Genomic DNA, 285,549 nt, shown 5'->3' with positions numbered 1-285,549 from the left:
AATCCATTCATTTTAACCCTAGTCCCTCCTGACCACACATAAAATTCTTTTCCCAAGATTTCCCTTCACAAACCTTCTACAACTTTCCTCTGCCCTCAGATTTTGTCCCAAGCCATCTCTCTCCCAAACCAGTCTCATTTAGGACAAAATTACCTTCTTTCACCTCCAACAAAAATGCATTCCGTTCCTTAGACCTTTCTTATACACACATAGTTGTTTCCCTCATGTCCACCACTTAGCAGAATTTTAACTCTTAGAAACCTTAGTCTCCAGTGAAAACTAAGTAGTGACCAATTGTGAACTGTTACACTGAAATTCTTCAGATGGCAAATTTATGAATTAGTTAAGCACAAAGCATATTTTCCCAACAGATTTAAATATCCTTAATTTCTTTGCAACGAGAAGCCTAAAACACAAGCCTGTGTTCAGTAATCGATGGTTCAGAACTCCATCCTATTTGGGAAAGACCCAGATATCCAATGAATTCAATCCCAATTTATCATCCAAATGAAATTTTAAAGTTTCAGGTTACCAAAGACTTTGTAGCTATCTTAACAATTACCCATGAAAACTTTGAGACAAAATTAACCATCATTTTGCATCATCTCTTTGTTGACAGAGATAACATGAGTTTATTTGACCTTTAGTAAACCTTGGTAGAATAAAAGTTTCATATTTAATGCTGATAACTCTGAAGACAGATCTATCTTAATTAAACCAACAGACTTAAATTAGTTTAAATCCCAAATTATGTCTCACCTGGGTCCACTTAGAAGTCAGTCAATTTGTTCCCCATTGTCAGTTTTGTCCTGGGACACTGGTGGGGAGATCTGAGGTGGGTGGTCCAGGGGGGTGCTCTCTGCTCCTCAACAGGGAGTGGAGAAGGAGAAAGGTCCTAAGCAAAGGGTCATCATCCAGGCAGCTGAGCTCTTAAGGAAGGTCACTCTGCCTGTCCCAAGAGCTTGTCCGTGGGCTGTAAGGATATTTGATTTTTTCTCTCTCCTTTGTTTCCACTTCACTGCTCTTACCCTCCTTCCCCTTCCCAGAGACAGTTGTGTCCTGCCCCCTTCTCTACAGGACTCTTCCCCAAACTCAGTTTTGATTGGGTTACTTTTCTTAAAATCTGTAAATTCACCTTTAAGATTTAAGATTTAAGATTCACCTTTAAGATTTAAGACAGAACGCCTCGTCTGTCTGACATAAAGTCTCTCCATGTGACTAATATTTCCTACCCAAACATTTTATGTCTCATTGATCGTATTGTGGTACATTCTCTAAACCAAGTACAAATGGGTCCATTGTTCACCACTGAGGATAAACTTGACCTTGCTCCTAGTGATACAGACTTTACTCATTTTTCCCAAGGGCATTTCAAAGGACCCTCACCGATGTTTACTTTGACCCAGATCCAACCTCGAAGACACCACAGGCCAGTAAGCAATTGGACAAGCAGACAGGTACTCACAACTCATAGTGCAGTGACTGAGCAGGACCCAGGGTGAGAGGAGCAGATGTGGGGTGACCACTACAGGGGTAAGACATGACAGGCCTGATCCAGCTTGTGAGGAATGTGGGGAGCCTCGGGCAGAAGACAGGGTGAGGACCTTTGAGGCAATGCAAAAGCTAAAACTTAGTATGTCCAGAGACCTACAAATTGGCCAGGATGGGAAATAAAGGAGCCTATGTCAGTGTAGAAAGAAATGGGACAGGAAGGGCCACCTGCAATCCTATTATTAAAGATCATGTGGCCATGCTTCAAAGCTCAGGCTTCATCTCAGAGCTAGTAGGTGGCTTTGGAATACTTCTCATCAAGGCAATGGCATAATAAAGTTTGAAGTTTATGGAGCTATGATATAAACAGTTCTGCAAAGAATAAATCGGAAGGCACTGGGGTTGGACACCATGAGGTAGAGTCGGGAGGCGGCTCTCGTGGTTCAGGAGGGACATGAGAGCCTCTGCTGAAGCCGTGCAGTGGCAGAGAGGGGGCCATGTCCATGTCTCCAGGGGACAGGGTAGACAGGGGACAGTGGAGGAGGGGTCTGGGCTGTGCACTGGCAGGGACCGTGCCCCAGGCATGCAGTGGATAACGGCTGAAGATTCGCAGATTAAGGAGAATCTGAGCTCAGTCTGGGACGTGCTGGGTCTGCAGCTTTGATGGGCAGTCCAGGTGGAGAGGCTCGGTGGGCAGTGGGTGTGGAGCCAGAAAGACACAAGGTGAAAACATTGATTTGAGGAATCCTACGGACCGGTGATGAGTGCTCATGATAGACCTGGAACATACTCTTAAGGAAAATCTATGTTTAAAAAAGGGGCACATGGGTGGCTCAGTCAATTAAGTGTTCAACTTTGGCTCACGTCATGATCTTGCGGTTCCCGAGTTTGAGCACCGCATCAGGATTCTGTGCTGACAGCTGGGAGCCTGGAGCCTGTTTCGATTCTCTGTCTCTCTCTCTCAAAAATGAAATAAACATTAAAAAAACTTTTTTAAGGCAGAGGAATTCAGCTGCATTCTAAACATAAAAGATACAAAGAAATAGAAGAAGAAGGAGGACAAGATGATCTGAGGAAGCTGAGGCAGGACAGCATTTCCAGGAGGGAACAGCCGACCCTGACTCAGCAGAGGAACCTGAAAGGCAAACCAGGAGGCCATTCATGACCTTGTTGGGAAACACACTAGCTGAAAACCCGGAGCAAGTCCTCCCCGACACGGCCACCTGCCAGGCCCTTCCTCATAGCACGTCCCCAGCCCAGGCGTTCCTGAGAGATGCCAGACAGTCATGCTTCGCCACGAAGACAAAATCAGATCCACTCTAACAAAGCTCATAATCTTCAAGCAATCCGATGCCTGTCAAAACAAAACTCAGCACACTCTAAAGAAAGAATTCAAAATGCAGTCACTCAAGAATGCAACGTTTACAATTTCCAGCATCCAGCTGAGATTTATTAGTCATATGAGAAAGCCAGGCACTGGGAGCCCCAACCAGAAAAGAAAAATTTGTTAATGGATATCATATAAAACCATGGATGCCAGAGACAAAGCAACTGGTAGACGAGGTCTGTGATGAAGCCATCACGAGTGTATTCAGTTATTTAAGGAGAAGCATGAACATAATAAAAGGAGAATTCGAAGAAGTGTAAAAAAAAAAGTCAGTGCAACTTCTAGAGACAGAAAATACTGTATCTACAATAAGAAAGTACCACGGGATGGAGTGAACAGCACATCCATAGCTGCAGATGAACAGAGGGAACAAAGACCAAACCATTGCAAAGTAATCCCTGACTGGACAATACCAAAGGCCAAGCACAGTTTCACTGGGAGTCCCAGGAGGAGAGGGGAAAGAAATATTTGAAATAATGGCCAATTTTTTCCTCCAAATTGAGTGAGAACTGTATTTCCACATATACAACAACCTAGGTCAATCACAAACAAGATAAACACACACACACAGCAAAGCAAAGCACATCATAATAAAATTGCTGTAAGCCAGAGGAAAAGAAATTTTTCTTTATTTGGAGAGACACATAGATAGCATGAGCGGGGGAGGGGAAGAAGGAGAGAGTAAGAGAGATAATTCCAACAAGGCTCTTTGCTGTCTGTGCAGAGCCTGATGCAGGGCTCAATCCCAAGAACTGTTGAGATCGTGACCTGAGCCGAAACTAAAAGGCAGGTACCTGACCGACTGAGCCACCCAGGTGCCCCGAGAAAAAGAAAAATTTTAAAGAAACCGGAGAAAAAAAACCCAAACATACAGGTGACCAAAGTTGAAAACGAATGCTTGCTTCTTGGCAAAGACCAGAGGAAAGTGAAACATTACAGAGAAAAATTAAAGGGGATTTAAGTAAATTGAAATGTGTATCAAGCTCATTGTTTGGAAGACTCAATTAAGCTACCCTTTGTCCCCAGATAGGTCTATTTATTCAACACATTTCCGGTAAAAATTCCAGCAGCATAACGGTATAACTTGGTAAGCTCATTTCACATTTTATGGACATGCAAACGTTCCAGAATAGCCAGCCCATATTGGTAGGAACAAATTTAGAGAATTTACACTGTCTAATTTAGGTCTTACAATGAAGGATGGACCCACAGATCATTGGAACGAAATAGAGGACCTCAAAATAAACCAAGATAGCTACAGTCAGTAGATTATAACAATGGTGCCACGGTAGTTCTTTGGGGAAATGATAGGCATTTCAAGAAAAATGTCAACACGACCAGATAATCCCACAGTGGAAAATAGACCCATCGCAGTCCCCAACACACACAGATAATTCCAGTGTGTCATGCACGGAGAGGCAAAACTTCTAACAGAAATCAGAGAAGAGTATCTTTGCAAATTCAGTGCCCCATAGAGTTTTCCTAGTCGGGTCATATAAAACACTAACCAAGAGCAACACAAAATGTTAAAAATTTTAAAAACTGAAATGTAGACTCTATCAAAATTTAAAACGTTGTGCTCATAAAAAGGGCGTCATGAAGATAACAAAAAGGCAAGCTGTTGACTGGGGGGAAATATCTCCAAGCTGTATATCTGGAAAAGGTTTGTAGACGGAATAGATAAATGTTATCTATGATATATAAATATATCATAAGGTACAAAGAAACCAACAAGAAACACATTAAAATTTGCAGAAACGTGAACAGACGCTTGACGGAGAAAGAAAAACAAATGATCAACGGACGCTGATGGTGCTGGACATCACCGGTCACCAGGGAGATGCAAATAAAGCCACACTGTGAGACCCTTTCACACCCACCAGAATGGCCACAATCGAAAGTGACAGACGATACAGGTATTGACAAGGGCGTGGGGTAACCAGAAACTCACGCGTCGCTGACGTCAAGGTCCACCCCCACATCCATTCTCACAGTTGAACGTGCGCCAGCCACAGGACCCCAAACCGCATGCCTGGCCCCTGCCCCCCAAATAAAAACATGTGTCCACAGACCAACAAATGTTCATAGCAGCCAAGACTGAGGGGGGAAGAAGAAATTAGATAAAACACCTTATACCCATGCAACCGGCACAACACTCAGCAAGAAAACCCCAAACCTATGGATACACACGACCATATGATTCCCGCGTTTGAGCACAAGCGGCCTGACACAGATAAATGCGATCTCTCTGAAATTGTCTCCACAACAGACGAAATCAACCCAAGACACCCCGGACTGTGGCTGTTTCTGATGGCAGGTGTGGTTGACTTGAAAGGGGCATAAATCTATGCCAACATTCAGCAAGCCGTGAGCTTAAAGTTTCCGCCTTTGGCTGGACGGGAATTGCACCTCAGTACCTGGGCCGGAAAACCAGAACCGAATACATTGTGCATGTTGAACGGGGCATAATCACGCATGACAGGACAAGACGGCCGGTGGGCAGGGGGGACCCGGATTCAAAGCCCGCGGTTAGCTGGGTGTCCTCAGGCAATAATCTGCCTCCTCCTCTTATAAAGAAAGGATGGCCGGGAGGGAGGTGTGGGGTTAAATGAAGTAATGGAAGTACGGTAGTAGGAACAGAGCCCACAGGGAGTAAGCTGTGTAGACCCTAACTGGCCACATTGTTCCTACTGATGCGTAAATGCAGTTACACAAAGTGTGTAAACAGCAACACCCCTTGGATTACTCAACGGGCGGTTCCCTCTGGAATGCAGATCGCCACCAGCAATGATGCAAAAAGCGCCTGAGACAACTTAGCTGGAGTTCCAGTGTAATTACGAAGGAGCCCTGCTTTGAAAATTAAAGCCTATTAAAAAGAATAATAATAATAATAAAAAAAAAACCAAAAGGCAGCACTTGCATTTACAGAATAAATAGCCAAACAAAAAAGAACAAATTTGGAGGATTGTGTCTCCCTCTCTCTCTGCCCCTGCCCCACTGGCGCTCTGTCTCTCTCTCTGTCTCTCAAAAATAAATAAACATTAAATTTTTTTTCACATCACCAAAAGCCTGGGGTTTTGCACTCAGAGCACAGGGGGTCTTGGAGCAGCGGGGTGTCTGCTGGGGAAAGGGAGGCGACAGGACGGCCCAGACTGGCTGGGACCACCCTAGTATTTACTGAACTGGCCTGGAACACGGAATAGAGAACAGGAGAGTGACAGGTGTGCACCATGGGGACGGGAGGCACCGGACCGCCTGTGGGGACTTGGGGGATCCCTGGGCAGGTGCCCGGGCTGCACAGGGATGGGACCCTGTCCTCCCGGCTGCGGGCTGAGAAATCGAGGCAGGTCCCTCCCAAAGCAGACCTCACACAGCCTCCTGCAGTGGTGGCCAGGCGAGTTCAGAGAGGGTGGAGTCTTTTTCCTTTTTCTTTAAAGGCCTGGTCAGAGAAGCAGCAAGCCTGGGTTCTAAGTGGCCACATTTCTATTTGCTGTCTCTCCAAGTGGCTAGATCTCCACCGCTGCCCTGGCACCAGGAGCTGTGAGGAAGGTTAATCACCTCAGCTCTGAGGCTCCATCGGTTCAGGCTGTGGAGTCCCGGGGCCGAGTGCCTTGTGGCTGAGACCCCAGGGCACCCCGGCAGGTGCCCCACGGGCAGGAGCTCTCGGGGAAGCTAATCATCTCTCTCCCCAAAGGCTCATCGCAGGAAAGTATTTGCTCCAACAACTCACGATAAAAGCTTGCCCCACAAGGCGCCTGGGGGGCTCAGTCAGTTGGGCGTCTGACTTCCGCTCAGGTCATGATGTCACAGTTCGTGGGTTCGAGCCTCTCATCGAGCTCTGTGCTGACAGCTCAGAGCCTGGAACCTGCTTCGGATCCCGTGTCTCCCTCTCTCTCTGCCCCTTCCCCACTCGTGCTCCGTCTTTCTCTGTTTCAAAAATAGATAAACATAAAAAATAATTACAAAAATAAAGCTTGCCCCACAATTAACCATCTGAATTTGAAACTGGTTTTATAATCCCCTCCCCCAACCCTGTGTGAGCCCAGGGAGGAGGCTTAGAGGCCAGAGGGGTTTCAGGTCTTCGCCCAGGATGCCCAGTGGGAACTGCGCACTGGATGTGCTGAATGAGGATGATTGGTGATCTACACAGTGCTTGTTCAACTACAGTATTTGCCAGAGTTTTATGTTGGTGCGTAAGACGGTGGTAATGGGGCTTGAGAGCCTGGCTGGTATCTTCGATTCCGTACAATGCATTATTGGTTTTACTTCACATATAGGAGTGAGGGCCTGCGTGGCTCAGTGGGTTGAGTGTCCAACTCTTGATTTCGGCTGAGGTCATAATCTCCTGGTGCATGAGATCAAGTCCCATGTCTGGCTCTGTGCTGAGCTTGTAGTCTGCTTGGGATTCTCTCTCTCTCTCTCTCTCTCTCTCTTTCTCAGGATTCTCTCTCTCTTCCCCTCTTCTGTTTGTTCTCTCTCTGTCTCAAATACAATTTCTAAAAAATCCTAAAAAGAAAAACCATAACGAAGTGAAACTATCTTGTCTCTGAAACTTGCAATATCTCGTCATTAAGGATCGTGCTTGTCCGAGGGAGAAAGCTACCCTGAATGGCGCGCTCACGATTTGGGTAACACACTGGTCAGAAGAACAACACAATCCGGCCAGATGATCAGAAAGGCTTTCCAGGGTCAGCTGTGATGGAGCCCGCACAACTTTGTGACCATCCCTGGTGCCCCTGCCCCGTCGGCAGGCCCACCCCACCCACAGTCCCTGTCACTACAGAGCAGTCTGCATTTTCTAGAGTTTCATGTAGAGGAAACCAAACAGTACATGGTCTGTTCTGGCCGGCTTCGTTCACCAAGTCCAGTGGTTAGGGATTCATCCGTTCAGCTGTGAGTGTGAATTTTCATTCCTCTTTCCTCCGGACTTTACTCCATTACCTGCATGCGTCTCGATCTGTTTCTCGTTCACAGGTCACCGAGCATCTGGGCTGGTTCCCAGTATCTTGGGGCCCTGACCACCTGTGGGAGCCCTCATATGGGCACATGTTTCCTTTTTCTCTTGGGCAAAACTTGTAAGAGGATGGCTGGGTCACTGGCTGTGTTCAGCATTTTCAGAAATGGTCAAACTTTTTTTTTAATTAAGTTTTTTTTAGGTTTATTTATTTATTTATTTATTTTGAGAGAAAGAGAGTGAGTGGGGGAGGGGCAGAGAGCGAGGGAGAGAGAAAGAATCCCAAGCAGGCTCCGCACTGTCAGCGCAGAGCCTGATGCAGGTCTTGAACTCACTAACCGTGAGATCATAACCTGAGCCAAAATCGAGAGTCAGAAGCTTAACCAACTGAGCCACCCAGGCTCCCCCAAACTGTTTTCAGAAAGGAGTTCCCATTCCAGAGTGTATGAGAGTTCCAGTGACCCCGCACCTGAGTCAGCACTGAGCAGGGAGTGGCTTCCCGATGCAGAACATTCCGACAGGTGCAGGGAGAACTCGATGCGGTTCCCACTGCCCTGCCCAGTCTCTACAGCAGCCTTCTGCGGGCTTTTATTTCTCCTTTACGTCTCTGTGTTTCTCCTTTAGTGAGGTTCACGTGTTTGCCATTTTTCAGGTTTGATTAGTATTGAGCCCTTCATCTTATGTACGATTTGTAAATATTTCTTCCAGAAGTTCGTAATTTTAATGAAGTCTAAATGATATACTTTTTCTTTAGCGGCTTGTTTGGTTTCTAAGAAATCCTTGCCGCACCCACTCACAAGTGTATTATTCTGTGTTTTCTTGCAGTATGTTTGACAGCTAAGTTTGTAATCAATTTTGAGTTCATTCTAGCATATTGTGTACAAGAAGTTTATTTTTCTTGTGTATGGATGCCCACTTGTTCTAGTTAATAAATTCTCCCCTCACCGCACTGCCCACTTGCCTCTTCAGAAAACAAATCAGCCGTATTTCTACCAATTGGTCTATTTGGGGTCCACCGATCTGTCTCTCTTGATGCCAATACCACACGGTCTTGATTAGTAAGGGCTTAAAACAAGGCATGAAGCCAGGGAGTGGAAGCTCTCTGACTGTGGTCTTCTGCAAAGTTGCTTTCTAGATCCTTTACACATTCACATCAATTTTAGAATCAGCTTTCCAGTTTCCACGAAAGACCACTGACATCCTGATTGAGGTTACACTGAAGCTATGGGTGAATTTGCAGAGAATGGGCACATCCACACTTGGCTGACCTCTGGCCAAGAACACAGTGTACCCTGGTAAGCGTGTCGTGTGCACTTGAAGAAGAATGTTTACTCTGCTGCTGTTACGTGAACTGTTCTATACATTGTGACTACACATGTTTGCCAATAATGTTCTACAATTCTTCTGTATCCTTACTGATTTTCCATTGGGATTTTTCCCTATCAATTATTGGGTGAAAACTGTTGAAATTTCCAAATATAAATTGTGACTTTGCCTATTTCTTCTTGCAGTTCTAAAGCTTTCTGCCTTATCAGTTATGAAGGTCTGTTATCTGGTGCATACAAATTTAGAATTGCTATATTTTCTGGATTGAATGACACCACTATGAGTATGAAATTCTCTTTATTCCTGAGACTATCACTTGCTATGAAGTTGACTTTGATGCTCAAACAGCTACTCCAGCTTCTTTTGATGAGAGTTAGGTAAAGCCTATGCCCATCCTTTAACCCTTAGCCAAACTTTGTCTTTATGCTTAAAGTGGATTTTATATAATAGCATATCATTGAATCTTGCTTTTTTATCCAATCTGACAATCAGTCTTTTTTTTCATAATTAAACTTTTTATTTTGGAATAATTATAGATTCACATACAGTTGTAATAAAAACTAATACCCAGAGATCTCATGTATTGATTACCAGTTTCCCCCAAATGTAACATCTTGCAAAACTATAGTAAAATATCCTAACCACAGTTCTGACATGGATGCAGTCAAGATGCAGAACATTCCATCCCCACAGGGACCTTGCATGCTGCAAGGTCATCATCACACACAGTGACCTCCCACCTACTCTCTCTTTAATCCTTGACAGCCACTAATCTGTTCTCCACTTTTATAATTTTGTCATTTCTAGAATCTTCTATACATGGAATCATCCAGTATGTAACTTTTGGGATTTGACCTTTTCTACTCAGCATGATTATTCTCTGCAGACTAGTCTAGGTTGGTGTGTGTATCATAGCTCTTTTCTTTGCATTGTCCAGCAGCACTCAGTAGAATGGATGTATTCTGGTTGGTGTAACCATTTGCAGATTAAAGAGCATCTGCGTTGTTTTCAGTTTGGGGCTGTTACCAATAAAGCTGCTGTAAACATTGATATACAAGGTTTTGTGTGAACTTGGGTTTTCATTATTCTGGGAGAAATGACCAAAAGTGGAAACAGTGGGTCAAGTGGTAGCGGCATGTTTAATTTCATTAAAAATTGTCGATATTTTTCCAGAGAGGCTCTACAATTTACATTCCCACCAACAAGAGATATGATCTGTATCCTTGCTGGCATTTCATGTTATCATACTTTTTATTTTCACGTCTCATAGGTGTGGACTGATACCTCATGGTGGTTTTAGCTGGCACTTCCCTGAAGGTTCATGACGTTGCATGTGTTTTCATGTGCTTATCTGCTATCTGTATGTTTTCTTGGGTGATACATCCCTCCGTGGATTTTGCCCATTTTCTAATTGGGCTGGTTTTTTTTCTTTTATTGTTGACTCCTGAGAGTTCTTTATGTATTTAGATACTAGTCCTGTGCCAAATATGTGGTTTGCAAATATTTACAATCTTGTAAATCTATTCTTGTCCTTTTGTCATCTCATTTGACTCTGCAGAGCAAAGGCTTTGCATTTTGACAAAGCCCAGTTTATCAGTGTTACCATTTATGCTTTTAGTGTCAAGTCTAAGATCTGTGCCTACCTTTGATCCTTAAGCTATTCTATCGTTGTTGTTTTTTTCCCTAAAAGTTTTATGTTTTATGTTTTACACTGAAGTCTATTTTGAGTTTACTTTTACATAAGGCATGAGATTCAGGTTGGGGTTCTTTGTTCTCCAACAAAGTACCAATGGTTGGAGCACCATTTACCAGAAACACTGTCTTGCCTCCATGGGATTGCTTTTGCACCTTGGTAAAAAAAAAAATGCATTTGGGTGTATCTGTGAGGATCTGTTTCTGGGGTCTCTGCACTATTCCACTGAACTGTGCATCTATCCCATCAACCAATGCCAAATAAATGTGACTGCTGTAGATACATAATAAGTCTTGAAAGCAGGTAGATTGATTCCTCCCACTTTATTCTTTTTCAAAGTTGTTTTAGCCATTCTAGTTCCTTTGCCTTTATATATAAATTTTGGAATAATTATATGGTGCCTGGAAACTTTTCTGGGGCTTGGATAGACTTTATACTTTATAAAGTATAAAAGTATACTTTAAAAGTATAAAAGTCTGGATATACTTTAAACCTGTATATTAATTTGGAGAGAATTGGCTTCAAAACTGTATTGGGTCTTCCCATCCATGAAGATTTACATATATTTTTTGAGAGATTTTAAATAGTATAGTATTTCAAATTTTGTTATCCACATGTTCACTGCAAGTATATATAAAAATAGTTGATTTGTGTATTTGTCTTCTATCATGTGACATCACTGAACTTACTGGAAATGTAGATTTCTTGGGATATTCAATGTAGATAATTATGACATTTGCAAACAGACAGCTTTCTCCTTCCTTCCTCCCTCCCTTCCTGCCTTCCTTCCTTCCTTTCCTTCCTTCATTCCTTCCTCCCTTTCTTTTTGATATTCATGCCTTCTGATTCACTGACAAAAACTTCCAGCACTATGTTGAATAAGGGTGTTGAGAGCAGATGTCCTTGCTTCCTTCTTGATCTGAGAGGTATCTTAGTCACCCCAAAGTTCTGGAGGCTGAAAGTCCTAGATCAGGGGGTCAGCATGGCCAGGTTCTGCTGGTGGCCTGTGTCCAGCTTACAGATAGCCATTTTCTTGTCATATCCTTGAAAGGCAGGAAGTGTGTGGGAGCTCCCTGGGGCCTCTCTTAGAAGGGCACCAACCCCATTTATGAAGATTATACCCTCACGACATAGTCACTTCCCAAAGGTCCCATCTCCCACTGACCATCACCAGGGCAGTAGGGATTTTCACATGTGAACTCGGGGACATGAAGATGCAATATACAGCAGTTGGGATGTATTCAGTCTTTCCTCATAAATATAACATTAGCTGTAGTTTCCGTATTCTAATCTTTATCAAGCTGAGACAGTTTGCTTTTATCCCTAGCCTGCTGAGTTATTGTCATGAGTGGGTGGTAGATTTTGCCAAATGTCTTTTCTGCATCTGTTGATATGATCGTGTGATTTTCTTTTTAGAAATAATGCCATGTAGTGCAGTAATCGACATGGGACTACTGAACCAGCGTTTTACACCTGGAAGAAGCCCCACTTGGTCACAGTGTATAATTCCTTTTACATATTGCTGGGTTCTAACTGCTAGCATTCAGCAAAATGGTTTTGCACATGTGTTTATGTGGGAAGTTAATCTGTACTTTGTGTGTGTGTGTGTGTGTGTGTGTGTGTGTGTCTTTGGTTTTGATAGCAGGGTAATATTAGGTTCATAATAAGAATTTAAAAGTTTTCCCTCCTCCACTTCTTTGTGGAATAGATTGTGAAGAATAAGTATTAATTCTTACATGGGATGCCTGGGTAGCTCAGTCGATTGAGTGTCCGACTTCGGCTCAGGTCACGATCTCACGGTTCGTGGGTTCAAGCCCTGCGTCGGGCTCTGTGCTGACAGCTCGGAGCCTGGAGCCTGCTTCGGATTCTGTGTCTCCCTCTCTCTCTGCCCCTCCCCTGCTCGCACTCTGTCTCTCTCTTCTTTTCTCTCTCTCTCTCTCAAAAATAAATAAACATTTTTAAAAATTATTTAATTCTTACTTAAACATTTGGTAGAACGCTCCAATGAAACTGTCTGGGCCCAGAGCTTATTTGGGGTTGGGAGGGGGAATAAAAGTTCGATTTTTTAAACAGTTTACAGGAGTCTTCAAATCATCGATTCAGTGTTGGGTGAGCTGGGATTGCTTGTGCTTCTGCAGGAATTGGTTCAATCCTACGAAGCTGTCAAGTTTATATGTGCAGAGTTGTTTGTACTATCCCTTACCGTTCCTTTGAGGCCCACAAGATCTGCAGAGATTTCCCTGGACTAGTTCCTGGCGTGTGTAACTTGTGTCCTATTCCCTTTGTTTTCTTTGTCAGCCTTATTAGATATTTATCAATTTCACTGAGGTTTTTAAGTAACAACCTCTTTTTTCCCTCAGTTTTTTCTCTCGCTTGTTTCCAATTTCATTGGTTATAGCTTTCTCTTTATTTTTCCTTCCTTGTGCTTGCGTTGGATTTATTTTTCTCTTCTTTTGAAGTTCCTAGAGGTAGAAATGTATAGGATCCATTTGAACATTTTTCTCTTTCCTCCCGCGTTCATTCCATGGTGTCCGTATACCTGTAAGCCCTACACGTGTCCTCCTTCTGTTTTCCTTTTTACTCAGTACAGTATAGTTTTCATGGGTTTCCTTTGAAATTTCCTCCTTGAACCATTTTTGGATTATGTAGAAGTGTATTTTTTAGTTTCCAAGTGTGTGGAGGCTTCCTCGTTATGATTTCTACTTTCATTTCATTGTGGTTGGAAAACACAATCCGTGACACCTGCTGCCTGGGACCTGGGACTCAATAACCTCTGTTTTCCTGAGCCTCTCCTGTGTCTCTTCTCATGGTTCCACCTGACTGGCCATCCCATTAAAGGGCACAGAACATGCTTAGATTGTTCAAGTCTTGACCTTTGATTTCTAGATCATTCTACATGGTCTCATACCACACTTTGTAGTTCTACTCTTTGAATCTTTGTCAGGTGTGTTTTATGGCCCAGAATGTGGTCTGTCTTGCTGAATGTACCCTGATGGCATGAGAAGAATGTGTGTTTTGCTGTTGTTGGATGGATCATCCATGGACATCAATTGGGCCAAATTGATGGATGTTATTGATTACTATTCATTTGTAGTCTCACTGACTTTCTGCTGCCAGATCCATCAGTCATTGGATGAGGAGAGGGAAAACCAACCAGAGCAGTGGATTCATGTGTTTTCCCCTCCAGTTTTTGCCTCACGTGCTTTGACACTCCGCCGTGACGTACACACCCATTATGTGTGGTCTGCTTTTTCCTTCGCCATGTCTTCTTGGAAAACATCTTCGTCACCGTGTAAGCTGTCCCTCCACATTCCTGCTGTCTGCTCTCTCTCTGAAGTCCACTGTGTCTGGCGTTAATGTCGTTAGTCCAGCTCACGGTGGCCAGTTAGCACAGGAGACCCCCACCTCTTCACATTCAGCCGCCTGTGTCTTTCTACAAATCGGGCTTCTCTCAGACAACACTTGGTTGTGTCTTGTTTTTATCCTTGATAACAATTTGCTTTTAACTGGTGGGTTCAGTTCACTCACATTTAAAGTGATCATCACCACCGTTGGTCTAATTTCTGCCACGTTTGTGCTGTTTCTACTGGCTGCGAAGCCCCTTAGTTTACTTTGTGTGAGGATGTCCTCACTTCTCCACAGCAGGTGCAGGATCACATCGCCAGATACGGAATTCTCAGTTGCTAGTGTGGTTGGGTTTCCCCCTCCCTACTCTCCCCACTCGCTGGCATGGTTTGGGGGCGAAGATGCATGCAGTTCTCATGTTGGTTCATGTACACGTAAGGTGTTCCCCCTTGGGCTGTGTTCAAGATTTTCCCTTTGCCTTGGATTCTCTATCCCTTGATCATGACGTGCCCACACGCGGTTTTGTGCCGTATCCACGTCTGGTGGACCCTGAGCTTCCAGGTTCTGTGGTTTGGTGTCTGCCGTTAATTTGGGGGAAATGTGTGCACGCAATTACTTCAAATGTGTCCTGTGTATCTTTCTCTCTCCTGCATGTTCGTTAGGACTTTGAAATTACCCAACAGTTCTTAGATACCGTGTTCTGTTTCCTGTTTTCATTCTTGGATCTGAAGCTCGGAAAAGCTCCTGCTGGACACATCTTCCAGCCACTGACCCTCTCCCGACCGCGCCCAGCTCTTTAATTCCTCCGAGACTATCTTCAGGCTGCTGTGTTCCTGATTTCTCCCATTTCATTCTGATTCTGGCAGTCTGTCTGCTCACATGACTCATTTGTGTCTGCACATTCTCTCCTTGTGCCAGGAGAGCCTTCCACGGGGGCATGGCTATTTCAAATTCCTTGTCTGGTAATCCCGATGTCTCTGCCCATCCCAGTTCCATTCGGACACTCGTTTTGTCTCTGCAGATGGTTTCACCCTCGTGCTTTCTAGCACACCCTGCAATTTTGGGGGTGGAAGTGGACGTGATATGTCCAGCAACAGGAACTGAAGTGAGAAGAATTCCAGTGAGGTTTCGGTTTCTCTGTCGGGGACTCAGGCTCAGTTTAACATTCATGGCCCCTCAGGTGTCAGAAGCTTCCATTTTCTGTTCTGGGCTCCCCGGAGCTTGTGCATGAGAGTCCGTGCCTGGAGACTGCAATCCACGGCCACTGCAACAGCGCTCCGGCGACGCAGCGGTTGGGCTGAGCGAGGGGCGTCACGCCGGACTCACACAACGTCCACCTGCTCCTGCGTTTGCGTCCCCGTCCCCGGGCTGTGACCCTCACGAGTCCCCCCAGGGTTATTCTCCTTCCCTGGAACATGGAGACAAGCAGGGCTGAGTTTGGGTAAAGGAAGGTCTCAGAAAGCTCAGCACGATCCCCTCCCTCGCCGAGCAGGCCTGGCAGAGAGGCTCTGGGTGGGAGTCAGCATGCTTACTTTGCCCCCCTCCCGCCAGAGACGGGGTAGAGAGGGTGTTTTCCTTGACTCTTCATGATGAGAAGCTGCCACAGCTCTCATGGGTGGAATCCGTGGAAGTGTGGCCCCCTGCGTCTGCAGCTCCCAGGACCCCCACACTCCCACACTGGCCGACCCCCCGACCCCAGTTCCCTGCTGGCCGTGGGTACCCGCTGGTTCATGGTTCCAGGGCCACTGCCCGGGTGGCAACTGTGTCTCTGAATTCACCTTTTATCCCAGTTTCAGGGGGATCATTTGCCCTCTGCCCTCAATTCCCTGAAGGGCCCAAGAGAAGCCTGTACGGCTGCCCATATGTGTGGGTGTGCTCACCATGTGCACGTGTGTGTGCGTGCGTGCGTGCTTGTGTGCGTGTGCACATGAGTCACAGCACCCATGTGTTTGATATGCTGTAGCTGAAAACCGTTGATGTTTTTCGATTCCGTCCCAGCACCCCATAGACTCGCTGGCTGTAACTCTGCTGTGTTATTTCCTTATTTCTGTGGCCGCTGTAGGCTTTGTGGACCGCATTGTGGGTACAAAACTCACAACGGCGCACGTTTCAGGGTCGGGGCCATGACTGTAAGTCTTACGTCTTCGCTTGTGATAAACCACACAGTGTGTTCTTCCTCTCTCTGCTCTAAGCGATCCGTCATCTTCCAGGGGAACAAATGGGTAAGGACAATGCCATCACCTGATCACCAGTGTTTTGTCACTTCCCAGGCCCGGGTCCCCAGCTGCACGAAGGAGCCCCTGTGGTGCGGGTCTGCCCGCCACAGGCTTCCACTTTCATATGTCAGAAAAACGTATTTATTTCTCCTTTGTTTTGAAAGACATTTTCACTGGGAAGAGCGTTCAATGTTAATAGATTTCTTCTTCCTTTCAGCACCTTGGGGATGTTTCCCCACTGACTTCTGTGCCTTGTTTTTGATGACAAACTGTCCTCATCACAGTGGGAGACCAGCCCTCTGTAGCTAAGTTATATCTTGTTTCTCCTGTCTGTTCTTATATTGTCTCTTTATCATGTGCTCTTAATTTTTTTTTTTTTTTTTTTGAGAGAGAGAGAGACACAGCATGAGCAGGGAAGGGGCAGAGGGAGAGGGAGACACAGAATCGGAAGCAGGCTCCAGGCTCTGAGCTGTCAACACAGAGCCCAACACGGAGCTCAGACTCATGGACCGTGAGATCATGACCTGAGCTGAAGTTGGTGCTTAACTGACTGAACCTCACAAGCGCCCCTATCATGTGCTCTAAGCACTTTGCTCGTGATATGCTTGGTGCCATTTCCCTCATTTTGTGACTGGAATCATTTCAACCTCCTGGATCTGTGCATTTATAGTTTGACTCAGATGTGGGAAAATTCTGGTTCTTTCCTCAGATATTTTCCTCCCGGCCCCTCTTTTCGATACTTCAGTCACAGGTGTTGATGTTCTGTCCCCCCAATCTTTCTTAGACTTTTTCATCTGTTTTTTTCAGATTTTTTACAATGTTTATTTATTTATTTTGAGAGAGAGCAAGCAGGGGAGGGGCAGAGAGAGAGGTGAGAGAGAGAATCCCAAGCAGGCTCTGCCCTGTCAGCACACAGCCTGATGCAGGGCTGGATCCCATGAACTGTGAGATCATGACCTGAGCCTCAACCGACTGAGCCACCAGGTGCCCCACTTTTTCAGATTTTAAACAGTTTTGTGTTAGTTTCTTCAGGCAGCTGTGACAAATGGCCACAAACCGGCGGTTGGTGGTGGGGGGGGCTGGGATCATAGAAATGCTTGTCTCTGGTTTCCAGAGACCAAGGTCGGGATTCACAGGGCCAGGCTCCCTCTGATGGTTGTGTGGACAGTCAGCCACCCCTCCCTGCTCTGGAAACTCTGGCCGTGGAGCAGATGTGGAGCCAGCTCACCCGATTCCCATCCCTCTGGTCTCACTGCTCGCCATCGTCTGATGCCAACGTCTGCAATGCCCTTGTTTTTTGTACTTTATCCAGTTTTTCAGTTCTTGCAGGTGGAAAGGCTAATCTAGCCCCTGTTACTACAAAATGGTCAGAAACAGAAGCCCATCTAAAGGTCGCAAGCAGGAGCGGGGACCCAACGTCACATTTCTGTTTTGGGATAATCGCCCTTCACAGAAGCATGAAGGGTGGGTGGGATGGTGAGTTTCCAGAGGCAAAGAGAAAAGTCACCACCACAGCAGCACCTTGGTGTCAGGGTAGGATTTGGGCCCGAATCTGGGAGTGGCCTTGCGGGAGAGGCTGGCTGGATCGGGGCGGGGGGAGGGGGGGAGGGCACGGGGGGCAGGGGGGGAACGAGAGGAAAAGACGATCCACAGGCACAACGGACTTGGCTTCGCTCCCTAAAGGGAGAAACCACGACCGCCTCCCCGAGGGAGGGCGGGGGGACGGCTCTGTGCACGACTCTGACGTGTCCACTCCATGCTCGCTGGGGATGTTTGGAAGTGAGATCTGGTCTGAAGACGCAGACCGGGGACATGGTTAGGGGCCGAGGATGGGGACAGTGGGGCAGGGGATCCTTCATCGCTCAGGGTTTGGGGACCGAGCCAACACCGTGTGGCCCACTCACCGCTTCTGATCTCCTGTGAGGTGACCCTGAGCAGGGACCGCGCATCACTACGAAATCGAGAGAAATATTCCAGATAATACCCCAGATATATTTGGTCATGGCGAGGGTCATTTTCAGAAAGAATGGTGTCTCTAGTAAGAAGGAGAAACAGGTGTGTCATTCACAGCAGAGGGGACACTCTCCCGGGCGGGAGGCAGGCATGCACCCCAGCAGCAGATCGGAGGGACAGGAAGGAAGGGAGACAGGGAGTGGCCTCCTGGAGCACCGTCTTCACCACCATCTCATGAGATCATTATTGCTACTTCTTACATTCAGACGCCGAGAATCAGACCAAGTTTACACCCCGAGCAAGTGACAGAATCCAGCCCCACGAACCCCAGGGCCACCCCCTCCCCGGCTTTCTCGCCTCCCCTCCTGCCTGGGGGTGGTGCTGTGGGACAGCTGCCATGGACCTTACAGCCAAAGGAAGACACAGAAATTTTCTCTCTTTTATGGAAAGTAACAGTGCAGCTTAGATGAAGTGAGGTGACCTCCCTAGCATACTCCCTAAACTCTGCTGTTACTACCAGCCAGGTCAGATCCGAGAAAAGTGTGCATCCTGGGGGGAAATCAGCACATACGACCTCAGCTCCCCACGCTGAGCGGACACAGCCAGATTCTCCAACACGAATTCGAATTCGCTCCGCCCTGAGGAGCCTGTGGGTATTCAACAGTTCTTTGTTGAATGCGAGTGTGGGTGCAAACAGAGGGATTCTGACTGCAAACACAGTCCTAGGAGGTGGCCTCCAATAGCCCACGTGTAAATTCACCCTACACGACGGGGTGAATGTTCACGGGGCCTGGGGGGCCCTCGATGCCCGTCCACAAGATTTCAGGTGACGTGGGGCTGGAGGGGGTGACACACACCGTGCCATCACATCCCCGCTCGCGTGCGGCCGAGTTATTAAGACAATATGCTCCATTCTCGAGTCTGAGTGACGGCGTAACTTACTTTTGGGGTCAAGTAGCAGGAAAGCGGGCGGAGAGATTTTGAAGCCAGCAGAATCCGAGATCAGAAACAGCGAAAGCTTGGCGAGCCACGGGATCGCTTCGCTTCCAGCAGGTGAAACAAGAAATCCAAATGCCAGCCTCGGCCAAGCCTTTCGGCATACATCACATCAAAGACTTCTTTAAAAAATACTTCAGAAATTGTTTTTAAACTATTTTAAAATTATCCAGTATTTAAATAGTTTAAATATAATATAATTTAATACATTTCAAATAATATTTGTTTTCTTTTTTTAAAAAATACACTTTTTTAATGCGTTTCTTCGCAGGAGCAGGCTGTGGGACACTGACGTGGACCCCTGGGCCTGAAGGCCGTCCAGGTGGACAGAGAGCCCTGCAGCCACAGCCTCCTGCCACCAGGGAGGGTGGCTCTCAAAGGTGGTGACAAGCAGGCCTGTCATCTGGTGACCAGCCACCACCGAATGCCAGGGCTGAGGGCGGGACTGAGACACGGGACTGAGAAGTGGACAAATGAGAGGAGGTGGTCCCTTTCTAACGTGACCCTAGCGGAGGCCTGGCAGGCTCCTGTGGGACCAATAGCCACCCGGCCATCGTGCCAGGTTCCCAACGTTGTTCTCCTAATGTCCTGGGATATCAATGGGTCCTTTCTCCTCTGTCCCAGCCTTGGCCCCTGTGAGGGACGCCAGGCAGGCTGCGGGGCACTGGCCCTGGTTCGGGGTGGCCTGCTGTCCTCTCACGGTGGACCCAGCTTCCAGGTTCAGGACAGAGACCACACGGGTGACGTGCCTCCCCTCCCCCGGGGCCTGTGATATGACCACAACTTAATGCCGCGATGTTACTGGGTCCCGGCACTGGGCCAGGCACTCGCAGGCTCTGAGCACTCAGATTCGAGCGAGAACCACCCATTCCCTCGAGGAGCCCGCCGTCCCACGGCGGGGGGGGGGTCCCCCTGGGGCCCCCGCCAGCCCGTCGCTCCCCACACGGCCGCAGACACCCCCCGCGGGCGCCCAGAGGCTCCTACTGAAACCCACCCTGTGTCCTGGGCAGACTGCCAGCACGCTGTGAGGGGGGAGCAGCTCCCGAAGTTAAAGAGACAGAGAAGAAACAGAGAAGTGGTCTGTGTCATAGCTGCATCGGGGCAAGCTCGGAGTCCGGATGGAGGAGGTGAGGCAGCAACAGCAGGGCAGGCAAGGACGTGCACTGTGGGAGGCTCGGCTGGGTCCCAACCCCCATGCGCCACTCCCAAAGACGGAAGGGCCCTCCTGTGCACGGAGGTCGATGTCTGTCATAAAGAAAAGAGCAGGAACCCAAACAGGGACTCAAGGGACATCCCACGCCTCCCCTGCACCCCTCCATAAGCACCAGCTCATCCTGCCGCCACCGTGAGTGTTCACCGCCCTTCCCCATCCCAGGCATCGGCCCGACCCCGTCATCCCACAGAGCCACTGCTCCAGAAGTCCCGGCTTCCGTGTCTGGGCCCAGCATCCAGAATGCTCTCTGTGAAACAGTATCTGAGCATCGTGCCCACCCGACACCTTCCCCCACACCCACTGGGGAAGACTCCACCCACCTGGACACCCACGCCTCACCTGGCACCCTCCACGGCCCCTCCCCTCCCACCTCCGTGGCTTCCTTCCCACCGGTGGGAAGCGTCCTTCCTCTCTTCTGTGTGCACACCTGATCCGCCTTGAACACTTTCCTTGGGCCACCCCGTCCAGGCCACCTGGACTCCCCCGCTCAGTCCCCCACTTGACTGTCCGGGTCCTCCTGCTGAGTGAACCCTCTGGTGGCCTGCACACCTGTCCCTTGTCAGCTGTGTGACACCCTGGAAATGTCACTAGCCCTCTAACTTATGTCCTCATCCAGACACATAAGGATCATCCCAGTAAGGGCTTTGCCTGGTGAGGGAGCAGTCCCCACACGTGCTCAGCAGAGGGCCCCACACAGACCTCCCGCCCCACCCTGGGCTGTGACATCCTCGCAGGCACCCCCGGGCCAGAGCCACCTGCGGCCCCTTCAAACACCACAGCTAGGCCACATGTTGCTCCCAGTAGACAATGAAGGAGGAAGGAAGGAAAAGAAAAAGTTAATTTATTCTGTGCCCAGTGCTGTCAAAGCCAAGCTCCTCCTTAATCAATACGTTGCATTCATGAACTCAGCTTCCAGCCGGAAAGCGAGGACAGTGCTCATCAATACAGACAGTATTTGGGTGGGTCCCAAGTAAAAGCTCATGGAATTGAGGAAAAAGAACCGGCGTAGAAATAATTGCTAAACTCTGTTTTCCGATAACAGTCTTTCCGTAAACATTTATTTTAACAATAAGGAGGCAGTGGAATGATTTCTGAGTGGAAACGACCCTGCTCCTGCCAGAAATGCCAGACGATTTCTAAATTCTAAAGCATCGCTGCAGAAATGTCTTAGTCACCACAAAATAAGTCTTTGGAAAATGCCTGCGTTGGTCCAGACACATTCTTTGATGCCAGGGCGACCTCGGGCCCTCTGACCTTTGTCTCGGGCTCCCCACCGAGGAATCGCGTGGGACCAAGAGGCCGCGGCCACCATGAGACGTCAGCCCGGGACCCCATGGGCCGTGTCCCCCATGTGTCCATGCCCAGTGCGGGGAATCGACCCCTAGGGCAGTGCAGGGCTGCGTCTCCCGAGATTCTGTGCCCTGCACAGATGTTCGCCCTGTTTGCAAGAAAGTAGGGGAAATACATTGAAAATACAACTTAATGGGGCACGTTTGGTCTCACAGAAAATCTCAGCGGCCAGTTCCCGATTCCGCCTCATTGCTATTGACGGACCATCTAGGGACAGTGTCATTCTCGTCTCCTGTCGCCCCCAGACCAGCGCCCTCACATCGGAGCCCTGACACGGTCTCCATATCCCCCTTCTCCGTGGCTTCTCTCCTCCTCGTGGCCCTGAGAGTGGTATTTTCACCTCCGAGCTCTGACCTTCCTTCCTCCAGTGGGAACACTCTCGTGGAGCCCCCAGTGGACCCAACCCGAACACAAGGGCCGGGAAGTGTTCGGTCTCCATCAAAGGGGCTGCGGACAGCGGATGCCTCCCTTGTCCAGAAGGCGCTTCCTTGCGAGCAGCCAGTGCCCCGGCGTGTGACCTCGCCCTGTCCTGTGCCCAGGGATGGCTCAGCTGCCTGCTCATTTCTCCATATTTGGATAATAGCAATTTCACCCGTGATGTCCCCCAAATCGAACCTATATCCCCAAAGCCCCAGTACATGACGTGCCCCCAGGAACCCCACAGCAGGATGCCAGGGGTCTCCAGCCCCTGTGGGCCCTCCCAGCGCTGCCCCATTTCACCGCCCCTGCACCCTGGGTTTCCTGTGGATAAGCAGCCTCAGGATAAGACTTTCAAAGCTCTTTATCAGCACTCGCGGGAATAAAATCCAGTTTGGGTCGTCTGTGTTTTGAAGAAGGCGCCATTTGATACCCACATGTCACATTCAGGACACGGATGTGTCAGTCATATTCCCTGACCTTCCTTTTCCAGCGTCTGTGGGATCTCCTTTGGTGCTGACATCATCTCTCTATCTCCGTCCGCGCTCTCTGGAGCCCAGGAGGCAGTGCTCGTACTGATGGCAGGTGCATGTGGGACCACCCTGCGGCACCCCAGGAGCCGGCCCAGCCCCCGAGTCCCTGCCCGGTACTGGCTCCTTGCCCGTCACACGTATTCCCAGCTCTGTGAAAAGCACCACGTAAATGTCTGATGAAGACGTACGTGGGAGAAACTTGCAACCGTCCAAGGCTGCTAAAACTCAAGGGTCAAGGGCACCAGAGCCCCCCAGACTGGAAGCCTTCCCCTGCCTTCCCTGTGCATTCACATCGCCTCACCCAGAGAGCCTCCCGGGTCCCAGCACCCAGACTCAGCTGTGCCCTCCTGTGATCGGAGCTGCTCCCGATGACCTCCCCGATCGGCGGGCTCCAAGTGGAGCTGCCTTGCCCCGTACCCCGTGCCCTGTGCTCCAGGCTCACTGTCTGTCAACCTTGGCCCCTCAGCGCGGCACAAATGAATGTGGCAAAGAGAGGGATGGGGGCCCTCGGGCCCTGGTGCCATCCCGCTCGGGCAGCGTCTCCAGCTGGCAGGTGACCAGACGGGAGCCAGACGTGGGTCAGCGAGTGCCCAGCGTCACGAGCTCGTCTGAGACACGGAAACGCACATGGACGCGGTAGGGAGCACCTTTCACCTGAGGTCAAGCTGCCGGAAGACTGACCTCGGCCTTCTCCATTTCTCCCTCCCGAAACCGTTTGCAAATGGCTCCCACCTCTGCCTGGCAGGGTCATGGGTACTGCCGACAGGAGCCCTGCCTTCCTGAGCGTCCCTGCCACCAGGGGTCCCACACCAGGAGACTAGAAGAATTTGTGTGGACAGTAGGAGCAGGCAGGCGCTAGTGGGACAAGGAGGGCAGGCGGTGGGGTGCATGCTGCCCGCAGGCCCGGGTTGGTTGGAGGGCGGGAGGGGGTCTCCCAGAGGAGGTTTCTCAGTGGGGGCCCTTTGGGAACATGGGTGGTGAGAACGGAGGCTGCAGGGGACCCTGAGCTGAGGGATCCTGACACAAAGGGACCCTGAGCCAAGGGGACCAAGCAGAGGGGACCCTGAACTGAGGGGACCCTGAGCCAAGAGGACAGCAGGTTGTGCTTTGCTGGAGGTCAGAACACAGAGCTAAGACTTCTGTGAGTCGGTGACAGGAGGGAACACCCCAGATTGATAAATGACGGGTTTTCAATAATTTGGGGCAAGACTTCCTCCCTAAACCTCTTGGGAAGAGACCCCAGCAGCAGGCAGAGGACAGGAGTCTTCAGGGGGATCCGTACCCCCTTCCAGGGCTCACCTCGCCAGCTGAGTCTGCAGCAGACTCGGGAGCAGAGAAGCAGGGGACTTGGGAAGGGGACAGGGGACAGGACGGACTTGGGAAGTAATTTGTTTTCCTTCCCATTTCACAGATGGGCCCGCTGAGATACTCCAAGGGAAAGGGTTTGACCAGTCACAGAATAAACTGTGCGTACGTTTACGTGCACGGACATGTCTGTTGATGCATAATACACACGGAGAAGAGCATACACCTTATGAATGTGCTGTTCCATGCCCACGGATCCAGACACACGACACCAGCCGTGCTGCCTCCCTGTCACATGCCTCAGAGGCAACCACTTCTCAGAGCGCTGTCACCACCGGGCCCTTCCGACTCTGAACTCAGAATCAGTGGACTCTCCTGCTCAGCATCACGTCTGTGACATTCTTAAAGCTGTGGGAAGTGGTACTTTGTCAGCTTGCATCGCTGGGTAGTGCCTCCGTTATCTAAACGGAACAAAGTGCATTAATCCATTAAATGTCGACAGACACTGGGTCTTTCCCGGTTGGAGGTGAGTGTATCACTGCTCGTGTGAATATTCTCACAGCGTCGCTGGAGGTCACACATGTGCACGCGTGCGGATCGCGCAACTTGAGGTGTGACAACCCAGGGTGTGCCGGGGTGAATCTTCGGCAGACAATACGCCCAAGCATTGTCCAAAGTGGTGATGGCCACCGGCGTGCCCGGGAGCAGCCAGTGCCTCCCGTGTCCGTGGAGCAGACCCTGAGGTGTGGGTGCTGGTCCTCGCTCTGTGCTGTGACGTCCCTGCAACCCTGAAATGTGTGTCACTTCTTGGGTTCCCCGTTCTTTCCTCTGATGAGTGCTAATGCACCTTCAGGCCCTCCCCTCACCCTGACTCTGGAAGACATACTTGTATATCTGTTCAGGGACAGTGTGTGTATATTGTGAGGAAAGCATGTTAGAAATCACTGAAGTTGAGGTGCACCAGGGGGGTCAGTGGATTAAGCGTCGACTCTCGATTTTGGTTCATGAGTTCGAGCCCCACGTTGGGCTCTGTGCTGACAGTGTGGAGCCTGCTTGAGATTCTCTCTCTCCCTGTCTTTCTGACCCTCCCCCACTCATGCTCGCTCTCCCTCTGTCTCTCAAAATAAATAAACTATAAAAAATATTTTTAAAACATGTTAAAGTTGAGGCCACAAAAGTACTTTCATGCTGATGGGGCATACATCAGGATTTCGCTTCAAAATGCAGGCTCTTCTGATTATTTAAATCACTCTGGAAGTAATGATAGAATAAATTTGCTGACATGAGCACAAAGGAACACAAATTCTGTTCTACAGAAAGCCGTTTCTGACAAATACACAAAGAACAGAAGAAAGCGCCTCACTGTGCTGGGTATTTGAAATGCTGACAGTAAACCGTCACATGCCTGACCTTCAGGCAGGGCTCGGCGATATTTCGGGATAGAAGCCAAATTCTGTGTGATGGAAACACGTGTACCTGCTCTTAAAGGGTCCCTCGCTCCCTCAAGCACGTGTCACCCCGGGTACATCTGGAGGGAGAATGTGAGCACTTTCTACTGATCAATCAAGAAAGTCGTTACTACCGGCCTGTGAAAGGGGGGTGAGGGAAGACCCAGTGGCCATCCCCAGCCACCTCTCCAGGTTTTACGCCTATCTGAGGGGAGCCGACAGTGTCATGGAAAAACTCGCACCAGAACTGCACCCTGAAGTTGAGGGAGCTATCGCGGTCACCGGGAAGGTGACAAACACTGCCCTGGAGCTGGTGGGCTCCAACACTGTCCCCTCATAACAGAGAACACAGGGAAAGGGCCAAGAGAGTGGGGCGTGTCGTGTGGCAGGATAGACCTGTGTCCACGATGGGAGAACTGGATCCAGGACTCTGACAGGATCCCGGGATCTTAATCACCTTTCTGGGCCACTTAACTTTGCTCCATTCCCATGTTTTCCCATGAAGCTTTCAATGAGGTGCTTCATAAAGCAAAGGGTCAGGAAGTGTTGGCAAGATAGAGACTGTAATGTGTGTCTCTCCGTTCACCCTCCGGGAAGGTTGCTGTTGGGATGAGCAGCAGAATATACGACGTAGGAAAACTCAAAGTGGGGGAGGAAACAGCCCATCCACAAGCCAGAAACAGTGAGGAATCACCGCCAGAGGCCTCACGGATGAGCCGCATTCAAAGGATGAGCACAACGAGGGAATGTGCACAATGGCCATGAGGCTGTGGGCGAAGGCACTGTAAACCTCGCTGACATTCCTGAGCAAAGGTGGGTATTCGCCCTCTAGCCTCGGGACCCACGAAGAACTGGACCCCACAAGGCACTGGGCAATCTCAGGATCACGGCTGAACTGTCCACCCCATAGAGCAGAGGGGAGGGCGTGGCGGGTCCCTTAGTGGATGGACGCCAACGCCACTCCCAGGGTATGGACACCCGGTCTCGGTTCCCGCGGTTACAGCCCAGTCCTAAATGTGGCCAAAGCCATTCCCGTAATGATGAAAAGGGGCACAAAAAGAAAACTGCATTAAAAAGAAGAGAGACACCCCATGAATCTAAGGACACAGCACCTGTGGGAACAAACATCCCCAGGAAAACGGAGGGGTGGATGAACATTACAACCACCCAATCAGAACAAGCCTTCAGGAGGAAGAAACACTAAAAATGAGGAAACAAAGAGTGAAGTAGAGAAGGCAGGAATGCTGGTCGGTGATGACAGAGGCACTGCAAAGCTGAGGGATGCATGAGGGGTTGAGAAAACATGCAGGATGTGTGTAAAACCTGGAGGAAAAATGGACAAATGTATGAGCATAAGTCCAGAAAAGCCACAGAGCAAGAAGAACAGACCCAGGAAAGGCACAGTGGTCCTCATGATGAGAAAACTGAAGAAATGGAATGAAATCAATAACCAAAGAAACAGTTGAAACAAATCTCTGAGCCCAAGAAAGATTTAAGGATCAGGTGCCGGCAAGATTTAATGGGAAAAAGAGACAACCCCATCAGTCTTTAAAAAGAGTTCAGGATGTGTAGGTGAAGGAAAATACAAAGCCACCTGCAAAATAAGCACATATTTGTTTCCTATTCTACAACACTACCATTATAACAAAATGGCACATGTTTGACACAGTGTTGAACAGAAACCATCTTAACTGTAAATTTTCTAGACTAGATTTCACTCATGAATAAAGACAAAAGAATGGCATTTTCAGATATCCAGGGAGTAGAACATCAAAGTATATGCTTCCTGGAAAACACTGCCTGAAAATTAGCAAGATTAACCAGGACACAGAACTCACCACAGTGGGTCATGAAAGGAAATCATGGGAAGCATCAGAGCCATACTTACAATTATAATACCAATGTTTGCTGTAAATTTTGGTTGAAAATCTAATGCAAGGAAGAAAATAATTCTTGAAAGGCAAGTTAAATCATGTGTTTTAAAAAAAAACCTAACATTGAGCTGACCCTAGTGGAACAATAATACCAAGAAATGTAATAGAAATAAAGATGGGGAAAATTAAGAGAAATAAAGCTTGTTTAAAATAGTCCCATCTTAGAGGCACCTGGGTGGCTCAGTCAGTTAAGTGTCCAACTTCAGCTCAGGTCATTATCTCACAGCTTGTGAGTTTGAGCCCCATGTTGAGCTCTGTGTTGACAACTCGGAGCCTGGAGCCCACTTTGGATTCTGTGTCTCCCTCTCTCTCTGCCCCTCCCCGGCTCATGCTCTCTCTCTCTGTTTCTCAAAAATGAACAAAACATTTTTTAAAAATTAAAAATAAATAAATAAATAAATTAGCCATCTTACCTATATGTTGGGCAGAGAAAGGAATTTAACATAAACTGAGTGACTGTCAACACTGAGCATGAAAGGAAAAGAGTGTTCAATATTAGGATTGAAAAGAATACATAACTTCCAGAATATTAAATAAATATATGAAAAAGGAGACATCCACTTGCAAGAGCAAGGCAGTGGAGAAAGAAGTTATAAAATTAAACTGAAATAATAATAGACAATTTACAGATTACAATAAATGTAAATGGGTTATATTCTCCTCTTAAAAGTGATTCTACATTGAGGCAAAAATAAAACCAATTTTCACTTATGAAGCACATGATAAAAAGAAAATATGCAACCAACAAAGATGTGGTAGACTGCATTAATGATCCCGGTTCATCAGCACCATTTCTACCCATGCAAAGTTGCATCCCCCCAACTATGGGTCACGAAATTCCCCAATACTGGGCTCAGTCATGTGATTGGCCAATGAGACACTAGTCAACATGATGTAAGAAGCATCTTGGAAATTTCTCATCCCGTCCTGTGCTCTGCAGTCACCAGGAGAAGATACTGATCCATTGGTTCCAGGGATAGGATGTAAGAGGTGTGCAGTGGGGCCACCCCAGGCTGATCCTAGCTCTGCTCACCCAGGCCAGGACTGACCCCTGAACCACGAGTGACTCCAGCCAAGGTCAGCTTGGAAGGCTTGGAAGAGTGGAAGCCCCAGATTCAGGAAAACAAATTGTTACTGTTGCATGCTATTGATCGCGCCTTATCATCCAGAGAAAGCTCACTAACATATTAGCTCAGGCTTTTCCAACCTTGGCGCCATTGGGGTTTGGGGTGGGATAATTTTTACTTGACACTGTCAACAAACAGACTTCAGGTGACATTATGGAACACTCCCCAACAACAGCAGAGCAGAAACCCTTCCCAAGCACTTGAGGAAGCATGAGGGAGAGGTTTGTGTTGACGGAAGAGCTCTGTATGTTGACATGCTGATGGTGGTTTGGTCACACAAATCCACATGTGGCTGAAGTGATATAGGCCACCCCCAAAGGGAGAGGTACACACAAAACTGGTGACATAACAGTCAACTTCACTCTTTTTATACTGTACTTAGTTACATAATGTGTCATCAGCAGGGGGACAGGGGACATGGGGCTCATCTCTACAACTTCCCCTGAAGGGAATCTATAATTATTTATAAATAAAAAGTAGCAAATACACACAGTATGCTTACAGCTTGTATCCTCCTATACAACCTAAACAAAAGTACGAACCAGAAGACCGACCAAGGCAAATGTGACCTGGAGTTGCATTTCATGCTGAGTTTAACACTGGCCTTTGAACTGGGTTAGCACCTGTGGCTCTGTCCCTTCTCTGTTTAAGTAACTAATTCCAATTAAATTAATGCTGTCTGGTGACAGAGCAGTCTTAAACAGAAGCATAAATCTGGTCTTGGAAATTTCAAGGCAGTGCTAAGTAATGATATGTTCATCCATGAGATACGGCATACACTAGCATTTTTATTTAGCCTTCATGTATTATCAAAATGAGGAAACAAAATGAAACATTAATTTTCAGAAATCTCACAAAATTCTGAGAATAACTGCTTCCAATTAAAGAAATATGGCACGTCACATCTAGCTCAACTGTATAATGTGTACGTTATGTTTTCTGTTTCAGCCTTGGCATCCTCTGTGGGTGTCCCGACCTTGGAAAGGGTAATAGATTGATGCATAAAAAGAGACAAGATGAGAGTAATGTGCAAAAAGACTCATGAGTGATATGGTGTTTTTAAAAGCAAAATACATGGCTGCACGTATCTGCTCTAAATCCTAATTTTGTTTTCTTGCATGTGTGAGCATCTGTGGGTCAGAAGACAACTGTGTGTCAGCAGTGGTGTTACCTGTGTAGCGATATGACACAGGTGTATACAACTTCTATAATTTCCATGGGTTTTTGATGTGGAATAAAGAACATTTATTACTTTGACCAAGTAATCATATTGTTCAAAACAGATTATATGACAAATGTTCTTTATGTTGTCATAGTTGCGTGCCCCGCCTTCCAGCACTGGATGTCCCCAGCCCCATGCTTCAGAATGGCAGTTTTCCTGGTTACCTTCATGTTGAAATAGACTTCACACTATCCAGGTGATGAAAAATAATCTCCAGGGACTAAGTCATTCTTTGAAGGTATGATTTGAATGTGATTCTATTCAGTGTGGTGCCCCCGGAATCTAGAACCTTGTCTGGGTTGTTGTTTTTTGTCAAGGAACCAGCTTGAATTTATTTATGAGTTCCAATATATCTGTTTTTAATGTATCTTTGTTGTTTGGGGGACATCATGTATGCCTATCATAAATTAGAAACAAACACTTAAAAGTGTAAGTAACAGGTCAAAGTAAAATAGAATCGAACCACAAAGTTCAGTAACTGCCGCCATTTTGGTAAACCTACTTCCAAACACACATCCCTATCCACACCTGCACAAGCAGATTATAAGGTACAAAACTTCACATCACCGAGCCACATGTTTCATTACTTGATTTTTAAATTACAAATTATGTTGTAAACCCTTTCTAGGAAAACAAATATAAGTAAATGTCATCTCTTTAAAATAGATGAACTGAATCTGTGTACCATGGGATATAAAATTGTGGGGGAATGGGTAACCTACTGGCCTTAGATGTGAAACCATAAAATTATGAGCTACTGAAACCAGGAAAACATACCTAAAAAAAAGAAAGAAAACATCCTTGGACTTGAAGAAAGATGTATAAACACAAAAGGTGAGTCAGAGTTTCCTGTCACTGGCAGTTTTCCAAATGCATCCCACACTTTCTGCAGAGTCCTCGAAGGACAGCAGGATGCGGTCACTGTCCCTGTAGGGAGCCTAAAGTGCTGCAGGACACATATCTGTGGGACAGCTCTTGTGATTAGCACGTGTGTAGGAAGCATGTACGATTTACTGGAAAGAAACCCGAGAGCCGGGCCTTCTGAGACCTGAGGAGGAGCACATCTGTTCAGGGAGGAAACAATCCAAGGAGGTGTTCAAGATGTTCAAAGGCCGCTGCCTTTCCCTGTTAAAAACACCAACAACGTAACAATGCAGGGAAATGATTCGACCTGACGTTTCACTGTATGCACACAGCAGGTACTCTACACCACTTTGCTCCCAAGTGTTTCTCCTTAAATGAACCTGATAAATGACAGTATCAGGGAAGACATTCCAAGGCTTACCAAGTCACCATCAACTCAGCTTTGGAAACGGGGCTTTCGGTACCTCCCGTCCTCCAGCCCAGGAATTTAACACGCAGGTGCTTTTAAAATAATTACCTTGTTTTGCATTCTGTATGTTAATATTACATTCCCAGAGTAGAGAGCACACACAGCATCCACTGACTTGGCCAAGTAGGCTGTGCCCTTAATAGTCTGGTTTCACATTGTCTTGGCTTAATGGGGAGCGTAACTGTGGGGCAAAGTGCAGGCAGAAATCTGTAGAGAACGAGTTTGGCTCCAGAAACCCTAGGAACACGAGGCCGGGTCCCAGCTGTGCAGGTGTGGACAACTATTCAAATTTGACAGCCTCCCCCCAGCCCTGTTTCTTCCACTAAAACTGAACAGAGCAAAACCGACTTAGAAATTAGAGGGATATCGTGCTAGAGAATCTTGCCCGTCACAAGAGCACTGCTGTCCAAGAACACCCCCCTCCCCTGTTTCTAATTAAGAGTCTCAGCACCCTGTAAACCCCAGGGGGTGCATGGCTTCAGATTTCTCAACACCTCCGACTAAGTACCAGCCTCACACACCCATGCTTTGCCTTTGGAAAACATGCTGTAACAGTGTAGGCATCTGGTTGAATGTCACAAATTTATATGCACAAAATACTCCCTACCTTGAATCTACTGGTTCTTTTATATTTACAATTTTGTTTTATTATCAACAGGAGAAATGCGTGGTGACAAGGGCAATAATACAATTTGCAAGACTGGCTTGACGGTCCTTTGAGTAAGTGTCACCTAGTGGGTGCTGGAAAACGCCACAGGAGTTACCATAGAAACTGATGAAGATTCCTGAAAATAGTTAGGGACTAAACCATTGGTCCACCTGGGGCCGCGACGCATGCGTTTCCATGGGAACGGGAGCTGTTTGCTGCTGGGTGATGTGAGGGAGATGGGAGGGCATGGCTTCCGGGAGTCATGTGTTTCCTGGAAACGTGGTTAAAAGTCCTAGTACAGCTTTGTCAGGCACAGATTCAGTGTGACCCTCTGTAGGGAAATTGGACATAAGTGATGAGGTTTGGGGGTGTCAGGGGTGGGGGGATCTGGAGCCAACAGCCAAGAAAGAATTCTTGAAGACGTCTTTGGTGCATAAAGGTGGTTTATTAAAGCACGGGGACAGGATCCATGGGCAGGAGGAGCTGCACTGGGGTCGTGATGGGTAACTCATCACATACCCTCAGTTTGGGAGGGGGCAGGGATAGAGTAAGTCTCTTAGGAATTTTGGAAGCAAGGTTTCCAGGACCTTGAGGGGGTCGCTGTGGCCAGGGAAACGCCATTTATTACCGTTTAGTAAAACCTCAGTCCTGAGACCCCTCAGGTGTATATCGGGGGCCCTAAGCCTGGAGCATGATGCCAGCGTGTGTCCTGGGACAGTAGAGATAAAGGAAGGAGACTTACAGGGTCCTCGAGGTGGGGTGATGTGAAGCTGAGATTCCCTTCTGTTCCCCGCAAAGTGTCATCGTGGAGGCAGCTGAGCCCCTCGAGGGAGGTCACTGCGCCGGTTTCAAGGACTGGTCAGTGAGCCGTAGGCAGTAAGGGGATTTGATGTTTCGTTTGCCTCAGTTTCCCACGTCACCATGGCAAGCACTTGAACCCCCCTCCTGTTCTTGGGCAGCCAGGAGTGTCCGAGGAGCATCACACAGATCCACCTGGAGGAGGGGTGCTGTCTGCCTGTGCTCTGCCCTCAGCCCACCCCATGCTCCCTTATCAATAAGTATATTCTATTTATATTAAATACACATAAACGTATGTGCATACATATATATATTCAGTGCCCCCAGGTGAAAACCACAGTTGACAGAGGTGGGTTGACACTCACTGGAACGGGGAGGACCCCTTCCCTGGAGAACCGTGGGCCGTCTCAGTTAAAGGGCGCAGGCAACTGTATTTGGGGGGAGGGTCCAAGAAGGCGGGGTTTTGTTCTAGATTGGATGCTGTCAGACAGTGGGGGCAATTCTGTGGCTACATGAGGAAGGCACTCACCTGGTAAAAGGGAGTTGTTGGTATTTTGTAAGCTGCCCAGTGACGCATGTCTGTGCACAAATTATTCTGCCCCATATTGTCGTGGTCCCCGACTAAACTGTCTGAGGTTTGTATTCTGTGAGATTGTTTTTGTCTCATAGCAGAAGACCAATCACAAAGAGGCTGTTAGTGTCAGGGGCTCCTTGGTGGGTAGACAGATAGATGATTGATAGATAGATAGATAGATAGATACATAAATGACAGATAGATGATAGAGAGATAATAAGCAAGTGATAGATGATAGATAGATATTTAGATAGATATTTGGATAGACAGATAACAGAGAGATAATGGATGAATAACAGACAGATGGTGGACAGCCAGGGCCTCAGCACTAACCCCTTGAGGCCCCACGTGACTAATGGTCAATCCACCTAAGCAAATGGTCACACAAATAAATCTGTGCACTTGCCAAGGTCCAAACTGCTGAGTGCTTTCTATGGCCATCGTGTTAAATATAAAAGTTTTTAAGTGACAAGGGGAAATGCTTTTGACCTAATGTTAAAAACTGGAGGTAGGGTAAAAATAGACACAGATGGGGCTATGGTCACAGGTGCAGACGCACACCCTAATCAGGAGTGACACCTGGAGAATGGAGGGTCGTCCTGGCACCTTGTCCAGACCCCACCTGGGCCACGAGTGTGACTGAGAGAAAGATCGGAGTCCTCAGGACCACCCCACCCCCCGCCCCTGACCTCTCGCTCTCACTGGCTGCCACGTCCTGCTCCCACCCCCCCCCCCCGCCCCCGTGAGGCCCGCCTGCGAGTTGGGAGCTGGGACACTGTGTCCCTCCCCCTCAGCATAGACCTACCCGTTCTTCCAACCTGCCCCAGTGTTCGCTTGCTCACTGCACTGAGCCTTATTGTTTTTCTCCCTCAAAACTCCAAGTGTGGGCTGGCAGTGACCTCTGCCCGTGACCTCTGCCCATCTTGTTGGCTAACAGCCTCGCAGCACCTGGAACAGAGCCTGTGGCACTAACGCCCTGTCCCCAGCCCCAGAAAATGCACGTAACCAAGTAACACCACATTCAAGATACTGTCTGAGGAGCTGTGATCACCAGGCTGTTGGATTGACGGCTGGTTTTTCTTCTTTAACTACCACTTGGCTTTGTTTTCCATATGTGTATAATGTTCACATATATACGTTCTATTTTCTGCTCGCAGAGAAAATAGGGCAAGAATGGTCTCCTTAAGATCTCACCTGCCTCCAGGGTGCCTGGAGGACTCACTCGGTTGAGCTCAGGTCATGATCTCACAGTTTGTGTGTTGGAGCCTCGCATCAGACTCTGTGCTGACAGCTCAGAGCCTGGAGCCTGCTTGGGATTCTCTGTCTCTCCTCTCTCTCTGCCTCTCTCCTGCTCAAGCTCTTTCTCTCTCTCTCTCTCTCTTTCACAAATAGGTAAATAAAACTTTAAAAAACAAACAAGATCTCACATGCCTTGTTTCATTGAACAAATGCTGATTGAACATTGATTCCTCCACCATCGAGAAGACATAGTCTTTCTTAGTTATAGTAGGTGCACATGACATAAGCAACATGAACAGTCACTGGCCGCCAAGGACCAGGCCATTGGGACAGCTTTCAGCAGAAGGCAGAGGCACGGAGAGAGCTTGGACCTGGAGGGTCGGGGTGTCCTCGGGGAAAGTGTCAGAGCCACAGGAAGGCAGGTGGGCCGGGAAGCTCCACTCACCTGTTCCTCCTCCGGGGACACCTGCCCCTCCCTGCCCAAGGCCCCCGGGGAGCAGATTCCCCAGGCAGACTTCTCTGTGGCCAAGCTAATCCATTTCTCCTTCCAGAGCCACACACGCCTCCCTCAAGGACCAGAGAGTTCTTTATTCCGGTAATTCTCTACACCTTGGCAGGCGAGAAAAAAAACAAACACAGCCATATTGACAACATGATCTTCCGGAAAATGTTTTCTCCATCCTGAAAGGGTCCTGTGGTGCGTATTTAACGTATAGGGTTACAACATTCAGTGTCCCTTCAGTGCACTGGGCGAGTGGGGACATCACACTCCATGTGGTCAAGGGGTGCCTCCTGGAGCCCTGCACACACAGGACAGGGTAGGTCGGAGCCCCGCGGAGGGGGGTGAGGACACCCACTCCCCATCTCTTGTGCCAGCTCCCGCTGGCCCCTTCTCTGCCATCACGCTCAGCGTCAAGCTCGTAAACCAAACGTTTTCCCGTTTTATGAACTCGGCCAGCGAACCCAGTCGCTCTCTTGCAAAGGGCACACAGTGTACTCTTGGAGGGAGGGGCTCACACAGCCTGGGGAGGGCTAGAAGTCTGCAGCGTCGATGGTCCTGAGGTCCCGGCACCTACAGACGTTCTTGTGCAAAACACTCCACAGCACAATCAGGGCCACACAAGTATTTGAAAGCTGGAGCGAGGCGGCATTCAGCGTGGACTCTGACCCTGGAGCAGGTGCGGGCAGTGTGTTCATCTCCCCGGGGCCACTCCAAGCTCTGTCCCCAGCTCCCGGTGCCTCCCAGGGCTTTCTTCAGCCGACTGTCACCTGGAAGCTGGGAGGGGATGTGGCCGGGGGGGGCGGGGGGGGAGTGAAAACCCAGCTCCTTCCTCAGGGCAAACTCTGCAAACAGGCTTCCCGTCCCTGCAGGTGCCCCCCAGGCATCACCCAGGCCCCAGACTTTGCCTGAATCTTAATTTGTCCCTATCCTGACCCCCGCCCCGCACCTCCTCTGGACCCCTTCCTGATTTCTTCTTGGAACAGAGGCTTAATAAACCTCTTGCACATGAAGCCTGGGCTCGGTGCACCTGCTCTGGGAGCACCTGACCCAGACGGGCCCCCGAGGGGAGCACCAGGACTAGTGTGGCACCTGGTGGCCAGTCAGTTGGGGATCCTACCTCGGCTCAGGTCATGGTCTCACATCTCGTGGGTTCGAGCCCCACGTGGGGCTCTGTGCTGACAGCTTGGAGCCTGGAGCCTGCTTCGGATTCTGTGTGTTCCTCTCTCTCTCTGCCCCTCCCCTGCTCATGCTCTGTCTCTCTCAAAATAAATAAACATTAAAAAAATGTTTAAAAAAGGACACGTGGCTTTATCCCTGAACACCAGGAAGGGGCTATTTAGGGCAAGAGTAACACATCTGACGTAGAGTAGTTTTATTTCGAACAGTGTCTAGCTTGACCCTCGGGCGGCACTCTGCTGGGTGACTTCAGTTGTGGGGGTAAGCGGTCTTCAACTCAAGCGTAAGCATATTCCTCCAACAGGCTTCCCAGCTCTTACAGGAGGAGGCCCACCGGGGAGGCCGGGCAGGGCTCTTGCCTCTGAAGAGCAGGACTACGTGCCACTGGGCCTCCTCCGACTCCAGGAGGCGACGCTTACGTGACCTCCAGCCACACGAAACCTAACACCTGCCATGACTCACGAGCTCACCTTCAGAGGGGGATCCCGACTGCACACACGGAACCCGCAGGCAGGCGTTTCTAATCCCCCCCCCGGCAACGCTGCGCCGGGAGAAGCGACAGCTGCTCTCATGTTCCCAGATGGCATATCTTTCCTGGCACTGGCGCCCGAAGGGCACAGGGAAACCAGAAGCGAGAGCCCAGCACCTGCTGGGGCCTGAGTCAGGCTGGGCTCGCCAGCCCGGCTGCGGCTTACCCACCGATGGCTCAGCGCTGTAAGTCATAGCTGGGAGTCACAGGTAACAGAGCCCAGGATGGAGCGAGCAAGTTCAGACAAGGAAACTATGCAGCTTGGAAATCACCTCTGTCCCCAATTTGTTTTGCTCTACTCCCTGCATTTCATGGAATCCAGGAAGGTAACGCACCAGGGGGTCACTGAATCCCAGTGCAGGGACAGCCCAGCTGGCCAGGGTCACACGGAGCCCTATGCAGCACTGCCTGATAATGGCCAGCTAGCGGCCCAGGAAGAGCTTCCCGGTGTCTTCAGAACCAACCCTCTCCTCCGGGGTAGATGGTGCGAAACTTCAGGGCTGAATTTACCCCCATAATTAAAGTTTATTTATTTATTTTGAGAGAGAAAGAGAGAGAGAGAGAGAGAGAGAGAGAGAATCCCAAGCAGGTTCCTCGCTGTCAGCTCAGAGCCTGATGTGGGGCTCGATCCCCCAAACTGTGACATCATGACCTGAGCTGAAATCAAGAGTCACTCAACCGACTGAGCCACCCAGGCACCCTATCTCTGTTTACTGTCAACATAGGTTATCCAAGACCCTAGGCCGCAACTTTCTCATGCAGAAAAACACCTCCCTTTGCTTGCACAGTATTGTCTCTTGGGATGAGGCCGTGCCCGTAAGGCTATTCTGAGTGAGAGCTCTTCCCGGAGGGACTTCAGAGAGAACAGAAATGTTTGCAGAGATTCTCTGGTTGAGCCAGGGGTTCACGCCTCCTGTTTTCGGTGGAAATGGTACAAACACTGGGTCAATGTTTGTGTAAAGGCGTGCTGTCTATTCAAAGCTGATCCAAGGCCATGACTGGCCCTCTGCCTTCAACACTCAGACTCGTCCACCTGAGCAACACACACTGCTCAGTCCTCATGTCGAAAATCCCTCGGTTTGTCTCGAACAAAGTCAACTGAATCTTCAGTTCATTTCGAATGCTGAAATCATTCTTTAATTCTGGAAAAACATCCCCAAATTCATGCTGACTTTTTAAATAATTCACCCAGTGAAGTCTTCTCGTTCCTTAGTTGGTTTTCAAGGTCTCTTCAGCAAAAGGAATATGCAAATCAAAGAAAATCAAATAATATTATTGTACCTACAGGAGCCTGTCGAACACGTTAAAGAAATAATTGAACAAAATGTTTCTCTTTAAGTGAAAGGCTATTATGAAAAGGGACAGCATTAATTAGGAGCAGAAAAGGAAACTGTGACTGGAAATGGATCATTACTACAGCACTTGCCGTGACCACATTAGAAATGGGTGTCACCCCCTCGGGGACTCCTTCCTTGTGCTTGGATGTCAGTAAATTCCCCTCCACACATGGACGAGGGGAGCATCACTGTCGTGTGAAGGGCAGGGACAGAAAGGAGGCCAGGCTCTCTCTTGTGCGTGTCGGTGGACACGGGAGGCAACACCACCCCGAAGATGGACGCGCGAGCTGCTCCAAACGAGGGGGCGGCCAGCACCTACGGAAACCCACCTCGAGCAGGCAGCCCCCACAGCTGTCCCCGTTATGTGGCTTGTGACAGGAGACCAGCTCCCGGTGCTGGTGCTGAGCGTGTCTCCTCATCAGGGGGAGATCAGTGGCACAGCAAGCACACAGAGGCGTGTGACCCTGAGCAGGTGCACAACGCCAGGGATGGAGAACACGGGGTCACCTCGAGGAATCCGTAAGCAGGAAGCACGGGCAAGGAGCGCCAAGGCACCGTGGGGACGTAATTAAAAAGGGAGGAAGCTTAGACACTGAGAATTTATCTCAGGGGCGCGGTGGGGGGGGGGGGGTGGCGCTCAGTGGTTGAGCGCTGAGGTCATGGAGACCATTGGTGGGTTCAAGCCACCCCCCTGCCGTCAGACTGCACCCACAACTCATTGCCTGCCTGGGATTCTCTCTCTCTCTCTCTCTCCCTTTCTCTGACCCTCCTTCCCTCTCTCTCTCTTTCTTTCTCTCTCTCGTGCACGTGCTAATAAATTAACAAACTTTAAAAAACAATTTATTTCAGATAAACAATGAATAATTTCAGTCTCGGCGTGTCTGGCATGTCCCACGCAGTTGTGTCTTTGACCTCGGGCTCGCGTGCCTGGGTGATGAGAAATAACTCAGATCTAAGTGGGCGCCCCGTGTTTGTATCCACTGAGTGAGGCGGCTCCGTGTGAGCCCCGCCTGCTGGGAACTGGAAGCTCAGCCCCCCGGCCTCTGCAGAGCCGGCGGCCTCGCAGCGCTTGCCGTCCAAGGGCTTTGTCCCCATTCAAGGGGTAGGGAGCAGGAGCCTTAACGGGACCGCATTATTCACGTGAGAACGTGCATGAGGTCAGCGTGCAGACACTGACCTTACATGCGAAAGCACATGCATGCACACACACGCTTGCACAGTAGCACATGCACGCGCACGCAAAGCACGCACACGCGCTAATGCACGCACATGTAAAGCACACACACTCGCTAATGCACGCACATGCACTAATGTATGCACACGCAAAGCACACACACGCGGTAATGCACGCACACTCTAAAGCATGCACACGCGCTAATGCACGTGCACGCAGAGCAAGCACACGTGCTAATGTACAAGCACGTGAACGCACGCACACACTAAAGCACACAGAAGAGTCCGCCTTGTGTGCACCCACCTCACGTCCTCAACGTCCCTTCCCTTCAGTGTCTGCTCCACTCTCAGCTATTAAATGACTTCTTCATGGTTTTCCAGTCTTCCACTTCTGTCTGTAAACCGTGTTTCCCCCCGAATCTCTCAGGCTCCCGGACGGGGAGGCTGGGTCCCATCGGCCTGGGACGGGACACCTGCCCACGGCGGACGCAAGGGACCCTGCATCCCTCCCCCCACCCCCCGCAGTGCAGGTCCGGGCGCTTCCTCCCCTGGGCAGGGCTGGGCCCCAGCCAATGCTGCCGCTGCTGCTGCCACCTCCGCCAGGCCCGCTCGGGTCCTCTAACCTGTGCTTCACGCGTCTCCTCAACAGCAAGGCCCCTGCACCTTCTGCACAAGCGCCTTGCTTGTGGCCTGAGACTGAGCCACCTTGCCCTGCCCTGCCCCCGGGACTCCTGCCCTGGGCCTGTTTGCCCCGCGTGGTCCCTCTGCCCCCCGCCCCACCGTCCTCGCTCCTCGCTCCCCACCGCCCAGGACCCTCTGGCCTGTCTCCCCTGGAGGCACAGCACCTGCCACCCACTGGCCCCTCTCCCGCGTCCCTGAAGGGTCTGCCCCAGTCTCACCTCCCATAACAACCCGTGGGACCACTGCCCAGACCAGCGCCAGCCACTCACCCAGGCCCCCACACGTGCCCCCACTCTGCCTGTGACGCTGGCGCTCATCATCTGCGGCTTCTCACGTGTCACATGGACGTGTCTTTGGTGTCCTTTCCCTGTCAGAACCTGACCTGTAAATGGACCCTTTCTGCCCTACAGTGTGCCTTGCACGCCCCATCAGTGGCCCTTAACATAATGGGTCTCGGTAACGTGTGTCGGGTGCATCAGCCTCCCCGGCAGGGGTGTGAGCACAAGCTCCAAGGATTCTGGAATCTTCCAGGGCAGGCTTGATGCCGTGGACAGCAAACCTCCAGGCCACCGGCCACAGGCCACGGCGGCTCCAAGCATGGCCTGGTGCCACAGAGCCTGGGTGGTGTCCACAACAGTGGCTTCCGGGCCCTCCGCTGGCCCAGGGGTGCGTCCTGACCGCCCGGCCAGGGTGCACGAGACAGTGGCCGACCCAGAACACCCTGGGCTTCACCTCTGTCCGCCCCTCGCTTCTCAGGTGACGACTGAAAACTATTTCAGTTTTAACAGAAAACCAGACCTGCTTCCTGAGGCTGCGTGCGCATTTTCATAATACTGGTTTTCTTTGGTTTTTCTTCATTACAGATGGAATGATGGGTTGATTGAATCATAGTGAATTCCCAAACATTCGTCACGTCAAGAGTAAAGTTGAATTATACCATTTTTCCCCCAAATTTCGCAAAAACTTTAATTCCTTTTAAAAATTCAATAAATTTTGAATTGTAGCCAATTCAATGTCTGAGTTATAGCCAAGAGAGGAAACAGAAGTGTCACAGCTCCCCCAGAAAATTTGGAAATTTGGTTGCACATTGGAATAGAGGAGCCAGAAGCCCTGTGAGAAAGCCTGTTCTCATTGCCCTCCTGGCTTGGTCAAGGTCACAAATTTAAACCTGGGTGAGCCACAGCCCAGCTTGGGCACATGACTCCGTGCTGCCCTCTTTCCCTGTGTCCACAGGAGATGCCGGGAGAGACAAGGTGTCCCCCACCTGGGGAGCTACTGTGTCCCCAGATCCATCATAATTCACAGATCAGGTCCCAGTATAAAATGTGGTTAGCCCGCGGTGCCTTTGAACTAGCTGTGGAAACACAGACAATAGCACACAATGTGGGTTATTATTACTCCCCCAGAAAATGGCCTTTCTTTCCGTCCTGATGCCCTGAGAGGTCTGAGCGGTCACAGCAGGCGCGGCCAGAGTCCGGACAGGGTCCGCACAGGGAGGCACAGAGGCGGGGCAAGGTTTGGGGGCAGGGCACGTCCTGAGAGTGGTCAAAGCACAGGGATCCCTCTGCAGGGATGTGGGGAGACCCTGGCCGGGCGCTAGAAGGCTGAAAGGCAAGAATCCGATTCTGGGTGGATCTGAGCAGGCCCCAGATGAGGGGCCGTGACCCAAAGAACAGCTGAGCAGGGCAGAGGCTCCCGCGTTGAGGGTCTGAGCCAGCAGCCGGGGGTGGGGGGGCCTGGAAGAGCAGAGCACTGCCCCCCCACCCTGCTGTCCTCATGACCAGCGTGAGCCACACACACCCCCCACCATGCACAAGCTGTGAGCCCACCACATCCCTTATGTCCGGGTCCCTGTGTCCACTTGTCTGAACTGCCAGGGCCTGTGAGGGAGCCTCCTGACCTCAGATGTCCCCCCTGCACATCCCAGATTCCAGCACTCAACCAGGATAGGGTCTCGGGCTCAACCCACTCTTAGTCACAAGAGGGCTGGCCCAAAGCCAGGCTGCTGGGAGCGCGTGCGGGGGTCACAGGGACGGGCCTGAGCGTGTGCATTTCCGTAACATCCCCAGGTGAGGCCGATGCCGCTGGGAGAGCTTGGTGAGAAACGTAAGGGTTCAAGCACCAGCTGGAAGGTTTGGCTCTGGGGACCCATAACTTCCTCCCAGCCTGTGGTCTCATGTCTGAGGTTTCAGGCCCTGAGTGGGGCTTGAACATTTTCCTGGGGCTTCATGGGGAACTGCCTGCAGATTCACTGGTGTGTGAGATTCTCACACCCCGGGCCAGCCCCGGGAGCTACCTGTCTTCTGGCTCGGCCTCTGGGAGGCCTAGAAGCTTGGGGTCCTTGCCGCGATACCAAGGGGTCAGAGACTCAGGGGCGGGTGCCCGGTGCCACAGCACACAGAACTAACAGGTAAGGTTCGATTAAACGGGCCCGGTTATGTCACATGGTAACTTCACGGGGCCGTCACGTGTCACCTTCCCTTTGACTTAAACCACCTCCAGGGACAAAATCTTGACTCCTGGGAGGTTCACACCCTGGCCGGCTACTGCAGTGGCTCCTGTAAGTCCAAGAAGCTCGTGGCCAAGGTTCCTTCCTGCAAAGCCTTAATGTGACAGTGGAGCTGGAGCTGAGCCGGAGGCGGAGCCAGAGCCAGACTGGAGGGGCTCCTGAGGCAGAGAGCACAGTCACGGTCCAGGGTGCACAGATGGCCCCCTTGCGAAGGCGCAAGCAGGGCAGGACTTAATCTCACTTGTCTCCTTTTTTTTTTTTAAATGTGTTATTTGTTTATTTTTGAGAGAGAAAGAGAGTATGAGCAGGGGAGGGACAGAGAGAGAAGGAGACACAGACTCTGAAGCAGGTTCCACACCATCAGCACAGAGCCCGATGTGGGGAACTCAGGAACCGTGAGATCATGACCTGAGCCCAAGTCAAGACTGAGCCACCCAGGCGCCCTCGTTTGTCCCCTTAATCGTGGCCTTGGAGGGAACACCCTTGGATGGCCCGTTCAGGAATGGCCTTTTATCTTGTTCTCCATTGATGAGGAATCTACTGTGCCCGACATGACAAAGAATGTATAATGAGAGTTTCTTTCTTCAATATGCATGACAACTGGGTAAGGTAGGAATTATTTTCCTCATTTATTAAATGAGGAACCTGAGCTTCCATACAGCTGAGTCTGGTGAATACAGCAAGCGATCCCTTCATCCCAAATGCAGAATCATGGCCAACCTCCTGCTCAGGGAGACTGGAAAGCCTCCACTTCTCGAAGGCCCCAGTGCAACTGTCACCAAGTTCTCACCGTGCCGCTGGTTTATTCTACACAGCACATCCATCCGATTCTTCCCTAGTCCCCGTGTTCCTCTTTCCAACAGGTTTGTAAGACGCCCAAGGCTATGTAACAGACTGTTCATCTCTCTATTTGACATCCCGGACGGCCCGGCACGGCCCCCACGGCCCCGCACGGCCCCAGGAGTTGCAGGGCACAGGAAATCATCCATTTATGCCCCGAAGACCTGAGTGTGCCCCCCGCGCCTCTCTTCACTCTGGACTTGGGGCCAGACGAGCCCTGTCTTCTGTACGTCTTCTCTGTAGCCTTGGCTAAGCTACTGCATTCTGTGCGTTTACTCTGCTGGGCACTGAGCAAATAGTCGCTGAGGCGAAAATTCAATACGTGAACGGAAGAATGGGTTTATGTCTATGAAACATAAGGGACACATTTTACACAATATTTTTAAGTTGGATTTTTGTGGCTTTGATTTTTAACAAGGTCAAATATAGATGTCAGGAAAAAGCATTCCTACATACCTCTGTCAACTCACCTGAGCCCGGTGAGAGATTCTGTGACAGCAAAGTACCCTGGCCCATTATGAGGGACCACGAGGGGCATCTCACAGAGTCCTTTGAAACTGTGACCTAGCTCCTTCTTACTTATCCCGATCAACATAACCAAGTCAACCCAATCTTTTAATGAGTCCACTCTTCAGGATCTCCCCAGACGAATATTGTTTGCTTCTAAACTTTTCACCATATTTGAAAAGTCGATGAGCAGAGAGGAGGCTCCCATCAAGACCCAGACCATGTCCTGTCTTTCTGACAGAGTCGTGAGAACGGAGCCACCTGCCCGCTACCCGTCAAAACCGTGACCATCCACACAGCTGCCGGGGGTGAGCGAGTTCACTGAGCCGTGAGGTTCTGATTTGGTCCCACCTGTTTGGGGTTTTCGTATAAACTGCACGCACGTGTTTCTGCCCGTAAATTTCAGGAATGCCGTGTTGGCTCCCAGACTTCCTGTGGGGGGCAGGGGTAATGAAGTTACACAATTTAGTGTCCCACAGAAGCTTTGTTCCCACAGCTGCAAACCTTCATCTGTTCTGATACACGCGGACCTTATGGGTCCCATGAGTGCAATTTCTACCGCGCGCAAGGTTCCCATAACAAGTGTTTAGTTACACATGTAGAAAAGCAATTTCTTAAACTTTGAATGTAAACATTGCAGATGCACCGTGCTGATTGATACAGACTGTTTCTGCACCCTGAACCAAGAAGGAAGACATAAGCACTTTTAGGCAAATCAGAGAAACATTCGTGAGTAGGTTAGTTGTTTGAAAGCCGTATCTAGATGATACATTTTCAAGTGAGTTATTTAAATGAAGGGGTTCCCCCCCCCCGCCTCCCTGGGGGAGAAACACTGTGATTTTTGGAAGGAAATCCAGGAAATAGTCTCCCTCAAATATTTTGAAACAATCTTCATTATTTTGCTACTCAGACTGAAAATATTGTGTGTGTGCAAGTGCGTGCGTGTGTGTGTGTGTGTGTGTGTGTGTGTTTACTGGAAGGAACAATGTTACAATGTTATGTTTGCAGAATTCAAGACAGGAAAGAATGATGATTCTCAGAAGATTATCCCTGAAACATTATAGTTACATTTTTTGTGTGTTGGGTCCGTGACTCACAGGCCTTTCAAACACTGAGGTGTTCATATTTCACCAGTTTGATGAAGGCAGACAGTGAAGTTTCCAGTGCCCATTTGGCTGTGCAGGCAGCAGAAAAACAGCTGTCCCTTGGATCCGATTCCCGTTGAGTCCGCCGGCCACACCCACCCAGAGGCCAAGGGCGAGGGCCCAGGGATGCTGTCTGTGTGGGTCAGGCTGGTGGGGAACAAGGCTAGAGGGGCTGGTGGAGAACATCCAGCATAAAGCAGATGTCTCCAGAGTCATGCGGTGTGAAGGATTAGACCAGTTCCTGGAATTCTCCTTCAGAACTCTTTCTCATGTAAAGGGGCTGAGGCTGAGGGGAGGGACGACACTTCCCGGGGGCCACCCAGAAAGTCCGGGAGACCAGCAAGGCTGCTCTGAGACTCCCTCTGTGCTGTAGGTGGACGCCTTGGGCTCTCTCTTAGGACAGGGGTGATAGTCTGTTACGACAGAGGACGGTGGCATGCCCCAGCATGGAGCCAACCCCAAATTTTGGCCTCAAGAGTCTCGTGAGCTATCCAGTTAAGCTACATAGCCACAGACTCCGACCCGGTTCTAAAGGCGGGCTGTCTTGGTCTGAGGGACAAAAGAGACAATCGGGGCTTGAAAAAACCTTAGCTCTGTTTAAAGAGCCAAACCTGAAATGTCTTTAATCTGGCTTCATTTGGAAATTGAAAAAATACGCTGAAAAGAAGGATAGATTTGCAAAACACATTTTGACAAAAACTAAACACAAAGATTAAATTTAGGATATTGTGTAAAATGTATTATCTGTGTTTTATAGACATAAGCTCAGAGATCCCTCCACTCGGTAATTACTTCCAAGAGCCTGTCAGAGTGAACACCAGACGCTGAGTAGTTTACAAGCCCATTGCTTTGAAAGTATCAAATGCCAAAGTCAAAATGCAAGAGCCCAACAGATACATAATGGGGAAACAGAGAACCGATACCCGTAGAGCTGGGTGCAGCAAAACCAGAAATAAATATGAACAGATTTTTTTAAAAGCCATTTCTCTGTGTCCTGAGAAATACAGCTGCGAGGAAATGGAAATGGGCAGAGTCAAAACAATTAAGGATAAAATTCGGGCAGGGAGACCAACACGGAGTGTCACCAACACGTACCTGTACAATTCCACCTGCAGACAGTAGAATGGAAGAAACCGAAGATACAATTCAAGGAAAGTTTCCGAAAACAAAGTGACCTGAATCGGGTCATTAAAATGACCTTCCGGGTCTCGGAAGAGGTTTGCAATGGACAACGCATCCCTATAAATACGTCAAACGTGAGAGTGAATATTGAGGGCAGAGGGTTCCGACTGCCCCCAGTGGGAAGGACGGTAGGGAAATGCTCGGCCACCATCACAGGAGAGAGACATAAGTGGAATTGTAAAGGGAAACCGAAGCATCATTGCGCCATAAGAAGCAAACACGCACACGGCTTTTGTCCAGGAATCCCGTTTCTAAATGTTAACCCCGCACATTTGGTCATTCGGTGCCGCACGTGAGAAGTTCAGGGTCTACGCTGGTATGTGAGAGCCACTAAAGATAGGAAACAACCTAAATATTTTATCTTTTAAGGGAAAGAATTAAATTAATTATGATTCACTTACAGAACGGAATTCTGAAAAGCCATGAAACAGAAAGGTCCCGTTCGGTGACGGTCTGGTTAGTGGAAAAAGCGGGAATGTGTTTTCGCTGCTTGGGTGTTGTCGTGCACGTTCCTGGCACACGGGAGGACATGTAAGTGTTAGCACACATGGACCGCACCTAATACAAGCACACAGAAGGTTCTGGGCTGATGCACAGGAAGCTGATGAGGGTGAAGTCCCCGGGAAGGGGTGGCGTTGGGGACAATGGTGAAGCACACACAGGCTGGGATTTTGTGCCACGGATGTGTGTGGCAGACAGAGACCCAGAAACACAGCGTGGTTGTGTTTATAAACACTACGCCTGTTTATAGAATCTAAACATCCCAGGTAGGATAACCCAGGAAGGGTGAGCGCCGTCACCCAGCCCCCAGGAAGTCTGTGCCCCAGAATGCCACGGCTCCGGCCTCCATGCCCCCTCCGTGAACTCAGGACACGGTGATGTGGTGTGGGGAAACTCCACGCCCCTGCCCGTCACTCCACGCCCCTGCCCATGACCCCACGCCCTGGGTACCACACTGCTCTGCTTTGTGGAATTTCTCCCCTGGGACCCTGGGCAGCTTGGCCGGAGAATCTTGCCGACTTTCCCTTCCTCGAGGGTGACGTCACCCAGGAAGGCGGGAGGTAGTGAGCACCCTCTCCCCCAGCACCCCTACGCCCCCGGGGAGCGCTTCCAGCTCCGTGACCAGCCCAAACAGCTTTCCAGCCAAGTCAGAAAAGCTGCCGTTCCGGGACAGGTAGCCAACAGGTGGCTGTGGTCTGGAGCACACGGCCTGCAAGGGAGCCCTGCCTTTGGTCCTGGGACGGGCCGGGTCAGGAGCGCAGGGACGTGCTGGCCGTGTCGCGCTGTGGAGCTGCCATTCCAGAGCACGCAGCGATGCACCTCCTGGCACGGTCCTCGGAGAAAAGGATCTTCCAGGCCCTGGGTTCGAAGCAGAAGTGAGAAGGGAAAAGAAGACGCGACGCCATGAGTGGCTGGTAACAGCCCAGTGTTTCTGGGAGACGGGAGCCGTCGAACATTGAAAATGTGCTGAAAACCACGTTTGTTTATGATTAAACTCGGGGGGTGGGGAGTGTGGTTAAGATGGATCAGGACACATAAAGTGTGAATTGGCAGAAAATGAACGCTGGCACAACAGCAGCCCCTTGGGTGCCGTGACGCCTAACGCTCACTTTCACAGGGTGTGTTGGAAAGAGACCTGTATGGATAAGTCCCGGGGGCCTGCAGACAAAACGTCACTAACACAAGTTAGCCAGTGATAAAATCCAAATGCCACCCTCCGCACCGTGTGCCTTCCCGAGTGGCTGCAATTCACAGCATTTGCCACTTCGAGCCCTGGCGAGGTCTGGCAGGAACATAAACTGGTCCAAACCCTTTGTGCAAGTTTGGTAACTGGCACTAAAGTTAAACCCGAAAGTTCCGTGTCACCTGCCAGTTCTCCTCGGTGTTTATCGAGTGAAATGAAAACGATGTCCTTGGAGAGTCTGGCGCAGAAACCTTCAAAACAAAGTTCTTCAAGAGATTAAAGGATGAAAACCAAAGAGGCACCGGGCCTGCGGGAATCGTAACAACGTCCCCATCACCGCACCCAGCACCACAGCCTGACGCACACGGTCCAAGTTTTCTCAAATCATTTGAAGAAAACGGGAAGACAGTTTTAGATACACAGAAAAATTGAAATTACGTGCCCCCGTGCTCTGCTCTGAAAAAAATTACTCAAAATATTCCTGATGAGGAAATAAAATAAAAGATACAAATGTAGAATAGCTTACAAAATAGACAATAGCGAGCGATGAAAGCAGAATTAAGAAGCACAGGTCTAAATACTTCAACACAGCAGCGTAATTATACCTGGAACCTGGAGGGGCCTGTCAAGGGCTGGCCACGGGGCTGAGGCCTGGATTCGGCTCCATAGGCCTCCGCCCAGGAGCGCAGTTCGCAGATAGCCCGTCCTGAGGCCGCTGGCTGAGCGCCAGGCACCATTCTTATGGATCTCTGTGAACCCTACATTGGTAAAATGTGATGGGGTGGTTATTGGCAGAATTATGTTCCAATGTATATAACTACGCTCGATGGAAAAGCTTTAACCAGCGCAAAATAGGTGCTGAGCAAATATTTGTTTGCTGAGCGAATGAACAAACAGGGAGCACTTCAGTATTATCCCGTGGCATTGGTTTCATGCCCGGGTAGGAGGTCACCAGCATCCTCTTTATCACAGACAAGCAGGCACGGGCGGGGGGTTGATTACGGGATTTTCTGACGTCCCACAGCAAATCAAGGGTAGTGCCACGGCCTTTGGCCCAGGACCGACCACCTTCGACAGCCGGGTTCACAGTGGACCCAGACGTCATCCAGGCTTCAGATGCAGCCGCCTCTGCTGTCTGACCCTCACCCCAGCGGGACAGACCAGGGCTCAGGAGGGAAGCCCTGTGACTCCCATGCGGCCCCAGAGGATGGGGAGCATCTTGCCATCCCGATGCCAGCACCGCCAGGAAGGAACGTGAAGGGCACGCGTCATGGCAGTGTGCCAGGCACCATTCCTGCACTTTGCACACATGAACTCAGGGAGCACGGGGCTGCCTCGGGAGGAACACGCTCACGGTGTCCATCCTGCAGGCGAGGAGACGGCGGCGTGGGCTCCTGCGTGCGCACACGGAAGATTGCCGGCGAGAAACCGCAGAGCTAAAAACAGCATCGTCCACAGGGACTCTGCAGGCGTGCCGGAAACTTGCCGGGGATGGGCTGCGGGGGGCTGCGTGTGCCGGCCGCCCGTGTGCTCTTGCCATGCAAGCACGTGCCCACGAGAAAGCCAGGCTCCAGGAGCGAGGCTGAAATGGCTGTGCTCCGGCTGGCAGTGGGGAATCGGGGGCGCCTCCCGGGGCCCCGGGGGGGAGGGGAGGCAGGGACAAACGAGTGGGTGAATGAATGAATGAGTGAATGAATGCACACAGCCACATCACCGATTCTGGGTAGCTGTTCGTTCCACTCCTGCCCACCACACCTCTGACCAGTGTAACCCGTCTTGGCTGGCACACTCTCCGTAATGGAATGGAATTTATTGCCGGAAATTTGGAATTGATGTAAAATCTCTCTCCAGCCCTGTCTTCCCTCCTCATGCTCCTGCCTGTTTACACAGCGGGCCTGGGGCATCGGTGACACAAGGTGATGGACTTATAAAGACAGAGGGGGTGCTGGCTCTTTCTACCTGCGTTACAAGTCTTGGGGGGAAGAAATGATAGGTTCAGGTCAACTCACTATTTATTCAAGACATTTATTCAAGACCAAACAGCCTCTGTGGCGGATACAGAAAGATCTTGTCTCTCATAGCTACAGCGTATCTTGCACCAAAATCCAAAGCCAGGATTTTACTGTAACAATATCATTTCTACAAAGATATCTGAGTGCATACACTTGGCAGACAACACTCTGCTGAGGTCGGGGACCTGACAGGACAGCGGGTGGCTGACACTAAGAATGTCTCTAATTTCGGGGCACCTGGGTGGCTCAGTCAGTTGAGCGTCTGACTTTGGCTCAGGTCATGATCTCACAGTTCATGGGATTGAGCCCCGCATTGGGCTCTGTGCTGACGGCTCGGAGCCTGGAACCTGCTTCCAGCTCTGTGTCTCCCTCTCTCTCTGCCCCTCCCCTGCTCATGCTCTGTCTCTCTCTCTCTCTCTCTCAAAAATAAACAAATATTAAAATAAAAGTCAGGGACGCCTGAGTGGCTCAGTTGGTTGAGTGTCTGACTTCGGCTCAGGTCATGATCTCACAGTTCATGGGATCGAGCCCCGTGTCGGACTCTGTGCTGACAGCCCGGAGCCTGGAACCTGCTTCGGATTCTGTGTCTCCCTCTCTGTCTGCCCCTTCCCCACTCATGCTGTCTCTCTCTCTCAAAAGTTAATAAACATTGAAATAAAAGTCAGGGGCGCCTGGGTGGCTCAGACAGTTGAGTGTCTGACTTCAGCTCAGGTCATGATCTCACAGTTTGTGGGATCGAGCCCAGTATCGGGCTCTGTGCTGACAGCTCAGAGACAGGAGCCTGCTTCAGATTCTTTGTCTCCTTCTATCTCTGCCCCTCCCCCACTTGTGCTCTCTCTCTGTCTCTCAAAAATAAATAATCATTTAAAAAATGCACCTATTGGGGCGCCTGGGTGGCTTAGTCGGTTAAGCGTCCGACTTCAGCCAGGTCACGATCTCGCGGTCCGTGAGTTCGAGCCCCGCGTCGGGCTCTGGGCTGATGGCTCAGAGCCTGGAGCCTGTTTCCGATTCTGTGTCTCCCTCTCTCTCTGCCCCTTCCCCGTTCATGCTCTGTCTCTCTCTGTCCCAAAAATAAAAATAAAACGTTGAAAAAAAAAAAAAAAATTTAAAAAAAAAAAAAAAAAAAAATGCACCTATTAAAGAACAACATACTGTGTGTTTTGCTTTTTTATCTGGTCTGACAACCCCTGCCTTTTAATTAGAGCATTTGATCTCTTACCTGCTTTAGAGAAGCATCTGTTGATGGACAGAAGCTCTCTGTCCATCTCTGTCCAGCTCTCATATGGCAGGTGCATTGGGCATCGCAGAGCAAGCCGCACGCATTCGGGAGCCGTTTGAAAGCACAGCCCTCACCAACACCCCCAAGTAGGCCCGCCCGGGTGCGGCTGAGATCTCATTTACAGAGAATGTGTGCCCGGCACCGAGGCTCGGCCTGAAGCCAGGCGGCTGGCCACGGTTTTGCGGTGGGAGGTGGAGAATGGCGCTAATGGGCTGTTGATAATACTCAGCCCACATGCATCCCCTTCTTTTCGGATTCCAGGGCCTCGCCGCCATGGATGTTACAGAACACAGGAGGCTGAGAAGTCACGCAAAAACCAGAAATGCCAGAACAGTATCCCACCTCCTGGTCTGTAAACAGAGGAAGAAATAGAAAATGCCAAGAATGCATATTTTTGGAAACGGGAAGGTGCTCCTGGATCAGAGCTTCCTGAAAGGCCAACGGCGCCCTGGGACCAGCCGATGATTACTGGAATGTTCCTGGTGAGTCGTGGAGGGCACTCTTTGGTTGTTGAGAGGAAGGAAGGGGGGATAAGGAGGAGAACAAAGCAGGGGGGTAGGGGGAGGAGACGCGGGAGGCAGAGGACTGGACGCACAAGAGCATGCGACTCCAGACCCGCCTTAGAGGTGCTCAGGGAGGACCCACGAGGATTAAGTGAGCGTTCCATGTGGAAATTGCTTTTCCGTGCAATGGTCTGCCAAGGTCGGGGACCTGACAGGACAGTGGGTGGCTGACACTAAGAATGTCTCTTAGGGACAAATTCCCACCCCGTGACTGTGCCTCCTTCAGTGCGGACCGCACAGTGTGGACGGGGGCGGAGCCACTCTACACGGGAAGGCTTGGTAACTGCGACCTCAGCCAAGTCCTCGAGGTCAACGCCGGCACTGACAAATCACACCCACAGCACTCTGATGTGACGATGAAAATGGCTCTTTACCCCTGTGGACTTCCTCCAATAACCCATCCCCTCTCCCAAAGCAGGAAAGTCCTCACGAAGGTCAAGGTCATCAAAAACAAAGTCTGAGGGGCGCCTGGGTGGCGCAGTCAGTTAAGCGTCCGACTTCAGCCAGGTCACGATCTCGCGGTCCGTGAGTTCGAGCCCCGTGTCAGGCTCTGGGCTGATGGCTCGGAGCCTGGAGCCTGTTTCCGATTCTGTGTCTCCCTCTCTCTCTGCCCCTTCCCCGTTCATGCTCTGTCTCTCTCTGTCCCAAAAATAAATAAAAACATTGAAAAAAATTAAAAAAAAAAAAAAACAAAGTCTGAGAAATCGTCACAGCCCACAACAGCCCATGGAGACATGATGACAAAATCTAATGTTTTCCTGGGACAGGAAAGGAAATCTGCACAGAGGATGATCTTTAGTTAAAAATACATCAATATTTGTTCATTAACTGTGACAAATGGACCATACTGATGTAAGGCGCTCATACTAGGGGAAGCTGGGTGAGGGAACTCTCCAAATAAGCTTCACAGTTTACTGTAAATCCAAAACTATCCTTAAAAAAAAAAGTTCATTTTTGAAAACACCCCATTTAGATCATAACTTACTGTGACGTGCTGAATGTACCCCCCTCCGAGGGGCAAAAATTCAAGCACAGCCACCCTCACATCTTATTCCACATCACATTAGAAGTCCTAGAAATAGGGCAATGAAAGGAAATAAAAGACAAACAGATGAGATAGGAAGAAATAAAACTATCCCTATATTCAGGTGACATGATCATCTCTGTAGAAAACCCCAATCTGCCCCAAAACTCCTATAACTTATGAGTTCAGTGATGCTGTATGATACAAGATCAACACAAAAAATCAATTGCATGTATATATTTTTTTAATTTGTTAATGTTTATTTATTTTTGAGAGAGACAGAGCATGGGCGGGGGAGGGTAAGAGTGCAAGGGAGACACAGACTCCAAAGCAGGTTCCAGGCTCCGAGCCATCAGCACAGACCCCAACACGGGGCTCGAACTCATGAGCCGTGAGATCATGACCTGAGCCGAAGTCGGACGCTCAACCGACTGAGCCATCCAGGCGCCCCTCATGTGTATATTCTAAAAACAAATAGGTTGCAAACAAAAATTAAAACATAACACCATTACTATAGCCACATAAATAAATTGTGAAAAATAACTAGTTAGAAATCCAACAAAATGTGTACAGGACCCATATGCTGAACGTTACAAAATGTTGATAAAAGGAGTCAATGAAATTTAAATAAACGGAGACACATACCATATGTTGGAAGCTTCAGTGCAGAAAAGATGTTACTTCTCCCCAAATTGACCTATGCATATAATACAATTCTTAGCAAAAATCCCAGGAATATTTTTTTGTAGATATAAACTAGCTTATTCTAAAACTTATATGGAAAGACAAGGGAACCAGAATAACTAAAACTATTTTGGAGAAAAGAAAGAATAAAGCAGCAGGGTGATAAGACTCACCACCATCACGGCAATGATCCAGGCTGAGTAGTGTTGGTGGAGAGACAGGCAAAGATCATTGGAACATACTAGAAACAGAACCTCAATAAACATGCCCAGCTGGTTTTTTACAAACAGACAGAAGTAATTCAACAGAGAAAACTTGGCCTTTTCAACCAGTGGTAGAAATCCATGGGCAAATCAAGTAAGTAAATAAGTAAATGAATAAATAAATAAACAATCTCTACATAAACCTCATGCCACACCGTGTACAAAATTGATTTAAAATGTCATGGATTTAAGTGTAGGACTATAAAATGTTCAGGAGAAAAATCTTTGGGACCAAGGGCTAGGTGAAGACTTTTGGACACAACACCAAAAGTCCAAACCATAAAAGAAAAAAAAATTGATAAATTAGACTCTATCAAAGTTTGATGTCAGACTTCATCAAAGTTTGAAACTTTTGCACCGGGAAGGAAAGAATAAAAAGACAAGATAGAGGCTAAGATAAATATATCTGCAAACCACTTCTCTAAAAAAGGTCTTGATGTCCTCTCATATACAAAGAGCTCTTAAAATTCAATAGGAAAGCGGCAAACAGTCCAATCAGAAAGTGGGCAGAAGACAGGAAGAGACATTTCATCAAAGACGAGGTCTGGATTCCTCACTGGATTCCACACAACACAGAAGCTAATTGCATCAAGTTGAACGTCTCCAGCCTTTAGAGAAATGCAAATCTAAAACCGCAATGATAAATCATTATGTCTAAATAATATCTGAAATAAAAGACAGTGATAACATCAGATACTGGTGAAGATGTGAAGAAGTTAGAGCTCTCCTCCTGCACTGCTGGTGGGCATGTGAAAGGGCGCAGTCACTCCAGAAAATAGTTTAACTTTTGGACAGATAAGACTGAACATGCACTTTCTTTACAAGGAAAAAATTGCGCTTGGGGGCATTTACCCCAGAGAAAAGAAAACACATGTTCATAAAAAATTTACATGAATGTTCACGGCTTCATTCATGTCACATGAAAGAAAAAAAACTGGAAACAACCCAAATGATCTCCAACAGGCGCGGCAGCACTGAGGAATAAGAAGAAATAAGCCGGTGCATGTGAGGTCCTGGGCGGATGGTGAGGCATTACGTGGAGTGACGAAAGGCCACGCAAAGGCTACGCACAGTATGGCTGTTTATACAGCATTCCCTTTTTGAATAGTTTTCTTGAGTATAATCAAACAAAACTGTGCATCTTTTACGTATAAAACTTGATGAGTTTGGACAGATGGATGCACCTGTGAAACCATCACTACGATCAACGTAATAAACCTACCTGTCACCTGTAAAAGTTTCCTCATGCCCCTTTGTTGTTCTTTGTTTTGTGTTGTGGGAGGAACACGTGAGACCGCCCTCTTAAGAAAACACGTCAGTGCGCGGCACAGTGTTGTTGCCGGTGGACGCTCGTCCCACAGCACCTCTCCCTTAACCTCGGCGCGTGACGGAAACTTCATACCCGTCGACCAGCAACGGCCCACTTCTCCCCACCACAGTGATCACCATTCTGTTCTCTGTGTCAATGAGATACCTAAAATGATACGACTAAAAAATAAAAGCATACGAATATGCAATGAGAGGAAGAGCCTCTTCAACAAATGCTGCTGGGAAAACTGGAAAGTCATGCAGAAGAATGACCCTGGACCACCTTCTCCCACCACACACAAAAATAAACTCAAAATGGGTGAAACGGAAGACCTGAGACCATAAACCTCCTTGAAGAGAGCACAGGCAGTAATTGCTCTGACCTCAGCCTCACAACATTTTTCTAGACACGTCTCCCAAGGCAAGGGAAACAAAATCAAAATTAAACTATTGGGAGCCCATCGAAATAAGAAGCTTCTGCACAGCGAAAGAAACAATCAACAAAACTAAAAGGCAACCTGTGGAATGGGAGAAGATATTTACAAATAACATATCAGATAAAGGGTTAGTATCCAAAATACATAAAGAACCGATACAACTCAACACCCGAGAAACAAATAATACAATTAAAAAATGGGCAGAAGACATGAACAGAGATTTCTCCAAAGATATACAGATGGCTAACAGACACATGAGAAGACACACGACTTGACTCATCATCAGGACAATACAAATCAGAACCACGATGAGACATCACCTTACACCTGTCAGAATGACTAAAACGGACAACACAAGAAACAACAAATGTTGGCGAGGCTGTGGAGAAAGGGGGACCCTCTTGAACTGTTGGTGGGAATACAAACTGGTGCAGCCACTCTGGAAAACAGTGTGGAGGGTCCTCAAAAAACTAAAAATAAAACTACCCTATGACCCAGTAATCAACTACTGGGTATTTACCCAAAAAGTACAAAAACACTAATTGAAAGGGAAACACACACCTCATTGTTTATCATGGCATTATTTACAATAACCAAACCATGGAAACAGCCCAAGTGTCCAGCGACTGATGAATGGACAAAGAAGATGTGGCATATATACAATGGAGTATTACTCGGTGATCAAAAAGAAAGAAATCTTGCTGTTTGCAGCACTGTGGATGGAGCTAGAGGGTATTATGCTAAGCAAAATAAGTCAGTCAGAGAAAGAAAAATACCATATGATTTCACTCATATGTGGGATTTAAGAAACATGAAGAATGATCTTAAGGGAAAAAGACAGAGAGCCAAACCAAGAAGCAGACTCTCAACTACAGAGAACAAACTGATGGTCACCAGAGCGGGGGGGTGGGTGGAATAGGGGAGGGGGATTAAGGATGCACCTGTCATGATGAAAAATAAATAAATAAATAAGTAAATAAATAAGTAAATAAATAAATAAATAAAATGATTTTGGAAAATAGATCCAGGCAAGAAAAATTAAATAAAATCACATAGTGACTACAGAAAATAAAATAAATTGAAGTAAATAATTAAATTAAATTAAATTAAATTAAATTAAATTAAATTAAAACCCCTACAGGATGTGTCCCCCTATGACTGGTTTGTTTCGCTCTCCGTACCATCCTCCAGGTTCATTCGTGCTGGATTCACTCAGACAGGATTGCCTTATTTTTCAAAGCCGAATAATAATCCACTGCAGGTATGTGCTGTATCTACTTTATCCATTCTTCTGTCAGTGGGCCCTTTGGCCATTTCCATCTATTGGCTACTGTGAATAATGTTGCCGTGAGCACGGGAGTGCAGACTGTCTCTGAAGACAGTAACTTTATCCCCTGTGGATGCAAAGGGGAGCGGGATTGCTAGGTCACATGGTATTTCCACTTCCAATTTTTTGAGAAGCCGCCATACTGTTCACATAGCGGCCATGCCATTTTACACCGTCGCCAACCGCGCATGAGTGTTCCACGTTCTCCACACCCTCCCCACGCTCATCATCTTCTGTCTCTTTGATGACATTCATCCTAACAGGTGTGAGCTGGTACCTCGCTGTGGCTTTGACTTGCATTTCCCTGATGGTGAGGGATGCTGAGTATCTTTCCAGGCACCTGTTGGCCGCTTACTGATCTTCTTTGGAAAAACGTTTCATAACCAAGAAGTCAAGACCAAAGCCAAGAAGCTTCCGGATGGCCGTATATGTTAATAATGGGATACATATGTATAGAATGGAATGTATATAATGCATTATAATATATATAATATGGAATGGAATAATGTGTGTATGTATAGATGTGTGATGCAATAATATCCAGCCTTCACAAAGTAGGAAAGTCCGTCATTTGCAACAATGCGAACGAACCTGGAGGGCATTATGCTGAGTGAAATAAACCAGACACTTATTCTGTGATCTGGTGTGTTCTTTTTTTTTTTTCAACGTTTGTTTATTTTTGAGAGAAAGAGCACCGGCAGGGTAAGAGGCAGAGAGAGAGGGAGACACAGAATCCAAAGCAGGCTCCAGGGTCCGAGCTGTCAGCACAGAGCCCGACGCGGGGCTTGAACCCACGAACCTGGGAAGTCACAGGAATGGGAAACCCAAGACAGTCTTGTTCCACCCCCCGGAAGCTGCTGGTGGCCGACTGTCCAGTGAGCGCACGTGAGCTCAGAGCCACAGGCGTGTGTGAGTGCAGAGCCTGGGGCACGTGTGAGCACGGAGCCACGGGCGTATGCACCAGGCTGAGCCTCTGCTCGCAGACAGAGCGTCTCCCGCTTCTGGTTCTCATTCCTCAAGCGCATCTGCAGCCTCTCAGCATTGTAACGGACGAGCTATCTTCACCAGGACTTTTGTCCACAAACCTTGGCTTGTGTCATCTCCACAAGGCTGCAAACAGGTGGACATTTGTACACAGGAAGTGGGGACACGGGCGGGGAGAACGGGCCTGTGGGCTCGGAGGAAGGGCCAGGCACTTTGCTCCAGGTCCCACTGACCTTGAATTTGCCCTATGTGACCTCCAAAGGCGGGCGTTCGAGGCACCCACAGAATACTAATTTCCAGATAGAGTGTCCTGGAGTGTTGGGCGGGCACAGAGAAGGGCAGAGTTTGACAAAGCGCAGGACGGGAAGCGCCTTGCCAGGCCCCTGACCACCAGTTGCACTCAGCCAGCATCTCTGCCTCCTGGTCAGCTCGTCCGAGCCACAGCTGGGGGCGGGGACAGGAGGGGACTCACCCCACAGTGCTGGGAGGGGACAGTACTGGGAGTGGAGAGGGGGTTCACCCCACAGTGCTGGGAGGGGACGGGAGGGGACTCACCCCGCAGTGCTGGGAGGGGACAGGAGGGCACACCCCACAGTGCTGAGAGGGGACAGGAGGGGACTCACCCCACAGTGCTGGGAGGGGATGGGAGGGGGCTCACCCTGCAGTGCTGGGAGGGGACAGTGCTGGGAGGGGACAAGAGGGGACACCCCGCAGTGCTGGGAGGGGATGGGAGGGGACTTACCCTGTAGTGCTCCCCGAGCCTCCTCTCTTATGTCTCAGGCCCCACGTGTGCTGGGACTCCTGCCTTTCTCTCCCTCCCCTCCCAGATCCAGTCCAACATCTCCGCCCCAAAAGTGTAACTTGCAGGGGTCTGCACCTCCCTACCAGTCTGTCTGTCTGTCCTTCCACACTAGTCTGTCTGACCACCCTCCCCAGAGCACCAGGACCCCCTCCCCTGGCCTCGCCATCTCTCCAGGTCCCCATCCACCTGCTCTGACTCAACCTCACTGTCCTGCTCTCTGTCCCCATGACACCACGTTTCCCGAAATGTGCAGCCCAGACCAGCCCCGTCAACACCATCAGCACCAGCAGGGAATGTAATAGAAACGTAGACCCTCAGGCGCGGACCTGACGAATCAGAACATCTGGGGCTGGCACTCAGTGCTTCCGCAAGACCTGGGGAACCAGGCGCAGCCGAGGTGGGGGGAGCACACCCCCCTCCCCCAAGCCTGTTCCCAGGTTCTGTCGGTCCTGCCCCAGGGCCCCACCGCTGCTCCTTCTGCTAAAAAACGCCCTTCCCACCCATCTGGCCGCATCTGACTCCTTCTCTGAGTGTCTGACATATTTACTTGCTTACTTTCTGCTCCCCCTGCCCCGCCCGGGAGACTGAACGCCGTGAGGACAGGCCAGGGTCCGCTGGGCGCTGTCATCCTGGACGTGCATCTGGCACAGAGTGCCTGGTCAGTCAGATGAGCCAACCGAGGCTCAGGGGAGCTAGTCAGCTGGCCTGGGGTCTAAGAGCCAAGAAGCTGGGAGGCTGGAGCTCCCTTTTGCACGCACGTGGCTGGGCGTCCTGGAAACCCCACTCGGAACTACTCCCCCTGTGTCCAGCCCCCCCCCACCCTGGCCCAGAGGAAACACTGTGGCTCCTCCCACGAGGACAGCAGGCCCAGCACGGATCAGCAGCTACCATGTCTGTGGGACACGAGGCCCTCCCCTTGCCCGTGGGACCTGCCTTGAGATGCCCCTTGGGGACCTCAGTTTGGGTTAGATGCCACCCTGCAGGTCTCTGCAGGCAGGAAAGGGCCCTGGGAGCGAGTCTGCGGCATACGGCGGGCGCTCGGGCCCGGTCACCCTCACTCTGCCACCGAGGGAGGACACCCAAGGCTTCCAGCACGGCAGAGGCTGGTTCCCACACCCAGCGCTCCAAATACACGATGGCTGCCTCCCAGGTCCTGCTTTTTCTACGTGCAACACCTTCTCCCCGGAGCCAAATCCCCGTGGGCCCTTCTGTTGCACAACTGAAGACAAATCTACAGAAAACGTGTAATGAGAGGCTCCAGCAACGAGGATGCACAATGACGTTTTCATCTGATTGTGGCTCATTATGTCTCACAAAAAGGAAACCAGGCACTCAAAATCTTGTCCATCGATGGTACAGCCTAATGTTCCTGGGTCACCTCTAGTCTCCAGACTGGGAAGTCCTACGTAGATGTAGAAAAATCGTATACATAATTAGCCGAGAAATTAAGTCCTCGTGTCGCCGTGTGGTCTGAGCAAGAGAAGTCGCAAGTGTCGGACCTGCTCACAGCCTGCAGCTGCGTCCCATCTGGGCCGCGGCCGGGCCCGCGTCCGTGTCAGCCTCCATCTCCCGCCCGGCTCCTCGACGGCCTGGGGTAACTCGCACCATCCTGCCCCACCTGGCGTTTCCAGTCCTGCCGCGGTCGCCCCAGGCCCCTTGCCTCTGCCGGCACCCCTGCTCACCGCCCCCCTCCTGTGTGGCGTCCGACATCCCGCCCGGGGTCACCCTCCCTCTGTCAGCCGGGACTTCTGTGCTCTACCTGGAAAGGCAGACTCTTCCCCGAGGTGCAGTTGTGAGCTCTCGGGGTCAGAGGGCCTGGCACAAGGCTTGGCAGACAGTTGCTCTCACCTCCAGGAAGACGGCAATGCTCACCGCGACCTGCCCATCCCAGGAATCCAATAGCGGATCCTGCAACAGAAACGGAAGGGGCGAGGGGTACGGAATGCAGGAGGGATGTGTGTGTGCTCGTGCACCTGCTGCCATGGCCGGTCACCCTGACACTTGTCTCCGTGCAGAGACATGTGAGGAAGCCCTCAGTTCCCCCCAGTAAGGCCTCGGACATCCCAGCATTAGGCTGTGATCACATCTGGGGCCCCCGGGGCCATGTGATGAGCACAGCACGTCACCCCGAGGACCTCTCCCCAAGTCCACATCCGTGCTGCCCTCATGAGAAGACACCAGACAAACCCGGATTAAGTGACATTCTATAAAATCCCTGACCATTGCCCTTCAGAACGGCCAGGGTCACGGTGGACGAGGAAACACTGGAAAATGTCAGACAGCACAAGACCAAGCGGTGGGGTGACCACCAGCAGGTTTCCCAGGATGTGGGGGTTCACTACCGGGACACGTGGGGCACACGGGAGGTTGTGATCCTGCAGAAACACAGTGAGCACACAAGATGAGCTCACCCAGCGGGATCCATGTAAGTCTGCAGTTTTGCTAAGAGTCTGGTCCCAATGTTCGGTTCTTCTGTTTAAAAAGTCCGTGAGGAGGTGGGGGCGTGAGAGGGTGGGTTGCGTGGCCGGTGGCATGTTACAGCCTGGGGGACACTCAGGCACCCTGACAGCAGGGATCAGTGGGAACAGGGGGACGATACATGATATTTTCTCCCGGCACACCACAACTTTTCAAATGTCCTAAAATGCATTAATTTTGGAACAAGAATAAAAGAGAAACATTTATTTATTGTATTTTATTAAATGTTTATATTAGAAAATACGGCACACATAAAGAGAGTTCACATAAAGCATAAATATTTGCCTTCAGGAATAATTACAAGCCAATCGCAGGGAAACCACCGAGCAGATAAAGAAATGAGGATTGCCAGGATCCCGAAGGTCCCCTGGAGATCAGTTACTTTTGAAGGAGACTTAGATTGAACGTAATTGCTAATAATGTTGATGAGAACTCACAGCATCTATGGTCTCATTTGCATTTCCCATAAAGAATGCACAAACAGAGGTGTCATATTTAATGCAATAAACCTACCGGATATTGGACAGTTTCCAAGCAAATTGTACTTGTTGAAAGATAAATATTTTATAAAACACAGAAATGCTGCCGATGAATTCACAGTCTCATGGGGATGACGTAACTTACTTGACAAGACACTGAAAGTCTTTAAGGCAGAGAAATTCACCCTCTGGTCAGTGCGGGAGGAACAGTGAACTCTCCCCGGGGCAGGGAAGGGGGGAGAAACAGAGAAGCTAAAGACAGTGAGCCAGTGGGGCCAGAGCTGGGACAGGACCCCAACCTACTCCTGCGAGTCCACAACAGCTGTCTACACGGCAGATGAGCACAAGCCGGGACACGTGGCAGCACCATCAGATAGAGCTTCACGGTGTCAGTCAGGGGGGTTGTGTGAGAAGCCGGAGCCCGAGGATTGAACTCAGAACAGTAATAGTCTCAGCTAATATTCATATTAATATTCAGACTATTAATATTCTCATTTTCTTGGGGTAAACATTTGAAAAGGTGCACGCACCCCTGTTATCGCACCATTATTTACAACAGCCAAGACACAGAAGCAGCCCAAGTGTTACTGGAGGATGGATGGGGAACGAAGATGTGGTACACACACACACACACACACACACACACACACACAGGAATATTACACAGCCATGTAAAAGGATGGGGTTTTTGCCATTTGCGACGATATGGCTGGACCAGGGCGTGTTGTACTAAGTGAAATAAGTCAGAGAAAGACAAACACCATATGGTTTCACTTATGTGTGGAATCCAAAAGACAAAACAAAACAACAAAAAGCAGAAACAGACCCATAAATACACAGAACGAACTGACCATTGCCAGAGAGGAGGAGGGTAGGGAGTGGACAAGAAGGGAGAAGGGGAGAGGGACTAAGACACAGGCTTCCTGTTGTGGAAGGAACGAGTCACAGGATGAGAAGAACAGCACAGTGAACAGAGTCGTGGTGTTGTAATGGCGCCGTAGGGAGACAGGCAGCGGCCAGGCTTCGGAGAGTGCGGCATAACATAAAGAAGCTGAATCGTCAGGGCGCCTGGGTGGCTCAGTCGGTTGGGCGGCCGACTTTGGCTCACTTCATGATCTCGCGGTTCGTGAGTTCAAGCCCCGCGTCGGGCTCTGTGCTGACAGCTCGGAGCCTGGAGCCTGCTTCGGATTCTGTGTCCCCCCACCCCACCCTTCCCCCACTTGTGCTCTGTCTCACTCTCTCAAAAATAAACGTTAAAAAAATTTTTTTAAAAAAAGCTGACTCGCCATGTTTGCACACCTGAAACGAATGTAACAGTGCGTGTCCACACTCAGGAAAAGGGAAAGAAAGCAAAAATGATATGTGGACGGTGGCCTGCTGGATGAGGGGCTCACACCACTCACCGAGGGCATGGTTTCCACGTCAAGGAGGTAAAGTCACAGGACCTGCCACTTAGGGTCCCAGAAACGGGGTGGGGGCTCACGTCCCCCGTCCCAGGCCACGGTCCCCCGGGAGTGCAGGGCACCAGCACCTGGTACTTACGGGGGGGCGGGGACAGAGGGTGTGGGCATTTCCCGGGATTTACTGTATGTAGGTGGTTGTTTGGAAAGTGCCTGGGAGGAGGGGGGAGGGGCATAAATAGAGCAGAAGGTGGGAATGTGACCTTCCAGGCCCGAGGGGAGGTTGTCCTGCGTCAGATGCCTGGTCAGCGACACAGAATCACAACAGGTATTTGTCTCATCGCAAACGTCTGGGCCTGGACCTCAATGGCCTGATACGAAGAAATATTTCTCACACACGAAGACGCAGATGTGGGTCAGATGGTTTTCCAGGCATCTCTCCTCCATGTGGCAACCGGTGACCCAAATGGCCTCATTCTCGTCCCACAGGTGCTTCTGGTCTCCTGCACCAGCTCTGAAATGCATCAGCACCGAAGAGAAACACATGGCTCCTGCTCAGAGCCCACTGCCCAGAGACAGGGACAGGATCAGCCTTCGGTCTGTCCAAGGAGGCTGGGAGTGGAGGGGAATTAGGTGCCCACTGGGAACAAGTGTCTCACCCACAAGCACATGTCAGGACATAGCAGCCCGACCTCGCACAGCCGGTCAGAGGACACTAAGGAGGGCGCTATGGCAGCTTCACGGGGTGCACACGGGGTGAGGGTCGTGAGAAACACGCCCACAGAGAACATGGACAGGGCGTGCCGCGCGCAGGAGCCTGGACCTTATCTGGCAGCTGGTGGGGGTTAATGGCGGGTTTTCTGCAGGGACACGGACAGATAGAACAGACCAGACGTGTCAACGCTGCGGCTCAGGGACATTCAGCAGGACTAGGGTAGGAGGCAGAGGTGGACGGCCAGATGAACCCCGTGCTTTCCTAGAAGAAAACCCAGCCCTGGCATTTGCTGGATACTCCCGGGTTCGGTTTCGTTTTACTTATTTTGGGATTTGTGCCTCTACGTTCATAAGGGCTGTGCTGGTCAAGGTCATCGGCAATGTTGCCAGTCCAAGGTCAAATCCCCATCTTCACTGGACTTAATCTGTGGGCACTGCTGAACTGCCTTGACCAACACCTCCTCCTGGACACACTTCCTCACTGCGTTTCCTCTTTCTTGGCTTGTTGCCTGCTCCACGGATACTTTTGTCACCGCTCCTGTCAGTTGCTGCTTCCTCCCAGATTCCTTAATGTCGGAGTGCCCACGGTGTGGTTCTCCCCCTCCCCTGGATGACCTCAGGAAGACACAGAACTTGAAGGACCATCCACTAGTCGATGACTCTTAATTTCTCTCTCCAGCCCACACATCTGAATTCCACACGTCTGTCCCGTGGCCCCGACAACATCCATGCCAGGATGTCTGATAGATCACAGCTCCATGTGTGTGACCAATACAACATCACCTCGTCACCTTGTTTGTGCGTCCTGGTCTGTGCTGGGAAGGATCCATTCGTTAATTAACTACCCCCTCAATTATTTAATAGATTAGGGACAGTCAGGTTATCAATTTTCCCTTGAGTGGATTTTCATAGCTTGCATCTTTCAAGAAACCAATCTGTTTAATGTCAGTTGTAAAATAAACAGGCACATGGTTGTTTGTGATGGTCCCTTATCCTTTAATGACCGTGGGTCAGTAGCAACGACCCCCCCTTCATTCCCGATAGTGGAAATTTGTAAGTTTTCTTTTTCTGGGTTAGTCTGGGCTAGAGGCTTATCATTTCCATTGACGCTTCCAAGTCACTGTATTTTTGTTTCATTAATTTTCTCCATTATTTCTCCACCTGTTGATTTCTGCTCCAAATTTTATTGTTCCTTTTCTTCTGCTTGCTTTATAGTTGCTCTGTAACTGCCATTCTTTCTCTAGTTTCCTAAGAGTGACGTCTGGGTTGTTGATTTTCTTCTCCCTTCTTTGCTAACACGTGCGTTCAGCGTCACCAGCTCCCCTCTCTGGGCTGCCTTGGTTGCATCCCACAAATCATGACCACTTGTGTCTTCATTTTTATTTAGTTCAGTTGCTTTTAAAATTCCATTTGAGACTTCTTCTTTGACCCCGGGATTATTTAGAAACGTGTTGTCAGACCTCCGCATATTTGGGTATTTCCAAGCATTTTTCTTCTGTTACTCACTTCTTATTTAATTCTACTGTGTCCTGAGAATGTATTTTGTATAATTTCCATTCTTCTCGATGTGACTGAGAATGTGGGCTGCCTCGGTGCCTGTTCCACATGTTCTGAACAAGAATAGTAACCTGCTCCCGTCAGCGACGTGCTGTGTAAATGCCAATCAGATCAGGCTGATGGACGGTGCGGTTCAAATAACACGTGTCCTCACTGGTTTCCCGCTCACCTGAGCTACCCAATGCCTTTAGAGAGGTGCAGGAAAGTTCCATTCTTCCTCCTCCACAGACAAGGCACGTTCTTCCTCAGCTTCGTTCACAATGTTCTCTTTGGCCTCAGTCGTCTGCAGCGTGAATACGTTATGACCAGCTTCTTGGATCTGTGATTTGTGATCTGCCATTAATTTTAGCAAGTGTTGGGGCGCCTGGGTGGCTCGGTCGGTTGGGCGTCCAACTTCGGCTCAGGTCACGATCTCACGGTTCGTGGGTTCGAGCCCCGCGTCAGGCTCTGTGCTGACAGCCCGGAGCCTGGAGGCTGCTTCGGATTCTCTGTCTCCCTCTCTCTGCCCCTCCCCCACTTGTGCTTTGTCTCAGTCTCAAAAATAAACACTAAAAATAATTTTTTTTTTAATTTAGCAAGCGTTGGCTATTACTTCAAATATTTCTTCTGCCCACTCTCTTTTCCTTCCCCTTCTGGCATTCCGGGCATGGGCATGTTATAATCTTTTATATTACCGCACAGCTCTTGGATACCCTGCTCCATTTATCATGGTCATTATTGTTATTTTTCTCTCTGCATTCCACCTCAGAAAGTTTCTAGAGACTGTAGTCAAGTTGAGCGATTCTTGTTTGAGGCATCCTTCTGAAGAGCCAATCGAAGACACGCTTTCCTCTTGTTCCTGCGGGTTTCTTCCAATCCACCCAGCACGTCCTCCCGATACATGTTTATGGTGTCCACCTCTCTTCTGACACTGCCCACTTGCCTTGCTTGCTGTCTTCTTCCTTTTGAATTTTAGCCCTTGACAGAGTTATGTTAAGTCCCCTGACAGATAATCCCAGTCCCCACATCCAGGGTCTGCTTCCGATGGTGGTTTTGCTTCTTCTGACCGTTGTTTGCTTCATTTTGCCTTTCGTCGCGGCTTACAAATGGTCTCTCCAAAGCCACGCGTGTTGTATCACGTAATAGGAAGTGTGGTAAATAGGTCTTTCCTGTAAAGACTCTCTCTCTCCCCCCTTCAAAAATAAATAGACTTAAAAAGAAAAAACGAAATGAGTGTGCCTTGTGTATGGAAGGGCAAGTGTAGGCAGGGCCAGGTTTAGAGAAACCACCGCCCCGTCCTGTAGTGCCATCCCACACACTTCCCGTTCTTTCCTACCACCAAGGTCACTGCCCGCACACGAGATCTGCTGCCTGTACCTTACTACAAACTTGTGCAGAACGATTTGGCGTGAGGTTAACAGATGGGGAGCTGAGTCCAAGCCTCCCCCTGCCTGCCGTGCTTCATTGTCTGTACGCACGGAGGCGGACTCAACCCTGCTCGCCCGGTGTCCTCACACACTGGCTCCTACCACATAGCTGGAATTCCCCAGGGCCAGTGTTAACCACGTCACGGACAGTTGCAGGGGCGGCTAACTAATGCACAGACCCTGCGTGTGACTTGAGTCCCGCTCAGCACTGACTGGTCCTGGCCGCCATCACGTGGGGTGAGTCACCAAGCTGTCTCCCAGAGCGACCTGACCTTGTCGGCCCAAAGCAGGAGTGGCCTTGGCAAGCTTCCCTTCCTCCCAGCATCTGGCATGACTGAGCCAGGACCCGATACCCTCTATCCCCCCGCACCTCAGTCAAGGTGCCTCCACGTTATCATTATCAGCTTTCCCTCATTCACCCTGGACCCCCAGCTGCTGTCTTTCCTTATTTCCAGGTCACTGACGTTTCCATCTTGGAAGGAACAGTAGGTTTGGCCACGGCGCTGGCTCAGACCACAGGCAGCAGCTTAGTGGATTGAGGGGCTCCGGCCGCCCACGCCCAGCCAGGTGGGGCAGGAGATACAGGTGCAGAACCGCCACCCCACTCCTCTGAGGCGGGGGGAAGGGAGGAAGCCTTAGGGAATTCTGACACAGGGTCTAAGCTACCACTGCGCATTTGGGGATCGTCCGTGTTTCTGGCTCCTGTGGGAGATTCTGTGTGGGGGACCCGTCAGGCCAGGTGTGAGCATACACTTGTGGACAAGCATTCCGATTCTCTGCAAAACCACTGCCCAGGAGACGACGCACAGCATGACGCATCCACGTGACGTGACACCTCCTCGTCCCCCCACTGGACACGAGGGACGACACCCAGGGGACACCAGCGGCCAGGAAATGCACCTGCACGTGGGGGCTTTGGCCTCTGTGAGCGACTCCGGGCCCAGCAGTATCCACCCTTCCTGCGGGCTCCTCAGTCAGCCTTGCCCAGGAGATCAAGCCCCGGCAGGAACTCCAGACACAAAGAGCCCGAGTCCTGTCGCACATCCTTACCAGCAGGAGTCAGCCTCGTCCTCACCTCCACCAGGAGGGGGGGCTGGAAGCCTTGTCTCTGGCACCTCCCGCCAGCCCCCCAGCGTCTCTCCCCGAGGCCGACTCTAATCCACGTCCTCCCGCTGCACCGGAACCATGAATGTGGCATCTTTCAGTGAGTTCTGGGTCCTTCCAGCACATTACTGAGCGTGGGAGTGTCTGGGGAGCCCCTGAGCTCTGCATGGGCGTCAGAACGCGGTCATGACGGTCCCCTACTTTTACAAACACAGATGAGGAGTCTTTCCAGAAACACTCACCGGCCCGTGAAGCCTATGTGAAGCCTATGTGGGACCGGGCCTGTCCACGCCAGTGGGAGGGCAGCCACGGAAGGTGGCGAATCCCCCGTCGGAGGGCAGAAGTTAATCGCTGTCTTAGAAAACGAAACAGGGTCCTACCTGAAGTTGACGTGACCATGTCTGTCATTCACGGAGAAACATTTTGATTTTTTTCCTTGAAGCACTAATCCACAAAAACCTACATCTTGCTTACTCCTCAGATAGAGATGAGCGCTGAAACCACACGAAATGCCAGAAAACCAGTCCTGCGACATCCCCCTACCACATTATAAATACCAGCCACCCCCCAGCACAAATGAAGCAAGGGCACCACCCAGTAACAGGAAGCCAGGTGGAGAAGGCGGAGAAGGGGACCCGTGGGAGCAAACACGAGACAGGAAGCTGCCCGGTCTAGGGGGGACCATAGGGCACCCCCCCAACCAGAGTCCCAGCCAGCACTGCACCCGCCTGGGCCAACACAGACAGAAGAGCTCATCACGAAAGCAAGCATGGTCCCAGCCCACGGAGGAGCAGGGTGGAAGCCTGATGCTGAACCGGACACGGTCACCACCTTGTTCTAGAGTCTCCAAACCCCCCTTCTTTTGAAAGGAGGACAGTAAGGTTCAGAGGGAGGATGTGATATGCCAGCATTACACGGTTCGCAAAGAGCCCAAGCGGATGATCTTGGACGGACAGGGGACAGGGTGGGGGGGACGGCAGAGCACAGCCCTCGGGCCCCTCGTGTTGCGTGAGAAAGGAGTAGCTGCTGCACAGCCACGATCGTCACCCTTGCGCTGAACAGCACAGTTGAGTCGATGCCAAGATGGGGGCCTGTCAGGTGTAAGCCACGTGCCCCCTGGGGCTTTTCGGGACAGCGTGCTGACCCCTGGTCTGCGGCGTCTTCATTGTGCAGTCTTAAAGCCCCAAACTGAGAAGCACTGTGACATATACTTTATGTTCAGACCTATTTTATTTTTCTAATGTTAATTTATGTTTTGGTCAGAGGAGGGCAGAGAGAGGGAGAGAGGAAGAGAGAGTATCCCAAGCAGGCTCCGAGCTGTTAGTGCAGAGTCAGGCTCAGGCCTCAAACTCACAAACTGCGAGATCGTGACCTGAGCCGAAGGCAGGAATTGGATGCACAACGGACTAAGCCACCCAGGCTCCCCAGCGCTATTTTCAATTAAGGCCACCAGTGACCTGTTTCTTACTTTGTGAGAAAGGAATAAAAGAATTTAAAACACACACACACACATAATTTCTTCCTCTGCCAACTATTCAACCCATGAATTCATTTCCAGTAAAATACAATCCTGTATCCCAAGAGCATTTGGCATAAGACAGTTCTAGAAAACAAAAAGAAACACATCCATGTTTCAGGCATCCTGTCTCGAGGATTCATGAGGAGGCACTTTATTTTAAAAATAATGACGGGTTACCGTGAATTGTGCACATACGATTTGCCGGGAACGTGCTAAACGTGTCACGGTATTTTTTTCACCTCAAAACAAGCCAGTGAGAGGGGTATCCATGCCCTCCTTGCACAAGAGCGAACTGTGATCCCCAAAGACAGAAGAGAAGACTGCATTCGAGCCCAAGGTTGTGTGGCTCTGGTGTGGGCGCGCTCCCCCCTCGCCCCCCCACCCCCCTGCACAGAGCAAACATTCCAGGCGGGAAGACAGAATCATGACCGCAGAACGTCCTTGTGCACCCAGACTCTCTCGGGCATCCGAGCTGCCCCTGGCGTGTGCAGGACCCAGCATACACGCTCTCCTGCCTCGGCTGCAGGCAGGGAAACGGAGGTCGGGGAGGGGGAAGGAAGCTCTGAGACTGTTCCCATTCACGACGACCCTTTCCTGGCCTCCGTATTTCCGATTCGGGCAATCCATATCAACATCACGGAGTCGGACTCTTATACACCGGTGCTCCAGGACGGTATGGTGGGGCGACCCCGGGAAAGTCGTTCTTGCTCCCAGAATCTGCTCTGTGACAACAGCACATCCCTGGGCGTGCCTCTGGATGTCTTCAACATGTCCCACAATGCCGTGCACCCTGGAGACGGAGCAGGTACAGAGAGCACGGAGAGACAGAGCGGAGGACGCCTCTCATTGATCTCCTGGCCAGCATCCTGGGGAACAGTCAACATCAAGACAACAGGAAGGGGAAGGAAAACCTGAAGCCATCAATTCCTGGAAAAAGCTCCATTTGGGTTGCAAGAGTGAAGAATGACAAGGGCCGTGCCAGGCTGGATAACCGTGGTTTTACATGACTTTAGTCTTCCCAATTCCTTCTGTGTACAAAGTCCCACCTGAAAGCAGAGCTTTGCAGGTCGTGGGGCTGGGAGCTCACGCAGGGGCTGCAGCCCAGCCCAACCAGCAAGCCTGGTGACTGGGACGGAAGGGGCCGGCAAAGCTGTGGCCCAGGCTTGCCAGGGCACTGGGCCAACGGGGTCTGTACCCTAGAGGCCGGCAGTGGGGTGCTCAGCCTCTCTTCCAAACTCCGTGGCATTTACCACCTGCAATCTTCTCAACTTTTCAACCTTAAGAGCTAAGAGCAAACACAAATGAGGGCACATGCCTCTCCCCCTCGCCAAATTTGTATTATGATGAAAAAGCTCTTCTCTCACTTGGTGGAGAGAAAAACATTCCATGAATCCCTTGGAAATCATAAATAACACGGTTTCAAGAAGCTATGATGTCATCCTTGCTTCCTGAACAAAAAAAAAAAAGTCAACATGACATTTCAATGAGCACCAAACACAAGACAACAGCTCTCTCCAGGGCTGGGCTCCAGTCAAGTCCTCCCTGAGCGTGGATCTGTTTATCTTGCACTGAAGACCCAGCCACATCAGGAACGCAAAGTGATGGGGACCATCAAGGGGACGAGAGTTTGATTCGAACCAGAGACGGGTCGCGGTGCGTCCAACCGAAATAGACCACGGTGCGTTCTGTGATGAATAACTCTTCCATCCACACCTGCCCTGCATTCCCTCCCTTGTTCCCCACATGCTTGTCCCACATCCTGGACATGGCACTGGGCTCCCGACTCAGAGCTGAGAGGGTGCTCCGAGGTCCAGGAGGAACCAGAGGGGCAGCCCGGGGGGGGGGGGGGGGGCTGCGGGGAAGGGCCCCTGGACATCTCAGAAGCCTGAGCAGAACCGGAAGGGACACAGGAATGGTGCCTGCGGTGACCAGGGAAAGGCCATCCCAGAAGGAAGGGCAGGGAGCCGGTGGACCCAGTGTCAGAGCGGCTACACCGCCTTCTTCCCACGCACCTGCAGGCCGAGAGACATGCCTCACGTCCACCAAGATGCTCACTAGATTTCAGAAGAAAGGGCCCCGGAGAGCACAGCCGGCCGTCACGAGGGTGTTGTAAGAGAGAGAGCAGGTAGTTCAGTTCAAGTCAGCGAGGGGAGGGGGGGGTGGTACTCGCTAACCAGGTGTCCGGCCGCTCACTCAAGTGAGGACCTATCTCTCACCGTCCCGGAGGCTGGCACTCCCACACCGAGGACAGGGGCTTCTCAGCCAGGCGCAGGGTCCCCGGGTGACTGCAAGAAGTCCCGGACCCCATCATCACTGCCCCCACAGACTCTCCTGTATGTCCCCCTCGGGCCCCCGCATGGACCCCCTCCCTCCATCTCTGGCCTTGGTGTCCCTCCTCGTGGGTGAGCTCCAGCTGTGACCCCAAACCCCCCAGCTGCCCCCCTGTGCTGCTTTCAGCTGGGATTTTGTCAAATGCATGGCTGGCGACCACCACCCACCTTCTGCAGCCACGTGCAGAGTGCTCCTTCCGTGCACCCCGGGTAGTTTTAGCCCCTGGATCATCCTGATCTCTCCAATGTCTCCGGAGAAGCCCCAGGAGAGACCCCTTCAGCACCCACCTTCCCTGCCTTTGTGTCCCTCTTCTCAAAGAGTTTGTCCTCGCCGCCCCAGCGCATCCCACACCCGACGTCGCCGATGACGGCGGCTCCTCTGTCCGCTCAAACATCACACCTGTCATCCCCTGTTCGTCACTCACACTCACGCCCTCTGGCCCTGAGGCTCCAGAAGATGTCAGCCCCTGGCATGAACTCCCCTCCGTGGACCCCAGTCCTAGTCCCTCCTGACGCAGGTTGGATCTTACATTATGACCACTCAACTCCCTTGCACGCCTGAAACACTCCAAGTCTGGTTAACAGTGTGGCTGTACCAACTCCAAGCCTCCCCACTGCCCAGAGAGAGAAAAATCCACAACCTGCCAGTGATGCCAACTTATGTTCTATTGGTGGCCAGGCACCCAGGGAAGATAACTACCACTGTGCAGGATGTGTGGGAAGGGGGTCCTCACACCTCCTCTCTCCCTGCACGCCCACTCTGGGCTGATGACCGTGCTCCCAGTGCAGGCAGAAGTAATGCCAAGAGGACTCCCGACTTGTCTTCCGCACACTCAGCTGACCCACCTAAATCTGGACCATAAAAGCTGGCTTCCTTCGTTTCACTCAACAAATACTTACGGGAGATTCTAAGTGCTGGAGATTCTGTAATGAAGGGAGAGAAAGGGACAAACCCCTGCTTTCACTGTGATTATATATTAGTTTCCCATTACTGCTGTAACAATTTCTTCCAAATTTAATGTCTTAAGTCAACAAAAATTGACAGTTCTGGAGGGCGAGAGTCCAAAATTTGTCTTCAAGGGCTAAAATCAAGGGGTCTGCATGGCTGGTTCCTTTTGGGCTCCAGGAGAGAATCCGTTCCTTTCTTCCTTCACTGACAGAAAGTCAGCATCCCTTGGCAACTGGTCACATCGCACGACCTGGTCCATCATCACGTGTCTTCCTCCCTTTCGATTTATTGCCTGGTTAGGATCTGCATGGAATACCTTACCAATCTTATTTCCAACTCCTTTGTGTCTTGGTACCTACAGTGAGTCTCTTGTAGACAGCACAGAGCTGGATCATTTTTGAAAGAAATACGTGCTGTAAATCTCTGTCTTTTATTTGGATACTGTAACCCATTTACATTTAAAGTAGTTAATATTCAGGAAGGGCTTGCTTCTACCATTTTGTTATTTATATTTCATATTGTTTTATACCATTTTTGTGTCTCATTTCCTCCATTACTACCTTGTTTTGTGTTTAGTTAATTTCTCTAGTATACTGTTTTTATTCCAATCTCATTTTCTTTTCTTAATAGTTTCTGTTTATTTTCTTAATTAAATCTTTCTTTGGTTATTTCCTACTTCATAACCTGGAGATAATAAGTAACATCTTTAATAGATAACAACATAGATTAAATAATACCAACTTAGACTTCATTATATAAAAACTCTACTATCATACAGCCCCTCCTTTCCTTTACATTGTTTTTGTCACAAATACATCTCTATACACTGGGTGCCCATTAACATAGATTTATATTGAATTTTTATTCATTTGGATTTTAAACCATATAGGAAAAAACAAAAGAAGAGTTATAAGCCCCAAATACAGTACCCAGCTCTCATATTTTTCTCTATAGTTGCTTTTACACATGTTCTTTATTTTTTCATATGGCTTTGAGTTTCTATCTATTGCCCCTTTATTTCAGCCTGAAGAAATCTTTTTCACATTTTTTAGAGGTCAGGCCTAAATGTAATGAGCTCCCTTAGCTTTTGATTACCCAGGAATGTCTTAATTTTGCCTTCATTTTTTTAAAAGTTGTATGTATGTATGTATGTATGTATTTTGAGAGAGACAGAGTGGGGGAGGGATAGAGAGAGAGGGAGAGGGAGAGAGATTCCCAAGCAGGCTCTGTGCTGACAGCACAGAGCCTGATGGGGGGCTTGAACCCATGAACTGTGAGATCACAACTGAGCTGAGACTGAGAGTTGAACACCTGACTGTGTCACCCAGGCACCACTCACCTTCATTTTTGAAGGAGAGTTTTGCCAGATATAAAATTCTTGATTAACGGTTACAGTTGACCCTTGAACAACAAAGGTTTGCACTGCACGGGTCCACTTATATGTAGATTCTTTTCAACAATTACAGTACAGCCCTGTAAATATAATTCCTCTTCATTATGATTTTAACAACATCTTTTCTCTACAGTACTTTACTATAAAAGTACAGCATTGTAACACACAAAATATGTGTTGAGTGTCTATGTCATTGGTAGGGCTTCCAGTCAATAGTAGGCTATTAGTAGTTAAGTTTTGGGAGAGTCAAAAGTTGTACATGGACTTTTGGCTGCATGGCAGGGGGGAGGGGGGTCTGCCCCAACCCCCACGCTGTTCAAGAGTTGACTGTATTTCTTTCAGAACCTTAAATCTCTCACCACCTTCTTTCTGGCCTCCATGCTTGCTGTGGGGAAATTGGCTGTTTTTCTTACTGAGAATCCCGCGTACGTGAACATGACAAATTTCTCACTTGCTGTTTTCAAGATTCTTTCTTTGCCTTTATCTTTTGAAAAATGTGATCATAGTGTGTCACAGTACGGATATCTTTATTTGTCTGAAGTTCACTGAGATTCTTGGATGCTCAGATTTACGTATTTCCTCATTTTGGTGAGTTTCAGCAATTATTTCTTAAAATATTCTTCCTTTTCTCCCTCCTCATCTTCTGGGACTCCATTACGCATCTGTTGTTACACTTAATGGTGCCCCAGGGATCTCGTAGTAGATCCTTCATTTTTCCTCATTCTTTTCCTTTCTGCTTTTCAGACTGGAGCATCTAAATGGGGCTATCCTCAAATGTGTTGATTTTCTTCTTCCTGATAAAATCTGTTGTTGAACCTCCTTAGTGAGTTCTTCATTTTAGATACTGTCTTTTCAACTTCAGAATTTCTACTTGGTTTATTTTCATATTTTCTTTCTGTGTGCTTATATTCTCTATTTATTTAGACTTCATTTTCCTGGTTTCCTTCAGTTTTTGTCTATGATTTTCCTTTAGCTCTTTGAGCAGATTTAAGATTATTGAGTTAAAGTGTTTTCATAATAAATCCAAGGTCTGGGCTTCCTCAAGGACAATTTCCATCTATCTATTTTTTCCTGTGAGTGGGTTATACTTTCTTGTTTCTTTCTATGTGGTGTAATTTTCTGTCAATAACTGGACATTTTGAATATTATGATGTGGTAACTCTGGGAATCAAAATCTCCCTCTCCCCAGGGTTTGTTGCGGCTGCTTTTTTTGTGGGCTGTAGTCGTTTAGTGCCTCTTTCTGGAGTACCATTCCTTGTCATGTGCGGTCACTGAAGTCCCAGTTGTGCGAGCTCAGCGGTTAGCTAATGATTTAACAGACTGGTCACATGCCTGAAGCCAACGTCGTAAAATACTCTCCCAGGATTGGCAGATCAGCTTGCGTTTGTGTGCTCCCTCCACGCTTGGCCACGCCATTTACAATCCCACCCTAGCCTTCACTTCCAGCTTGAGCAGAGCATGAATGTTGGTCAGAGATAAAAGTGGAGGGTCTTCCCAGACCTTCCTGAGCTCCTAGCCCTGGGCATGTGTGTGGCCTCCCAGACCCTCCAGGAAATGTGGGACATGTTCAAAGCTTTATTCCCTTGTGCTTATCCTCCCCCCAGCCTCATCCTAAACCTTCAGTCTGTTTGCTGCCTGTTCTGCTGTTACCCCTTGCCTCGTGCTAACATATCTGTCTTCAAATGCCTCTGACAAATGCCACCCCCAAGTCTGTTCCAGCCCTGCGAAGGTTCCAAGGAAAGTAAAACAAAGCCCGCAAGCAATCTTTCTGGGAGGCACCTGCCAGACACACAGCTATACATCTAGGAGACCATGGTCAGTATTGCCCCTTCTGGCACGAGTGAGTCACATGAGGAACACAGGCCAGCATCCCCACAGCCACCATGGAGCTGGGACATGAGGGGTTGTAGGAGGGCAAGTTAAAATGCCACAGTAGGGTCATCCTGAAATTCAGGAGCTTCTTCCTTCATAAAACATTCCCCTGGGTGACTAATTTTTTATTAGATTCTGGAATTTGGAAATGTTGTTTATGATCGTGTTTTCCAGCTTAATCAGCGCTTGAGTGGAAGAGACCCGCTGGCTGCTGGGTCAGAGGACGGGGCTGCAGGGATGAGAAGAGTCACGAGGGTGCCCCGGGCCCGGACGGTGGCGGTGAGAACAGGAAGGGAGACGTGGCGTACTGAGAAGGTACGGACAGAAGGGTCTGCAGGCAGGTTGGAAAGCCGGTCACGAAAATTCTGGATTTTCCATGACAGGCCCGACTCCTGTAGGAGCCTCCAGACTGGTCTCCCTGCGCCCGGCTCAAACTTCTGTCACCTGTTCTCAACAGAGCAGCCGGTGTGAGCCTTTCAAATGCCAAATCGGGTTATGTTACTCCCATGCTCCAGCGCCCTGTCTCAAGTTCCTACCATGGCTGACAGAGCCCTGCGTAATCTGACTCCTTGAGACCTCTCTGTCCACCCCTCTGAGCCCACTCACTCTGTTCCATGCCGGCCTCGTTGCTGGTCCTCCCACTCACCATACAAGTTTCTGCCTCAGGACCTTTACACTTGTGTTCCCCGATACACTGGGCTCCTCCCTCACTTCCTTATGTATCTAGGCAAATGCCACTTTGCTAGAGGTGCCCTCCATAGCTGCCTTGTGCAAACAGCAGATCCGACCATTCCCGCTTGTCCTGGCACTTCCTGCTCCCCTTTTAATTTTTTTGATGTGTATTTATTTTTGAGAAAGACAGAGACAGAGCGTGAGTGGGGGAGGGGCAGAGAGAGAGGGAGACACAGAATCGGAAGTAGGCTCTGGGCTCCGAGCCGTCAGCACAGAGCCCGACGCGGGGCTCAAGCCCACAAACCGTGAGATGCTGAGCTGAGCCAAGATCCCGACCTGAGCCGAAATTGCACACTTAACTGACCGAACCCCCCAGGTGCCCCTGGTTGCCTCTTTACCTGATCATTGTCCCTCCACATCCCCTTTGCCCCACAGGATGTTAGCTGTGAGCATGAGACCGTGGTTTTCCTCGTGTCTGTATCCCCAGCACCTTGAACAACACCTGCAGGCAGGACGGTGAAGTGCATCTTTCTTGAGGTCACAAATTATACAGTCTCACGAGAGACACGGTCATTCTGCTCAGAGACTCCACGGATGAGAAGGGAAGAGAAACCAGCACACTAGCGATGGTTTACAAAGGATGGGCCCCACGCTGCCAACAGGCATGGGGAGGAGGGTCAACAGTGTTCCTGGGATTCACTGAGCCCCGTGGACACGATGGCACGAGAGGACCAGGCAGCCTGCAGCCCCATTGGGACGATCCTGCCTCGTCCTTTTTTGGTCCACCTAAGGCTTCATTTGAAGAGAAACAAAGCAAAATATTCCTGAACCTTAAAATAATGTTGAAAAATAACTAGCCCACAAAAATTAACTCCAAATGGATTAAAGACTTAAACATAAGACCTGAAACCATAAAGCCCCTAGAAGGACACATGGGTAGTACCTCCCACACATGGGTCTGGGCGAGGATTTTTTTTTAATGTGAACCAAAAGCAAAAGCAACAAAAGCAAAAATAAACAAGTGGGGAGACATCAAACTATAAGAGCTTCTGCACAAAAACGGAAGCTGTCAACACAATGACATTTTTCTACCGAATGGGGGATCATGTTTGCGAGTCATACATCCGAAAAGGAGTTAATGTCTAAACTATATAGTAAATTCATACAACTCAGTAGCCAAAAAAAAAAAAAAAAACCAAAAAACAATCAAATTTAAACATTGGCCAAGGAACCGAACAGACATTTCTCTGAAGAATTCATCCAGATGCCAACAGACACACGAAAATGTGCTCCACATCACTCATCGTCGGGGAAATGCAAGTCCAAGCCATGATGAGACACCACCCCACACCTGTCAGAGTGGCTGACATTAACAGGAGACGACAGGTGCCAGCCAGGAGGCCGAGGAAGGGGAGGCCTCGTGCACGGTTGGTGGGAATGCAGACTGGTGCGGCCTCTCCGCCTGCAGCCCAGCCATCTCACTACCCGGTATTCGCCCAAAGGAAACGAAATTGTCAACTTGAAGGTACCTCCACCCATGCCAACTGCAGCCCTGTTCACAGCCGCCAACACGTGGAAACCGTGGCCACTGGCAGAGGAGCGGATGCTGAGGAAGATGTGGTTCTCTCTCTCTCTCTCTCTCTCTCACACACACACACACACACACACACACTGGAATATTATTCAGCCATAAAAAAGACAAGTACCATATGATGTCTCTTATACACAGAATCCAAAAACGAAACAGAACAAAACCGAGCCCATAGATGCAGAGAACGGGTTGGTGGTTCCCACAGTCCGGGGGTGGGGGAGTGAATGAACTGTTGTTCCGTGTTTCGGTTTAAGCAAGTTGACTAATAAAAGAGGAAAAGAGAGAAAACAGCTGGTCTACGCCACAGGCAGAGTCAGTACCCAATTCCTACATTCTGGCCCCTGCCTGGGGGAGCCCTGCCACTGACCACTGCAGGGTCAGGACTCTGCTCCCTGGTCCTAAAATCCGACACGAAGGGGCTTCCATGCAGTGCCCTCCAGCTCCAACAGTGTGGGTCCGAGTCCGTGAACATTTGGCCAAACAGAGCAGAGCACCCTCATGAATAAAACAGTTGAAACCAAGGATTCACCAACCGTTTACTTTCCCCCCGGAGGACTCTCTGCCATCGCTTGGCTTTGACCATCGGTCCTTGGAATGAGGTTTAATGAGCAGCTGAGATTCAGGCAGTGCAGTTGCAATGAGTTGAACTTTGATATTACATTTTTCATTCGCTTCCTTGCATTTGAGAGATTTGCACCAGGTTTAGGAAGACTCCCTTCTTGGCTTTGTTTACAACAGATGCTAGGGAACTACAGCCAAGAAGGGAGAAGCACCATCACCTCTCCACATAAACTTCCATCCGCTTCCCCAGTAGATGCAAAAAAAACCCAAAGCAGGTGGAGGGGGGCGGGCATAGACCCCACAGAAACGCATGGAGGCCTCTCCTCTTAAAGACACACAATCCTCACGTCACATTTTTAAAACCCTTGACATTTAAAAGAGATGTTCCTTCCTGCGAAAGCCGTTTCTGATTAACTGTTACGGCCAGTGATGCAAAACCAAATCCCATGGGGTTCTTTATCACAACAGGACTTACAGTCTTTGAAAAATGGGAACAATCAATATCTAAAAGCACCCCACTAGGGAATGGAGAGCGTGTGCTGGCGGATGAGGGGTTCTCCGTGGGGTAACGAAAATGTTCCTGAATCAGATTATGGGATGATTGCACAAGGACATTAAAAGCCATGGAACTGTGCCGTTTAAAGGGGTGAACTGCACCAATGTGCCTGAGTAGGGGGATCAGGAAGGGCCTATGGGTCAGCGAGGCTATCACAGCTCTCCCCCGACCCACAAAGCCCCACACAGCCCCCTACATTCATCGGCCGCTCTCCCTGTGTGTGGCTGACTGTGTCCAAGCCCCACACCGGCCTCTACTCCAGACCACTCCAACTGGGGTCCCCGTCCTGCCACCTGCCATGCGTCCCTGAGGGGCTCCCTGTAACGTGCCCCTCCCAAGCTCAGCCACAGGTGCTGTCCAGCCTGACCATGGCTGCCTCCTTTCTGGTCTGCCCCCCAAAGTCGACTGTCACACAGCCCCCAAGGGACGCGCTCAGGTGTGTGGGCCGGCCATGCGGTTCCAGACGCTGAAGCCCACCCCCACCCCCCGCCCCAGACTACCAATCCAAGCCCTGTGCACCTGATGCACACACCTGGGCAGCCTCGCGGCACCTGCCCTGGGTGCCCACTGTGCACTTCTGTGGTTCCTGGGCCCATTTGCTCCCACACGCTCAGCAATTGTGGGGCCGACCTGGCCTCAGTAACCCGGTGACTCTGCAAACCAGAGAAATGTGTCAAGAGCTGCCCTGCCCTGCCGCTCAGTGCAGCTGGGAACGAGTTCAAGGGGGCCCGGGTGCCCGGCTCCATAGGTGACCCTGCACAGGGGAGGGCGGATCCAAGGGACGAAGGGGGCCCTGGGGGTGTGCCCGCCCTGTCCACCTCTTGGAGGCTGCGGGGGGGTGCTGCGGGGGGGCTGCGCTCCTTACAGCATCCCGGGCCCCCTGTGGCCCCTTCCCCTCTGCTCAAGGTCCCCTGGAGAGTCTGTCCTCCCCTCCCCTCCCCTCTCCCACCAGCCCTCACCCCAACCCCCTCACCGTGCACGGCACCACTGGCCTGTTCAACCCTCCTTCTGTTCAGGAGTCGAACTATTTTATGAAGTTTCTACTGGATTTGAAATCAGACCTCGGAGGCAGGTCCTCGCGGGGCTCCTGTCAAGTCTCACTGGCTAATTGGACCATCACTTGGGGAGCACGCCCATCAGCCCGGAGGCTTCATGGCTGGGTCCTCGGGCTGCCCAGGGGGATGACCCTGGTGGGCCACACCAGCCTCTGCCCCAGAACCGACAGACCCCGTGTCTGCAGACGGCGGCCCCGGCTGCGTGGACGACGACCCCCAGGAGAATGTGCTGAGTAAGCCCGGATCCGTCCAGGTTCGAGGTTAAAGTCTCCTGTTCACAGTGATGTCTCCATCCTCCTCTTCCACTGCACTCGGGACTCGCCGTGTGCATGTTCTCGAAGGTTTTCCAAGTTGATCTGGGATGCACTAATGTCCTCTCGTGGGGCGCCCTGGGGGCCGACAGGTGCTGATGCTTTGTGGCCTGAGCTCAGGTCTCCCGTTACTCCCGTTACTCTCCTTGTAGCGATGACCCAACAGTGGCTTTAGCCCTGACACAAACCCTCGGTAAGTGCTAGAACTCTCTGCCTGGTGGTCAAGGACGCTGCAGGGAATGCGTGCCTTCCCCAGGACGCTCGCTGCTTCTAAACTGGGAAGGACCCGAGACCCACCTTCCCTGAGGGTGTGAGCACATCTTCTGGATGAAAAGACACTGCTACCTATATGCCCCCCACATCCAGAGTCACCTCACCTGCTCTCACCTCAGGAGATACCTGTCTGCCTCGGATCCCTGCTAAGACCTTCTTGTCTTGACGTTGCTTAACCCTTTCGAGCCTGTGTCTCTTGCCAGCCAGGCTGGATGGGATTTGGACAGGGCACTTGGGGAGAAGGCCTGTGGGGACGCCACCTCAGGTTCAGGTGGGCCGTGGGGCCGAGAGCAGGAAAGGAAGATTCTCCCCCCTCAGGAGCCCACTTCTGCCTCTTTACACTTGGATCCTTTGAGTCTGTGGGTCATTGGGAAGGGTCTGTGGTTTAAGCACGTAGGGACGGGGGCGCTAAAGTGGGGCACCCTGAAACCCGCCACCCACCCAGCTCTGCAGCCCTACACTGCCCTCGTGCAGCCCCTACACTGTCCCCGTCCAGCCCCCACACTGTCCCTGTGCAGCCCCCACACTGTCCCCGTGCAGCCCCTACACTGTCCCCGTCCAGCCCCCACACTGTCCCTGTGCAGCCCTCACACTGTCCCCGTGCAGCCCCACACTGTCCCCGTGCAGCCCCACACTGTCCCCGTCCAGCCCCCACACTGTCCCCGTCCAGCCCCACACTGTCCCCGTCCAGCCCCCACACTGTCCCCATCCAGCCCCCACACTGTCCCCGTGCAGCCCCACACTGTCCCCGTCCAGCCCCATAGGGGACAGGAGGACCCGAGTCCGTATGGCTGTGAGGAGATCACCACAGAGTGGGCCAGGGCCCCTGCCATGTCTGTGGGTTCACCAGCCCGCACCCCCAGGTCCGAGGGGAGAGTCATACACCTCGGTCTCACCCACACCCTGCACCTCTCCTCGCTCCTCCCTGCAGTCGCCCCGATGTCTCCCAGAGCCTGGAAGTCCAAGGCTGTTGTCTGGTGGGTCAGCTTGGGCAGAACATGGATGGCTCACCAGGTGCGTGCAGGCCCCCCCACCAGCCGTGCCACGGCCCTGCCACACTCACCACTGCCCAGACTCGCCGCCCTGAGCTGGCCTCGGGGGCCTTCTCAGGAGCCTTTCAGCTGGACGGCGGCTCCACACTGCTCTTCTGTGCTCTGGGCCCCCCCTCCAGCCACCATGTGCCCTCTGGCCCGTCCTCAGCCATTTTTCTCGTCCCCTTGAGCACCGGGCCCTCCGTCAGCCCGCCAGGCCCCATCCTGGGCTGCTGTGGGCAGCTCGAGCCTCTCTCTAGTCCAGAAAGCTGCCCGGCCCACAGGCGGGACTGGACGGGCGCCTTGGCGTGGGCTTCTCCTCGTCTTCCAGACGGCACGGCGTCCCGTCTGCCGGCAGGCGCAGGTGCACACACCGCCCGGCAAGGCAGGTGGGGGAAGCCGGAAAGCTCTAGGGCTAGAAAGACACCAACAGCTGGACCACCCTCCTGAGCTCTCAGCACCACAAAGGAGCTCTGGGGACCGTGGTCAGCGTCGCAAACCTGCCGTCCCCAGGACGCGGGACTTACACTCTGGACTTTCATTTCTCCTTCTTCACATGGGGCAATGTCCCTTTCTCGACGTGGGAAGGATCACGGAAGCGACACACCACACCCGGCACGCGCCAGCACCCAGCATATGCCCCTTCTAACAGACTCTAGAAGCTACCTTCCTGCTAGGAAAGCAGGATGGGGACACGAGTGTCAGGGCACTGGACGGCGGGACGTGAAGGGTCTCGAGCACTTGCAGGGCCTGACTTGGCTCCTTCAGCAGGTGAAGAAACAGGGAGGTCCCCTCAGGCGCAGCTGGTTTGCTACTCACAAACGTGGTGGGAGAAAGAGCAGCCAAAAGTCCTCTCTTGGGCCATGGGGGCCGCAGGACAGCCACCGCAGTGAGGGGACACCAGGCAGCTCTGCCCCTTGCAGCTGTGCCCGAGGGGGGCAGGTGGAAGGTCTCGGCCCTCTTGAAACCTGGGGAGGCCGTGAGAAACTCATGACAGCCCCCTCCACCCAGGAAGCGACTTAGAGAGGGCAGTTCCCCACAGGCCCCCGAGATCCATCCCAGGGTCTGGGAGGACCACAAGGCATTCTGCAAAGACCTGCACTCAGCCACAGCTCCAGCTTTGCGTGTGGCCCACGTGGTCACCAGGGCCCCAGGGAAGAGCCAGCCCCCTTCCACGGGGACAGGGCACAGAGTGGCAAATAGCAGGACTCAACAACGGTGAGAGCCTTCTCTGAGCTTGGGGTTTCCCCCAAACGGCACCAGGAGCCCTCCAGGAATTCGAAGCAAAATAACCACCTAATCAAGTTGGCGCCAGGTTTGGCTGTTTTCCCGAAAGCAGAAAAGAGCGAATATTCAAATCATCACTCAATGGGGAGGGCAGTTTTTTTTATTAAATAATATTAAATAACAACAGATTTTCAACTTGGCTCTGCTTAATATCCCGACTAAACTCCGTTAATAATCGAGAAGCTAAGAAAACATGTTTTTCGTGATTTTTCTCGGGCTGCCCCACGCTCCCTCCGTTCCCTGGAGGTGGGTGTATTTTTATGTTACGAGAGGCCAGCTTTTCAGCAGGCATTCTGAGAAGTAAGGGGCTTTTTGCAGGGATGAGAGTGGGAAGCTCCCGATGTAGATTCCAGAGGAAGCTGGAGTTTGGACAGGAGAGAGAGGTTCAGCTTTGTTCAGAGTTTACTTAGTACCACACAGACGGGTCAGGGTCAGGTCAGAGCGGGACCTTCTGCCCCCAGGGGCAAGGAGATACTGTGGAGAGAGCACAAAGTCTGCATCTACTTTTAAGATGGATGGTGAACGTTCTGGCTCTGTGTCCCCTCACCAGGGTGTGCAGCTGAGCAGCCCTTCTGGAACTTTCCACACAGCACCAACTTCCAGGAGGGTCAGGGAGTCTAGGACCTCGGAGGCTGCAGCTTGTGTCTCAAAGGCCCTGGGGCTTCTGCCTGAGGCCCTGTGTTCGGATGTGCCCACTGAAGCAGTGCACCTGCCCCGGGGGCGCAGGGGCACCCACAGGGGAAGGACCTCCAGCAGCCATTTCAAAAAGTGGTGAGTTCCTTCCTCTGAAGTGGCTCAGGGTCCCCTCCCCAGGAAACAGCCTTGGCCTGGGGGTGTCCCTCGGTTGCCACATGGACGCTGACCGCTGATGGCACACGTGTCCCCCCACATCCAGGGCCCCCCCAGATGCACACGTCCACAGCCTCACCTCACCCCAGCTCCTCGGGCCCACAGTCCAGTGACCACAGCCCCTGCTGGGCAGCCGAAGGCCCACCCAGCGTGCACTTGTGCCCCCGCACAAGTGCTCTGACACCCACTACACTGGACTCGGCTCCCAGGCCTCCCAGCTACCCTGCTCTGGCCACCCCCTGGGACCAATTCCATGGCCCTGCGTGACGCCAGCCCAGAGATGACGCCTCCAATTTCACCGCATTTAGCCCACTTCTGGACCCCATGAAATTTGAGCATCTGGAGGGAAAATGGCACCTGGGACCCTGTGTGTGCACAAGAAGGTGCTGGAACAGTCAGAGCAGGCTGGCTTCAAGGGCAGCATGATCCAGGGGCACACCCACCTTTCCTCGTGTTCATTCCCTCACTCTGCCAGCACCTGGGTCCACCTGGGGGACTGGAGGCCAGCGGGTCCCCTATAGATGGGTCCATACAGCACTCCCTCCTTGTGGGGCGGACGAGTGAATCAAAAACTTCACTTGGAAAGTTCAACACATTACAGACACTTTTATTCATTTCCAACATCAGCCACATAAATTTTTAGCTAATTAAAAGTTTAACAGCCTCGGGGCCCCCGGGGGGCTTGGTCGGTTGAGTGGCCGACTTTGGCTCAGGTCATGATCTCACGGTTCCTGGGTTCGAGCCCCATGTCGGGCTCCGTGCCGACAGCTGGGAGCCTGGAGCCTGCTTTGGATTCTGTGTCTCCCCCTCTCTCTGCCCCTCCCCTGCTCATGCTCCATCTCTGTCTCTCAAAAATGAATAAATATTAAAAAAAAATATTTTTTTAAGCTTAACAGTCTCAACCCATGGCATAGTGTTTATAGTCACTGAACACTTACCCTACTGGGATAAAGGGGGGAAGTTTAACAGATCAGGGCTCTTTCACCATAGGAAATTCCTCACAGCCATTGAAAGGATGATGTAGGTATGTGTGAGCTCGTAGAAGGAGCCGTCGACACGCTTTGCAAGAAAAAAGCTGCCGCACACCATCCTCGTGTACCCTAATCCTGTTCAAATTCTACACGGCACACAAGCATACAAGGAGGGCCTTGGGGACACTCACTGACCAATGGCTACATCTACCTCTGGGAGGAGAGGGGGAGCAGGTGAGAGCAGGTGGGAAGAGGTGAGGGCAGGAAAACCACCTAAGAGCAGGTGGAGACAGGTGAGGGCAGGTGGGGGCAGGTGGAGATATGTGGGGACAGGATGGCTGGGTTTTCCTGGAGCAAACCTTCACTCGTCCTGAAGGCAAGGGCCACAGTGCATTCGGCCACTGAGTGGAGAGCCCCTTGGGCCTTCCTGGGGATGGCGAGGGGGGCGTCCTTGCTAGCACTCATCTCCCCTGGGACTATGAGCTGCCGGTGCCCCATCAGAGGTGAGCTTCCGGTCTCCTGGACAAAGGCAGACGAGATTCCTGGGGAAGCGCCAGGCCAGTCCCCTGGGGCCCTTGGCCATGGCTGTGGGCGGGGAGATGCCTCAAAGTGAGTAGGATCGAATCTGACCCTGTGTTTTTATGAAGATCCTCTATCTTCAAGTCGGGGGGGGGGGGGGGTGGGGTGGGGGGAGGGAGGCAAGACCATCTAACAGCCGCGCTGTGACCAGGAGGGTCCACACCAGGAGGGCTGACAGTCTGCCACCGACTCCCCGCGGCCCCTTCCCAAGCCTTTGTCCGTCTCCTGGGCCAGCACGCGGTCCTGCAGGTCTAGGCTCCTGATGGAACACAGACTATTCTCGGGACCCCCTGCACCCACGAGAGCCCCTCGGCCAGCACAGGTGACTCGCCGACCTCCACGGCCTGCTGTCCGCACTCTCCCGGGTCACGGGTCCCCGCCCCTGCTCACCAGCACTGCAGTCCCGGATCAGTCACAGCCCAAAAGTTGTGGTCTGGCAAGTGACGTCGATGAGGACGTGAGTAGACCCAACACAAAGAATTACGGGTCCAATCCTGGAGGATTTCTGTGTCATGGCTCAGTGTCTGTTGTGACCCTACAGAGAACGTCAGGCCCCTCCGGAATGTGACAGGAAAGCCCGTTTCCCCAACCTCTGCCCTGACCAGAAACTTCTCCAGATTCCTGCTTGCTGGAGGTCACTGTGGCGGCCAAGAGCGGAGCCTCCTTGTCTCAGAACCACGCGGGAGGGGGTGGGTGAGGAGACAAGCATACTCCGAACGGAAAACTCTTCTGCTACCGAACGTTCGGACCCCATTTCTTGGATCTCTCGGGGGCCCAATCCTGCTGTTCCTCAAGGTGCTTCTGTCCCTGTGTGTCTGGGGATTTGGGAGTTGGAGCAGGTGCACAGCCAGGTGTGACGGCAAGCGTGTGATGTTGAGTCCCGGCCCCGCCTGCAGGCGGGCGGTTTGCACCCTCCCGCCAGGGGCCGTGGGACCAGCCAGAGATCCCATGCCTCGGGCGACAGGACATCCTCTCCGTGGATTCTGCCCCTGCCCTGGCCCAGCACCGCCCCCATCGCAGCCCAGGAGGAAAGGACCAGCCACCTGGGCACAGCCCCAGAGGTCGGGCAGGGAGCAGTGGACACACACGTCACAGAAGACACCAGTTAACTCAAAAACCCCTCCTCTCTACATGAACAGGGTGGATTCTTTGATCCTAAAGAGGCAGGCAGAGGCCAAAAGCCAACGTGTGTCCACTTGGTGTGGAAACCTGCACCGCTCAGCCTCTGTTTGATCATAGGGCCCCTGGCCTCGGCAGGTCTACAGACTGGACAGACAGCCCAGCCGGGGCCACCTCCGCCCCCCACCACCGGCCGTTCGGTGAGGCCGCGCTTCTGCTCCCGCCAGTGAGCGCGCCCAGAAGACGCAGGCAGGAGAGGCCCCCCCGGGCCTGGGAGCCCTCAGGACCCTGCACTTGGAGCCCCGAGACCCTGTCTGCCTGACGCCAGGACCCCCACCCGCCGCACCGCCCGCCAACTTGGCCGCCCGTGTGACTCTCCTCCTTAGACTTCAATCTGATGAAACCCTATTTATCCTCAAAGCTTCTGGGGTGAGAAAAGCGGCTACAAGGGCAACAATGCCTGCCCGTCAGGACTCAGAAGATAAAGTTGACCTGACTGATCTGTGAGGGGACCACAGGTCACCCCTCCAGCAAGACACACAGCCAATGCTCCAGCGAGGGCACCCAGTGTAACCTTGGGAAACGTGGGGTCACAGGAGCCAACTACCCTCCTCAAACACCTACGCTGAAATAACAGAACTTGTGGATACGTTTCTACTCGTTACTCTTAGATTTTTTGAAGGGTCGGTATTTTAAATTTTTTTTGAGTTGAACTTGCGGGACTCCATAGGAGTTGACATTTCCAAGTACGAGTTTCCATGCTTGCTGCGGGACCGCAGAGAGGTGCCCATTTTCAAAAAGGGGAGACAGCGGTCCTTCCAAAACGGACCGCATCTGCATAGCCCTCCACCTCCACCTGGCCCCCAGCGACAAAGACAGACAAAACGCCCCTCATGCAGCCAGCTGTAAGACCCGCAAACCACGGCCACACAATCAACCTGCTTGGCTGGCCAGGCGGCCCCACTGGGGAGATTCCTCTGGCTTCCTCGTCCCGTGAGGCTGAAAGTTCTCCCCGCCGTGGGTATGCTGGCAGGTTTCCACCCACGACTGAGAGCACTTCCTGGGGATGGTTGCTGCAGAAAACAAAGTTATAAGTATCTGCTGGGAATTTCGCAGGTGTTTGGTTTGTGAACAGAAACACCAGCTTTCCAAGAGCGGGGTTCCAGACGCCCTCCCCAGCCATTCCCCGCGGGCAGAGGGAACACGCAGGGTCCTGATGGCAAGGGGTTCAGAGAAGGCTCCCTTCCATCGGACAAAAGGGGCTTTTAGAACCAGATTTCCGGTGAACTTGATTAATATGTTAACATGTTGTGAGACCGTGAACTATAAGGAAGAGAGATTAGGTCTTTGTCCCAGTTTCCAACACAGAGCCGCTAAAATCCTTGGGGTCTCCTAAGTGCAAGAGCAGGGAGGTGTCTCTTGTGCTAACGGGGTGGGGTGGGGGCTGGCCTGTAGCTGCTGGGTCAGAACCCAGGTGACACCTGGACTGGTGTCTGGAGTGGGGAGGGGCCGTGCTGGGGGACGGAGCCCTCAGCCTGGGGGGGGTCTGACGCTGTCTCTCCGGGTAGATGGTGTCGATCAGCATGAACGTATTAATTAACGATTGATGACTTAGACAAATTTCAACAAGTTGCTAACTAAAGAATAACTTTTCCCTCGAGTATTTCTTTCTTCAAAATGCCTAGTTGGGTGGGTATTATCGGGTCACCATAACACCTTTTGTGACCTAAGTATACAGGGGTGCGCACCGTGGCTCACAGGTGGCCTTTGGCAGTTGGCAGACTGGGAGCCGCAGTAACTGAGCGTCCCCTACAGACCCCGCAGGCCCCGACACTGTGCCTGCAGCGCACAGGCACACACCACGACTGTGTCATAAAGGCTGGTGCGGGTTCGAAATGCCACGGAGTAGGCCCTCTCTCCAGGAGGGAGGGACGCCGGGACTCTTGGTGTGAAAGCCAACGTGTGATGGGTGACCCCAGTTTAGGGAAGCCATGTGTCCACCAACTGGCCAAATGGAGAAGGGGGCCACCCCGAGGCCCATACGAGGCTGTGTGAGCTCGGCCACCCCAAAGATGGGGTCCCACTGCCCACTTGGGGGCCGGCACAGGGGGAGCCGGGAGCACAGTTCAATGACACACACGTCCAGAGCCACCAGGACTGAGCGAGGACGGGTGGGGACACTCCCAGGCCAGCTGTGCGGGGCAGGCCCAGGGGAGGGGACCAGCCAGACGCCAGCTCCTCCCCAGCCCCACATGAGGCCCTGCCCTGAGACCCTGCCTTCACCTCCCTCCCTGGGCTGGCTCGACCTGTGGCCTGGATCTACCGGCCTCACTCGGGGTAACCAATGCCATCTGTTCCTCCCGAAGGGCCCCCAAATATTCCTGCCAAGCTCTCCTGGCAAAGGGAGCCTGCACATGAAGTGTCGCACTGATGAAGTTTTGGGGTGACGGGGGGGGGGGGGTCCAGAGCTGACGGCCCGGAAAGAATTCTTGAAGACGTCTTTGGTGCATAAAAGTGGTTTATTAAAGCACGGGGACAGGACCCGTGGGCAGGAGGAGCTACACTGGGGTCGTGACGGGTAACTCATCACATACCCTCAGCTTGGGAGGGGGCGGGGATAGAGTAAGTCTCTTAGGAATTTTGGAAGCAAGGTTTCCAGGACCTTGAGGGGGTCGCTGTGGCCAGGGAAATGCCACTTATTACCATTTAGTGAAACCTCAGTCCTGAGACCCCTTAGGCGTATATCGGGGGCCCTAAGCCTGGAGCATGATGCCAGCGTGTGTCCTGGGGCAGTAGAGATAAAGGAAGGAGACTTACAGGGTCCTCGAGGTGGGGTGATGTGAAGCTGAGATTCCCTTCTGTTCCCCGCAAAGTGTCATCGTGGAGGCAGCTGAGCCCCTCGAGGGAGGTCACTGTGCCAGTTTCAAGGACTGGTCAGTGAGCCGTAGGCAGTAAGGGGATTTGATGTTTCGTTTGCCTCAGTTTCCCACGTCACCACGGCAAGCACTTGAACCCCCTTCCTGTTCTTGGGCAGCCAGGAGTGTCCGAGGAACATCACACAGAGCCATGGTGGGGGTGGGGGGGTGCTGTCCGCCTGTGCTCTGCCCTCAGCCCACCCCACGCTCCCTCATCAAACTCATCTCCACACTTCACCACACGTGTCTCAGGTGTGTTTTTATTTCAAATCCCCCGTGGCAAGGTGGGGTGTTGTGGTCAGGGCCCCCAAACTGCTAATATTTCCGGGCACACCGGCTGGAGCCCTGGACCCCAGAGGAAGTTCCATGCGGGGAACCCCAGTCTGGAGCCCTCGCCGCCCCCCCCCCCCCCGCCCAGGCAGAGGCTGTGGGGGTTGGGGTCATCAGTTCCATAGCCCAACAGTGGCCTTCGAAGCAGCGGGATGTGCACATGCCGATTACCTTTCCTTCATCAAGCTGACCGGAATCCCAATGCTGACAAAGCTGGAATTCAGGCAAGGCTTGGGGTTCCTTCAAAGATGCGTCACCTTACCCTGGTCCAGCGTCACTATATGGTCCCCAAAGAGAGATCCCTGCCCCGCTAGGTCCCCTTCACCTGCCTCTGCCGGGCCGGAGATCCGCTCACGTCTCTCTAGGTTGTTAGAGAAGGCACCTACTCTCGCTCTTAGTTTATCTTATACATTTCGGGGTCTCTTCGCACGCTCAGAGCTGCTGGATTTGTGAGGCCAACAGGCCCCCACTTTAAATAAATCTCATATTATCCTGTGACTTTAGCAACAAGCGGGGGTGGGGGGAGCCATAATCAGAAGTGTTTACACAGGCTTTATTTTTTTTAAGCCCTCAAACTAAAATTAATGAAAATTATTTCCTGCGTCTCAACAAAACACGACCTATTTTTGGCCCCTAAAATTGTTTTCGACTTGAACTGATGCTTGCACTCTTGCCAATCTTGATAATTGCTGCTCCGTCATGGCTCCAGCTAATACGTACTTTGTTAAAGTGAAAACAAGCGATAAAATCAGAAAATGCGGATTTGTATCTTCATCGTACATGCACACGCACACACTCACAGACTCACACAATCTCCCAGTCGTACATGCTCACAGGCTTGTGCATATATGTGCACCCGCACACGCGTGTGCACACGCTCACACCCACGTGCACGGTCTTCAGGAAGTGTGTTTTCAGCGCAATGGCGAGAGCATTTCCACTGCCTCCCGAGAAACCTTCTGTCTGCTCTTTAAAAGCAGCTGATGTGCCCACACAGAGGGACACTTGCCCAGACACCCTTCCATTAGCCTACACCACCAGTTCCCGGTTCAGCCCAGACCCCCACTCAGCAGACGCTCTCCACGGGGTCCGGGAAGCCAGACCCTCCTAACAGCACACAGGTGCATTTGCGTAGGGCACATGACTCGGGGAGGGTCCCCCGATATCCTGCACAGACGTGTGGCTAAAAGAAATGCCCTCCAGATCAACACAAATTATCGAAATAACAATCAAGAGAAAACGAATGGGTGGCCTTCCACGGGAGTTGTAGGCCGGCGGGCGAGCCCCAGGGACCCACGGAGTCAGGCTGCAGGCAGGCAAGGGGTGCCCTGTGCTGTGCACACACTCCGCAGAGAACCTGTTCTCCCACTCAGGTCACTGCTGCCCAAGTCAGGGCCACTCTGCCCGCCCCCCACCCTGGTCAGGGGCAGGGGTCCATGCCTTTAGGAAACATCCACTTGGAAGAGAAAAGAGGGGCAGCCTCAAAGAGCAGTCTGTGAGCCTTTGTGGGTGACCCCCAGGGTAAACCCCACCCGTGTGCTCTGGTCAGAGGCGGACGGGGTGGGGGGGCATTCCACACACACCCAACACCTCGCCAGGCTTCACCCTGTAAATATCTGGCTTCCTTTTTTCTCCTATGTCCTCAAATTCAGAAAGTAACTGCAACCTCCTCAATGTAGTGAACGGTGGCCTCCGTGCAGAGAAGGGCTATTTGAAAGGTCACCGGAGATCCGCGACCACTCCGGGCCAGGAAACCGCAGAATGCGTCCCTACTGTTGCAAACACCCATTGTAATGGCCTTTTCCGAGGGGCCCCCGGGTTGGATCGTCATCTGCAGAACTCACAACAGCTGCTGCAGGGATGAAACACTACAAGCCAGCTGAGGCGCCCAGCACAGCGACGGGCACTGCGTAAGTGTCCAATGAGTGGCTGATCTTGCTTCTAGTTCCCCATATCTGCCCCCCACGATTCAGCTGCCAGAGGACCAGCAGCAGCCCATCCCGACCCTGGCCCCAAATCAAGGCTCAGCCTTCCCCCTGCTACCCCTGAGTTTTAGATCCCTGCGTCTTCGGGTGGCTAGGACACACAACCCCACTATCATGGGTCAACACCCTCAACATTCCAGTTTTCCAGGAGGCACAGCCAATACACCAGGCTTTCCCCACCTTTTAAGCATCATTCCACACCTGGGTTCAGGAACAGGTATCAGAGGCATGAGCGAGATCTGGTCCCTGCCCTGCAGAGGAGAAACAGACAGGAAATCAAGGTTCTTAAAAGCCAAATAAACTCTACGATAGGAGCAGTAATGAATTACTGCCTACGATAAGGCAGTAATGAAAAGTCTGGCGGTGTGGGGAAAGCTCAGCGGAGGATGTGACTTCTCACCAAAGCTGTCAGAGGCAGGGAACGGCCCCGAGGGCCTCTACACAAGTGAGGTGATGCGAAGATGTAACCCACGGCGGTCAACAGCTACACAGGATCGTTTCACAGAGACGAGTCAGGTCAGAGGTCAGCAGGGCTGCTGCACGAAGCCTGGAATTTATCTGATAAGTAACAAATTTGAACAAATAGACTGCATCAGAAATAACTACAGGTGTCTCCAGCAGCTACACCTCCAGGTGGGTTTTCGAAAACCTACGCAAAACATTAGAAGGACAGAGAAAAAATTAAAAGAGAAAAAATATTTGCAACCTGTATCACAAATGATTAATAGCCTTAAAACGTGGATATTCTACAGAGAAGAGAGAGGAAAATGGGCAAGAAACCCACAGGAAGGAGGGCTAAGACATGAAGAGCTGACAAACGCGAGTTGGAAGTGACCTTCAAGTCCAGGAAAAGACGTTCAGCTCACTCATAAAAGGAGGAAAGCAAATCCCAAGTTCCTCAGACGCTTGAACAGCTGGGTTTGAGCTGAACGTGTCCACTTACACACAGGTTTTTTTTTTCTATAAATACCATACGTCACTGCAAACGTATGTTCTCTTATGATTTTTAAAAAAAATTTTTTACGTTTATTTATTTTTGAGAGACAGAGGGAGATAGAGCACAAGGGGAGGGGCAGAGAGAGAGGGAGACACAGAATCCGAAGCAGGCTCCACGCTCTGAGCTGTCAGCACCGACCCTGACGCGGGGCTTGAACTCACGAACTGTGAGATCGTGACTTGAGCTGAAGTTGGATGCTTAACTGACTGAGCCCCCCAGCCTTCCCAACCTTTCTTTTTCTCCCACCCAAAAAGTAGCTGCTATCAAACCAGTGTTTCTCCTTTTTGTAAAATTGCATTTCCAAATAATAAGAAAGAGAGACAGAGCATGAGCGGGGGAGGGGCAGAGAGAGAGAGAGAGACAGACAGACAGACAGACAGACAGAACCGGAAGCAGGTTCCAGGCTCCGAGCTGTCAGCACAGAGCCCGGTGCAGGGCTGGAACCCATGAACCGTGAGATCGTGACCTGAGGTGAAGTCAGACGCTCCACCGACTGAGCCACCCAGGCACCCCTTCCTTATGATTTTCTTGACAACATTTTCTTTTCTCCAGCTTACTTATTGTAAGAAGACTGTATATAGTAGACATAACATACACAAATACGTGTTACTCAACTGTTTATATTATCAATAAGGCATCCAGTCAACAGTAGGCCATTATAGTTAAGTTCTGGGGGGAGACAAAAGTGATACATGGAAAGTCAACACCCTGAACCGCTATGCTGTTCAAGGGCCAAGTGCACACTGAGGTACAAGTTCTTGCCCATCAGACTGGCAAAAATCCAAAAGACTGACAGCTTATAACAAGGTAAGACAGAGCAGAAAACGAGCAAGACTGCCAGGAGGAGATTTTCTGGGTTGGCATGCGAGGGGCTGGAATCTGGAGGACCCTGAAGGGCCAGCTCATACGTTCTGACAATTCTCCTACTGGAGAATCTGGAAAGAAAGAGAGAAATCTCCATAGTTCTGAAGTATTTAGATCCAAAGGTTTTATTACAGAGAGGACTCTAGTGTCACCTGCAAGGTGTTTGAGACCAGAAATGAACTGCAGGTATGTAACATGGAGACGAGCCATGGCGCCCCCTTAACTCTGGATGGGCCACGGTCAGGCTGCTCACTCCGGCCGCCTGACAAAGCGCAGCGCCTGCCCTCACCACTGTCCTTTGTATTCAAAGTCAAACATATAATAAAAAATTATCAGACATTCAGAGAAACAAGAAAATAAGGTCCATAAAAAAGAGACAAAGCAGGTTATAGAGATACACTGAGAAATGACACAGATTTGGGGATTCGTAGACAAGGATTTTAAAATAGCTGTTACAAATATACTAAAGTAACTAAAGAGCATAAGGATGAATTAAAAGATGGATAATTTCAGCAAAGAAATGAAAACTACAGAAAAGATCCAAATGGAAATTCTAGGATGAAAAAATAGAACCATCAAAATTAAAAACACATTGAGTTGGGATAATGGAGGCTGAACAAAACAAAACAACCAGTGAACTCAAAAATAAATTCACAGAAAGGATTCACACTGAAGCACAGAGAGAACAGAAAACAGGTATTGTGGTGCGTCCCCGATGTAGACAGTATCAAACGTGGTCGTGTTCACAGAAGGAAGGAGGTTAACAGAGCAGAAGAATCTGAACAGATAACCAGCAAGGACTTGCCAACATTGCCAGTCATCAGGCTGACAGTTGAAAAGCTCAACAAATCCCATGATGGGTAAACACAAAAATATCTACACCAAGCCACGTCCCAGTCAAACTTCTGAAAACCAAAGAGAAACTGGGTAAAAACACCCAGAGGGAAAATAATCATATTCTGGGTAACACCAAAAGGAGAGGCTAGTGGCTTTTCCTAAAAACAAAGGAAACCAGAGTGAGGAACATGAAATATTTTTTTCAAATGTTGAAGGATAGTATTTCCAACCCTAAATTCTATAATTGGCAAACATATCCTTTAGAAATGAAGCTGAAATAAATCATTTCCAGAAAATAAAGGAAGCTGAGAGAATCTGCAGCAGCAGATCCTACACTGAAAGAAACACCACAGGGAGACCTTTGGGCTGTCAGGATCATCCAAGACGAAAGCACAGGTCTCCTGGGAGGAATACTGTGCACCAGAGGGAGTCAACACGTGGCCAAGATAAAACATAGAAAGATGTATGTCACACTATTAATTCTTTAAAAACTTTTTTTAATGTTTATTTATTTCTGAGAGAGAGAGAGAGACAGAGCGCGAGCCGGGGAGGGGCAGAGAGAGAGGGACACACAAAATCCGAAGCAGGCTCCAGGCTCCGAGCTGTCAGCACAGAACCCGAAGCAGGGCCTGAACTCGGGAACGGTGAGATCATGACCTGAGCCAAAGTTGGACACTTAACCGACTGAGCCACCCAGGCACCCCCAGACTATTAGTTTTTTAAAGCAAAAATAATAACATTGTTCTGTGTGTTTTGTAACATGTGTGTAAGCAAAATATATTATCTCAATAGCACAAGAGTGGATGGAGGCCTTGGTAATAGAATTACACTGTTCTAAAGCTTTTACATGGAGAAGTGGTCCAGTATTAACCCGCAGTACCCTGAGAACGGTTTATAATGTCTAAAGTCAACAATCAAAAAAATACAAAAAAGCCAATAGAGGACATGAAGTAGAATACCAAAAGGTATTTAAAGAATCCGAAAGGATGTAAAGAAAGAGAAGCAGGACAAAGATTCAATGGAACAAAGAGAAAGTAAACAGAAAATGGTAGACTGAGCCCAGTCACCTGGATGATTGTATTAAATGTTAATTAACAAAAAAGTTCAATTAAAAGACAGAGATTAGAGGACTAGGTTCAAAAATAAAAATCAAGACCCAACTACCTGCTATATAAACAATGAACTTTAAATACAAATGCACCATTAGGTTTAGATTAAGGGATGGAGTATACATACCTGGTAGACACTGGTATGAGAAGGCTGCAGATGGAAAATTGAAGGATGGAAGAAATCAGAAGAATTGTGAGACTATATCCAAAGGAATACTAACTATATTAAAACAAGAACACTAACATGTTCTGGAACTCAGAATCTACAGACAGAATTAAGACATAATAACAACAACAGCCCAGAAATCGGGGGGGGGGGGGGGGCACAAATATAAGGAAACTTTCTGAATGTGCTTTCATTGCACAGAAGTAAGATAAAAGTATCAACCAATATTAGAAGTCTATTGATTAAGAAGACCTTTGTAGTTTCTAGGGAGCATTGCAAAATGACTAACGAATAACTTTGAAACCAGTAGGAGGAAGTAACAGTACAGTCATGGAAATTAACAAGTGGGACGCCACTTCTGACTTCGACGGAGGGAGATTTCCCGAGCTCCTCTATACCAGCCACATTGACTGCAACTAACAGGTGTAGTACTACAACTGGGTCAGGTAGAGGGGAGCCACCACATGGAAAAGTTGCCCATGATGGAGTGTTTCCTGGTGCAATGATTCCTCTGGCCTCTCTCAGTGTTGCCCCAAGCGCAGAAGAGGCAAAACTGGCTTTCAGGCCAGAGGAACGGAGAGAATTTGCCCCTCAAGCTAAGAGCGTCAGCGGGAAATGCCTGTTTTCTTTCATTCTCTTCGCTCTGAGCTTTGCCCAGAGGCGTGGCCCCGGCCAGGAGCTACAGCTACGGCTGTATAAGAAGCCACCAGGGAAGGGACGTCTGCAGGCCAGAGCTGGTGAGCGACCCCAGAGAAAGGCTGCCTGCTTCTGAGCACGAAGCTTCATAAGTCCCAGGCTCAGCTGGGAGGCACAGAGTAGGACAGACCCAAGGCAGCACGGCAAAGCTTTGAACGCAGAGCCGAGATTAGAACCACGGGCCGCAGACAGTGAAACAGAATTTGTGACTGATAACCGAGCCGAAATCCCACTCAGGGAAGGAAGCGAACAAAAGCATCAGCATTCTCCAGGAGATGATAATGGGACCCTGCACGGAGAGTCTGAGGAACGTGACACTCCCCATGGGGAGGACACAGCCAGAAACACCAAGGGAAGTGAACAAATCTCTAGAAGAAAGACAGTGGACAAAGGCCAGCCTCTAGACAGCCCAAACGCAGAAATGATCAGACTTCCAGCAGCTTCTATCACCACACTCTGTGAGGCCAAAGGAAAAACTCCAAGTGAAAGACAAGATTGGGGTTTCCAACAGAGATAGGAAGTGTTAAAAAATAACCCCACAGAGGGGCGCCTGGCTGGCTCAATCGGTTAAGCGTCCAACTTTCGGCTGAGGTCATGATCTCACAGTTCGTGAGTTTGAGCCCCGCATCAGGCTCTGTGCTGACAGCTCGGAGCCTGGAGCCTGCTTTGGATTCTGTGTCTCCCCCTCTCTCTGCCCCTCCCCTGCTCATGCTCTGTCTCTCTGTCTTAAAAATAAATAAAACATTTAAAAATTTTTTTTAAATAATAATAACCCCATGGAGATCAGAGAGGAGAGAAATGTGGTAAATGAACTAAAAACTCACCTGATCAGCTCAATAACAAAATGGACGTCGTAGGGGAAAGGGCTTTGTGAATTTGAAAACAGGGTAGGTAGAAATTGCCCAGTGTGAAGAACACAGAGAAAAAGAAAACCAAAAACAGTGAATGATAATCAAAATAATGCGAGAGACAGAGGAAAAGACTGGCATGGAAAAAAGAATTTGAAAAAAACTTAGCTGAAGACTTCCCCAAGGTGGTGAATAACACAAACTTAGAGATTCAGGAAGTAAGAAATACCAAGGATATTAAGGAGAACCTCAAATGAAACCATACCCAATATTTCATGACCCAACCGCAGAAAACAAAAGAGAAGAGAAGAAGGAGCTGGAGAATGTGACACATTTCATGACAGGGAACAGGGATGCATGTGACTGAGGACACAGATCAAAGGGAAGGAGGCTTTGCTGAGTGGCGGGATGCCGACCCAGATGTGGACATGTGTTCTCTGGGACCTCCAAGGGAAGCTGGACCTTAAGGCTCCTCCTGCCCTGAACGTGAACGCGTGCATTCCTGGGCGCCTCTGAGGTCCGCATCAGAGCCGGGACACCCGGAGCAGGGAGAGGGTTTGGAGAGTGACACAAAACGCCCACACGGCTGACTCTGGGTTGAGTGTGGATCTACAGCCTAACTGTAGCTCAAGATTGAAAGCCACATGAAACTGGGCACTCTCTCTCCGGACCCGAGGCAAAGTCCTGCAGTCAAATCCCCTGCTGATGTGTCCCTGTCCAGGCTTTCAAGCAGAAGTGTAGACTCTGTGGGTGGTCCCAGGGGAGACCGTGGGCTCCGTCTACAATGTAAATGCTTATACAGCGCATCTCAGAAGTTCTTTGAGGCAAATTATCTATGCATAAGTCAGTTTTTTTTTTAAATTTTTTAAATGTCTTGTTTATCCTTGAGAGAGAGACAGACAGACAGACAGGGTGCAAGCAGGGGAGGGGGAGAGAGAGAGGGAGACACAGAATCCAAAGCAGGCTCCAGGCTCTGAGCCATCAGCACAGAGCCCAATGCAGGGCTCAAACCCACAAACCGTGAGATCATGACCTGAGCTGAAGCCGGATGCTCAACCGACTGGGCCCCCCAGGCGCCCTTTGGTTCTACCTTTTATAAAAGCCCTTCAGGGTCTCACTATAAAGTAGACACGACTACCCATGACAGCTTACTCTTCATACGCATCGATAATGTTTCAGGGAACATGTAGTGATGATTTTGAAAGCTTGATTATTGATGGGAGAAAATAGCTTGGGTAAATTAAGCTTGGGTAAATTAAGTGATTAAAGTAAATCACTTTACTGACTAATTTCAAATACTTGTAAAAGAATAATTAATTCTTAAGTGGGCGAATTAAAAACAATAAAGGGACAGAAAGGGAGCATGCAAACAGCCATCAAAAGGAACGGACATATCTAGGGGTCCCTGGGTGGCTCAGTCAGTTAAGCGTCCGACTTTGACCCAGGTAATGATCTCACAGTTTGTGGGTTCGAGCCCCACATTGGGCTCTGTGCTGATGGCTCAGAGCCTACAGCCTGCTTCGGATTCTGTGTCTCCCTCTCTCTCTGCTCCTCCCCCACGCACGCTCTGTCTCTCTCCTTCAAAAATAAACGCTTAAAAAAAAAAAAGAAAGAAAGAAACAGATGTACCTAAACTACTATCAAATGAGTGGGTTACACAGCAAGGAATCAACAGGACAAGGAAGAATAGTAACGATGACAGGGTGAGAGTGTGGCTTCACCAAGAACACGGAGAAATTCTCCAAGCGTCTTCCGAACTCAGAGCCTTAAAATACACGCAGCAAAGGCTATCAAACTGGAAGGAGAATTGATTTTGGAGTTAAGTGCTGTGGCCCCCCGGCTGGCTTGTCCTTGTCCCTGGCCCCCATCACCATCCAGCCTCCTCTCTGGGGGAAACCACGCCCGGCCGAGCCACCTCCTGGGCCAGCACCTGCTGCTGAGTCCAGGGACCGGGAGAGTCATGCTGACCAGTCTCACTTTAAATCCCCGACACCCCAGTGGGTCCTTCATGCTGCCAGGACCCTGTGCCTCTTTTCAGGGAGGTCCCCTCCCCAGTCGCACCTCCACACCCTCCTCTCCCCCCACCTCATGCCCACTTTGGCTTTTCTCCTTCCTCACTGCTGGCCCAGGCTTCTTTCTTCTGACCTCTCAACCCTCAGGCTCATCACCGGCCCTCTGTCCACCATGGCCTTGCTCACTGCTTTGGAAATCGCATCAAATCTCATTGCTTCAAATTCAAAATGTATTTGTATCTTAAGGCTGCCGTAATCAATCACCGCAAACCGAGGGACTTATTACCTCCGGGTTCTGGAGGCCAGGAGTGTGAAAGGAAGGTGTGGGCATGGGGTCCTCCAACCCCGCCCCCAGCTCAGGTGGTGACAGCCCCCTGGGGCATCCGGGGCGTCTGAGGCACTCTCCTCCCATCTCTGCCCCCCTCCCTCCGCATGTTGGTGTCTCTCTGCTTGCGTGGCCACCGGTCAGTGGACTCAGGACCCACTCTAATCCTTCATGACCTCCTCTTAACTCAAACGATTACCTCCTTGAGGACCTACTTAAAACTACGGTCACATCCTGAGGTTTCCCGTGGACAGGAAGTTTGGCTGACACTGTCCAACCCAGAACGGGCCACCATCTGCCTGCAAAACCATGCGGCCCACACGCAAAGCACATTAGGCTCATCTCAGTACCCTCCACTCCAGAGCGAACTCTAAATCCAAAGTCTAAGTACCATCCACTCAAAAAGTTCCAGGCGTGGGGGGGGGGGGGGGCATCTGGGTGGCTCAGTCGGTTAATCAGCTAATTCTTGGTTTTGACTCAGTTTGTGAGTTCGAGCCCCACGTGGGGCTCTGTGCCGGCAGCTCGGAACCTGCTTGGGATTCTCTCTCTCCCCCTCTCCCTCTCTCTGTGCCCCTCCCTCTCGCTATAAATAAATAAACTGTAAAAAAGTTCCAAGCCTCATTACCTAACCGCCCAAATGGCCTGGATGGGTGATCCATCCTGGGCAAAATTCCTCTCCCTGTGGATCCTTTAACCTAGAAAACATGCCAGCTGCTTCCAGAAAACACCATGGGACGGCATAGGCCATCCCAAAGGGGGAAGACTGGAGGGAATAAAAGGGCGATGGGTCCCAAGAAAGTCCAACACCCAGCAGGTGGGGCCCCAGGAAGACCTGTCCTCTGGCTTTCTCAGGGAGCTTGAGCCACCTCCAAATTGTCGGGCCAAACAGGACACACGGACTCTGGCGTCCCCAGCTCCAGACTACGGGTCTCCAATGGCACCACCACCACCCTGCTAGTCGACTTCTGCCGTCCCTTCTGAACCTGAGAATTCCACCTCCGCCAGGAGACACCACTCCCTCCGAGCCTCTCGACACCTCCAGGCACCCAGAGCGCCGGCCCCTGGGTGCACACACCCTTCCTCCTGTCTTTTCCCTTCAGCTGGGCTCGTCCACAGCTGGTAAGACTCCATGGGAAAGCCACCATCTCTCCGTGACCACACAGGCACCCCGTCCCGGGAAACAGACGCCCACTGCCCACCGCTGTCTGGTCCGGCCAGCCCGGGAGACCACACAGCCAGCACAGGAAGGTGCTCGGTAATGTGGCCTGAATGGACTGCTGGACCGTAGCGGGTGTCACCTGCAGGTCATGGCCATTTCTAGCCACCTGATCAGCAGTACGGTCCTAACGCATCCTCCCAGCCAGAGCACAGAGCCAGGAGGTTTACCCAGCAGGTCATCTGACAGAGGGACAGTTAGGTTCCCTGTCCCTGCCCCAGTCTCCCCTGGCTGGAAGCTTCAAGCAGCTCGCCACCGAGTCCTAAAATGAGATCGCCCCCACGTTACTTGCCTCTGGGAGTTAGGACCTCCCTGTGGCGGGAGAGCCTGACAGCCACACCTCTGGGGACACAGAAGAGGGCTCAGCGCTCCCGACATCCATGTGCATGTGGAGAGGGACCCTTGGTGACAGGTCAGCCAGGGCCTGGGCAGAGGGAGGCCACATGCAGGCGGTGCCTGTGAGCTACAGCAGGGAGCCCAAAGAAATGACAAGCTCATGTCACCTGGTTAAGATGACAGGCTGACCCCAGCCATCACTACCCATAAGCAGGCCAACTGAATTGTGTTAGCGAAAAGGGACATGTTCTGAGTCTCTCTGGTTCCCCTGGCTGCACTTAACTGTACAAGCATTCAGGTACCTTGGGGGGGGGGGGGGCATCTTTCCACTGAACATCCCCCCCCCCCCGGTGTGTTCATTAACCACCACCACAAGATGACTCAAAGTCTGACAAAATTAACCAGCATGACACCTAGCTCAGTTTCAGCCCCTCCAAGTCCACCCCACGACATTTACGATCTTGGGGGGGAGGGGAGATTCCTTGCAGTTTTGTCAAATAAAAAGTGACTCAAGACTGAAACATGATTCTCCCCACGTCGCTGCCCCCTGCCACAGACTCACCTCGTTGTCGCGAGACCTCACGGAGCAGGGGACGACAGCCGTGCCGCACGTGGTCATGGAACATTCGCGGGAGTGCAGCCTTGGGTTCCCGCGGGCGCGGCGCCCGGCTCTTCGACGCCCCCTAGGGTCTCCGCGCGGAACTGGCTCCTGCGGTGCGGCCGCGGCCCAAGCGGTGAGGGGAGGGTGCTGGGAAGCCCAGGACCAGAAGAGGACCCGGGTGTCCTCCCTGCGCTTTCCGACCACACTCGGATGGCAGCGCTGCAAAAGGGCCACACTGCCTGGTGACACTGGCCTAAACACAGAGGCTCAGGAATCTGGCTGCGCAGCCGGCTGTTTCAGAATCCAGGTCTCCGTGGATAGGAAAGGAGTCGTGCAACCAACCCGGAGGGATTTTTGTTTGTTTTTTGCTTCCTCTAATTTTCCAATGCAATTCGAGACCCTGTTCTGGGAGGCTGAGGCAGATAACACGCAGCTACAAGGAGGGATGGGGGCGGGGGGCAGCCAGGAGGTGACGCACGGTGTGCGGTAACCTGGACGAGTCTGCACAGCCTGCGCGCTGGCGTGGGGGGGTGGCTGTGCCTCCGCGGGGCTGGGGACGCAGGCCCCTCTGCGCATTCCAGCTCTCTCTTCCTGTGGAGCAAGTATTACTCCTGCTTTATGTCTATATGCCAAGAGTACAGCGGTCCCCAATTCTAAAGGGAGCCCGCACACACCTACCCATGTGCGCACCTACACACGGCAGGGCAGAGAGACGGTGGGTGCGCGCTGGCTTCGCCCACAGCCCTGCAGGGGGGGGGGGAGGGGCCGGGCTGGAGGGGGGAACGCACAAGGGTCCCCAGGGGCAGTTTCTACTGCAAACTGCAAAACGCTCCTCCAAGATACCTACCCACCTCCTAGGGCAAGTATCCATTTCCGACAGAGTCCAGGAAAGCCCCTTCCCGCGGGGGTCTCCTCGGTTTGCATTGCTGACCCACTTGCTCTTGGCAGAAGAGCCTTGGACCCGGTCGTTGTCGATTCAAGCCTGAACCACTGGCGCCCTCTGTTGGTCACCCAGGGAAGGGGCGCGCAGACACTTGAAACCACCGGGCCGGAGCGCGACCTCGGGGGCGCAATTGCGCCCTGGGACTTCCACGCTGGTGCACAGGGTTTAGATTGCACAGGGAAGCGAGAATCCCAGACACTCTCCACTCCAGCGGACCGGAGGCAACCCAGTACAAAGCGGCCCGGAAAACGGTAGTAAAAGTAACCAACTGTGAGGCCTATTCGGTTATTAAATACACCTCGGCGGTGCCCGCCTTATTCTTTTAATTATTTTCTTGTGGTGGATGTAAATAAACTCCATGTGAAAACATAATCAGGGAGCGTCCCTCCGACAGGAACAGTGGTGACGTCAATCTCTGGCAAGTCTCCTAAGGACCCACTCGCTGCCCTTTGCCAGCTGGGGACTTGGCAGGAAGCACCCAGTGAGGCTGCACCGCTTTGAGGAGCGGGCCTGAACCGGGTGGGGACCACGTGCGCACCTGTACGTCCCGGGGGGTGGGCGTGGGTGGGCTAGTGCCAACGGCCCCACGCTTGCAGACAGAACCAGGGACCTCGAAGCAAATCGAGTATCCTAACTCAGACACGTCCCACGACTGTCCCGACCCGAGGACTTAAATTTTGCAAAGCTTTGCGAAGTACACCCGGGGCGGAGCGAGCACGCCAGTGTCCCCGACACCAGCTCTCAGCGGGGCGGCCTCACCCAGACCCGCAGGCAGACGGGCGGCGGCGTCGGGGTGGCCGGAGGCGCCGCGAACAGCGGGGTGGCGGGGCTGCCCAGTGCCCGCGGCCGGCGGGGTGGCGTTGGGGCCGGAGTGCGCGCGTGGAGCAGGTGCCTGGGCGGCCGCGCGCTGCGCGCCCCCGCCCCTGCCCGGCCGCCCGGCCGCCCGGGGCGCCGCGCGGGCCCCGGAGCCTAGTGCGCGCCGGCCCGCCCCCCTCTCCCCCCACCCGCTCGCCGTTCCGGGGCGTGTCCTCGGCCACCGGCTTCTATATAGCGGCCGGCGCGCCCGAGCCTCCCAGACGCGAAAAGGACGGCGCAGCGCGGAGCACCGGCCACCGCCTACCCTGCTCCCGCAGCCTCGAGCCGCGCGCTTTCGCCCGGTCCCCGCGCGCCCCGGCTGGCCGAGCAGCGCGCCCTCGCCGTGGGCGCCATGCAGCGGGCGCGCCCTGCGCTCTGGGCCGCGGCGCTGACCGCGCTGGCGCTACTCCGCGGGCCGCCGGCGGCTCGGGCCGGCGCGGGCGCGGCGGGCGCGGGCCCCGTGGTGCGCTGCGAGCCGTGCGACGCGCGCGCTCTGGCCCAGTGCGCGCCGCCGCCCGCCGCGTCCGCGTGCTCCGAGCTGGTGCGGGAGCCCGGCTGCGGCTGCTGCCTGACGTGCGCCCTGCGCGAGGGCCAGCCGTGCGGCGTCTACACCGAGCGCTGCGGTGCTGGCCTCCGCTGCCAGCCGCCGCCCGGCGAGCCGCGCCCGCTGCAGGCGCTGCTGGACGGCCGCGGGCTCTGCACCAACGCCAGCGCCGCCGGCCGCCTGCGCGCCTACCTGCTGCCCGCGCCGCCCACGCCAGGTGAGCCGCCCGCGCCGGGTGCGCGGCCGCGGGGGACCCCCTGCTCTCCCCGCCCCGGGTGCTGTGTGTGTGCGCGGAGACCCCCGGCCCCGCGAGGCAGGACGCTCGCCCGAGGCCCGCCCCGCAGCCGGCCCTCCGCGCGCCACGTTCTCGGAGGGCAGAGCGCCTGCAAATTGCCGAGCGCTTTCGGCAAAACTGGGTCAAAGGTTCTGTGGCTGCGAGCGAGCGGAGCCGAGGGGGAGGTCACGGACCGACCCCGTGCCCGGGAGCATGTTCCCGCCCTTGGTGTGGGCGCAGCGCGGGACGTGGGCTGGGACGGTGCGGCCCACCTCCGGAACGCGGCTTCCGCGTCCCCCAAACCGGGAGCCAGCGTGCTTGTGCCAAGGATGCGGCGGGGGCCGGGGGAGCAGGGAGGTGGTCGGGGCTGGTTTGGACTGGGGATGGGTGGGCGGGCACGTTGTGGGAAATGATGTCCGTCTCTAAGATGGCAACATTGGCACAGACCTACGGCTTGCGAAGCAACGACGCGTCTCGCGGTGTGCGGGAGACCGTAAGGTGGGAATCCGGTACTTGTATCTTTCGCGTTTGGGAACCTGACGTTCAGAAAGAGGTGACTCTCCAGGGTCCCGAGGCAGGGAGGAAAGTGAGTGCTGAACCCGGTTGCCACGCCCCGCATCGTCCCCCTTGGGCGCCGCCCCAGCCCCCTGTGCGTGGGTGGCCCCAGACCGAGGCCAGGTGCGGGGACTGCGGGGATGTGGACTCGGAGAATTTCAGTGATGGTGAGGGGGGTGGAGTCAGCGTCAGGACTGTTTGCACTTACTCCGAAGTGGAAGGGTTGGGGTCCCGCTAGTGGGGGGGCCCAAGAGGACAAAACCTAACGTTTGGCAGAGTGACTCCACGGGCTCGGCCGCGGTCAGGCGCGGGGCTCTGTGAGGGACATGAGTTGTTCCCTTGGAGAAGTGTAAGCGGAGTCCGCGGCTCTTACTCCAAATCTCAGCAGGGTCGGCCAGCCTCCCGGTTCTGTGAGCGAAGTTTCTGCTGAGCTGGAGGCGGGCAGAGTTCTGCCCTGCCCTCCAGGCACCAAGCTGGCCCGAGCTAGTGGGCAGCCCCGGCACTGACCCCGCAGGAGGGAAGACCCTTTATGATTTCAGTTCTGCACACTTGCAAGCAGGGGTGAGGCTCTGTCTCTGGAGGCAGGGCTGGCTCCGTTGATCCCGGAGACACGGACACCATTCCAGGATTGGTGGAAACCCAAAAGTCCAGTTGCCTAAAACGTGCACCGTTTTTATCCAGCGGACCTAAAATCGCTGGATGGGTCTGTCTCTCAGGGCAATGAGGTCATTTGCTGTGTGCACTTTATTTTCCTAATGTGCTTTCTGGGCAGAGGTGACTTCACGTTCCTCTGGACACGGCTGTGCTTGGTTAGGCTGCGGTGGGCGTTGGGTTTACTACGTAGGAGCACCACAGTATTGGTTGACACGCTTCACTGTAAAGCGACAAAAAGATCTACGATTTGAGGAGACCCGTGGGGGGAGGGGAGTTTAAGTGGCAGTCAGAAGTTAAGACCGTCTGTTGCTTAAATGCCGCGGTTTTCTGTTCTTGCGGACGTCAGCAGGCAAGAGAAAGAAAACCTGGGAGGTTTCAGAAACTACTCGGTTCTTGGAAAAGAAATGCAGATATGTTTATTTACATACTCTTAGCATCTCCTTTGTCTCCGGTTCTCTGGAAAAGAAGGGGGAAAAAGCCCTAAGGTTCAAGGAAATTGAAACCAAATTCTACCTGTTGAGGAGTCTGTCAGGCTCCGCTGCCCGGCAGCTCCTCCCCCCACCCACTGGGGCTGACGCTCTTCCCCGGGTGAGGAAGTGGATCCTGGGAGGAGTGAGTGTTCCCCGAGCCCCAGGGGAGTGCACCTACCCTGGGCGCGTCCTACGGAGAGCACGGAATCTAGCTGGACGCTGGGTCCTCCAGCCAGCCTCAGAGAGGCCTGTGTTCCTGTCACCTAGAGCCGCAGGCCGTCACCACATGGGGCTGGCCCCTGGTTGGCAGGGTGCTGGGGACCCCAGGGGGTGGTAGATTCTGGACCAGACAGCGGGCCCAAGCACCCCTTCCCGGGAGGGAAAACCCTAGCACTGCTTGCTGATGACCTACCAAGGGCTCCCCCGTAGCCACCCCCGTCCCCACCATCCTGGAAAAGGACCCCAGACAGCGTCTGGCTACGCATCCAAATCCCCGTGACACAGCGGATGGTCCTGCACGGGCACGGGCGTCAGGGCGCCGATCGCAGAGGCGGCTAAGGAGGGGGTCCTTCTCAGGGATGGAGGGCTCCGGCCCACGTGGGGTCTGTGCAGCTCCTCTGGGCCGCCCCAGCCCCTGCGTGGACAGTGACAGATGGGACCAGGGCACCGGTAGCACACCACCAAACACGCCCAGAGCCAGGGGACCTAGCCAGCCTCTGAGGGGAGCTGGTTTTGCCTGGTGGCACGAGGCAGCGCTGAGATCAGAGGCCCTGGGGCTTGTCACCTGCAGATTGCTGCCTGGCGCCTAGGACTCAGCGGGGCGTTGGGTGGGGACAGAAGCGCGGTCCCCAGGCCCGGGAGGCTGCCCTGGGGTAGCCTGCGGGGTCGGAGGTGCGCCCCCTGCTGGTGGACGGTATCAAGCCCTGCCGGCTGGGCGGGAGAGGCCTGCGCTGCCCCGCCTTGTGCAGTCGGCACATTCCAGTGTCTTTATTTGTATTTTTGTAAGTTCACTTAACTTGAGAGAGAGAGAGAGAGGGAAAGAGGATGCCATGCAGGCTCCAGGCTGTCAGCATAGAGCCCGACGTGGGACTTGAAGCCCCAGCCATGAGACCGTGACCTGAGCCACCCCGGCACCCCCAGATTCCATTTTAGAAAGCAGGCTTCCTGGGCTGCAGTGACTGCCCTCTGCTGCCAGTACCTGGGGTTTCAAGGTTCTTTGGAATCGCTGAATGACATCTCCACTTAGCCGTGGCTCGGTGGCCGCGGTCAGGTTTTGAAAAGACCGCTGACTGTGGGTGGCCGTCACATCTGCGTGTCCCTTGCACTTTTCAAGGAAACAGCAGTGAGTCGGAGGAGGAGCACAGTGCGGGGAGCATGCAGGGCCAGCCCTTCCCCAGCACACACCGGCTGCCTGACACCAAGCTCCAGCCCCTGCACACCAAGATGGATGTCATCAAGAAGGGCCATGCCAAGGACAGCCAGCGCTACAAGCTGGACTACGAGTCCCAGAGCACTGACACCCAGAACTTCTCCTCCGAGTCCAAGCGGGAGACGGAATATGTGAGCGCCCTCCTCTGTCTCCTCCGCCTCCTCCCTTCTCCGCCTCCTCCCTCCTCCCCCCTCCTTCCTCCTTCCCCTCCTCCCCCCTCCTTCCCCTCCTGCTCCTCCTTCCTCCTTTCTCCTCCCCCTCCTCCCTCCTCCCCCTCCCCCTCCTCCCCTCCTACTCCTCTTCCCCCTCCTCCCCTGCTGCTTTCCCTTCCTCCCTCCTCCCCCTCCTCTCCTCCCCCCTCCCCCTCTCCCTCCTCCCCCTCCTCCCCTGCTTTCCCTTCCTCCCTCCTCCTCCTGTGTCCTCCCCCTCCTTTTCCCTCCCTCCTCTTCCCCCCTCCTCCCTCTCCTCCTCCCCCCTCCTAGGGGGCAGTGGATGCCAGCCCCAGGCACTGGGTGATTCTTCCCACCATGGGGAACTTCTGGGGGTCTAGGTGGATGACATGAACAGGAGCACCCCAGTGCCCTGCACAGAGATGGTCCGTGAGGCTGGCAATATTTTGTGTGCCTGGTCTCTGACCTGCGGTGACTCCGTCCCCAGGCCTTGCTCAGGGGACTTCACGACAGGGAGCCACAGTCGGGGTCCTCGTGAGAATGGCACGGCAGGTCCCTCGGAGGGTGTGCGGGGCTGCATGAGGCCACCAGCGCTCCCTAGTGACCCGTGGCTCTCCCCCCCTCAGGGGCCCTGCCGCCGGGAGGTGGAGGACACCCTGAACCGCCTCAAGTTCTTGGACACGCTCAGCCCCAGGGGCATCCACATCCCCAACTGCGACAGGAAGGGCTTCTACAAGAAAAAGCAGGTGAGTGGCGTCCTCACGAGCATCCCATGCCCGATGCCCACGGGAGGCCGACGTGCCCTCCCCCCGCCCACGGGCAGTGTGCTGTCCCCCCCCCCCCCCCCCGGGGCCCTTGGTTAAGTGTGACAGCACAGGGACACATCTGCACTGTGTCAGGGGTGACATTGTGAATAACCATCATATGGACGTGAGGTCGTGGGCCAAACAGTGTCCCTGAGACCCCCCCCCCCCCCGGCCCATCCCACCCAGTGGTCCTGACACGTGGGCGGCGTTGTTACTTGAAGCTACGATAAGTGCATCTCTGTGGGTCTGGTACTGCATTACGGCCCCACTGGATCTGCAGGATTCGCGAGGCTGCCGCCAAAGTGCTTGTGGCCCTGGCTTCGGTCCCACGGCCCGTCTGCCCTGGCCACCATCTCACCTTCACGCTTGTTCCCACTCACCAGCAGCACTTCTGCTCCCCGTTCGTCCCCATTGGTCACTTGCTCAGCAGACCCACACCGAGAACCCGGGTGGGCCTCTTGGCGTGCAGTCTGGGACACGTGCACTCCGAGCTGCCGTGCGCCCTGGGACGCAGGTGCACTGGGGGATGTGTGCCCCAGTCCCCAGGTGTGCCTGCAGGTGTCCCCGAGGCCCGAGGGACACAGAACTGCCCTGGCCCTGCCTCTCTGGAGGACTCACTCCTACACGCAAGCGCAGAGGGCCCTGAGAGAGCCTCCATGGGTCAGGACCCTGTGGTGGCGCCTCCAGGCTCACTGTGTCCCCTGCGCCCTCCCACAGTGCCGCCCGTCCAAGGGCAGGAAGCGAGGCTTCTGCTGGTGCGTGGACAAGTACGGGCAGCCGCTGCCAGGCTTCGACGCCAGGGGGAAGGGTGACGTTCACTGCTACAGCATGGACAGCAAGTAGACACTGCTCACCACGTAAGCCTGGGGGCCTGGGCTCGGGGGCCCCAGCGTCTCGGGAGCGGGGGACAGACCCTTCCGCAGGGCGCAGCCCAGGGAACCGGGGTCTGAGGTCAGGGTGTCTCCGAGGCCCCTTCCCTCGCTTGAAGGATCTTGGACGTGTTATATTCACACACATGCAGGGAATTCCAAAAGTGAGCTTTTCCCGCCGGCTATGGGTGGTTTACCTTCCTGGCGGCTGTCTGATCCACAGGGACTTGCTCTAGGAACACGCTTCCGACTCAGTGGCATAGCTGTTCTTTTCTGTAAAACACGTCGGGGATATTCCGACAGTCTGATTGGTAGGATGGTAGCAAAGTGTGTTTTGCGCCTAACACAGAAATGAGACTTTTAAACCCTGCCTTTGAAGAATGCCATCCTGTTCAGTACTATTTTCTCTCTTAATAAACGAGAGGGCCATTGGGGACAACAGAGTGTTTGGTCTCCTCAAGAGAAATTGAAGTAAATAGAGGAAATTTCCCTGTCGAGTTACGTCTGTTTCCCTTCCAGCGGGAAAGAAAGAAGTCACGATTCTGGGTGACGGGGGACTCCACCAGCATGTCCCCACTGGCAGGTGTTCTTTGCTTTGCTGGGTGTGTGGGACAAGCCACCACCACCCCCCCCCCCGACGTGCCGGCTGCCTGGGTCTCGAACCCCGTTATCTCAGGGCAGGAATTGAGCCTTTTGACGTGGGGGAGTTATTTCAACCTGTTTCTCTGTCTGTTTTAGTTCACGTGGAGCTCAGAAACGCCTTATTTTGCACAAGAGACCGCCAAGGACATGATCAGCTGGCTACAGCCCCAATTTATATTTCTTTTTGTGGTGAATTGATTTTTCTTATAACCAAAGTTTAGAAAGAGATGTTTGCAGCGCTAGGGTTCTTCTGGATGGTGGACTGGAGCCCCTTGCGCTCCCCGGGAGTCTGTGAGACATAGTTTGGCCTTTCCTCTTGCTTCCTTCAAAAATTCGTGTAAGTCAAGCACAGCATGGCCAGACCCCGCCTGTCCCCGGGGGCTGTCCCCACGTGTCCGCCGGGACGGGCCCTCCGCTTCAAGACCGAGCAGTTGTTACCTCTGTAGAGTGCACGATCCGTCCCCACTCAGCCTCTGTTCTGCAAGAATGGGGACCCCACACCCTGCTGTCTGGACGTCCTGGCTCCGGTGACAGAGATCTTGCAAACCTGCGAGTGGCCTGTCCTGGGGAACTGGCAGAGAGCGCAGGTGGAGTCTCACGTGTAAAAAAAAAAAAAAAAGAGGAAAAAGACCCAGAATGTTCTAGGGAACAACTCCAGAGACACGCGGGGGTAGGGGGGTGACTGGCTTTTGCTGCCGGCTGCAGGGGTGGGGGACCGGGGCAGCAGGACTCCCCTGGAATGAGAGCAAGGTTCTTTGATGACCGCAGAAAATAGCGTTTTCCTGTTCAGCAATTCCAGAAAGAGGGTTTTTTGTTTTTTTGACAAGCTCTGTAAAGGCAAAGGATGTTTATTTTATTCTCTCGCCTTTGTCCTCCTTGGCACAATGTAAAAAGAGTAAAAACGGTTTTATTACCTACAAAGACGGCTTGTCGGGGACGCTGGGGGCACGCCCCCCACACTTGGCCTCGTCCCCCCCTAAGTCACACATGGGCGCAGAGGAAATATGTTCTCCACGAGCTGTTCCCCAGATACGCTAGAACCCGTGCGAGGTCATCATAGACGAGACACTAGAGAAGAGTGGGAAACACAGCCTCCACCGGGAAGCAGAGCTCCGGCAGGCGAGCGGGGGTGGGGGGTGGGGGATGCCCCGGGTGGTCGCACGGGTGGCTCACGGCCTCCTTGAGAACACAAAGGGGTCTCAAGACCTTCTGCCTACCTATTAGCTTTCCTTTATTTTTTTAATTAAGTTTTTGGAAAAAAAAAGGTATTTTTGAAAAGTTTGTCTTGCATTGTATTTATAAATAGTAAATAAACTTTTTACCATAAAGAACCCCCCCTGCCCCGTGTTAGTGACTGACCCTGGGCTTTGTGTCGCTAGTGAGGTAATGCAGAGTGGGGAAGATGTCCTGAGCACAGAGCAAGTGTCTGTTAACAAATGCCTTTGCCAGTCCGCCCCGGGGTGGGATGGGGGGGATACCCGGGGCAGGGGAAACCCCAGCAAGCCCCCCCCCAGGCCTCTGCTGGCCCCACAGTGGCATCAGACCACACCTGCTGGGAACCTGCAGCCTAGGAGGCGGATCGTGGCCCCGTTTCTGCCGAGGGTGTGCCCAGAAGATGGCCGATACTCCTCACTGCATTTAGGTGGTGTTCCCTGCTGACCTGTCCCCATTGGGTAGTGTTCACCGCTGGGTGGGGGAACCCACCCTGGACCACCTCTCCCATGGCCCTTTGAGCCCCTGCTTGGAGGGCAGTGGACGAGGCAGGAGGAGACGAGACCCCGAGATGCTGGGCAGGCACCCCCCTCAGCAGCCCTGGCAGGAGCCGGCCAGTCCCAGTTCTGAGCAGGGGCCCCCGGGCGTGGAAGGATGAACCACATGTCACAGGACTGGCTGTTTAGAGCCATTACTAACCCACTAAAGAAGCATCTAGGATAGGGCCTTGCTGCGCAGGCTGGCCTGGAGCTCTGGAGCTGTCACAGCGCAAAGGATCTCAGGGGTGGCCTGTGGGGTAGGGGGACAGGCCACGGGTGGGTGGGGGCTGTGCCTGCACAGTGCTGACCCCGAGGGGAAGGAGCTGGTGAGCACAGCAAGCCTGTGGGGACAGGAGATGCCAGGGGGCCGCAGAGTGCACCAGTCTGGCAGGTGTGGGAATCGGGGACAGGAGCTCAGCAGGCCCCTGAGGCGCTGTGGGCTGCGTGTGACGCTCCTGCTGGGCCCCGGGCTGCCTTGTGGGGAGTGCGGCATCGTGTGTCCCCCTCAACCTCCATCCTGTGCCCACTCCCTGCCCCCGCCCTCAGCCCCCCCCACACCCCAGCCACTGTCCCCCAAACACTCATAGAAATGAGCGTGCCTGGCCATGTGCCACACCAGGCCTGGGGACACAGCCGCCCCAGCACCCTCCGGGGTCGGAGCAGCACACCCACACATGGAAGAATGAGTCACGAATGAGGAGGGCATGGGAAGGGGGCTTCTGTGCTGCGGCAACTCAGCCAGAGACGCCCCTGTCCTGCTCCTGTCCTGCTCCTGCGGCCAGACGCCTGGAGCCCAGTGTTCCTTCCAGACGCGTGCCCACAGGTGAGCGCACAGAGCACACACACACGTACACACGTGCCCACAGAGCACACACAGGCATGTGCACACACGTGCACAGCTAGAGGGAAATAAAGCACAATGTCAGCCCTGGTTGCACAAATGTAAGTAGTGGCTTTGTTTTACTTGCACTTCATGCAATTTCAACAATTTCCGAGAGACACGAATGAATTCCTGTCCATGTGGAAAAGCCTGCCTCTCCTGGGAGTCGGGGCTGCTGTAGCTCAGGTGACAGCCCGACTCCCCCAGCCCTCAGCCCCAGCTCCCACGGCTCCCCGTCCCCCCCCCCCCCACAGAGTGGCACTCTCCCAACCCTGGCAGTCGCCTCTCCTGGCCCCCAATTCAACCAGGACTGTTTGTCTACACTGTGTGTTCTGGGACAGGGCCCGCGGGTGGTGAACAACATGTGCAAAACCACTGGTCCTGTCGAGAAAGACACCCGGCAAGACTGATGCATGGGATGTGCCGCTGGTGGGGACCCAGCTTTGCAGAGACGCAGTGAGGGGTGTGGGAGCCCCATGGCCTCATTGGCCCGTCCTTTCCTTTTCTGTGTTTTACACGGAAGAGTCATGGGACCGAAGGAAGGAGGCCAGGGGGCAGTCACCTGGTGCTGGGGCCACCAAGTCAGCCGCACAGGAGGGTTGGGAGGTGGGGGGGGGGGGGGGGGGTTGCGCAGGGCCCAGGTCGGAGGTAGGTGGGTGGCCGCAGAGGGAAGTGCTGGGCCGCTGTGCGCAGGGAGGCCTCAGCCCAGCACTGCTGTCCAGACCCCTGCTGCCCCCGGGGGCCCATGAGGTGCAGTCGGGGCATATTTTGAACACAGGGCCCCCTACTTGCAGACTGGATGTGGGGGCTGAGAAGGACACAGACTGAGTTACCCAAGACAGCGCCCCAACTGAAGAAGCAAACGGGAGGAGGCAGTTTTGGAGGGACACCAGGATCTCCATACAGTTAAGGTGGGGGCCACCGGCAGGCAGGTCCCTCCGGGCAGCCATGGAGGGGTCCTAGGAGAATGTCAAGGTCACTGGACACTTGAGGAGTCGGAGCCGGCAGCCCGAGGCTGTTTTAAATGGGGGGGGGGGGGTGCCCAGAGACACCTTGTGAGGCAGGAAGCAGCCACAGGACAGGGGTCGCTGTCCCTCTGCCCCCACCACTGCCCCCACTGCTTGGGAACCCTCAGCCCTGCCCCACAGGTGCAGGGACACCTGGCAGAGCAGTGAAGGGTTACAAGCTCAGGGTGTCCCTTCCACTCGGGCAGGTGCCATCGGGGAGGTGACATCCGGAGTGTTTGCTCCCCAGGCTCCTCCCCCAGCCAGGCATTACGAGTGCTGACTCCCAGAATGACGATCCCAGAGTCTCGGTCCACCAGGGCTTCAGGCGGGGACGCAGACCCACACAGCAGGGGTGCGGTGCCCTGGGCAGTGGGAGTTCACAGCTGCAAGACCTTTGAGCAGCACCATTATATCAACAGGTAACAAAAAAGCAGATGGTCTCCATTGGAAACAAAATTGAACTGTCAGTGGGAGCGCAGGTTTGAAGAGCCAGGGAGATATTAACTTACAACATGAGACGGAGGAAAGACGAGGCACTGAAGGGCACCAGGGGCAGGCGCCATCTAATAGTTGAAACAAAGATCAAATACACGGAACACAGAACAGAACGGCTATCTAGCGAAGATGTCCTTGAGGATACAGTTGAGGACCCGTCTTACACGGAAGAAGAAACTGGGACATAAAAGGAACAGTGGACACCAGTGGAGGCTGGAAGCAGGGACGTCGCATCCAGACCACAGACGTCCAACGTTTCTCAGTGTAAGAAAAAAACTGAAAGACCTGAGGTTGACAGGCTCCATGGAACGCACAGGGGCATAGAGCTTAAAAACACAGACGGAGAAATCAAGGTGAATCCTTAAGATATCAAAGCTCTGAGGGGGGGTGGGGGGGGGGCAGGTCACAGACACAGAAACAAGTGTCGGGCAGACCCTACAGTCTGTCATCACAACTCTGGACGCAGAAGCGACAGCAAATCGCATTTTATATCCGACACACCGCCATTAAGTGTGAGGACAGGAGAAATACTCCCGGGCACTGAGGCTCCGGAAGGCACACCTCCAAAGAAAAGCACTTCAAGAACATTTTGGAGGAAGACCTCATGGGGGAAAGAAGCAATCCCGGCGTTGGAGACACCCACCAAGTGATAGGGAACAAATACCGTCATTCCTTACCTTCCCGGTGGGCATCCCGGGCCTTACATGCAGCAACAAAACTGAGCCATAAACACAGAAGAAGAGGGAGGGGTGGAAATAAACCAAGAAGCCAGAAAAGGATTCAACTGTGAGTCAGTGATTCTCAAGCAAAGGTGGCACTGCCCCGTCCCCGGGGGTCATGACCGGAGGGCGTACTGGTGTCTCGAGGGGGACCCTGGGATGTGCCTCCACTCCCACAACAGGACAGCCCTGCCCCCGGGAATTATCCCAGAAAAATGTCGCTAATGCCAAGGTTGAGGGACTCCAGTTTAAACAGATGTTAACGGGGGCGCCTGGGTGGCTCAGTCGGTTGAGCAGCTGACTTCGGCTCAGGTCATGATCTCACGGTTCGTGAGTTCAAGCCCCGCGTCGGGCTCTATGCTGGCAGCTCACAGCCTGGAGCCTGCTTCAAATTCTATGTCTCCCTCTCTCTCTGCTCCTCCCCGGCTCATGCTCTGTCTCTCTCTCCTTCAAAAATAAATAAAAACATTTAAAAAAATAAAATAATAATAATAAAATAATAAATAAATAAATAAACAGATGTTAACGTTTGCCAGTTAAACAGAGAGGCGGATTCGCCAGCTAAAAGTCAAGGTAGGTTTTACTACAACAGACAAGGCTAAGAGCTAACGGGTAGAAAAGTGAGTTCAGAAAAAGCTGTTCAAACAAAGTAGAGCGGCTGTCCCATCAGAACAAATAGATGTTAAACCAAAGAAAGTTGTGTTGTAGGCAGGGAAGTCGCCACAAGATGACACAGATAAATTAGCCAGGAGTCCTTACTCTGTTCTAAACACACAGGCAGATGGCTTTCAACTGTTTTATTTGAAAATTAATATGATCACACGAATGTTTATCCTCTTTTCATTGATAGCTAACCAGAGAAAAGCCAGCAGGGATTTAGGAAATCTTGAAGCTCAAAACTAACCAGCTTACCCATCCAATTCACATGGGGAAATTACACACGGCACATCCTTCTCAAGGAACCTACAGAACAGTTAAAAGTCGATCGTGTATCAGGTGGTAAGAAAGCCTTAGGGGGTTCCTGGGTAGCTCAGTCAGTGGAATATATAACTCTTGATTTCAAGGTTGTGAGTTCAAGTTCCACATTGGGTACAGAGATTACTTTTTAAAAATCTTGGAGGGGCGCCTGGGTGGCTCAGTCGGTTAAGCGGCCGACTTCGGCTCAGGTCATATCTCACGGTCTGTGAGTTCGAGCCCCACGTCAGGCTCTGTGCTGACAGCTCAGAGCCTGGAGCCTGTTTCAGATTCTGTGTCCCTCTCTCTGACCCTCCCCCGTTCATGCTCTGTCTCTCTCTGTCTCAAAAATAAATAAATGTTAAAAATCTTGGGGCACCTGGGTGGCTCAGTCAGTTGAGCATCTGATTTCAGCTCAGGTCATGATCTCACAGTCTGCAGGTTCGAGCCCCATGATGGGCTCTGTGCTGATAGCTCAGAGCCTGGAGCCTGCTTCGGATTCTGTGTCTCCCCTCTCTCTCTGTCCCTCCCCTGCTCTCGCTTTGTTTCTCTGTCTCTCAAAAATAAATGAACATAAAAAGAAAAACTTTTTTGAAAACAAAATCCACAAATAGAGCAAATATAACTAATCACATGAGTATGTTAAAGCCAAAAGAGAAATACTTTAACACAGACACTGTAAGAGCAGTTTACAGAACTCAACACAATAAAAACTGCGAATAAGTTAAGAGTATAAGAGGACTTCCATTACCCAATAATGTGTGACCATGGAAACACCAAACCCGCCAAGCACCGTCAGAGGTGGGGAGATGTTAGGAGTAGTTTACCGCTTCCTTCACCAGCCTGAGAGAGGGTGGCCCGCACAGACAAAAACGTCGAGACATAACAATCAGAAGACATGGGATTTGCAGATGTTCTGATCCTTTACATGGAAACCATAACAGAGTCTGCAGGCAAGTAAGTTACTGTGAATAAGGAAGGTATTTACCAACGCAGTTGGATGTAAGTCTACACAACGGTGAATAGTCACAGAGGATTATCAATTTTTAACAACTTTTGAAAACCTGGAAATGACCTAATTCCCCTCGAGAGGAGCTTGGAAGAATAAACTGGGTGTATTTGCAGGGTCCCCCTCTTGCAGCCACATGCACGACGCATCACTCTGTTGTGTGAGGTTCAGAAACCAAGTCTCTGAAAATCACATGCTGCATGGGAACATTTTTAGGATGGTAAAAAAAAACAAAATGGGGGTGGCCTGGGTGGCTCAGTCGGTAGAGCATCCAACTTCGGCTCAGGTCATGATCATGCAGTTCGTGAGTTCGAGCCCCGTGTCGGGCTCACTGCTGTCAGCAGAGAGCCCGCTTCAGATCCTCTGTCCCCCTCTCTCTGCCCCTGCCCCACTTGCACACTCTCAGAAATAAGTAAACCTTAAAAAAAAATAACCAGAATCATCTAAAATGAAAACATACTTGAATAAATAAGTACAGATGAGGTACAACTATATCCACAGTGAAGCCATGAGCAACGCGTTCCCTATAAATTATTGCCCGAATGGTGGTTTTCAAGTTGCAGGGTGAGACCACGGACCCCTTCTTGACATCCAAACGCAGACCCGCAAGGGGGGGTGTGCTATCACCCGGGGATTATGACGAGCCTTGAAGCTGATGAACACAGGTTCAAAGACAGCAGGGAGAGAAGCTTGGGCCGTGAGCACAGGTGACTCCAGATGCTGGCCCCGCATGTCTGCAGCCACCGTGTGCCCAGCCATTCCCACCTGGCTTCCTGGCTCCTGTGCCTGCCCTGGAATCCAGCCTCTGCCCCCCAAGTCTTCTTCCTACAGCCCAACTCTGTCAGCTTTTTTTTTAAGTTTATTTATTTATTTTTGAGATAGAGAGACACCTCGAGTGGGGTAGGGCCAGAGAGAGAGGGAGAGAGAAGATCCCAAACAGGTTCCGTGCAGTCAGCACAGAGCCCGACTCGGGGCTCTAACTCACGAACCGTGAGATCATGACCTGAGACGAGATCAAGAGTCAGACGCTTAACCGACTGAGCCACCTGGGCCCCCAACAAAGTCTTTTTTTAACAGCTCTGTGGAGACAGACAGCCCATAGCACACAATTCGCCCATTTAAAGTGCACCATTCGGTATCGACAGCAACACGTGGAGTCGTCCCCACTCATTCTAGAACACTGTCGTCACTTGATAAGAACCCCTGTGCCCTCTAGCTGTTATCCGCCAGCCCCCTCTTCCCAGCCCTACGAGACCACAAGCTACTTGCGGTCTCTGCCGCTTTCCCCGTCGTGAACTTTCACGTGAATGGGATCACGTAACGTGAGATGGTTTATGACGGGTCTCTTTGAGCATACCATTTCCAGGTGCCTCCGTGTTGTGGTGTGTTTTGATACTTCATTCCTTTCTGCAGCCAACGGATGCATCATATTGGGTTTGCGCATTCGGCTACCGATAAGCTTGGGTAGTTCCACCTTCGGGCCATTAGACATAACACATCTGAGAACACCCAGGCACAAGTGTTTGGCGGACACGCGTTTCACTTCTCTCATGTATCTATCTACATGGAAGGGAACTGCAGGGTCCTATGGGCATTCTATGTTTGATCATTGGAGGACCTGCCAGACTGGTTTCCAAAGTGGTTGCACCATTTTACATGACTACCCTCGAGGTGCACGACTTCTGCACATCCCCACCAGCACTCATCGTCTGGTGTTTTGACCATAGCCAGCCTAACGGGTGCAAACTGGCATCTCACTGGGGTTTCGATTTGCGTTTCCCTGATGACTAGTGATGTTGAACATCTTTTCATGGGCTAATTGGCTGGTTGCGTGTCTCCTTTGGAGAAAAGTCTATTGACGTATTTCGCTCATTTTTGAATTGGGTTGTCTTCACACTACGGAGTTGAGGGGGCACCTGGGGGGCTCAGTCAGTTAAGCATCCGACTCTTGATTTTGGCTCAGGTCATGATCTCACGGTTCATGGGTTTAAGCTCCGTGTTGGTCTCTGCACAGACAGCACGGTGCCTGCTTGGGATTCTCTCTCTCCCTCTCTCTTTGCCCCTCCACCACCTGATCTCTCTCAAAAATAAACATTTAAAAAAAAATCTACCACTGAGTTGTCAGAGTTCCTTATATATTCTAGATACCAGTGTTATCAGATTTGTAATTTGCAAATATTCCCCCCCGTTCTGTGGGTTCTTCTTTTACTTTCTTGATGGTGGCCTTTGAAGCACAGGAATTTTAAATTTTGATAAAATTTGATTTATCTTTTTAGTTTTGTCACTTGTGTTTTTGGTGTTGTATCTAAGAGTCTTGTGTTAAGTCCAAAGTTATGAAGATTTACTGCTATGTTTTCTTCTAAGAATTTTATATTTTTAGCTCTTATGTTTAGGTCCTTATTGACTTTGAATTAATCTTCCATATAGTGTGAGGTAGGGATCCAATGTCATTCTTTTACATGTGACTATCCAGTTTTCCCAACCACATTTATTGAGAAAACCTATTTTATCCTCATTAAATGGTCTTCCAACCCTCATTGAAAATCATCAGTGTTTGGGTTTGTTAATGGCCTCTCATTTCTATCGCATTGATCTATATGCCTCTCCTTACTCCAGTAACACTGATTACCATAGCTTTGTAGTAAGTTTTGCAATCAAGAGGTAGAATCCTACAGCTTTGTTCTTTCTCAGGATCGTTTGGGCTTTTCTTGGCCCTTTGCAATTCCATGTAAACTTTAAAATCAGCTTGTCAGTTTCTACAGAGAGGTCAGCTAAGCTTCCAGAAGGGATTGTGTTTAAGCTGTAGGTTAGTTGAGGGTGTTTAATGCTGACAATGTCAAGCCTTCTATTCCAAGAATATGGTATGTTTTCCATTTATTTAGATCTTTAATTTCTTTCAACAGTATTTTGTAGTTTTTATTTTGTGCTTCTTTTGTTAAATGCACCACTAAGTATTTTATTTTTTTAACACTAAAAAATGAGTGAGATTGTTTTCTAAATTTTATTTTGGGGTTGTTTGTTGCAAGCATACAGAAATACAATTGATTTTTGTATATTGATCTTGCATCCTGCAACCTTGCTAAACTCACTGAATAGTCTTTTAGTGGGTTATCTAGAATTTTCTATATGTAAGATCATATCATCTTCGATAGAGCTAGTCCTATTTTGCCTTTATCTGAATACCTTTTATTTATTGTTCTTGCCAACTGATAAAACCTCTAGTAGAATGTTGAATTGAGGTGGTGGGAGCACACATCCTTACCTTGTTTCCTGTCTGTGGGGGAAGGCACACAGACTTTTTCCCATTAACTACACTGTCAGCTGCGGGATTTTCCTAGCTCCCTTTTGTCGGCTTGAGGAAGTTTTTTCTATGCTTTGTCTGTTGAGATTTATTTTGTTTGCTTTGGTTTTGTTTTACCATGAAAGGGTATTGGGTATTATCAAATACTTCTCCTGAGTCCGTTGAGATGACCATGTGATCTTGGTTTTTTATTCTATTGATATGATTTATTACATTAATTGGTGTTCGGATGTTGGAATGACCTTGCATTCCTGAGATAAATCCCACTTAGTCATAGTGCAGGATGATTTCAATCGTTAATATTTTCATATGTTGCCAGGTTTAGCTTACTAGTGTTTGGTTGCGGATTTTGTGTCCATTGTCTTTTAAGATAATATGAAATTGGATGCTGAGTTCACAGGTCACTCCTGGGGGCTTGGCAGAGAGAGGATGGCACCCACGGGGCACAGGGTGGAGGGAGAGACCCAAATGGAAGAGCAGGAAAGGGGACTGACAGGAGGGGTCTGGAAGGCTCTGGGGGCAGGCCAGACTGCAGAGGGTGGGGGTTAAGATAGGGAGACTCTGCCTTTTCCCACAGCCAAGGGACGGGGCCTCCCAGGAGACGGGGTGGAGGCAGCCAAGACGCCAGGTGGGACCCACGGGGGTGGGTGAGATATGGAAGGAAGAGCGTGCAGGGCAGAATCAGGAAAAGCAAGTGAGGAATAGTTGATGGAACGAGGGATCCAAGGAGCAGAAAAGCCCCACACGCTCAGGACCCAGCCATCCACACCGAAGGGGCCAGCAGGGTGCCCACCTGAGACAGTGAAGCCCCGAAGACCCTGCAGATGACGGGGACAGCACAAGACAGAGGCAGCAGGGGAGGAGGGGAAATGAAGGAAGTATTGGTGTCCCGCATGTAAGATGGGAAGCCCTGGCCTGCTCACGGAGGCAGGGAAGGGGCAGATCATCAGAAGTCAGGCCCCAGGAGGTGAGTGGGGGAAGGGCAGACCTGCCAGCAGCAGACAGGGATCCTGAACAACCAAAGCTGTGTGAGGAGGGGTGAGTGACAGGGACTTCAGAAACAAAGGAGGTACATTCAACCAGTGTCTACAGCAGTCACAGTGTCCCTGGGTGCAGTATTTGTCCCGACCAGGTCGGCCCGTGCAAGTGTGTCTGACTGCGCAGACAATCTTAACTCTGAGTAACACCACCACGCGCAGCTCTGGTCACACGATTGGCACCGAACTCTCCCTGCGAACTGACACTCGCTCGGATCTGTGGGTACAGACCGAGCCCTTTCTCGGCACGGCTCAACCACCCCCGTTAGGTCACCTGAAAACAATCACTGCCACACGTTTCAGCTCTGCACTTTCCAGGCTGTATTTCCCCTGCTCCGTAGAGGCAGGAGCAGGGCGCTCGGAGGAGTTACAAGTATTTACACCCAGCGACGTGAACGTGTCTCGTGATATACAAATCCACACGGCGGAGTGACCGTGTAGAAGGATACATGTACATGGAATAAATACACAGCTTTAAGTGTCAGCAACACGTGTGCTCATATACACATACACACACGGAGAGGGAAGTGTGTCGTTTCTAGAGTATAAATATGCTACGTACTTAAATATTTCGGGGGCGGGGGCGGGTGACGGACGACAGCACAGCTGCTGGCAGCTCTATCTGCTAAAATACTGACTGCAGTTGGGGTCGCCTCTGACCTCCACGGACCCCGGGATCTTCTCCCTGCTCCATGGGTAGACACACCAGCAGAGCCCCGGCTCATCATCCAGCGACGTCTCGCACTGCAGAGGCAGGACACACGAGGTGCATGGTGAGGGGTGGCCCCCGCGAAGCTGGTGGGGGAGGGGCTTCGCCAGCACCACGGCTGAGCGCCTGGCCACGGGCACGCCAGCTCGCCGTGGCCACGACCGTGACCGAGGGCTCACCCAACACCCTCCTGCCCAGCTCTCCCTGTAAAATGGAGACCGAGGCCGAGTGTGCAGTCGACGAGGACGTCACGCGTGTGCGAAAGGGTACAGTGTGTGCACGGCTGTCTGCTCTGTGGCCTCGACAGTGGGGTCGCTGAGCCCAGGAGTACATCCCGTGGGTGGCTGCCATCCCCTCGGACTCCCTGGCAAATTCCTCATCAGGAAAGCTCTGCCTCGTCCTCAGTTTCCCCTGGCTACACCCCCAGAGCCTGTGTTTCACTGAGTCCTAAAGAGCCCCTGAAAATGAAGTGTAGGCTTGGTTTTGATCTCATGGATTATGTGGCAAGCTGGAGGACGCTACTGTATTTAACGAAGTTCGCGGTTTCCCGTTGTGGGGAGAAAGGCAGGAAGCCATGTCCAAGGGGACACCCACTCTCCTAAGTCCAGCTTCCTCCTGTGTTATAGATGAGACAGACCTGGAGCCTGAGGGGCCCGTCCCCCACCTGCTCAGGCTTGACCCAGAGCCCCTGGCCGAGTGCAGGGTCCCCTGCTGGCCATGACCACGGAGCTGGTCTTCAGGCTCCCGGGATCTGGCCGCCCCTAGTCCCGAGGGGTGGCTCTTTACTTAATGTGGTCGGTTATGGGGCTTTACGGTGCGTATTTGGGACTGGCCCCCTCCCCGGCAAGGAAAGCGGGGTTTTGCAGGGATGCCCCGGACGGGACGGTCCCCATGAGGATAGCCCTTGGCAAGGCGCGCACCTGTCTGCTGTGATAGAATCCGTTCTTGCTGCAGTTGGGCAGATAGAATCTGTAAAGCTGTCCTGACGACTGCTGTTCCTCGCTCAGACGGCCCAGCACCTCGTGGAGATCCCGATGGCAGGGCCCCTGGAAGATCAGGAAAGTGGACTGACGGGAGGGGTCTGGGAGGCTCTGGGGGCAGGCCAGAGCTGCCCCCCAACCTGTCGGAGGAGGGGGCTGGCGGCTCTCTGAGCTGTCAAGATGAAGGATGGGGTGCCCTCCCTGAACGCAGGCCACACAGCTACAGGGAGACAGAAGCTCCCCCACCCTCGCGGCCTCTCCCCTACCCCTCTGCCCTGTGGGGGCTCCACAGCTCTTCCCACAGCACAGAGTTCTGGATTATGAACACCTTTCCTCTATTTCATTATTTCACAGAAGCCAGATCAAGCGAGGATTAAGCCGTCCGCCTGGCACTTGGAGATAAGACGGCACTTTTCTTCACACTCCATCACTTCCAGATGAGACGCTGAAGCGTCAGGGAAATGGGTCAGAACCTCCGCTTTTCTGGGTGTGCCTGGTGGCCAGAGCAATGTTCTCGCTCTTTTCCACAAACCAGCTCTTCGCGCCAACTCTGGTTCTTGGTCGCCCTCTCGTGGCAGAATTGGAAACGGCCGTCGAATCGGATGGGACTGGGCAGTTTGAGTTTAGCGGAGACAGAGTTTCCGCGTGGGAAGATACACGTTCTCAAGGGGGACGGCGGCAGAACCACACTTTGATGTGGCCAGAGTCATAAATTTTATGTTATGCGCATCTGACCACCATTTTTAAACGTGGACGGGGCATAAAGTCCTGTGCTGAGCTCCAGGGCCCGGGGCCAGACGCCCAGACGCCGTAGCCGAAGCCACCTGGCAGGCTTCTCCGCTCAAAGTCTTTGCGGGAAAAGCCAGACAAAGCTACTGTGGGCAGCGTCTACCCGCCTTGGGAAGGAAAGCTCTGATTCCTGGGGCCCCACGGAGCCTGCCTGCCCTACTGGACACCCACCCGGGCCTCACCTTCCACGTGTCGACCTGAGTCCCTCTGTTCATGTAATTACTGATGGCGTTCCAGAGAATGTGTGTGTCATCGTCAGAAGGGGCCATCAGGTGGAAATTCTCCAGGAGCTCCTCCTGGGTCATATCTGCACTCTCGGAGGACGACATCACATCTGAAAGATACAGCACCCGGACCCATGAGCGCTCCCCGAGCACCTTGCCCGCCCCCTCAAGTGTATCCAGGTGGGGACCCCAAGGGTGGTCGAGCTTTTTTTTTTTTTTACATTTATTCATTTTTGAGAGACAGAGAGACAGAGCATGGCCAGGGGAGGGGCAGAGAGAGAGAGGGGGAGACAGAATCCAAAGCAGGCTCCAGGCTCCCAGCCATCAGCACAGAGCCCAACACGGGGCTCGAACCCACAGACCAGGAGATCATGACCTGAGCCGAAGTCGGACGCTTAACAGACTGAGCCCCCCAGGTGCCCCTTGCCCACTTCCTCTTTAAAGATGCATCAGACAGTTTCCAGGAAATGTGATGACCCAACAGCAATTCTGTGCTTTGGGGGTCTAGCAAGGGCCTCCTGGGTTTTTGCTCCTAAAGCAGCAGGTGGGGGAAGCCACTGGCTTTCCTGCAGGGCCCCTGGGGACCCAACTCCTTTGAGGACCACTGAGGTGACTCCATTTTACTGATTCTGAAGTTAGAGAACCAGCAGAAAAACGGGGTCCCTCCTCGGAAGGGTCACGCACCCTAGTGAATTCCTACCAGAGTACGGGACTGTGGGAGTCCTCGGAGAGTCACAGAGGACGTGCGTCCGCCTGCCTGCCGATGGGGAGGTGGGGACAGGGGGTAGAGGAAGGGGTGTTTCCTCTGCTTCCCACTACAAATAAATCGCTGCTAAATTCAGGAAAGGTCTGATTGTCCTTGGAGGCGACATACACATCAAACACTGTTTTTCTATGGCGGTGAACGTAGCGAGGTTTACAGCCTGCGTTCACATTATGTTCTATAAACACTGGGAAAGCACAGTCTGCACAGGAGTCCCTTACAAAGGACATTCCGAACCCTCCCCGGGGGTCTGGCAGGAGGGATCCCCACACCAGGCCTCCCCGGAGGCGCCAGGCCTCCCCGGAGGCTCCAGGCCCTGGAAAGGAGGGCCGGCCACCCTCCCCCCAGCTCTCCCACAGGGCTGTGGAGGCCCTCCACCTCTCCTCCCCTTTCCTGGGCACCTCCCTCAGGACCGCGGTGGTGGGGCTCGTCTGGGTGACGGAAGATCCTCTCCCCTTCGAGCTCTGGCCTCCGGCCGCTTTGCTCCCGACCAGCCACTCCTTCGGTGGAGCCCCTGCCCCTGTCCACCCTCCCTAATCTGTCTTGTGGGAGGACAGGTCGGGGGGGGGGACCCCGCGGGGGCGTCTGTCGTACCTGTGTCACCACCGGTGGGCACGCAGGTGCCCTGGCCGCGGATGAGGGCTTGCAGGGGCCGCTGCTCCCCTGGCAGCGCCCGGCAGCTGAGCCCGCTGGCACAGCGCGCACTGGCCACGCCACAGGCAGTGCCCTCGGGCAGCGTGCACAAGGAGCAGCAGCCGCAGTTGGCGGGCCGGGCGCTCTCGGTGCAGGAGTCAGGCACGGGCGGGCAGAGCGCCAGCTTCTCGGGCGAGCAGGGCGCGCACTGCCAAGGCTGGGGGGCCCCGGCGGTCGCGCTGAGCCGGGTGGCCAGCAGGAGCAGAAGCGGCCAGGCGCAGGCAGCGGGGGCCCCGGGCATCGTCAGGCAGCTGTGGCGGACGGACAGACACTGGCACTGGCTGTGGGCGGTGGGGGTGCGGTGGCCGGTGCTCATGCTCGGTGCTCCCTGGGAGCCGCGTGCACCTTATGAAGGGTGCGGGACGGCCCCGCCTCAGCCGGTGGTTAATGATTGCCAGCGCTGCCTGCTTAGGGCTGGCGTTCAAAATACGTTTGGAAAAAAAAGTTTGTTTTGCTCGTGCGCCCAAGGCCCTGCGCAAACCGTGGGTGGAGGGAGGGTTACCGGTCCAGGTTTCCAGCCGTGTTTGTCCTGTTGTTACTGTTCTGACCTGGAGAAAAGTGCAATTGTAACCAGGAGCCCACGGCCAGCGCTTGCTTTGTTCAAGGGCATCCCCCTGCCCGCCAAGCAGCGTGGTCGTCCACAGACACGAAGGGAGCAGAAGTCAGGAGCTGCGCGAGGCCAGCCCATCTGCCAGTTTTCAAACGGGGAAACCAAGGCCCAGGGAGAGGGAGGGAGGAGCCCTGGGCAGTTTTTAGGACGAAGCCCATAACTACTTCTCCGTCTGCAGGAAGGCCTCCAGTCCCACGGCCTGCACTCATCACAGCCTTTCCCCTGAGGGAGGCTGGGAGGGAAGGGACATTCCCCCAGGGCTGGTACCACCCTCCTCCCCAGGGTCACCTCAGCCCCCAGAGACCGCTCACTGGTTTCCAGAAGGGACCAGAACTCAGAGCCCATGAAGAGACAGGGCCAGGGCTACAGAAAGGAGCCCCGACCCCGGGCTTCCTGACTTTCCCATGCAGACCAAATTTTTATCCAGCCTTGATTAACGAGTCTTTTTCTTTAGTGAAAACTGCCATTTCTTGGCTATCCTCTGAGGTTGCAAGGAAAAAACGTCATTGTACCTTTAAAGGCAGTGAGAAGTGGGCCCGCCCGTCCCCGGGACCAGCAGGTGGACGCCAGGTCCCCGGAAACTAGGCGGCTGTTAACAACAAGGGGGCGGCTCGACATTCACACATAGAGAAATTCCCAAGACCAGTGAAGTTTTATAAGTTAGGAATAATTTCCCCGGGACAGTACAGAATATGCAATGTCTGTATAAAAAAGGTAATATGAATAGAGACATGTCTCTGTGACTCTATATTCATGGAAAGCGGGGAAGAACAGATAAGACACCAGGATCAGTGCCTGCCTTGGTGGGGATGGGTGAGAGATCAGGTCCCTGAGGGACTGGCCTCCCCTGTGCACACTCTTACCCTTCTGGATTTACGTTACTAGTGAATACGACACCATTTCACACAGTCAGACACTTGCATATCCTTTGCATCATCAACCTCAAGAGTAACCAAATCACAGTTAACCTACCGGCTCCCCCTGCAGCTACTGGGCCGGGCCTGGGGCCTGGCGTAAGCACCCTCGTCTTTGCTCTGTTGTATCCCTGGCCACGGCTCCAGCTACAATCAAAACAAGGTCGGCGGAAATCACCACAGTTACAAGTTCAAGGTCGTGTTTGTCATTATTTTTACAGAGCAAAGTTCAGCGTCTGGGTGAGGAGCCGACCGATGCTTTTGACTACCTGAATGCTAGTTTTCATGTGGTTTCCTCAATGATTCCATTCCCTCAAGAAGAACTTGTGCTCTGAATTTTCTCTGACTTGCCCCCCTCAGAATCTGTGGGGTCCACCTGAGATGGTCCCTTAAAGATGTATGTGAAAGAGAGGGCGGTCTGATACACATTCAGGGCCCGCCTACTGTGTGTGGGCCAGTGCCAGCCCTGGACCGTGCACCCTGTTGTGCACTTGCCCGGTGAGGCCCCCACCCCCACCCCTGGTCTCGCTCGTCCAACACGTAGTGGAAGTTCCTCTCTGTGTAGGTTGATTTCCCAAATGTCAATTGCCACTCCTTGCCTCAGAGGAGTAGTAAGAAACCAAACGGCCACCAAACCCAGAGAGAATCTCTCCTCTTCTCTGGCCACAACAACACAAGTGGGGCAGGTCCTCCTGGAGGCCTCAGGGGCCACCTGTCTGTCTGTCCTGTGGGTGGCTGCTCTTGCCAGGGGTCGGAGCCTGTCTGTGAATCTCAGGTTCTCCTGCCCCCCATGGGCGTCACAGCTCTGCCCAGCCTTTCACGCCCCCAAGTCCATGCCACCGTGACTTCTGTGACTCCCAGTCAGAGGCCACTTTGCCCAGTCACCCCTACTGGAGAGAGGGAGTGCAGGGTGGGCCAATAGGGAGCCCCTATCATGTTATGCATGTCTTATGCCCTCGAGGCCTTATCTGCCTCCCCTAATCCCTAATCCCTCCAGCAGCCACCTCTCCCAGCGCCTCCCAGCACCTGTCTTGAGTGTCCATCTAGCAACCTGTCCTTCCCCCAGCAGAGAACACAAAGAGGGGGGGCCGTCCTCGCAGTGCGCGCAGGCACAGGGCCAGGCGCAGAGGACGGGCTAGCCGATCGCCACGCGCAGCCTGGCAGGAGGGATGCCCCGTGAGGGCTGATGACGGGCTGGTCCTTGACATGACTGCTTTCCTGGAGAGTCCAGAGCGGGGCGGCCAAGAGCAGGAGAGAGGGCACCAAGCCATGCATGGGCACTTCCCACAGAAGGTGCCAGCCCAGGCAGGTCTCGGAGGAGAAGCAGGGCCTCCCCAACAGTAGAGTAGGTGAAGCAGGAACCAGGAAGAGGGCCGTGTGCTCAGGAAAGGACCCAGGGGTCTCCTGCCCAGAAGCTAGAAAGACAGCAGATGGAACAGGAGACAAAGGCCCTAAATATTGTGCGACAGGCTCAGGTCCTGTTGTTAAGGCCCAGAGCCACCAGGGGAGGGTCTAGGCAGGGCCAGGGGTGCTGGTCAGAAGAGAGCTCCAGAAAGATCCAGGGTGGCAGGCCCGGAGACCAGAGACCAACACTGAGACCCTCCTTCTGATGTCCCTTTAGGCTGGGTGCCCTGCCCCTCTGACCAGTGACTACTGGACCCAGGAGCCACGGAGCCGGGAGAGCAGGGGCAGGGGGAGTGGGGATCAAGGTTTCCTATAGACCCACTGTATGCAGCTGGCACCAAGCCATGCTCACCAGCATTGCCAGAGGACCCTCCCTGGGATCTCACCATCTGGGGTGAAGCCCACTTTGGCCCCATCACAGCCTGTGGGCATCCAACGTCAGGGAGGGTCACAAACTCCACATTCAGCGGTAATCGGGGTGTATCTGTGGGGGCAGAGTGGAAAGGCAGCCTGGGGGTACACACGGGAAGCATTCTGTGCTGAACATGTTACATCCACCAGGCAAGAAAGAACTTCAGCCTCGTGGAGTCCCAGCCACAGGGGGATGCCATGGCACCTCCCGGGAGACAGTCTCCACCTGCACAGGGCAGGAAACCGCTGCTCCAGGTTGAGAAAAGCAGAGGGGGTGGCCAGCGCCCCCAGGCAGACGGGATGTGAAGGGCCTGGGCCACACGCATGGTCTTCGCCAGTCCCTTCTCGGCACTGCCTGTCTATCGGCCTCTGGCCGCGAGAGCTGCGGTAACAGGTGTCAGCTGCTGCGTCCGGGACTCGAGGCACAGCCTATGGGCAGGTCGGGGAAGCTCCGGGCCTCCCAGCAGGACTGTCTGCGCTGGCACCTGGGATTTCCACATCCGGGCCTCAGTCTCCCCACCTGTGAGGGGGCACTGTGAGCCCTGAACAAAGGGGCGGGGCCCCCACCCTGAGCTATAGCGTGGGACCCCACAGGGGCGGGGGCATCACCAGATGATGAAACCACACGGACTCTTCCGTCACCCAGGTCGGCCTCCACACCGCATGCCATTTACCCACCAGCAGCCGGAAAATTGGGCAATCCGAGCTCACAAAAACAATGCAGGGTCAAGGGCGCAGTGAAACTCCCAACGGGCGGGACCGCGTCATCCAGAGGCCCCTCGCAGGGAAGTTGTTTTTAACCTGCGGGGGAAAAAAACAAAAAGATGTTCCCGACCAACACCGGGGATGATGTAAATCCGTGCAAGCCCCCCGGCGATGCCCGGTCCCCCGAGTGTGAAGGCACCGTCCTGACACAGAGGCACACCCACTCCCCGCTAATCAAGGTGGGGATGTAGCCTCGCTCCTGTCACATCCACATAGCCCAGATCCTGGATACAGGCTCCCACTGGCACACCCGAGGCCAGTGCCCCAGGGGCCCCGGGAAAGGACAGGGCTTTCCTGGGCGATGGAGGGCACCCAACCCGCGTGCACAACCCGTGGGCCATCGGGGTACCAAGTGCAGGTTACGTGCGTGGTGCCCAAACATTCCTTCCCATGACCTGCTCCAGAACGTGCAACCCAAGTGTCAGGGCCTGGAGCAGCCTCACAGCACCCGAGCCTGGGTGGAGACACACATTCCCAGCCCCTGGGACATTGACTTGGGGGACCCCGAGCTCCAGCTTGAGCCTCGGGCTTAGGAACCCCCTCTGCTCTCGCTGCAAGCTGCCTGCGAGAACCCGAGGGCGCCGCTGGGGAGGGGGCGACGAACAGGGGTGCAGCAGGCGGGTGGGTGGGCTGCGCAGCACAGCGCAGGAGCCGACAGACCCCCAGCTCGTCCCGGGGCCTCCCGCCCCCTCCCCCCCCCCCGCAGGCGGACTCCCAGGGGGCACTAGTGCCCTTCACTGCCCCGCGTGAACCTGGGGCCCTGAGCGGCCGTCCGCAGGGAGTGTTCGGGGAGCACTGGCGGTGATGTCCTGCATCTCTGGGTCAGAAGTGTCCGCGACTCTGTGAGGAGAGAACGCTGCACGAGACCGGCCCGGAGCCTCCTGGGGGGGTGGGGTCCCCGCTCTGAGCCCTGGCCCGGGGCTGCACTCTGCACCCAGTCACCTAACGGGTCCACAGCCATGTCGGACACTCCCCAACCCGGAGGACCCGTGCACGGGGGGGGGGGGGCCTCTCCCACCCGCGGGGCAGCAACAACGTGGGCACCGGTGCGGCCAGGCCTGGGGGGACACGGCTCCGCCAGCGGGGCGACCTGCTCACAGGACGAGGGCCGCGTGCAGAGGGGAGGATCGCGGGCAGAGGGGAGGATCACCAGCAGGACGTGAAGCCGCTGCTGTGTTACAGTCTAGTGCATCACGTGGGGGCATCCCCCCATCACGCAGCTGATGTCAGGGCGTCTCCGCCACACCACGGCGCGGACGTCACGGGTCGTCTCCCCTACATCACAGGGCGGACCCCATGGGGGCGTCTACCCCACGTCACCGCGCGGACGTCAGGGAAGTGTCTTCCCTGCGTCACAGCGCGGACGTGGTGTTCTCCCGCATGGGGGTACTATCACCCTGGTCACGCTGTGCACACCACGAGTGGCATCCCGTGCTCATCCCCACTTAGTGTTGATGGCGTCTCTGGGCAATTCTAACAGGTGCTCACTTCTACCTACCTCCTTGTGCTAACTTGCGTCCCCAGATGACGTGCGATGTGGAGCAATTTTCATGGGCTTGGTTGCTATCTGTTTGTCTTCTTTGGGGATGTGACCACGGCCTTTGGCCATTTATTAATCAGGTTGTTTGTTTTCTTGTTTTTGAGTTTTAAGAGTTCTTGTAACATTTTAGGTAACAGTCCTTTATCAGATTCATCTTTTGTAAATATTTTCTCCTGATCTTTGGCTTTTCTTCTCATTCTCTTTGCATTTTCTTTCATAGGTCAGAAGTTTTTAATTTTATTGAAGTCCAGCTTCTACATTTTTTCTTTCAGGGATCACGCATTTGGTAATGAAAAGCTCGTCACCATACCCAAGGTGATCTGGGTGTTCCCCATGTCATCTTCTAAGGGTTGATAGCTTTTCATTTTAAACTTAAATCTAAGATCCATTTGACTTAATTTTTGACAAAGGTGTAAGGTCTGTGTCTAGGTTCATATTTTTGCATGTGGACATCCAGTTTTTCCAGTGCCATTTATTAAAAAATCTGTCTCTGTGTTGTATTATCTTTGCTCCTTCATCCAAGACCAATGGACTGTGTTTACTGTGGTTCTATTTCTGGGCTCTCTAAACTGTTCCATTGTTCTGTTTGTCAATTAATTCAGCAGCACCCCTCTCTATGCTCTAGATGCATATGTTACAATTACTGTAGCATTGCCATAGAGTCTTGAAGTTAGGCAGTGCCAGTCCTCTCTCTGTTCTTCAATATTGTGTCTGCTATTCTGGGTCTTTTGCCTCTTTTTTTAAACTTTAGAATCAGTTTATCAGTATCTACAACACAACTTACAACAACTTTGATTGGGATTGCATCAAATCTGTAGACTGAGTTGGGAGGAACTGACATCTTGAAAATATTGAGTGTTTCTATCCATGAACATGGGATGCCTATTCTCCATTTAGTCATTTGATACCATCCATCAGAGTTTTGTAGTTTTTTCATACAGATCTTGTACATGTTTTGTAATATTTATACACAGGTGTTTCATTTTGGGGGTGCTAATGTAAATGGTGGCTTTTTAATTTCACATTCCACTTAATCATTGCTGGTCTATTCAAAAAGGATTGACTGTATCCTTGTATCTTGCAACCTTGCTTTGATCACTTATTAGTTCCAGGAGTTTTTTCATTGAACCTTTTTGTCATCTGCAAAGAAGATTTTATTTATTCCTTCCCAATTAGTATACATTTTATTTCCTTGCCTTGCCTTATTGCTTCAGCTAGTAGTCCCAGTGTGATGTTAAAAAGTATTGATGAGAGGGGACATCCTTGCCTTGTTTGGATCTCAGTGGGAAAGCTTTGAGATTCTCACCATTGACTGTGTTTTAACTTAGGTGTTTTTTTTTTTTAATTTGAGAGAGAGCAAGTGGGGAAGACGGATGGGGGGGAGGGAGAGAGGGAGAGAGAGAGGGAGAGAGAGGGAGAATCTTAAGCAGGCTCCATGCTCAGCTCAGAGCACAATGTAGGGCTTAATCCAACAACCCTGGAATCATGACCTGATCCAAAACCAAGAGTCAGACACTCAACCAACAGAACCACCCAGGTGCCCCTTAGTTTAGGTTTTTATAGGTATTCTTTATCAGGTTGAGGAATGTCTCCTTTTTTTGTATTTTACTGAGTTTGTATCATAAATGGGTATTGGATTTTGTCAAATTCTTTTTCTGCCTCTATTGATACAATGATATTTTTTTAGCCTGATGCAATGGGTTACCTTAGATGATTTTCAAATCTTTTTATTTTATTTTATTTTATTTTATTTTATTTTATTTTATTTTATTTATTTAGAGAGAGGGCATGCACGCAAGAAGGGGAGGGACAGAGAGAGAGATAGAGACGGAGACAGAGAATCACAAGCAGGCTCCATGCTGTCAGCACAAAGCCCGACATGCAGCTCAAACTCACGAACCCGTGAGATCATGACCTGGGCCAAAATTAAGAGTCAGACACTTAACCAACTGAGCCACCCAAGTGCCCCAGGTGATTTTCAAATCTTGAGCCAGCCTGCACACCTGGAATAAATCCCACTTAGTCATGACATATAATTCTTTTTATACATTGTTGTATTTGCTAGTGTTTTTAAAGGAATTTTTCATCTATGTTCAAGAAAGATCTTGTAATGTCTTCATCTGTCTTTGGTATTATGGTAATGCTGGCCTCAAAGAATGGGTCAAGAATTATTTTCTCTGCTTATATTTTCTGGTAGAGATGGTGAAGAATTGGTATAATTTCTTTTTTAAATGTTCAGTGGGATTCACCAGTGAACTTGGTACTTTCCATTTTAGAAGGCATTCTGACAGGTTTTTTTTTTACACATTTGAATAATTTCAAAACAGTGTTTGGGATATGATATTTTGCACTTACTTGATTACTAATGAAGTTTACAGGGTTTTTTTTTTCTTTTCTGTATTGTTTTACAAAAAGTATCAGTCATTAGCTTCTAATTTATACCCTGGGGTCAAATGCAACTATAAGCATAGTGGTTGCATAGAATCTGTCCAAGGAATGTATGTGTTGGATATGGGATAGTAAAGTCCATGGGACACAGGACTAGATAGGAATGGGGCTTAGGAAGAAAGTTCATTGTACTCTGGGTCCTAGAGACAGGAGACACGGCATGCCACTCAGGGCCACGGGGAGGCACCAGCGTGATCAGGAGGAGGGGAGAGCCAAGCCCACAGTCTTTATCGGGGTTTCCACGGGAAAGGCAGGGCAGAGGAGGAAGAGTGGCTTAGGCGTGGCTACCTTGAATAATTCCAGAGGGCTGTAGGGTGTCCCCAGTTACCTGGCATCTGGCCCTGGAGTGACGAAGCCAGAGAGAATCGTCCCCTGGGCCGCGCGTCCAGATGGAGGAGGAGGTGTGGCTCTGGGACGCCTAGTTCCCGTATGGAAGGCAAGCTCCCAGCTAGATCCTTTTCCATCTCCAAGGATTGGCTAGCCCCAGGCAGGCGGGGAGCCTCTCCCCAGCCAGAAAGACGCCAGAACATCATAACATACAGAAAATACAAATATATATCCAGCGCAGAAGCCACAGTCACTCAGGGTGCTGGAGTTCTGAAAGCCCCAAGCCAGGTGGAAAAGAAAGGCCGGCGGTACCGTGGACGCAGCTGCCGTCGTTGCCGAGTTTACCGCCTGCCGGGCGCTGCTGGGGGGCGGGGGGTTCCCTGCACACGGTCAGCAAGCCCAGCGCGCCATGCTCACTGACCCAGGCTGTCTGCATGTCTTGTCCAAAGCCCACAGCTTCAAAGTGATAAGAGCCAGGCTCTGAGGCGGACTGTCCGACACCAAGAGCATTATTTGCACCTGTGACGAAGGTCTCAGTGTGGCGGGCCAGTGGGCACGTGTGCGTCTACAGCTTGGATTTGAGTCACGCCTGAATTCAGCCTCAGCACAGCGAGAGGTGTCCAATTCCAGGCACCACACAAGGAATGTGCTGGGCCCTTGGCAGGGACCTCCACAGACTGGCCCGGACCCCCATGCTTCTCCTCAGAGGGCTGCCTGGTGCGGCAACAAAGGGCACTGGTGACAGGTGACGCCCGTGTGCCAGACTAACACGACCCTAGACATACTCTGCGGATTTCAAAATTGTTTTTGGTCACAAACACAAACAGAAGAGCCTTACGCTGCACTCAGAGCACTGCCCATGTGCCAGGGGGTCAGGGCACCCTGAGGTTGGAGGTCAAGGCACCCTTGGGAGCCAGGAGGACAGGGGCCACTTGGCCTGACACGGTGAGGAGACATCAGGACACTGGGATGTCAAGGCAGCCCCACCTAGTTCACTCCAGGACTTTGAACAAACTCTTCCCCTTGGTGGCCCTCACTTTCCCCATCGGGAAAAGGATGGACTGTACAGGGGGAGGTTTTTAAAAATTATTACTAATTATATGTCATGGTTACATAAAAATGAAATGGATTTCAGTGATGTTAAAATTCACCCATCATCCATTTCCATGAATCCACAAGACCGTGAATCTTTCTCAGTTTCTGCAAGGCTGACCTGGTGTGTAGATGAACTATGGCAGAGGCTGTTCAGGTGGGCCCCTAGCCTCTTGTCTGCACCCCTCCCCTCAGTCCCACTCCCAGAAATGCTTGGGGGGGGTGGAGGGGGGAGGGGGGTGGGATGGGCTGGGGTAGAGTAGAGGAGGTAGGAGGTGGAGTGGAGGGGGTAGGGGGTAGGGTGGGGTGGGCTGGGGTGGGGGTAGGGGCAAAGGCAGGAGGGAGTGGGGTGGAAGACCGTAGAGGGGGTAAGAGGTGAGGTGGGCTGGGGTGGAGGGGGTGGAACGAGGATGGAAGGGGGTGGGGGTGGAGTAGGGGAGTGGGATGGAAGGAGTAGGGGGAGGGGGTGGAGGGTGGGGTGGGTGGAGGAGGTAGGGGGGATGGGGTGGGGTGGGGGGGAGTTCCCAGCAGGGGGTACCAGATGGGGTGGGGGTGGTGGAGGTGGTGGAGGGGCAGGAGGGAGCTCTCAGCAGGGGGAATGGGGTGGGGTGGGATGGGGTGGAAGTGTTAGGGGGCTGGGGCGCTCCGGCAGGGGGGATGGGGTGGGGGTCCTGGGGAGCACTCCCCGGCAGGGGGCTAGCACAGGCCCCAGGAGCCACCCTGATGCCAGTCCGGAGCCGCCAGGGCCCATCTGACAGCCAGTGCCTCTTTGTCCCGCAGGGTTCTGACAACCACCCAGCTCTCCGCTCCCTAGCTCAGGACGCAGGGACACGGACCTTGCCGTGGTTGCCAGGGCGGGGTGACGGTGTCCCCTCTCTAGCTCACTGTAACAGGCAGGTAGACCACCCAGCGCCAGGCGCGCTCGCGGGGCTCAGGTTCCGGCGTCCACGGCCCCGCGGCCCTGACCTCTTCGGACCAGAAGCGCACACAGGTGCGTGGAACCGACCAGGTGGACACCCTCGGGGCTCGGCCCGCCCACGCTCCTCCCTGCGCCTGCGCCGCCACGGGCCCAGGTGGAGGCGGCGCGCAGGTGGGGTCCCGCCCGCGGGTACTTCTGGGACCGGGCTCGTGGGCCCGCGGCCGTGGTGGTTGTGTCCTCGCCGAGGCGGGATGGAGTCTGGGGCGCAGGTAGGCCGTTATAGGGGGCGCTGGGGGCGGGCAGGTCCAAGTCACCGCGCGTCCCCTGATGTGGGGTGCCCTGCGCTCAGACCCCAGGCGCCTTCACCTGACACATCAGACAGGTGCCGGGTCCTGCACCCCCGCCCCTCCCCCAGCCCGTCAGGGAGGCCGGGTCGGTCGGTGTCCGCCCCGCGGGGAGCCCATGCAACTCCCGCTCCGCGTGCGCACGGAAAAGCGGGGTGCCGGGCTGGGAGGGGTCCCCGGGGGGGGGGGGGGAGTTAGAGCCTGCCCTCCAGAGCCCTGCGCTGTGGCTGGGAGGGGACCCCTCGGACACTCCCCAGGCCGGTCTGGGCGGCTGCCCCGAGTCTCCCCAAGTCTCCGCTCGCCTGGTTCCCTCTCCAGACAAGTGGGGACCTTTCTCCTGTCCTTGCCCATCTTCATTTGCAGCTAGGTAATGTCTTCCCGTGGTGTGGGGGTAAGGGACTAAACAGATGTGGGTGTCCCTGCAGCCTTCCCCAGCCCCCACCACAGGCTAAGGATGTTTTTGTGTTCTACTAGAATGTTACGTTTGTAGTTTTCCTCAGTTTGGGGTGGGGGGGTGGTGGGGAGGAGCCTGTATCCAAAGCATAGGGACCTTTTCTTATCAGTGTATGAGAAAAACGTGTGTGTTTGTGTGTGTGTGTCCGTCCGTCCGTCCGTCCATCCATCCATCCATCCATCCATCCATCCATCCATCCACCTCAGGGTCTTTGCATGTTTGTTAGGTTTTGGTTTTTTCCTGAGTCTGAGGAGCATTAACCTCTCATTTACCTTTCATGGGAGGTGTAGGCTGTGTGTTTTCATTGAGTACATTGCCGGTTTGTCTTTGCAGAAGTTTCAAATGTATTTATTTTAACTTATTTTCCTTTATGGCTTCTGTGATGTGAGCTATCATTTGAAAGCCTTACTTCTGACAAGATTTACAGAGAAATCACCCATATTTCTTTCCAGTGCTTTTATAGTTCTGTTTGTTTGTTTGTTAACATTGACCACAGAGAAAAGAGGCAGGACCGAAATAAAACAAAAGTGTTCATGTGGGGGTCTCAGAATTGTAGTTCGGGAACAGCCCAAATCATGTCCCCCTGGGGACAGAACTCAGGGTTTTTTTTAAGACAACGGGGAATGTTGGTCTATGTCAGTTTTGGTTGGTGTTGGCTGCAGAAAACTCAGATTGGCTGAACAGAATTGTTTCTAAGTCTCTCACCGAGCAAAGTCCATTATGGTAGTAAGTTGCAGGGTCTTGGGGTGAGTCCTGGAGTTTATGGAGGTTGGCACAGTTCAAAGTTCATGGTTGCACCATGAGAATTGAGTGTGAGCCGCCCCCCCCCATGGCCTCCTGGCTCCCTCTAAACACCCTTGACATAAGCGACCCCATTTCATTGCCCCTCTCACAAAATTTACCCCTTCTATCCATTTGGAATTTATCCTGGTGGAGGATCTAACAATCCAATTTGTTTCAGATTTTTCAAAATTATCCTGTTTTTATTTCTAGTAACCTGTGAATTTTTAAAGAGTATAATACTCAGTCCCTTGTTATTTATTTTCATGTGGGGTACAAGGTAGAGGCGTGGCTTTGCTATTTTTTTAAAAAGTTTTCCTAAGTGACCAACCCGGCAGAACAACGACATGCAGTGGAAAAAACTCCCCTCCCTGCTCATTTGAAGCCCAGCTCCCCGGGTAGTATTCCCACATGTGTGTCTAGATCATTTGCATTGCCCATGTATCGCTACAGACACACACTTCTTTCTGTAAGCTGTCAGCGTGACAGCATTGTCTAATCAAAAATGTATCAAATTCTTCTTATGGAGAAGCATATCAACATTTGGTCGTTTATTGGCTCAGTTTGCTTTCCTTAACAGGTTAGTTCGAAGTAACTTCTGCTAACGAGAAAATGTGTCCCCATTCCCCTGTAGTGTCTTTTTAGTGGAAGCCCCGGTCTGTGCTCACACCCCACGTGTGCCCTGAGCCTGGTCCCTGTATAAAGTAGCATGGCCTAGCGTTTCCCTTTACAAGCGCCAATTGCCTTCATGGGACTTGGATCGTTTCTTTCTCTTTGATCTACCAGGGGCTACAAAAATACATAAATAAAATGTGGGCTTGCCTCAATGACTTGTTTATTTCCATTTCTCCATACGTCTCTGTGGATTTTGCTCTGTGTCGATGCTATGGTATGTGTTGCAAAGGTAATTCCAGAAGGAAAACATTTTGGCTTTTGTTTCCTATCACACCGTGGGGCTGTCTTGGGTCTTTTTCCACGCATTCGGCCTTTTCCAGCGATGACATCAGAGGCACTGCCTGTGTTTACTTGGTCCCTCCCTGCCTGGCCTTTCTTGTCATCCTGCTTTGGATCTTTCAGAAGCCTTCTGTCTCCCACACGGCTTCACATACGGTCCGCAGCTGGACGTGTTTTCGAACCCAACGCCAGCCTGCTGGCAGGCAAGCGTATTCTGTTTGCCTTTGCTGCCAGGGCAAGGGTGCCTGGACTTCGACTACCAAAGAAGATGCGCACGTGGGATGTAGGTGGCGAGGAAATGAAAAGGCGTTTGCCCCCGCTGGTCGTTAAAGCCCGCGCCGCCGCTGGGAGACAGTGCCATTCACCTATTAGAAAGCTGAAGAAGACGTCAGGAGTGGACAGCCCCAGGTCCTGGGAGGGTGCGGAGCCCCTAGAATTCTCCCATGCACCCACGCCACCCGACGACGGGGCAGTTGCGTCGAGAGACCGCTGACTCATTCTCTGGAACAAATCCAGTTCGGGCTGTTTGAGTTCACGTTAATCAATTTCTAAAGCTTTTGCTAAAGGAAACGAGGTGCCAGGAGCAGCCCAGGAGCTACACAGTTGAAGCTCTGTAACCGGCCCCCTCCCAGGAGGGCACTCCAGCCTGGCTTTCTGACTCAGGGGCTGGTGGGGGTGGGGGGGTGTCTCCTGCGGGCATACGTGGAGCCAGACCTGTTTTCTGTTTCCAGCTGGACTTGTGCCTCCCCGAGCCACCCAGTGATGATGCACTCACCTCCTAGGAATGCTCTGATTGCTCCCTGAGGTCAGATTTTGAATGCCCGGCACCCTCCACTGAGCACGTTTCTGCAAGACCCAACCCCTCCCCCCACACTGCTTGCAGACCGTCTCCTGCCCTGGCCTGGCTCTCAGCCCCTGTGGGAAATTCAGACACCTAACTCTGTTCTCACAGCATCTATGCCGTGTGTCTCATTCAGAGAGTCGGGGACGTGGAATATCATCGGTGATTTCACACACCCGTGTGTATCAGGATTCCATTTATGACACAAGAACTTCTTTGCATTCGGGACATGTATTCCGTGGTTTTGTTCTTTGTTACAAATTGCTAACGGGGCAGGACCAGAGAGAGGTTGAAATTGGACTTTCTAGTTTTCCTTGTTTCTCTGTTTGACTTCAACCAGGACGGCCAGACTGCAACCCCACGGGAGACCCAGGGCCCTGGCCCACAGAAACAGACCGCCAACATCTGCCTTGAGCTGCTCAGTGCCGGTGTGATTTGTTAGACGGCAAACCGAAGGCTGCTGTGCGGTCTCCCTCCCCCGCAGCATCCCGAACGAGACAGTGGGAGCATCTGCGCTTTCTTCGAGGACAAGTTTAGCCCTTGACCAGTTCCACATCGTTAAAACACTTTTCAGCTCTGCCTCCCCCCAGTCCCTACCCAATCACGCCCCTTCATGCACGCATCACAGCGGGAATTCAAGGACCACAAAGTGGCAGTGTGGTGCACCGGCCACTGGTGCTGTTTGCCCCCTGTGTGGAAGCCGGTGGACATGCTGCTGCCACGCCTATGGTGCCAGCAGGCTTCCCAGAATGTCGGCATCATTTCGTCTTGGAGATTTTATACACTTGGTCTTTTGAAAGAGTTCTGCTTCCTCCTGCACCCTGTGCGACAACCACTTTCTTAATGGTTTGGGGCAGCACTGTCAGCAATGGACTCTATCACTGGAAACTGCTCTTCCCACCACCGAAAACACACATGGGACGTCCTGCCAAGGGGGATCCAGCTTGGAGATGAATAGTGACTGATGCTGCAGTGAACAAGGCAGTGCTGTCACTTCTTCAGGGTGATGCATTCCTTCCCTTTGGCTACGTGCCTGGGGGTGCAATTGCTGGGTCATTGGTAGTTCTGGTAACCTTCTGAGGAAACTCCACACTGCTTTCTATAGTGGCTGCACCAGTTTGCATTCCCACCAGCAGTGCACGAGGGCTCCCCTTTCTCTGCATCCTCGCCAACACCTGTTGTTTATGTTGTTAATTTTAGCTTCGTTGACAGGTGTGAGGTGATGTCTCATCATGGCTTTGACTTGAGTCTCCCTGATGATGAGTGACACTGAGCATCTTTTCATGCGTCTGTTGGCCATCTGGATGTCTTCTTTGGAGAAGTGTCTGTTCTTGTCTCTTGCCCATTTTTAATTGGATGATTTGTTTTGTTTTGTTTTTTTTCTCTCAAGTTATAGGAATGCCTCACATACTTTGGAGATTATTCCTTTATTGGATTTGTAGTCCACTGATACTCTTCCCCACTCCATATGTGGGATTGGACTTTGAACATGACCTAGCATGGTAGTAGATTGGCTAGATGCAGTGCGGTGCTAATTAACAGCACGAATTGATATGTATTGAAAAGACACACGAGAACTGCTTACAAAAAACAAACTGCTCAATCTGTCACATAGTTTTGATGTGACAGCTTTGCTTTTTTTTTTTAATGTTTATTCATTTTGAGAAAGAGACGGAGTGGGGGAGAGACAGAGAGAGAGGGAGACAGAGGATCCAAAGTGGGCTCTGTGCTGACAGCAGAGAGCCCAGTGTGGGGCCTGAACTCCTGAAATGTGAGATCATGACCTGAGCTGAAGTCAGATGCTCAACCAACTGAGCCCCACAGGTGCCTGACGTGACAGCTTTTCAAGGAGCACTGTGCAGACCATGACTTTATAATGATGATAAAACTATTTGCCGAGTACAGTGTGTTAGCATCTAGAAAAAGCCGTGAGCACAGGAGTGTGAGGGGTTCCACCAAGGCTTTGTTCTGGAGGAAGAACCAGCCCTGACGAAGCCACTGCTGCAGGCCGAGGACTCAGGACCCAGGATGGGGACGCTCTGTGTCCCCCCACCCTGCACACCTGCCCGATGCATGCACCTCCACCCAGACTCCTGCTCCTTTATGTTGAGTGTAAATGTTAAGATGAATTCACTGATGATGTTTTTGCAGTTTTCTCCTGAAAACAAGTGTCTATACGTGAAAACCGTCTGTTTTTTGGTTCTATCATTAAAACCATTCTGACTGGGGCTTGGTTTTGACCAAACAGCAGACCAGGCGAAGCCGGAGGAGTGCGGCCCGCCCTGCGCTGGGGTCTGTCTCTGGGCGGCGCACTCCCCACCCAGGGGCACAGGCCCAGGAGGAGGGTGTGCCCTTGGAGGCTCGCTGCCGTGACCTTGTAGAGAAACGACCTCCGTGCTCCGTTTCCACAGGTGTCTGGGCTGAAGTCCACCGCAGAAGATGAGGGTCCTTCTTCAGTGACGAGTCAGCTGTCCCCGAGAAACGTCCCAAAGCATAGCACCCCCCGGGACACCACGCCCAGCCTGCACAGGAGGCCACCGGGCCACGTCCCCTACCGCCCGGAAGGGAGCCCCGTGGCTGAGTCCCCGCTGCCTGAAAGCCTTTCCTGGAGCACCATGGCCACCCTCCGGAACCTGCAGCTTTCTACCGTCTGGCCGGCACCCGCCTCCGACCCCTGGGATCCCGAGGAAGATCCTTCTACACCCGCTTTGGTCACTCGGACGCAGCGGCAGGCAGAGTCCAGGGGAGCACGGAGCCGGTCTCCACACTTGAGGTTGCCCGGGGTCCCCAACACCTCGGGGAAGAGAAGGAGGGACCCAAAGGAGCTGGCGGCTGTGGTAGGATTGTCCTGACCCCAACCCTGTCCCTGTGCCCCTGACCCTGTCTCTGTGCCCCTTTGTCCCTTACTGTGTCCCCACCCTGACCCCAACCCTGTCCCCGACTGTGTCCCTGAACTGACCATGTCCCTGTGTCCCCACCCTGACCCCAACTCTGTCCCCAACTGTGTCCCCGACCTGACTGTGTCCTTGAGTGTGTCCCCGACCTGACCCCAACCATGCCCGTGTCCCCAACCTGACCCCAACCCTGTCCCTGTGTCCCTGATGCTGTCTCTGTGCTCCTGACTTTGTCCCTTACCGTGTCCCCACCCTGACCCCAACCCTGTACCTGTGTCCCCGACCTGACCCTGTCCCCGACTGTGTCCCCACCCTGACCCCAACCCTGTACCTGTGTCCCCGACCTGACCCTGTCCCCGACTGTGTCCCCACCCTGACCCCAACCCTGTCCCTGACTGTGTCCCCGACCTGACCCCAACCATGCCCCTGTGTCCCTGACCTGACCCCAACCCTGTCCCTGTGTCCCTGACATCCCTGTGTCCCCAACCCCTGTCCCTGACTGTGCCCTTAGCTGGACACTGGCCCTGTCCCGGCTTAGCCCCACCCCATCCCCACCTGGGGGCTCAGGGCCCATGGTGGTGGCTGTGACCTGAGAGAGGGCAGCTACCCTTCCCTCACTGCTAGACCTTTCTGATGTCCTGGGCCTGCCCCACCTGCTCTGAGGGGTCATGTGACCCCGTGGGGAGCATCTGTGCCCCCCAGTTCCCATCTGCTCCCCAAACTCTTGAACACGCTGCCATAAATCCTGCTGGCCTTCTTAAGGTGGAGTGGGTGAGCCCAGGAAGCTGTGGGCTCTTTCCTTGTGGCTCAGTGCAGACCCGGGGCCTCCCCCCATGTTCCCCTGGCCCCCAGGGCCCCTTTCCTACTGTGAGCTCTGCTCCCTGGCCCACAGCAGCGTCACCCTCTCCTCTGACGCCCTTGTGTTCTAGAAGGTTCTGAGAAGGGTACTGTGGGGCTTCGGCTGGCTCCAGCTGGCCTGTCCTGCTGACCAGAGGTGGGATGTGTCTGGTGGACAGTGGGCCTGTTGGTTCCCTGGGGGAAATCCCCACTCTGCCGCCCTCAAGGCCCTTGTCCCCCCCACATCTGCTGGAACTCAGGGGAAGTCGGGTGTGGGGTGGCCTGGGCAGTGGCTTTCTCCTCTTACCCCTCATCTGCCCTCGAGAGGGGTGCTGGGGTCCACCTTCTGAGGTCACCGCGGGGTGCCTGGCCTCTCCCGCTGGCTCCTCTCTTTGGCCTTTCAAACCCCTGTGCTTGGCTCCGCTCACGTCTCTGGGGCGTTACTGGGGGAGGGGGAGCTTCCCTGGTGCCCCCGCCCGCCTTCTGTGGTCGCCTGGTTGCAGTTGGGAACCCAGCCTCGCAGGGCTGTGTGGAGCTCTATGCGCGTGTCCCCGCAGGCCAGTGGTCCTGCCTGCTGCCAGGAGGGGCGTGAGCCTGGCCAGAATATTCTGGGGCTGACGAAGGGAAGGGGCCTGAGGGTCTCCCTGCGGGGCGGATATCGCGATGGTCACAGGTCCCCACCTGCCCCCAGAGATGGGGCAGCCCTCTCAGTGCAGACACAGAGCTCCCAGCTGCGCTGACTGCTCTGGCTGGTGGCCCCGCCCCGTCCTCCGGTTCCACCATCTGCCCCCCTCCCCCAGCACGCCAGGGCACCAGCCTCTCCTGCTCCTTATTTACCCCCAGAGGGTTGTCACTATTTTTTACGTTTTGAAGCAATTGGGAGGGCCTGCCATGGGGGCTGAGAACTTCCAGACTTGTCCTCTGTGGCCCGGCCCCAGCACGCCCCCCATGTGGTCTGGCTCAGCTCCCCCGCCCCGGCTCTGCTTTCTAACAGCCTGAGCCCCCCTTGTTTAGAAGCAGGGCTCATCCTGTCCCACCTCCCCACTCCCCGACCCCCAGGTCAGGGGGCCTCCCTGCCGCAAGCCTGGACAGTCACCTGTCTGCCCCAGGCCGATGGTCCCACACAAGCCCAGCTGGCCCCCCAGCTGCCCCTCTGCACCCTTGTCAGACCTGGCTCCCTGGTCCTTACCCACCCCTCCTGTCCCCACACCAGGATGCGGCCCTCTGGGCGGTTGGGGCACGTGGGAGCAGACGGACCGGGTGACCAGGGAGCCCAGGGGGGCAGGGGTCTGCAGCCTACACGGGGCACCTGCTGGCCATACGAGGCTCGTCTCAAGCAACAGCCAGGGCTCCTGCAACGTAAGCCTTCTCAGGGACACCTCTCCCCCCACAGACAGAGCGTGTGAGGCAGTGGGAATTCAGGCTGCTTCGGGACATCGAGGAGGCCACTCATCACGAGCTCACCATCGAGGACGACTGCATTTTGGGGCCGGGCCAGGAAGCACTGTGTTCTGGGGCTCCCGCGGCCAGCCCTCCATCCACTGGCTTCAAACCCTGATCCTCGGTGCTCCCCCGGGCCTCACCTTGACCACTTCCCTCTCCACTGTGATGCTTGGGTTGGGTGGGGGGCAAGTTAAGGCTCCCGTAACTCCGATCCCATGCGAGGCCCTCAGAAGCACCAACGGAGAGCAGGGGATGGAGGGAGCAGGTGCCCCTGCCCCCGGGGGTTCCCCAGGGCCACCCAGGGACCAGGGAGCGTGGTGAGCTGCTCCCCCCCCAACACAGAGCTGGGGCCACACTCCCAGCAGGCTCAAGGTGCATTCCGGGGAAGTCAGACACCGCGACTCACCGGGAGGTAGTTCTGGCAGTTCAGGCGCTGGTTTTATGGGGGTGGTGAGAATTTAACCCCCTATGGTAGTGCGTTCCTGGGGCTGGGGTCCCACCAAACAGATGCGGGGGGTGCAGGCCCTCTGTCGAGAGGAGGGAGCGGGGCGCTTGGGGCCCTTCAGCTAACACACAAAACCACCTGGACCTCCCAGTCCAGACCATCTCGGGCACAGCTTTGCAGGATGCTTCATGGTTATAAAAACAGAGCTCGATTTTATTCTTATAAATGTGTTCATCCCCACTCTGTTTTATTTTTTAATATTTATTTTTGAGAGACAGGGAGAGGGAGACACAGAATCTGAAGCAGCTCCAGGCTCCCAGCTGTCAGCCCAGAGCCCGAAGCAGGGCTCGAACCCACGAACCGTGAGATCATGACCTGAGTGGAAGTCGGACACTTAACCGACTGAGCACCCCCCCCCGCACCCCTAAATTCTTTAAATCATCTGAATACAGTAGGGGTATCTCATTTGTGGGGTTTTTAAAAAGCAAGGATTTGAAATAGTGGATAAGAACAGCATGTAGCTAGGCTGGACGAGGATGGCGGTTCTGGCGTTTATTCTGAGTCGGGAACAATCCGGCATTTAACATGATGCTTTGAATTGTGGATACCTTCTAAACATGCACAGTATTCGGGGGCTTTCTGTGCCAGTCACAAATGTGTAGAGATGTGGAATACGGTGTTTTAAATCAACAAAAGGAAAAAGCATACAAAAAACAATATTTAAAAGCATGATGGGAGAAACAAGTTCAAATATAGCAATAATCCTATTTTCTAAAGGGAGCTTAAATTTCCCGGTTAACAAAGAGGTTCTGACCTTGTGATCTTTTTAACCCCGGCACGTGACACTGTAGAGCGTGGTTACCCCAAGGGAGAAGGGGGCCCGCTCGTGGGGGCGCGTGAGGGGCTCTGGGGCCGGAAGAACCACTGCCGGCGTGCGCGGTGGCCATGGGGTGCTTCGCATCGTGGATACAGAGGGCAGGTGTCTCCCTGTAGGTCCTGGAGGCCACACCAGGCCCGGGGCCCCAGGAGGACAGGGGACATGGCCTGAGAGGAAACACCTGGGCGCAGGCATGGAGGTGCCCCTGTCCCAGCCACATGCGGAACTTTCATGGATGGGAACGCACACCGTGCGGGAAGCAGGTGTGAAGGCAGAGACGCACCAGACATGGGAGCAGCGTCAGGGGACAGTGGTGACATAAGAGGATGCCACACAGAGAAATACCCAGCAGATAACGTGTAGGAATTAAGAACAGGGTGAGAGTGGGGGTGCCCGGGAGGGCTCAGTCAACTAAGCATATGACTTGATTTCAGCTCAGGTCATTTTCTCTTGGTTTGTGAGATCGAGCCCCCAGTTGGGCTCTGTGCTGACAGCAAGGAGTTCTGCTTGGGATTCTCTCTCTCTCTCTCTCTCTCTCCCTCCCTCCCTCCCTCCCTCCCTCTCCCCCCCCCTCCCCTGCTCATGCTCTCTCTCTCTCTCTCTCTCTGCCCCTCCCCTGCTCTCAAAAAATAAAGAATAGGATAACAGAAGTGAGCAATCCCACAGGAGCCCTGGAAGATAAAATCGAGGGCATCTCCCACAAAGAGAGTAAACTTGGAGAAAACAATGGCTGAACCAGCATCCAGTATCAAAATCCTAGGAGGTCAGACATGAGGACAGAGAAACGGACAGGCACTGCACATCAGGCTACTCATCCAGGACAGTTCCCAGCCACAAACACCTCCCACCAAGTTCCGAGGACGATCAGGAAGCCTGCCGGGTCCTGCTGCCTGGGGACCCGCCGTGTTCTCAGTATTCAGGGAACCGACTGCCAGCCTGGAATCCCAGTTCCCCATACAAACACCCCAAGCGTGCCCCCCCCCCCCACACCTGATCCTGACGCGGCAGGTGCATGAAAAGTCCAACTTGCGGTTCTGGTTTCAGGAACTCTGGATCCGCTTCCTTCTGTGCTGGTGTCGGGGCCCTACTCTGTGGCCCCTGTGGGGCCAACGCTGTGGTTGACATCCCCATGCCCACCGGTTGCGGCTGTGTTCACAGGCAGGAAGCCCCCACAGCCTGAGAAGGCAGCCTTGTCCGAATCTGCCAGTTCCCACAGTGCTTACTCCTCGCCGTCCTGCAGGCCGGGCACCGGAGATCCGGGCATCAGTGCGGCCGGTTCTGGGGGGTCTCGTTCTGCACGGGCACTCGTCCCATCACGGGGACCAACCCTCGGCCTCCTTGAGCCCCGACTGCCTCCCTGCAGGCCCAGCCTGGAATTTGGGGAGGGGGACAATTCCATCCCTACCAGACCTCCCTTGGAACACAGGTCCTCGCAGTTGTGATTACCGTGAGGGTGCAGAGATGACGTCATTCTGGATTAAGGTCACGCCCTGCACCCAATGCAGACGCACAGGGAGAAGCCAGCGGCATGCACGTTGGGCCACTGCGAGCCCAGGACGCTGGGGGCCCCCCAAAGCTGGAAGAGGCACAGGCCGGACTGCCCCCCACATGCAGAAGGAACGCGGCCTCCAGAGGCGGGAGGGTACATCTCTGTTGTTGAAGCCCCCCAGCTTGGGCTCCTGGGTCGTAGGAGCCCCCGGAGATGCATACAGCCATCTACGCGGTCGCCCTGTGCACTCATTTCATGGCAGGGACGGCAGAGCAGGGGGAGGGCAGGTTCTAAACACAGAGACGAGGCCCCTGGGGAGGCTGACCGCGAACCAAGACGTGGAGGCATGTGCCGCAGAGGGACCCCTGGCCCTGGCTCTCTGGGGTGCCGGGGATGGCGGGGAGCCCATGTGGAGGCAGGGGCTGGGACAGCATGGAGCGGGCGGGGGCGGCCCTCGGAGCTCCTGGAGGGCCCCGTTCACCTGCGTGAGCTGGGGGTCCCCGCAGGGTTCCGGCACAGCTAGGACGTGACCAGTTGGCATCCGAAGCCCCATGAGAGTAGCTGGGGGGGGATGCAGTGGCCGGAGTGCCTAGGGGCCCCCGCAGGACGGGGCAGGGGTGGCAGACGGGCACACAGGCCAGGCAGAGCCAGAGAAGGTGGTCGATGTGGGACGAGGAGACGGGGCCAGCAGGGCCCCCGATGGCCGGGGCTCCGAGACAAAGCCTGGGGGCCTCCCCTGTGCGTCCCTAGCATTGGAGATGGGGGTCACACAGGCAGGGGAGCAGCGGGCAGGGCAGGTTTGGGGCCATCAGGGGTGTGCTCCCTGTGACTTCTGCCAAGCTGCTGAGGCGGGGGGGGGGGGGGGCGGGGGAGGGGGTCAGTGGGTGCTGGAAACAGCCTGGGGCTCAGGGCAGGGAGGAGGCTGAGCCAGCAACCGCCCTGCCCCACCCCTGCCCTCGGGGGGCGGGTCTCGGGCTCCATGGGATGAGCCTGGGCCACAGGCTCCTGCTGTCCAGGGTCCGGCCTGTCCCTTGCCTCCCCACCAGATATGTGCAGTCCCTGCACCACTGGCCTCTCTTGCCCCCTAACCTGGGGGTAAGAGGGGGCTTCCCCGAACGGTGGCATTAGCTGTGTCCTGGCAGAGGGTGGCTGGTGTCACTGCTGGCAAACCCTCCCTGACACTCTGGTCTGCTGCCTCAGGGCCTATACCCCGACCTTGGCCCGACTCAGCCGGCACAGCCCACTTTTAGTGAGCGGCATGGCTCAGCCTGTTGATGTGGCCCCCCCACTCCCTGCTGTCCCCTCTTGGTCTGCTTCCACGGGAATCCCCAACCAGGGGACACTCACCGGTCTGAGGAACCAACCCCAGGTAGTGAGTCATCTCCCCAGAGACTCTTGCTGGGAGCAGAAACTCCACGGCCAGTGGAGGGGTAACTGAGGCCCAGGCGGGGGCCCCCCACACTTTATAGGAGACCACCGTCCCCCTCAATGGGCAGTGAGGCAGGAGCCGCTCCAGATCCCACCCACGACCATGTGGCTTTCAATGAAAACCACCACAAAGTTTAGTCAAGCAATTTTTTCCTTTATTTTTGTTAAATAAGATTCCAGAAAGTATAGTGCAAACACTCAGTAGAAAAGTCGCAATTAAGAAATGTACATTCACGTTAACTTTTCAGTCTGTTCACCTCTTTGTTAATAAAAATAGGACCAATCACTCAGTTCTCTGTCTCGGTTGAACCATCTTGGAAAAGACTGGAAGGTACAGTGAGGGGCTGACGTAAAAATAGACCCGTATTGATTATACAAATCTATCGAGAGAAGCTATCCGGTGACCGTGAGCCGGCGTCACTCCGACCCCGTCACCTGGTTTTGTGTCTGAAGAACTGTTCTCGAGTGAGCTCGTGGGCGGAGAGCCCGTCCCCGTGCCCATCCACTCTGCCTTCCGCATTGGGACACGGCCACAGCCGGCGGGACGCGGAGGGTGCGGGGCTCACACCACCTTTCTTGGCAAGTGAGGAAACCCCCCAGGGTGGGCTTTGGGTTGACCATTGGCGAGAACGGAAGCTACTCTAAGGTGGTGGCGGTCACGTGTTACCTTCCTTGTGCAAGGGGGTGTGCAATCGTGCGGCCGGGGTGGGGCGGGGAGGAGGGGCGTCCGGGCTGGGACACGCTGCATCATTGGTGCAGGTGCTGCTGCCCGGACTTGGGCCCCAGGGTGCGCTGTGTCGCAGGGACGCTCTGCGGCCAGCCGGCAGATGGCCCGAGACGGGCCCGTCCCTCTGCGCGTGATGCGTGTTTTCAAAAGTGGGTTCACACACGTGGGGGTTTCACGGCATGCAATTCTGAGTGCACGTGGTTTGCGAGCCCATAATTTGTACAGGGTGAAGGCAAGACCGCACGGCCCCGCAGGACGGATGCTCCGGGGGCGTGGCGCCCCAGGGTGTGCAAGGGACGCAGTGGACTTCCTCAGGCTCCCCACGGCGGGGGTGCAGCAGTCCCCTGAGACGTGTGCTTCTGTCCAGGGCCCAGGGTTGGGTGGGGCCGCTGGTGGGAGGTGAGAATCAAGTTCTGGCTGCTGGTGAGCCCATGGTCTGGGCCGTGGGGGGCGAGAGCACACAGACGGGGCACTCAGAGGGGCCGTTCCCACAGACCGTCCTGCACGTTGCACACGACTAGTGAGCCCGAGCGGTCGGCCAGGTCTGGGGGGGCTGGCCTAGGACAGCTTCTCTGTTTACACATCAGTCCCCGGCAGGTGATGCACACTGTTTGCCTCTGAGCTGCCTAGGGCGGAAGGGGTCAGGGCCGTGGAAGCTGGGGACCCAGCACCTCCGCGACCCCTGTCTTGCCTTCCACTCCCACCCAGGGAAGCCTGCCCTTGGCCGTCCTCCGACCTGCAGGAGGGACTCCGCCCGCCCACAGCGGGCCAGGAGCATGAGGCACTGGGTGGCTGTGCCATCAGGAGGGACATGGCAGACACGGCCTTCCAGGGCTCACACGCCTTCTGACCAGGACTTGGGGGCCACTTGGCTGCGTGTACGTGGGGAGGCGTGTGTGTGGTCTGGGGGTTTCTGGGGGCCCCTGTCTGCCTGTCTGACACCAGAGAGGCCTCGCAGGAAGACTTGGGCAGCTGTCCCCCCGCCGCTCCGTGGTTTGCTCAGGCTAGGACAGGTGGGCAGCACACAGATTTAGGACAGAAAGGGACGGAGACAGGGTTCCTCAGGCTTGGAGCAACCTGGTGGGGGCGGCGGTCGAAAGCACAAGATGCTGTGCCGGGGAGAGCAGGGTGCCAGGTGAGGCCGACCCGCGCCCGGGGCACAGCCACGGGTGGCTGGCCACACACCACTCAGAGCCGGCCCGGGTGCGGACCAGCCGGGAGCTCCATCCAAACCAGCAGCGTCAGCCGAGGGCGGGGGGAGGGTGACAAAAACCAAGGGCTCGGGACAGACAGGCCCTGCCATTCTGCGCTGTGTGATGCCGCTCAAGTCAATAACCTCTCCTAGCCCCGGGGTGCCTCACGACACTGCGGGGCACTCAGCTCAGGGAAGGGGCCCTGAGGGCCGCCAAAGAGGCGCTGTTTCCTTCGTCTGTGGCCACGTGGAGACTCCAGACGTGTTTTCACCCCGGCCCTTCCCGCGGTTACCCGAGCGGAACCTACAGAATCCAGTGACGTGTGGGGAGGAATGCACAGATTGCACAAAGGAATCGAGGTTGTGTCCGGAGCGACCTCACCCACAGGGCGTGGCCGCCCCTGTGGTCAGCGCGCTGACCGCTGACAAAGTCACCCAAGAGGGCCCTGTGCGTGGACGTCTGTCTGCACGGCCGTGGGCAGCCGATGACCTGGCCTCCAGCCGTGAAGCCAAGAGGCAGGCGCCCTGCTCCCCGCCAGCTCCTCGTCCAGGGTTCCTGCCCCCCACCTACGGGCCCCTCCGCAGCCTCCGTGCACAGGGAGCCCAGACGGGCTGAAGACAGAAACCACCACACCCAACAACAGAACACGGGCAGTTTGCTGCCTCGATGACCCTGGGCTTCCTCACCGACACGGCAGACAGAAGGTTCTAAGAACATCAGGAAGAGACTCTGCTCCTGTCTACGGCCGGACACAGAGACGCCGTGTGGGGGCCACGGCCGCTCTGCCCCTGCCCCTCCTCGCCTCCCAGGGCTGGGATTTCTAAGGGAAATCAAGGCAGGGCACACAGGGACGGTCCCACCAAACGCCTGGGGGCAGGCTGGCTGCCCAACTCAGTCTGTTCTCTGTGACCCCATCTTAGCCTCAGGAACACACCATCGGTTTGTATTTTGCTCATGCCAGACCGCATATGCATACACACACGCACTTGCACACACATGCACATTTCACACCCATGCAAGAACACACACGTACACACATTTCACACCCGTGCACGGGCGTGTGTGCACACACACACACTCACCCATATACATGCACACATGCGCACGCACACACACGCACATATGCACTGATGTGAGCAAATCATGGCTCCAGCACAGCAGTTACGGTTTATCTGTGTGAACAGATCTGATGGGAAACAGACGGATTACATCTGCAGGGAAATTAAGAAATTCGAATGTAGGAGTCGTTACCATAAAGCCCTTTAGGGAGCTGTGGTCCCCAGACGTGGCCCCTGCAATCACGTTTACTCCCACGAGGGGGACAAGCAGGTGACATGTGTCCCCAGCACTACAGGACCGGCCTGCAGGTGCGCACAGACATCAGCCGGCTTCTGGAGCTGGGCGTCCCTGGGAGCGCCCCGAGGGCACGGGGTCTGGGGCTGGCACCCTGCCTCGTGCTGCTGGCCACACCAGGCTGTCCCTCCCACCACGGGCACTCTGCATTGCTACATCGGCTGCTGCGGGGCCCCCACGGTCTCTGGGCACAGGGCCTGCCTCTGGCTGCTTGCCACCTGCCACAGTATCGGGGACCCGGCCCCACTCCCCAGGGGCCCGCACTCCCGGGACCAGCTGCCAGTGCCAACCCCACACCTCCGGAGTCCAGCCTGGCCAAACGCACAGGTGGGAGTATATTCCTTAGGCTGAGCCAAACGGAGCCTTCCTGAACGTCTGCCCCTTGACCCCATCCCCACCCCACCCTCCAGGACGGGGGTCCTCAGGCCACCCCCAGCTGACCTGGGACCTGATTTCAACCCACTCCAGCCTATGACTCGTGAAGACAAACACTACCGCCAGATGCCACAAGAAGACAGGCCACACCCCACGTTTCCCACGTCCCGTCAGAGGGTGCTGGGGCTCAATCGTCCCATGTGAACTTTCAAAGCAAACGCAGCCGGGCAGACAGGAGGTCCAGGCGCCAGGACGGGGCCATGCCCTCTGCTTCCAGCCGGCCACAGCTGCCCCTTAATTTCACCAAACCAAACATTTTAAAATCAACAGCTTCTAAGAAGGTGGACTTTTTGTTTTTGTTTTGTTGTGTTATGTTTTTTTAATCGAAGCCACTACAAAATCGGGGTCAAGTCAGTTTCCGGGGGTGACTTTCCATACAGCCGACAGGCCTGCACACTTCAGAATTCCATGTGTCAGCTGTGACCCAGCTGGTCAGGGGGCCGCTCAGTGCCCGGCAGGGGGGAGCACCTGCCGGGTAAGCCGTGCATGGGTGCGGTGGGCGGGGCCTGCCTCCCAGGGAGGGACCAAAAGGACCCGACTCAGGGAGTCACAGGTACACAGCGCACAAGGGCACGTGCACATACATGCCGGGATAGAGACGGGTCCACCAGACCGAGACAGAGAAGGGCAAGGCCAACCGGACCCTTCCTTCTTGAGTGGGACAAAGCAGGGGTTCGGTACGTCTAGGCTGCTGATGGGGCCCAGCATGGAGCTACAGGGGACCCGGGTGTGTGCCTCTGAAGGCTGGCCGGGTCCTGTCTGAGCGCGAAGCCCGAGTGTCGACCAGGCTGAGTGGGGAGGATGGGCGTCCCGGCTCTGAAACACGCAGAGACAGCCTAAGGGGAGTCACTGATGTGCACAGACCCCAGCCTGCCCTCCCTGTGTCCCTCTGCTCCCTGTGCCCGGGGCACCGACAGCAAAGCCCATGGAGGAGCCTGAGCTGGGTCTGGAGGAGGGGCTGGAGGGGCCCTGGAGGTGTCGGCCCCCCATAGCATGGCTCGACTTGGGCACACATGTGCACATGGCTTGTGTCTGAGTTACCGGTCTGTTCTGCACCGGGCTTGGTTCCACATGTTAAAGTTGTTATTGCTTCTAGTGACAGAAGGTGTCTGGAAGCTCTGGTGGCTTTGGAGTCTGATAAAAGTGCAGGCTCGGGGGACCTGGTCTGTGGGGGGTGCCGCCCTGCAGGACACAGACCCTGTGGAGTGGACCACCCGGCCCCATGGTCCGTGGAAGCATCTGGAAGTTTGGGGTTGCTCTCTAGTCTACTGAGGTTGGGCGTAAGCAGCACACAGAGGGGGCGCCAAGGGACACCCCAAAGTGCCCCTCAAGCAGGGCGTGGCTTCCCCAAGCAGAAACGCGGGGCCTTGGGAACATCGCACGTCTGGGTAAAGGGTGTCATTCGCACCGTGATGGGCTCTTCTCATTTTTGGTGGGAGCGAAGGGGTGTCATGTGAAACACTGTGCTGTTTACAGAGCATCTCAAATAATTCAGAGAGGACCCCACGCGAAAGGCTAACGTTTGTCCGTGAACGCTGTACAAGAGTAAAAACAAGTAAGGCAATATCCTACAGTCCCATCCCAAGTACGGAGGAAGATGGCACACAGCGACCGCTGAGGCGGCACACGGATCCTGAACCCCAGGGAGCCGCGGGGCTGAGCCGCTGGTGACTGACGGTTGCTCGCTCGTGGAGGTGGGAGCCTCGCTGCCAGGGTTGGTCACAGAGGTCGGCTGCTCCTGGTTCCGTGGACCGCGGGTTGGGCCCAGCGAGGCCAGAGGGCCACTGAGAGTCCCATGGGCGTCCACCCGCCTCTGGAATCTGCCGTGCGTGTCTGGGGAGCCACCAACCCATCTCCACCAGCTTTGGGCCGGGGCCCTGAATCTTTAACAACAACCTCATGCTTGGGCCGTCCTGACCGCCCGGTCTCCACGTCCACTTCGAGGGGACACGCGGTCCCACCGGGGCCACCCGGGGAACTCAGGACCCTGCCTCAGCTGAAGGCCCGTACCCTCAATTCCTGTAAAGTCCCCTCTGTCTTGTGACAGAGCACGTTCACGAGGTCAGGCCACAGTGCCATCCATTGCTCCCCGGCCCCCAACCTGCCCTGGGTGGAAGACGGGCCAGGTCCCCAGCCCTGCAGCTGGGTGCAGACAGGCACACGGGCCACATGCTCACAGGACTCTTGAGGTGACTCAGGTTCCCCTGAAGGAATCATGCCATGTCTCTAAATGTGGGCGGGGGGGGGGGGGGAGTGCGCAAGCCGGGCCACTGAGACTTGTCAATGTAGCGATGGCTGTTGCTGGCCAGCAAACAGCTTGTTCTCAGGAGGGAGACTGTCCACCCACCCACTTCTGTCCTGAACCTGCGCGGACTGCCCCGCAGAGCCCCTGCCCGGCAACACAGCTGGGCAGGGTCGCCCCCCACGGAGCATGCCACGCCTCGCAGGCCTCCAGCGGGAGCAGCCTGGGGACATCCCCGGGAGCAGGACCCCCAGGCCCCTTCACTGGCTTCAGTCCCCCAGAGGCCCCCGCACTGCATGCTGGAGCTGCAGGTCAGGACTGGTCTCTAGATGGACTTGTCTGCCCAGACCCCCCTCTGGTGCCAAAACGGCCTTCCTCCTGTGGTCGGAGCTGAGGCCCCCGAATGTCTCGTCCAGGTATTTCTGGTCCGTCCTTTCCCCTGGCTGCTGCCCTGTGCCCCCAGCAGCACATCCCGGCGTCCTCGGTCTGCCCCTGCGCACATAGGTGACTCCCAGACCTCCGCACAGTTCCCTGCAGGAGGCCGGACACCCGCACGTGCAGCCCGAAACTCACTCCGAGACTCCCTGTCCGGCCGCTGGTTCTTCCGCCCTAGAAGCTCTCTCTGGGTCGTGAGGTTCACTTGTTTCAAAATCCATGCAGGCTCATGTTGTAAGTACTGGAGACCAAGATGACCAGCACGGTGACCAGAACAGCCGGGGTCTGTAGGAACCGGTGCCGTCAGGGGTCAAGGGACAGCACAGCGCAGAACAGGGAGGACGCTGGTCTTGATGCGGAGACGTGGCTCGGGGGCCCGTGAGTTCCAGAAGACCCGCCTCTGGCTCTCAGCAAAGACCGTTCTGGAAGGAGGTGTCCCCACCGCCTGCGCAGCCAGACAGGGGGCTTGTCTGTTCTCCCCAAAACCGCCCATCAAGGGCCCAGCCATCTGGGCCACGTTCTTGCCCTCACGGCCCTGCCGAGCAAGGCCTGGCTTCCGTCCACGCAGGCCCCACCACACAGGGTTCATGGTGCATCTGCCTAGGGGCACACTCGCGCTCATGCCCGCCGGCCACAGTTCCGCGGCTCTGGCTGAATGGAAGCCCGCAGCCCCGCAGGATGTCCTGAAGGGCCCAGAGCCTGACGCTAACCCGGCCGCTCCCAGGCAGCTGCTCCTTCTCTGTCACCAAGGAGAGGACCACGCGAGCACAGTCCCGTGAAAGCCTCAAGTCCACGCGGGCAGGGCTGCCCCTGGCCCGTCACTGCCCGGCTGCTTCGGGTCATGCCTGGACAGCTCCCCTTCCGCAGCCCAGCCACTGGCGCCCGGCCCGGCTGTCGGCCGGGCTGGTCCCTGCTGGAGCCCCCGAGGCCCAGACGCCCCGCACATTTGTGCCCTGAGCCCCTGGCAGCCAGCGTGGGCTCTGCTAAGCCTCCTTCCCAGCTGCTCCGGGGGGCAGGTGCTGGCCGTGGGGGCAGGGGGGGAGCCCTGAGCCCTGCAGAGCCCCCATCCCAGCTCTGACCGGGAGGCCGGCCATGGAGGACACCGGGGGTGGGCCCGTGCCCAGTCTGCCCTGGAGGCCGGCTCGCCCGTAGCCACACACTTTCCGCTCCCTGGCTTGGGAGCCGTTTCCGTCCGTCCTGCCTTCCAGGAAGTACGTCAGCATCTCACCCTTGCCCTTGACGCTGACCTTCCCGCGGCACACGAAGCGGTAGGTCCCCCGGCGCAGCAGCCGGTGAACCTCCTCGGTCACCTGCAGCGGAGGAAAGCAAGCGGGCACCCCTCTGGGTCGGCGGGCGAGGATCCTGGGGGCAGGGCCGCCCGGAGACTCCCTCCTCCACCCACCACAGCCTGTCTCCAGCATCATAGAGAGCCGGGAACCCGAGGGGCCCCAGGGATCCCCAAAGGGACAGCCCGGGGTCTCGGCCGCCTGCACACCAGCCAGCCACGGGCACGCAGGAGAAAGCAGTGCTCTCCAGGGGGAGGCCCGGGCACCAGCTGGATGCCTGGGCGGGACCAGCTCCAGCGGCTGACAGTGAGGGGCGGGACACACAAACCTGCATCGCTAACATCTGGGGCCCTCGCTTGCTTCTTTGAGGAAAGAACCAAATGTCCCATTGGGACCCAGCAGAAGAAGGATCCCATAAGAAGCGTTTACTGGCGGGTGTGTTCAACACGGGAGGGGGCCCTAGTGAGGGGCCACTGGCGGGAGAAGTGTCTCCGGGAACAGAGGTGGTCAGGGCATGTCAGAGCCCTGGGACCCTGAGAGGCGGGCACCTGGGTCAGAATGTGGCCACGCAGGACTTGCAGAGACCCACATGCAGCATGGGAGCGGGGGCCATGGAAGGGCAGTCCCTGTGGTATGACAGTGGGGCGGGGGAGGCAGGCACTTCGTGGAGAACAGCCACAGTCTATGGCGGGGGCTTGCTGGAATCTGATTTTGGAAACTTAGTGGACCTGGGACAGTGGCCTGGCTTCACCAAGGTCCCCCTACACGTGTGACCTGTCCTGGGGAGGCCGCAGGGTCCTGGATGGCAGGTGGGGTCACTCAGTGCCTTCGAGCTGTTCACGAACCACACACGTGATGCGGGAAAGTGTGCGACAATAAAAGAAATTCGAAGGAAGGACTGCAGACATGCAGACGCACCTCAGGGGATCCTGCCCTGTGCTGGGCACAGCTCTCCTGACAGTTTAAACCCAGGAACCCAAGGGCCTGCCAGGCACCTGAGAGGGACGTAGCACCTGCTGGATGCTGGCGGCGGGGGGGGGGGGGGGGGGGGGGGTGGGAGGAACAACTGAACACACAGATGCCGGGGAGCTGGCAGCCTCTACACAGCTCTCGAGGACCTTGCGAGGCATCAGGGCAGAGGGGGAGGCCGGTGCTGGACCCGGGGCCGCTGACAGAGTGCCCTGCATTCACTGTCCCGGTCCCATGGGCCCCCAGAGGCCAGCAGCAGCCACACAGAGGGACAGGCCTTCCCCCCAAGGCCCCAGGGCCTGTGGTGTGAGCCCCCGCAAACCTGGCCGAGGTCCCGAGAGCCACCCACAGCCCTGCACACCTGGGAAGAGCTGTCACTGCCCCCAAGCCTTGGGGTGGCCGGTCCAGGGGGTCAGGGCCAGGCATCTCACAGCACCCACCCTTCAAAACCCCAGGAAGCCCTTCCCTCTAAGGCAGCCGGGCAGGTGGGCAGGGTCCTGGATGCCAGAGGGGCTCACTGTCCTTGACTGGGACCCCAGCCCTCACCACACCCCCAACTCTGCACACGGCCATGCGGAAGCCAACCCCCGCGGCCACAGAGCAAACCAGACAGCAACGACCTCACGCCCCACAGGCTGTGGACACGCTGTGCTGGGCGGCATCCCGTCCCTGCCAGGCCCTGGGGCTCAGGGCCACCCACTCCTGCCAGGCCGGCCCCCGCCTCCTGCGTCTCATCTCCCAGCCTTGGCACTCGTGGTGAACTGACCTGGATTCTGCCCTGGACGCCGGTGCTGTCCATCCGACTGGCCACGTTGACTGTGTTCCCCCAGATGTCGTACTGCGGCCTCCGAGCCCCGATCACCCCGGCCACCACAGGGCCCACGTTGATGCCTGGAAAACAGCATCAGCACCGTCAGTGCCGGGAAGGCTTCCGAGGGCAGGAGCTGCCCCTCTTGGGGTCGTGGGGTCCCGGGGATCCTGGAACAGTGTCCAGTCCGAAGGGGCCGTTTGGAAGCCTGGGTGTACGGCCCCGTCCTCATCCTGAATCCCGTTCCCTGGAACGGAGACCCCACACTGCTCAGACGCCTGGCCTTTCGGGATGGCAGTGCACTCCCCCACACTGCTGTCCCCTTCCATTTCCCTGGCTGTGACCCCGCAGGTCTTGTAGGGTATGGGGCCCGGAACCATTCACGCTATTTCAGGGTGCTCTGAAGTGGGGAACAGAGGCCCCCTTCTCTTCACGTGGCTCAAGGTCCGAGTGCCCATCACCCCTGCAGCCATCCCAGAACTGGGGCCTCCTGGCCCTGCAGAGGCCACGTCACGTCGCCCCACACCGCACCCCGCACACTTTTCTGGGTCAGCCACAGGCACTGCGTCCCAGCCCAGCAGTGGGGTGCCGGTGTGGTATGCAGGACGCGGGGCCCAGACAGGGGCCCAAGGGCCACTTCCCCCACAGCTGGTGGGCCGGGCTCCCTGCTAGGTCCTCATGGGGGAGCGGGAACAGAATTTCTGTTTCCTGCCACGTCACTACACGCGGTGGAGTCCCGGCCAGAGGAGACAGCAGGACGCAGGGACTCGGGCCGGGCAGGCGCCAGGTTCCACAGACCCCTGCCGTCACCCTCACGCTCAGCCTAGCTCTTAGGATTTTTACTGGACACTGGACGTCTGAATTCTAGAACCACCACAAGCAACCATTTTTGGAGCATTCCCCCACCCCCACCCCCCACCGCCCCCGCCCACCACGAGTGGACTTAAGTGTTTCGTGAGCTCAACAGCAACCCTTTGGGTCTCAGGTCCGGGTCCCAGGACCCTTTCAGAGGCAGCTGTCCCTGTGCCCCCCAGGCTGCCCCTGGGAGGTCTGCCCTCCCTCCTGGACAGGAGGGGCCAGGCCACCAAGCCCTGGGTGGGGCAGGAGCAGCGTGCTGGCGTCCGAGGCCACATACCCACACGGAGCACAAAGTCGTTGTAAGACTGGTAGTTGATTTCATCCAGGACGTCGAACATCTCGATGGCGAAGTCAGCCAGTGTGCTCAGGTGGGAGGAGATGCCCTTCTTGGCCTGCACAGAGCAGACGGGGGGCGGTTACCACACTTAGGGGGTGTGACCACATGTGGGGGCTGGGACGCTCCACGGGCACCCCGCCAGGGGCAGAACCTGACCCCACGGGCACAGCAGCGCCCTGCCCACTGCAGGCTGGGTGGTGGCCTGGTGTCAGCCCCACGGGGTCGTGGGTGCACTGCCGGCACAGAGCCTGCTTAGGATTCTTTCTCTCCTCCTCTCTGGACCCCTCCCCAACTCAAGCGCGTGCTCTCTCTCTCTCAAAATAAACTTAAAAAAATATTCATTTGAGACAGCCCCTCTTGTGTAAAACAAAGACAACCGTCAGGTTTTTCTCTTCTTGTGACAGTTCAAGGTTTCTCATTTTTCTCTGTTTACGGGTATTTTACTAGTCCTCGAATAAAGGGAACAGACGCTTTAAAAAAACTTGACTGACTTAACTCTTGTCCGAATGGGTTAAGGTCTATCGGTAAATAGAGCAGATGGCCTAGAGAGTCCCGTAGGCTGTGCCCCTGCCCCCACCCCACAGTTTGCCTACTATTCACATCCTGCGTCAGGACCTTTGTCGCCACTGATGTGCCCACGGTAATTCACTATCGTCAACTAAAGTCCACAGTTTATATTATGTGTGTACGTTCTATGCGTTTTCCCAAATGCAGAGTTTCGTGCACCCACAAGAGTAGTTTTACTGTCCCGCCAGCTCCCATGCCCGCCTGTTCATCCCTCTCCCCCAACCCCGCTGGCAACCCCTAATCCTTCCAGGTCCCCATGGTTGTGCCTCTTCCAGAATCTCCCGTAAGTGGAATCACACAGTACGTAGCCTTTCCAGATCTGCTTCTTGCCCTAGTAAGATGCATTCAAGTCTCCTTTATGTCCTTCTGTGGCGTGAGAGCTCATTTCTTTCTAGAGCTGACGGACCGTAGTCTGTTATCCATTCACCTACCGAAGGGCGTCCTGGTTGCTCCCTGGTTTTGGCAATTATGAGTAGAGCTGCTGTAAACATCCGTGTCAGATGTTTCGTGGCCCTAAGTCATCTGTCCCTTTGGGTAAATGCCAAGCAGTATTGCTGGAACGTACAGTAAGAGTGTATTTAGTTCTGTAAGAAACCGCCAGACTGTCTGTCCCCCACAGCGGCCGCCCCACTCTGCGCTCCCACCAGCGGTGAGCATCCCTGCCACTCAGCGTCCTCCCCAGCGCTGGGCGTCGTCAAGGTTCTGGCCCCTCTAATCAGTGTGCGGTGGTGTCCCATTGTCTTAATTCGTATTTCCTTGCAGACGCCTGATACAGAATATCTCTTCCAATGCCTACTCATCATGTGCCAGCGACATGTCTGGATTTTGTGCCCACTTCTTAACTGGGTTGTTTTCTTATTCTTGAGTTAGGGTTTGATGCAAGCCCTTTATCAGAGAGGTGGTTTGCAAAGATTTTCCCTCAGTCTGTAGATTGGCGTTTCATGATAGTATTTCCCGCACACATTTAAAATTTTCAGTTAGGCCCAACGTAGTGATGATTTTTTCCATGGGTCATCTAAACACTGATCATAGAGGTGCCTGGGTGGCTCAGTCGGTGAAGCACCCAACTCTTGATTTCAGCTCAGGTCACGATCTCACAGTTCATGGGATCAAGCCCCCACATCAGGCTCTGCGCTGACAGTGTGGCGCCTGCTTGGGATTTCTTTCTCCCTCTCTCTCTGCCCCTCCTCTGCTCATGCTCACTCTCTCTCAAAATAAATAAACATTAAAAAATAGCTTGGGGACACCTGGGTGGCTCAGTCAGTTAAGGGTCCGACTTCGGCTCAGGTCATGATCTCACAGTTTGTGAGTTCAAATCCCACGTCAGGCTCTGTGCTGACAGCTCGGAGCCTGGAACCTGCTTTGGATTCTCTGTCTCCTTCTCTCTCTGCTCCTCCCCTACTTGTGTTCTGTCTCTCTCTGTCTCTCAGAAATAAATGTAAAAAAAAAAATAGCTTTAAAAAATAAAATAAATAAACACTTAACACCAACCCAAGGTCACCTTGATTTTCTCATGTGATTTCTAGATGTTTAACACTTCTGCCCTTCACATTGAGGTCTATGATCCATTCTGATGTAATTTAACCCATTTTGTGTTAACATCTCTCTAAATACAGGTGTGTACTTGTTCTGGCACTGTTTGCTGATGATTACCTTTGCTCCATTCACTCTTCTGTCAAAGAACTGTTGACTCTTGTCAATGGGGGTCTGTGTCTGGGCTCTCTATTCCATTTCGTTGATCTAGTTGTCCATTCTCCCCAACACCACACAGTCTTGCTCATGGCAGCTTTCTTTCTAGCAACCTGAAGTCCATAGTTCAGTTCTCCAACTCTGTTCCACCTCTGCTGTCCTGTGTTAACGGCTCTGCGTGTTTTGCCTCATGTAAACTTAGGGCCAACTGGTCAATATCACACAGTGACACGCTGGACTTTTGAGCGGGATTGCAGGAAATCTATAAGGTCAGCAATAACCGGCCTCTTGACCTTGAGTCTTCCTATGCAGGAACGTTCCTTCTACACCTGTTTGATCTCGATTTCTTGCATCGAAGTTATACACTTGCCCTCATAGAGATCGTTATAATTATTTTTTAAATGTGTACCTAGTATTTAACTTGGGGGAGTATGCAAATATAAGTGGCACTCTTTAATTTCAAATTCCACTTGGGCATTGCTGGTATGTAGGGAAGTGACTTTATTAATCTTGTTTCTTGTGGTTGCTTATTATAGACATTTGGGAGATTCTTTTTTAATGTTCCACATAGATAATCATGTCATCTGTGAAGAGACAGTTTCTCCTCCCCAGTCTGTATACTTTTACTTCCTTTTTTTGTCTTATTGCACTAGCTAAGTCTTCCAGTATGAACGTTGACTAGGAGTGGTGACAGAGCATTCTCGCCACGCTCCTGACATGAGCATGAGGCTTTGTTTGTCATCATTAAGTATGATACTAAACTACACCTTTTTGTAGATGTTCTCTACCCAGTTCACGAGGTTTCTATTTGTAGAGTTTGCTTATATTTGTTGTTTTTTAAATCAGGAATGAGTTTGGATGTTGTCAAAATGGCTGTTCTGCCTCAATTAATTGATGTGATCATGTGATTTCTCTTCTTTATCCTGTGGATACAGTAAATTTCATTAACTCATTTTGAAATGTTGAACCAGCCTTGGTATTCTGAATAAATCCAACTTGTTTGTGGCGTATTATTCTCTTCATACAATGTTGGAGTCAACGAACATTTGTCAAAGACTTCCACATCCATACTCGCGAGAAATACTGGCCTGTGATTTTCCTTCCTTGTAATCGATCTGGCTTTCGCATTATTGTAATACTGGATCCATAGAAGGAGTTAGAAAGAAATGAATTAGAAACTTCTATTTTCTGGAAGAGAGTTTATAGAATTTGTGTAATCTTTTCCTTAAATGTTCAATGAACACATCTGGGCCAAGTGCTGTTTTGGAAGGTTACCAATTATTGGTTCAATTGTTTTAATAGATACGGTCTGCTAATATTTTTTATTTCCCCTTGTTCAAGTTTTGGTAGATTGTGCCTTTCAGAGAATTGGTCCACTTGGTCCAGATTATCACATTTGTGGGCACAGAGTTGTTCATAACATACCTTTTCATCCTGTTACTTTCCATTGATTCAGTACAAGTGAATATTTCTAATATTAGTAACTTGTGTTTTCTTTTTTTCTCAGTTAGTCATGGCTAGAGGTTATAAAATTTTTTGATTTTTCAAACAGCCAGCTTTTAGTTCCATTGATTTTCTTTGGTGCTTACCTGTTTTCAAGTTCATTGATTGTGCTCTGATGTTTCCCCCAATGCTCACCACAGATTTATACTGTTCTCCTTTCTGTAGTTTGCCAAGGTGGAAGCTTACACGGTTGATTCGGGATCATTCTTCTTTTCTAATATATGACTTCTGGGACGTAAGTTTCCTTCGGAGGGCCTGCTGCATCTTGCAGGTTTTGTTCAATTGTATTTCCATTTTTAGTTAGTTCAACACGTTTTTAAGACTTCTCTTGAGAGTTCTTCTTTGACTCATGTCATTTCGACAAGTGTTGCTTAATAGGCAAATAAATAGTTTGGAATTTTCCAACTATGTCCCTATCGATAGATTTCTAGTTTAATTCCATTTGGGTGTGAGAACACACTTTACATGATTTCAATTGTTTTAGACTCATGAAGGTGTGTTTTATGTGCTCTATCTTGGTCAGTGTTCCGCTTGAGCATGGGAAGAATGTGTATTCTGCTGTTGTTGGATGGAGTTGTCTGTGGGTGCCAATTACATCCAGGTGCTTGATGATGCTGTTCAGTTCAACCATCTTTGCAGATGCCCCCTTGGACCTGCCAGTGACCAAGAAGGGTGCTGCAGTCTCCAACTGTAACAGTGGGTTCATCGATTCTTCCCCGTGATTCTATCTATTTTTGCCTTACATATTTTGACACACTGTTGTTAGATGTATACATGTTAAAGATTGTTATGGTTTCCTAGAGAATTGACTCCTTTATCATTTTGCAGTCTCCCTCTTTATTTCTGTCTCATAATTTTCCTTGATCTGAAGTTTGCTTTGTCTGAAATTAGATCACTACTTGAATTTTGTCTTATTAGTGCTAAAAGGGTATCTCTTTCTACATCCTTTATTTTTAAGGTATCTGTGTCTTTAAAGTGTGTTTCTTGGGGCACCTGAGTGGCTCAGATGGTTGAGCGTCCGACTTTGGCTCAGGTCATGATCTCAAGGTTTGTGAGTTTAAGACCTTCACAGGGCTCTCTGCTGTCAGTGCGGCCACTTCGGATCCTCTGTCCCCTTCTCTCTCTGTCCCTCCCCCACTCGTGCTCTCTAAAATAAATAAACATTTAAAAACAAATAAATAAAGCATATATCTGGGTCTTATGCTCTTGGCCACTCTGTCAGTCTCCTTTAACTGGCATATTTCCACTCACATTTAAAATGATTACTGACATAATAATCAATGGATTATTATGAATTAGTATCTCCCATATTTATAACTGTTTTGCATTCATTGCATTTTTTTTTGACAACTTCCTCTCTTTTCCTGCCTATTTTTTTAGAGGCAACCTGAAGACATTATTCACAGCTCTGCACTGGGAAAGGGGAACACTCCACAGTGCCCGGCTGGCAGGACTGGGGTGCAGCTGGTGGGGAGGGAGCAGGGCTGGTGGGGAGGGAAAAGGGCTGGTGGGGAGGGGGCCAGTGGGGCGGAGCAGGGCTGGAAGAACCCCCTGTGACTGGCCTTGGTGCCGATGTTCTATGGGGGAGTGTGTCTGGAGACAGCTGGCCACTGGATGGACAGCCCACGGGCCGCTGCTCTGACCCACTTATCAGGCAGACTGGGGCTCAGTGCAGAGCCTGCCCAGAGTTCCGGAGCAGTCTGGGGCAAAACTGGGACCCAGTCCCCGAGCGGCACTCACCTTGGTCCCAGTGGTGGGCGCCAGCCCCACAGCGGCCATGTAGGTGCTCCCGATGGTCTTGATCTTCTCCAAGTCCTTGTAAAAGTCTTTGTCCATGAGCTTTGTTTAAAACACAAAACTGTTCAACGTTACATAACATCTTAGAGAAGCCACTTTGACAGCAAGCACAGGGCAGGGGGAGCGAGTGCTGAGAAGCAGTGTGTCTTGTCTGTCTCAGGCACCAGACAAGGTCTGGGGCGATCTGAGGGGCTCTGGCAAGGGCGTGGGAAAGAGGAGCCCAGGAGGGACCGCACAGAGCACAGGCGTCCTGCAGTGGTGACCTCAAGGTCACCTGGAGGAGACGCCCCAGGGCAGGGAGCGGGGCAGGTGCAGACTCCAGGGTCGTCAGCCCGAACACCCCATTTACTAGGTAGGGGACAGGTGTCAGCACCTGCCACGGGAGCTCAGTGCCCACAGGTGGCAAAGGGCCCTCCTCCAGGGTCAGGGTCTGCCTGGACCCCCCAGGGGGACAGAATGTATGAGCCTCCTCCCGGTTCCGTGTGCAGGGAGCGCGCCACATGGCAGGTACAGTGCAGACGCGGCCCCACAGCGGCCGGCGGCCCTCACCTCGTCAAAGTCTGCGATGATCTCGTTCAGGAGACGCAGACACTCCACCCCCATGTTGTTGCCGTCCAGCTCGATGTAGAAGTCGTCGAAGTTGGGGATGGAAGCAAACATGACGCCCACCTGTGAGTAGGACTGGTAGTACAGGTCCTGGGGGCAAAGTTCAGATCAGCCATGGCACCCAGCCATGGCGCCAGGGGTAGCATGTGGGGCCAGGGGGGGGTGGGTGGTGGGGGACAGGAAAACAGCCCTGGAACCCTGGATGCTCTCTAGCCAAAGCCGGTCAAGCTGGCCCCGCCTTCAGCCTTCGGGGTCTAAAGCGCTGGCCAAGCCTATTGTTGAGTTGACAGTTGTGAGCCCTGCTCTGCCGGGTGGTGGGTTCCTGAAGCCCACCCTCCCTCCACGCAGGGTGGAGGCTGCTATGCTCCCTCCCAGGACCAATCCCAGGGGCTTCCCAGGGCCCAGCCCCACCTGTGACCCGGGCGTGGGCAGAGGGGACCCACCCAGCCTCGGTGCTTTGCGATTTTAAGCAGAGACGTGATGGGAGGGTCACTCCAGGTGGGACCCCGGCCGGAGCAGGCGGGGTGGGGGGGCAGGAAGCAGGCTCACCATGTTGCGGGGGTTGGACATGAGGAAGTGCTGAGCCACGTGGGCCGGCAGGAGATTGAAGAGAATCCTCTTGTTGTCCAACTTCACCCTCTCCATGTCATCTCTCTCCTCCTCTGCCTGGGGACAGACCCTGCGTCACCCACTGAGCACTTCCTTCCCCCACACCCCGCGTAGGCTCCCCCAGACCCCTCCCAGCCAGGCGCAGCTACCCTCCTCAGGACCATCAGTCCAGCCACACCCCCGCCCTTGACCTAGGAGGGGGACCCTCAGCCCCTCAACCCTGCGTGACGTCTGATGTCCTGTCCTACCTTCCGCCAGAACCCTGCCAGGTCAGTTCAACCGGACCCCTCAGCCCCAACATTTCCCCTTTGGGATTTTCTGTCCGATGATCCCCTGCCTCTTCCTTGGTGATAAGCCCCCGCCTGTCTGTTCTGTCCCTGTCCCAATGGCCCTGAATGATACCTGTCTTGCCACTGCGCACAAATGCCATGGATCCTTTTCCTAAAACGCCTGGGTCTCTCTAACCATCCAAAGTAAACTCCAAGGGCACCGATCGATGGTCTACACAGGCTCCTCTCCACCCCCACTGGGCAGAGCGGTTACATCAATGTCACTGGGGCCCAGAGGAACCACGAATTTCTGGGTTAAGTCCCCAGTGCTGATCAGCTGGAACTTTCAAAGGGGAAATGGGGAGATTCAAACTTTCAGTGGGGCCTTCACCCCATTTCCAGAGTACACGCCCAGCCACCTTCTGGGGTCCAGACCATGAGACATGTGGGGGACCTGGGGTGCAGCACCTAGGTGGGGGACCTGGGGCGGGGGACAGATCCAGCACGTGCAGACTCCCTGGAGCAGGGGTGAAGCCCAGCGGGGCCCCACTGGGGTCTGCTGCTGGGCGGGGGGTGGGGGGACCTCTTAGCGCCAGGGCCACGCACAGACTAATGAAGCCCGTGGCAGCAACCCCGCCCAGCAGCCTGTGGCAGCCACACCGGCCTTCAGGGACCAGAGCCACCAGGTGGCCGCTGGCCACTCATCCTGGATCCAGCTCGACCTGGGAGAGGAGTGGCTTGGGGAACATTTCTAGGGTGCGTCAGCCCCATGGACACCGGACTCTGGGGATAGTGACAGTGGCACAGTGAGGCCCCGCTGGCAGCCTGCGGCCTGGCCTTCAAAGCTGGGGGTCCTGGGCACCACTCCCCAGTCCCCACTGCATGATCAGGTGACACGCTCCGGCTTCCTCATCGTAAAATGGATGTAAAATACTCAATTTTAGGGGCCGCGCTCCTCGTCGACGGTTAGGGGAATGTGTGCTATCTACTCAACCTGGACTGTCCGTTCCAGGAAACTCAGTAAAACGTTTACCAATTAAAGTGAGAAGTGGGGGCTCCCAGAGGCAGAGCTGCAGCAGCAGGACAGGGGGACGCCCGGAGCGCGGGGGACGCCTGGAGCGCAGGGGACGGCGCGGCGGGCCGAGGGCCCCGGGCCTCCTCTGGGGGGCGCGCTGGGGAAACAACCCAGGCTGTCTGTTATCCAGGAGCCTGGAGACGGGACAGGTTCCACTTCCCCCTCACAGCGGGCAGTCAGGCGGCAGGGGGCACAGCAGAGGGAGCCCAGAAGCAAGCTAGGAGAGGAGCCAGCCTCTGCAGGGAGGAGGCCACGGCCATCAGAGCAAGGGGAGCGTCAGAAGCAAGCCAGGAACGTCCGCTAGGACACACGCAACTCATTACCCGTGACACGTGTGCACTGACAGCCACAAAAGAAAGCTTTTTGCAGGAGGAGATAAAAAGGAAGTAAACAGTAGTTTTACGATAGCAGTTTTACTCTGGCCCTAAAAATTTTGCTGTCCCTGAAACACTGTTTGTGTTAATGATACCTTTAGAAAAGCAATGTAACTAAATACGCTTTAACTTTGTAAAATAAAAAATCTTGGCTTATCACCTTGTGAGCAAAAGCTTTGGACTTACGTTCAGTTTATTTCAACGGACTTAACAATTCATGGAGATTTACAGCCCATCAGAGTAGCTCTCTTTAAAAAAAAAAAAATCATTGTCTGAGGGGCGCCTGGGGGCTCAGTCAGTTAAGCATCCAACTTTAGCTCAGGTCATGATCTCACAGTTTGTGGGGTCAAGCCCCGTGTCGGGCTCTGTGCTGACAGCTCAGAGCCTGGAACCTGCTTCGAATTCCGTGTCTCCCTCTCTCTCTGCCCCTGCCCCACTCATGCTCTGTCTCTCTTACAAAAAATAAACATCAAAAAAATTTTTTTAATAAAAACTAAATCATTGTCTGTTTTTCAATCCATCCCCAGGTGCAAAGGTTTACATTAAATGCGATGGGGAAATTTCCATCTTCTTACAAACTAAGCGGAGGAAGTTGTGTTGTTATGTTTACAACAGATTAGATGAAAACCCACTGAAATCCTCTTCCGGCCAGGAAACTGTAAGTATTGGTAGGAAGGAGCGGGTGTGGGTGACACATGCCATTCCTGTCAACACACGGGAGACACATCCACACCCACCGTCAAGCTGTTCCCTCCATGCGAGCACTTGTTTCCAAAGGCATTTCCCTTCTCACACGTCAAAATCTGACCTTAGACCCTAAGGGACAGAACGCAGGAGCTGGCATCTCGGAAATTACTCCCCAGGGTGCAACTACCAACAGGCGCGTGGCTCCGAGAAGGGCCGACAGGCTGGGAGCACCGTCTCTCCATAAACAGAACAAACCAGAACAACATAACCTGGCAAGTCCCAGATCGGCTGACGCTGGTGACCGGTGGGCTGTGTGCGTCGTGATGGTTACCGTGACCCCCACAAAGTGCTGCAAAGACTTTTTGTCCAACCAACCAGCCCCGCAGACCCTCCCAGCGCCTGCAATCAAGGCTGTGCTCGCTCAAAATGAACAGCCAGTCACACTCTTCCTAGGAAGTGATGTCCCTGCCTCCTCCTGGAGGTGATATCTGGCTGGAGGCAGGTGCTCATGGCCAGCTCATTCTTCAAACAGTGGGAAAGTGCTTGTTTTCATTTCCAGAACCCTGTGAACAGAGCTGCTGATGCTGCACAAGGGTCCTCAGGAGACAAGAACCAACAGGGCACGTGCAGACGTCAAAAGAGATTTGTGACCAGGATGTGGCTCACGGGATCATGGAGGCTGAGCAGGTCCCACCTCTGTTCTCCACTAGCTGGGTGCCCGGGAGAGCTGGCGGTGGGGGTTCCATCCAAGCCCCAAGTGCCGACAACCACGGGAACCAAGGGCAGAAGGCTAATGTCCCAGAACAACAGTCTGGTAAAAGAGGCTGGAATCTTCCTCTTTTTGTTCTTTTTTTTCTTAATTTTTTTTAATGTTTATTTTTGAGAGAGACAGAGCGTGAGCAGAGGAGGGGCAGAGAGGGAGACACAGACTCCGAAGCAGCTCCAGGCTCAGAGCTGTCAGCACAGAGCCTGATGCGGGGCTCAAACAGAGCACGCACAGAGCGTGAGTGAGGTGTGGGACAATTTCCGGAGGCCTGATGCATGCGGAGTCAGGGCCCCTGACAGAGAGAGAGTGACAGAAAAACATCAGAAAAATAATGGATGAAATTTCCCAAAATTTAATGGAAACTTATAAACCCACAGATCCAAGATGCTCCACAAACCTCAAGCCAAAAAGCATGAAAAACGATATCAGCGTGCATCACAATCAAGCCACTTAAAACCAGGGATAAAGGGCAGATCTTAAAAGCAACCAGATATAAAGACATGTTACACACATAAAGATGGCAGGAAATTGCCGGAAACGACCCCAGACAAAAGCCAGGGAACACCTTTAAAAACTTTTTTTAATGTTTATTTTTGTGAGAGAGAGACAGAGAGAGAGAGAGAGAGAGAGAGAGAGAGAGAGCGCACGAGCCAGGGAGGGGCATAGAGAGAGAGACACACACACATGGAATCCAAAGCTGGGTTCAGGCTCTGAGCTGTCAGCACACAGCCCGACGCAGGGCTCAGACTCACGAACCACAAGATCATGACCTGAGCCAAAGCTGGACACTTAACCGACTGAGTAGAGAATGCCTTTAAAGTGTGAAAGGGAAAAAGCATCATTAACCTACAGTCCTATCCCTGGCACACGTATCGTTCAATCATGAAGGCAAAAGAAAGACCTTGTCAGACACACAAGATCTGAAAGAATGAATTGTCATCAGACCTGCAAGAAATGTTAAAAGTGGTCCCTCAGGAAACTAGGCAGATACCAGATAGAAATTTGAACCTTCACAGAAGAATGAAAAGCACCAGAAATCATAACTATGCGGGTACTAAAAACACTATCACTTCTAGGGGCGCCTGGATGGCTCAGTCGCTTGAGCGTCCAACTTTGGCTCGGGTCATGATCTCACAGTTCACGAGTTCGAGCCCCGCGTCGGGCTCTGTGCTGACAGCTCAGAGCCTGGAGCCTGCTTTGGATTCTGTCTCCCTCTCTCTCTGCCCCTCCCCTGCTCATGCTCTGTCTCTCTCTCTCAAAAATAAACATTTAAATAAAAAATAAAAAAATACTATTTCTTCTCATAAGACGGCTTTAAATATAATGAAACGTTTATGATGGAAAAATATACGTTGGAGTTCATAATACACGTACACATAAAATCTATGATGTCAACAGCAAAAACCTAGCATGGGAGGAAGAAACATACGCTTCTGCAAGGTGAAATATCCTCAGCTGAAGACGGACGATGGTCAGTACCCACTGAAACAATACAACAGGGGAGGAGCTAAGACGGCAGAGCAGGGAGAGGACACTGGGCTCACCTCATCCCTCAAACACAGCCAGATAGATCTCAAATCACTCTGAACACCCAATAAATCGCTCTGAGGACGATCAGAACAAATGGCACAACTGGAGGGTGAGGAGAGGCCACATCGTGGAAGGTAGGAGGTGCAGAGACGTGGTTAGGGGAGAAAAGGATCATGGGTGTTGCAGAGGAGAGGGAGAAAGAGGTCACGGAGACAGGCGAAAGAGAGAGAAAGCCACAGGGGATCACACAAAGAAAATACTTCCCCAAAGCCATGGATGGGGAAAACAAGATGGGCTGACTATCTATCGTGGGTTTTTACAACCAGCGGGGCTCAAAGACTGGGGTTTTAGGGGTCCACGGCATGGCGGGTGTGGAGCCCTGAGTGTGCTCGTGGAGAAGCAGGGCAGAAGCCCGGCAGCAGACAGTGTGATCTGAGGATGCCCTGGGACACGCTGGGACAGATGGTTCCCCCTTCTTAGGGCACACCTGGGAGAGGTGGCATTGCCTCTCTGGGGACAAAAGAGCCAGCGGGCACCACTGAGCTGCCCTGTTCGTCAGCACAGGGGCAAAGACACCTGCTGAGGGCAGCTCCCCTGGACATCGGCTTTCTGTTGTGCTTTACTCCAAACTCCGAGCTCTTGCGCCTTGCTGCGATGGCCCTCATGGGACAAACACGCATCAGTCCCAGTGCGGTGAGACCCTACCCCAGAGGACTGGAGCAGGTCTGCACCACACAAGGTTTGGAGTTTTAAAATTCAGCTGGCCTTCCGGGGATAGAGCCCAAGATGCACTGCGCTGTCGGGTGGGCAAATGGCCCAGACACAGACACATGATAGGAGATTGTCTGCTCTTCTGGGAGGGCTTCCTGGACAGCAGCAGGTGCAAACTCCCCTCTTCAAGGACGAGCAAGGGGGCTGGCACCGTTTCTCTCCCCCACCCCTCAGCATAAACCAACTTCAGGAAACGGCACAGAGCCAACAGTGGCAGCCTAAATTGCTTACGCCAAGTCCTGCCCCCCTGCACCCCGCAGGTGCTGCTTTTTTCTAGGGCAAGTGTGCCGAGAACCGGAGCAACGGGCCCCTCCCCGCAAAGACCAGCACAAACCCCCACATGCACCAAGTTTACTGACCACAGAGGGCTGCAAAGCTTCAGCTCTAATAGACATAGGACCTAGCTTCTTTTAACAAGCAGATCAGAACACACCTAGTTCAAACTCATCACACTGTGGTCAAGGTCCAAGCACTGCCCACGGCAGATAAGGACTAACTCTGCAGAGGGCTGAGCTCAGGGAGACAGCGGCCAAAACACAGCAACAGAGAGCACACAGCCCAGACCACAGACACTTTCCCATGCACCAGGCCCTGGACAGTATGTAACCCCTTCTTAATAAAGCCACCGCTCTCGGGAGCAGGAAATATGACAGGATTTCCGCAGCCACAGAAGAAGGCACAGACCTGGATGAGCTTCCAAGATAGAGGAATTCATCCTAAAGAACAAGGAAAGGTCGGGGCGCCTGGGTGGCGCAGTCAGTTAAGCGTCCGACTTCAGCCAGGTCACGATCTTGCCATCCGTGAGTTCGAGCCCCGCGTCGGGCTCTGGGCTGATGGCTCAGAGCCTGGAGCCTGTTTCCGATTCTGTGTCTCCCTCTCTCTCTGCCCCTCCCCCATTTATGCTCTGTCTCTCTCTGTCCCAAAAATAAATAAATTTAAAAAAAAAAAAAAAAAGAACAAGGAAAGGTCACGGCCAGGGGTCTAGGCACAGATGTAAGTCATATGACTGAGCCAGAATTTAAATTAATAATCATGAGAATCCTAGCTGGGCTTGAGAGGAGGATAGAAGACACCACGGACATACCTACTGCAGAGATAAAAGTTCAAAACAAATCAGGCCAAAATGAAAAACGCAATCAGCAAAACTGACTGGCTGTAACAACAACGAAGGTGGAAGAAGCAGAGACACAAATAAGTGATACGGGAGACAAAATTATGGGAAATAATAAAGCTGAGAAGAAGAGGGAAAGAAAAATATTAGATCATGAATGCAGACTTGAGGAGCTCAGCAACTCCTTAAAGCTTAATAACATTCATAAGATAGGAGTCCCAGAAGAAGCGAGGGGGGAACGGGGGCAGAAGGTTTATTTGAGCAAATTATAGCTGAAAACTTCCCCAATCTGGGTAAGGAAACAGACATCCAAATCCAGGAGGCACAGAGACTTCCCATCAAAATCAATAAAAGCAGGCCAACACCAAGACATATTGTAGGTACATTTGCAAAGTATAGTGATAAAGAAAAAATCCTAAGAGCAGCGAAACAAAACAAGTCCCTAACTTACAAGGGAAGACCCATAAGGCCAGCTGCAAATCTCTCCACAGAAACTTGTGAGGCCAGAAGGGAGTGTCACAATATATTCAGTTGTGCTGAATGGCAAAACTATGCAGCCAAGAATACTCTATCCAGTAAGTCTGTCATTCAGAATAGGAGAAATCAAGAGTTTCCCAGATAAACAAAAACTAAAGGAGTTCGCGACCACTAAATCAGCCCTGCAAGAAATATTAAAGGGGGCCCTTTGAGTGGGAGAGACCAAAATCAACAAAGACTAGAAAGGAACCAGAAAAATCTCCAGAAATGATGACAAAGCAAGTAATAAAATGGCACTAAAGTCATATCTGTCAATAATTACTCTGAATGTAAATGGACTAAATGCTCCAATCAAAAGACACAGGGTATCAGAATGGATAAAAAAAAAACCCAAAAAACAAGACCCATCCATATGCTGCTTACAAGAGACTCATTTTAGACACAAAGACACCTCCAGATTGAACGTGAGAGCATGGAGAACCATCTATCATGAAGTCAAAGAAAGCCAAGCAGTCATATTTATATCAGGCAAACTAGATTTTAAACCAAAGACTGTAACAACGATGAGAAAGGGCACTATTTCATAATAATGGGGTCTATCCAAGAAGACCTAATGATTGTAAATATTTATGCCCCCAATTTGGCGGAAAACAGATGTGTAAATCAACTAATAACAAACACAAAAGAACTAACTGATAATGACACAATAATACTGGAAGACTTTAACACCCTGCTTACAACAATGGACAGATCATCTAAGCAGAAAATCCACAAAGAAACAATGGCTTTGAATGACACACTGGACCAGATGGACTTAACAGATATATTCAACATGCCATCCTAAAGCAGCAGAATACCATTCTTCTCAAGTGCACATACACATTCTCAGAATAGATCACATTCTAGGTCGCAGATCAGGCCTCAACAAGTACAAGAAGACTGAGATCATTCTATGCATATTTTCTGACCACACCACGAAACTTGAAGTCAACCACAAGAAAAAAATTGGAAAGACCACAAATACGTAGAGGTTAAAGAACATGCTAACTAAAGGAAGCATGGCTAAACCAGGAAAATAAGAAATAAAACAAATATATGGAAACAAGTGAAAATGAAAACACTATGGTCCAGAGCCTTTGGGACGTAGCAAAGGCTGTCCTAAGAGGGAAGTATATTGCCAATACAGCTCTAAACTCAAGAAGCAAGAGAAGTCTCAAGTATACAACCTAACCTTACACCTAAAGGAGCTAGAAAAGGAGCAGCGAATAAAGCCTAAAGCCAGCAGAAGAAGGGAAATAATACATATTAGAGCAGAAATAAATGATATGGAAACAAACAAACCAAAACCAGTAAAATAGATCAATGAAACCAGGAGCTGGTTCTTTGAAAGAATTAATAAAACGCATAAACTCCAAGCCAGACTTCTCAAAAAGAAAAGAGAGAAAGAGAGAGGACCCAAATAAATAAAATCACAAAAGAGAGATAAGAGGTCACAACCAACACCACAGAAATACAAACAATTATAAAAGAATATTATGAGCAATTATATACCAACAATTTGGGCAATCTGGAAGAAATGAATGCATTCCTAGAAACATATAAACTACAAAAACTGAAACAGGAAGAAACAGAAAATCTGAAAAGATTGATAACCTGCAAAGAAGTTGAGTCACTAGTCAAAATTCTCCCAACAAACACAAGTCCAGGGCCAGATGGCTTCCCAGGGGAATTTCACCAGACATTATAGAGTTAATACTTATTCTCAAACTGTTCCAAAAAAATAGAAATGGAAGGAAAACTTCCAAACTCATTCTACGAAGCCAGTGTTAACTTGACTCTAAAACCAGACAAAGATTGGACTAAAAAGGAGAATTACAGGCCAATATCCCTGATGAATGTGGATGCAAAAATTCTCAACAAGATACTAGCCAACAGAACCCAACAATACATGAAAAGAATCATTCACCACGATCAAGTGGATTTATTCCTGGGTTACAAGTGTGGTTCAGTATTTGCAAACCAATCAGCATGATATGCCACATTAACAAAATAAAAGGATAAGAACCTATGATCTCTCGATAGATGCAGCAAAAGTATTTCACAAAATATAGTATCCATTCTTGATAAGAAAAAAAAAAAAAAACATCAACAGCGGTGCACCTGGGTGGCTCAGTCAGGTTAAGTGTCCAACTCTTGGTTTCGCCTCAGGTCACGATCCCACGACCCATGAGTTCAAGCCCCACGTCAAACTCAGTGAGGAGTCTGCTTGGGAGTCTCTCCCTCCCTTTCTCCCTGCCCCTCCTCTGCTCACTTTCTCCCCACCCCACCCTCTCAAAGTAAATAAATAAACTGGAGGGAAAAAAACTCAACAAAAGTAGGGATAGAGGGAGCATACTTCAAACATCATGAAGACAATTTACAAAAAAACTCATAGCTAAATATCATCCTCAATGGGGAAAAACAGCTTTTCCTCTATGGTCAGGAATAAAGACAGGGATGTCCATTCTGACCATTGTTATTTAACATAGTGCTGGAAGTCCTAGCCTCGGCAATCAGACAACAAAAAAGAAACAAAAGGCATCCAAATCAGCAAAAAAGAAGTCAAACTTTCACTATAAGCAGATGATACAATGTGCTATGGAGAAAACCCTAAAGACCGCACCAAAAAATTGCTAGAATACATAAATTCGTTAAAGTCACGGGATATAAAATCAACGTACATATATGTTACAATTCTATATACCAATAATGAAGCAGCAGGAGATATCAAGGAATCAATCCCATTTACAACTGCACCAAAAACCATAATATACCTAAGAATAAACCTAACCAAAGAGGTAAAAGATCTGTATTCTGAAAACTATAGAACACTTATGAAAGAAATTGAAAATAATGCAAAGAAATTGAAAGACATTCCACGCTCACAGATTGGAAGACCAAATATTGTTACAATGTCAACACTACCCAAAGCAATCCACATATTGCCTGCAATCCCTACTGAAATACCACCAGCATTTTTTGCAGAGCTAAAATAATTCTAAAATGTATATGGGACCAGAAAGGCCCCTGATAGCCAAAGAAATGCTGAAAAAGCAAAGCAAAGCTGGAGGCATCACAATTGCAGACTTAGGTTACATTACAAAGCCTGTAGTGATCAGAACAGTATGGTCCTGGCACAAAAAGAGACAGACACATGGATCAACGGAACAGAACAGAAAACCCAGAAATGGACCTGCAACTATGTGGTCAACTAATCTTCAACAAAGCAAGAAAGAATATCCAATGGAAAAAAGACAAATGGTGTTGGGAACACTGGACAGCATCATGCAAAAGAATGAAACTGGACGACTCTGTTATACCATACCCAAAAAGAAATTCAAAATGGATTCAAGACCTAAATGTGAGATAGGAAACCATCAAAATCCTGGAGGGGAACAAAGGCAGTAACCTCTTTGACACTAGCTGGAACAACTTACTAGAACACGGCTCTGGAGGCAAGGACATCAAAACCAAAAATGAACTATTGGGACTTCATCAAGAGTCTCACAATGAAGGAAACAACCAACAAAACTAAAAGCAACCTACTTAATGGAAGAAGATATTTGCAAATGACATATCCGATAAAGTGTTAGTATCCAAAATCTATGAAGAACTAATCCAACTCCAAAACCAAATGATCCAGTTAAGAAATGGGCAGAAGACGTGAATAGACATTTCTCCAGAGAAGACATCCAGATGGCCAACAGACACATGAGAAGATGTTCAAAATCACTCATCACGAGGGAAATACAAATCAAAACCATGGTGCAATACCACCTCTCACCTGTCATCATAGCTCCAATTAATAACACAGGAAACAACAGATATTGGTGAGGATGCAGAGCAAGGGGAACCCTCTTGCACTGCTGGTGCGAATGCTGACTGGTGCCCCCACTTTAGACAACAGTATGGAAGTTCCTCAAAAGTTTAAAAATAGAACTACTATAGGGGCGCCTGGGTGGCGCAGTCGGTTAAGCGTCTGACTTCAGCCAGGTCACGATCTCGCAGTCCGTGAGTTTGAGCCCCGCGTCAGGCTCTGGGCTGATGGCTCGGAGCCTGGAGCCTGTTTCCAATTCTGTGTCTCCCTCTCTCTCTGCCCCTCCCCCGTTCATGCTCTGTCTCTCTCTGTCCCAAAAATAAATAAACATTGAAAAAAAAATAAAAAATAAATAAATAAATAAAAATAGAACTACTACCATACAATCCAGCAACTGTACTACTAGATATTCACCCAAAGGACACAAAAATAAAGATGTGAACAGGGCACCAGAGTGGCTCAGTTGGTTAAGTGTCCAACTCTTGGTTTCAGCTCAAGTCATGATCTCATCGTTTGTGGAACTGAGCCCCACATTGGGCTCTGTGCCAACAGTACGAAGACTGCTCAGAATTCTGTCTCTCTCTCTCTCTCTGCTCCTCCCCTGATTGGTCTCTACCTCTCTTTCTCAAAAATAAATAAGGAAACATTAAAAAAATACAGATTTGAAGGGATACATGCATCGCAATGTTTACAGCAGCATTAACAACAATAGCCAGATTATGGAAGGAGCGCAAATGTCCACTGACTGATAGATAAAGAAGATGTGGTATATATATGGAATGGAATATTACTCAGCCATCAAAAATAATGAAGTTTTGGGGTGCCTTAGTGGCTCAGTCTATTAAGTGTCTGCCTTCGCCTCAGGTCATGTGAGTTCAAGCCCTGCATCGGACTCTGTGCTGACAGCTCAGAGCCTAGAGCCTGCTTAGGATTCTGTGTCTCCCTTTATCTCTGCCCCTTTCTCCCCCTCTCATGTTCTCTCCCTCTCAAAAATAAACAAACATTAAAAAAAATTTTGTTTAAAAGAATGAACTTATGCCATTTGCAATGACGTGGATAGAGCAAGAGTGTGTTTTGCTAAGAGAAACAAGTCAGTCAGAGAAAGACAAATACCATATGATTTCACTCATGTGGAATTTAAGAAACAAAACAGATGAACATAGGGGGTAAAAAAGAGAGAGAGGCAAGCCAAAAACCAGACTCTTAACAATAGAGAACACACTGAGAGTTGCTGAAGGGCAGGTGGGTGGGGGATGGGTTAAATGTGTGATGGGCATTAAGGAGGGCACTTATTATGATGAGCACTGAGTGCTATATGTAAGTGATGAAACACTAACTCTACTCCTAAAACTAATATTACACTGTATGTTAATTGGAATTTAAGTAAAAACTTAAAAACAAAAATAAATAAGGAGTGCCTGGGTGGCTGTTGGTTAAGCGTCCGACTTTGGCTCATGTCATGATCTCGCGGTCCGTGAGTTTGAGCCCCGCGTCAGGCTCTGGGCTGATGGCTCAGAGCCTGGAGCCTGCTTCAGATTCTGTGTCTCCCTCTCTCTCTGCCCCTCCCCCCGACACATTCTGCCTCTCTCTCTCTCTCTCAAAAATAAACATTAAAAAAAATTTTTAATAAAATAAAAACAAAAATAAATAATACAACAAAGAATTACAGCTAAAAAAATAGAGGAAGGGAGGAAGAAAGAGAAATAAATTATAATAATTACTATCATGAATAAGAGAATCAATAATTATTAATGGAATAACAAAGATTATTTTATATTTTAGTAGAATAATAAAAATATTTAACTAACTTAAAATACGCAAAAAAAGAGGAAAAAGAAAACAAAGAACAGATGACCAGATCAGACAAATAGGAGACAGCAAAAGATTAAAATCTAACTGCATCAGTAATCACATAATTGTAAATGGTCTGAACAGCTCAATTAAAAAGGCAGAGATTTACAAATTGGATAAGTCGACAAGGTCCAACTGTATGTTGCTTGTAAGAAATCCACTTTAAGTAAAAAACAAATAGATTAAAAGTAAGATGACAGAAAAAAATACATAATGGGAGCTGGATTACCTATATAATATTGCATAAAATAGACTTCAGAGCCAAGTACATTACCTGGGAAAAGAGGTTGTTTCCATAGTGATAAGGGGTACAAGGGTTTCAGCTTACCAAGAGGACATAATCCTAAACACTGATGCACCTAGTAAGAGATCGCCAAAATACAGGAAGCAAAAATTGATAGAACTGCACAAAATTCTGTCCACAGGTATAGTTGGAGACTTCAATATCATTCTCTCAAAACTTGGTAGAATGGGAAGAAAGTCCATAAGGGCACAGGAGACCTAAGAACACTCCTGGCCAACTTGACCTCGCTGACATTTATAAAATACACCATCCAACAGAGACAGGATGCAGCAGGAACGATACAGCAATTCTCAAGAAATTTAAAAGGATTCAAGGCATTTGAGCCATACTCTCTGACTACGGCATAACTAAGCAGAAGTCCATAACAGAAAGGTCTTTGAGATTATTCAACAAAAATATAATCTTCATAACATTTGGTCCAAAGAAGAACCCAACAAAACAAAGAAAGAAAAGAAACAAAAAGAAAAGAAAAAAAAAGAAAAGAAAAGAAAAGAAAAGAAAAGAGTTCCTTGAACCAAATGAAAATGAAGCCACATATAATATCAATATTTATGGAACTAAAGCAGCACTTGGAGGAAATTTTAGAACAAAATCCCTGAATCAGAGAAGATACAAATCATCTTGAGAAACTAGCAAATACAAGTAATCTAAACCCAAAGTCATCAGAAAGAAATAAAGATCATAGTGAAATTTAAGTGAAATAGGAAACAGAGAAAAATCAATAAAACCAGAAGCTATTTCCTGAGATCAATAAAATGTATAAACTTCTAGTCACACTGATCAAAAAAAGTGTCTACACAATCATACATCAGGAGGAGAAATGGGACATCACTACAAATCCTACAAATATTAAAGGGAAATAAGGGAGGGGTGCCTGGGTGGCTCAGTCGGTTGAGCGCCCGACTTCAGCTCAAGTCATGATCTCATGGTTTGTGGGTTCGAACCCCGCGTCGGGCTCTGTGCTGAGTGTGGAACCTGCTTGGGATTCTGTGTCTCCCATTTCTCTGTCCCTCCCCTGCTCATGCTCTGTCTCTCTCTGTGCCCCAAAAACTAAAATAAAATAAAACGTTAAAGGAGCAAGAAGGGAAGAGTATGAACAAGTTTGTGTCAGCAGACTGGACAGCATTCAGGGAGCGACATATGTGTCCGAAGCTACCTCAGAAAGAAATGGAAATCCTGATGGCCCTCCATCTTTCGGGAAATTGAGTTGAGTTAAAATGTTCCCACTCTAAATACACACACACACACACACACACACACACACACACTCACACACCCACGCCCAGAGGGCTTCACTTCCTCAAACATTGGAGGAAGAAACAACACCAATTCTACAAACTCTTCCAGAAACCTGAAAAGGAAGGAACCCCCCGCCTTGTGAGGACTGCTTTACTCTGACATCAAAGCCCTCTTGGCCTAGAGAACTACAGAACAACATCACTCATGAACACTGATACTCTTACCAAATTTTAGCAAAGTGAATCCCAACAATACATGTAACCATAACTACATCACACCAAAGCCCATGCCTGGGCCACCTTCCGTTTGAGAGTGGACAAAATGGCGCCAGTACCAGTGGGAATCCCGCTCCAGGGTTAAGCATTCACTGGCAGAGAATGTTGCTCTACCATCGGCATCATGATTATCTACTGAGCACAAAGGAAGGAAACACACTGGAAACAAAGCATCGTGACAGCCCCAGGTTAGGTGGGTTTATGTGACCAGCTTGGTGTCAGTAGATAATTAACCCCCAGGCTCCGGCCCGGCCATTTCACAATAGTTTGTGATGTGACTGTGATGTGTACATGACAGATGTACCTACCCAGGGGGTAATCGGGCAAAGTCTGGAAACTTCCTTGTTTTGCTGGCTTTACGGGAAACTTAGGTGACATTTCTTGTCACACATCTTTGGAAAAATGTGTCAGTGTGTTCCCTGAAGGCAACCCTTCCTCATGACACAGGGAGGGTATCTCTTGCACTGAACTCAATGGAAGGCTCACTCAGAAGTGGGGGCCAGCTGTGGCACAGGGGTACTGTTGGTGGGGAACCCCAGGGCAGGGTCAACCATGAGGCTGACCGACACTTAAAGGGACACTACAGCCAAGGAAAGCACGTGGGAAGCCAGAGGGGAGAAAATGTGGCCTCAACCTTGCTCTGTGAGTGCCTGGCCACAGAGCAGGCGCCCAGCAAGTGCACGGGCTGGGAGCCCAGGTCTGTGCCCCTCCAGGCCAGGCCGGCTCTCTGGCTCCACAGGAGTCTGTCTTTCTCACGCTCTGAGCAGCTATTCACAACTAAAAGATCTGAGATCACGGGGGCCAGCTGATGGCGGGGAGGACACATCTAGGGACTGGCCAGCCTGTTCGCCCTGGACAGCCAGCCCAGTGGCCCTCGGCACAGCCCACTGAAGACGCTGTTCTCCACTAGCTGGCGAGGCTCTGGCAAACAGCAGCAGTCAGATCTCCTTCTGGGAGCCCTGTACACAGGTGTCCTCTCGGCATCTGCTCTGACTCAGGACCTCCCACAGGACACTGCCAACAGGCCCCCGAGCCACCTGCTCCAGCAGAATTGGCCCGTGTGGAGCGCCAGCAGGAGCGGGGAGGCCTGGGTCCCTCCCGGCATGTTCACTGAGGGCTGGCTGTGTCCCTTGGCCGAAGGCCGTGAGTCTTGTCTGGTGGCCTGCCCTGGGGTGGATGCCCTCCAGGGTGGTGTCCCAGGAACTGGGCCATGCTGGGGCTGCCCCAAACCCACCCATCTGTCAGACGATCCAAGGTCTGCAACCCCCCTGACTTCACACGAGTGGGGCCGTGGTCGGGCCCTCGTGCAGGACGGCGGTGGCACAGCCCAAGTCCCTCAAGGGGCAGAACCAGCATTGGGCGTGTTCCCCTATCTGCAGCAGGACTCGGGGCCTACCCTGTCCACGCAGCCCAACCCCGGCGTCCCATCCCCATGGGGACGGGAACGAGGGGCTCAGGATCTCCGTGGCCTCCACCTGCCCTGAGTCTAGGTGTGGAGAGAGGGCAGTGCTGGGCGGCGGGACCCTCAGAATCGGGGGCGTCCCCGGAGCAGGAGCAAACCCGGCACACCGGATGGAGAATGACCCAGATGGGCAAATCCATGGGGACAGGAAGGAGAGTAGTGGCCACTCAGGGTCGGGGGTGGTGACCACTGATGGGCACGGGGTTCTTTTGGGGGACATGAAATGTTCTAACGTTGAGGTGATGGCTACACAGCTCTGAATACACTGAAGGCCACGTGCTCTACACAAACTGTTGAGTGTGGATTCTGTCTCAGGAAGGTTGTCACGTAAAAAAAGAGTAAATAAGCCACATTCTCTGCCCGGCTTATATGTACATTCTCTGTACATATATACACACACACGGATATGTGCACAGAACACACGGATACACGCACACACACGCGTCTTTCCTCTTCTGTTTACCCAAAGCCACAGAATCGTCCTCCCTGAACCTGAACAGACAACCGGCCCGGATGTCCTGGTGGGAATCTGCGCGGCCGGAATCCGTCTTCCCAGGTGAATTAAACCAGAGAAAAGCCAGCAGGCCGGCCCCTTGCCTCTGTCCTTTGCCTGCAGGTGGAGTGTCCCGACAGATCACAACGCGGTGTCTGAAGGGCGCTCGGCCGCACCGAGCACCTACTGTGCACCAGGCTGGCCGCCAAGCTCGAGCGGGTAGGAAGCTACAATTGCTGTATTCCGCACTGGCAGGGAAAATTCTAGGTGTCACCTGGATGGGGCCCCAGAGTGCCCTGACAACCAGCGAACATCACTTCTGGGTGTGTCTGCACTGGTCTCCAGAAAGACTCACGTTTGAACCATTGGCCTGAGGGACCCAGACAGCCTTCGTCACCCCAATCCCCTGGGTGTCACCTCTCTAGGGTCGGACACCGGCCATCCCTGTGCCCTGGCCCCGGGCTGGGCTCCTGGTATAAGGAGGCTCCCACCACCTTGGACACCGCAGAGCCCTGGCCATCTCGGCTCAGCCATGTCCAGCCTGGGCCTGCACACAGGTGGCCCTCACAGCCGTGCCCGTCCCACCTCCTGGGCAGGGCTGCTGCAAAGACCAAATGCAAGCCAGGGCCCCGGCCAATAAAGAGCTGCTTCCTCAAACATCGAGTGAGATGACACGTGGCAGCTAACATGCGGTGGTCTCCGTTCCGTGCACACCCCCTGCCCATCCGTCGATGGGGAAGCAACTGGCCCGGGGCCCAGAAGTTTGCAGGCTGCACAGACGGAGTGTGAACCTGGACGGGCTGGCCCAGAAAGCCAGATGGCCTCCCCTTCCAAAGGCTGGGGACACAGCAGGTGACAAGGGGGTCAGGACACACCAGCCATACATCCTGGGCTGGGCCCAAAAGTGCACCTGTGAGTGGGTCACACGGCAGGTGCACGGGGCATACCACCTGCCTGGGACTCAGGGCCCACGGACCGCTCTCCTTGGCCGCCTTCAAGCCTCTTTCCCAGGAGACGTGTTAACAGTGTAGACTCCTGCCCCCCTCCTGTAGACCCACTAAATCGTGGGGGGACCGTGCAAGAGTCAGCATTTTCTGGAGTCTCCCATGACCTGAAGAGACTTGTTGTCACATGCAGCGCAGCGAAGGCTGAGCCACTCTGCACCACAGACCCACTCGCTGGAATGCCTTTGGGGATGGGGAACTCACTGCCCTAAACACCGCCGAACTCTCGGTCATTAGACAGGGCTCATCAGACTGTGCCCAGCTTGCCGGCGCTGCCTCCCCCACCCGCACACCAAGCTGGCGCCCGGCAGGAGCCCCTGAGTGCCCTCCCAGGGTTCCCTGTGCCACACCCCACCCTCCCGGAAGCAGAGAGAGCTTGGCCTGCCTGTGCCGCCCAGAGGTAGTCCAGCCGCAGCTTGACGTCCACCTGACGGGCGTGCAGGGCCAGGGTGCAGGAAAACAGCAGGATGGCCATGATTGGCTCGAAACTGCGCCCCGACGCCACGCCGCCCCTGTGGAAGACCAGGAAGGAAACTCCATCGGTGCGCAGAATCTGAGAGCTGTCTGCACGTGTCCCCAGACACGACTCTCAGCCGTGCAGAGCACTGACCCTGGCTAGAGCCACTCCCTCCGGGAAAGCCAAGGCCTTGCTGGAATTGGGGCCCAGACGGACACATGGAGAAGCCACCAAGGCGATCTGCTTCCTGGTCCGCAAACCAGAACGGGCAATGCCCGCCCGGCTGTGCTCCGGAGGGAGCCGCGCACCTACCCGGGGGCCCTGGTGTAGCCGCTGAGCTCCAGGACCAGGATGTAGGACGTCGTGAGCACAAAGAGCAGGATCATTTTGGGCAGGGAGGACACCCGCAGGAAGACAGCCAGTGGGAGGGTACCCACAAGGCCGCAGAGCAGGGCGTGGGGCGCCGACTCACAGGGCGCGGCAGGCAGCACGGCGTTGCGGCCGCTGGGCGTCAGGACCACCAGGGACCCATTGGGGGTGGAGCTCCAGGACCAGGGCAGGCAGCCCACCTGGAGGGGATGGAGGGACAAGGATGGCGGGAGGCACTTGCTCCGGACCAGCCCTCCCTCCTCCCCAGCCCGCCAGCCCCATCGAGGCGCTCCTGCCCAGGCTCCCCCCACCCCGATACTCCGACCCATGCCCCCAGGAGCCACCAGCAGGCTCTGCAGCACCCCCTCCTGCTCGGCCTTCAAGGCTCCTCAGTGCAAGGTGCACAGGGCCAGGGGGCAGGAGACCCCCACCCTCCTCCTCCCCAGGCGGCCAGCCCCATCTCGGTGCTCCTGTCCCTGCCTCCCCCTCCCCCGTTACCCCTGCCCTGCCCCTCCATCCCCTGCACACCGTGAAGAGGACAGCAGCCCCCTCGGCCCCCGTCCACACCTCACGCCTCCAGGAGACCAGCGGGCCCTGCTGCCTGTTGAGATGCTCACCACACATCCTTGGGCCACGGAGTAGATTAAGACCACGACAAAGATACACAAGACGGTTCGGATCTGAATCGTCAGGCACCCTGGAAAACACTGAACAGTAACACAGGTTACTGTGAAAAAGCCGAAACACAGAAACAGTCTCAGTGCAGAGCGCAGGGCCCTGGGGGCTGCCGGACTTCACCCGCCTGCAGATTCCTAGGCTGTGCTCCAGGCTTCACCTCCCAGGTGAAAAGCTGCCCCAACTGAAAGAAACAAAACCCAGTATCTTTGCATTAAAAAGAGCACCCCCTGGGGGGCCTGGGGAGCTGGCAGGTTAAGCTTCCCACTTGGGCTCAGGTCATGATCTCACAGTTTGTGGGTTCAAGTCCCTCATTAGGTTCTGTGCCTACAGCTCAGAGCCTGGAGTCTGTTTCAGATTCGGTGTCTCCCTCGGTCTCTGCCCCTCCCCCGATCGCGCTCTCTTTCCATCTCAAAAATAAATATTAGAAACAATTTTTTTAAGAGCACCCCTGCCAGCCTTATCCCACGCTGTGACTTGGGCACCGAAATGAACTGAATCCGTTAGTCACACTTTTATTACGTTTAACTCCATCTCAGAAATAGCAAGAATTCACACACACTCGCATCGTCTTTTCTCTGCTTCATGTAAGTTTTATCATTTCCTTCACACGGGCTTCATGTCAGTTTTGTTAAGTTATTAGGAAGTTAATTTTACGTCTATTTTAATACATTTTGCAATATCCAACAGATGACCTCGGGGGTAAAAGTATGAACCTCTTTTTATACTCAGGCTCACGAAATTCGAAACAAAAACTAAAATCAAGCCTGCAGGGACCCTGCACAAGCTGCTGACGAGACCCCCAAGCAGCTGGGGTGCCTGGTCCTCCCGGGGAGGTCAGGACCCCGGTCGTCTCAGTCTGGGGGCAGGCTGACAGCGCCGCTTTGCCTGTTTTGTGGGCCAGGGCAGGAGATGACTGTGGGGCTTGCGCCGTGGCAGCTACAGATCTGGGTCCCGGTCAGGATCCCTGAGCCCCAGCTGCATCATGCAGACATGCTGGGCCCCCAACCTCAGAGAGCAGAGGTACAGCCCTGGAGCCCACCACCCCCCTCCTGGTCTGATCCCGTCACCCCACAAGACTGAGGATGCGGCCACGGGATTGTCGCCCCTAGCCGGACAAGGCACCCGCAACTCACACATTCACTCAGCAAGCACGGGAGGGCTCCTCCCAGTGGTGGATGTCAGGAGCCCCGGGGGCACAGCGGTGAGTGAGGCCTGGCCCCTGGAGCCCCGGGAGAGGCAGAAATGGCACAGAAGTCCCTCGGGGAGGCGGTGAGGGGAGAGCCGCTGGCTGAGGCTGAGCAAGCCTTGTCCGGGGTGCACGGAGGCCGCATCCCGGTTGTGCAGTGCACAGCAAGGGCAGCTGTGCAGGGCTCAGGGACACAGAGTCACATGGAGCTACCCAGTTGAGCACGCCACACCCACTTGTGTGGCAAATGGCCAAACAGGGGCGGGCTCCCACGGCCATTTCCTATCTAGGACACACAAGCCACCCACGGACGCTCTGGGTCCGGTCCCTGCCTTTGAGCTCTATTGACCCGATACCACGCTCGGCAAGCTGTGACCACTCACGCAGTGGTTTATTTATGGACAGAATTCACGGAGTCACGGATCCACTCGTTCGGCACTTCTAGCTTTGTTTCCCACCAGCTATGCGCCATGCCACATGCCATTCCGTGGAAATGAGAGCGCCAGCAAGCCACCACAGCTGGGTCTCAGTCACCTGCCCTCCTGGGCACCACGTGACCTCCCATGACACAGTCCACACCGTGGGCGGCCACGGTACGCTTCCCCAGCAGAGTGGGCGCTCAGCCGCTCCAAGCACTGACCCCGCCCCAACGTTGCCACTGCAGAGATCGCATCTTTCCACAAAACCCACGCCAAGGGGCCTGACAGGACTTGGCACGCTGCCTCACCGGGCCAGGAAACCACACCGGGGCCATGATGTGGGCCGACACTGCGGCTTTGTGTGACCTAGTCACTCTTTGTCACCTTTCTCCCGGGCCCTGCTTCAGGGTCGCTGACCCCAGCTGCCTGAGAATGGGGACGCAGGTCCCCACCAACTCACACTCACAGGACCCCGCTGCGTCCTCCTCGCCCCACCTGACAAGCACCTCCCCGCCCCCACTGCTCACCCTGCGGACTTCAAGACCCACCAGAGGCAAGAGCACAGCTAACGCTGACTCATGGGCCCCCTCCACTCGCAAGCTCACTGTGGGTCGGACCCCTGGCACTGCTGACCGCCCGGACCTGTGAACCGCAGCTCGGGTTCTGCACGGGGTTCGCAGCAAAGTCCAGCCGTTCTCTGGAGACACCCGCGTCCTGCTCCTGGGCCTTGCGGGGACTCGCCACTTGGCCACGGGCCAGCAAGGGGCCGCGGGACCTGAGCCGGGTGCTGGCTGACCCTCCAGGCCCTGAAGCCGGGCGTGCACAGCAATGCTCCGTCATCCATGGGAGAGGCACGGCCACGACGGGGCCCAGCAGGCCGTGGGATGCACGTAAATCACACAGAGAAGCGGCCCAGAGGCCGCGGTCCACGCTCCAGCTACCCCTTGGCCTCACGGATAGTGTACGTCAGCCGAGAGAGGAACAGCAGACACCGCTGCTCGCAGACGTCAGGCGGCGCCCGGCTGGGCACCTGGCTTGGAGAGAGTGACGGCCACGTGTGCGATCATTCGCCGATTCGTGGGCCCCGGCCGATGTCTGGCTGGAGGTCCGGGAAGAGGCATGGCTGGAACACTGTGACAGGAAGTCACCGGTGGGGCAGACACATGCGGGAAGACCCGTATCGGTGGGCGGGCAACACCGGTGTCCCATGTGAACACCGGCTGGCACGGGACGTGGCAGACAAGGAGTGTGCTAACCAAGCAGGTGAGACCACCCATTCTGTGGACACCAGTCGGCCTCCCTCCCCAGTCACCCCAGCTATCGCCCTATGGGCTCGCGGACACAGTGGCCACCGTGGCAGGGATGGAGGTGACGCCCAGGAACACGGACTTCCGCTCACGAGGGCCAACCTGACTACAGCCACCGCAGAGATCAACGGGGAGCCCCCGCACGGCACCCTTCTGACGGGAGACACGGGGGAGGGTTCTGGGGATGAGTGTCGAGGCTGGCAGCCCCCTCACTGACCAAGTGACACTGCTGACCTCACCTGGGGCCCCGCCCGCAGCAGCAGGATTCGCTGTCCTCCCTCAGTTGTCCCAGGGGAGTTGCTCTGCATGTGGATTTGCCTTCCCCGCCCACATGCTTCCATGGAAACTCCGCCCACAGACGTGCACGACGTCTCACCCTCCCATCTCTCCCCAGAAACAAGCGTGGCAATGGCTACGTGCTGGGGTATCCCGCCGGCCTGACCGTGACCCTGCGATCCCAAAGCAGAGGCTTCACAGACAGTGAAAAGCGTCGGCTGTGGTGCCGACGGTGTGGTAGCTCTCTCAGAGTGACACGGGGCTGTGGACAACACCGTGTGAAACCACACAGGGAGCAATCCTGTTGATTGTCCCAAGACCCTTAAAAACATTTGTCAAAATAGCAAAGTTCTCTTACCGCTGGTTATATAAAGAGAGAAAAGACGTTCAGACTAATACGTATCTGGTACGTTTGTGACGGGCACCAGTGGTCCCCACACTTCCTCCCTCGAGCCCCAGGCCAGTGAGGAGGCAGCGTCCCTCGACCACATGGCATCCTGTGGTGGCGGGTGGCAGCCATGACTGGCTTTACCAGGGGCGGACCCGTTACTCAGCAAAGACTACTGGGGCCCAGGTCACCCACACCAGGTCTGTATGGCCAGCAGGTGGCAGAAGGGAAGCAGGAGGGCTGGGAGGACACCACATGCCCGGGCTGGCGTGGGGACGGGGACGGCCACAGGCAAGACTGGGGACGGGCTACTGGGAACTGTGGTGACAGTCCCACAACCGTCCAAGCTGGACCTGCTGACAGTTGGACTGAAGGAACCCCCGACAAAGCCCACGGGCACCTTCCTTTTCGTGGCCTCATGGTGCCTGGAGTGCAGAGCCAGCTGGCCGCCCCGCCCCCGCCCCTCAGAGGCTGTGGTCACCTGTCAATGGGCTGAGAGGACAGACATTGAGAGCCTGGAAGCAGGGAGCGGCGGGGACCGGGCAGTGGGGGCGGGGACCAGGTGGGGCAGGGGTCCCCCAAGCAGCGACATGGGGAAGGTGTGCCCGCCCGCCAGCCGCTTTACTTCCATCTTCTCTGCTCTCTGGCTGCAGGTGCCGGGCTCCACCAGGGGCAGAGACCCGGCCAGGGAGAAGGCTGAATCCCTTCCGCCCGGCAGGGGCACCCGGACGCCCCTGTGTGCACATGCCGCTTCCCAGGGGCTCCGCCTGCCAGAGGCCAGGGAGCTGGGAGGGAGGCTGCCGGGTTTGAGGGGACGCCAGGCCTCCTCCCAACCCTGTGCTGCTGGGTGAGCACAGAGCCGGCTGTCCATGACACACCCCGAGGAAGGCCGGCCCCACGGGCAGGAGGGCCCAGAGCCTGGGTCTTGGTGGCAGAACGGAGTCCCCGGAGAAAACCAGCCTGGGCCCTCCCTCCTGTCTCGGGTGTTTGAGTATGTGAGGCAGCAAATTCCCTTTGTCACCTGAGACCTGTACATAGCTGGTGATTTTGTCACTTGTAAAGTATCCTTCCTTACGGCCCCCACACAAAGGCCTGCACTCCACATGAACACCTGATCCCAGAGACGTTTGCTCAAACGCAAAGGGCTAAATTGCTCTTCTGAAAACTAGCCTTCTGATCCTGCGTCTATGCCCCCCTGTCTCTGGGCCATGCCCCGGCGGGAATGCTCAGAACTAGCACAGGGCCGCCCACAGCCTGGTAGACTCTGAATCCACACGCGTCCGGCTGGAGACCTGAGGCCGCCTCTGCCAGGAGCAAGTGTCCACCCGCACTGGCTCCCAGCTCCTGGAGGGTAGGACAAGTGTCCACCCACACCGGCTCCCAGCTCCCCAGAGGGCACAGCAGGCCATAGAAGCCAATCACGTGACTAAGCTATCTTCCTTGGAGTGCGAGTGTCACTCCGTCTATGAAGATGAAGAAGCCAGAAACATGGTTTAGGTAAGTATAATTCTCCCAGTTAAAAACAAGAAGTTATCTATGCATAGCAACGCAGCTAAGTGAATAAAACCGAATTTAGTTTTTCACAAAGTTGCTGTTTCCCACAATCACGCAAAGCTAACACTGGGTCTGCTGCCGTAGCTGTGGGGTGACAGGGAAACGGGGGGCGTGGAGATGAGGCCTGGAGGCCACCGTGGGGCTGGGACCCAGCGCCCTCCTGGGAGAATGGCCGCTCGGGGCGCCAACCCAGCCCCGCCCCAAAGGTCACAACAGCAAAGCCAACAGAGAACCCCGTCTACCATGTGAGAGCACAACAGACCTCCAGCCTCCTGCTCCGGACTCTCCACTCAGGAGAAGGCGCTCACGAGTGTCCATCACTACAGACCGCCTGCCCCGTGTCCCCAAGGTGTTCCCAGAACTCCCGGCAGCGCCCGGCCCATGACAGGGCTTCGTGAGCTTCTGCTACTCCAGAGGGAGTGAGGGTCTCCACCGCCCTACCTGCACTCCTGAGAGGGCAGGTGGAGGCCACACACAGGACACGACACACACACACACACCTGGACCCGGGTGACGTGCAGGTACAGGACGCAGGCCACCAGGAAGCAGATACAGAAGGCCAGCAGCAGCAGAAGGACCAGGTTCCTAGGGCAGAGGATGCAGGGTCACCATGGCTGGAGCAGGTGCCGTGTGCCCACCGGCTACCTGGGAGTCTCCCCTAGCCCCCACCCCGCCAGCTCCCTTCCCGCCTCCACCCCAGCTTCCATCGTCCCTGGGCCCGCCGAGAGGTCCTCCCTCACGAAGGGCTGGCCCCGGGCACTGCCCTCTGAGTGGAGTTCATCTGGGAGCGGCTCTTCTAGAAAAGGCTTGATCCCCAGGCAGGGCCATTGGGAGGTCACCTCGCTCATGGTGTCTGGAGACGGGGCAGCTCCCATGTGCTTTCTGGAAACTCTAAAGGGACTACTGCCCTTGGGAGGGCTCACTAAGAAAGTGCTCTGTCTGAGGGGCACCTGGGTGGCTCAGTCGGTTAAGCATCCAACTTCAGCTCAGGTCATGATCTCGTGGTTTGTGGGTTCAAGCCCCGTGTTGGGCTCTGTGCTGACAGCTCAGAGCCTGGAACCTGCTTCAGATTCTGTGTCTTGCCCCTCTCCCACTTGTGCTCTCTTTCTATCAAAAATAAATAAATGTATAAAAACAATTTTTTTAAACAGAAGAAAAAAAAGAAAGTGCTCCGTCTGGGAGACAGGTGTATTGTCCCCGCCAAGAAACAGCCCTACCAGACTCACTGTGACTCAGCAGCCCAGATGCCGCTCTGCTGCTACCTCTTTCTTCCTCCCTAGAGCCCGCTATCTCATTCTAACGTGTCTGAAATGACCCACGCCTGGAAACCCAGCTGCATTTCCTCCCTCAAAACCTGTCCTGAAGTCGAGAGTGCACGTGTGTGCATGGAGATGCTGAAAATACACGGCGTCCCAGGACTGGCTCAGTTAAACATTAGAGCGAGCGTCCCGCACATGTGCGTCGGGGCCTCACACAGCCGGCCACTGGGCAAATAGACAGCTGGCTGTGGCCAGGACCGCGGGGGAGTAACCAGCGGACAAGGAGGGAGCCCCCGTGCCCCTGTCCTCCGGCCGCCGGGCCCCCAACACTCACTGTGGGATGATGAGCAGGTAGACGAGGCCGAACAAGGCAGCCAGGACGAGGGCCAGAACGACGGCGCTGGTAAAATACTCGTCCTGGAGCTGGTGGTACTAGGAGACACAGAGACCCGCCATCGGTTGCTGCGGCTTCCAGGAGACACGCGGGGTCCTCCCGAGGGTGCCCCCCTGGGAACCACGGCCGCGTCCAGAAGAGCGAGTGCGGGCGGCCACGGCCGAGGGGCCTCTGGGATCCCCCGCGCTCCTGAGGTCCCGGTCACCTACCTTGCGCTCCCGCTCAGCCTGCTTGTACTTGAGGGTGAAGAAGTCCAAGTCCGCCATCTCCAGCTCCGTCTGGCGCGCTTCCAGGAGGCGGCCAATGTACCTGTTGACGCGCGTGCCCGGGGTGGTGTAGACGGCGTTTGCGGAGAACGACGAGCGGTTTCGCAGTTTCTCCGACGCGGTTCTCAGCGCCCTCCGCTGCGGCCATCGGGGAGAGAAAGAAACGTCAACAAATCCTCCTCGTGTTGAAGAGAAAGCTCTCTCACCCCCTCGGGCCCGTGTGCTCGCCCGCTGCAGAGTCTGGGGGCCCGGGGCTGGGGGCCTGAGATGCAGTCACGGTTCCACTGCCGGCTGGTGCCCGAGATGCCAGGGGACTTAGCTCAGCATCGGCGCTGGGGCTCCGTGTCCGCAAATGGGGTCACACGATGTGTATGTGGCAGCCGTGTGGATGGGGGGAGGGGGGGATGAGAGGCAGTGCCCAGCACAGGGTAATAGAACAGAAATTGGTTCTTTAAAAATATCAGTAAAACTGGAAAGTCTGTAGCAGGCATGACAAAGGAAAAGAGGGAAAGACACTAACAGATTCAGGAAAAAAAATGCAATTCAACTACAGGCCTTGAAGACGCCAAAAGGGCAAGAAGGAAATACCTTGAACAGTGGTACACAATTAAGTTGACAACTTAGATCAGTGAACTACTCCAAGCACACATATACTACCACAACTCCCCAGACACGAAACACTGTTAGACTGGCCCTGTAATTACTAAAGAAATTCAAATTCATAGCTTCAAAATTCCTGAAAAATTAATCTCCAGGCCCAGATGGTTTCACTGGAGAATTCTCCTATTTAAATGAGAACTAACACTAACTCTATACAATCTCTTCCAGAAAACAGAAGAGGCAACACCTTCCAACTCACTTCACAAGGTCAGTATTGTCCTGATAACACAACCAGACCAAGACAGTACAAAAAAGGAACACCACAGGCCATCTCTCTCGATATTGATGTAAAAATTCTTAATAAAATAGTAGCTAATAGAATTCAGCACAATATGAATAGAAGTACACACCGTGACCACATCTAGAGACACAAGGCTGTTTACATATTTGTACACGAATGCAACACATCACATTAACACCCGATTAACCACCATATAAAAAAACCCCATGGTTGTATGAATTGACGCACAAAAGGCATTTTGACAAAGTTCGATACCCATTCTTGATAAACATGATCAGAACACTAGGGAGGGAGGGGAACTTCTCCGACCTGATGAGGAAGATCTACAGAATACTGACAGCCAGCGTCATACTCGCTGGTGAAAGACGGAGTTTCACCATAGTACTAGAAACCCCATCCAGTGCAATAGGGCAAGAATAGAAAATAAAGACAAACTTATTAGAAAGAGAGAAACGAAACTATCCTTATGATAAGTGACATGATGGTCTACATAGAAAGTTCCAAGGGGAGGAAAACAAATGAATTCCACAAGATCACTAGATACAAGATGAACATAAAGTATTTCTTTAATACCAGTAATCAGCACGTGAAGACGAAATTAAAATTCAGGACCATTCATAATCACAGAGAAAAATGAAGTAGGTACAAATCTAACAAAACACGAACACAACATGTATGCTGAAAACTATATAATGCTGATGATGAAGGAGATTAAAGATCTCAATAAATGGAGAAACACATGCTTGGGGATTAGAAGACACAACACAGTGAAGATATCAATTCTCCTCAGATTGATGTACACAGGCTTAACATAATTTTATCAAAATCCTAACAGGAACTTTTTTTATGGATAGACAAGCTTTTTCTAAATATTAAACGGAAAGCAAAGAGACTAGAATAGCTCATTTGTCTTAATATAGTGAAAGACACCACTCGGCCCAACATTAAGACTGATTGTGTAACTACATTACTTGGGATGGTATGGTGTTGGTGGAGGGCCAGACACAGAGGTCTGTGGAACAGACCAGACAGCCCAGAAGCAGCTTCCTATAAGTACGGTCAAGGGTTTTTGACTAAAATCCAAAAGCAATTCAACGGAAGAAAAACTGTCTTTTCAACAAATGGTGCTGGACCAAATGGACGTCCATAAGCAAAAAAGTAAATCTTGACCTAAACCTCATACCTTATAAAAAAAAAAAAAAAACTAACTCAAAATGGATCACAGGATTAACTATAAAACATACACAGTAAAACCTTGGATTGTAACTTGTTCTGCGAGGGTTCTGTAAGACGAGCAAACATTTCTAAGAATTTTAACTTGATAAGCAAGTGATGTCTTGCAACATGAGTCGAACATGACACTGAATGACATGTGATCACAACTGAGCCAATGGTCCTTCTCTCTCTCTCTCTGCGGGATTGTGGGCGATCATCTCCCAGGCTCGGATGCTCGGTCTCAGGCTGTGGCGTTTGGCAGAAATCAGTGATTTTTCAGCATGTTGGAAGGTGCCCACAACTGGCACTGGTGTCTTTTCTGTCACTTCAAAGCACCTGTGGACAGTCCTTTGCTTTTCCGTACAAGAGTGAGCTTAGGAACGCTTTGCTTCATTCTAGCTCAGGCTGCCTGCGGACAGAGACCCTTTCCTCCGCTGCCTTATTACCAGTTACAGTAAATACAGTCTATGACAAGAGTTTATTAATACTGCACTGTAGTAAACATCCATGTGAGCGTATACAAGGGCCCCCATGCAGAAGAAGATCCCATGGGACCAATAGACAGCAGTGATTCCATTAGTGATCGTGAAAGTCGCCCTACACAGTAACCCTCCTCTCTCGTTTCCCTCACACCAGCCACCAGGTTTTCAGAAGTGCAGGTTAACTTATTTTTCTTTATATTCTATATTTTCTTTATTATTTTGTATCATGTTACAGTATTGTAATCATTTTTGTATGAATATTTTTGGGTTATGGAATGAATCATCTGAGTTTCCGTTATTTCTTCCAGGGAAATTTACTTTGATGTACAAGTGCTTTGGATTACAAGCATGTTTTTGGAAAGAATTATGCTCACAAACCAAGGTTTTACTGGTAAGTATAAACTCTTAAAAGAAACGTTAAAATCTTCGGGGTTTGGGGCGTGGGCGGTGAGGCGGGGCGGGAAGGACGGTCGCCTGGCCGGGGCCAGGTAGGAGTGCACCCCTGGGGCCCGGCATGGACACCCAGCGTGGATGCCCCGCATGGACGCCCCACGTGGACACCCAGCGTGGACGCCCAGCTCCCCTCAGGTGAGCAGCGCAGACGACGGAAACGTCTCCCACCCGTGAAGCACAAGCTGGGTCTCAGTTTCCTCTCAGGCTGACACCCCGGACATTGTGGGCCGGGAACTGGCCCTGCCCAGCGTCAGCCCCTCCCAGCCCATACCCCACTCTCCCTCCCCGCATGCTCTCCCCACAGGCCCCGAACTTAAGACACCACTTCAGAGACAACCTTCTAGAAATGACCGGTCATCTTGGGAACTGGAGGGATTCTCCCTCTGGGGCCTGGGTGCCCACGGCCTCCACAAAGCAGCGGCTGAGCTGCCTGGACACCAGAGGCCACCATCAGAGCCATGCAGGCCGGGGGGCCACATGAGAGCCACACAGGCCAGAAGCCACGTCAGAGCCACGTGGGCCAGGGGCCACGTCAGAGCTACACAGGCCGGGAGCCATGTCAGAGCCCTGCAGGCCAGTGACCCTGGCTGGGAAAAGGCCCCACCATGGACTTGGGGTCCTGACTAAGGGACGTCCCGCAGAAGTGCTCAGACTCGCACTTCTCCGTCCATCCTTTTCCTCTCTTTGTGCTTACCAGGAATTTACCCTTTTCTTTATAACTGTGAAGCGTGTTGCTATAAAGCTGCTGCCTCCTCTCTCACTAGGGACATCGTAGGGTCCACGCAACGCGCCTTGCTTGCCCGGGACCCCAGGGAATATGTTTGCTGATTGCCACGCTGATGCCTGTGGGCCCGGCTGGACACGCCAGGGACGGGGGCGCTGAGGCCACAGAACTCTGGGGCCGGGCAGTCAGGGGTGCTCGGTCCCATGAGAGTCCCGGGTGACAAACCCCATGCCCGCTCTCCAAACTGTCCTTGCCGAGGCTTGAGAAATGAAGGCCACGCTCAACCGGCTTTCCTGATGCCCTGCGGCTGACCCCAGATGGCAGGCCCGGCCTGAGACCTGACCACGGTCCATGGGCACCTGCCTGAGCCGGGGTGCTCAGGGGTGAGCGGCTCATGGCAATGGTGCCCTGGTCTGACCCGTCCAGGGCTGACGGGCAACCCCGCCTACAACCACTGAAAGCCACAAAAGAGGCGCATGCGTGGCTGTGGTGGCAGAGACGGGGGCCATCGCTGTCCCAGGCAGAGAGCAGAGGGCAGGCATGGGCCGAGTGCACAGCTCGGGCACCCAGACTGCGTGGCACAGACAGTGAGGGGCAGCTTCTCGGCATCCTGGAGACACGGGAGGGTCCCATGCAACCTCTCACCGTGTGAGTCGGGGACAAAACCACGACGGGTCACTTCGGGAGATACTGAAATTCAACATCTGCCATCTGCATCGTGGCACCAGCACAGGAGTCAGGCCTGGACACGGATGAGCAGAAGACAGGGCCGGTGAGGGACTTCATCCCAACAGGGAGGCAGGCTCTGGGGCCAGTGAGGCCAGTGGGACCAGGGGGGCCAGTGGAGACAGCAGCCGCCAGCGGAAGGGCCGGCCCTGCAGGTCACTGGGTGGTCGCTTGCAGTCCTCACTAGGGGCCCCTGCTGGCCGGCCAGCCCTGCCTCTGCACCTCTCCACCCCATCCTTAGGAACCACGTGCCTTGTCACGGCCCCGCATGAACCCACCGAGGGCCTCCCGTGGGGCAGACACTACTGTTCCTCCCGTTGGGGCCTGCTGTCACTAACCGTGAGGCAGGGGGACGAAGGGGAGCCGCGGGCCCCGGCCGGCTACCTGCCTGTCCCTCCATGCCCCCAGCAGGGGAGCCACCTGGGCCAGAGCCCGGAAGCACTGGCTGGAGGGAGGGGCCAGACGTGGGGCCGAAGCTCGGGGTCCAGGACACACAGGTGGTCAAATCTGATGCACCGGCCGGCAGCTCACCGGGGGCACAGGGAGACCCTCTCGGGCTGGGGAGCTGTGTGCAGACGGGGAGCCTTGAAACTGCACAGTGGTTGCAGAACTCAGCCTCGGACCCTGGGGTGAAGGGCGAGGTGACAGGGATGGCGGCCGGAGCACATGCCTACACAGAGTGAGGCAGCAGGTGTCCCCCAAGGTGGGAGGCTAGAGGGCCAGGACCTTCTGTCCCCAGCAAACACAAATGAAGGACCAGAGTCTGAAGGCAGCACCCGTGAGGCGTCCTGCACTCCGGAGATTCCAGGTGTCGGGGGCTGGGCCGGGATTCGGGGGCCTGGGAACAGGCGGAAACCAGGCCTGGCTTGCTGCTCCCAGAGGGAGGAGAGGACGCAGGGTGAGCAATCCAGCGGCAACTCCAAGTGACAGTGAGGGAAGGGGCCATGAACACACACACACACACACACAAATTCACACACGTGCACACATATATGCACATGCATATTCACACTCACATGCATGCACACATATGCACGCACACATGTGCTCACATGTGCGCTTGTATGCACACGTATGCACACATGCAAGCTACACTGCACACAAACTCACATGTACACATGCACACTCACACACATGCACACACAGAAACACGCACACATACACATGCACATATGCAAAATCACAGACATGTACACACCTATGCACACACGCAAACACACGTGCACATGCACATAAACTCACTCGTATGCATGTGCACACAGGCCAACTCACACACACACACATGGAAATGCACACACACGTGCACACACATGCACACACCTATACATGCACACACACAAACTCACACTATGCATGCATGTGCACACACACATGCACACACCTAGGTACACACATGCAAACACACACGTGCACGCACAGTCACTCGTATACATGTGCACGCAAACACACGTATGAAAACACACATGTGCATACACACGGACACACCTATGCGTGCACAGAAACTCACGCACATGCATACATATATGCACACTCACGCACGCACTTCCAAATGCACAAGAAGCTATGAGAAAAGGAAATCGCCAGAGGACATCAGGACTCAGAAGCCCAGGCCAGGCAGGTACCTGACACACCTCTGCTGCCGGAGACTCAGAGTTTCTAGAGCCCATCATCTTCACAGGGCAATCGTAGCAAAGAGGGGCCTGAGCGGGGCGGGCCGTGAGGTCACAGTTCTAACGGAAGCCTGTGCCTCCACAGGCCCCACGGCAAACACTGACGTGGAGAGACCTCGCACAGGAGACGGTGAGGAACGTGACCTTCGACCCGGCTCTGCACAGAGGGGTCCCCCCAGGAACACGTGCACACACCTGCCAGGCACGTGAAGCCCATCCGGGTACCTGGCAGAGGGAAGGCCGCTCTTGATGGAATTCACCACCAGCAAAGCTGTCCAGGGGTTTCCGGCAACATTCTCACAAATACGAGCTCACCAGCAAAACCACAAAAAATCCTTGGAGGCAACAAACCCCCAGGAGTCCCAGCCAGCAGCTTCTCCCCCAAAAGCAGGGATGGAATCCCTTCTAACGCACAAAACCCACACGGCAGGGAAACCGGGAGCAAGGGGCGCAGTGCGCTCTCGGGAGATGGAAATTGGTCACCGACGGAGCAATGGTGGCTGGGCGCCAGGACACGAGGACACAGGAGGGCGAGGCTCAGAGCCGCTTGGGAAGGGGTGGCAGACCAGGCTCCTCCGGGCCTCCGGGGACACGGCCCCTGGCCCCTGCCCCCTGAAACACAAGGCCCGTGTGGCTGAGTGGATGTGGGGACCCCCGCAGAGCAGCACCCCACAACCCAGCAGGAGACCAGAAAACCCAAAGATGGCTCTGACCGAGCTGAGAGGAAAGGTGGAAAATCCTGGCAGCCAGGCCGCACAGCAGGGACACCCAAGGGGAGGCCACCTTCCATCCACTAGAAGACTCCACCACAGAGAAGCGTGCAGGCAAAGCAGGAGGCCTGGGACAGGAGGGGCAGCCAGAGGCGCTCCCCATGGAGGGTTGGCCTGTCTGACCGTCCCCTGGCTCACAGGCCACGGCCAGACCTCCCAACAGAACATCTGACATGCACGAGAATCTGGAGGGCGGGTTCAGCCAGAGGCTGGGGGTCTGAGCACGAATTTCCCGATACACACATGGAAAACCAAACTGCAAGAGTAAATAAGTAAATAAAAATACAAGATACCAGAAAGATTTTTGCAGGAAAGCAAAAGCAGCCCAGCCCTGAACGGCATTTACAATGTTGTGAAGCGGAAAAGGCCAGGGCTGACCCGGCTGAAGTGCATCTGCTCAGGGACCAGCGCTGGCGGCCCCTGCCTTGTTGTCCTCACACGTCATGACAGCCCCCCTGCCTTATCGTCATCCTCACATGTCATGGCGCCCCCACCTTATCGTCATCCTCACGTGTCATGGCGTCTCCTGCCTTGTCATCATCCTCCCACGTCTGGGCACCCCCTGCCTTGTCGCCGTCCTCCCGCGTCATGGCACCCCCTACCTCATCGTCCTCACACATCATGGTGCCCCTGCCCTGTCATCGTCCTCACATGTCATGGCGGCCCCTACCTTGTCGTCGTCCTCACACGTCAGGACGTTAGAGAACGGGATCTCTGCCTTGAACATCTTCCGACAGTGCATCAGCTGCACGAGCAGGTAGCACACGGTCTTGAACTTCATCCTCTTGGCTGGTTTTATGTCAGAGAGGATCAGCCCTGGAAATATCTGTGCCGACACATGGCACAAAGAAACCCGGTGAGGACACCCGTGCTGCCCCTCCAGCCTGGAGCATGAACGAGATGGGAACACTCCAGGAGGTCACGGGGACCAAACAAGTGAACAGAACCGGCACCAGGTCCCACAGCACAGAGCCGCACCCACAGCCTCAGAAAACCAGAGTGAAGCCGGCATCCGGGGGCAGAACAGCGGACAGCTGTGGGGCCGGGCCAGGGGGAGACCCCAGAAGCCTGGTTAAGGACCACACATGCCGACCCCCATGGTCCCTGCCCCTCAGAGACCACCCTCCACTCCCATCCCCCTGGGGCCCAGTGCTAACCCCTCACCCGGCCCTCCTCCAGGCCCTGCTGGCAGCTGCCACTCTCTCCCCTTCTTCGAAAGCCCAGCCTGTCCTGGCCCAGGGCCACCCTCACCCATGGTCCCCAGGCTACAGGGACTGCTGCATCTCAGGGACTGCAGAGCCCTGATCTGTGGGCGTACCACGACAGCGAAGCTTGAAGCTGTCCCCCACATATGACACGCTTATGTCCCGAAGGAGAGCTGGGGCCACCTGTGCCCTGCACCCTCATCTGTGTCCTGAGCCCCTCTCTTGTGCCCTGAACCTCTCACCTGAGCCCTAAAAGGAAAAGGTCACCTCTAATCATATCCAGATCAGCTTCCTTGGACACAGTGACCTCAAGTGCCCCACACGATCCTCCTGTGGGCACAGCACCCCTCAGCGTACCCCCCACCCCTCACCTGTTTTCCAGGAGAGGTGGTAAAGGACCAGGGAGGTGAGGAGGGAGGCTGCAGGAGGCCCAGCCCCCGAGAGGACCCTGCACTCTGACGGAGGGTCTAGGAGCTCACAGCCCCTGCCCCACACACACCCCATGCCCCCCCCACGCACCCCTCCCCTCACACCCCTCCCCCCACCCCGAAGGCCTGGCCCAGGGGGTGGGCACGCCATCCCGTCTGTGTCCACGCAGGAGGGTCCTGGCGCCCACCTTCCGCCGATGTGACGGCACGATGAAGAAGGTCTCGATGTTGTGAGCTTTCAGAAAACTGTTCCTCTCATGTCCGTGACCCGGCTCCACCTCGTAGTCCCCGTTCAGGCATGCTAGGGTCGTCTTCGTGATGTGGACCTTCCTGCAAAACACAACAGAGGCGTCCCTGAGCACAGGCACGTGCAGGAGAAGTGGTCAGGCTCGCCGAGTCACACATGTCACACGCAGGTCACCGGGGAAGGGAGGGGGCGGGAGCCTAGCCACAGGGACGACAAAAACCTTCAGCAGGACGGAAGACAGCAGTGGGGTGAGGGGAGAAGCAGAGTGTCCCCGAGACCTCAGGCCCTGCCCGGTCTCACTGTCCCCACACCAGATGGAGCGTTCACACTCATCCCAGCACATTTTGTGGCGAGAAGGAGAATCCGTAGTCGATGCCTCCCCACACCCGCCCTGAAGCAGAACTGTGAGCCTGAAAACCCACAGCAGCCCCAGAACCCCTCAGCCCCAGTGCCTCCCAGAGACCTGAGCGCTGGGGTCTGCGGAGAAAAGCAAATTCCCCAGTGTGCAAAGTGGTCCTCAAACCACCATGTCTCCTTGATTTCCTGCAGGGACCAGGGCGTTCAAGCAGGATGAGAGTCCTCACCGCTGGGAGGGACTCTGTCACCCGCCAGCCTGGCCCAGAACTGCACAGGGACAGCCAAGCAGCAAGGGTCTCTGGAGAGGCAGGGGAGCGTCCTGCATTCAGGGTCCTCCATCCATAGCAGAGACGGGAGCTGCACACAGTCACTGAGCTGAGGGTCCCCCGGGTCACAGAAATCTCAGCAACTGCTCTCAGTGCAGAGCGCTCCAGGCTCTGGAAAGAAGGGGTCTCGGGTGCAAGCACGTGGTGGGAGTGGAGGCCCCCGCGGGTCCCAGCTGGGATGTGGCCTGGGGACAAACGGGAGGCCTGGCCAGCCCAGGGCCGCAAGGCCAGTGAGACAAGGCCCCACCTTCACCAGCAAGCACTGCCTGCCACTGGCCCCAGGCGCTCACTCGCCCCATGTCTGTGGTGAGAGAGCGTCAGCCCCGGAAGCTCCCTCCCAGGACACGAGCAGGGCTGGGATGCCAGCGCCCACTGTCTCAGTCTTGCGGGATCGGAGGCCCAGCTATGCGTGTGACTGTCCCAGACGGCAGGGGCAAGGGGACATGAGGTCCGGGCCTGGAGGCCCCCCTGATCCTGGAGCCAGGGAAGACACAGGTGACTGTGCTTCCCCTAGGGCCCGCAGGGCTCGGGGAGTTTACTCAGGACCCAGCGCTGTCTGCTCCAGGGCAGCCTGGAGCAAGCACCTTGCGCATCAACTCGGGGAATTGGCCACAGTACCAGGCAGCAGGTATAAAGGGTCGGTTTTAGACCAGGAGATGCACGTGAAGAGTGGGTGTGTTTGGCCTCCTCCGGTTCCACCCCTGCCTGACCCTGGCCCCTTCAGGGCGACTGCTCAGGGGGTCCAGTTTGGGAAGGGGCCCAGGAACCCAGCCTCAGGGGTCTCAGCGTGAAATGAAAGCCACACAGTGACAAGATCCACCTACCTGTCAGTCCACCCACCCGTCCATCCACCCACCCATCCGAGTCTAGTCACGCTCTCTGAACACCCCGTAGTGGACGGGGTGTTTGCTGAACGGGTAGATGTGGGGGGCGGGGAGGGATAGGTCGATTGGGGGCTGTGATGGTCCACGGGAGAGGTGCTCAGGGACCGCCAGACTCACAGACGACAATCATCTCTGAGCACCCTTGGAAAGGCCTCAGCGTCAGGCGGGTGCTGTGTGTCCCCCACAGTCTGTCCAGGAGGGAAGGAGAAAGATGTGTCCCCAGGAACCAGGTCTCTGGGGCAGGCAGAGGGCAGGCAGTGAGGGACAGGGGAGGGGCAGAGCCCTGGAGGCACACACGGCCGGGAGCTCGGGAACAGACACAGCACGGCCAGCACGGGTGCGAGGGTGGCTGACGCTCACTCCAGCGTGGGGGCCATGTGAGCCCTGGCGGCACATAGCTGTGCCTGGTGGCCCTTCTCCCGTGGCCGCCGCTGAGCGGGGGGAGGGAGAACCCCATTCTTGCCTTGGCCATGGGCCTCATTGGGCAGGGGAGGCCACCGTAGCAGGGCAGCCACAGGGCAGGGACCATGCGAAGCACACCATGGCGCCAGGAGGAAGTCCGTGTGAGCGCGGAAGGGCTCTGAGGCCATGGCACCTCCCTTCCTCAGTGAGCGCAGGGAACGGAACCACCAGCAGGTGGCCAGGCATCAGGCCTGCTTTCCGGCCAGGACCGACTTCCCGTGGAGGCCGGGGGGTCCCGGAGGCCCAGCACAGACCAGCACCCGCGCCCCTGCCCTCGCCGCCCCCCCACAGCATACCACGTCGCCCCGACTCACCCAGGTAGGCCAGCTGCCTCCATGACGTTGGCCAGGGTAACGTCGTTGGACCACACGTCGTACTGCCACTTGCGCAGGCCCAGGACCCCACAGAGGACCCTGCCTGTGTGCAGCCCCACGCGCATGTTCAGGTCCACCTCAGTGGCCTCGGCCACAGACCTGCAACAGATGAGTCACGGGCGTGGGGCTGGGCCCTTGTCCACACACGCACAGGGGAGCCCGGCCAGGTGAGAGCACGGGGTCTCCTGACCTTAGCCTGACCCCCGGGTGGGGCCCCAGGTGGCCAGAGCCCCTCAGCCCCCCAGCCACCCGGCACCCCACACTGTGTCCACGTCGCCCCCTGCCCCCTTCCCACCCAGGGCAGCCCCTGAAGGCAAGCAAGCCTGGGACCTCAGATCAGAGCCACTGATCCGCTCTGTGACCCGCTGACCCAGAGGCCAGGGTGACGACCGGCCAAGAGCATCTGACAGTCTCCGTGGCCCAAGCGCCCTGGGGGACAGCTGGGGTTTGACCCCAAGCTCCAGACCTGGCCTGTGGGGAGGCTGTGCTCCAAAGTTGTGGCCTGACCCCCAAGCAAACTGTACGGGATGGAAAGTGGGCCTCGACACACATGTGGACATGGAATCATTCGGCAGGTCCTGGGGTGCAGGTCACCCCTGGCTGAAGAACACGGGACAGCATGCATCCCCATGGTGCCCAGGGGAGATGGCCTATGGTCGGCAGCCACAGCGGGGCGACCCTGCAGGACGCTCTGTGGGAGAAGGGGTTCCCTGCAACCGTGGAGGGACCCAGGGGGGTGTCCCACTCCATTTCCCAGCCCCTGGACATGCCGCCACAGTCAGACACAGGAGGCATATGACACACTTTGTCAGGCAAAGGGGACGTGTGACTGTGCTGACGCCCTCCGGTGCTGTTTTCCTCGTTCCGACTTCCCCAACGGGCAGAAGTTGTGTTATTAAGGAAAACTCTAAACCACACCGCTGAGGAGGCAAGAGCAGGCTGTCTGGTGGGCTCCCAGGGACAGAAGTGGGCTGCACAGGAGGGACAGGGCAGTGTCCGCAGTGACCCCCAGGCAGGTGTGCCCGACAGGCCTCCCGGGTCAGCGGCCAAGCCCAACCAAGAAGGGCCAGGAGGCCAAGCCGAGGTGCAGGACACGAGGGTCCCATGGCTATGATGCCTATCACAAGGGGGAAGGGAGACCGGCCGCCACCCTAAGGCCAGCTCCACCAGACAACCCGCCCTCTGCTCCCTCCCAGCGGAAGGTACCCTGCGGCCCAGCCACGTGCAGACCCCCATGAGCTCAACGAAAACTCTGCTTCCTGCTTTGACACTGGAGCCAATTCATGTGCACCGCCTTGTCCCGAACACGAGCTGGCCCAGCCGGGATGCAGCCTCCAGGAAGCCCTCCCAGATCTGCACCCCTAGTCCCTGAGGGCTCATCACCGGCGCCAGTACAACAGGGTCCATCAGAGACTGCTCCCAGCCACACCCTGACCTCCCGGCAGGCTGACCCAAATCACCAGAGACACGGGGGTGCCTGGGCTCTTAAAACATCTGAAATAAAAACCCTAAAGGAAGACAAGGGGCTTCAACAATGAAACAAAGGTGTTCTGTCCAGAACATACGGACAGGACACTGACTGTGTCCTGGGGAGGACGAGGTCCGGAGGCTTTGGCTCTCAGAACCTCACACAGGCAAGGCGGCCACTCCTCATGGGGAGGGGATGGGAGCAGAGCCCATACTGGGAGACACCAGGATTTCTAGGGAAATCCCACCGGCCCAGCAACTATGACCACACTAACCACTGCCCTCTCTGAGCCTCAGTTTCCCTGTGTGCAATCCAAGGAGGGGCTGAACGAGTGCCAACGGGCTCTGACAGCAGCCGAGCTACCCTGGTGCCTCCAGGCTCAAGGCCATGGCCACAGCCTGCTAACTCCTACTCTGGCAGGTGCAGGTGTGGGTGGAGACACGGAGAGGGTCCACGAAGACCCAGGATGCTCCATGCCACTGCTGGGGGTCCCAACGTGGGGCCTTCAGATGCCCATTCCTCTTGCTGAAGCCACCCCGCCTGAGGACGGAGCCCCCTGGGCCCAGCTTGCCGTGGCCCCAACTTCCATGTGCAGACTGCCCGCCACTCCTGCCAGGTTCCCGCCAGCTGGGCCACCCTGCCCCCAAGGTGCCTCATGCAATCCTGGACCCTCCTCCCGTTGGGGGCCCACCGCTGCCCACCGCGTCCACCGAGGGTTCGTCCCCCAGAACCAGAGGTGTTCACGGGCGCGTTCAAAAGTCCGTGTGCCACAGACCGTTCAAAGGGTTACTTAGAAGTCTGACTGTGGATGTGTCTTCAACACCTATTTAGTTTTACACACATGAAACGTATTTTTCTCTTAATTATAACTTTTTTCAGTCATTTGCCAACCTCTACCTAGAGGTGCTGAGACAAAAAAAAAAAAGATAAGGTTAAAATTTAGGGTAGTTTTTTTTTTTTGAAATTTGCAAAAAGAAAAGAATGTAGGGAAAGATGAGTAAGAAAATTTGCAAATGGTGTTTCTGTGCATTTTCAGCATTTGTGCCCTCTGCAGCCGGGAAGGGACAAAGGGCATGGGGACCCTGGCAGCCACATGTAGCATGCAGCATGCCGCCAGCCTCCAACCAAAGTCTGCAGCCCAGACACCCCACTGGTGGGCTCTGTCTCTCCCCTCTTCCAGAAGGTTCTGCCTCAAACACCTGAGTTCTGTGTCAGCAAACATTCAGGCACCTGGGCAGGCGCTTCTCAACAGATCGTGTGTCAGGAACTGTCTCCCTGAGACACGCTGGCCAGGAACAGAGACAGCCAGGGGCCTCCAGGACCATCGGAGGCACCTTCCCTCCGGGGCCAGCCCAGCTCCGACCTGGTTACATGGGCGTCCACACCCCGAGGACCATGCAGCCCCGCCAGCTCCAGCATGGGTCCCAGAAGGCAGAGCACAGGCCACTCGCTTCCCCTGACCCAATACCGCAAACCAAACACGCGGCCTTCCGCAAAGCCACGTCTGCGTTACGTCTAATAGCAACACGGCCCCTGGCCTGCTTCTGGTCCGGCGCACGATGTGCTGAGGCCTGTGACAGACGGGGCTACCCCGCGTGAGTGCACAATCGCCCGCTGCTGGAGGCGCACAGAATCCAGACGCTCTGGAGCCAGAGGGGACCGTGTAGAGGAGTCCCCACACCCCGCTCGCTGAGCCGGCCCCCTTTTCTGGGCCGGGGGTGAGTCAATGTCCCAGCGGCTGGGGAGCCAGCAGAGTGCAAGGGCCGGCCTGCGGGGAGAGCCCCCAGCCCCGGGAGCTGTGCCCACCACCCAGGGCGAGGGTCTGGGCCCCCACATCCACATCGGGACTCATGATGTGGCCTTAACACGCAGCGGGTAAATATTCCCATCCATTATTCCCACAGGAGCAAACTTCCCACCAAGTGCAACACGTGATCCTTCCCACCTGCTGGACAGGATCCTCAGCCCCTCCAGGCTCAGGGGGGTCAGCACCCAGCCGGGCACAGGCTGCACGTGTCTGCTCTTGAGGAGATCTCTTCTGTCACCGTTAACTCATTCGGCTCTGCTCCATCCAGCGGCAGCAAACACCCGGCCCCTCACAAGCCCATCCTGAGCTCATGTCAGGGGACTTTCGTGTTTGCACAGTGCGTGACCCTAGTGGATGTGCCGCTGGATGACAGGGGGCCTACACCCCGGGGTGGAACTAGCAGCATCTCCCCCCCGATCCTGAGCACCCAGAACCACACACGGGGTCCACATGAGACGCTTCAGCAATCTCATAACTGGCCCAAACCATCTTTCGGCCTCTGGGTCTCCCCCGTCCACTGAGAGGCCCCCCCAGCCTGGAGCAGACCTCTCCGTGGCCTGACCAGGTACATCTGCAGGCACCATTTTCCTGCTGGTCACCCACAGCCCGGTGCAGCCGCCCAGGGCCACCAGGGACCTCGCAGGGATGGCACTCCTCTGGAGAGCGCAGGTGGAAGACGGTGGCCTCAGGACAGAAGATGTGGCTGAGAACACAGACCTCGCTCCCCGGGCTCCATGGGCGGCACGCACAGCCTGGCCAGAGGCCCAGATGCCGACTCCGGCCACCACCCTGGTTCTCGTTTCTCCTCCAAGAATTCTTGTGTTTCCAAAGCTCCAGTCAAAACTTTCGCTCTGCGATCAGAGTGTCTGGGCAGACCCGCCTTTGGATAAACAAATTCTGTCCTGCATGTGTTCTGTGTGTCACCCAGGGACAGTGTGGCTGGCGAGAGAGGCTGCCAGAGGACCAGGAGTGGCATCCTCGGGAAGCAGTCCCGGCCTGAAGCCCAGCCATGCAGCGGACACACACTGGCCTGCTCTGTGGTACCCAGAAGGGCTCATCTGTGCAGGAGACCACCTCTAAGCTGTGACCCGGGTGGCCTTCATTTCTGTGCAGAGCCAGGGCCTGGGCCCAGCAAGGACTCCCAGTTTGTCAAGACAGAGACCTGGAATGCTCTGGGCATAAGGAGCTGGGGCAGGGGGCAGAGGGCAGCCTTCAAAAGCCAAGCAAGATGCCCCAGCCCTGTGGGGGACCACGTCAGAGGGCAAGACCGGGAGTCAAGGTGTCAGGGCCTGGCAGGACCCCAGGGACCGGGAGTCCATGAGAGAAGGCAGGAGGCACGGCCACGGGGACCCTATTTCCCGGAGCAAACAGACCAGGGACAGGTCCACATCTCCACACGGCACAGCGCGAGGCCAAACCCAAGGGCAGATGACACACCCACAGGACTTCTGAGTGCAGGCACCACTCCAGGTGAGGCCCAGAGCCCATGAGAGCACAGCCCGTGTCTTAAGTGCAGGGGCCTGGGTGGCCGTGCTTGGGGGCCCCACCTGGTGAGGAGGCTCAGGATCTGAAGGGCACCAGGCTGCCACGAGGACCCGGAGGGGGGAGGGTGGGTACCAGCATCATCTGCCTGATTCAGGGCACCATCTGCCTGGCCCAACTCCAAGAGCCGTATGCTGCCCCAGTCAGGCCCATCTGGCTCACAGGCTCCTACGTGCACCACACGACCCCCACCTGCATTTGTGCCTGCGACCCTAATGCAGCCCCACTTTACCCCAGGGGATCACACAGGAGATGGAGGTGCTAGAGGGCACATTCCGTACTCTGTGACGCAGCACACAATGCGATGTGATGTGACAGGTGATCGGTGTCACTCATGTGTGACGCGCTGACACGTGACAGGACGTGTGGCATGTGGTGTGACAGAGGACATACAGTGTAAACAACACGGGGTACCCGTGATGGGGCGCACTCTGCTCTGTGATGGGACAGGTGACCTGATACGACGCCCTCTCGGAGAACAGACGTCATCGAGCCTCCGAGTCCCGTGCACAGCGAATCTCTGTTTCCTCCCAGACCCGCCTGCCCTGCCCTCGGCCTCCTCGAGAGCACGTGCTCTTGTGTTTGGACGCACGCGGACTCACCGGGGCCCCGGCCACCCCGACCCTAGCGTTGGGCCCACAGCAGCCACCAAGGCACCGGGACCACGCCGCCCTGCCCCCTCCAGGGCCCCCTCGCTCACTCTCGACAAGAAATGGGCGCCAGGCTGGGCGCTGGTGAGGGCTGGTCTGCAGGTGCCGGGTCTGCAAGGTCCGCCCCCCTCCAGGGCCCCCTTGCTTGCATTTCTCTGTCCCTCAGTCATTTGTGTCCCGCAGACGACAACTCAGCTGCCACTTCCGGGCTCCGACTCTGACGCACACACCAGTCGCTGGGCTGCGCCCACGTCTCGCGCTGCCGAGATGCCGGAAGGCGGGCCCTCCACCTTCCAGCCCCACACCCCCCTGACCCACACGCACTCTGCATCTGCTCAGAACGAGACGAGGCTGAACAAGAAGGGGGCATGGCAGGGCACAGTGTTCCCAGGATGCGCACCTGCTCCGGCTGGGCCTCCCCCCGCAGAGAGCACGTGGATAGCCACGCCCAGGAAGGCAAGAACACGCAGTTCCTTCGAGTGGAACTCGGCTGGATGTGAGCCACGGCTCCCCAGCGCGGTCCCCCACCGAAGTATGTGGTCTGACTGAACAATGAGTGACCTCTTCGCGCACAATTACTGCACACCTGACAATACCCAGGGTGGTCACGGACAAAGAAACGCTGTCCCGGCAAATTGCAGAGGAGGGGGCCACGGAGGCACAGCTTGGGAGGGAGCCCTCCCGCCACGCCTCCCTGTGCAGCGTGGCTCTCCACAGCCTTGGGACCTGGCCCCCAGGACCCACCGGCCAGGTCGGCACAGGGCGTGGGCACTCACGTGATGGTGTCGATCATGTCCAGGCCCATCTCCACGCAGCAGTGGGCGTGGTCGGTCTTGGGCTGGGTGAGGCCGGACACACAGTAGTAACAGTCCCCTAGGATCTTGATGCGGCGACAGTGATTCTCCTTGGGGGCAAGAGGGCAAACCGCACGTTAGTGACGCAGCCGGGGCTAGGGACCCACACCTTCGCCAGCACGGGTGCCGGTGACCACAGAGTGCGCCCCAAGACCCCACACCCCCAACCCAGGGGACCCCCTCCCCAGGCCAGGGCAGCCTCAGGAGGGTAGGCAGCCCCCACGGCTGTGACCGGGGTCACCCTGGGGCACCCACGCTCCCCCAGGCCTATTCCCCTGCAGGCATCCCCCTCTCCATCCCTCAGCTCACCTGGAAAACCCTGCAGACAATTCAAGGTAGGGAAGCCCCAAGCCCAGAGACAGCTCTTTCCCGGGGGGCAGGGGGTGTCTCCCAGGTGGGCCAGCATGACGCCCCTTCTGACCGCCACCTCAGACGGCCACACATCCACACCGTCTGTGGCCATGACCCCACCACACACACACACACACACACACACACACACACACACACCAGTCCCGGGAAGGGCAGGTGCACCACCTCACGGTCCCTGTGTTTGGGGTCCACGGGCCGTGGGATCGGCTATCACCAAAGAATCATCTTCCAGGGCTGGAGCCCCAAGCAAACCACCAGGGTCTGCACCTGACCTCACTGCCCACAGGGACACCCAGAAGGCAGCCAACACCACGGAACGTCCACGCTCACACTTATGCAATGGGAAGAGTGCCAGCCCCCGCCTCGCCCGCACGCTGCCCGGGGACTCACTAGCACCAGTCATCTCAGCTGTGACTATGGCTGGGAAGGTAGTTTTACTATCAAACACTTCGGGAAAGCCCTCCTGGACACCCTTATGTGCAGAGGGCTGCACAAAATACTTTCCCGCAAGTGGGTCACGTCCACAGACATTCACCACATGACGCAACCGAGAAATTCTTCAAACTGCATTAATGCTTCCAAACGTAATAGCAAATCCACTGCGTGGGGTTTTTTTAGTTTTTTTTTTAATGTTTATTTACTTATTTTGAGAGAGAGAGAGACAGAGCATGAGTGTGGGGGGGGGGGGGTGGGCAGAGAAAGAGAGGAAGAGAGAATCCAAAACAGGCTCTGCACCACCCACGGGACTCACACTCACGAACCAAGAGATCATGACCTGAGCCGAAATGAAGAGTCGCACACTTAACGGACTGAGCCACCCAGGCGCCCCACAAATCCGCCTTGTGTTAACGAAAGTAGCAAACGTTATGAAAATTTACAACATTTTCCGGAACAAAAACGAGCAGTGAGAAGTATAGTGTTGTTTTCGCTTTGCATCTGTCACGTGCGCCCGGGCCTGTGGGCGTCTGAGGGCCCTGCCTCGCCAGCGCGGCCCGGGGGGAGCACCTCACAGACCCCCCACGTCCTGTGACAGCCTAGAGCTCCGCCCCCACCCTGAGAACCATCCTACGGCTTCTATTTCATCCTGCTCCGGGATGTCTCCCCGAAGTGCTCACTCCCGCGGGACCACTCCCCCAACCTCCACATTAACGTGAGAATCCCGGGCTCCTGCTGCCCACACGCTCACACAGACGCACACTCGTGCACGACACTCTCTCCTGAGAGGCGGCCCAGCCACCGCCCCACATCAGAGGATGGGCGCCCACCCAGCCCTGGGCCTCCCTCGGCACGCAGATGCCCCGGACAACAGCCGTGGGCCATGAACTGGCTGCTGGGAGGTCAGCCCCCGAGGGACCACGGGCAGCCGTTTAACGTTAGGACACAGGCCTCCCCGTCTGCGGAAGGGGGTTCTCCCCGTGTCTCAGGGAATGGCCACGCTGGGGGTGACCTATCCCAGGATGGTGTCTGGGAGCCTAGAGCCGGACAGCCGGGTGCCGATGTCCACCCTGCAGAGCCAAGGGCCGGGCCCCCGGGAGTCAGCCCACCATGCTCATGCAAGCCTCCAGGCCAGCAGGCAGCACTGGGCTCTCTCCTGGCACTTCCAGAGTGTCCACCCCACTGTCCCCATCGTCACTGTCCTGTGGGAGGGCACCCACTGTGCCCAAGAGTCAGACCCGGCCAGGACACTCCATGCAGGCCAGGGAGAGGGAGTCCTTCTCCCAACCTCCCCTGTCCCCACATCCAGGCTGCTGTCCTCAGGCCCAGGGATGACACCAGGGGCACCTGCCAGGCCTCACCCCCTCCTCCTATGGAAGGCTCCCACTGTCAGGACGTCCTCTCAGCTCCAAGACGCCCACAGAGGGCACGGCCCTACCGCACATGGCACTATTCTTGCAGACGATGTCGGGAGAGTCACCAATCCCCGATTCTGGGCACCTCAAGGATGACGTGTGCCCATCAGCACCTCCGTGGGGTGTCCCTGTGCCCTTGGCTCAGCTGCAAGGTGCTCCCAGCCGCCTCCTGCCCTTCTCCAAGTGTCCCGACAGGCCCGTCTCTGGATGAGCAGGTGTGTGAGCCAAGTGCAGGGGGACAGGTGCCCACAGGGAACCTCAAGTATGACCATTATGGCCCCACATGGCTGGTCTCCAAGTGGGGGCCTGCAGCAAAGCCACTGAGCAGGTGGCGTCCAGGGGCCGCAGCCTTGTAATTACAGCCTGTCAGCAGCAGATGTGTCCTTCCTTGGAGACTGTCCTCCAACTCGAAGCCTCAGTGCCCGCCCGCCGGCCCACCGCAGGGCCAGGGCAGGGACACAGCCGGGAACAGACTGGGGGAGTGAGAAACTGACACTTGGTCTTGTTATTCCAATCTCAAATGTCCTGGCTTTTGTCAGCCAGCTTGAGAGACAGAAAGGTATCTTTTGCTGACTTTGGTGTGTTTTGATTTAAAATCTTCCCAGTGGTTATTGGAAGCTGGCACCTGGAGCCAGAGCCCAAGCCTTAAAGAAGGAGGCAGAACGCCAGGAGAAATGGAGGGGGGAAGCTGGAGAGCCCCGAGACCCTTAACCTGCAGCTTCCAGGCCGAGGAGGGACGGGAATGGCCGGTGACACCAGAGGGGCCGCGGGGGGATCCAGGTAGGAAGGTCTCATGCTTAGCTTGCCAGGGGTGGTCTGCAACGTCGAGGACAGGCTCTGACCCGCCAGCCCTGCCTAGCAGGCAGCTGTGGGGGCCTCGGGGGGCAGGGACCCAAAATCTAAGGGGTGGCTGTTGCTGAGAAGCAGCAGAAATAACCACTTGCTTCAACCTCCATGCACCCTAAACCATCCCTACGGTTCCCTTTGGCCCTTCTGTGCCAGCCGCTGGGTCAGAGGGTCCTGCTCTCCCAGAGCCTGCGCCCGCTGGGAGGGACCGCACGGGAGTGGTAGTGTTGAGGCCATCAATGCACAGACACATGTCCTGCAGCGGGGCGGCCGCGCCAGCCCAGCGCCCTCCTCTGCAGCCCCAGATGGGCCCGAGGAGGCACCGTGCCCACTGAGGGCAGCGCCCAGCAGCAGACGGTCACTGGTGCGCACTTGCTCCCAGGAGCTGGTGCCGAGAGGAGCGTCCGAGGGCATGCAGCGGGACACCTGACCTCGCAGGCGGGTGGCCCTCCCTGCACATCTCATTCTGGGGTCTGCACTGAGAGACCAAGCCACACAAATGCTGTACATACGTAAAGAAAGAAACCTGAAAGCAGCGATGCCTGAAAACCAAAACCAGAATGAAATAAAGCTCAGTGTGAGCACATCGGGAGCGTGACCGCACACACAGCTGTTCCAAGAGGTGGAGGCCTGTGTCTAATGGGACGTCATCCAAAAACAAAACAAACGGAGACATCTCAGACTGCATGCAGCGGTCCTGTGGGTGCTCCCCGGGGCAATGATGCTCTGAACCGACTACACAGATGCACAGGAGAGCGAATGGTGTTGATGGTCCGTGGGATTTCCAGCTTTGGGGAAACAGACACAGGTCAAAATGAAAGGAGCAAGTCATCCAGCAAGTGAGTTGGAAACATCAGTACGAACTCAGAATTTGTTCTTACTCTTCTGGAAAGTGAGAAGCTAACGATCTCCTGTGAGATCCCAGAGTAGGACCTGGAAAACCACTTCCTGCCGGAAGGAAGCGGGGCTCCCGGAACCACAGACGGCTCGCTGTGCCTCAGGCTGGGCTGGGGGGCGGATCCTGTCCAGAGTGACAATGGCAGGGCAGTGCCTGCTGACGGGATGCGTGCATCAGAAGTAAGAACACACAGACTGGGTCAGGCACACCCAGTTTCTACACGACTGCGGCTTCCCAGTAACAGAATGGAGAAGCAGGAGAGAAGAACCCCCCGCCCGACCTTGGCGGGCTCTAGGGCACTGATTCCTCGAAAATTGATCAGTGCCAAGACTCAACCGTTTACTGTTTTTGAGGATAACCAATTAGCTGGCGTGTGAATGTTCTTGTTTTTTAAAGAATCATGAGTGAATCGGCGCAGGAAAAAGGACAGAATTAAAAAACCATGTGGCCCAAATCCCACTGAATTGCCAGCCAGGACAGCTGTCATGGCACCCCTGGTGTGACGTCACGGGGAGCAAGTGGCAGGTGGGTCGCACAGGCACCACGGGAACACCTGGGGCAGGAACTACCCAACCCCGGCCCAGGAGGCCCACAGGCTCCGGGGAGGTGACAGATGGGGGGAGCACCTGGCATCCATGTCCTGCGGGAGCCACCCTGAACAGTTTGTTAGCGCTGACATCCGAGGGCCACAGGCATGTTCCCCGTTTTCTAGTTCCTGTGTCCTGCGACGGACGTGTAGAGGCCTTGCCGAGGAACTCCTGCTTGTTCTACTCCGCCAACCCCAAGGGTCAGGAGCCCATACCCCCACGTCCACCACATGCCCTCACACTCTGGCCATGACCCCACTGTGTCACCCAGGCCAGGCACCAGACAGCAGGGGACATCCCAGAGCCCAGGGTCCACATCTCCCAGACTGTCTGACCCTGCCGTGCCCCTCCTCTCAGGGACTGTGGGGCTGCTGTGACAAACGGCATCAGGCCCTGTGCCATGGGTTAGCCCAGACACATGTCCCCCTCACCCATATCCTGCCTGGCCCTCCAAGGGCAATACGCACGAGTCAACAAGTAGGTGACACGGCCCAGCAGGAGTCAGAGCCACTGCACCTGCAGTCTCCTGGGCGGGTGACCAAGGTGTCCTGGTGGCCAAGTCGGGCTCATGGGAAGGACTGCCAGCCAAGGCTGTGAGCACGAGGTGAGGGACGTCCAGGACCAGACAGAGGGTACAGAGGGGTACGTCAGCTGCCGTCCAGAGGGGGTTGTGGGTGCCAGAGTGGGGCCTGCTGTATCGTCTCTACCTTTGTGCACATGTGAAATTCCCGTAAACAAGTTCTACAGGCCCTTGAGGGCAGGGCTGGGTCTGACTTGTACAGGCTGCACCCCATCACCTAGAGGGGTTCAGTACACAGCAGGCCAGCAGCACACACGGTAGGTCAGCTCTGCACACAGTAGGCCGGCTCCACAAACAGTGGGCACTCCACAGTGAGCACTATCTCCTCCGTGCCACTGGGGGAATGTTCCTTCACACCACAGGCGGGGCTGCCGTCCAGGCCACCCTGCCTCCCCCTGCACCTCCCCCCGCATGCCCAGGAGCTACGCGCTCAGCTGCAGGTTGCGGGGCTCTGCACACCTTCCCAGGAGGAGCCACCACAGGTGCTGAGTGGACGTCCCCTCCCAGAAGGAACCAGCGTGAAGCCACAGCCGTGGGCCTCATCTCTGTACACAGAAGCAAACGCAACAGAAACCACCGGTCGAGTGATTCTGGGGAGAAGGACCCCAAGGCCCCTGCTGACACCCGCCAGCCAGGCGGTGATGGTCACAGCCCAGGGAGAGCCTGGAACCTTCTCCCAAAAAGGACACATGCGGGTGCGTGGGAGCGGGTTTCTACAGACGGCCAGAAACAACAGTCTCTTCAGAATTCCAAACACCTACTGGTTTTCCAGAAAGCAATATTTCCTGCTAATTAAGTTACAATTAAAGAAACCCAGGCTCGTTATTAACAATGCAGGAAGCTCAAAAAAAGTAAAACGTGTGACTCCGCAAAAACTGCAGTCATTCTGGACCTCCCCTCCGCCCAGCGCTCCCTACAGCGTGTCCCCTCCCTCCCCCAGTGCTCCCCCACGGCATGTACCTGCATGTGCACACACGTTCTGGAAGGGGGGTTCTGCGCCACGCTCGTCCAAATGCAGAGCCTCGCCCTTGGGTCGGTCTCTCAAGTGGAGCACGGATGATACATGTGCTGCCTCCTTCCTCAGGATGGCGGCTCCGAGTCCTGGCCACACGCGCTAGGCTCCTGCCTCCCTCCTGGGCTGGAGGGTCCAGATGGACCCCTCGACACCACCCCCGCCCACATGCAAGCCCGGCTGCTGAGAGCACAGCGAGCAGGCGAACACGCCCCAGTCCCACGGCGGGCAGCTCGGAGCGGCGCCCGGGACGAGGGAGTCCAAGCGGCAGAGAATCGCGGGCCGTCGGTCTCCTCACGTTTCACAGGCCACAAAACCCAGGCTCTGGCCCCTGGATGGAGCCCAAGGGAAGCCTGAGGAGGAGGACGGACGGGGGCAGGAAGGATGGACCTGAGCACACACGCCAGTGAGCTCTGGCTCTTGACGGCTTCGTCCAAAACCCACAGAGTGACACAGAGGGCAGAACGGTAATGCGCCAACACGCGCATGACAGTCTCTGAGCAAGTGCGGGTGGAGCCAGACAGACAGACGGTGCTGAGAGCCTTTCTGGTGTGCTGCTGCCTATGGCCGGGGTCGCACCCTAGGTGCCGTCCTGTCTTCCCTCACAATCCCCAGCACGAGGCCCCGTGCACCCCTGCCCCGGCCCCGAGCATCCCCACCCTAGCCCCACACATCTCTGTCCACTCTGCACGCCCTGCCCACTCCAAACACCCCCATCCTGGCCCCATGTACCCCCGCCCCGGCTCTGAACACCCCTGTCCGCTCCACGCACCCCCATCCCAGCCCCACAGACCCCCGCCCCGGCCTCGGGCACCCCCATCCCACTCTCAGGTGTCCAGTCCTGTGGGTCACTCCCACAGCATGCACATCGGGGACGATGCAGACTGGCCCAGCCCAGGGCCGGGGTCCCCGGTGAGGGCCCACCTGCAGACACAGCGCACCTGCAGGAAGGCCCAAGTCCGGAAAGGAAAGGCCTCTTCGGCCATCCAACCTCGCTAACCGCCCGCTGGCTCGTGTGCAAATCAGCCCCCTTGCCCCGGTGTACCACCTACGTTGTCCTAAATCCCAGCGTGTCCCCTGTCACGGGCCAGGCACAGGCACCTCAGGGCTGAGAACTTACAACAGTATAACAAGGTCTGGCTGGAAACAGTCCCCAGACAGGGCCTCAGGGCCATGACCCAAACTCAGGACCGTTGTCCTTGCCTGTGCGGGGAGCAGACTGGGACTCGGGCCTCTGCAGCGGGCACAGCGAGACCCCAGGCCACCCTGGAGCTCAGGAAGGAGGGACATCGGCTTCGGCTGGCTGTTCGCTTTCTGTGGCTGTCAGCCGTGGACGAGGGGTAAAGGCCAGCCACTACGGAGACCAAGGCAAATATGTGCTCACTGTGAGTCTAACTGCCCAGCAGGGACCTTCGTGAGGACAGACATGCTGGGTGGCAGCGTGTGAGTTTCCCAGCACACCGGCAGGGGTCACTGCCTCCTGCACACCAGGCTCTGACACACATGCCACGTGATCTCAAGAGGGGCTCACGCACATTGGTGTGAAAATACATTAAACAAATACTTGGCACCATCGATGCCCAAAACAAGAGACTGACAATTCTCAGCTGCCAGGCATGACTTTGATGGGGCGGAGGGTCCACACTGAACTTCCAGAGAGGGAAACATAACCCCTGAAACCCACGCCGTGCCGGATGGACAGATGGGTGGTCCCACCTCACAGGAGACAAGGCCGGTGACCGTACAAGTTCAGCATCAGAAACCATCCAGAATGACGGAAAAGGAAAAAGAGCCCCAAATTAAAAAGGATCGTCAGTGGGCTGTCCAAAACCCACAGAGTGACACAGAGGGCAGAACGGTAATGCGCCAACACGCGCATGACAGTCTCTGAGCAAGTGCGGGTGGAGCCAGACAGACAGACGGTGCTGAGAGCCTTTCTGGTGTGCTGCTGCCTATGGCCGGGGTCGCACCCTAGGCGCCGTCCTGTCTTCCCTCACAATCCCCAGCACGAGGCCCCGTGCACCCCTGCCCCGGCCCCGAGCATCCCCACCCTAGCCCCACACATCTCTGTCCACTCTGCTGGGTGCCTTTCTGTCAAGAAAGATCCAGATCACGTCAAGATCCAGATGCGGGCAAACCAGGGTCCCCGAAGGAAGGGGGAGAAGCATAAAGAGTGTCTGACGGCTTTCTCCCCGAAACGACGAAACTGTAAACCTACCGATGCAGGAGGCTCGATAAACCACAAGCCCAACAGCCATGAAGAAAACCACACGGAGTCACGTCAAGATCGAACTGCTTCCAACCAGCCGCCAAGAGAATGTCTTACGAGCAGAGAAAAAAGACGTCTTTCACGTGTTCGGACAGAGGAGCCGGGTGCAGTGGGCAGGTTCCCGCTGAAAACACACAACCGAGCAAGCACCTGCTGGCCCACCGTTCTGCAGACGGTGAAAAGAAATTCTAAAAAGTCAAGGCCAGATGAAGACTTATCTCAGAAATAAGAGACAGAGAAGACGGGTTGCCGGCCCACCATGCAGGAAGCACGGGAGGAAGTCCTGTGGTAGGAGGAAAGCATGGCCACGTGGGCATACCCACATGGCCCAGAGCCACAGAAACAGAACCACGTAAAGAGATACACACCCCTGCTTGTGACCCATTTCTGCAAAAGAGAACAGTCTGTGGGAACAAACAGGGTAACAATGCAGGGCTGAGCTACAGGAATCAGCCACAGACCCCAACGCAGGCCCAGCGACATGGTGAACCGTTATGATCCAAGAGCCCACAAAGACACTCAGGCAGGGTCACACAAGACACTCAGCAAACCCACAAAAGGGCAGAAAAGGGGAAACCAACAAAAAACAGATGGAATGAACCAAAACTGGGACAGACTCAACCTGCCACACCGACAGCACAGCCAGCGACCGCCGACCATCAGATTCGATGTAACTTAAGGTGCAAACAGGCTGGAAAAAAAAAGGGAGGGAAAAAGCCATGCCTCCTGATGATAATCGAAGGAAAGCTGGAACAGTTACGTTAACATAGGACAAGCTCAGATTTCCAGGTAAACAGGTCATGTCTTTATTTTTTTTTAACGTTTGTGTATTTCTGAGAAAAAAAAACAGAGCATGAGCAGAGAAGGGGCAGAGACAGAGGGAGACACAGAGTCTGAAGCAGGCTCCAGACTCCAAGCTGTCAGCACAGAACCAGATGTGGGGCTCAAAATCACGAACTCGATCGAGATCATGACCTGAGCAGAAGTTGCTTAACCAACTGAGCCACTCAGGCGCCCCTAAAGAGGTCATTTCTTAACGAAAATAGAGTTAATTCCTCAAGAGGACCCAAGATCCCTAAATGTTTACAAATCGAATAGCAGAGCTCGAGAGCATAGGATGCAGAATGGGCAGGACTGAAGGGAAGCAGACGAATCCATAACTACGTCAGGGAGCCCGATGCCCCCGCTCGGTGATGGAGGAAATGAGCAGCCAGGACGTGAGCAGAGACGCAGAGTAAGGTGGTGAGGTGACCACCTGCCAGCCCCGGCCACGCGCACACAACTCTCCAAAACACAAGATCGTGCAGGAGCGGGTGCACCTCGCTGCTCAGTCACTGGAGGAGACCACGTCCTGAACCACACGTGTAAGACGACTCCAATTCCCTGAAAAGTACTGTTCTCTGACCACTGGAGAATTAATTTGGAAGTCAAGAATAGAAAGGCCTTTGGAAAATCCCGCAAAAAAACATACCTCTAAGTAAGCCACAGGTCTAACGAAGATTAAAAGGAAAACCAGAAAAGTATTTTGAGCTGAGTGAAAACAAGAACACAACGTTTCAGTAACTCGGGGAAGCCGCCTCGGCAGCACACCCGGGCAGTTCGCGGCACCAAATGTTCACGCTGGAAGGGGAGAAAGATCCCGATCGGTGGTCTCAGCTTCCACCCCACGAGGCTACAAAAACAAGAGCAGAAGAGAACCAAGGGAAGCAGAAGAAACACAATAAGAAACATCAGAGAGGAAACCCGTAACAGAAAAACAGAGAGATCATTGAAACCAAAAGCCAGTTCGTCAAGAAAACCACTACCACTGATAAACCCACAGCCAGAATGATGAGGGGAAAAGGGAAGACACCAATCACGACAGTCAGAAAAGGAAGAGATGTGTCATTACCGATTCTACAAACATCAAAAGGACGAGGAAGTTCTGTGAGCACCTTTATTCCACTCATCTAAATAACTGAGCTCGAGTGGACACATTCCTTAAAAGACTAAGACACAGGGCGCCTGGGTGGCTCACTCGGTTGGGCGTCCGACTTCAGCTCAGGTCACGATCTCACCGTCCATGAGTTCGAGCCCCGCATCGGGCTCTGGGCTGATGGCTCAGAGCCTGGAGCCTGCTTCCAATTCTGTGTCTCCCTCTCTCTCTGCCCCTCCCCCGTTCATGCTCTGTCTCTCTCTGTCCCAAAAATAAATTTTAAAAAACGTTAAAAAAAATTTTTTTTTAAAAAAGACTAAGACACAGAAAGCAACCTGACCAGCCTTACTTTGTAAAAATCGCATTTTTAAATGAAAACTTGCCCAAGGACAACTCCACGCCCAAATGGGTTCACTAGCAAATTCTGTCACACACTTGAGAAAAAATAACAATAGCAATTCTACAGAAGCTCTTCCAAAAAGTCGAACAGGAGGGGACGTGACCAAACACCCCCAGGACACCAGCGAGACGAGATCCCACATGAAGACAAGGGAAGACAAGAAAGCCACCAAACAGTGTCCTTCAGAAACCTAATGGGAAGACATCTAAACAAGATTTTAGCACATGTGTGCACACTCACACACGCACACCTTCACACACACACATTAACGCGTGTGTGCACACATGTACGTATGAGCTACATACACGTGCATGCACACAGGCCTGCACGCAACGCACTCACGTATACATACACGCTCACATGCGCGTACACACCCCACCACGTGTCGCACGGCCCACCAGCCATGCAGCTCTGACGGGTACAGTACACGCTGTCTACAGGGTGTACCCTTCCCGTGAAAGAAGTATTTAGCCAGCGTCCCAAACACAGGTGCATGTCCCGGTGAAAGAGCCACGTAGCGAATAAAGAGGCCCGTCTCTCACACACCAGCAAGACGGACAACCTAGAAGAAATGGATAAACCCCTGGAAACACACAACCTACCAAGCCTGAATCACAAAGAAACAGAAAATCTGACCAGACTTCTTTCCAGGAAGGAGGCTGAACCTGTGACCAAGAACCCTGCAACACACAAAAGCCCAGGACCGATGGCGTCACTGGTGAACTCTACCAAACATTACAGAACACCAATCCTTCCCAAATTCTTCCCCAAAACAGAAGAGAAAAGAAAGCTTCCAAATTCACTCTACAGAACCAGCATTACCCTAAAACCGAAAACAAGAGTTTTTGAAACAAGAAAAGACAACGCTGGCCAGTATCCCCAGTGAACGGAACACAAAAGTCCCCAAAAAGTATAGCAAACCTCTTCCCACAGTATGTTAAGAGAGAGGATCATTCAGTACGACCAAGTGGGATTTATTCCCAGGGAGACAAGGCAGGCGGATTGATATTCGCAGATCAATCAGCATGACACATCACATGAGCAAGAAAAAAGACCAAAGCCACAGGATCATCTCAGCAGAAAAAGCATCTGACAAAATTCACTGTCCCTTTCAGGATAAACTCTCTCAGCACAGGGGGTACAGAGGGAAGGCCACGTGGGACCCGCCTACAGCACACCTCGTCCCTGCAGGGAAGCCAGGAGAGTTTTCCCTCCAGGATCAGGAACCAGACAAGGAGACCCAGTCCTGCCGTGTCCCCTCAACAGGCTGTGAAGTTCCAGACGGGACAGTCGGGCACAAAAAGGGAACCCAAGGCGTCCAACTCAGAAAAGAAGTAAAACTCTCTCTCTCTGCAAATGACTTAATATCTACCCTAAAGACGCCACCAGGAACCTGCCAGAGCCAACAGATGACTTCAGTAGAGTTTCCGGAGGCAAATTTAACACACAAACCTGCTGTTGCACTAACAACGAACTCCTGGAGACATTGAGAAAACAATTGCACATACAACTGCATCAAAAACAATAAAATGCTGAGGAGTAAATTTAATGAACAAAAATAAGAAAGCAAGTCTTACGATCCGAGGAGACGTTTGGAATGTGTGACACCCCCAGAACAGGCCCAGGCCCCCCCCCACCAGGTGCGCCCTAGGTTGGGGTGCCCATACAAAGGGACAGTGATGTCACAGCTGGGGCGTAGGCCCTGCCTGGGCCAGGGTGACACTTACCGCAGCCAGTTCGTCAAACGGTGGGGGGCGGGGAGTGCGCTTACCGTGGCCAGTTCATCAAACTTGCCGAACAGCTCGTTGAGGAGCTTGACCAGCTCCTGTGCCGTGCACTGCGACGCCAGGCCCGTGAAGCCCACAATGTCCGCAAAGAGGATGCTGCAAGGAGAAGGCCCAGGCTGCCCCCTCCGTGGCCATGCGGGGCCCAGCTTCCCCAGCAGACGGCGACCCCTCCATGCACCCCAGAACCCACCTCCCTGCTTAGCCTCAGGGCGGGCTGGAGGGGAGGGTCCCACGTTCCCGCTTGATGGGCAGCAGCATGGGGGCTGGGGAGGGCGGGGGACGCCCTAACAGCCATACGGGGCCTGAACGCCAGGCCACCAGCTCCTGCTCACCCCCCAGTTCCACGGCCACCATGCCTGCGCCCAGCCCAGGGTGGCCCGTGACAGACTGTGGCCAGCGGCTGGTGAGCAGAGGAACATGCTGGTAAGAAGTGTGGCCCTCCCGCCGGCTGACATGGTGACAGGACATCAGCGTTGTTGGACCACCTGGATCCCTGCACCTCACGGAGGGGCCCGCTGGGTCTGCATCAGGGCAAGGACTCATCTTGCCGGGTCGGAGCCTCAGCGTGTGGGCGTCCGTTTACTGCAGAACTGGGTCCCATCCGTGCCCACCCGCCCGCACAGCCTCCTTCCTGGACACTGGACCATCATGAAGTGACCGGCAACACAGATGGGCCGTCGCTGTGAGTTTTGCTGGACACAGTTCTCGTCCATTCGTTCGGCCCTTGAACGTGCCACCCTGGCCTGCCCACCTCTAATGATCCTGGTGAGAAATCACTCATCGATCTTCCCCCCGCTCTTTGCCCCTCGTCTCTGGCTCTTACGATTTGCCTACGATGTGTCCAGGGATGGCTCTCTCTGCGTGTGTCCTACCTGAGCTTCGAGACATTGTGAGCCATATGTTTTTCAAATATTCTTTCTGCTTCTTTCTCTCTTTCCTCTCCTCTGGGACTCATTGCATGTGTGTTGCTGTGCTGTCCAGGGTACCTCAGGTCTCTGAGCCTCTGTTCCTTCCCCTTCACCCTTTTGTCATTCCGTTCATCGGGCAAGATATTTTCAATTGTCTTTCTTCAAATTCACCAATTCTTTCTTCAGCCTGCTCAAATCTGCTCAACATTGAGCCTCCCTAGTGAACTTCGTGTTTTATTTTTCAAATGTGGAATTTCTAATGTTTTTTCCATAATGTCTACCTTTGTATTGGTATTCTCCACTTGATGAGAAGTTATTCTCACGCTCACTCTTATTCAGACACAGTTTGTTCTTTGCACATATTTAAGATAGGTGGTTAAAGTTTCATCTGGGCTCCCTCAGGACGGCTTCTCTGGACGGCTTTTTGCATTCCCATGTGAGACACGGCTTTGTGTTTTCTTGCACGTCACATGTATTTTTATCGAAAAGTGGATTAATACGGTGTGACCACTCCGAAAATCAGAACCCCTTCCCACCTCAGGACTGGGGTTGTTACTGTTGCCGTTTATGTCGTTGTTTGATGACTTTTCTGAACAAATTCTGTAAAGTCTGTTTTCTTTCTCGTGTGGGGCCATTAAAGTCTGCACGGTTAGCGTGGCGGTCGGCCAGCAACTGGACGGGTTTCCTCACGTGCCCGGAAACAGTGAGTCTCTTGGTGTTGGAGGGTGGGCACTCGGCCAACTCTGTCTTGTTCTGCTCTTCCTGCTCGCACCCGGCCTCAAGGTCAGCCAGCGATGACAGACCGGACACCTCACGGTCTTTCCTGAGTGCGCACACGGCCCTACTACCCTCGTGTGTGGTCCTCTGGCTCCCAGAAGCATTCCCACAGCCTTTCAAAGCACCCGGCAGACCTCTCCTTCCCCAGTTTTTTAGCGCCCTGCTCCTGCCTCTGCCATTCTCACTGCCTCGGGCGGCTGTGAGGTTAAACAGTTACCACTGATTGTGGTTAACAAATGTCTCAGGGCAAAAGCTGCTCACACTGAGCGCTGAGTCAGGTCACATAGAGATAAGCCTGTGAAAAAGGTTTTGCAGGGAATTCCCAAACGGTCACGTAATGACAGCCCTCTGAGGGTTTTCAAGGCCCCAACCCCATTCTGTCCCCTCTGGTGGCTGTCAGCAGTCAGGTGTCAGGATGTGGCTGCAGGTGCTGCCTCTCAAAGCCATCACGGCGCTGAAGACAGCAGAACAGACACAAGAGATTCCGCATAGCTTTACTCTTCTTACCCAGATTGAGCTGTTTTTCTTCAATATACATTCCTGGACTCTTTTAAGAGTTTGCTTGATTTCCAGTGTGCTGACAACGTGGGCTCTGACAGTTTCTGTCAGCACTGTCATCGCTTCTACGGAAGAGAGGACGTTCAGATGTCCTTCCCCCCATCACTGATGGCATCAGTCGATTAGTTGTGAGTCGTGTGCTGACTGGGGATCTTAATCCCAGAGTGACGGGGAATCAGTGAGGGACTGTCACAAGGGTGGCGAGGAGGACAGAGCCAGGTTCACATCCAGGCTGTGGACTCTGATGCTGACGGAGGGTGGCTAGGGGCGCCGGGGCGGAGCCAGGGCCGGGCCCTCAGCTTCCTCTCCTGTCTCAGGACTGTCACACCTACAGCCGTCGGGAATGAGGCACCCACCAGGGTAGAGATTTTTCAGCCTCAAAGGGAAATGGTGATTTTCCACATTTGGCTTTGCTCTCCCAGGTCAGAAAAGAAGGAGGGGAAGGTATGTGGGCTCCCTGCTCCCTGCTGGCCCCCACCTGCTGCCCCAGGGCGTCCCTGACACCTGCCGCCTTCCTGCTGTGTGCACCTGCTCCACACCCCTCCCCCGGGCACCCCCCGCCCCACCCTGGGACTGCTCTGGTGGCCTGGTGCCAGCAGAAGGCTGGGGCCACGTGCCCCCCGTCGTTTCCCACCAAGGAGAGGCAGTGGGCAAACGGGAACGTCAGCAGCACCCAACCCAGGCCTGGCCCCGGCCCCACCACTCACTGGCTTCACTTTGCTGAACCTCAAATTTCTTCCCCTACAAGTGGGGGTGACCGTGTCCTGGCTGCCTGGGCCGGAATGCTGGCCCCACACACTGGGCGCTGCATCCTCCGCAGAGAACACGACTGGTCCCTCCTGAGAGACCCCGCAGTGGGAGTCAGCGTGTGGTGCTGGCAGCCTGGCTGGCACACAGGGATGGCTTGGGGGCCCGGTGGGGACGGGAGGGCAGCCGCAGGCCTTGGCTCATTCCAGGTGGGCTAGCACCTGCCTGAGGGGTCCCAGTCCACAGCACTCAAACAAACACAAGGGGCTTTATCCTTCTGTGTCTGCAGGGGCCCAGGGGCAGGGAGACCCGACACCAACACCCAGAAGACCCAGAAGAACACCGAGAAGGGAGAGAACGTCAGTGTTGCAACCACCACCGCCTGCCTGAGTGGCGCTTAGGTGAAGCGCAACGCTCAGCCAGTCCAAGTACCTAAAAGGATCACACGATTTAACAGGATAAAATTCTTTTTAATCGTGTCTTTTAAAACAAGGAAGCAAACCACGAGGGGCAAGCTGGTTCGCCTGAGGGCTCATTGTCCTCACCTGTAAAATGGGAACACTCTCTACCTCCTGGGGCTGCCACAAGAGCAACAGAGGTCTAGGCCACCCCAGACCCTGGCACCAAGGAGAATGACGCTCAGCTGTTAGCCCGACGTGGGCCAACTCCCACCCCAACGCCACTGCCCAAAGGGGGCTCAGGACAGAGTGCCGACCATCTCTAGCCACGCAGGACGTGGAGGGTGTGCAAGAGGGCCAGAGCAGCTGTGACACCGGTCACCTGCTCACCTGGGCCTCCCCTCCACTCCCTCCCCTCCTCCACCTTCTCCTCCTCCCCCTCTTCCTACACCTCATCCTCCCCCTCACTCCCCCTCCCCCTCCACCTCATCCTTGCCCTCCCCCTCCTCCCCCTCCCCCTACACTCCATCCTTCCCCTCTCTCTCCTCCCCCTTCCCCCTCCTCCACACCTCCCCCTCCCATATCCCCCCTCCCCCTCCTCCTCCTTCCCCTCCCCCTACACCTCCTTCTCTCCTCCCCCTCCCCTTCTTCCCTCATCCTTCCCCTCCCCTTCCTTCCCCTCCCCCTCCTCCCCCTACACCTCATCCTTCCCCTCCCCCTCCTCCCCTTACATCTCATCCTTCCCCTCCCCCTCCTCCCCCTACACCTCCCCCTCCACTTCATCCTTCCCCTCTCCCTCCTCCCCCTCCCTTCTCCCTCTTCCCCCTCTTCTTCCTTCCCCTCCCCTTTCTTCTATACCTCCCCCTCCCCCCTCCTGCTCACTCCCTTCCTCCCCCTCCCCCTCCCCTACACTTCATCCTTCCCCTCTCCCTCCTCCCCCTTCCCCTTCCTCCTACACCTCCCCCTCCCTTCTCCCCTCTCCCCCTCCTCCTCCTTCCCCTCCCCCTCCTCCTACACCTCCCTCCCTCCTCCCCCCTCCCCCTGTCCCTCATCTTTCCCCTCCCCCTCCACCTCATCCTTCCCATCCCTCTCATCCTCCCCCTCCTCCCATCCCCCTATACCTCATACTTCCCCTCCCCCTCCTCCCCCTACACCTCATACTTCCCCTCCCCCTCCTCCCCCTACACCTCCCCCTCCACTTCATCCTTCCCCTCTCCCTCCTCCCCCTTCCCCCTCCTCCTATACCTCCCCCTCCCTTCTCCCCCCTCCCCCCTCCTCCTCCTTCCCCTCCCCTTTCTTCTATACCTCCCCCTCCCCCCTCCTGCTCCCTCCCTTCCTCCCCCTCCCCCTCTTCCCCCTCCCTTCTCCTCCTCCCCCTCCCCCTCTTCCCTCTTCCCCCTACCCTCCCCTCCTCCTCCCCCTCCCCCTCCTCCCTCTTCCCCCCCCCTCCCTCTTTCCCCCTCCTCCTTCCTCTCCCTCCCTTCTCTCCCCTCCTCCCCCTCCTCCTACACCTCCCCTCCCCCTCCTCCCTCTTCCCCCTCCCCTCTCCTCCCCCCTCCTCCTTCTCCTCCTCTCTCCTCCATCTTCCCCCCTCCTCCATCTTCCCCCCTCCCCCCTCCCCCTCCTCCCCCCTCCTCCACTTTCACTCAGTGCCCCAAAGCCTACCATTGCCAGGACAGTGCCAGCCCTACCTCACGTTGTCATGCCGCTGGATGTAAATCTTGTGGAAAATCCTCTCGGGGGGCTTCAGGAAGTCCTCCTTCATCTCCATGGCAACATTCCGGGGCAGAAGGCTCATGAGCAGCCGCTCCTGGACAGGGGAGACGGGCCCGCGTGATACAGCAGGGGCCTCCTGCGAGACCCGTCACCGCACCAAGGTCTCTGCTGAGCCCTGCATGGGGGCTGCAGACCTTGCCTGGCCCCTGAGTCCCAGAGGGTCATGCCCAGGCCTGGACAGTCATCGCACAAGTAACTGCTCCCAGAGGGCTGGAAAAGCGCCAATATCGCCCCCAGAAAACACAGCCCCCCCCCCCGGCCCCCCCCACCCGTTCTTCGTGCCCATACGCCCATGTGCCCTGGCTTCACTGAGCAGGGGTCAAGGGGGCGGGGGACACCACTGCCTCCAAGTAGGACGGCCCGGCCTCACTCCCCACCCCACCGCCCAACACGGCCCTGAGAGGGGCCTCGAGACAGGCTGCGAGGGCCCGTCTCCCAGGACAAAATGGTCCCCTCACCTCTCAGAGATAAGCAGCGTGGCCCATTGCCCTGGCCTTGCCTTCTGGTTTCTCCCTTCCCTGCGGGGCTCCGATGTTTCTTTCCCCACAGAGAATGGAACAAACGTCTAGGCTTTTCCAGAGGAGCCCGCTGCTCCAGGGCCTCAGTTTCCTCATCCAGACTGCCTGTGTTCCCCGCCCTGCCTGACCTCTCCCCACTGGCCCCCGACCAGCCGCCACACCCGAGGCCCATCCCTGTCCTCCTCACCCCCCTTCCCACCCTGCTTCGGAAAGCAGACAGATCAGAGTTTAAATCCCGCACAGAGTTAGGTGGCACAGCCTGCTTCCGAGGGCAAACGCGGCCTGAGAGGGGGCAGAAGAAGCCTGCCTCCTGTTCCGTCCCTGCGGCCCAGCTCCCCCTAGCCCCCCAGCCCCTCGGCCGTGGCCTGTCCCATCAACAGGAACTCTGGCAAAGCCCTCGGGCACCTGAACCACCCCCAGCCCAGAGCAGGCAGCCGGGTCCCCCCCCCACCAACCAGGCCCTGGATCCCCTCCACTCTACAGTGTGTGAGGCCACGTCCCTGACTGCAGCAGCCACAGTCCCGTGCGACCACCTCAGGAGGACCATTGAAGCAGCAGTGACAGCAGTCACAGAGCCCAGCAGACCTCTGGGGCTGGGAGGGCTTCATCACCCCTCTCGCTCCAGACTCCACAGAGCAGGGCACATGTCCAGGAAAAGGTACTGCAGGCCCTTGCAAAGTCCCCCCAGGTAATGTGTCTCCATGTAGACTTCCAGGGGGAAGGCCAGACCCGGCGCCGGGAGGTCCCGCGTGGAGCTAAGCCTGTGTCAACAAGGCCTGTCATGGTCCTGGCCCTGGAGCCTGTGCCCGAGCCCTGTGTCCTGAGCGAGGCCCGGCGCCACCCCGAGGCCAACCCACGCAGCTGCTGACTGGACAGACTCCGATGCAGAAGAGGGACATCGCAACAGTGCCACAGCCCGTGGCCACTCTCGACATTTGGTCACCTGGGGAGATGGGCCTCGGAGGGGACACAGAAATGTCCAGGCTGAGCCTGCGAGCACAGCCCCAGGGACAAAAAGGCCGCCGCCCGGGCTGTGGGAGCGGGTATGTGCCCAAGGCCTGGCCGGGTGGACGCCGACCCCTTCCTTAGCTGAGGGGCCGCTGGGGTGAGGCCATGTGGGAGGTGGGGGAGCTCGGGCAGGGGCTCACTTGGGCCACCACAGGGGCAGCAGCAGCAGCAGCAACATGAGGACACCCGGAAGCTTCTGGAGATGCCCCGAGGCACGAGGCGGGGAAACACAAGGAGCCAGACACCACGGAAGGCCACCCACGGAAGGCACCAAGAACACAGGGCAGCTCGCATTCTCTCCGGGGAAGGCCCGGCGTCACAGGCCCCACACCTCTGGGCCCCCTGGGTGGCCAAGCCACATCCAGGGACTCAGTGGGCACTACCCCCAAGTGCCCTGCAGGAGGGTCCCTGGAAAGGACGGCAATGTGGCCCGGCATCCCTGCTCTGCCCCTCGGATGGTCGGTTCGGCCCTAGCCAAACCCCATCCTGTCACAGAGACTGGGCGGCAGGTGCTCTGAGAAGGGCTGCAGCGCCGCGGGGCCCCACTCCCCACCACACTTGCCACACCTCTGGGTGTGCTCAGGTCCCTCACCTGCACCTACAACGGGACGGAAGGAGGACCCGGAAAGGCAGAGACAGGAAAGACGTGGTGCCAGGTGCTGGGTGTTGGGAGAGATGCCAGGGTAGAGCCGGCCACTGTCCCCAGAGCCCTTCTCCACCCCTAGCACAACTGTCTAGCCCCTTACTGATACCTAGGCCTGATGACCTGAAATACACACTACATCATCCAGCCTCCCACTGTGGCCAGATGTGGCCAGTGAGATAGGGTCCAAATGGCCACGTCAGAGCTTCTGGAATGTTCCTTATAGACAGCCTGTCTGTTGCTGGGGATATAGGCATGATGGCTGGATCTCTACCTGCCATCTTGATTAATGAGGATGAGGTCCCCGCATTAGCATGGCAGACCAGTTACCAGAGGAGACTGGGTGGTAAGGGCTGTGTGGGTCAGCTCTGCCACATTAGCCATAAGGGGCTTCCCTGCAATCTACATATGAGGGGACAGGAATGCTCTCGCTTGCATAAGCCATTGTCACAGGAAATGCATTTCCCACCAAAGGCTAGGCATTAGCCCAGCTCCCCCGCGAGATTAATGAGCCGACACACATAACCAAGAGGGAGAGCGCACAACCTTTCCCACAGGGAGCAGAACGCCATCTGGCAAGTTCAAGCACCCATCCCCAGTTAAAAACAGCAAAACCTCGGACAAAGTCACTCCCTGACATCATACGGATCCTCCCTGAAATCCACATCCAGTCTCAAATGAAGCCCTAAAGCCCCAAGCAGCAACAACACGGCTTCAGAAGCAGACAACACTGATACGTTCTAAGCAGCAAAATAAAATACGAGGCCAGAAATCAAAGGGACAAATTTATGAATACGGATCATACAAAGTATCCCAGCCTCCTACAAACTTTGGTACACTTATCTCGGCTATCAAAATGTGACTTAAAATATGCGTATGCTTCTTTAAAAACATTCGATATGTACGTAACTGTTGTGAGGACCCTGCTTCCAGGAGACACACAAGTACTTTCCAGACTCCCCACTCCCACCCCCGCTAGTGCACTGAAGTCCCGGGTACCACACGTGAAAGGCATCAGAAGACTCTGAAAGGCATAGGGAAGGAGGCACAGACGTGGGGACCAAGAAGCAGCTCAGAGGTAAGGCCTCGGTCTCTCAATTTGCCACGTACCCCAGACTGAGCGCTGGAGCTGGGGTGGCCCAGAAATGCCCCCAGCAGGCATCATAGCATGCTCCCCAAAACCCAGCTCTCTCCGGCCAAAGGACCAGGATGGGGGTGGCCACACGGGAAGAAAACCATAGACAGCAATCACCCTACTCCAGGCAGACCGCCAAAACTTGCACACACCTCCACTCTCCGCCAGCTGTGAGGGGGGCACCAACCACACAAGGGTACCAGGAACCTGGCCCTTCTGGCTGGGAGCACACACACCCTGCTGCTTGGAGTCGGGGCAGACTGAGAGCTCACGAATCCCAACAGAGGCCCGTCGTGCAGCCCCTCCTGAAGTATCAAGGTGGCAGCCCCTCCCTGGCAAGCCACATCGCGGAAACCCAGCCAAAACACAAGGGCCAAACAAAGACCCAGACTCTCACACATAATACCCCAGCATCCAGGTTCTGATCAAGAACCAGAACATTCTCAACAAATGAATGAAAACAACCCACAGACAACAGCACCAAGATTAACAGAATAGTTAGAATAGCTAACAACATTTGAAAATAGCTATTGTAAGAATAATTTAACAAATAACCACAAACACGCTTGAAAAAATGAAAAAACAAAAACAAAAACAAAAAACCTCCAGCAAAGAAATAGAAGATGCAGAAGAGAATCAAATGGAAATTTTAGGGGCATCTGGGTGGCTCAGCTGGTTAAGCATCTGACCTCGGCTCAGGTCATGATCTCACAGTTTGTGGGTTCAAGCCCCGCATCGGACTCTGTGCTGACAGCTCGGAGCCTAGAGCCGGCTTTGTATTCTGTGTCTCCCTCTCTCCCTTTGCCCCTCCCATGCTCACACTCTGTCTGTCTCTGTCTCAAAAATAAATAAATGTTAAAAAAAATTTTTTTTAATGAGCAGAGAATTTGATTATACATTTCTCCAAAAAGACACATAGATGGCCAACAGGTGCATAAAAAGATGCCCATCATTAATCATCAGGGAAATACAAATTAAAACCATAGTGAGATATCACCTTATACTGAAGAAACACATCCCAATTCATTATAGAAAGTTAATATTATCTCACACCAAAACCGGACCAAGACTAAAAGAAAACTACAGACTAATGTCCCTAAAAAACATGGAAGTAAAAACCCTTAACACAATATTAGCGTGTCAGCAATACATACCAACAACTGACCCAAATTTCATCAGGAGACACACCATAACCAGTCCAATATTGAAATATCAATCAATGTTATACACCATATCAACATACATAGAATAAAAGTCACATATCTACACTTGTGGCAAGCATAGCATAACCATACACGTGTCAGATCACTATGTTCTATACCAGAAATTAACGTAACATTGTACATATGCTGTTGCACACTGTAGTTACACTGCAATTATAATCTATACTCAAATTTAAAAAACGTTTTAATCACATCGCAATTTATTCAGAAAAAGAATTTGACGAAATTCAACATCAATTCCTGATGAAACAAACACTCAGAAAAATAGGAAGAGAGGGTAACTTCCTCATCTTGATAAAGAACCACCAGAAAAAGCCTACAGCAAATATCACACTTAATGGTGAAACCCTAAACGCTTTTACCAGGAGCAAGCCAAGGATGTCTGCTTTTCCCACTTTTATTCAACACATAGCACTAGAAAGTACAGTGCATGAAACAAGGTAAAAAGGAAATAAAAGGCATACATATTGGAAAGAAGAAATAATACTACAAATATTTGCAGATAACCTGATGGTCCATATAAGAAATGTGAAGGACTCTGCAAAACCATACCAAAGTAAAACATCAAAAGAACAAAAATAATAACAAACAAAACAATACCCTCTCTCCAGAAAAACTTGGTAGAACAAGCAAAGAATGATGAACAAGCAAAGTAGATAGTTGCAGGATACAATATCAACGTACAAAAAGCAGTTGTATTTCTACATACTAAGAATGACCATGTGGACATTGATATAAAAAATACAATCTCAGGGAGACTGGGTGGCTCAGTCAGTTAAGCATTAGACTCGCGATTTCAGCTCAGGTCAGGATCTCACAGTTCATAGGATCAAGCCCCACATCAGGCTCCATGCTGACAGCACAGAGCCTGCTTGGGCTTCTCTCTCTTCCTCTCTCTCTCCCCCTCCCCTGCTTGTATGCACATGCTCTCTCTCAAAATAAATAAACTTTAAAAAGAATTACAATCTTACTTGCAATCACTCAAAAAATGGAATTGATAGGGGTAAACATATCAAAACATGTACAGGACTTGCATGCTGAGAACCACAAAACACTGGTTTAAAGAACTTAAAGAAGATCCAAATAAATGGGGAGACATACCATGTTCATGGACTGGGAGACTCAATACAGTAAAGATGTCAATTCTCCACTTAACACAGATCCTATCAAAATCCCTGTAAAGATTTTAGTAGCTACAGGGCAGATTATTCTAAAACTTATATAGAAAAGCTAAGAAACAATAACAACTAAAATCCTTCCGAAAAAGAACAGCAAAGTGGGAGGAATCACTCTACTTGCTTTCGAGATTTATTATACAGCCACGTTAACCAAGACTGTGTGGAAGGATAAACACATAGAGCAATGGGACACAACACAGACCCAAGAAATAGACTCCCACAAATACACACAACTGATTTTTGACAACCACAGAAAAGCAGTTCAGTGGAGGAGGTCTACAGAACTACCATACAATCCAGCATTATTTACAACAGCCAAGACGTGGAAACAACCTCAGTGTCCATCGATGGATGAATACGTAAAGAAAATATGGTACCCGTATATGATGGAACATTATCCCACCATAAGAAGAAGGAAATCCTGCCATTTGTGACAACATGGATGGACCTAAGGGGTATTATGCTAAGTGAAGTAAGTCAGAGAAACAGAAACACTGTAGAGTCTCACTTACATGTGGAATCTTTAAAAACTGAGCTCAGAGATGCAAAGAACAGACTGGGTGGTTGCCAGAGTGGGGGGGGGGGTAGGCAAAATGGGCACAGGGAGCAGGGTGGTCAAAAAGTACAAGCTTCCAGTTATAAAATAAGTAAGTTCTGGGGATGTGATACACAGAACGATGGCTGTAGTTAACCATATTGTACACTTGGAAGCTGATGAGAGTAGGTCTTAAATTCCCATCACAAGAAAAAAGAAACCTGTAACTATGGTAGGTGAAGGATGTTAACTAAACTTACTGTGGTCATCATCTCACAACCTATACATATACCATGTATGTTGTATGCTTTAAACTTATACGACATTATGTTGATTATATCTCAATAAAACTGGGGAAAATGGCAATGGAAGACGTATAGCATTTTCAACTGATGGACAATAGACACCCACAGGTAAAAAAAAAAATGTACCTTGATCTAAAACTCACACATTATACAAATATTAACTCAAAATAGATCACACAGTTCTATGTAAAAACATATATAAACTTTCAAACTTTTAGGAAAAAACTTAAGAGAAATCCTTGGGACCTAGGGCCAGACAAAGAGTTCTAGGACTGGACACCAAAAGCACAATGCATAAAAGAGTCAGTTCACAAACCCAACTTCATCAGAATCAGAAGCATTTGCTCTGCAAAATATTTGTTAAGAGGGACTAAAAGACAAGCTACACACTGGGAGGAAATGTTTGCAAACCACACACCTGCCAAAGAATATTATATATTCTATAATATATAAAGAACTCTCACAGCTTAAGAATAAAAGTTGGATGATAATGATGATTATGATGATAGATAGATGACAGATGGATGACAGATGTGATAGGTAAATATGACAGATGGATATGATAAGTAATAGATGAAAGATAAATATGATAAATTGATATGACAGATAGATGATAGATGTGATAGATAGATAGCTTGATATGATAGATGATAGAAAGATAGATACATAGATAGATAGATAGATAGATAGATAGACTGATTCCCTTAGACAGATAGATGATAGATAGATTACATAGACAGATGATAGTTCCAGTTAGATAGATAGTAATACATAGACGATAGATAGATAGATCGATATAGATCAATAGATCCAATAAGAAAATGGGCAAAGACATCAACAGAAATTTCTCCAAAGACCTCCAAAGAGGACACGGAGGTGGCAAATAACCACCTGAAGAGATGTTCAACATCACAGCCACGAGGGAAATGCAAATTACAGTCACCATGATACATCAGTACACACCTATCAGAAGTGTTACAACAGAAAACAGTGACACCAGCACCTGCCGGCGAGAGCGCAGAGAAACGGGATCCCTCATGCTTTGCTTGGAGTAAAAAGCGATCCGAGCACTCTGGAAAGCAGCTTCACAATTTCTCAGTGAACATGCCACACGGCCCAGCAACAGTACTCCTGGACGTTCACGCCACAGCAACGAAGACTTACGTTCACACAAGGAACTGTAGGAATTCCAACAACTCTTCCCATGACAGCCCCAAACTGGAAACCATCAATTTGTCCTCCAGCAGCTGAGAGGTCACCATGGAACACCACTGGCAATACAGGGGGTGAGCTGCTGATACAGCAACAACCTCCAGTCCCGAAAGTCTACACGTGTATGATTCCACATACAGTCACTCCTGCCATGACACATTTACAGAAACGGACAACAGATTGGTGTTTGCCAGCATGAGACTGGATGTGGGGAGGAGAGGCGGGGGTCCACATGGCGCCGGGACGTTCTGTGTCTGGGCTGCTCCGGCTCGGCCTCCTGCCGTGGGGAAACATGGTGGCTACCCAGGATGCCCATGTGGTTTCTCACAACTACACGTGAATCTATAATCAGCTCAAACTAAAAAGCTCAGTCAAGAGAAAACACAGAAGCCGGGCATGGAGAGAACCCTGGTGCGTGGCCAGTGGGAAGATGGCAACACCCTGCCGGGAAGCCTGGCCAGTCCTCCAAGCTCAACACTCGTGAGCCCACGATTGCACCCCGGCCATCCAGCCCAGAGAAATGACTTCCGTCTCCCAACACTCCCGCGGGAGCGTTCTCAGCAGCACGGTCTGTAACGGGGACAACCAGGACGCCCACCAACCGACAGACTGCAGGACGCAGACCCTCCCCATGGCAGGTACCCACTCAGCCACGAGGAACCGAGCGGCTCCGACACACGCTGCAATGCGGACGCGCCTCGACGACCCGACACTCGGGGAAGGCAGCCAGGTGCCACAGGCCACACACCGTATGACCCCATCTGCCAGAAGCATCCGGAACAGGCAGACCACGGAGACGGGACACAGACCAGGGGGTGTCTAGGTCTGGGAGGGGAGCGGGCACTCACGGCCAAGGGGCACGAGTTTCTTTCCGGGTGATGAAAACATTCTAAAATTAGATGGTCGCGATGGTTACTCTACGGGAAAGCCGTTTTGTTTTTTCGAACTGGAAACTGAATTGATGGTATGTAGGCTATAGATCAGTAGGGCTTTTTTTTTTTTTAATTAAAAGTGAATTAATGACTATAGTTCTTCTGAAGGGCGCAGGGAACTGGCCGGACGTCTTTAAGAGGTCATCCCAGATCATTTAAATGGGGCTGTTTCCTGTTGACACATTTCCTCACGCGGTGGGAAATCAAAAACGCCCATTTTCCTTGGTATGATGACAAACCAAATACGCGCTCTATAAACAGCCATACGTTACTTTGGGATCACGACTTAACACAATTTGGGGAACAGCAGGGCCCTTGAAGCAGAGGCCTCTGTGCTCAGGGCCCAGGGCCAGGAGGCTGATCTCGGGGCAGGGTCTCAAGTGACAGGCTTCCCGGCTGGGCTGTGGGAGGTGGCAGGGGGGAGGCCACCTGGGAGCTACGGGGTGACCTTCAGAGGCCTGTCACCCTGTCCCCACACTCTCCAGCTGTGACAGCCTCAGACCTCAGAGCTTCACCACCCAGTCGGGCAGCCTTCCCACCCCACCCCGACCCCTACCCCCAAGCCAACGGACACAGAGCTGCAGCTCACATCCTGCCTGCCCTACCTCGTAAACACCTGTGACCCCTCTCTCTGCTGCCCAAATGCCCATCTACTGCTCCCACTTCTCCAACTCTACCGGAAAACTCCTACACATCCTTCAAAGCCCCAGACAAATATTTCATGATGTGTTGCCCCTTCTCCATGCTGCCCGCCCCGTGGACCCCCCACTCCTCCACACAGCCCACCCCAAAGGACTGGCTGGAGCTGTGTCCCATGCACAGTGTACCAGGCTCCCACTGTCCCGGTGTCTCCAGAGCCTGGTGTGGGCCAGACATTCAGATGCACGGGGCCATGGATGACCATCCCCCACAGGAAATCCATAACTGCCTCAGCTCTAGAACTTACTCATGAACCCGTAAGTTCAATTCACAATGTGGGATGCCCTAGGTCAGCTGACCTGTTGGTGGGAAATGCTCGCATGCCGGCTGGGTTGTAGCGACCCCGTGTCCCCGTGACAGGGAAGAGATCACAGACAGATGCGTCCAGCGTGTGCTTCCGGCCAAGCCGATACGCGAGGGGCTGCGTGGGGAGTGAAGGGGTCGTGCATGACAGGCAGCCAGAGACTGACCGACGTCCCCCGTCAGGCCCAGGACACACAGAGGAGAGGAACCTCCCACCTCTGCTGCTCAGCAGCCCAGGGCCTGTCCACACATGTGCAGGGCCTGGCTGGACGTGGCTGAGCACCGGGGCCTCCGGCTGGGCCTCTCTCTGAGGCTGCACCAGCAGAAATCAAGCGTGTGCTGCAGAGGGAGGGAGGCCAGGCCCATGCTGACCCCCACAGACCCCCGAGTGGCCTCAGAGGACACTGGGGGAGGGGACACTTCTGTGGGGCAGGAAGCTCAGCCCCTCCCCAGTGATTCTCACAGACGCAGCAACTAAAACCCAGGCATCTTCTCCCTTGGGACCGTGGTCAGCATGGAGTGGCCTGCTCTGCGTAGTCCCCCATGCCCAGGGCAGGCAGCTGCAGACGGCACCATCCGGGGTTCGGAGGCAGAGCTCCCCAAGCTCACTCAGGCTGTACCCGAATCCACCAGGTTGGCCTGCTGGTCAGAGGAACGTGTTTCCCCACTGGCTGTGGGCCGGGTCTGCTCTCGGCACCACGGCCGCCGGTTCCTGGACGCGGCCCCATCTCGAGGCCCCCCAGAGCTCCCCCTGCCCAGAGCCCCTCGGAGGTCCCCTCACCCCAGCCAGAGGAAACACCCATCTTCCAAAGGACTTGGGTGAGGAAGTTAGACCCACCCAGAGAACCCGCTTTTACCATAAATGTATCCTAATCAGGCCAGTAACCAGGGCCACCTGAGCTGGCAGACGAGCAGCCCAGGGACGGTCAGCGACCCGCTCATGAGGCCCAGAACCTGGTCCTGGTGCCCACTGGGCCTCCTGCCTCACAGGACACACAGCAGAAAGGGGAGGAGCCCAGGAGGGCTGCCCAGCCTGCTTCTCCCCACTGTCAAATCACACACCTGACTTCCACACGGATGCAGCAGATGCCATGGTCTGAAGGGTGTCCCCTCAACACCCGCGTGTCAAAGTCCTAACCCCCACATGACTGTATTTGGGGAAGGGGCTTTGAGGAGGCTTAATGAGGTCTAAGGGTGGAGTTCTAATCTCACAGGACAACTGTCCCGATAAGAAGAGACAGCCACATTGCTCTCTGTGCACGTGCACCGAGGAAAGGCCACATGAGGGGCTTTGAGAACTCAGCGGGATGCGCCTGCCTCACTGCAGGTGGAAAGAGGCATCCAGCCAAAAGGAGGGAGGCCCCCTGTTCCCGTGGGACCACCCACCACGAGGTACCCACACACAAGGCAGGAAGGAATGCTGAGCAGGTCTGCTTTCCAGAGCTGGCTGCCGGCAGGGGGAATGGGGGTGTCCTTTGCTGCCCCTGCAGCATTGCCCAAGTCAGAAGGTCTGGTGCCGCTGGCCTGAGCCAAGGGTGTTGGAGGACCTGGGGTGGAGTGCCATGGCCCGAGCTCTGCTAGGGGGTCCAAGGGAGGAGCGCCGTGGCCCGGGCTCTGCTGGGGGGCCCAACTGGATTCTGCTGGGGGGCCCAGGGAGGAGCACCGTGGCCTGGGCTCTGCTGCGGGGCGGCGGGGGTGGGGGTGCGGTCAGGGAGGAGAACCATGGCCTGGGCTCTGCTATGGGGGGTCCAGGGAGGAGCACTGTGTGGAGTCAGGGAGGAGCGCTGTGGCCCAGGCTCTGCTTCCCCGGTGTCCGGGCAGTCATGGGGACAACACACAGGGCAGTGTTGGCCCCTGGCCGGCCTCGACCCCACGCACTGCACACTGACGTGCCAAGGGGTCCAGACGAAACCCACTCCCCACTGGGCTCCAGGAGACAAAAGGCATCCAGGCAGCCACACCCGTGAACACGGTGCTGGGAACCGGGGCCGCCCCCGCATGTGCATGTGCCCTGTGTGTTGAGACTCAGGAGGACTGTCCCGTGCTGACCGGGGACAATCGAGGCTGGAATGGTGCCTTCTCCGCACCTCCGCACGCCCGTTCGGCTCTCACATGGGGCTGGCAGCCTGACGTCTTACTTCCGATGCCACATCAACACATTTTAGTGGCCATGGGCTTCCCAAATCCTTGTTTTCCTTCTCGAATCAGTTTCTATAGCAGAGGCCCTTCTGGGAACTTGTGCGTTTCGTCCAGGTTTTCCGATATCCTGGTGTCTACTCACCCTGAGTATGTCCCTGGCATCTATTTTTAACCCGGCTTCATCTGCAGCCGCTTAACTGTCCCCGAGGCCCTTCTTCGTGTTCCTCGGCTTTCCTACTTCAAAGACCCAACTTTGGAAGTTTTTTTCTGAAGGCAGAAGACCCTTGTTAAAAGACCCAATGCATCCTTTCAGTCTTTGAACTTGGGGATCTGTGCACCCAAACCTTCTGCTGAGTCGTGGCTCGGGACATGTGGGGCTGGAAATGGGGAACGTGGCTGGTTTCGGTGGGGGGGGGGGGGTGCGGGGGAGGTCCTGGGTCCTGGATGTCGGCCTCCACTGCCCTCAGTGAGCTCAGTGGATCACCGCCTCCTGGGACTCGGCCACGACCCTGCGCAGGAGCTGATCTGGTGGGAAGGGGGGGAGGTCTCCACACCCCCAAGTCCTTCCCAAAGCAGTCCTCCTCGGAGACACGGACAACACACGTAGCTGTTTCCAAGTACGCCAGAGAGCCTTCTAGAAGTCGAGTAAGCGTCCATGCAGCAGACGACTGCCGCCCACCCTCTCCCACACCCTGTGTCTCCAGGGGCTGCCCCGGGAAGGGCTACAGAGCTGTTCCAACAGTCCCAGCTTCGAGACGCTGGGGCAGGAGCAGAACACCAAGGTTAACAACTCAGGGTTTGCAGCCACGTGGTTGTACTTTCCTCTAGATTTACCTCCACACACGGAAGCTGTCAGTTCTAAGCCACAAGGGGAGGGGAGGGATGAGCACCCCCTTCCCAGGGGGGTGGTTCCAGGCACCGGACACCCCACCACCTGCACTGAAGAGGAACTGATCTACATGGTGTCGGATCTGCAAACAGCGGACAGGGCCCGCCAGCCCCTGACTCCGGAGCAAAGCAGTGCAGCCAACAGGGTCCTGCCCAGAGCAACACAGCCCGGCTGCTGGACAGACACGGGTTCTAAGGCAGGGTGTTTGCATTTCAGAGCAGGGCCCTCACTCTCCCCTCCCCTCCCCTCCCCTCCCTTTCCCTCCTGCAAGCCCACAGGCCAGGTGGTCACACAAGCCAGGCCCATCCTGCAGGCACAGCCCCAGGAGGTGAAAGGCCTGCTCTGGGCCCTGCCCTCTCCTGTCAAGAAGCCTCCAGCCCAGGGACTCCTGGGTACACACTCGTGCCCTGCCCCCACCCCCAGTTCTCCCCTCTGCCTTCACCCCAAACGTGCGTCTGACCACGCCTCCTGCCTGCAGGCACTGTCAGAGTCCCGCACTCGGTCACACACCTTCCACGGCTCCCTCCCTCTTCTCCCGTGGCCTCCCAGCTGAGGCCACAACAAATAAGCGAGTCCCCTCGACCACCACGCGCACTGGGTTTCTCTGCCTCTGCTCGTCCCCGTTCACCCCACCCAGGACCCCATTCCTGCCCCCCGCCAGCAACCTTGCCTCCTGCAGAAGCCAGCAGGCAGGCTGCACCAATGGCTGTTCCAGAGCCGGACGCCCCGGCGGCCCCGCCCAGAACTCTGGGACCCCCTTTCCAGAATCAGGGTGTGTCCCTGGCACCCCCTCCCACAACCAGGATGCATCTGCCAATATCCCGTCCTCCCACATCACCCAGGGCACCGTCTTACTGGCTCAGGGTCTAGAGAACACCCTAGAAGCTGCTATTAAGTTGGACTAATTAAGTTGGAACATGAAAACACAGGCAAACCACGCCCAGGCCACATGGTCAGGGCATCCCTCACCTGTAACCGTGGGACTTCAGGCCACCTCTTGGCTGTCCTGAACCTGCCAGGTGGGGATCCCTGGGCAGTGGTGATGCCCCAAGTGCCTGCAGATATGTGAGAGCCGCTAAGAGGCACTCCCCCTCTGCTGTCCCACAGACAGGGCTTCGTGAGCTAAAACCAGCCGGGCCAGCCAGAGGAAGGCCATGACCCTGAGTACAGGTCACAAGGCCACCGAGGGAGCCGCTGCCGGGTGACAGACCCGATCCATGGGCTCCATCAGGAAAGGCATGGCCAGTCACAGTCCGGCTTGCCCACTCTTGGGACGGCCAGGGATGCCTGGAAACAACCCGTCCTCTCTCACCCTCCTGTTCCGAAAGCACCAGACGAAACCACCAAGGGAAATGACCGATGCACCTGAAAATAGGAACGACTGAATTTTTACACAAAGAAGTGTGAGGCAAAGGGAACATGCCTGGGGACACGGGGCTCCTCCTGAAGGAACGTCAGCCTCTCCACAGTGAGCGGCTGGTCCACACACACAGGGACACACACCACAGAGAAATCCAAACGGCACATGCAGGAAAGTGGCATCCACATCAGTGAGCGGCCAGGAGGCGCCACGTCCTAACAGACAGTGGGGTGTAAAGGACCAGACTCATCACCGGGGACGCGCACCAGAATCCGGGGCCGAGGCCTCCCACCCAGGGACCTCCAGCCTGGGAATCTGCATTTCTGGCGGGTCGCCAGGGCCTGCTCAGAGAGCCACTGCATCCCAGAGCTAAGTGCCGTTGGGTGTAACTTACAAAGATAAAATAGAGCACAACAGTATTTGCACAACAGCTCCAGACCCAGAGAGAAAAACGTGGTCATATCTGCCCTCTCAACAATGTAACTGAGGGAACCAAGTCTCTGTGAACAAAGACGCTCATGAGGAATGACATTTTTAAAACAATATTAGGGGCACCTGGGGGCTCAGTCCGTTGAGCATCTGACTTCGGCTCAGGTCATGATCTCGCGATCCGTGAGTTCAAGCCCTGCGTCGGGCTCTGCGCTGATAGCTCAGAGCCTGGAGCCTGCTTCGGATGCTGTGTCTCTCTCTCTCTCTGCCACTCCCCTGCTCACGCTCTATCTCTGTCTGTCTGTCTCTCTGTCTCTCTCTCAAAAATAAATAAACATTAAAAATTTTAAAACAACAACAGCAACAAACAGTGTCTCACTGTGCTGGGAACAGTCACACACGTGCACATGCACACGTAGGGCAGAAGCGGCGGCTGCCTGAAGGCAGTGGCAGAACCCTCCACGGGAAGATGCAGAAAATAAAATCATACAGACACCAGAACGACAACGACGTGGGGAAAGAACACGCACAAAGACCAGACCCGGAGAGTACAGAGCACTCGCTGGGCTGGCGGGACTGGGTGACATTCACCATTCTGCAGATTCCCTGCCAAATGAACGTCAGCCCTGAGCCTCCGCTGGGCTCCCTCCTCCATGGGATGAGAACACGCGCCCTTGCTGGCACGGCCACTTCGGACCCGCCTGAGCGCCCGCACAGCAGCCGTGTGGCATCAGGAGTGCGTGTGACCGCTGACTCCTGGGGCTGGGGCCGAGGGCGTCGGGGGAGCATGCGCCTGGGAGTCTCTGCACACGCAGCCCACACCGAGGCCACCACTACCACAACGCACACGGCCCCCCTGACCTCCGGGGGTGCACCGGCATTAGGAGACCCTCAGGTGGTCTCCGGGAAACGCAGCAAATGGACAGGAAGAAATGAAAATAGACAAACACAGAGCAAGCAGAGAGAGATATCAGAGAACAGAGAGAAAACAGGAGGAAAAGCAAAGGTTAGAAACACACAGAACGACCCGAAACGCCACTTTTTCCAGGACATCAGGGGCCTGGAAGGGGCCACTCCGGGACCCTGTGGGGGCGACAACACTATGCTCAAGCGTCTTGGAAATGGTCAAGAGACCGTCTGCGGGTGGGGGCAACGCCCGTCTGGAGAAATGCTCAGGGCACAGCCCCCGAGGACGCACAATCATACACACATGTGTGCGTGTGTGCGTGCATGTGTACACACACACTTAGACACTCACAGCCCTGCACGCACATGCACACTTCCACACACACATATGCACACACCCATGTGCATACACACACACACACATGCATGTGCATACACACATGTACACCTATACTCACATCTGCATGTGTACACGCATACACACGTGTAGTTATACACAAACATACACAATTTTACTCACATCCACATATACACATGTACGCACACGTGCAGACACAAATATACACAAATATACACGTGTGTGCACACACTCATACACATCCACGTGTTTGCACACATACACACACGTACACACTTATACACAAAAACACGTGTGTGCACATTTATATGCACACATATACACACATGCACACACCCACACGGATGCATGCACATTTACACATGTCCCCACAATACACACATGCACATGCGTGTACAGAAACCTAGGCGTGCACACACAGTCCACATGAATACAAACCCACACACGTGTGTACACACACAGACACATATACACACATACGCTTGCCCCATGCTCCACACATCCACATCCACGTGCACACGGACAAATGCATATGTGTCCACGCAGGTGACACACACACATGTGCACATACGCACAGCTACTTATCTCCAACAGACAAGTCCATCCACAGACGCACACACACGTCTAGACATACGTACATCGTCTACTTCTAAACCACACCCTACCTTCACTGTAAACACTAGGTAGCGTTACGTATCTATAAGTAAACACACGTGTGCAGGTTTTAAATGCGCAGCCAGGACTCCACGCCTTCCATCTGCAAGACAGTGGGCTCTCGTGTACCAGGCAAGTCACCAGCCACGCCCATGACAATGAGGCTGAGCCCCCGACACTCTGGCGAGACGGTCCGGGGTCTCCCTGGTGAGGGCCTCGCCTGAGGCTCCCAGACCACCCCGTGGGCCCCAGGACAGCAGCAGACCAGGAGACACCGCCGAGAGGGACCAGCCCGGAGACACACGGCTGACAGTGGCTCCAGGTGGTGGGGACCAGTCCAGCTCACCCCTTAGACTGGGGTGGGTGGCCTCACTGCCCCCCAGGCTGTGGCAGGAGCCGGACAGGGTGCCCCCCAGGCTCACGGCCGAACCGCTAGCACGAGGCCACGGGCACGGCACTCTCAGGGCCCTGGAGGCTCTGCCTCTCCGTGGGTCACGCTGGCCGGCAGGTCAGGGCCCACCATCCCTGCACCCACCGGCCAGGCCCTGCCTCGTCTCCCTCCACCCTGCTCCGGGAAGCTGACTACAGCTGAATGCCACCTCAACACCCGCCCCCAGCAAACACAACACCCCCATCTGCACTTTTAGCATCTCAGCCCCCTCCAGGGCAACACACCCACACTCGGCTCCACAGCCCTCCCTGACTCCCCAGCCCTGTGGCGTCACCTAGGCACACCTTGTCTCGCTGATGGAAACTGAGGTTGGGGACCACACAGGGTGGCAGACCTGCACCTCCACGTCTAGGAGCCCCCACTGCAGCTGCCCTGTCTCCTCTGACTCGCCAAGGGCCACCTGGGCCTGAAGTCCCTAACCACTCCCACCCTACGGTCCCGTGCTCCCTGCCCCACACCCCAGGCCCGCACTCCCCACTCTGTGCCCCCTCACCCTGCCCCATTCATGTGCCCAGCTCTGTCCCCCCTGCCCAGTCCTCTCACCCCAATCTCCCCACTCCGTGCCTCCTCCCCACACCCCATGCTCTCCACTCTGTGCTCCCTCACCCTGCCCTACGATCCCCACTCCACGCCCCACTCCTAGCCCCGTGCTCCCATCTCCATGCCTCCTCCCCTCCCTGGCTCCCTGCCCCAGGTCTCTCACCCCATGCTCCATTCTCTACACCCTAAACCCCCCACCCCGTGCTCCCACTCTGGGTCCCCCACCCCATGTCCCCCATATCCTGCTCCAGGTCCCCCGCCCATGTCCCCCGCCCCGTGTCCCACTCCAGGTCCCCTCTCCGTGTCCCCCGCCCCCTGCCCGCTGTATCCCTGCAGACAAAAGCCCCACCACACTGACCTGCTTCTCGTTCTCATCTTCCAGCCTCAGCCGATCTTCGATGCAGTTCCGGGCTTGCAGGAAGGCTTTCCGCTGGGAGCGCTCAGCCAGGATGCGCACAAACACCCCATACATGTTCACGCTGAGGAAGAGCAGGGCGTTGGCACCAAGCTGGAGGAGAGAACAGTACAGAGCACCAGGCGCGTGGGGCGCTAGCTCGACGGAGGCTCAACGCCCCCGACAGCGGCCCGCAAGACGACCTCACCCTCTAGGGTGCTGCGGGGCCGGCCTGACCCACGGCGCGAAGTGGGCGTCACATGACTACGAGCCATCAAGGCGGGCACATCCCTCCTCCTGGGCTCGTCATGGGGCAGAACGGTATGCCAGGCACGTCCCCCAAATTCACGTGGAAGCCCTGACCCCCAGGACCTCAGAGTGGGACTGCGTTTGGACATGAGATGTTCCAGGAGGTAATTACGTGAAAACGAGGTCACCAAGGAGGGCCGGAAGCCCGTGTGACTGGTGTCCTCATAAGAAGAGGAGACCAGGACACGGACACACAGGGAGGGACGACCCTGTGAGGCCCGGGGAGGAGACGGTGTCTAAGCCACTGGGCAGAGCTGTGCTGGGCGTGACAGTCACCCCAGGTCACCATCCGAGGAAATATGAGCGCGAGGAGAGAGCAGCCACTCCGTGACCAAACAGTGGAGGAGAGCAGATCAAAAACACTAGGAAGAAAGGACCACAGCACCATAAGCACAAAGGGTCACCCGAGGTGACTGAGCATCCAGAGTCCTGTGATTGGCTCTCACTGCCTTCCGGGGACGGGAATAAGGAAGGGGCTGGCGAGAAGGACCCGTCTGGGGTGCCGGCCAAGGCCCACACTCGGAGGCTCACACCTGCTGGACCAGGAAGGAGGCCCTGAGGGACGTCCTGCTTTCAGCAGCCTTAATTCAAGGCCAGTACAGACCACCAGGGAGCCCACGATGGCTACACCACAGGTCGTGGCAGACCCGGGGAGGACCGGACCACACTTCCCCACTCAGCCTCCTCTGCTGGTCTGTCCTACCTCTCTTGGGCACAGGGGACAGGGCCCCCAGGCCGTTCACAGAGACAGAGAGGACACCCACCCACCTCCCCAGGGGCTGCGGTGTGTCTGAGCATCACACAAAGCCGCTGTCCTCAGTCTCTGCAGAGAGGTTGGGTTTCTGTGTCTGATTCGACGTGGGCATTTCCCTCAGGTTCTGAGGGTCACTGCTACTCCTGCACCAACCAGAAATGCCCCCCACCCAGCACTGTGACCCGCACACAACTGTACAGGACGAAAGAAACACAGAGGCAGGCTAGCAGCAGTCTCTGGTCAGACAGCCCCGCCAGGGACAAGCGGGAGGGCAGACTGAGAGCCGTGTGCATGGAGAGCCCGCAGCACTGGATGGGGCCGGAGCTGGGGCAGGGGGCTGGGGTGCAGAGCAGAGACCACACAGGCCACACAGGGACAGACTGGGGCCCACGGAGAGCACATGGCACCTCCTGTGTCCAAGCCCAGGAGAGTGTGACATGTTCCTCAGGAGGGATACACAGGGCCGGGGTCACAGACAGCAGAGCTGTTCGAGGAGGTGACAGGAACAGGAGAAAGCCGGGAACACGAATCCCCAGGGCCTGGCACATGACCATCCTTGCCCGAAACCAGGGTGAGCTCGCCAGCACACCTGGCGGCCCAGGTTCACATACACCTGCTGGAGCTCATGTCTCAACACACTCCGGAACGTATCCCCAGGGACAGCACCTCCCACACACCACGCCCTCCCTCAGGTCCAGGGAGTCGCCTGAGTCCTATGACCACGGTGCCCACGGTGACCTTGTTACCTCTGTGTGTCCCTATTCACCTCCATGTGACCTGCCCACCTCCGGGTGACCTGCCCACCTCCATATGACCCGTTCACCTCCATGTGACCCACTCATCTCTGTAACACCTGCTCACCTCCCTGTCATCTGTCTCCCTGCAACCTGACCATTCTCCATGTGACTGGGTCATCCTCGTGTGACCCTGGTCATCTCTGTCCCCCTAACCCACTGCCCCTCTGTAGCTGGAGTACTCCTTGCCTAAAGCTGGTGCAGGGCTGGAAGGAAATGCTTCTGTGATGCTGAACCAACCTCTCGCCAGGCATGGGGGGGAGGGGGCTGGTGTGGCCCTCCTGGGGGGCCTGTGCCATGTCCCAGTGACCAGGGCAGTGTCCTCTGCGCTCTCAGGCCATCTGCTCTATTTGGGATCAGCTCCTGTGATCTGTTTGTGGAACCCCTTGTTGGAGGCGGCAGAAGCCCGGCACATATGAAACCACCAAGGGCGGTTTTGCAGGATCAGTATTTAAACGCGTTCTGAGCGTGTTGCCCACAAGTAAGGTCCTGGGCACCCTTCCAAATTTCAAACAAGCACACGTCACTGCACGGAGCACGCGTCTCTTCCTGGGCAACAGATGGTCCGTCTGGCTTCTAGTGCCCCTCCCGGCCTGGGCTTCACGTCCTGGAGGCACGCCAGATGCCCTCCCGTCCCGGCTGCCCACAGCATCCACGCCGGAGCCCCGAGCCACCGCTCTCCCCAGCAGGCACACAGGCGGAGGACCAGGCCCTCGTGAGGGGCCAGCACCCACAGACAGCCCGGCAGTAGGGCCAGGAAGCAAGCCACATTCACAGGTGGCAGACAGCTTTTCCAGAAAGTAAGGCATCAGCTGGGCCCAGAGCAGGACTCAGAAAATGTGCTGTCCCCCTAGTGAGGCTGGGGCAGGGGCGGAACACGGGCTGAGGGGTAGACCATCTGGTTAAGGGAGAGGTGGGCAGCAGAGGGGGGGCATGCAGGGCCACCCCTCTCCACACACCTTTGTCACGCCTTCCCTCCAGTCAGGAAGCCCCCCCCAGGGAAACTGAGGCCCCACAGGCCAGTCACTGAGTGCCTGCCCGCCCTGTCCACACTGCTGAAACCCCTCACACGGAGAAGGAGTCAGTGTCCGGCAGGCAGGGTGAGGTGGGGGCAGAGATCTTGGGGTAGGGGGAATCCACACCCACATGGCCAGAGGCCTCCATGCCCCCCCACACACCTGCCTACCTGCTTCTCCTGCGTCCCTCACTCACTCCCACCCCCGGGGATCAGGGTCCCGTGGCAGGTGACACAACAGGCCACGCTGGCCCCCTAATCAGCATCAGTGACAAGGTCACCTGCTGGCAGGTGTGGCCCAAATGGACCCAAGCTAGGGAAAGGGCGTGTCGGGGTCCAGACCAAGCACCCCTAGAGCTGCAGGCTGGCCAGTGAGGGGGCTCCAATGCGGCTACCCCTCTTGGCCACCCCTCCCAGCCACTCTCTGGGTTTGAGGCCTCCCCGAAGGGCCAGCCTGCAGTGGTCAGCGCCCTCAGTCCCCACTCGCCTCCTCCCTGCTCTAAGGAAAGCCAGCCCCCAAGCCCCGGGTTCCAGCTGCTCACTCCTAGGGGCTCAGGGCCTCCAGGCAGGCAGGCGCCTGCCTCATGGCGCCATAGGCACGTTACGGCTGCTGCCCTCACGGCTCCTTAACCCCGACCCGACCCAGGTCACGCCCTGGGATGCTGCCCACGGGAGCGCTGGGCCTCGTGCCTGTGCAGTGCTCCTGCCTCAGTTCCTCTAGTGCTCCTCCAGCTGGGTCTGGGGGAGGGGGCTCAGTGAGTAAGACCCCCAGCCCACACCTCCGGAGTCCCTGGTACCACAGGGGCCTGGGCCCAGAGACCCCTCTTCGCCCAGACATGGGCTCCCCAGACATGCCAGCACCGAGCACGTGCCAGCCCTGGGCGGGAGAGGGCAGAGCTCTCCCTGCAGTCTTGCACCTCTAGCCTCAGCACACCCGCCCCGCGCACCAGCCTCAGCACACCTGCCCCACGCACCCATCCATCTACCCATCCATCCATTCGTCCATCCATCCACCCATCTAACCATACAAACAACCATCCGTCCATCATCCATCCATCCAACCATCCTCTCAAACACAACAGGAGCTGGGCTTTGGACTGGTGCCCACTCCAGGCTGGGCTGGCAGGGTCTCCTTGCCTTAGACAGGCCAAGCGGCTCCAGGAACCCCGGGGACCTCATGGGCCAACAGGGGTGACAATCAAACACCTACATCGAAGCACTTCTGGGAGATGAAAATGTGTGTGTGAGCTCAGCTCAGGGGCACACGTGGCCCACCCTGCTTCACACCAGCCCCGTCACACACATTTTCTCAGACGGGAGCTGAGGCCAATGGTCTGTCCAAGGTGACACGGGAATTACTGCAGAGTGACAGTGGTGCAGAGCCCTCGGTCCCGCCTGTGCCGGTAATGCACGTGGGTCACGGAGAAGCAGTCTCCGGTCAGGGAGCCAGCATCACCGCGAACAAGCAAACCTCCCGGAGCCATCCACCATGGCAACGCTCGCTGCAGAAAAGGCAGGGCACAGCATCTCAGACGTATCGCAGGTCCTGATCCCACCTGACCGCAGAGCACAGGAACCACAGGACCGCCCGGCTCGCTGCCTCAGCAAGAAGTCCTATTCCCGCCCCGTCAGCTCCACGGATGCTGATGTTAACAAAGAGACACAGCCTTGGGTCATCAGCGGGGCACAAGGCTGCCGGCGGAGACTGCAGCGCGCCAGTGGCCAGAGCGGCAGGGAAAGCCGCCCAGGGCCCCTCCCGTGTTCCCGGGGAGGCGGCGATGGGTCAAAGCAGACCCGCCCCATGGATCCCGGCAGACAGCGAGTGAGACAGGCTCTTCAGGGAAAGGGACGGATCACCTGGAGACAGGTGCACACGGCCCCCAGGCGAGCAGCGAACCGCCACACCACAGAGGCACCTGCAGACCCTCGAGGGGGCGCCTGCAGGGAGGGGTGGAGCTGTCCACCACGGCAGGCAGGCCCCTCCCCCCGGCTGTGACCAACTGGAGGAGACAGGCTCTGAGTGGAGTCGGAGGTGGATTAAAAATGGACAGAACTGGGTCTGGCACATGGAGATGAGACCGGTTCCTGCAGTGACCAGAGCCCCAGATCTACCCAGGAGGTTAAGGGCCACCACCCGGAGGGCAAAGGTGGGAAGGCAGCTATCAAAAAGCATGAGACCGGGGCGCCTGGGTGGCTCAGTCGGTTAAGCTGCCGACTTCGGCTCAGGTCATGATCTCGCAGTCCGTGAGTTCAAGCCCCACGTCGGGCTCTGGGCTGACAGCTCAGAGCCTGGAGCCTGTTTCAGATTCTGTGTCTCCCTCTCTCTGACCCTCCCCCGTTCATGCTCTGTCTCTCTCTGTCTCAAAAAAATAAATAAACGTTAAAAAAAAAAAAAAGCATGAGACCACCTTGTGTCTACATCCCCTCCCCCAGGAGGCTCGGGAGGGGGCTCCCCAGGCATCCGCTCTGCCAGTCAGGGGCACAGTGAAAACACAGGACACCACAACAGACAGCGTCTCCCACGACTGGGACCTCTCCCATCATTTGCCTCACTGTCATTCTCTTGGTGCAGGTGCTGACCACACCCCTCGTGTCCCCACAGCCAGCTTGCAAAGCAGAACATCCACCATCACTGGGGAGCACAGAGAAGGGCTCGCCAAGCACAGCCCCCCCCCCCCCCACAGCCCCGAGCTGGGATCACACGCCCTTGGCAGGGCCACCTTCTCTGGCCCTTGTCAAGTGAGCAGCTGCCACACATGAGGAATTCTGTGCACTGGCCTGTGTTTCATTGCCTGGCGTCCCCACTAGGCCTCCCTGGCCACCGCCTCTGGCCTCTCTGAGCGCATCTCAGAGCCAGGCCTTGACCCGGCAGCCTGGGCCCCTCCAGCCTGCTCCCAAATCTCTCCGTGCCACTAACACCGCAGCTCAGGGACAGGTGCCTCCCCTGCGGGCCAGCCCTGTTACCTACAGGACACGGCCCCCTGCCCCTGCCCAGGGTACACTCCCCGTCTGCACACGTATTTGTTACATAAACCGTTAGCTGCATGCATGCACCAGAGTGATGTGGGCTGTGCTGACCGAAGGATCATCTTGAATTTCACGATCACCGAAAATTTTCGAGATAAATAACCTAATCCAAGAAGACCCTTTAAAAACCACAGGCCTGGGGCGCCTGGGTGGCGCAGTCGGTTAAGCGTCCGACTTCAGCCAGGTCACGATCTCGCGGTCCGTGAGTTCGAGCCCCGCGTCGGGCTCTGGGCTGATGGCTCAGAGCCTGGAGCCTGTTTCCAATTCTGTGTCTCCCTCTCTCTCTGCCCCTCCCCCGTTCATGCTCTGTCTCTCTCTGTCCCAAAAATAAATAAACGTTGAAAAAAAATTTTTTTAATTTAAAAAAAAATTAAAAAAAATAAAAACCACAGGCCACTGCTGAGGGTGGGCCACACCTTGAAGGCCGAAGGTAAGAGGAACGTGGAGGCCAAACAGGGACCCGAGCTGTGTGGCCCCTGAGCAGGTGGGAAGCATCTGAAGACCACCTGGAGACAGCAGACCCCGAGGTGACTCCGGAGTGCAGAAGGCCAGGCACGCACTACTCCTAGAGTTTACAGAGCCCCGAGGCTAAGCCTGCCACTGCCCACAGTTACCAGGAAGGACACGGTGCACAGAGGCTGACACACAGCCAGGAGTGACTGTCACGTTCCAAACAGGCATGAACTCCAGCTCCCACTGAGCCATCCCCAGATCCCGGGGTGGGGGGGGAGGGGGGGGCTGGATGGGCCTTGGGGGTCCCATGGCTTCAGTGCTGCTGGGCTTGTTGAGAGCAGATGGCCTCAGGACAAGGGGACTCGGGATAAGGACCCAGTGACAAGTCCTGGGGAGTCAGGAAGTGCACACAATGCAGGGCTGCAAGAGGGGTGTGAGCAGACTGTTGAGACAGACAGACTTGGATGCAAGATCCAGACCGCGGCAGAGACCCTGGCCTCTGGCCGGACACAAGGTCGGGAAAGAGTCAGTGCTGCAGGAGGGAGCCGGGAACACCGGGCTCTGAGGGGCGCTTGGACCATTAGAGCCAACCGGAGGCCTCTGGAGAGGCTCATGCAGGCGGCCAGCACCCACCTGCTAGAGGAAGCGCAAGGTGACCCCAGCCCTTAAAATAAAAACTGCAAGAAAACAGGGACTGCCCTTCTGAGATCTTCCCGTCCTCTTCTATTCCTTCCTCCCACCTTCGGGGAGAGACCCCAAACATGAACGAGGAGTCCGCTGCGGTGTCATCTGTCAAGGTGACCAAGCAGTCCTCTGTCCTCATCTCCCGGGGGGCTGCTCCCACGTGCAGCCAGCAGCTGAGGGCAGCCGGTCCCCCATCCCCATTCCCCTTTCCTCCCGGAAAGCCCCCTCCCCATGTCTACACTACAGCTCTGTCCCGGCAGCACGGCTCTAACCAACCACAGTCAGGGTATCTCAGAGGCATCCTCACCGACAAAGCTGGTGCCCACACTGCATGTCCAGATGCCCTGCGAGGCCATTCATCCAGCCAGAAGACCACCGTCCCCACTCTGCGCAGGGGAGCCCTCAAACGGGTTTCTGGAGACAGGATCTTTGGAGAGAAGGCACACTTGGGGAAGACTGGGTAGGGGCACCTGCCTGGGGAGCCCCAGGGCTCCCCCCTCCACGGCAACCACTGGGACCAGAGGTCCCCACATCTTCCCACAGAGTAGCTTTCTCACATGTCCAGCCCATCTGATGACGCAAACCCACCAGTCCGGAGATTTTCCTAGGGTTCAGGATTTTTAACTCTCCCCGGGAACTATTTGAGCTCGTGGCCGCAGGTGCGCCAGAAATGGTGGCCACGTGGATTAGCACCTACTGTGCAGAAATGAGGAGGGAGGTGGGCTCAGGTCACCGTGAGCCCCCCTGGGATGAAGGCCACGAGTGGAGGGGAGAGGAGGCATCACCGGCCACGATGAGTGGAGACCCCACCCATCCTGGGGTCGCCTCCAAAGAGGCCTGGGCCGGGCCGGGGGCGCTCATAGTGGGCCCACGGAGACAGCTCCCACAGGAAAGAGATGGCCACAGCCATCCGGCAGGCCCTCTGGGACAACACCTGCACAGGTGAGCACTATCCAGCCCAGACAGAACTGCCCGCAGTGAGGCGGGCCACACCTGGATGGCCCAGTGAGCTGGAGGCTTCTCCCGAGACAGGCGGCGCAGTCCACATGCACGTGGCTGTGCCCGGCCCAGGGTCGCACTCGGGCTTTAGGAGGCAGGCGGTGACACAGGAAAGAAGCTGCTGGATGTATCTCATCCCAGAGAGCCCGCATTCTCGGTGGGGGTGGGGGGGTGGGGGGGTGGGGGCTTTGGAAGGGGATGTAACACACACCAAAATAACCAAAAATAAGTCTGTGCCTATTGAGACAGCACCTCAAAATTTAGCCAGTCACTGCACACCCCATACCCCGGGGTCACTGCACCCCCACCTCATAGTCACTGTACCCCCATGCCCTGGGGTCACTGCCCCCTCATCTCGTGGTCACTACCCCCCCACCTCGTGATCACTGCCCCCCACACCTGGGGTCACTGCCCCCCCCCATACCCCGGGGTCACTGCTCCCCCCCATCCAGAAGAATTAGGTCCAGGGTCCTGGGAACAGAGAAGAATCCAGGGAGGATGCAGACACGGGCCCGCCCCTCACCCCACGCATGGGGCAGCACAGGATGTGAGCCCCGGAAGCATGGCCTGGCCCTGCCTGGACTGCACTCACAGAGCACACAGAGGGGAGGGGACACAGGCATCCCGCCCCTGGTCACTCGTGCCCACGCTCGAACCTCTCACCTGACCCCCCACCCAGGCAAAGCCCAGGTGGGCTCACTTCATGGGCGGTCACCCCGTGAGGTCACCCGAGGTCATGGAGCCAGAGGGCCCTGGGCCCCGTGTCCTTCAGGATAGAACTCGGTACTACTAATTAATATAAGTATGCCCTGCGAGCACCCCCAAGCGTGTGCCCATGTGTGTGCAGGTGGGTGTCTTTGTGTGTGTGAACATGGACAAGTGTGAGGACGTGCATGGCACATGCATGTCTGAGTATATGTGCACTTGGTAAGTGTGTGTGTACACGTGTGTGCATGTGTGTACTGTGAGTTTGTGCACGTGTGGGTGTGTACTGAGGGTGGGTGCATGTGTGTGGGTGTGTACGTGTGCATATGTGTGAGTGTGTGCACATGTACGAGTGTGTGCACGTGTGCCAGACCTGGGGATGCACATGATCAGCACCGCCAGGTGTGCAAGGTCCCTTCTGCGGGCCCGCTCAGCCCCTCGGTGCAAACCCAGGTGCCCGCATAGGGGGTCGTCACCCAGGCCACAGGTCTGCCCCCCTCCCCCAAACACAACCGACAGGAAGTGGTGGGACACGCCCCGAGGACACTCCATCTGGACAGATGGCCTGCCGCCAGCATCCGGGGTATCTCTTCCAACATTCGGCCAAGACCAGACGCGGGTTCACAGAGCCGGAGAAAACGCGCAGGTCCCAGGCCACCAGCAGCTGGTGGGGACCAGAGGTGGCTCTCATCCCACTGAACACTGGGCCACAACCAGCAGACCGAAAGGTGCCTGAAGACGTATCCGCTCCTACAGAGCCATGGAGCCACCCGGAGGAAACCGAGGCACGGGGGTAAGTCCCCTGCCCGAGGTCCCACAGCCGGGAACTGCACCCCACCCTCGCACAAGCCCACCACCCCGTCTGGGTTGGGAAGCGGAACAAGGATGGTTCTGGGCTCTGAGTCAGAAGGAACACAGCACAGTTACCTGTCCCCCAGGGCGCTGAGCCCTGGCCCTCCAGACGTCGGGGGTGGGGGACAAGAGAAGGGTATCGCCGAGAGCCTCCGGGTTCCGGAAAGGGCAGCTGGGCAGCATTCACAGCAGGTGGAGACAGTGGCAAGCAGACACTTTCCCACAGAACCCCACTCTGGTCTGGGCCAGGCAGCAGCCCCCACGCCCACTCATGTGACCCCTGCTCCCCACTGCGTCCCAGGGGCCCCCAAACAGAAACCTGATCAGACCCCTCTGCTAAAAAGGCTTGAAGGGTGTTGGTGCTGTTTTCCAAAGAAACCGGAACTGCTGGCGTGCCCTGCAGCGCCCACCCACGTCCTTCCGCGCCCACCTCCCTGGCTGAGCCCAGCCCGGCAGCTGCAGCGCCATCCATCCAGGATCTTGGCTGGAGCACTGGCCTCAGGAAGTCCCCCTGAGCCCTCCTTCCACCCTGTCCCCTCCATACGCCTGCGAAGGTCACACAAACTCCCCAGCACTGACCACAGTCCCAGTTGCTGACTGGGGTCCCCCGCAGACTGCAAATCCTGGAGAGAGGACCTGTTCCCATGGGCCCCCTCCCCCTCCCCCTTCCCCTCCCCGGGGGCTAGCACCCAGGCATGGATTGCAGAGCTATCCAGAGAAGGTGAGTGTGCCCAGTCTGTCCCCGGCGCCTCCACCAGTCCACCAGTGGGGCCAGACTCCAGCACACGCACAGTCCCGGGGTCCTGGCACATGCTGGGGCAGCAAAAAAAGCATCTGGGACCACCCTGAGGGGAGCAGGCCAGAGCCCTGGCCTGAAGCTGGGTGGGTACCGTAGGTGTCCAGGCCCCTGCTTCTGGTCAGCCGATTCTGTTGCCCCCAGTGTGGGCCATCCCAGGTGCCTCTTCAGGTTAGGGCCCAGGGGGGAGGACAACACAAGTGAGTCTCCGAGGGACACGCCGGGTTGTGGGGAGGGGACCCAGGGGTCAGGCAGGCTGTGAATCAGGTGTTCCCTGGGGAATGCCCACAGGACGCAGACCTGGAGGCGTGGGGGAGACACCCCTTGCCACCGGGGGCTCACAGAGCGGTCAGGGCTGTAAGCCTGCAGGTGGTGAGAAGCCCAAAGTGCTAAGAGCTGAGCCCCGCCCAGCCACCAGAGGCCTATGGAAAAGAGGTGCCGCTGAGGACAAGGAGGCTGTCATGGGGGCACTCCTCACCAAGGCAGAGAACCCCACTACCCCCCTGACACCTTCACACAGCAGCGTTGAGCCAAGAGGACCCACCTGTCTTCCCCTTGCAGCCCCCACCCAGCAGCAAGGGGTCAGCCAAGACAGGTGGCTGCACCAGCAGGGGAGCAAACAGGTGACAGGGCCCAGCCAAGCTGGGGGAGGAGGAGGGAAGTACCAGCGGGGAGAGGGGCCAGCCTGGGCCTGGCTGGGGTGGGGGGGCAGGGGTTGGAGGCCAGGTCAAGGGGGTCCAGCAGGGGCAGTGCCCAGCTGGAGGAGGGGCCCTACTTGGTAAGGGCCCAGCTGTGACCAAAGGGCGGCAGGGGCAGGGCCTGTGGAGGGAGGGGCCGGGGAGCCAGTGCTGGGGGCTGTGTGGTGGTGGGGGGGGGGGAGCCACGGAGGGGAAGGGGAGGAGCCTTGGGGTGTGGCAGCAGAGGGACCAGGCGGCTGAGGGACCAGCAGGGGAGGGAAATGAGGGCAAGGGGAAGGGGGAGGGAGCGCCGGCGGGGGAGGGGCTCAGAAGGGGGCGGGGCATAGGAAGGGACAGACTCCCCCCAGCAGGAGGAAGAGCCGGCGTGTGGGTGGTGGGCAGGAGGCGCATCAGCAGCCTGGTGGCCTGGGCGCCCCCTTGCCAGCAGCACTAGGGTTCCCCCAAGAGCTCAGAGGAGTTGGAGGAGGGACACAGGGGGATTCCGGCCAACTCCCACTTCGCCAGAACGAGGGGATGGTGGTTTCTGTGGTCCTATCAGAGGTTCAGAAGAGGGGGAGGAGTACACTGAATAGATTTCACTTACGAGGATAGGCGACCGAGCAAAACCATTGTGCACAACACAGTGGACCCCATGTGGGCCCACTACAGCAATCTTACCCCACCCTGGCCCAGAAGTGGGTGTTTGGGGTCCGTGGGGGGTAGGAAGCTGGGGCTGGCAGGCGCACAGAGCCCTCCAGTGGGGGCACCCTGAGCCAGCCGCTCTCCTCCAGGCACACCCCTCTCCCCGCCACCACCCCAAGGCCTCCACCTTGGCGTGCACACACACAGTCCCCAAGCGGCCACTCTGTCCTCGAGTCCCTGAGTGCCACCACCGGGAGCAGGGGGCACATGTGTCCTCTCCCCCTTCCCTCCTCCTCACCCCTCCCAGCACCCCAGGATCCACTCACCACCCCACCCCCATACCCCCACCTGGGCCCCAGGTCTCCAGGCAGACCTCAGGTGTTCTGGAACAAAATGCCTTCAATTCTGACACATTGCTCAGTTAAATAAAAACAAATTGCTTAGTTTAGATGCAACCAGTGGGCAGGGAGCAGGGGCACAAAGAAGGAAGGGGCTCCTCCTGGGGGCTGGGCTGGGTGGGGATAAAACCGTGTCCCTAAACTCTTTCTGCCCCGAAGGCAGCAGCAGGCACCCCTCCCGGGAAGGCGGCCTAGCACCAGCCCCAATGTCAACTGTGCAGTCGTGGCCTCCTGGGTCCTCTTAGCCTCTCAGCCTGGGCCAGCCCGGGTTCCACAGGGTCCCCACAGCACATGAGCCACATCCCAGAGCTCCGCACAGCAGGGCAGAACAGGGCTGCTGCAGGAAACCCCAGAGCCTCCCTGAGGAGGGGCAGAGGCTCTGGGAGCCCCCACGTGAACCCCTCAGTGCCCAGAGCAGCACTCCCCAGCACGCAGAACACCCCATGCATGTGCAGTAAAGCCAACAGCCTGGCACAGACTGCCTCAGTCACCCCACCCCTGCACAGCCTCCTTTGGGCCTCCACCTCCGGCCCCCAGGGCTTCCACTTGCCCTGAACCAGACCCCGAGGAATACAGGACCATCCACACACGACTACCCTGCAGGGTAGCAGGGACACTGGAGAGCATCGGCAAGAAGCAGGGGACGGGCCTGACACATGGGGTCCCACCTTCCCCACCCCGCCTCCAGGCCAGGCTGCCCAGCTGCCTCAGGACAGGTTGGTCCACACCTGGGGGACACCCAAGCCCTCACCAAAGCTTCTCTGCACCCTCCCCATCTGTTTGTCCACATCGCCACCACCACTAGTGTTTGTAGACTTGAACAGGAACATTCTGAAGAAGCCCAAACACAGTGGAAGCAGAAGACTCTGAATACGAGCTGTTCCAACAGATTTCCAACGGCGCCCCAGCCCTGCAGGTGGGGAAACTGAGGCCCTGGGAGGGACGGGGGCGTGCGTTGCCCTGCTGCGGGAACCCCTGAGGATCCGGGCTCCCTGGATAGGCTCCCCTCCCCCACAGATGCAGGGGCCCCTCTCATCCTGGGGGCAGAGCTCCCTGTGCCCAAGGCACCTTTGCAGACTCTTTCCTCTCCCTGAATTCTCTAAAAGGAACAAGCGGAAGCTACGTAAAAAAAAATTGTTTCAGAAAAAGACAATAGTACAGCTTTTCACTGAATCGACTGAACCTCGGGTACCCCAGAACCCTAGTGGCCCTGGCCCTGGGCCTGTCCAGGTCAGCTCGGGACTGGCACCACCGGGGGCTGACCTGGCCGCTGGGCCTCCCCTCTTGTGCTGGCAGGGAGGCTGTCGCGCTGGGGGGCCTGGCTGTGGGGGCCAGACAGCCAAGGGGTGGGGAGGGCTGCGGGGGAGGGGTTCAGGAGCACCTCCTGAGGCCGTCAAGCAAGGGCCACATGCTGCCCACGAGAGGCCAGAGGGAGGTGTGCTGGAGAGCCCTGTGGGAAGGAACCCCCTCCCCTCCCTGCATGCAGGCAGCCCTCTGGCCCTCTTCCCTTTTCTCTGCCTTACCTCTGTCTCTGGCTTTCACCCCTACTTTCTCCCTCTCTCCTCCCCACCTCCACAAGCCCCTTCCTGCCCCCCCCCCCCCCGCACCTCAGCCTCTCTGCCAGCTCCCTTCCCCCCTTCCCTCCTCCTCACCACCCCCCCCCCCCCGGCCACGTGCTGGCCTCTCTGGGCCTGAATGCAGGTCCAGCATTGTGCTCACAGCCCCTCTGACCATGTGGGCCCCTGCATCCCCTTCGGGGGGACACCTCCCTCGGTCCCTGGGTGGTCCCTGCATCCCCATCCCTCAGTCCCTGGGTGGTGGATCCTGGTCCTGGGCACCCCCCCAGACTCCCCTGTCTGATTCCCTCACCTCCTCCTTCTTCCCAAGCTTGCTCTGTCCAGCTCCCCTCACCCCATCGCCCCCACCTCCTCCATCTGCCACATTCTCTCCCTGGATGGGCTTGCCCACCTCATCGGATTCCCCCACCCTCCTGCCAAAACGCCACCAGAGACAGAAACAAAACCCTCCTTCGGGGGCCCTCGAAGCCCCTGTGGGCTGGGCTGGGCTGCACTTCCCCCACCCCACCCCCACCCCTCCCCACCCCCACCAAGCTCTGAAAGCCCCACACAGCAAAGACATCTGCCTCCAGCCTCCAGGGTCCTGGGGCCCAGGGAGGAGCCCCGGGGAAGTGGCAGCCTCCTTGTTCCCACTAGTGTCTCACCAGTCCGCCCAGAAGGCAGTGACAAAGTTCAGGCGCTGCCAGCCTGGGTCAGGCCAAGGCAGCGCGGGGGTGGCAAGGACCAAAGCCCCATTCGACCTTGGCAGACGTATCTTTCTAGACCAGAGACGGGTCCGTAATGGGTGCCAGAGTGACTGGAGAGGACCCAAATTCTCGTCCCCTCCCCACATCCCTGGGGTGCCGCAGGCCGGGAGGGGGACTCTGCACGCGGTCCAGGCGCGCTGGAGAGGCGCCCGGAGCTGTGCGCACAGCCAGCAGGAGCCCTGCCCGCCCCGGAGCCGATCGCGCGCCCACTTTCGGTCCCTCCTGCGGGATGTGTGCCGCCCAAGAGCGGCAAACCGGGATCTGGCCCTGCTTGGCCGCTCCCCAGCTGCCTGACCTTGGGCCAATCCTTGCCCTCTCCACGCTCGCGTCTCCACGCCCCACACCCAGGGGCGCTTTGTGGACGGTAACTCGGAAAAGAGGCGGGCCCTCGCAGCCCCCCACTGCGTCCTCAGCTCGCTGAGTGACCTTGAACGCCCCCCCCCACACACACACACACACTCGGGGTGTCAGTTTCCCCACCTTCCCAGTCAGTTGATGCGCACTGGGCTTCCAGTGTCCCCAGTCCCTCCCGGGCAGGTGTGCCCCAGACCGGACCAAGGGCGCGCGGCGGCACTTACCGTCCTCCAGAGACGCGGGCGCTTGGCGGGTACCAAGGTGGCCGTGACCAGCAAGTGCGAGGCGGCCACCACGAGCCCGAAGCCGATGGCCAGCAGGCTGCGCACGGGCAGCAGGGCATAGGACACGAAGGTGACCAGCAGGAGCTGCCACACGCCCTGGTCGGCGGTCGCCGGCCCCGAAGCGGCGCCGGCGAGGGTCCCCGCGGGGCGGCCGAGCGCGAAGGGGCAGCACAGCAGCGCGAAGGTGAGGCTGAAGAGCAGCGCCAGCTGGCCGACCTGCTGCAGCTGGGGCACCTGCAGCGAGCGCACGTTGGTGACCACGAGCAGCGCCAGGAAGAGCACGCAGTGCGCGGGGTGCGAGCCCCGGGCCAGGCCGGCCGCGGGCCCCGGCGCGCCCAGCAGCTCGGCCAGCGCCAGCGCGCCCGCCAGCCCGCTGAGCACCGCCAGCGCCTTCAGCGTAGCCGCCTGCTCCAGCCGCAGCGTGTAGCCGCGGAACAGCGCCTCCAGCTCGGGGCACGCGAACTCCTCGTCGCACGCCCGCAGCCCGCGCCGGCCGCCCGGCCGGGCCGCCCGCTCCGCGCCCCCGGGCTCGCCCGCGCCGCCTCCGCCTCCGCCGCCGCCTCCGCCTCGGCCGCGCGGCGCCCCCGCCATCTCAGCGCCATGCGGCGGCGGCCGGGGCGCCGGGGCGGGCGGGCGCGGGCGGGAGGCGCGGGGCGCGGCGGGCCGACTCGGGGCGCCGGCTGCCCCGCGCGCGCGCGCGCCCCGAGCGCGTCCCCGGCCGCCGCCGCGCCTGCGCACTGCGCCGCCCGCCCCGGGCCGCGGCGCTCAGGCGGCCGCGCTGCGACAGCCCGGCCGAGCGCCGGGCCGAGGGGCCGCGTGACCGGGGCGCCCCGCCGCGCGCCGAGCCTCAGTTTACCCCGCCGGGCCGTGTCTTGGGGCGTGGAGAATGCTAGCGTCGCGCGCTGAGCCCCGGGGGTGGGGGGAGGAGGGGGGAGTTGGGGGCAGCCGGGGTTGGGGGCGTCTCCCCGCCCACTGTGTGAGTCCCGGGAGAAGCAGGCCCCTCCGCTCTAGAGGCGCCCTGGGGGCGGGCCCCGCGCCCGGCGGCGCACCCCGAGGACCCCGGGGCCTACGACGCCCCCTAGCGGGACCCTCGCGCGGCGCGCTGGACGCGCGTCCCGTCCGGGGCGGGGGCTGCGAGCCCTGGTAGCCGCGGCCGTGGCCTCCTGGGTGCCCCGCGAGCCAGGCCAGAGTCCCGGCAGGCGATGAAGCTGTAGGTGCAGGGGTGGGGTGGGAAACGGCGCCCCGTAGGGGGGACGCTGCAAACAGACGTGATGGCGGCACGCATTCTCCCAGCAGGAGAAACGCGACCGTGGGTCCCACCCAGCGACTCCCGTGCCACGGCTTCTGCTCACTCGGTCCAAGGGAAGGGGCTTGGTGCTCACACGCGCCCCAGGGCGGGTGCCTCCGTCCGCCCTCCCACCCCAGGATGGGGTAAGCAGCTGGCTTCAGGAGGCTTGCGGAGAAGTAAAGGCTCTCGGCAAAACCCCTGACCCCTGCGTTATGCCCTGCTGCTTCTCATCCACCCCTCCCTATGCGAGGACCAGGAACTGGGGGCCCCAGAAATCACAGAGCCCAGGAGGCTAGCCCTCCGCAGGGGTCCTTCCCAGGTGACTCAGACCCCAGGATGTGGTTGGTGTGGCCCAGGCACGGGTCTGTGTTAGAGGCACTACAGGGATTTCAGTCGGTCCTGGGGTGAGAGCCACTGGCCTGGCCGTGTGTTTTTGTATGGGCTCAAGACCTAGAACGTGGGGAATCCACATTCATCGGGCCATACGAAGTTGCCATTTTTGTTAATTGCACAAAGCAGTCACACGTCAGCTCTGATCATTGTAGAGATGGCACCTCAGGGCCTGCCCGGTCAGGAGCTCACACCGTTGCATTCTCGACAGCTGGCATCGGCAGGTAGTCACATACTTGGTGGCCACCCCACCCCTCCTCCTGGACAGGCCTCCCCACGCAGGGCACCTCCTCTGTGAAGCCCTCCTGACTCCCCCACCCCTGTACTGCTTCCCTGTGTGGGTCCCCAATCCCCCTAGGACCCTGTGCTCTATCTGATCACCTGGTCACTTGTCCTTGTCCCCTCTTGGACCTGGCAGCCCCCGGGGCAAGGGGGGTCTGGAAGTCACCTGCCTACCCCTGTTCCTGGCTGGCCTGGCAAAGTGCCCATCTTCCTCATCTTGTCCCCACCTGTCCCCAGCAGTAGCACAGTCTGCGTGATCTTTCAGGCATCAACTATCAAGAGTACACTCTCTTGTTAAATGTATGGTGTAGTTTTATGTCCTAATGATCAGGAAAGGAAAGCTGAATAATGTCCAAAAGTTGGGCAAGCCACCCGAGAATGAAGGCATGAAGTGTCCTGGGGCCAAGTTCACAAGCCAACAGAGCCCCCTCCCTCACCAACACACCCACAAGATGACGTTGGCACCCACCTCTTTCCAAGAGCCCGCTCTCTGTTGGGGGCGGCAGAAAGAGGTTCCAAACAGGGACAGCACCCTTTGCTCACTGCCACAGGTGCGTGTCCTACTAAAGCACCCAGGGCCACCGGTCACTTTCCTGTCCCTCATCCAGTTTGCTCCATGGCTGTCTGGAAAGGAGGAATCACCTCCCCATTTTGTCACTGAAGAAGCAGAGGCCTAGAGAGGCTTGCACATTGCTGCCCGAGTCACAGAGACTGGAGGTGCCAGGGCCCCCAGGGAGCCTCCTACTGCACGCGGGGGTCTGGGGTGGGGGCAGGGCTGCTGGTCCCGTTTGCTGGGTTGAAAGACAAGGACTCAAGTGGGCAGTTTGCAGCCAGGGATGACGGGCAAGCTGTCTGAGACACAGTGCGGTGCCCACGCCCTGTGCCCTCGTGAGTGTCATCGGTTTAATCATGCACTGAAGTCCTAACCCCGCGGTACCTGAGAATGTGACCTTCTTTGGGGCGAAGGTCATTACAGGTGTCCTTCAGACAAGGCCACACTGGAGTAGAGCAGGTCCTCCTCCAGTATGACTGGCGTCCGTATACAAAGGGGACATTTGGAGACAGACACACAGGGAGAAAGCCTGAAGGCAAATCACGCCGCCAGAAGCCAAGAAGCCACCAGAAGGCAGGAGCCTCCCCCCCCCCCCCCCGCCCCTGCCACCAGCGCCTTCCCAGAGAACTCGGTCCTGAGACACTGTGATCCCAGGCTCCCTCCCAGCCCCCACAGCCGTGAGAATAGACGTCTGGTGTCCAAGCCCGGAGGCGGCCCTGGTCCAGCAGCACGCCCAGCACGTGCCGTACCCTGGGTAATGCTGCCTGTTACGCAGAGTAAATATTGACCCATGGCAAAGTGGCCGTGCAGATGCAGTCGGGAAATTATGCTCCTCCCGTAAGCACCAGGGCCGCTTGGGAGGTGAGCAGAGTAACCCATGTGTGTGCGCTAACTCTGGCCCTCCTGCTCAGGTGGCCGACAGCCATCTCCCACCCGGCCAGCTCATCATTCAAGGCAGGACGCCAGCCTCCCATGCGTCCCTCTGACTTTCCATCGCTTACAAATCTGTCTCTTTGCATCTGAGCCTTGTGCTTCAGAGGAACCCCCTGAACTGGCCTGGATCATGGGTGGGCATGGTGTTACACGGGCCCAGCCTGGAGCCTGGCCCAGCGTCATGGCCTCCCCAGGGGCCGTGTGGTGTCCTGGCTAAGGGTGCAGACCTATGCCATGCCGCCCAGCTGTGTGACTTTGGGCAGGTTACTGACCCTCTCTGTGCCTCATCTCCACACAACGAGGATGTAAGAGTGCCTTGCTCACAGGCGGTCGTGGGCTGAGAGCCCCGAAGCTGCCCCTTGTAAGCACGGAGTAGAGACAGCTGCTGGGCCTAACAAGTCAGTGGTCTGTGCCCGCAGGAATGGGCGGGTGTCACACTAAGTCTTGGAGCCGAATGTCAGGTAAGCCAGCTTCTGTCGGGGAGTGTCCCCCAGCTCCTGGGACTTCTGCCGGAGCTCTGGTTTCCAGATGAGGTCTCTTCTGGGCTCCCACTCTGTACTTTGGGACAGAGTGTCCCCTGTGGGTCTGTGGGACACACTCGTGGAAATGCAGGTGAGTCAGGGAAGGGAAGAGGCGGCCGGTACTCAACAGGGAACCACACTCAGGAAAGCTGCATCCGTCGGATCCACTGGGGATACGAGGACCGCACAAGAGGCCCTGTTCGCTGTAAGAAGCCCTGACCTGGGGGCTCAGCTTCCCCATCCCCTGGCAGGCTGGTGGTTTGGGGACATGCGGAGCCCGTGAGCGCACCGTGCACGGTGAGTAGAAACCGTCAGAGGACCTGTTCGGGACGGACGGGACCCCAGCCCGAAAGTTAGTTCCCTCGCTGACGGCCGGATGGCTGACACTGGGCGGCAAGCAGCCGCAGCCTCAGACCCACGGCGCAGAGGCCCGCGGAGGCCCCAGCCTGACTCTGCAGCCTGGCCGAGGCCACAATGGGGAACATGGCCCCGGGCGGCTGGGACCGAGGTTGAGGGGTTCCTCCAGCTAACGTGGGGGCTACAGTTAGAAAGGCAGGTGGGTGATCACGGAGCCACACAGCACAAGTGGCAGGAGGGACTCACCAGCCTGCCGCTTCACACGTCACTGTCCCCATTCCTTGCCAACTGGGCGGCCTCCCAGCCAGCTCCGCCACTTTCCTCTGTGGGGCCCTGTGTCGCGGGTCCCGGGGACTTGGCACCCTCACCTCTGTGCCAGGGTCTCAGAGCAATGGGCACCAGATAACGGCGGCCCGCATGCCTGGTATGCAGGGAGACCTGGCTGGCAGGGGGAGGGTTGTGTGATGGGCACATTGGCAATCACCTTGTCGCTAGGATTCGGCACCGAGCCGAATCCTGGCCCCTGGGAGAGGCCCCTGGGAGAGGCCTGGGCCAGCCCGGCAGTCCCCCAGATAACACACGCTCAAAACCATGGCCAGCGCTCCCACAGAAAGCAGCCACAGGGCGTGTCCTCTGGCCAGCCCTCTGGGGTCGGGGGAGTGGGGTCAGGCTGGGCCATCTGTGACCACACCTGAATCCCCAGAATGGAGGGGGCCTCCCAGAGACGGCGGGCAGAACTGGGACCCCGAGCTCTGGAGGCCCAGAGCCACAGTCCCCGCAGAACAAATCCAGACATGGGACCGGTGGGACTGACCTCTTCTCCCCGGAGCCAGGGGTGGTGTGAGGTCCGTATCCTCCTGGATGCTGGCCGTGGACCAGGCAGAAGGTCTAACGGGCCCAGGCGTGAGGGCGTGCAAGGTGGAGGTCAGCAAGGGCAGAATGGGAGGTTCTGGATAACCCCAGCAGGGCAGACGCCAGCCACGGGCTACCCGGGAGGGTCTAGTGAGCCCCAAAGGGAGGTGGTGGTGGGTGGTCTCAGATGGAGAGGTGCCTCCTTCCAGCCCCCCTGCGCCCACCCGGGAGCTCCAAGGCACAGCCTTCTTCCCGAATCTGACCACATCTTCCTCCACAGGCCAAACCAAGTGTGTCCCCTTCCGGCTCCTCTGAACTGAGACTTCTTTGTACTAAATTGAGAAGTGGCTGGATTCCGGGCAGGCTCTTCCCGAGAGGGAGGGGACTCTCCACCAGGCTCTGGTCGTGCGGGTGGGGTTGGGGGAGTCCGTCCCGCCCTGAGCAGTTAGGACACACATGCCACTCTGAAGCTGCTCTGGCACCTGCCTGTTGATTTAGAGCCAGGTCCCCACTGCTCTCTCAGGAAGGACACTGTGTGGTCCCACCTGGCATCTGGGGGAAAGGTGCAGGGGGAGGAGGGGGCGCTGCACCAGGACCAAAGCCAGGCCAAGGGCTGTGAACTGGAAATTGTTTGAGGTCAGGAAGGACCTCCTGTCTGGGCTTGAGGCTGGTAGGGAAGGTGAGTGTAGGCTGACTGTCCTCCTCTCCAGGGCTCTGGTAGGGGCCAGAACCTTCCAGAACAGGCCCAGAAGGAGACCCCACTGACAGGAATCGTTGAGGGGGAGAGGTTGGGAGTTTTGGTCCCTCTCTCAGCACCCCTGCCATTAAGGACACAGGGCTCCAGCTTTCCTGGCTGTGGGTCCTGTGAAGACCCGCTGAGCCCAGAGACGGGCGCGTCCACCCTGGCAACTCCCTGGCCCTGCATGACGGAGACCCATATGTTTCCATCAGGGGCTCTGGTCAGGCGCCCAGAAGCCAGGGCCACTGAAGGCAACCTCAAGAGACCCACGGTGCTGGGTTCTGCAAACACAGCGGTGACCCAGGCCCCAGCCTGCGCACCAGGAGTGCACAGCCCAGCAGAGAGAAAGAGGGGGACACAGCGACCCACTGGAGGGGACGAGGGGTGCCCCCCACGCTGGAGGCAGTGGGAGCCATGGGCGGCAAGCAGTGCCAGTGTGCCCCCCTCCCCGAACACAGCAGGCCTCCCCCCCCTCCGGCTGAATGAGGTCAGGACGGGACTCTCCATGAACCCACTTCATGAGGTCCACTTGCTCACTGGGAGCATTTGGGGTCCTTGTAGCTCAGGAAACAATGCTCTAGGATGTGCTCTCCTGGGGACCGTCCCCATTGCAGACAAAAGGCCAGTGGACAAGCGTGCGCCCTCGAACAGCGCGGACTGGGTGCCCGGCGTTCAGTGCATTGGGCTCAGTTGTCCTGGGGGGTCGGGGCGCTCACCCCGCACGGAGCCAGGAGAACCCGTGAAATAAGGCCTGCTCGCGAGAGCCGAATGCGGAAAGTCGGCTCTGACAGCTGCACCGAGAGGCAGGGAAGCTTCAGCCTGAGGATTTGCGCTAAAAATAGCATCGTTGGCTTGTGGGTAGAGAATTTGACCCAATTAGAGATTACCAGTTTCAGGAATTACTGGAAAAGAAATCTCATTAAATAGGTTAAATATAGGAGCCAGAGGCTGAGAAGGCCATCTGGGAGTCACAGGAAAACCAAAACCTGGGCAGGGTTGCCGGTGCGCGCCCGTCCCTGTCCCTGCGCAGGAGAGTGCTCAGCGGGGACACGTGAAGCGCGCAGGCCGGGGGCGGGGCCAGGCGGGGTGTCCCGCCTCCTCTCGGCAGGTGGGGGGAGGGGGGGAGGGCTGGCATTACCCTCCGGACCCCAGCCCAGCCCCCTGCTGGTTCTTCCCTGCCCCTCCGCAGTCTGCCTCTCAGGCCCCGGACCCGCCCACCGGAACAGGTCCTCCTGGGCCTCCACTCAGCCCTCTGTCCGGCCTGCGGGCTCCTGCCAGGACCCGGGGCGCCCTCCCAGCTGCCCGCACCTTTTCCCTTAAAACAGAGGAAGAGAGGGTCTTATCCGTTCCTCGCTCTGAAAAATCAGAGGCTTCCTTCTGCCCCCCGGGAGCGCTCCCCAGGCATGTTCCCAGCGCAGGCGCCCTGAGAAAAACCCTAAGAAAATCATTGCTGTGTTCGAGGAACCCCTGCCCTGCACCCCTGCCCAGCACCCCTGCCCTTCTTCCCTGCCATGCACCCCTGCCATGCACCCCTGCCTTTCATTCCTGCCCTGTACTCCTGCCCTGTGCCCCTGCCCAGCACCCCTACCCTGCACCCCTGCCCAGCATCCCTGCCCTGCATCCTTGCCCTGCACACTTGCCCAGCACCCCTGTCCCTGTGCCCCAGCCCTCCTGGTGATACTTTGCTCCTGGACGTCCCTGCGTGGCCAAGGACCAAACCTCCGAACCTCCCCCACCCTGCAGAGTTCTGCCAGTTGCGGTGGCCAGAACGCTAGAAGCTAGGGCAGTGGGGCTGGTTCCCTTGAGTCCTTGACATCCTGAGGCCCAGGTTGTGTTCCCTGTGGAAGCAGGGGTGATGCAACACATGGAAGTCCCCTGAGCCCAGGGTCATCCCCAGGTCAGTTCTGCCCGAGTGCCGGCAAAGACGACCCCGTGGCCCCGGCCTCCTACCCAGGGTTGACCACGGGAGGGGAAGGTGACCTTCTGCACACGCGCTCGGCACCTTTACCAGAGCCCTCCTGACCCCGCCGCAGCCACAAGCCTGCTCCTGGGCCAGTCGCTGTGCCCAGAGCCCAAGGTCTCTGACCAGCGGGCCCAGCCCAAGACCCTGTGTCTGCCCTAAGGAGAGGGGGTGTCAAGGGAGCCCCTCCACACCCCCTCCACCCCGCGGCTCCTCCGTGTCTGTCTTTGCGGTGGGTGGCATGGGGTCCCCGGAACACATGCCCACCTGGAACCTCAGAATGTGACCTGACTGGGAACAAGGTCTTTGCAGATAAAAGTAGCAAGGCCCCCGAGGTGCATTCCAGGCAGGCCCCAAATTCAGTAGGAGGAGAGGACGCAGAGGCAAGCAGCCAGTGTCACAAGCCTGCAAGCCCAGGCCGCCAGGGGTGGGAGCGGTCCCCACAGGCTCTGAGAGAGCGGCCCCCCGACACCTGATTCGTCAGGTGGTGGGAGTCCGAACTCCTTTTGTAGAACCACCACCTGGTCCAGAGTTATTTTTCCCAGCAGCCCAGGAAACTCATGGATTCCGGCATCTGTGACCCTCCCTTGTGAACTCCTGAGCATGTAGGTCACTTCTCATTCACTGTTATGTCCCAGTCCTGCGTCCCTGGGTTCAGCCCCGGGCAGGGACCTGTGGATACCGGTGGACTGAGGTGCATTAAGTCTGACAGCATCAAGGGTCCAGGACCACTGAGTCAGGGCAAGCTACTCAATCAGCTGTGGCCCCCAGTGCGCCCATCGAGGGGGCCCTGCACTGACAGCGTGTGCCAAAGACTCGGGAACAGTGCGGCTGAGCTCCCCAGATGACAACAGTGTCTGAAGCGGTGTATGCACGTCCCTCTGGGTGAGGATGTGGACGTTTTCCCTCCTGTACAAGTTTCCATGGTTTACAAAAGCTTTACAACAAATTTTTGTAATCAGAATAATGTAAATCAACGTGATGAGGTTTGGTGAGAGCTAGTGCACAGCAGGTTTGTGAAGACCCGTGAATAGATCACCATACAGACGGACTTTGGCCACTGCAACACACAGGAAAATACACATCATGGCGGTAACAATATTTCCTTTGAGGTCAAGACAAGTGAGGGGCAGAGCAAGGAAATCGTGTTTGTTGGGCTCACGGGGCCCGCTCCTGGCGTCCCGGGGGAATGTGGGGTGTGTGGTCCATGCGAGTTGCTCCCATGTTGTTTGAGGGGGAGGGAGGAGCCTCCCTCCTTCCCCCCCAGGACAGTCCAGGCTCTTCCACCAGCTTCGCTCCCTGGGCCTCCCCAAGCCAAGTAACCGTGTCGGTACCGCACGCGAATTCGGGTCCCCCAGGAGAATCAGTTGGGACGCCAGGAGGTCCCCGTGGACGGTGATCGACACCCCGAGGAGGCGTCTCTGTCCCTGGTGGGGCACAGGAGGGCGCTGGCGCATCTCCTGCACCCGGCTGTGGGGCGCCAGGTGCCCCTCCCCACCCCAGCCCCTCCCCCCACACCTGCGTGTGCACCTGCACCGTGAGTGCGCCAGCCAGCCGGGCACACCTTGATTTCCACAGCGGTTTCCAGGGCAGGGGCGCAGTTCGTTTGGCCAAAACTCACAGAGCTCAGGGTCTTGCTTCTCACACCCCACAGGGTTGTTTGGGCCGTGGACCCCTTTCCAGGGCAAGCCTTCCACCTGCCCAGGTGCGGGCCGCAGCCCCCTCATGCTTGGCCTCGACACTGCCATCTGTAAAAAGACGGGAGTCTCTGCTGACCCCTGCCCACTGTGAAGACGGAGTGCCACCCCCTGCAGACCAGGCTGTCCTCCGCACCCCCAGCCTCCGCCCTTCCCGCTGGGAGAAAGCGGCCACCCAGCCACGGCCTCTGGGAGGGAACGTGCCCAGTGCGGTCATGGGAGCAGCCCCTGACCACTCCCCTTCGGGAGATTGTGTGTGAAGGAAATAAAGCTTTCCTTTTATATGAAAAGGTATGGAGACTGTTCTAGAATAACAGATGTGCCAGGACCAATTGCAACACACAAGCCTTGATTGGATCTTAGCTGCCAGGAATCCAGAGCCCCGGGGGACGGTGAGGGACGTGGGGACGGCCTGGTCTCAGATGACACTGGGCAGTTAGTAAGTGGCTGCTGGCCTGCTCTTCCCACAGAAGGTGACACTGTGACATCGGGCCAGCCTGTCCTGGTCCCTGGCCGTGGGGGCCCAGGTGCTCAAGGACTCTGCCTGCGAGTTCCACCAAAATGCTTCCGTCAGAGAGGACCCTCCATCCCCCATCCTGTCCTACATGTTTGAAACTGTTCCCCCTGGACGGTGGGGACACTGGCAACGTAAGGAAGCAAGCAGGAAAAGAAGACCATTCATGGAGACCCTGAAGGACTCGAGACTTTGTAACCATCACACATGGAGCACAAAACAATGAGGAACAGGCTTCTTAAGGCGTCGTGACAAGCGTGAGCAGCAGGGCTCTTGTTCACACAGCATCTGAAGGGCGGCCAGACTGGAGGACGAGCCACCACGGGGAACCAGGAGCAGGCCTTACAAAGGGCAGCCACCAGAAACCCCGACCAAGGGGCGTATGGCTTGGAAGCCCTGAGAAAAAATCACTCCCAGCCAGGAACTGCACAGCTTACAGGTTATTTTTGTGGATGAGGATAAAATACAGACATTTCCAGAAAATCAAAGACCAAGAGAATTGTAGCAATTAGCCTACAGCAGTGAAACCCTAGAGACACGTCTGGGAGGAGAGGAACGTGAACCCAGAGAAAGGGTCAGAGGCATGTCGGGGGCAGGCGGGTCAGTGACAGCGAACAGGGCGGGCAGGTGAGGACACGGGAAAGAAACACAAGCACCAGGCAAGACGACCTTCACTATGACAAGTGCCACTGAGGCTGGAGGGGGGTCACCCACAGTGACAACGGCTTTGATTCATCAGGAGGATTCGGTCTGGGTGGGCTCAACTCCGACACAGACCAGGAAGACAGATGTGATCCTCTCGCCCTGCAGGCCCCCCATCGGGGTGCCGACAGGTTTGGGCCCTCCTGCAAGGGCACCGACCCCACCTCCTAACACCAGCACCCGGGCGAGTCCCTTCCAACACATGAATTGAGGGGCAGGGACACGAGCATTTAGCCCTGCGACAAAAAGTGGGTCCAAACACGTAAATTAACAGTTGGCAAAACTACAAGGAGAAATCAAGAAACGTATCATCGGAGTGGTTGATGTCAATCCACCGCTTTTCAATTATTAATAGATGACGCTGAAAATGTGCAAAGACAGATGAGATTTGAACAACACCGTTAACAGAGCCGTTTCAGCCCATATATGTTCTTCCAGGTACATATGCAACATTTGCAAAACGCCGACACAGACTTCAAACATCTCAGACTCAGGCTCGTACAGTATATGTGAGTAGAGAAAGATTGTTGAGATGTTCCCATACGTCTAGGTAACCCAGGACGCAAAACAAAACACCAGAAAAAGTTAAAATACTTGAAATACTAATACATAAATCATAAAAATACTGCCTGCCAACACTTAAGAGATACAGCAGACACAGTATTTAATGGGAAATTGATGGCCTCAAAGTACTTAAATAAAAGGAGGAGAGGCTGCAAATAAAAACCCAAGAACCCTGCTTAATAGGTTGGATAAAAGGGGCGCCTCCGTGGCTCAGTCAGTCAAGCCTCCAAGACTAGATTTCTGCTCAGGTTCATGAGTTCGAGCCCCATGTCCGGCTCTGTGCTGACAGTGAGGAGCCAGCTTGGGATTTTCTCTCTCTGTCAATCTCTCTGCCCCTCCTGTGCTCACTCTCTCTCTCAAAAATGAATTTAAAAAAATTTTTTTAATGTTTCGTAAAAAAAAAAGATCAACGTAACAATGTAACAGCATATTCGTTCTGTGTCTGAAACGGAGAGACAGAATTTTCCAAATGACCTCATTTACAATAACGGCAAAAATTATAAGGGAATAAATCTAACAAAATAGGTGCAGCTCCCATCAGGAGGAATTCTGAAACTTTGTGGAAATTGCTGAGGAGAACCCAAACGAGCAGAAAGAGATCTGCTATGTTGATGGGTAAGAAAACCCCACACCAGGACAAAGAAGGAGCAAGAAGTCCCACGAAGGGACAGGGTGACCCAGACACAGAACCCTGTGCCTAGGGTGGCTCATCTTGTGGCAAAGGCAGCATGATTGGTGGCCAGGAAATGGGCAGACATTCAAGAATTAACACATTCCGTATTGATAACTAAGATACCCAATAGCTAGGAAATAAAAAACCCGCTGCCTACTCAACACCACCCCCAAAACTCAGTCTTTGTGGCACCAAGATGAATGTGAAAGGCAATGCTGTAACCCATTTTGAAAGAATATATCGGTGAGGCGATTTGACTTTTGGGGCAGGGAAGTGTTGCTTCAACAAGAGACCAAAAGCGAGATGCTCGCGGGATGAATCTGATGACATTGCAGAAGGTCTCGGCTCATCAAGGGCCCCGTGAAAGATAAAAGCCCCGGCCACGAGCTGGGGAAGGACACGAGCCGTCTCCAGAGCTCAGAGTGGGTTCTCGCCAACTTCTGCGCAGAACGCTCATAAGTGGAAAGGCAAAGACAGACAGCCCACCCCCCTGAAAATGGGGAACAGACAGGACAAATATTTTACGTGCAGTTTACAAATAAACAGAAAGAAAAAGATGCTTCAAGTCTTCAGTGGCAAGGAAAGTCTCGTGGAGATCGCGGTGAAACCACGTCTGCCTCTCCAGGTGGGCAAATGCCTCAGAGCAGAGACAGCCACGCGGGACCATAAGTGGACCCAGCCTCTCCTGGGAAACAACCTGACATCCTCTCGTAAATTTAAACACCGCGTTCACTGTGGCCCACAACTGCCAGCAGGGTCTTCTTGTGCAAAAGGCGGGCACAAAGAGCGTGCTGACAACAGGACCCTGGAAACCACCCGAACGTCCAGTCCGGGGAAAGATAGCTGAGGACACGTCAGAACGAGGCTGTGACGGCAGCCGAAAAAGCACCAGAGTTTCGTGCCGCAGCACACGCGGGTCAGGAGACACCATCTTCTTAAAGCTTGAAAGCAAGCGCATTGCAGCTGTATGTTGTTGAAGGGTGTGCACACACCTGAGAAAAGAGAAACAAAACTATGTTACAAGATGGGGAGTGCAAAAGACAGGCTGCGGGAAAGTTCAAGCTGTCTGTCATTCAGAGACAAGTTGCTCACTGCTCTTCTCTGAGCAGGTCACAAAGAGAGCCCGGAACTACTCGTGTGTGTGTGTGTGTGTGTGTGTGTGTGTGTGTGTGCGCGCGCGCGCGCACATACACACACACATCATGCTGAATTATGTAATCATGAGTTTCATCCCCAATTCTGGGCTGTAAATCGGAGGCTCTGAAGCCCCAACCTGCAGCCCACGCCCTGGGGCACCCCCCTTCCCCAGCCCAGTTTCTGGTCCAGTAGGTCTGGGTGGGGGCCTGAGACCCTGCATTTTAACCCACTTCCCAGGTGCTGGGCTCCTGCAAGGGTGGGGCCCTGCTGCACTCCCTATAAGCCCCTTTCTCTGCCTTCGGCCCCGGTGCCTCTCTTTCCTCACTCCATAAAATAAAAGGGCAAAACTCTGACTGAAAACTTGGAAAAGCATTTTTAATCCTTAAAATGTGCATTTCCTGTTAACCACACAGAGATAGACATTAACCATTTTACTTCACAGACATGACCTGTTCTATTTTTATCTGCAGAAGGAGACAGGCGGTGGCTCTTGCCCCTGGAGGTTCAAGGTGGCTGTGTGTTTACCGCCACAGTGACCCAGGGCACGGCAAGGCCGCCAGGGCACAGAGAATCTGACTGGCCCGCTGCCCCCAGCACAGCACGGCTGCAGTCAGAGCAAGAAGGTCCATGTTTCCCAAATGCTCCTCCTCACCTTAAGGTCGTCCAGAAGAGACACAGGATGGGCAGCACGGGGTCCCCTTTTGTAGGTCACCCTGTCGCACAAACAGCGACAGAAAGCTTTCAGCACATCTATGGCCGTAAGAGCTTTAATGGCATGACGGGGTCTCGCGACCTCATGCTGAATGGGAAAGGTTAAAGTCAAAATTGTGCATTCAGCGTGACTCCTAGCAAGTTAAACCCTCCGTGTGCAGAAGACGAGGCTGCCTGTGGGCATTGTGGTACTTTCTACAGTGGCTCTGCCGGGACCGTGCTACGTGGGCCACCTCTCGCTGTCCTCGCCAAGATCCCCATGAGGTGAGTGAGGACAGGCGAGGGCACTGAGGCGCAGGCGGCTTGCCCACAGTCCCACAGTGGCTCCGTCCTACACCAGCACCCCCCCACACCCCCCAGTTCAGGGAACCGGGAAGAAGTAAGCGTGGAGGGCAGAAAGCGAGGCCCTCGCCAGGCTCCTTTTTTGTCTGTGCCCTGGCACCACCGAGGGGCCCTCAACGGACACATCACGGCGAGCCATGAAAGGGTCCGCAGCCCCTGCGCCTGGACAGGGGTCCTTCACACGGGAGCAGCACCTCGCAGGTGGCTCCTGCGCCAGAGACGCAGGCTCAGTCACTTCTGGATTGTCAGCTCCACTTTGGGGTCGGAAAGCAGAGGCTCAGAGACTCGGTGTGGCCCCACTGCACATGTGCGGGGAGAGACCCGTGGGCGGGTGGCGCCACGCTCAGCTGGCTGTTGCAGGTGTCACACCCGCACGGGCACTCGGGCACACACATCAACACGCACGCCAGGCACACGTGCTCACACACAGGACCCTCCAGAAGCCAGCCCCTCCCGGGGGGGCCTCCACTCCCATGAGCCCCTGTTCCCAAGAGGCCCACCATCGTCCCGCTGAGCCCTGACGATCCAGTCTTCACCAGGTCTCAAGTCCTTGCTGTCATTCTGTCTGTCTCTGTTTCGGCTGCTCCCGCCTGGCTGCTCTCACCTGTCTGTGTTCCCGCCCTCCTGGGCTCTGAGGCCGGGCTCTCATCCCCGGGGCTCTCCGGGCCCCCCCACTCCCCGATTGTGCCTTCACCTCAGTGAGAGGCGTAGCGCGTCTTCACCGCTGTGGGGCCTAGGTTCCCTATACCTCACCCCTCTCTCCAACTGCCTGGACGCCAGTCTGTCCCCTCATCCTGGGTGCCTCTGTGAGAGAGGAGTGTCTGGGGACAGAGAGCACGAGATGGGGACCCCCGACGATCTGCTTTCCCACACGGCTGTTGGCTGTGTGGCTGTGATGAGTCACATCCATGTGCCTGAAGCCTCCACATCTCCCCCCATGCACTGTGCATGAAGGTACAGGGTCACATGGGGCACATCCCACCCCCCACCCCCCCCTTGAAAGTACAGGGTCACATGGGGCACATCCCACCCCCCACACCCCCCGCATGAAAGTACAGGGTCACATGGGGCACATCCCCCCCACATGAAGGCACAGGGTCACATGGAGCCAGATCTATAAAGCACCTTGCAGGCAGGTGTGGTCCAGAGATGAGGGCAAACCCAGCCCCAGCTCCAGCTCCCTGAACCGTCCCCAAGGCCTGAGTTAATGACATCACATACCCTGAAAGGTTAATTTTCCTGATTCAAAAATAGAAAACCAACTCACACTACAGAAAATGTAAACAAACGAACACAGAGAACTGTAAAAACAAATCACTGGTTGGTATCTCCTTTTAATTTACTAATTTACTGCTGAAACAGAAGCTCTTCATCTATTTCCTGCCTTTTAAATTTCGCTCTCATTTCACGTGAGGCTGTTGGCTTTCTGCATCCTTTGCTGATGTTTCTAGTGGTGTTTGACACAGATTTGAACAGCTCTTTACGGATACAGACTTCTTGTTTGTTGTAAATGTGGCAAATACTTTCTGGTTGCCTATTCACCTTTTAATTTTACTTTGTGTTTACCTTTTGAGACATGACTGACATACCACAAAGTTCACCATTGTAAACAGTCCAATTCCGTGGTTTTTAATGTATTTGCCAAGCTGTACAGTAACCACTACCTGTTCCGTAATATTCTCAGCAGCCCTGAAAGAAACCCGACTCTTCTCAGCTGCCCCTCCCATTCTTCCTGCCCTCACCCCTAGCAGCCCTCCACAGATCCGCGTTTTCTGGAGAATTCATGTAAATGTAATCATCTATATGCCTTTGCGTCTGGTTTCTTTCATCTAGCACAAGGCTTTCAAAGTTCACCCAAACTGGAGCACAAATCAGTACCTCATTTCTCTTTATGCCTATATAGTAGTCTGACGTCCATATAACACATTTTCCTTATCGATCCTCCAGCTGGTGGGCATCTGGGTTGGCCATGACGAATAATAGTGCAACAACATTGTGCGGTATCTGTGTGCACTTATGTTTTCCGTTCCCCTGGGTATATACCTGAGAGTAGAAATTCAGTCATCTGGTTGAGCTTACAAGGAACTACCAAATGTTTTCCAAAGAGGGTTTGATGAGGGAGCGTGGGGCGGACTGAGGGCAGAGCACAGGCGGACAGCACCCCCCACCCAGGTGGGATCTGTGTGATGTTCCTCGGACACTTGTGGCTGCCCAAGAACACAGGAGGGGTTTCAAGTGCTTGCCGTGGTGATGTGGGAAACTGAGGCAAACGAAACATCAAATCCCCTTACTGCCTACGGCTCACTGACCAGTCCTTGAAACCGGCACAGTGACCTCCCTCGAGGGGTTCAGCTGCCTCCATGATGACACTTTGCGGGGGACAGAAGGGAATCTCAGCTTCACATCACCCCACCTCGAGGACCCTGTAAGTCTCCTTCCTTTATCTCTACTGCCCCAGGACACACACTGGCATCATGCTCCAGGCTTAGGGCCCCCGATATACACCTAAGGGGTCTCAGGACTGAGGTTTCACTAAATGGTAATAAGTGGCATTTCCCTGGCCACAGCGACCCCCTCAAGGTCCTGGAAACCTTGCTTCCAAAATTCCTAAGAGACTTACTCTATCCCCGCCCCCTCCCAAGCTGAGGGTATGGGACGAGTTACCCATCACGACCCCAGTGCAGCTCCTCCTGCCCATGGGTCCTGTTCCCATGCTTTAATAAACCACCTTTATGCACCAAAGACGTCTTCAAGAATTCTTTCCGGGCCATCGGCTCCAGACCCCGCCCATCATCCCAAAACTTCATCAGGTTCACCATTTGACATTCTAGACAATGAAGGGGGTTTCAATTTTGTCCATATCCTCCTCAACACCAGCTATTGTCACCTGTCCTTTTCTGTTCTAGCCATCCTAGTGGGTGTGAAGCAGCATCTCACCGTGGGCAGGTTTGCATTTCCCCGAGGCCTGGTGACCTTGAGCATCTTTTCATGTATTTATTGCCCATTTGTACACATTCTTTGGAGAAATGTCTATTCAAATCTTCTTCAGCTGGGTGGTTGGTCTCTTGTTCAGTTGTAAGATGACTTCTCCACATATTCTGTAACTAGACACTTAACCAGATGTACAATTTGCAAATAATTTCTTCTACAGGAAAAATTCTGGGGATTTTCTGGTCACTTTCTTAATGTCTTTGTACACATAGAAGTTTTCATTTTGATGTGGTCCAAATTACCCCCTTTTTCTTTGGTTGCTTGTGCTATAGGTACTAAAATAAGAAACTGTTCCTCGATTCAAGGTCACAAAGACTTACATCTGTGTTTTGTTCAAAAATTTTAGGGGTGCTTGTGGCCCAGTCAGTTAAGCATCCGACTTCGGCTCAGGGCATGATCTCACGGTTTGTGGGTTTGAGACCCATGTCAGGCTGTGTGCTGACAGCTCAGAGCCTGGAGCCTGCTTTGGATTCTATGTCTCCCTCTCTTTCTGCCCCTCTCCTGCTCATTCTCTCTCTCTCCCTCTCTCAAAAATGAATAAATGTTAAAAAAAAATTTATAGTGTTATCTCCTACATTTATGTATTTGATCTATTTCAAATCAGTTTTAGTATATGGTGTGTGAGGTAAGGCTCCAAATTCATTCTCTGGCATGTGCACGTGCAGTTGTCCTGGCCCCATTTATGGAAGAGACTATTCTTTTAGCACTGAAGGATCTTGAGGCCCTTGTTGAAATCCGCTGAACTTGTATGTGAGGGTTTGTTTCTAGACTCTGCATTTGGTCCCAGTGATTGGTGTGTCCATCCTTGCCCGGGCCACAATGTCGCTTGGTAATAAGGTTTTGAAACTAAAAGATAACCGTCTAACTTTGTTCTTCTTTTTCAGAATTATTTGGGGTGCTTGCGTTTCCATATGACTTTCCAGATAAATTTGTCAATTTCTGCAAAAAGCAAAAAGGCTATTGGAGTTTTACTAGGGATTACATCAAATCTGTAGATAATTTAGGGGATGCTGTCATTTTAAGAGCATGACTTCCAATCCATGAACATGGGATGTCTCCTGGCTTATTTAAACTGATCTGCAGGGGACTCCTGGGTGGCCCAGTCAGTCAAGCATCTGACTCTTGATTTCAGCCCAGGTCATGATCTCATAGTTCGTGGGTTAGAGCCCTGAGTCAGGATCTGTGATGACAGAGATTGGGATCCTCTCTCTCCCTTTTCTTCTGCGTCTCCCTGTCTCAAAATAAATAAAACAAACTTCATTAATTAATTAATTAATCAAAACTGATCTGTGTGTACCAATCCTACAAACTCATTCAACTTGTAATTAACTCTATTGGTTTAATTTTGTGCATTCCTTCCTTGTGATTGCCTATATACAAGATCCCATCATCTACGAATAGAGATCGTTTTGTTTCTTTTTCTGAAATCTGGGGGTCTTTATTTCATTTCCTTAATTGCACTAGTTAGAACCTGCAGTACAGGTTTGCACAGGGGTGGGGGGAATTGATCCCGTTGTCTGCTTCCTGATCTCAGAGCAAAGACATCAACCTTTCACCAGGGAGCGTGATGGTAGCTGTGGGATTTTCACAGATGCCCTTGATCATATTAAGGAAGGTTCCTTGTGTTCTTAGCTTGTTGAGCAGTTTCATCGGGAAAGGGTGTTGGGTTTTGTCAAACGCTTTCCCCGTGAGGTGACCATGTTTTCTTCTCCTTCCTTGCACTAATGTGGGGCATTATTTATTCAGCGGCCAGAGCTGCAAGAACAAAGCACCACAGGCTGGCAGCTTGGCCTATTCTCCCGGGTCTGGGGGGCTGGAAGTCGACATCCAGGTGTCACAGGGCCGGGTCCTCCTGAGGCCGTGCGGGGAGGCTCTCCAGCGGCTGGGGGCCCCCTTGGCTTTTGGTAGCATCCCCCCCGTCTTCACTTGGCTCTCTCCCTGGGTGTGTCTGTATCCAAATTTTCCCTCTTAATAGAAAGACTACCCTCCCCCAGGATGGTCTCATCTCACCTAATCGCTTCTTTGATGACCTTACCTCCAAATACGGTAACATTATGAGGTTCAGTGTTTGGACTTCCATTGGGGGGCTGGGGAGACACAATTCAGCCCATAACTTCTCAACTACAGTGAAAAGTACAGATGGAAGACTGCAGACTAATTTTCACTTGTGTGTAAACCCAGGCAGCCACCGCCGGACAATGCTAAACACCGCAGCTCCCCAGCCCCCTCACACCGCTACTCTCCCTAAAAGCAGCGGCTGGTTTAGGTAGATTTTATTCTGAAGTCAAAAATCTGTTTTTATTTTTGTTCAGTTTCTCAGGGGAGCCCCCGAAGTCCCCCACCCCGGGTCCCACTCTGAGCCTGTCTGTTGTGTGGCTGTGGGCAGAGGGGGATCTCAGAGACCCGCTTCCCACCGGTCAGAGGCCATCCTGCCCGGCTCCACTCCTGGCAGTGGTTACATATCCACAGGCAAAGAAACAAAATAAGCCTTTTTTAAAAGGTTTATTCATTTAAATAAACAGCCAAACAGGCTCCTCACCCAGCACAGATCCTGAACCGGGGCTTGAACCCACAACTGGGAGACCATGACCTGAGCAGGAATCAAGAGTCAGATGCTTAACCGACTGAGCCCCCCAGGTGCCCCAAAATGAGCCTTGATTTATGTCTCACTCAAAATAGGTCATGGGCTGAAATGTAAAATGTAAGACTAGAAACTTCTGTTTTAGTTTTAAACTTTTGTAAAACTAGAAATCTTCAGGATCTAGAGGTTCTGACAGAGTTCAGAGATGACACCAAAAACACAGTCCCTGACAGAAAGAAATTGATCAGTTGAACTTAATCAAAATTCAGAGCCTTAGCTCTGCAAAAAACAAAACAAAACAAAACAAAACAAAACAAAAACAAAAAGCGCCATCCAAAGGACTAAAAGCCAAACTGGGAGAAATGTTTGCAACAAAATGTATCTGAAAATGTCTGGAATACGTAAAGAGCCCTTAAAACTCGGCAGAAATCAAACACATGAGATCGTGAGGGAGAATGTTCGAGGGCCGAGTGGGATACTCAGTATCCCTCCCCCTTGGAGGAAACGCAGACAAAAACTGCGAGCTATCCCTTCACACCTAATAGAGGCGCTACGTTAAAGCAGCAGTAACACCAAGTGTCGGTGAGGATATGGACAACCTGGGTCTCTCCGGGTGCTGGCCGGATGCAGCTGGGCGCAGCCACCCTGGAAACCAGTCTGGTAGTTTCCCGAAAGACCGAGCGTTCACCTGTGACCTACCCCACAGCCACTTCGGTTGGGGAGGAGGGGGGCGTATTCCAGAGAGATGGAAACTTCAATCCACACAGACGCTCCCGAGAGAAAGTCAGTGTCTTTGGGGAGAGCCCGAAACGGAAACAGGCGAAATGTCCTTCAGCAGGTGAGCAAGCCTGGGCCCCTCCCGGCCGTGGATCAGCACCTGGTGGTGAGAAGGGTGAGGCGCTGACACAGGAGAACGTGACAGAGGGAAGGGCACTGAGCTGAGGGGACAAAGGCGACCCGGACAGCATTATGCCATCTACAGAATTCATGATCACAGTGAGCCACCGGTAACTCATCGTGGCGGCGGGAAGAGGCTGGCGGTTTCCACAGGTCAGGGTGGTAGTGGGGGGAGGAAGGCGGGCGTGACCGCAGAGGAGCTGCACGGGTGGGGGGCAGGGCGGTGCCCAGACGGAGCAGCTCTGAGATGTACTGCAGGGGCGTTTCCAGGCTCTCACACATGTGATGGACCTGTAACCATGACCGGGCACACCAGACCTCTCATACTATTTTTGCAAGTTCTTGTCAGCCTGCAATTATTTCAACTTGGCAAGTTTTTTCAAAGCCAACGCTGCACACGGTTAAAAACGCCAAACCTCTGTAAGTGTTCGACTTCAGCTCAGGTCATGATCTCGTGGCTCGTGGGTTCAAGCCCTGCGTCGGGCTCTGTGCTGACAGCTCGGAGCCTGGAGCCTGCTTCAGATTCTGTGTCTCCCTCTCTCTGCCCCTCCCCCATTCACACTCTGTCTCTCTGTGTCTCTCAAAAATGAATAAACATTAAAAAAAAAAAAAGGCCAAACCTCTGTCCCTTCAACACATGCTTTCATCCTGGGGACGTTCAAGAACGATCACACTAATCTATGCCGATATAAGTCAGACAGCAGCTGCCTCAGTTTGGGAGAGATGGACCCGGAAGGGGAGGGCAATGATGCACAGGGTGCTGACATCACAGGGGCACAGAGGTTAAAACCTCAGTGAGCCGTACACTTAAGAGAAGCATGTGGATTTATATTTTTCTGAAAGTGAGAAACCTCATCTTATCTTGTTCTACGAATTTCTGAACGGCCAGAGCAGGCCATACCTGAAGGCAGGTTGTCCCCACCTCACCGGGGCCTTCTTGCCTTCTGTGTCAGGTTCTTGACTTCAGGGTAGAGGGATGTTCCCGGTTCCAGGCTGCATCTCTGTGCTGATCACCCTTATCGCTGTATTTGAATGGGAAGCGTCTTCATATTTACCTAGAACCGTGGATCTCACATGTGGTTCCCAGGCCAGCAGCATCGGCATTGTCAGGGAAATTACCGGAAATGCCACACCCTGGAACCTGCTGAACCAGAAACACAGAGCTGGGCCCAGCGACATGCCGTCTGGGTGGTTCTGAGGTGACTTCTGAGGACCTCTGATGTGGACTGTCTCGGGCTGCATGGAGGGCTGGGGGGGACCACGCAGCCCAGAGCAAACGTTTCCCCTCTGCAAGATCACGGCCGGGCTGAGCAATCTCCTTGCCTGCTGTCCCTCCACCCAGCAGAGAAGACCGGATTTCACTCTGTCAGGTGACCTCTGTGTCCAACAGCAGCCAGACTTGGGGTCAAGAAGGGCAGCGGGGCCGGCCCTTGAGAGGAACAGGGCAATTCTTAGAGAAGGAGGCTGGACAGACCACCTGACATTTACTGCACATCCCAGGAAGATGTGCCTCGAAAACCCTGTGCCTTTCAAGTGCGATGCTTTATCTTCATTAAAAATGATAGAATCAACTTGCTTCGCTGGCTCCCTGTGATGCCTAATTTGTTTTGAAAGGAGAAAGAACGTTATTTGATTTCGGGAGGGTTAGTGTGAAGGGCGAATTAAATAGTGATACGGACACGCCCGCTCCGGTCTGCCCTCCCCAGGCTCCCGGGAGCCGCGCTGTCTTGTCCCGTCATCACAGATTACTTTAAATTATTTTGAAAAGAAAAATACCTTCCTAACAACTATAAATGGCTTATATTGGAGCTCTCAACCTTTTAAAAGATGTTATGTTTCATAAAAAAAATTAAATTACATCAAATTCAGAATTTCTGGAAACTGAGCAGGCAGACGCCCCCGGTTAAGCCTCCCTCCAGCATCTGCTGCAATATTTTGCCAATAAGCCGTTGGCCGCTCCAATCCGAATATAGTTCTGACGTTCATGGTGCTTTCTGGAATCAATGTGTGGTTTTTAACATCGCCCCTTGGTCCTCGCGTCCCGCTGGCCCCCTGCTCGGGGACCACCCGCCCCAGGTCTAACTCTGGCCTGCGTCCCGCTCACCGCACACCCAGCCTCGCCCGCCGTGGATCCCAGAGCCCCGGTGAGTGCAGGAAACCGGCTGCTGTCTCCCTTGCAGCCCTGGGGGGTGCAGCGCGGCCCCCAGCCCCCCCCAGCTGACGGGGGGCACCTCGCCCTCACTCCTTGCCCCCCCATATCCACCTGTCTCCCTGGAGCTGCACCAGAAGACAACCCACCCCCTGTTAACCCACAGGGAGCCGTTCATGTTCCACCGACGCCTCCCCTTAGTCCTCACGACACCCTGGAGCTATTATTATCACCAGGCCCTGCAGTAGGCTGGGGAGCCCAGGAGGGGTTTCTGAGGGGGAGTCGTGTGCTGGGAGTTTGCTGGGTGTGAGGGTGGGACGAGCACCCACGTTGGGGCGGGGGGAGCACAGAATCAGCCAGCGGCGGCAGGAACTTTGACCTGCAGGGCCCCGCGGGTGTCTCCCCTGGGCAGGGACACGGCTGGGGGCCTCCACCGCCACCCACACAAGGCGGGGGATGAGTTGCCTGTCTGAGGCTGGTGAGCGGGGAAGCCAGGCTGGCTGCCAGCACTGCCTCGGGGGGCGGTTCCTCTGCTGGCCTGGGTCCCTCTCCTGCTGCAGCCCCCGCTCCATCCGACCACGTCCCCCATGCCTCTGACGTGTCCCCGCTCCCTTCCCCCATGCCAGTCCCACGAGCCTGCTGTCCGTCGCCCTCATTTCTTGCTCTACTGACATAGCCTTGCTCTGCACACTCACCAGCTCTTGTGAGACCCAGAAAGTCACCTCTGAGCTTCCGGCCCTGCTCCCAGCCCCCGTCCCTCCCACTGCAACCCTCCCGCTCCTCCAGTGCACCGGGCCTCTTCCCGGGAAACTCAGCGCCTTCCCTGCCCAGATGCGGAGCCAAACCCAGCCATCTGCTTCCAGGCTGCCGGCCTCCTGTTCCCCGGCCGCGGCCACTTGGGCTCTTCCCAGATGTGACTTAACCACGCCAGGCTGGCCCTGCGGACCCCCCGCCCCCCTGCTGGCCGCCACTGGGTACCTGCCTCCTCTGCTCACCCCTTGCCAGGAATACCACCCAACCCGAGGCGGGGGCAGTGCTCCTGGCAGAGCTGGGGCAGGAGACAGGAAGGCAGAGGAGGAAAGGAGCAGAAAGGCAATGCAGAGTGAGGACAGGGAGGTTCTCGGAGCATGAACCTCGCTCTCCAAGCAGACAAGTGGGCTGTGGAGCCCGAGAACAAAGGTGCGTGTGTACTGGCGGGACAGTGTCACCCCCAAACTCACAACCACTGGAAACTCAGAGCAGGTGCGATCAGTTAAGGATCTCGGGATGAGGCCATCCTGCACTGAGGGACACAGGGGAACAGAGGTCCAGCAGGCATACGAGGCCGCACTCAGGCCAGCGGCAGGTGCATGGCGAGGCTCCAGCGTCTCTAGTGAATGGGCTCAGCAGGTACGGGACACGCAGGCTGAAGGTCAGGCACACCTGTGTCCTCACGCACCTAGATTCCGCTCGCACCGAGTTCTGGGCCAAAGCCATGCGTTAAACCCTAACGCTCATGTGACGGTTTAGGAGGTGTGGCCTTTGGGAGTGGTCTGGTTAGATGAGGTCCTGAGAACGGGCCCCCAGGACGGGACGTCCAGCCTCCAGAGCTGTGAGAAACCCCAGTCTGTGGCGTTGGGCCGACAAGGGTCCCCCACATCCCCTGCAGGTGGAGACTGCGGCCCCGTGGCCAAGACCATCAGCCAGGCTCTCACAGAGAGCGGAGTGATTGGATGTGTCATCAGCGTGGCCCGGCAGTCTACAGAGAGCACGCCACGGTCATCTTAGCCCTTCATGCTCCAGCCCAGAATGTGGGCACAGCAGATGAGGCCCCCCAGGCCTGGAGCCCAGCTCACACCAGCTGTACCGTGTACGAACTTCCTAAATTACTTTGCTCTCATGACTGTTGTTGGCCTGTGCCTAACGTGTATCCGCTGCAAAAATGGTGAACAGAAGTAACCTGATCTAATGGCTGGTGTTGTCTATTCCCTTTGGGAATACTGAGAACATGCAGATTATAATACGTACATTATGCAATTGTGATAGTTTTGTGAGTGGATTTTTGGTTACTTTCTCTAGAAACTTTCATAGAAATTATTCTTTTGGTTTCAAATTTCCTTTAAAGGAAATTGAACATTTCTGGTGGGTTTTTTCATCCGTTTTCTTGGCAACAAGCGGGCTTTACCAGGTTTAAAGATGAAGTTCATAATGATTTTCTTAAAAATCACCCCCCTCTGTTCCCATCTACACCTCCTTTCCACTGCCTGCATTCATTCAAAATAAGCAAGACACAAATAAAATTAAGTTCAATACCCATTCTTAACTTTTAGGAGTCTTATTGAACAAGTAATGGAAGGCATCCCTTAACATCATAAAGAATCATCCATTTCAAGTGAGCGTCTCACGTTTTACTTGACGGTGCAACACTTATCAATATCGGGAATGAGACAAGAATGATTCCTGGAGGGTCTAAGGAACGCAGTCTGAAAGGAGGTTTTAGTTACAAAGCACAAACGTGGTAAAGGAGAAATCGACATTTTGGCCGATGAAATAAATCCTGACTTAGAACACACTTTCCCTGGGTGACTGGGCTCTTCTTTTTCTGGTTTTCTTTTTTTTTTTCTTTTTTTTCTAATGTTTAT

The 285,549-nt window shown here is 54.5% G+C and overlaps 4 protein-coding genes and 1 long non-coding RNA gene across 6 annotated transcripts; 3 read left to right on the top strand and 2 right to left on the bottom strand.

The window, feature by feature from the left end:
- Positions 1–30,069: 30,069 nt before the first annotated feature.
- Positions 30,070–32,129, top strand: LOC125150127 (uncharacterized). Its single transcript, XR_007146241.1, has 3 exons — positions 30,070–30,148; positions 30,577–30,744; positions 31,902–32,129. It is a non-coding gene; the product is annotated as an uncharacterized LOC125150127 (long non-coding RNA).
- Positions 32,130–103,748: 71,619 nt separating this feature from the next.
- IGFBP3 (insulin like growth factor binding protein 3) lies at positions 103,749–111,286 on the top strand. The gene is made up of 5 exons (XM_047850692.1): positions 103,749–104,303; positions 107,373–107,599; positions 108,265–108,384; positions 109,162–109,301; positions 110,052–111,286. Exons 1-4 carry the CDS (start codon positions 103,895–103,897, stop codon positions 109,285–109,287), a joined length of 882 nt encoding a protein of 293 aa, XP_047706648.1. The 5' UTR covers positions 103,749–103,894; the 3' UTR covers positions 109,288–109,301; positions 110,052–111,286.
- Positions 111,287–121,470: 10,184 nt separating this feature from the next.
- On the bottom strand, positions 121,471–125,600 carry IGFBP1 (insulin like growth factor binding protein 1). Its single transcript, XM_047849905.1, has 4 exons — positions 125,168–125,600; positions 123,769–123,920; positions 122,738–122,863; positions 121,471–121,852 (listed from the first exon to the last, which is right to left on the bottom strand). The coding sequence occupies exons 1-4, from the start codon at positions 125,580–125,582 to the stop codon at positions 121,727–121,729; spliced, it is 819 nt and encodes a 272-aa protein (XP_047705861.1). The 5' UTR covers positions 125,583–125,600; the 3' UTR covers positions 121,471–121,726.
- Positions 125,601–135,886: 10,286 nt separating this feature from the next.
- Positions 135,887–144,906, top strand: CCDC201 (coiled-coil domain containing 201). 2 transcript variants are annotated; one of them, XM_047849762.1, is made up of 3 exons: positions 135,887–135,965; positions 141,481–141,903; positions 144,194–144,906. In XM_047849762.1, the coding sequence occupies exons 1-3, from the start codon at positions 135,948–135,950 to the stop codon at positions 144,356–144,358; spliced, it is 606 nt and encodes a 201-aa protein (XP_047705718.1). In that variant the 5' UTR covers positions 135,887–135,947; the 3' UTR covers positions 144,359–144,906. The 2 variants fall into 2 exon arrangements, with proteins under 2 accessions (XP_047705718.1, XP_047705717.1); XM_047849761.1 differs by having other exon boundaries at positions 141,481–141,906.
- A 3,720-nt stretch (positions 144,907–148,626) lies between these two features.
- On the bottom strand, positions 148,627–260,686 carry ADCY1 (adenylate cyclase 1). Its single transcript, XM_047850384.1, has 20 exons — positions 260,036–260,686; positions 244,994–245,143; positions 227,134–227,252; positions 222,039–222,150; positions 209,461–209,588; positions 203,158–203,316; positions 200,756–200,897; positions 199,605–199,760; positions 191,937–192,131; positions 191,668–191,765; positions 190,575–190,659; positions 184,884–184,973; positions 184,210–184,466; positions 183,826–183,952; positions 165,837–165,953; positions 165,231–165,377; positions 164,625–164,723; positions 159,066–159,180; positions 157,889–158,013; positions 148,627–156,177 (listed from the first exon to the last, which is right to left on the bottom strand). Exons 1-20 carry the CDS (start codon positions 260,684–260,686, stop codon positions 155,851–155,853), a joined length of 3,399 nt encoding a protein of 1,132 aa, XP_047706340.1. The 3' UTR covers positions 148,627–155,850.
- Positions 260,687–285,549: the final 24,863 nt, after the last annotated feature.

This window comes from Prionailurus viverrinus, chromosome A2 (genome assembly GCF_022837055.1).
Source record: "Prionailurus viverrinus isolate Anna chromosome A2, UM_Priviv_1.0, whole genome shotgun sequence".
Lineage (NCBI taxonomy): Eukaryota > Metazoa > Chordata > Mammalia > Carnivora > Felidae > Prionailurus > Prionailurus viverrinus.
Note: the sequence above shows the minus strand (reverse complement) of the source record. Positions and strands in the feature narration are given on the sequence as shown.

What these genes read in the sequence shown, in the direction of transcription:
- IGFBP1 (XM_047849905.1), bottom strand. Translation starts at nt 125,582, where the DNA reads ATGAGCACCGGCCACCGCACCCCCACCGCCCACAGCCAGTGCCAGTGT. An exon ending in CTCAGGTCGACACGTGGAAG is followed by an intron (nt 122,864 to 123,768) that starts GTGAGGCCCGGG and finishes CTGATCTTCCAG; the next exon opens with GGGCCCTGCCATCGGGATCT. An exon ending in GATTCTATCACAGCAGACAG is followed by an intron (nt 121,853 to 122,737) that starts GTGCGCGCCTTG and finishes CTGCCTCTGCAG; the next exon opens with TGCGAGACGTCGCTGGATGA.
- ADCY1 (XM_047850384.1), bottom strand. Translation starts at nt 260,686, where the DNA reads ATGGCGGGGGCGCCGCGCGGCCGAGGCGGAGGCGGCGGCGGAGGCGGA. An exon ending in GCCCGCGTCTCTGGAGGACG is followed by an intron (nt 245,144 to 260,035) that starts GTAAGTGCCGCC and finishes TCTCTCCTCCAG; the next exon opens with CTTGGTGCCAACGCCCTGCT. An exon ending in TGCACGTCACCCGGGTCCAG is followed by an intron (nt 184,974 to 190,574) that starts GTGTGTGTGTGT and finishes GTTACTGTTCAG; the next exon opens with TGTTTTCCAGGGTGCCTGAC.
- IGFBP3 (XM_047850692.1), top strand. Translation starts at nt 103,895, where the DNA reads ATGCAGCGGGCGCGCCCTGCGCTCTGGGCCGCGGCGCTGACCGCGCTG. An exon ending in GCCCGCGCCGCCCACGCCAG is followed by an intron (nt 104,304 to 107,372) that starts GTGAGCCGCCCG and finishes GCACTTTTCAAG; the next exon opens with GAAACAGCAGTGAGTCGGAG. An exon ending in CCAAGCGGGAGACGGAATAT is followed by an intron (nt 107,600 to 108,264) that starts GTGAGCGCCCTC and finishes TCCCCCCCTCAG; the next exon opens with GGGCCCTGCCGCCGGGAGGT.
- CCDC201 (XM_047849761.1), top strand. An exon ending in CAAAGGAGCTGGCGGCTGTG is followed by an intron (nt 141,907 to 144,193) that starts GTAGGATTGTCC and finishes CTCCCCCCACAG; the next exon opens with ACAGAGCGTGTGAGGCAGTG.